The sequence below is a fragment of the Semicossyphus pulcher genome, unplaced genomic scaffold, assembly GCF_022749685.1.
Source record: "Semicossyphus pulcher isolate SPU_LCO1_2020_fin unplaced genomic scaffold, fSemPul1.0.p SCAF_14, whole genome shotgun sequence".
NCBI lineage: Eukaryota > Metazoa > Chordata > Actinopteri > Labriformes > Labridae > Semicossyphus > Semicossyphus pulcher.
This window is the reverse complement of record NW_027211648.1, coordinates 6,561,359-6,792,070: the sequence shown is the minus strand read 5'-3', so window position 1 is coordinate 6,792,070 and position 230,712 is coordinate 6,561,359. Positions and strand designations below refer to the sequence as shown.

Below are 230,712 nucleotides of genomic sequence, written 5' to 3'. Positions count from 1 at the left end.
GATTATTAAGGCCTTTTATTTTAGACATGATGAGGGTAGAGACCAATGACTGTATATATAGATGGACGACGTGTCTCCACCCGCTCCCATTGTACCGAACTGATGCCAAAATAGTCTCCGTGATTTGGAGCCAGAGTCTGCGCAGTAGAGATCAGTGGGTGGCGCCGCCGTAGCCACTTCCGCTAACCAAAACACACACTTAACTTAGCGGAAAAACAGCAAGGATCCCGCACACCGGTGTGTTTAACAGCAGAACAGCTTCTTTGTGTTGGTCTGAGGTTAACGTTCACAGGTATGAAAACTTCAGTGACTGTAGTGATTGTTTTAGTTACATCTCCTCTCGCTGTTCGTCCTCCACTCTGCTAATCCGGAACAAATCGGCTGCAGGAGCCGGATTTGTCAACAGAGCTGTCAATCATCATTTTTACAGGATCAAATAACTAATTAAAAATCAACTTGTCAGAAAAACACTTGGACGTAAATCATCATGATAAGAACTAACTATAATGACAGAAACCATGTTTGAGAAACATTTATCTGGCGTGTATTTTGATTTTATAGTTTGACTCATGTCCCATCTGTTAACATGGAGGAGGCGGGCTTTATGAGCTATACTGCAGCCAGTCAGCAGGGGGCGATAGAGAGGGTTTGGCTTCACTTTAAGGGAGCTGTCATGTCGTCCATCTTTTTATACAGTCTGTGGTAGAGACATGAGACATGGCCAACACAATCGGTAAAAAATCAGTTAAAGAAAAATTCTCCTTCAGGAAATTAAGGTGCAAGCTAAGGACGTTAAAGTTCAGAGGTCACCATCACATGCTACATGGTCAGATTGCTAAAAAACGGATTTGCAAATAATAATTTTTGCATCTGAATGCTGAGTCAGAGTACACAAAACAGATCAGACTGACAAAAGGTGTCAGGAAAGAAAATTGGTATATTAGTTTATTTTCCGCATCTGCTGCAATCCTGCATGACAATTTAGATTTCTAGAGATTGTATGCACTGACACAGGAACCGTACAGGCAGAGGTGAGCTTGAAAACAATTCATTTCTGCTACATTTCCTCCTGTAGAGGACATGCACGAAGATTTCTAGCCGTTTTAATTGGCTGCACTTGAAGGCGGGTCAAAACGCCTGCACCATGGAGAAAGGCGAGATGTGACCAATCATGCAAATGCGGATAAGTGAGTGCACTGAGTGGATAGTCTGTCCTTGAAGACAGCCGATGTGTCGCTCAGTTTATTTAACTGACAAAAGTAGCTGTGTGAAGAGATGGTGAGAGAGAAGGTCAGGCCTGACCTCGACACACCTGGCCCTTGGCTGTCTGAAAGTGATCGTCAGATTTAAGCAGATCAGATTTCTTGACCAAATTGCAGCAAGAATTTAAGGCGTCCCGATTATCCAATTTCAAATGGAGACCTCTTTAAAAGACAAATATTGTGTCGTCTGATCCCAGCGTAGAAAAACAGTTGATAAGGTTATTGTCGGCTGTAATTTGCATCCATTTTTAAATTCAGTGTAAACAGAAAAGTAGTGATATTTCCAGTTTTCTGCCTCCTCATTGCACTGAACTTGAAGCATCTAATTTCCATCTTGCTCAAAGTCTCTCGGGATGTCAGATTCACATTTGTGTCTCTGCTGTCAACAGAAACCGACGAGCATTAATAACTCTGTAATGCTAATTGGCATAAAATCCCACCAGTTCAGACACCGCATTTCTGTCACGGCGTGCTAATCAGGTTCCACTCAGGAACATGTGGAGAGAAAACACTTTGAATGGCTTCTATTGGGCGAATGAGAACATTTTATTTAAAGGGGGGGAGATCACATCCTGTGCACATAAGCCTGCTTTCTGTCCCAACCTGCTTCACGTTCACACTCAGCGCAGCCCATGTTCTCTCTGCTGCTGGCCACCGAGCAGATCCCCTGTGAGACTCAGGGGTAAGTGCCTTGCTCAGGTTAGCATCTCGGCAGCAGTTTTTCAGGCCTCTCGCATGAATCCAGAAGTTATTATATTTAAAGGTTTCCATGATGGCTACTGAACCTGTGTCCAGCAGCACATGCTAGTATCTTCACATCTATGTGTCATGACTGACACGTCACTTATATTGAATATCATGCAAAGCTATGCAACCTTGGATTCGTACAGATGTAGTGAGGCTGATTCTGATGGATTTTAGTTGTTCCCTAGTATAAAGTGTCGTAGAAAAGTCACGATTAGGCTAATTATTCTGAATAATCTGTTTCAGAGAGGCTGAGGATTTGTTTACGTGTGTAAATAAGATATCAGTTATTTATATCCCCCTTAAAACATGTCACCTAAGGGCCCGATCAGACAGAGCGCATTTTGCAGGCTGTAAAACACAAGGCACACCGCAATTCCTTTTTTGTTACAGTTAAAAAAAGAGCAGCTCGCTGCGCCTTTTATTCTACTGTTGTTAAGGCAACCACCAAATCATAGCTGTCATTAACCTCACCGTTATATTGTAAACTGACAGAAGGTCCACCTCTCCTTTCATCCGATTGGACAATGAGAAAAAACGCCCATGATGTAGGGTGCTTTTCTGCTTTGAGTTGAAGTCTTTTCAACTTGAGGCGCTCAGAGCGTTTCCTCAAAAACACGAGGCGCACAGAGCGGGAAAACATGAGGCGCTCTGCAACGCAAAAGCAGTGCGCAAAAAGCTTCACTCTCACTGAAAACAATGACTTAAAATCCGCCAGCTGCTAAAATGCGTTCTGTCTGATCGGGCCCTAAATGTACCAAATGATTGCTAACATGAAATCAAAACATGCTCTTTATTCTTTATTTTATTTTAGAAATTGTTACGACGCCGTATAAGGGCAACTGTAAAAAAAAAAAAAAAAGCAGAGGAGAAGAGTAATATTCCTAGAAAAAAGTTGTAAATTTGCCAGAGAAAAAAGGCACATTTGTGAGGAAATAAGGAGCAAATGTATGACATTATAAAGTCTGCCAGAAATGAAACCTAGTAAAGTAGTGTTTATAGGAACCTTTTCGAGCAGCAACCCTCCCCCCCAAAAAATTAGGTTGGGGTTCACAGCCCCTCCGTCTCAATTGTTTCTCTCCGGTGCTCTGCCCTGTTGGCACTGCTGCTTACACAGGCCTGCGTGGCACGGAGCTCGCTGCATATTCAGCCTAATTTCTCTGCACAGAAGAAGCCAACTTTGTAGCGGAGAAAGATTGAGTGACCCTCTGCTGCAAAAACACGTTTCTATGCTCCCTGTTTGCCCCGGGGGTTATGATTTGTTACCCTCAGTTACTCTACGCGCTCATGACGGCTACGAGAAATAAATGAACCTCGCGTTACAGACCAAAAGTATATAAAACTACTTTAAACACTCCTATAAACACTGTTATCTTAGATTGTTTTTTGCAAATTTATAGTATGTTCTATGTTATATTTATAGTTTATTCTCCCAAAATGGCATGGAAACTCCCACACACTGTCCAACTTGCAGAATATACATTTATTTGCTTGCAGCATTTCGTTCCTCGACTTTAATCAGCAAAACTAGGATAAATGTGTTTTCAGCAAGTTGGACAGTGTGCAGGAGATTACTTACTCTCCTACGCACCTGTTCTATGACACAGATGTTTTTATCTTCTCCTATTCTGGCAAATGTGATTTTTTTTTCGAGCAAATTTACAACTATAATATCACAGAGTTTGTTTTTCTGGAATCTTACTCTTCTCCTCGGCTCTGTTTTTTTTTGTTCTTCTAATGGCCCTTATACGCTGTTTTAAATTTCAGTCTGAGTCTGTTAGAGGCTGAGGCTGTTCAGTAATGACTTTGATGACTTTTCACGGAGCGCCACCAACTCTTGACTTCTTGCCTGGGTGTCTCTAAAACAAACCCCTCAAGCTTTGACTAATACAAACATGCTAATTGCTAACATTTGCAAGCTAATTGGTAGCATGTCAAAATGCTAAAACGTACAGCTTGTTTCTATCCAAGGTAAACATACTACCTGTTAACCTGCTCTTTGACTGATTCAACGATGAGTCGGGAATATTTCATGTTATAATGCGGCCTTCCCTTCAGCGCCCCCTTCAGGTTAAACTCAACAACACACAACTGACTTTCTATGGATGTCTTCACAGAACTTAAGTCAGTGTGCTTCTGCTGCTGTCGGTCTTTCCAGCATGCCCAACAATTAGACGTTTTTTGGGGGACATTAGGTCAGGACTTGCCCCCTAAAAATGTCTCTTTTTAACCAATACGGCGCACCAACATGCTGCTGTGAGCCCTGGTGTTTTTTGATGAGGTCAGATCTGCTCCAATTATCCCCGGGTCCCTCTCAGATGAACACTAGTTTTAGTAAGGATACCGTGGGTGAGTTTTAATTGGATCCCAAGTTTGTGACCCGTAAAGACCTTTACTTTCCAGAGAGTTCGGTGACGCTCCTGCGGTGAGTCCAGTTTCCTGAGGTCAATGAAAACGTCTGCATGTCTTTAGATGAGCAGTTACTACAGCCCCGTACACTACAGGTCTTAATTTCATGAGTCAGTTTGATGTTATTGATGATGCCCCTCTAACGGGTTACTGGTCACACATACGTCATTATATCAGACTGTAATCCAGTGCCATCTACCACCAGGTTTTGGCCACAGTTTGTGCCCTATAATTGTCATAATGCAGAAGGATATCTATTATAGAGCAAATCTTCCAGCCACAGCTACAGAAAATGGACCATGATGCATTGCAAAGTCTCTGTTTATATCTTTTAATCTGCAGATGGTAGCGTTTGAGGATTTGTGCTCCTTTCTAACAAGGTCTTTGTAGTTTGACCAAGTGGGCACCGCTCTCGTTCGCTCTCCTCTCTGAGATGGTAAAAAGGCCTTTTGGGGAGCCAGGAAATCACTTACTGACAGAGCTGGAAGAGAAGCTGGTCCAATTACAAAACCTCCCCCAGAATGCAGCAAACATCACAGAGTTACTGTCCCTGTCTGACTCTGAGAGGATGGATTCATCCTTCAGTTTGAGTCCGTCTGATGGAGGCCTGCAGATACAGCCGTCGCTGAGATCATATCACGACGGAGGCGCAGATTACAGCCGACCAAAGCGAAAGCAATAACACAGGACGAGGAAAGACACATCTAAGCACATCTAAAGCTTTCAAAGACTTGAAGAGCAGATTGATTTAACGTTATTTTCAGATCGTTGCTCTTAGACGTATCGCATTAACCAACAAGATCCAAGCTCTACCGTGAAATCATGTCACAGCACTACATTTACATCTGATGCTTAAACAGCTGTCTTTTTTAGAAAGTCTGGATAAGGGAAGGAACAGCTTTGTATCCACACGTCTCACAAACGGCAATATAAATGACAGTGTGCCCCGAACTCAAACGTCTCCCTGCCGTCCAATCTTCCCAAAAATGTCTGCATGCATCTGTATGCAGTGTGTACCTCAGATCAGCAACAAATACTGTATATTATCTTTATTTTTATTCTATAAAATATATATATATATATTACATATCTAACAAAGATTTATGAAAGCTATACATTGATATCTGGTTACTTAGAAGTAGTTGGCATTTGCCTTAAAATCATTTCTATCAAAGAGTTCTGGTTTTCTGAGTCGACAAATTTGTACAAACATTGTATTTCCCTTTTCAATTAAAATATTAATTTAATATTTGAATGGAATATTTAAAATGCATTGTGAAATTTTGTCAGCCCATTTACTAAAAAGTCTTCCAGTCAGATCCCATCCCACGATCGAGCTGTTGGTTCCCGTTTTCGCTTGAATTTCAACTCGTGTCGGCGGCAGCGCGCCACCAGGAAGTCATCCGTCACAGAGCAGCAGCTGGATTTGGCCACAGAATTGGGTTGAATTAAAGTTTTTATAATCCCATTTCATTTACAACAGAAGCTTTGATTGGCTGGCTTCTTGTATAAGTTGTCAGAGATCTGGCCAATAAGAGCGTCTGTTGTCTGCAAAATGAGCTAGTTATTCAAAGACGAATAAGAAACTGCTATTTTTGAATGCGTTATTTAAAGTTGTAATCTCAAAGATCTCAGTTTCGTTCTCTTTGGCGACACCTATGGCGATAAACGGTAACTGCAGGAGCACACTTCCCAGATATCCAGACAGTGCTGCATGTGTGACGTCCACGGTTGGCTCTGGTTGTAACTCTTGATTTTCCTGGCTGACGGTCGCTTTCCTTTTCAGACTGTTTGCTTCATCTGAGCGTCGAGTTTGTTTCTTTTTCTTTGGATTTTCACTTCTTGTTGAAGTTGTATCTGTAGTCATCCATCTTTTCTTTGTTTGTTCAGCCATAGTAGATTACTGTTTACTCGCAACACTTGCAGAGAGCTGAAAAGCAGCTGCTTAGCTCCGCCTACCCTCTCTGGCAAACCAACCACTGCTGGCTGATGGAAAACGTGTCACTAACTGGGCGCTGCTTGTGATTGAAAGTCGCCACAGACACCCAGCCTGTAATACTGCAAATGCAAAAGCTTTCATCAGTGAGCCATAGGCTCAATCACCATTGTGTTACCTCATTGGGCGATAGATAGTGACTTAACAGAGATTTATTTAAATTAAAATCTTCCAGATTATTACTTTGAACTTTGTAATACATTACAGTTCATCTACTGATTACAATTCAACACATTATAAGTGCGCTACATGTCTGCAATAGTGTGGCAGGAGTTATTTTTTCAGCAGGAAGTCTTCTGAATGAGTGACTTGGACATAAAGTGCTGAGTAAGATTTGCTTGAAAAATATCCCCAATTTTAGATTTGCATGACAGCGATTCAGTTTTAAAAAACCGAACTCCAGCAAACTGTCCCCTCAGCAGGTAAAGTCGGCGATGGCGGTCCTCCTCCTGCGATCGCTTCCAGCGAAATCATCTGAAACGTTGCGGCGTGTGTCAGGATGTGTGAGGGCGGCAGAGTTCTTCTTTTTTCATTTGACAAGAGAATGAAGGGCAACCATGTGACCTGAGCCCTACACACACACACACACACACACACACACACTTTTTCAGCACAGGTTTTTCGGCTTTGCCACTTGAATGTACAACAACCCCTCTCACCCCGGCCACTGTCCCCACTTTGCTCTGCCAGCTTTTTCACTGGGAGCAAAGATTTGTTATTTAAAGTGGAGCAGGGACTCTTCTCTCTCTTCTTGAGGACTCCTTCCTTTCTTCCTTCCCCTTTCCTTTCCTTTATCACCTTCCATCTTGAAACTAGTAGGAGGTCCTCTTCCGTCCTGTCTCTCTTTTTTCTGCATCACCTCTTTCCTCCTCTTGGGTCGCCTCTCTTTTCTCCACCTTCACGCCCTCTCCGTCCTCTCTTTGATCTCCTCTCCTATAGCTCCATGTCGCTCTCCTCAGCATGCCGATGATGTACAGTCGGTCTGCGTCGTGCCGACTGACTGACACCACGAATCCACGTCTCTGGGGACTTGCGGGCACGACCGAGGGGCCTCGTTTATTACAGTGATCCTCTGGTTTGATTCGATTCCGCATATTGCTTCCAAAAATGGCACTAAAAGAAATGGAAATCATTCCTCAGACTGATTTTATTATTGTTTCACGTATTGTAACCTGGATGACTTTTTCATCAATCTCCGCTTCAGCTCGGATTCAGTCGTAAAACTTTGGATTATTGGAATAAACGGGGCCCTTCTCTCTTTTTCTACTGGAATGTGATCTCTTTGTACTGTTTTGTTAAAGCGATGGTCGGGAGCAGCACTGAAATCCCACACTGACTCATGTATTGTTTTACAGTTGCACCTAAACTGTAGTGTCAGAATAATAAAACCGCTTTCTGGGATACTCTCTCTGGGCTTCCTGTCTCTCTGCTTCTGTCTCTGTTCCTCTTCACTCCGTTTCCAAAAGGGGGCATTAAGTAATCGATGAACCTTTATCGATCTGTATCGGCACCCAGCGGGAGCCGCAGCAACACAAAGAGGCCACTCTCTCTGCCGCAGGTTACATCCTCCTTCAAAGCTGCCGAGCTGTGTTTGCCTGTAAAATCCTGAAAGCACTCAAAAACAAAAGGTCGTGTTGGCATCTTGGGTTTTTTGGAACAAGAACAAACGGCCATCAAACCGACACAGGTGCTGCTACCTTTCAACTTTTTCTGTCCCACCACGATTTGATTTTTGCAGCCAACAATGCCAGCTTTTTTTGGAAAGTTGCAGTGCAAGTTGAGATTTTTTTTACATGTACATTACACGAGTACTGTGAGAGACTGGGACAAAAAGCTCCATTAAAGCCATCTGTTGGTTGAGTGAGCCGCTTGAACATTTGTTAATTAAATGACACTAAAGTCAACAGCCATGAAATGCTAATTTCGCACTGTGTGTTCATATGTGCAAAGGAGAATCTACGCATTAGCTGTGTCCCAGTTCAAGGGCCGGCAGCCTTCGAAGGCTGTATTTAAAGGCTGATTGCGTCACAGCAGCGCGTCGAAGGCTGTCGCATTTCAAAGGCTCCTTCAGATGCACCATTTCCAGGGACGCGAAAGATCCATTGGGTGCATCCTTCGTGGCCCAATGTATCCCAAGATGCATTGCACGCCATTTCAAACGAGATGCTGGACTCTTACGTGGCCGAAGAACAAAGTTTTAAAAGTTTTTGGTTTCAACTCAATCGAATAGCTAGTGATACACGTTTAAAAAAACAAAAGTTCCCTTGAAACAAATGATCTTTAAAAAAATAGGTTAAGTTACGTGACGTAAGTTATGCTAGCTAGTTAGCCCGCTAGCTACCTGCTGCTAGGCGACAGGAGCTGCGTTTGGTGACGCAAGGGTAAGGGCAGGAACAGCTGGTGAAACAGGAAATCCTCCGTTGAGTAGACCGTCTCATTACAGTTCGTCTTTAGCGGTCTACGCAGGCGATGAATGACTCATCCTCCTTGGACCGCCTCCTTCAAAGGCTGCAGCCCCTGGATTGAGACACAGCTAACATGTATTACATTTATGCCATTCTGCTCGTTATTTCAGCTGCTGCAGCATTATTAAATAGTTGTCAAGAGATGGGGGGATTACTATCTCACTGTACAAAGACTATGTGAGATCAGCACAAACACAAACATCAGTAACAGAGCCTCTGGATTTTGGAGAGTCAAGAACACAGCCTCTGATTGGTCAATCAACTCAACACAAGGTATGAGGAAGTAGCTAATTGGACAGCTAACAGTTTCAGCACATGGGATCAATATTTTGAATATCAGTGAAGTGAGTTTGGTGACATAAATGACGTCACACGCGCAGGAAAGTTTGCGTTGGTTTGTGGGAACGCAACATCGCAACTTCCAGGACGGGACTGTTTTTTGTTTCTTATCTCTGAAGTAAAGAAAACCCAAAAGCATCTTTCAAAAAACGTGTTTTTTGGGGCCCTGAGACCAAACGGCCCTGAGCTGGGAGTGGTCGTTATCATTCTGTGATGGCCCAAGGTACAAGCTAACAGAAAATACTGATGGAAAAAAGGTAGCAAACAAGATCTGGCTGGGCCTGGCTCCCGGCCCTGAGCGATAAAAGGCAGTGCTTTCAATTATTTTTTAAAGGCAACATCACAAAATCACAGTTAACGTATTAATTAAGAGAACTTTATCTCAAGGTAACTTCTTAACGTACGTAAACAAAAGGTTGATTCTAACATTTATCAGAGATCAGGAGAGTCATACTCGCATTCATCAACGGCGTCTCAACAACTTTAGCATCTGATTTCAGATAAAGGAATACCCATTATTTAATCATTGTACCAGACTGTACATCAATAACCCCAACAGACAGTAGTGAAATTTTAATCAGGGATTATCAAATGCGCCAGTTCTCTAAAATAATCAAAACAAATGATGTTTGTCTGAGTTATCCTGGTAAAACGAACTTTTGTGTCCCTTAGATAATGAGATGAATGAATCCGTAATCATGAGAAAACACGCTCTGTTATCTTGAGGTAAATAATGAACTCATGATCTCGATACAGCGGCATTAAAATGAGAAACACAAGCACGGCTCATCTCTGCTTCGATCAGAATGAAACGGCTTCATTAATGCAAAATAACTGCAGAGGAACGTGACGCTGTTTCCTCTCTAGGTGGAGCTCCGGTCAGAGTGGGGCATCATGAAGAACCAGAGATTGGCACAGTTAATGTAAGACTCACGTTGAGTTTGTTCACTTATTTCCTCTGCAGGTTCAGCTGCTTGTAACACAAACTGCTCTGTCAGAAGTCACGTACAGATTTTGGAAACCTCAAGTCTTCACTTTCCCTGTCCCGCAGCTGAACCTTTTCACACACTTTTGCTAATATTCGTGGCTCTCTCTCTCCTCAGGCTTTGTCTGCTTCCTCTTTTAGTCTCACCTTCTCTACTACCTCCTCTCTTTGTGACCAGAATGTCTAATGCCGGCTTGTGGCCGCCGCTTTCTAAGAGGATCAGCGTGATATGAAATCATCTTCAGTTTAACACAGCAGAATCTCATTAAGTTACTCTGACAGTTGAGATGTGTTTACAGACAGTTATACTCTGTGATGTTTAGGCCCTCACAATATGATGATATTTCCTGTTATCAGAGTAGCATTTTACCTGTCTTCCTTTCCATCTATTAATCTGTCCAACTAATCCAACCCGACATTTCTCTGACATCACCTTTGTGGCGTGAAAGGCTCTGACTCTAGGAGGCCAATTACCAGCAGACAGCAGAATTATCACGCTTAGTTTCCTGTGGACGGTGAGCGCAGTAGGCGAGCCAAAGGAAACAGGAAGGAGAAATTAACCTGTCAGGAGCTACAGCCGTCCCACCTGCGGCTCTGCGCGGACACGTGAAGCCTCCCATTTGGCGCCAAGCTGGAGCACATGCTTATCCCCGTTAACGTCCGCTCTCCCACCCAAACTGACACCCGTCAGCGCGGGATGTGCCGGCAGATTCTCAAGGAAAACATGTTTAATTGCTGCTGCTGAGAAGCGGAGGTGTGAGAGGCTTTTTCTCGCTGCAAGAAGAGAAGGTGTTTCTGAAGCTCACTGACTCAATCATTCCTTTTTAGTGTCAATCATGATGTGTAGGAGTTTGTATCTTTGTTTCTTTCTATTTTAAAGTTCTAAAAACAACACAACAGCTCAACTGTGGTTTTTAAAATCCAAAATATAAAGTATGTTTTCAGTAAAGATCATCTCCAGATGTGGAGAGTTTAAGGTCAAATGTGCCTCCACCGCTAACATTTGTAGCTTTTACCATTTCATTGAAAAGCAGACGTTCAGTCAGGAACTGTTTTCATAGATTTAACCATTTATTGCCAATTGGAAATACAGTTCTGCTTGGTGCTGATGGCTTCACTCTAACTGGGGATCTACACCAACACTGTAGCGTCAGATGAACGTGCGTCACGGCAGCATCTATTTTGCAGTCTACACCGGCTGTGAATACAGCAAAGATGAGCCTCAAAGTTAGCCGATGGTAGCTGCAATTCCTGGCCATAAATAGGCGTGGCAGTGACGCCAAAAGGTGTGCAGCCGGAAACAGTAGAAGAAGAAAAACATATTTTTTATTTTTGCATAAATTCTGTATTTTTGTAGGATGTAGACTCAAATGAGAATGAATGAATAGGATTAGTACACCCAGAGGAAATGTACACATTCATTGCTGTTTCAAATGAATCTTGCCGGCTCATCCAGCCTCTCAATAACTTCAACTGGAAACTGAAATCGAAGTTGGCCACAATGAAGAGATCACACTGTTTAACATGGATTCCTTGGCTGTGGGCGTGTGTGTACATAGCAGTCTATGGCTTTCTACGCTTCACTGACGCACAGCAGCGGGGAAAAATAGACTCATTGCGTAAAACTGACTTGTTTGTATAATGGAAGCATTTCTTCATCTCTGCCATTTTTTGAATTGTAGATGTTGAACTTTTCAAAAAAACACAGCCTCCCAGTGAAGATCCAAACTTCCTTATACATGATACGGCGTCAACTGTCTATTGTTCCCATTACAGATTCAGCTGGATGACTCATTTAATAGCAATGATTAGAGGAGAAAAGATCCGTGAGATTGTTGTTCGACAACGATATGACATTGTTCAGTGAGCACGAAGAGAACATGCTGAGAGATGTAGCGAAGATTTAGTTTTAGAAGATCTTTGAAATGAGCATAAAAGTGAAGGATTTTGAAAGATGAAGCATTCTGCTGTGTATTTTCAAAGCACACGCTGTTTCAAATGAATTAACGCCTTGCTTGAGGACTGACTAATACCACTAACGATCACTGTATCAACAACACTTTGCTCTTCAGGAAGTCCAGAACTGACTTTCTAAAGGGGAGTGATATCCAATGAAGCAGAAATCGAAAAGGAAAGTTCCTGTAATTCTTTATCGATCCGGCTTCCACAAGGGTATTTGCAGCTGGTCACTCAGTGCACTCAGAGAGAAAGTCAAGAAAGTGCTGCCTGAAACCACACCAGGCCTGCAAATCCATTATTATAGATTTTTTTTTAGGGGCTTAACATGCATCTAACATGCTTCAGCTTTTTCTGTTCCTGTAGACATAAAACGCTGTTTCCTGGGTCATGAATGCTGGCAGGACTTTCCGAAATCTGGAGTTACCTCAACGCAATATATCAGCGAGCTTGTCGCACCAAAGGTGAGTTCATGTTTCTAAATGAATAAATAAAAGATGATTTTGTAGTTCAGTTGGTGAAGAAATTGATGCTTTTTACTGAGCAACAGCAGTCACATTGGCGTCGAATCCTCTGACACCCACACAAAACGTCATACATTAAGGCCTGTGTCCACTAACGGTGTCATACATTAAGGCCTGTGTCCACTAACGGTGTCTTTTGCGCTGGCTAACCTCAGTTTCACAGCGCTTCTCTCTGTCGCTTACTGTTGCTAAGTTACAAAAGTTGTCTGGCGGCACTTCTGCTCCAGTTCCTAGTGTACCGTTAAGTCTGTTTTAAATTGCTCTGTACACTTAATGTTTGTTTTATTTAAGGACATTTTACAAAGAAAACAAAAACAATAGAAAGGAATCATGTCTTGCATTAGCAGCAGCTCTACACCTGGAAATTGTACCCTCGAAAGAGCAAAAGGATTAGCTTCTCCTCTGCCATTGTTGTTGAAGTTCATATCAGAAGTCCCGCCCCATCTGGATTTTGATTGGTCAGAGAGAGAGAAGTGACATTGACGAGCGCGGCGGTGTTTCAAAAGTTTAACTATTTTAGACTGAGGTCGCCGTGAGCACAGCGACAAAAAACAGCTGACGGCGAGAGTGTTTTTGCACTGAAAACGCTGAATTGGTTTTGTATAGATAACAGACGCCGTTAGTGGACACAGGCCCTTAAGATCCAAGGAACAAACTTTCTGTTGGTTTCTATGTTACAGCCTAATACAACTCTCACATCAAAAATTTAGAACAAACAACAAGATCCACTTTATCAGACCCAAACTGGGACAGGATCTCAAGTGTATTATAAAAGAGAGAAACCTGAAAGTGCCCTTATAATTCTGAATTCACTCGTTTATTCACCCTGAAGCAGTAAAACAACATTTTAAAAACAAAAACAAAGCTCTACTATTAATAAATAGATAATAATAGATTTTTCATCTTTCAAGACTCCCTGCAGACATGTTTTAACATGCATGGAAATCGCTCTACTTTGAACAATTATGTGTATCTAATAAGTTATTTTTATTGAAAAAAGTTTGATTGATAAAAACTTTAAAATAGCACCTACTCCTTCATGAAAAATGTCTTTAAATAGAACTGCAGGGCTACAGGAGTTTTGTACTTTCCACTAAATGTTTGCAGAAGGCCTCAAGTTTTCACACAATTTTGTTGAACCAGGTTTCGCTTCCAAAATGGTTCCAAATGTAAAATACAGTACGAATTTATGAAAAGTAATTGCACTGAGAGTGAAGAGTTAAAATGCCTCATCTGATCTTGTTGGAATTTGTTTAGCAGTAGCACTATTTCCCCCTCTTGAAAGTAAGTAATCAGGCTCTGATGTGTCTGCTTCTTTCATATCAAACGGCACTTTGCCCTTAGAGCTTCACGAGGATGAAACGTGCTTCGCTCACGGCTGCAGACTCCAGTCATGTTCTCCATTTCTTCCCTTTTGCTGCTGTCGATTTCCATGTGCTGATTACTGTAGGGAAGCCTGACGCTTACATAATAACCTTTAATTATCTTGTGAAACTTGTGTTGGATGTTTGAAGCCTTTGTGAGAAATTGGAAAATTGAACTGTTAACAGAAAATATCTCTAAGCGTCGTTCCCTATGGACCCTACTCCTTAGATTCAGAATTGAATCTGGCTATTGATTCAGGCCGCTACAGAAGTGTTGGCACAGCTATGAAAAGATCAGTGGAGTGTAGTGAAGAAAATAATCTATCCTGTTCGAGTCTGTAAATTTAATCTCCCCTTCTTTGTCGATAACAAATCTTCTTGCTTGGTCTCCTGATAACATGCCGAAATAGTTTGAGTAGGTAGGTACTGTAGGTAAAAAAGGACAGGGTTATGTTGAGGGACAGATTGTAGTTTGGATTAGACAGACACTAGACAGCTTTGTCACTTGGGATGGCTGGAGAAGAGCTAGCAGGATTACTCTAAAACTCTGCTACCTAGCTTGCTTATGTTAGCACCTGTAACCATTTTTGTGCCTTGAAAATATTATAATAGAATGGTTTAGAACCAGAACCAAACAGAGGCGAGTTTGTGAAGATTCTTATCCCTGGCTGAAAAATCTTTGTTGTCTTAGTTTTGTGATATCATCATGCAGTAAGGTTGTTAGCAAAAGCCTAGCTGGCTAAACATGCTAGCTGGTTACTTTAGCGCACATACTAGCTAACTTATCAAGCTCTCTCTTGTCCCAAACAACTTTTTCCCCCTAATGATTCACCTTTACTTATTCTTGTGAGAAAACACGAGAAAGAATATATTTCTGTTGTGCATTCATGAGAGAGGAATGTAGAAAATAATAACTAGGAGTTACGCTCTTTTAAGCAACTTCTTCAGCAAAAAAAACAGCTAAAGCAGCACCGTTAAGCTAGCACAGTGAAAGGTTAGGCTATGTCAGGCTTTGATACCATGTTTTTTATTAACTTAAATGGAATGCACCTCTCTTTGTTGTGTTAAATTAGCCTGACGTTAGCCGTTATGTGTTATTTGAGTAAGCTGTGTGTTTAAAGATGTGAGCACTTAATGTATCAAAGTACACTGTAAAACCTGATAAGTTAGTTCAACTCAAACCATTTGAGGAAAGTCTTTTATTTATTGTTAAGGTAACTTGAATAAATTAAGTAAATTGCACCTCTTTAGTACCCACAGTTGTTTAGTTTAGTTTTAATATTTTAGATTAATAAAAATAAATGGATTTTTTCAATAGCTTCCATGTCATGTGAACCAGTGTCCTCAAATCAATGTCAGATGTTTTTACCCAACATTTTACCCTGACTTTAACATTTTCAAATAAGTTAAAAACAATTAGCTTATAAAACAGAAATGTCACTGTGTCCGTTGCTGTGTCCTTGGTAGAGCCCATGGTGAATGTTTGCATCAGAGCAGCTCTCGGGCGGGTTTACAATTTTTAAAAATGCTTTGAACTCAATTTAGACTAAATATGTCTGTAACTTACTACAACTTAAAGTGTTCTAAAAATTTGAATCAGTAAGTACCACAATAATGATGATAATGTTGATTTTATGTGCACAGATATTTTATCTGAGGTGAACAGTCTAGTAATTTATTATGTTTTATGTTCTTTTATTTTTAGTATTCTGACTTTTTATAATGTTTTATTGTATTTATTTTACTGTACAGCACTTTGGAAACCTTTGCGTTTATTTAAAATTGTGCTTTATAAATAAAATGGATTGGATTGAATTGGATAATCATTTTTTAATTACTGCCAAATCATCGGTATGAGTTATGTCAAATTTCTTCGAGGACTGAGTTAAGTTAACTTACTTCTTTTATAAGATAGACTTTTTTACAGTGTACCAAACACTCTGTGAGTTAGTGTTTTTGGTGAAAATCTCACAACATATTTTACGAATTTTAAAGTGACTGAAACATCGCCAGGTTCAATCAGTTGGCTGGATAAGAGCTACAAGGAAAAGACGGAACTGAAAGTGATTCATGAAAAAACATTACAATGTTAGAATTTCAAGTAGCAGACCAATTTGTCCTGATCAGAGAGTTTGTGGTGCAAAAAGTGATCTGTCTGAACATTATGCTTCTCCCTGAATGAACAGAAAACCTGTATAATTAGATCCTCAAGCATCAGTGGAATCACTTCTAAGAAATGGGAATCTTGGATTTACTGTGCTTTGAAGGGACCATCGCTGTGTTCTCACATAAAACAAGATACAGTGTACAAACTTAATTGATCCCTGGACACAGCTGGGCTATTACCACAGCAAAGAACAGAGATATAGACTGAAGAACACTGGGGGGATATTGGCAATAAAGGACAAATACAAAGAACAATATAAGGTTGTTTTATTCTAAAGGCCAGTTCAGATCAATGATTCGCAATGGTTTTAGAATGTTGCAGAGAAAATTGCAGCGGTGTGAACTGGTTAGTTTGTTAGAGCGACTGAGTTGAAAAAGATGTGACTCGTCAAATCTCCAAATGCAGTTATAGAATGGAATGATGTCGCTATTTCACTTCAGCCAATCAGGAAGCAGCATAAATTGGCGTAGGCACCCTGTCTCTGGCGCTGCGGTAGCAAAAGACAGCTCCAGATCCTGTCTTTCCAAACTCTCTGTCTTCAACGTTTATTAATCAGTGTTACAGCTAACATTGCGAGTCACTGTCGCTGTCATCCAGTTCTTTTTATAACAGAAATCCAGCTAGTTAATTCATGTAACCTCCGCCTAATACTAGCGTTATAGTATTAACGCAAAGAAGTGGGGTATGTCAGTGCGTCGTTGCTATGGAGACGGTCAGCTGTGTCTGTGTGCGTTGTGTGCTTTGATGTGAAAGGCCCAGTTTTAGAATGTCAGATGTCGAGGGATTCTTTTGGCAGTTGCATCCCGTCTCGTTACGAATCATTGATCTGAACTGGCCTTTAGAGTCTAACATTGTGTGGCTTCAATTTAAATCATTACTTCTGACTAACGCCAGTGTTTAGTGTACTTATGGTGATTAATTAGAAAAAACGGCATCTTGGATTTTACTGCATTTCCGGTTGCCTGCTTGTGTTCCGGCTTGGTTTATAACATGGTTGGACCAGGGGTGGATCGAGAGGGGTGGCCTGGGCCCCCTTGAAATCTGATTGTCCACCCCAGGAGCCACCCCAATATCCTTAACTATGATTGTCTATCTGCCTTGCCAGAGGCTGTAAATTGTTACACTGGACATGCATCTTCTTTTTTAGTCCTTAAAGAATTAAACTTAGAAGATTTAGACGTTGCCACTCAGTGCAAGTGGAGTTAGAAAAGGTAAATAAATGCTGTTCATTCGCGCGCATGTGTGTTACCCCTGCAAAAACCAGTGCCCCAGTTGGGCCACCCCAGTCAAAACAAGTCTGGATCCGCCCCTGGTTTGGACATATGTCTGATTTCAGCAGATTACATCATCAAGAGGAGGTGGAGGTAGAACACACAGGGGGGTATCGAACACCCCACTGAGCCACCTCAGTCAGGGGTGCATCTCCTGTTGCAGCTCTGTTTTAAAGAAAATGGGCCTAAAATGTTAATATAAAGTCTGCATCCCTCTGTGTGGATCAGAAGTGCTTCCCCTGCTGATTTTCCTTTCTGAATGGGAGTTTTCGAACACGGTGGTAGCGTGGCAGAGCTGTGACCTCCCGGTGTTGTAGTGGCATTATTGTTTTATCTCCAGCAGAGGTGGTGGGCGTGCTGTGACCCCTCCACCACCCCTCACGGTTATATTACACGTCAATGGTATTTAAGGCTGACAGACTGTATGCTCTGGGCGATCTCTTCTAATGCAGTGAGGGGGATGGTAGGAAACAAGAGCGGAAAAGTACTTCTAGTGATATCCTTCTACCTCTCATTGATTCAATTTCTGTAGTGCACTTTTATTTGCTTTTGGGGGGAATTGGAGGAAATTGTAACTCCACTGTAACTGCACTGAAACTTGTCTGATATCTTTATACCATGTGGTACGGTAGGTAGTATCAGCGCTGTCAATACCTGGAGCATACCTGGAGGATACCTGGCAACGTAGCAAAGTATTGGGATAAGGAAACAAAGGGAGGAATATTTTATTATTCTTTAAGTGATTATGTTGCCCTGTTGAGTGTGTTTATGTGTGTGGGTCCAATGGATTCCTAAAGTAAAGCAGTTTTATGTAGGACACCAGAGTTTTCATCCTGTCATAAATCCTGAATCAAGAGCCCTTTTTACACTGCGGTTCCGCCTCGGTGCCGTAACGAAGCTCCGCCGTCATGCAGCCTTTGCGGAAACAAAACGTGTGCGAGGTGTAAACAAACAGCACGTGCTTCTGATACTGTTACACAGACGGCATTTCGCCTCTGTTACGCCTCTGTTACTTTTTCCGATGCCGGCTCAGAGGCGGAACAACTTCGCCCCACCATGCCGCCTCCGTGCGTTCTACATAGAAGACGTAACGTAACGGAGGTGTAATAATCCCGCCTCGAACTGGCAGTGTAAAAAGGGCTAGTACTTGCCTTGGTCTGCCTCTAACCTTAACTTCAGTGTAGTTGTAATGTGCAGACATTTTAGAGACAACATTTTTTTAAATATTGTCGCTGAACTAATTCCAGACATGTTTAACTTGTGGTTTTTGTGTCAAAAAACCACAAGTCAAAGATTAGAGAGAAAAATAAAAAATGATGGCTGTGTAATAATGCGCTAACTGTGCTTTCTTATGTCCTAGTTGCATGCAATGTTTATCGATCAATCCCTGCACACCAATGGGACGGGAAATTGGGAAGAGAGAGAGAGAGAGGGGATGACATGCACCAAAGGGCCACGAGTTGGGGTCGAACCCAACGCCGATGCTTTGAGGACATTGCCTCTGTATATGTGACGCCTGCTCTACCAGCGGAGCCAAACCGACGCTCCACACCACCTTTTTTAAAAGGATTCAGTTTGCTTTATCTAAAGTGCGTGAACCTCATCCCCTCACGCCTTTCTGACATTTGCATTTGAAGGGCTACATCCAACGATTTTTGTACCTTTCGTGTAAATCACAACCACTGCACCCAAACATTTGGCTAGGTGTGTGACGGTTAAGAACAACGTAGGCGAGAATTTCCATCCCGTTGTTTTCTTGTTCTATCGAGTGTAACACCACGCGAGGGACTAAAAATATGCTCATTCTCCTATTAAAACGATTATCACATCCTGCTTCTCTTTATGATGACTGTCCATTAATCCCGCCCCCGCATGTGGTCATTCGGAACATCTCTAAAGGCGTCAGACTTTGTTGAATGACATGTCACACAGGCTTGTTTATTTCTACCATATCTCCACATTAACACTGTCACACTACTCCCACGGTTATTCCTGACGGCTTTAGTCATAATTTACACAGTACTTAAGGTCCTTGTCATATAAATGTAAAGGTAAGTCATTTAAGGCAGAAAAGTGCTGTCAGTTTAAAACATACTCTTAATTGTTTTGGATGTAAAATGTATATCAGTAGACCTAATAGTAATTCCCAATCCCAATGAAATCAAAAGTAAAGCAAACCACGATTCCCTCTCCTGCTTTGTTCAATACCAACAAGAAAAATAGTGAATGATTGCTTCCCATGCTTCCCTCCAATGTTCCAGTGCTGAAAAAATGCTGTGAGCACAATTTTGTGCCAGCAAAAGCAAGTTCATCAATCAGCTTCCACCCCTGCCTCCTCCGTCATATTACATGTCAATGGTAATAATGGTGATAACGGTCCCAGGCTGCTTATATCCCAGGAGAAATCTCACCCTATAGAGCGGCTCTGCCATTCTCTCCATCGAAGCTCCGTTCTCCTCCTCTTCATCCGCACGGCCCCTGTAGAAGCGGCTGTATAATTCATATCCCCAGTTGGTACCTGTCAGGCTGTGACAGAGGCAGCGGAGGGGAAGTTGCCCTTAAGGCTTAACAGCAAAATCGGCTCACCTGCCCTTAACCCCGAGTTCTAGTGAGAGAAATTGATAAACCGACCCCGTTTTAGTGACCTAGACTAACAGAAGTGGCCTGGGAGAAGACTCAATTCTGAGTGGCCAGAAAGGACAACAAGTTGATGTCAATTAAGGTTTGTAGTTGTTATTTCAGTCAAGAAAAATGCTGGTAAATGTTAAGTTTGGTTATTTTTCTACCTACAAACACCATTGGACCAACAGCAAAGACATGCTTGTTTGATCACATTCTGCGCTGCCTACATTCAGTACATTTGAGCATGCTCCTAGAGCTAGACCGATATATCAAGAAGGGTGCTATATTGGCTTACTGCAGGTATATGTGTATTTGGCCAAGAAGTGAGTAGAAATTGTTGTACAGAATGTCTAAGGTAATTTATTTTGGGGTATGTCTGTCGAGTGGAGCCACACCTCCCAGCACCCCAACATTTTAAAGTTGTAATCTCAAAGATCTCAGTTTCGTTCTCTTTGGCGGCACCTATGGCGATAAACGGTAATTGCGGCAGCACACTTCCCAGATATTCAGACAGTGCTGCATGTGTGACGTCCACGGTTGGCTCCTGTTGTAACTCTTGATTTTCCTGGCTGACGGTCGCTTTCCTTTTCAGACTGTTTGCTTCATCTGAGCGTCGAGTTTGTTTCTTTTTCTTTGGATTTTCACTTATTTTTGAAGTTGTATCTTTGTCATCCATCTTTTCTTTGTTTGTTCAGCCATTGTAGATTACTGTTTACTCGCAACACTTGCAGAGGCCGGAAAAGCAGCCGCTTAGCTCCGCCTACCCTCTCTGGCAGACCAACCACTGCTGGGTGATGGAAAACACGTCACTAACTGGGCGCTGCTTGTGAGTTTTTCCATGAAAGTCGCCACAGACACCCAGGCTGTAATATAAACACAAAGGCTTTCATCAGTGGGCCATTGACTCAATCCCCATTGTGTTACCTCATTCGGCGGTAGATAGAGACATTTATTAACATGAAAATCTTCGAGATAATTACTTTAAGCTATAAACTTAGTAAAAATTAATGCATTTAAAGTTAAGCTGATACCAATTTAATAGTTGTGTTGAGTGTACCGAGAGCGTCCCGTGGGAAATCTGCCATCTATTGTTCGAGCCTCTTTTTGTTCCCCATAGGTGGTTTTGGAAAGTTAATTTAAACTCAATTCACAAACTAAATATGCGATTTTATTACCTCTCTTGAGGTATATTCCCTCATTAACAGCTAAATCCAGACAGGAGGATTTTATTTTCTGTCTCACACCAGCGACCTTTGTATAAGTTTTATTGAACTTGAAGCTGTTAGATAGCTACAAGAATGTTTCTCACAGTAACTGAATGACATTCCTCAACAATCCATTTGACCCCTGAATTACCCGTGTAAGAAAAAAAAGTATCAAGGGAGGCGGCTCATTTCACTCCGAATGAAAGGTCTCTGACATGAGTCATCCTGTCTCCCTCTGAGCTCCCAGAGGAGGTCATAGACCTCAGGTTAGGAACCTCCGTCGATGCTATCACTAGGAGCTTCCTCCTCCTCTTCCTCCTCCTCCGCTCTCTCTACGTCTGCGTTTCAGTCCCCCCCCCCTCCCCTACAGCCGAAGGAGGAAGTGGTAATGTCAGGAATGATTAGGACGGCGGGGGTCGTTAGAGCATCTCTCCTGTCAGGGTTGTTGAAGATAACAGAGGTCTCAGGAGAGCTGCGGTCCAGACAGCTAACCTCTCCGTTTTCTCTTTGCCTTTAAAAGCCTGTTCAGCACACACACGCAAACTGCTGTTTGCTCATGCATTGTCCGCTTTGTGTGGTAGTGTCAGGCTCAGTTCTGGTTTTCGACCAACAAAATACTGCAGCGCTGATGCCTTCATCTTATCTCGACTCCTAAGATGCTGTAGAAACCCAAACAATGTCTAGTTAATGTAAATCTTTGGTTGAAAAAAGAGGATCAATCATGTCCTGCACACTCAGAGGTATGTTTCACTGACTGTCCTTCACTGTCGGTTGTGAAACTGACCTCCGCCAACAAAGACAGCTTGTTAGTTTTGATGTACTCCAGCTTTTAGTTCCGCACCGTGCTGGCTCAGGATCAATAACCGCTATTGATTATCGTTGCACTAATTGACACCGTGTCACTGATGGTGATAACATGTTCTTCCCTGAGTGTCATTAGGGTGACCTGATGGTTAGAAAGGCACCGTAAGGTCATAGATTTAATTCTCTATGAGTGAGACTCTGAGGCCCTGTTACTTTCTTTAAGACTGACAACATGATGTAAATTTATTTTTGATTTATTTGGGCAATGTCACTCACATTATCCAACACTGTAAAAAGTTTAGACACAAAAAACTAGTTTTTCATGAAATGCAACTTAAGCCAGTCTGCTCTGTGTGTGTACAAAATGTTTGAACAGAGAGGGAGTGGTCTGGTCGGGCAACAACAGTCACACTGCAGTTTGTGAAATATGCCAAAGTTATACTCTACAGATTTGTGAACATGTGACAAAAATGTATTTTTATTTGTGTCAGTAAGCATGATGAATGACAAAGTATTTTAATTAATTTCGTGCCCTTAATGAATTCAGGTGACAGCATAAAGGGTGACAAAATCCAGTGGGATTGCGGTTGGGGGGCAAATAGCAAACCCAGTACTTTGATCGACAAAACAAGGGTTAGAATAAGCCCCAAGTTTCATGGTGCTCTCTGATAAAAATATATTTGTACTCGTGCGCCGGTTTAGCTGAACGTTTAAATCGCATGTCCCTTCTACTGTACAGAGGCTACAGTCCTCAATATGGCGTCCCCGAGGACTCTCATCATCGGCCCTTTGCCGCATGTCATCCCCACTCTCTCTTCCCCTGCTTCCAACACCATCCACTGTCCTCTCTCTGTCAATAAAGGCATAAAGCATTTGACAGTTAATTTCTTAGTACAGTCCAATGTGTTGTTTTTCCTCATTCATTGCTGGTTTTGTTTTGGGGGTTTTTTAGATCTTTTTTTGGCCTTTTATGCCTTTATTGAGAGAGAGGACAGTGGATAGCGTTGGAGATAGTGGAAGAGAGAGTGGGGGATAAGATGCGACAAACGGCCGAGGGTTGGAGTCAAGCCCAGGGCGAATGCATCGAGGACCGAGCTTCTGTACATGCGATTTAACCGCTGCAGCAAAACTGCTCTCCATTTGTTTGTCTTTTTTAGAGAGGAAAAAAAAGGACCTAAGATCTGTTTTCATGTCGCCTTGTAATGAAGACAGTTTAAAACATACTTAAATCAAAGAAAAAATTGAGAAAACTGAGAAAAACACAAATATTATTATTCGGATTTGTCTTAACTCATTTTTTCTCAATATAAGATCACAGACAAACGTTTGTTTAATAAAGTATACAGTGACAATGTTGGCAGTAGTAGAGTACATATCAGTAGCCATCCATTAATAAAACAGGTTTCTGCCGCCGTCAACAGCTGCAGAGGAGAAAGACCTGCAGAGTGATTGAAGCCAAACGGTAAGGACAAAGGAAGAGGAGGGTTTGTATCACGGGAGTAGAATGTGTTCTGTTTCCCTTTGAGCGCTGGGGCTTGAACGCAGCCCTGCGGCTCCTCAGTCACATGTGAGCACTCCAGGATTACATAAAGCCCGTTCTCCTGGGGAATAATACGGCTAACATTTCCTAGTAAGGGCTGGGCTTTTCTGCCCGGTTACTGACGACTAACAAGCAGGAGGTTGGTTAATAAGGCGATAACGATCAACCGTTAATGCCTAATTATCCTTTGGAACTGTAAGGTCCAGGTTTGTGCTCCTCTTTACAGTAAACCTCCATCTCACCAAAGTGTAGCTGACTAGTTCCAGAGATGTTGTTTTGCAGCCAAGCTTGACCTCTGACCTTGCTGTAAACCAGTGCTTACCAAAATAAAGCACTGGCTCAAATAAGTCAAATGTGATCCCCCCTAAAATCTTTACAACATAGTAAAATACATCAGACCAATTGTACAAGATGTAATGTATTTATTAATATAAATTGCAGGTTATAGACGTGCTCACATTTGTAATGAACAAACTCAGTAAAATGGAAAGCAACTTCTCTCTAATACAACTCATTGATGTAAAAACAATGGTTTACATTAGAAGCAGGGCAGGAATCCAAAAGAACTTTTATCTTAATGGATTTCAAATTATATTGACCGAACAATATATTTGTACGCTGTTGCATTGTTCAGAAGACAGGCAGCAGGAAAACATGACTCTTCGGAAAGTTGAATGTCTGTTGATCTAAATGTCCCCTCTTCCCCGGCAGCAATTTAAAGCAAAAGCAAAGTATAGATGGAAAAATGCCTGTGTAGACTTGTCTTACACAGATGTAATACACTCAGTGGTGCTGGTCAGACAGACGCTACAGTCACATCTCAGAGCCACGGGGTAGGTGTACATTGGGTCGACTTTTGGCTGGCAGTTGGGCAGCTTCACGGTGACCAGACGGGTCTCGTTGTAGGTGCAAACCCGCTGGTAGGACTCGATGAAGGGAGGGTCCAGGACGGGCTTCTGGAAATACAGACAAAAAATTATGTTAATCATTTCCTCCCAAGATATTATTTTCTCATTTAACATATGAGAATTGTGTTTTCTCTGGAGGTTGGCATTGATCGTATCTTTCTTCTTGTACAGATAAGGCTTTTCCGTTGTGTGTAAAACTCTATAGCGGCCATATTGGAAGTCTGGGTTTGGTTTTTCTAAATATATAACGTGGTTCTCACTGAACTTATTTTGACACAGTGTTGTCCTTTTCATCGCTTCACGTTAGTGTTTTGCCATGTCAGCTTGCTAGCGGGTTAGCTAACTGTTACTGTTAACATCTGACTTATACTTAAAAGCTATTTCTATCAGAAAGTTTTTAGGTGGCTAGCTTTTAAATTTGACCTCCTTCCAGAGTAGCTAACCTAGCTAACATACTGCATACAGCTAAAATGTTGAAATCCGTAGGGGCCCTTTACCTCAATTTCAGAGCGCTTCTCACCGGCGCTTACTGTTGCTAGGCTACGAAAGTTGTCTGGCGGCTCTTCCGCTTCCCTTGGTATTGACCGTTCAGTCTGTTTTAAATCGCTCTGTCTGCTTCATATTTGCTTTTATTCAAGAAAGAAAACAAGAGACTTATTGGAAAGAAATCATGTCCTGGTTGATTAGCTTCTCCTCCGCCATTGTTGTTGACAAAGTTGATATCAAAGGTCCCGTCCCGTCTTGATTTTGATTGGTCGGTGAGGGAGAAGTGACATTGACGAGTGCAGCTGTGTTCTACAAGTTGAACTATTTTCGTCTGAGAGCGACAAAAAACAGCCGAGAGCGTTTTTGCACTGAGCGCTGAAAAAGCTGAACTGCAGTGGTTTTATATAAAAAAGGGGATTCCTGCGCAACAAAAGTATGTGCCACCAATATAACATCCAATAAATATACTGTATGTGATTTGGTGTAACGTTAACGAAGCAAAGTTTACGCTCTGGTTAATAATACTCTTGGCATGTGAATGCTCAAGCAAGTGCTTCATGAAAACCCAATATAAACAACAGGAGGGCCCACTTTTCAAAACATTCCTCTGCAGCACCACTCGTGGTCCAAACCTTCCCACGGTACCTGTAATGACTATTTTCAGGCTGCAAACCAACCTGCAGACCAGACAGTGCCACAACAACCTGACGCCAGAACAAATCCGCCTAATTACAATTGAATCCATTTGTTCAGCTTGTCGTTATTTGCGACTAATTTACAACTGAACCTCTGTTTTGTTGTCAAGCCGTGTTTAACGGGAGAGTTTTGACTCAACTGCAGCCTCTGTTAATTGCTTGTAGTGTTGGTGCGTTGTTGTTCCAGGAATTAAATTATCTTTTGCTGTTGGTTGTTGCAGTAAATAAAAAAAGATTGATTGTGAATTCACAGAAGGTAAGACTGTAACTCTTGCTGTGTAGTAAAAGGAGACTGATCCCCTAACTCTCACTGCTAGACTCTCCCTTAAGCCAGACACGGACTCCCTGTTTGTGTTGCGACTTCCCTGTGAGGTGGAGCAGACAAAGAGATGAGTCTTTCCCTGCTGGGATCTTATAAGTATCACAAAACAAAGCCCGGGCCTCCTGCACACACACACACCAGCTATACGCTGCAATTACAAAGCAGGGAGAATCATGAGCGTTCTAATGCAGGCTGTCACCGAGTACAATGCACCAGATGAAACTTCAGATTTCACAGCGTTTTTTTTTTTATTGTCTGTATCCGGCAACTTACGAAATCCAATTGTGTCTTTTATGCACTTGAGGCATTGTTAAGGAAAACGCTGCTGTCACTTCAATCTGTGGATTCCACGCTGCTTTCCATTCCTGCAGCACGTTAGCTCGGTTCTAGTGCAAAGTGCTCGGAGAGCCTGCGTGATTTGCACTTCAGACAGCCTCTCATAACTGTGCGACGAGATTAGATATCGCTTGGATATTTTAAACACAGGATATACTTTTCTTAGACATCTGATGTGCATGTGTTCTCTTTATTTCTCCCAATGTTTACGCACAGCTGACCTCGCTTTGACCTCCCTGTGATGGAAAACAAACAATGATTTCCTCCATTAGAAAGCTCATCTCTGTATTTACAGTATCCGTCTGCCTGTCTGTGTCTGTCTGAGTGGCTTCAATCGGCATCTAATCCATCTTCTCCCTCTCTTTCCTCACTCATAAGCTAATGCAAACAGCAGACCACTTCTCCTTTGTGTAGAGTTGTCAGATTTGCTTACATCACCTCTCAGTGTACTCTAATCACATTTACACACCTCTCGTCTCCTCTCCTGTCCGCGTACAGTACAGTATATGCCTCACCTCCCAGGTCTCACAGCGCCCCCAGCAGGCGTCCGTGGTGATGTGCAGGCCCCCGCAGCCGGGCTTCTTGGCCAGGAAGGTGAACTCCCGCACGGCGCAGCCGATGAAGCGCCGCAGGTTGACGGCTGACACCCGCTGGAGGGAGTGTGGTTGAAAAGAGATCCAGAGCAGAAAGCAGCACAGCAGTAGGCCGGGCCTGAGCGAGGGTGAGAAACAGATGTCAGCTCAGATTTGAAGGGAAGATGGAACATTTTGAGCACTGAGGCCACTGCAGGTTGCAGGAAAAGATACTGGGAAGATGTCAGTGATACTCCAGCAGGGTAGAGACTAAATCCTGAACAGCTCAACTAACCAGAAAAGGAGGATTTTCTTGCAGGAATGTTGCTTTTTTAACCGCTCGATTCAGGTTTTCTAACAGAATGCTTACTAAGGTCCGTTTAATCATTGAAAAGGAGTCTTAATCAAGGTGCACAGACAGTCCCACTTGTCTTGTTTCTATCAGTTATCATGTTGAATAATTCTAAAGGCTATATATTTCTCGAACTTTTCATTTATTCCAATTTTGTGTTCAACATAAGATGTTAATCGTAGGTCTTATTAAGTTACAAAAACAGCTGGTTTCAGAAAACTCCAGATAAACGGACCTCACCCGGGCTTGATCGTGATTGGCTCTACAGCCAACACAGCCTGGCTGCAGCTGCTGCTTTAATAAGAACACTTGTGACTTTTCCCGACTCTAATTTACATGTTAATGTTAAATAGATTAACCCCTTCACTCGTTTGACTCTGCGATATAACACCCCGACCAGGAGCATCTAAAGGTGATTAAACAGGGTCAATTTCCTTTGAGTAGAAGGGCAACAACGCCCCATAATAAGTATGTACCATACCACAGCAAACCCAGAGTATTAGTGCTGGGAATTATGTCTCTTTGAAGGGAGAGAGCCAGTCAAAAGAACGGCTTATCGCTCTTTTTTTCTTCTTCTTTTTGTTGTTACTAGGTTTATCTGCGAAATAAATCACTCTGGTAATGATCGGGTAAGATTTGGATCAGATCCGAACTTAGACAGCAAGCTCTTCATCATCCTCAACAAACTGCAATACATCTAAAACTCTGCCGCCCGTCTGCTCACCCACCTTAGCACCAAGAGACCACATCACGCCTGTCCTACAACACCTCTGCTGGCTTCCCATCCACTTCAGAATCCAATTCAAAACCCTACTAATGACCTACAAGGCCCTTCACAATCCCTCCTACCTCACTGACCTCCTTCTCCAATACACTCTCACCTGCAACCTCAACTGATGCCAACCTCCTCACCCCTCTAACCCGAACCAAACACCGGACCTGGGGGGACAGAGCCTTTTCCACTGCTGCCCCGGCCCTCTGGAACTCTCCCCCAACACCTCAGAAACTCTCCCTCACTGCCGTCCTTTAAAACCGCACTCAAAACCCATCTATTTAAATCTGCTTTTAACCTATGATCTCTTATGTTTCTTTTTTTAACTTTCTCTTACCTTTATATCCATATTTTATTAAACTGTTAGTCTTGTACTTTGATTGTTTTTGTTTTGAATGTATTTGCTATTGTTGCTTCTGTTCTTTCTTTCATGTAAAGTGACTTTGAGTACCTTTTAAAGCGCTATATAAATAAAATATATTATAATTATTATCTTCCCCTGTCTCAGTGGGGTTATGACTGCATATTTGTAGAGAGATGTCTGCCTTGGGCGAGCGGGGTCTTCTTGTGCCAGTTCAGTTGAATCAAAAGAATCGGATCGTTTGCAAACGTCACAACACTACCAAGTATCCAAAGAGCACCTGTATGTGATGACTACAATGACCAAGCACTTTAATTTTAATCTTCAGGGTCCAGTTAAACTTAAACATGCTACAAAATGCTGAATTACACCAAACGGGACTCTTATTCCATCACAGATCGTGTGGTTTTATATGCACTTAGAATAAAATGATATATAAACTTTGTATCTTGAAATTATTTTTTGCAAAATGCAGCTGACAGGTGTCTTAATTGTGTTTTTTTTAAGTTTTATAACCGCAGTAACACCGCCACAAAGCCCACTATCTTTCTCTCTGCCCATGTTTATTTCACAATAAGGTCCATTTAGTTGTTGTTATGGAGATTTTGGATATATGAACATTTGGACTACAACAACTACATCTCAAGTTTTTGAAAAGACGTTGAGGACATCTGGTGTATTTAGTCCTTAAAGGGTTCAGGAAGAATGCAGAGAAAGTCTGTTGAGTCTGTTAATCATTGACCTTGTACTGAGATGTGTTTTTAATATACAAACCCAGGACTCCATATAAAGCCATATTTATACTGAATACATATACTGACATAATAAAGAAGCCTTAAATTTAATAGTTATTTCACTGAATTCACTCACCAGTCTGACTTCTTCCTGTGCAGGGTCATCTTAGCTGTGACTCAAAGTCGTATGCCTGAACACAAAGACACACTTGAGTTTAAGAAGCAGCTTCTCTCACAGTTGTAGCACTCAGGCCTGTAGTTTCAGCTCTGAAGTTCCTCCCTGGCAGCGTGGACAGCTGACATGAACCGCGGTACCTGTCGCTATGCGCTCATCAGACCTGAACCTGCTGCTAATGGACCTGACAGTACGAGCCGGGGCTTTTTATCACCGTGTGTCCTGCCAATCAGGAAGCTGAAGTCCTCACCTCAGACTGCCTAAACCCTCCCGGAGGCCCTTCTACCTGTCACTGCCCATCTCGCTCAGCCACCAGCTTGTTCCCACTCCATTAGCTTGATTAGAGAGAGAGCCTGCCCTTTTGTTCGTAGTCATCCACACGGAAAGGAGGGAACAACATAGTCAAACACAGTGCCTACCTGTGTCTACTCTCACTCATCCGAGCTCAATTAGCCGGCTCCGGAGACAGACCCTGCTCCTGTTCTCACATGTCGACTGTAATGACTTCACCCCTGAGCTCCCCAATTCTGCCGCTTTGTCTCATTCTGGTAATTATGTCTTTCTTTTTGTTACCAGCGAGTGTAGCCCCGTCTTGAAGGCCTTACCGCACTTAGGACAGGACGGATGCATGTCGGAGGATGCGTCAGCCCTCCTCGGAAGAGGAAGAAGGAGACGAGGAGACTGGAAGAGGTGGGAAGAATTGATTTGGGTGAGTAAGCACCTCATCAAGAAATTACCATCGTCGGAGGCCCCGCAGGCAGCGTGTGGATTCAGCGGAGCAGAACTACTCTCAAAGTAACTCAGGGAATGAATCTTTAAAAGTAAAGTTGAAAGTTGAGGCCAAGCAATTAAAGTTAGATTAGAGAAAATAAAGAGGTGGATGAGTCAGGGACGGGTTCAGACACCCTGTTCTCCATCCTATCAGAAAGAATTACCCATCCTGAGGTTATTACTGAACAATGTGCAGAGTGTGCAGTAACAGAATGCATGTAAGTGGATTAGAGCAGTGATTACAGTAACGTTAATTAAATTCAGTACAAAGGGAGTAAGCCTGGATTTGACCAATCCGGCTTTTGTGCGATTGTTCCCGGATGCAAATTCCATTTCATTTTCTTTGCTTCTTTTTTGTAACACTTTTACTTAAACTGATTGTTTTAAAAGAACCAGCTCCATTTTTGCGGCCTTGCTTCGGGGCAAAGGCTCGCAGGTTTTCCTAAGACTACAGCCAATGTGTATGTATGTTATGGTGCTTTTTGACAGCAGGAACTTTGCCCAGGAACATTCAAAATGTAGTTCCGGGGTAACTGATTCACCCCCTGAAAAGTCCATGCTCGGGGGGTAGTATTTTTCAAAGGTCCAGGAACTTTTCAGGACGGGGTACTTGCAGCGTTTTATTTCACCCGCCATGTTTAAAAGACTGCAGCTGCAAGCTCACCGTCATCGTCGTACTTTGAGACGGAGTCAGAGAAGAAGGACTGGCGGTGTAGTGCAGTTACTTTTATTGCTTCTCCGTACGTCATTGGCCTGATGTGCATGATCTTCCCGGGTCTTTAGGCTGTGGAAACGCAGACAACAATGGGCCACAGCAACTATTTAGTTCCTTGAAGAGAAGTTCCTGCTACTTTTGATCGAAAAGCATAACATGAAGAACCACAGAGAGAGAGAACCAAACAACCAGAGCGTGTTGATGTGAGGAAACAAGGTGGACAAGGCGACAACTAATCCTGAACAATCTACAGATGGGTAAAACATCAAAGGAGCAAACAGCACCTAGTGTCTAAGATGTTAGTCCACCAGGAGCACAATATAGGCTTCAATTTTTGATTGTAGAAAAAAAGTTGATAAATAAAAAAATGTCTACTTACTAGCTTGATCTTTGCACCTGTCGCTCTGTCTGCTTGTCGTGCTTTCTCGTACTATTTCAGGGAAAATAAATGAAAAACTGCTCCCACTGAGGTGCCCTTCGGCGAGGCTACCTCACCCTCCCCTGCCCCAGTTGAATATTTTTATATGAAACATTTCATAATGAAACACAGCAATAGAAAACAAAAGATGATGAATGTCCTGTCAGGTTTCCTCATTTCAGACTTACACTCTGTGAAAATCCTGTTGGTTTTGCCTGCAGACATCAGCAGCCTGGCAGTTACATGATGTTGTGCTGACCTCTGCTGCTCAATCGCAGTATTGATTCTTACCAAAGACCTGTGAACACACAGAAATACTTCCTATTAGAGTTGCAACAGTTGAATCAGTTGTTGCTTGTTTTTACTGTACACAGTTTGGAGGCAAGTAAACACTTAATGCGAATAGCTTTTTTGTGAGTGATTAAACAACACAACCAAAAAATATTTTGTGCTTACATTACTGCTTGAAATAAAGGAAAACTACTAGTTACAGAGTGCCTGAGATACTGATGTACTACATACATTTGTTTATGCATTGTAGCCCATGCAACTTCTAATGCGTCTTTTATATTCTGCATATGGGAAGTCTGATTCCCTTTTCTGCTAGGCTTACTTACTGTTATTTATTATATCAGGAAATCTTACATAGGTTTTTCAAGAGAGCATCTGATCATTAAAATATCTGGTATGATATCTTAACGTTAACCTGTCAGGACACTGGAGCTCCACACAGAATTTAGCTGCTTTTCTGAACTGCTGAGCCAGCCTGTTTGAACTTTGACCTCTGTGTCAGCTCTTCAGCAATCTAGGGCACCCTGCCCTGTCCTGGGAAACATATGGTTCATAGGTGTAGCAGTTGCTTCAAGCACTGTGTTAACTTCTTTTGCAGTTCATCAGCACAGGATGCCATCAACATTTGCATACCTGTCTGTCTGGAACACAAAGGCATTTGGGTGGAGCCACTGTGGGTGGAACTCTGCCAATGCATCGATTAAATAAATAATTGACAACACCTTTAATCCATTCCTAACCAGCTTTTCAGACACCTTTTGTTGACGATTCAAAACCTGAATGTTTTTTAAATGAAATATACATCGCTTTTTGACCACTCTCAAAATAAATTCAATCATTTCACATTAATTATTAATTTAATTAATTAATTTTAATTCAAAGTTTAATAATAACTAATTATTATGCCATTACTTTGTTCTGTTAACTCAGTTGTGTCCGAAAAAAACGTTATGTTGGTTACTATAGTCAAAACTTCAGTTAGCTAGTAATGTTCAGTTAGCTAGTGAATCTACATCTGATCATGCAGCTAACGTTAGCTGTAGGCTAACAATTGCTAAACATGTTTGTCATATTTTCGATTATACATATTCAGAAATGTCTTCAATCATGATGAGTTGGCTTATTTCTACTGGTAAGTTAAAAAGGATGTCCATACTACCGTGTAATGGCAGTTATACGTATAATAGAAAAACTTTGATAAGTTAGTTACTTTTTTGACTTTAAAAAAAGATGGAGCCCCGTAGGCTACTTTCTTTTAGGTACTGTCTCTTTCGCATTAGCCATACACTTTATATTTTCACTGATATTGAAGTTGTTTTTTGTATTTCTCTTATTTGTACTGTATTTTTTGGCGCTATCTGGCACTATAATATCCTACGGGATTAATAAAGTTATATATTATCTTATTTTAAGTTAAGCTAGCAGCTGTTCTGCCACAGCAGTAAGGTTTGGCAAGGTACAGTTCAGTTCACGGTAATAATTTTACATTATCTGATGTTAGCGAATACATGGCTAAAAAGAAAATTGCTAAATTACCTTTTACTATCCTCGGGCAACAGAATCTTTTATATTTGAGCATTGTTTTAAAAATTCCCTGGTAGCAGGTGGAGAGTTAAATTGTTACCATAGTTAGCTAAGTGACATTAATACGTAGCACTGGCTAGGCTCATTATATTCAAGCTGTAAATTTACTCCTAATACGGTGAAATTCGCTTGTCAAACGCTAATGTTTGTCACTTCTATTAGTTGTTTTTCTGTCTGTTTATTTCGCCCCTCCATTTCAATCTTTATGAATGAAATGAAACCAGAGTTGCACTCGGGTTGCCAGATTTTGGATTTGTTCCATAGTGAGCTGACATTAAACCTAACCCCATTACATACACTTGTTGGTGCTGGACCTTTAACCCAAGTGACAGCCACCAGTGCCACACTCTTGCAGAGGGTGTGTGTTGAACCCTGACTGGTTTCTATATTTAGTCTCTCAGCAGTGAGTTTTTTTGATCGGCCCCGGTATGGCTGGGGCTTCTCCGGTGTCAGCCCGGCCTTTAGTGAAGCTCTGCGGACAGCACATCTGACAAGCTGCGCTTCGGGTTTCCTCTCCGCCAAGTATTACGGAGCAAGTTCTTTTCTTCTACATTCATTGGCTTTACCTGCATCTGCCCTGCATCTAGCATCTTCATCATAAACCAACTTCTTTGCTGCATGTAAGTACAAGCAACATTTGAATGCGTGACTTTACCAAACAGTTCAAATATCAGATAAGAGCTTGGCTGTGATTTTTGTGGCTATAATTGATCCCAGGTCATAAAAGTATTGCTGCAGTTATCCCCTGTGATTCCTTTGCCATGTGTGTTTTTCCAAAGAATGATTTCTCATTACAGTCTTGTTAAGCCTGCAGGGCAATCGCTTGTTATCTGCTATATTAAAAAGTCCTCTGGTCTTCCTCAAGGACTCGTTTTACGGCTCGGTTGAACTGATCTAAAAGCAGCCGTACACACGTGTGCCCTGCTGCTATTTTTGGGCCCTGACAGCTTCATAACATCGACACTATCGCACATTCCTGCAGTCCAAGGCTGCACACTTTGTAGCACTTGATAAATACAGCAGTAGTAAAAACAGGTCGATTTTAATAAAGTAAAAAAAAAAATTAACTGGGGTGTAAATTAAATAGGTTAAACCAGAAATGTCATAAATAATTTATATGATGCAATAATTGGAAGGCTATAACTGCCAACGTAATTACTGCAGAGCTTTAAAATGCATTCCATACTTTTCTTAAAGCCGAACAAGTTTCTGACTCAGTCAAAAAGATTTATTAGGACTCTTAATCTATTTTAATCACTCTTTCAGTCTAATAAGGGGCCCGTTTTACTCCATCACGCCTCATTTAACACACAATAACTTGCTTCACACTTTGTGTTGTGATGACAGGGTTGTACAAGGGTTTAGTGAAGGTTAAAACCACATGAAAAGAAGGTAAACTGTTTGAGAAATAACGAATCATGTTATAATGTTGACTGACGGATTCTTAATGAGGTATGACTTTTGTTGTTAAACGGTGTACATGTACTCTTAGATTACATTTTGGTACCTCGTGGATAGAAAGGATTTTCAGAATCTGTGATTAACATAAACTGTGATCTGGTAGGTGGTTTAATTTATGATCCTGTGAAGTTTACTGTTCTTGAACACTGCAGCATTGTTTGCAAGTAAGGGGGCAGAATGCTTTTTGATATGCATGATATTATGCAAGCCAACAACCTTGTGCATCCCCTTGTGAGTTTGTTTGTGGAGTTTCTAGACTGCAACATTTTTAAGTGAAAGGGCTCGTCATATGCTTTCCCCTCGGTAGGCTATGTCTACTATTACTAGTCTGGTTTTATGTTACAATCTTGTCAGTGGGTACTTTTTTCATGCTACGATAATCCAAAGGTTGTGCTTTGGCTGAGAGGCCATTAAATGTTTTGTGATGTGAATCTACTCTTCCCAGCTGCTAAAGCAGATGAACAACATTGACACAACCCACACAGATGATAATTGAAGTGAACTGAGAACCATTCTGCTAAGCACACTGGATTAGACATTCATATCATGCTATGAATGGTATTGTGACCTGCTTAGATTGTGCAGCATGCCGGGGATCTGGCTGATACTGGCAGGCTAAGTGTTAAAGCAGCAGTTTTTCCAAATCCAAAGGATGTGGCGTTTATGCAAACCCCTGAATCCACTGCCTCTCTTCAGCCCTCTACGGTGTCAACTGTGTGCAGAAGTAGCTAGCATCAATAAACAACTAGCTCCCACCACAACACAAAATGTTTTTCTAATGAAGCCCAATGAGAAGTAAAGAATGTTGGGGGGGAACCTTGGCTAACATCAGCAGATTATTCAGTTCACCGTGGGCTTTTGTTAAATTCTGTTAGCTCACTATAACATGCATGAATTGCTTGCTAGCTAATTGCAAAATTAATAATGCAAAATTCTGTCTTGAGTGGATAACAGCCACTCTGTTATCCCTACTCCTTAAGTTGGCTAGTTTGCAGATTAATTGATAAGCTAATGTTCTAAATTACAAATGCCAGATCCATTAAGACTAGCAGAGTTATAGCCAGCTTGCTAGCTTTAGCTTGCTTGCTAACATTATCATTAGCAAAACACTAAGTGTAGATCTCAGTTGACTAGCTTGACAACTTTTTTCCATCTAACGTGAACCATGATGCTTACCTTTTCAGTATAAAAATGCTGCACGTTTTAGCCAACAATTAAGGATGTAAGGGTGCTGTGAAAATGAAAAGGTGTATAACTAATGGGATGTCAGTCAATATTGTGTACGTCACATGTCTGTTTTGGCCAATGCACAGGATGAGCGTGAGAAACTGGATGTGCACTGCAGTTCACTACACCAGTGTCATTATTTTGAAAACTCCACATAGTACCGTAAAGTGACTTGTAGTTACTAAGGCGTTGCTAAAATACCTTTTGCCAACCATTCTTCTGTACTTTCCATGGAAACCTCAGATTTCCCTTAAACAGTTAATCTTGCTTTTTTTTCTTTCAAAGATAGGCCAGGTCTCAGTTAGTGCAAGAAACATCTAAATATCATGCATGTGAATGCATGGAAAGTCTGCCTGCAGGATATCTGTCCCAAACTGACTTCTGTGTTTTCTTGTAGTTAAATAAAAGCAGAGATTGACTCTCCCTTTTGTGATTATCATGTCTTCCAGGGTGTGTCTTTGAAAGCCATGTAAGACAGGTTTAGCAACACTGACTCTTTTGATTTACTGCCCAGACACAGACAAAGAGCACAAAGCCCTGCTGGAAATCATTTGGAGAGAGCTAATGATGTGTGTTGTTGTTGCTGCTACAGAGAGAGTCACAACATTGAGCATAAGGAAGAAGCATCAGGAGATGAATGTGATGCTGTTGTTGTCAAACCTGAAGCTACAAGGAAATGTGGTGGATGTGGTTTCTACAGGTTGTCAACAACTACTGTGGACACTGTAGATGAGTACCAGTACTTCCTGTTTAGTTTCTTTCTTTACTGTTCATCTAATTTAGCCAGAAATTACTCTTAGCACTGTGAGTCTCTTGTAGTATCGTTTACATTTACTGAAGCACTGCAGGTGGACAGATTCTTCTCCATTCCAGTATACTCTTGTATGGTGCAGGATAAGTTGAGTAAAAATGAATAATTTTCCTCTTTTATATAATGCCTCCCTCTACCTTTTCAGTACAGTATGTGCTTAGTTGTTAACTATGCTTTGGGTTGTCACACAGACAGGGATTGGACTTTGGTGTGACAGGAAAGGTCAGTAAGAGGGGAGGCTACAGTCCCTGCACATAAATGTCACACAGTCATTCAGTGAACCAGTACTCACACTGAATTGCTGCAGCGATTTCTAAAACCGGTTGACCTTTTTTTTTAAACCATAAGTTTAAGATGTATTTGATGTTTTTGTACAGAACTTAACGTACATCAACCTGTGCGGCTGTGTCCATTTCATCCAAGGTTGTGGCCACGTTTCTGGCGCTATTTTTCATTAATGTAGCAAGCTAGCTAGCTAGGAGGATATACGGTGCGTTCACATGGATTCAGGCAGACGGTAGACGCAAAGCAGATATTATTTTAGTGGATGAGAGCAGGACGGTAAAATGTAGTGAGACCGGCAGAGGTTGCCGGCAACGGTAACCGTAGACGGCGTTGTTGACTTGCAAAGTTAAAATAGTTTTAACTTTTTGCCGTCCTCCGCAACGGAATTTACAACCGCATGTGACGTACCTCCCTATCACAACAGGATAACATGTCGATCTGGACAACAAGAAGCTTATCATTTTTATATCAAATTATATGCTCTTTTGTTGTTGTTTTTTTTGGAGTCGCAGATAAACAAGGGATACACCAAGTGCAGTTCTTCTTTCACTATCCATATTGTAAATGAAAGAAAGAGTTACAATTTAAGAGAAATTTAAGAATATTTTTTTGTTTGCAATAGAATATCACTAATAATAATCAATAATTACATAAAATAGTGACACGAAATAAATGTAGCGGTTATATTTTATTTACCATCACCATAGCAACATTTCATCATGCATTTTTGGTTTTGCCGTCCTGCCTTTGCGTCCGAGTGTTTGTTTACTTTTACCATGGATGTGCAAAAGGTGTTGTCCATCTGCCTGAATCCATGTGAACGCAGCATTACTCCCGCCTACAATCCTTTAGATTGGTGGACTGTGTCTCCAACTGACAAAAACAGCCCTCAATTAGCAATTAACTACAAACTAACTTTGCTAAACTGAACTGCTAAACAAACCTGAAACGAGGATTGTGTTTGACAGTAATCTTCAAAATGACGGCACACAAATATGATGACTTTTGTCTGCATGCTAACATTTTCTTTTTAGAATATTTTTCTTTGTTTGGAGTCTTTAAATTGCCTACTTCAATGACCTGTTCTTGGCTCCAGCTCCACTCTAAAAATGTACCATACAGGAAGTGGGAACTATAAGGACAGGGCTACCACCTTGACCCATTAGCGTGGACAAATTATGCTAATCAATTTGTCAGCAGGTGAAGGTTTTATGATCTGCTGTATCCTGTAGTAAACTGGTCGAGTGGCTTCACTCAGACTACTTTTTCATCCGTCTTGTAAGCCTAGCTGCTGTTACGTGATCTGGACTGTTGGATCAGCTGACTTATGGAGGTCTGAGGTGTGAACATGATTGAGTACGTCCATCCCTTTTTCCCCTTTCAACCTCCCCACAGGCCTTTGCCTTACATTAGAATTAATGCACCTCATCTGGAATAAAACACGTGTAAATAAATATTAGAAGTGTCCAAAGTTGGTTTCCGCAGCCTTATGGTGATCGCCCACCCGTTGCTTTTTCCATAACGGCGTGTTTTGTGTTTCACTGCCCTCTGCCTTGTTGCTACAATTAGAGCTGACAGAAGTGACTTGTGACTTTGACTCAGTAAAAACTCGCTGGCTCGCTCTCTGTTTTTCCTCTCTTGACCTTCTGTATGACCGTCCGTCATGTTCCCATTAAATCAAAATCTTTTTTTTAAAATCACGCCTGTCCTGTACTGTCAATACGCCAGTATCCCGTCCTGCACGTACATTAAATATGCGTCCAATGAAATGCTTTCTTTCTTTTTTAAGTCCCTCCCCCAGGACCCAGAGGACCTATGAGCTAGCTAGAAGATACGAGTCGACTCTCCTCTTTGCTTTTACAATCTTTTGACAATTTATTTTTTTACTAGATAAATTGTCCTTTTGGAAATATATGTTTTGCAATCTGGCTCATTCAAATAAACAATTATATCCCATTGATCCGTTTAAATGATCAACACTTAGATGTAAACGATCTTTGCTTAATGTGATACCTTTTATTGTGTCCCTGTGACCTGATGGCAGCAACGCAAATTCATCACTGATGCCTTTGTGGCCTTTTCCTTTCAAATTATGACTCATACAGCAGAGTTATATCATATAGACGTATTAACAACCATGCAAACTTTGTTTTTATTAGTTACAGACAATGAAAAACACACAGCAGTAAAAGCCCTTTCCTGTAAACGATATCTGTGTTTTAGCCCCGTGACAATTTCAAATTCTCTGAGCCTCATTTAGTTACAGCACTTTCTCATTTCTCCTCCCCTGCCTGCTCTCTGTGTGTCTCTCTCTCGCCCCTATGCGCTGTCTCTCTCACCTTCCCCTGCTCACTCGTTCTGCAGCTGACGTGAAGCCTTGGGATAACTCAAATGCCGTGCTATAGTGGTTTAACCTCCCCACCCCCCCTTGGTTCACCTTTGTAGTTGTGTTTTTAGAATTTGCACGTGTTAATTGCTTCACCAGTCATGGGTAGAGGTTGAGCAGCAGCGTGGGAGTAACTACGGATAAACATTCGACAACTTCATGGTTGTTTTAGTTCACTTAACAGCTAATTTCAAGCTTCATATTTCCCTCTTTGATACCTGTGGAGTAGCACAGCATAATTTGTAGTTAAAAAAAACTTTTTTCTCACACTGGTGCTCTGTGCAGGCCGTCATACAGCCTCTGCCTGAGACAGTCAGTTCAGTCAGCTGTGTCCCTTTAAAGGGCCAGTTCATCAGTCCTATCACGCTATTATGGGGAGCTAATGCCATTATGGTAGAAAAAAATGCAATTACTCTCTGTGCCTTTGGAGGATGCTATCCGCTCCTCCAATGGGCCCTGGAAAACCTCCACCAGACTACATAAAACGCATCATCCGGCGGAGGCCAGGGAGCTTGCTAAACTACACTTCCTCAATCTAGGCCGGACGCATCCGATGTCATGTCTCATTCCAAATCGTCAGGTTTGAAATGTAGACTGCAGACGCCAAGATTTTTTAGACGATCCACAGGTATATTCTCGTTGTATTTCAGATTCTGTACCGCTCTGAGACATTGCCTGCAGCGATCAATGTCCTTGACTGGAAAGAGGGAGGGAGCAATGCACTCTGGGTGTTGTAGGAATGTAGAATAGGCGAAACCAGGAGCTGTTTGTACAACTTTCTCCACAGCTATGGCGCCAATTTCAAATATTATTGCTTCTATCGATTACAGAGAACACCAGCTTTGACTGACAGCGGCTTTTTCCAGGAGCGAATTGCTCCTTTAAGAATCCCCGCCTTTACAAGCCCATTTTCTTCTGATTGGCCAGCTCTCTGAAGCCTGCTGAGAAAAAACTGTGTGAAACCTGGCGTTCACAGCAGCCTGCAGACTGAGCTGAGAAGCCTGGGGATTACTCCAACATACTTTTACCTGCAGATTTGAAACTTCTTTAAAGGCCAGATGCATTTTAAGCAGTCATGTATTTCAGTTTAAGTTAAAAACTACCCTTTCATGAATTTTAATTAATATTAATAATATTTAATGAGGTGACGCTGTTGCATATAGTCCTGGCCCACATACATATATAGTACAGTAAGACAGACCAGCCAGAATAATCAGCGTGTTCGTTGAGCCTAAAGAGTCTAATGTATTGGATTTTCTTATTTACCAAGTAAACTGTATGTTAGTGATGATAAGTTAGCCTCTATTAGCTTAGCAATAACTTTTCCTTCATCTTCAAATCAAATCCAAGCTGTTGCTGACCAATCATTGAATACTCGACTGTAAAGCACAAATATATGAACTGTTCTTGGCGCCATTTCATACAGGCAAGACTTTACACTCACTTACATGTTAGGGGTGTTACTGCTAGATATTCAAAACTGCAGACTATGCCCTGAGGTTCTGCAGCAGACATAAAGCATGTCAGCAACATCTGAAATTGAAACGCTGAAACTCCTCCTGAGGTGTTTTAAATCAAACGCTGATCAGACAGGCTGTACTTTCGAAGGCGCTTTGTTCTGGGTTGTGAAATTATGTCATTATCTCTGACAAGGAGGTTGTGGCTACGATGATCTGCTTTATTTTTATCGACTTGTAAACCAGCTGGTGCTGCCTGTGTGTGACCTCTGTTATCCTGAGGAGAATATATATGACCTCTGCCTGTCAGTCCAGTGCTATAGATGTAGCACTTATTAAATACCCCTGGGAGTAATCGGTGGCTGGCAGAACAGGAAGTTCATTAAACATAACCTTGTCTGATTTGTCCGTCTGAATGACATCCCACCCCTCTGGCGGGTTACAACAGCTACAGCTACCACTCGACCTGGTCTGACATTTGCTCTGGCATATTGCTGAGGCCTGCTGCTATGTCACACGCTGCTTTATTTTAGCCTCGCTCACCTGTCTGTTCTCCTAAACTGTCAGTCACGTTTGCGATCTGCAGACAGAGACGTTCTGGTCAAATCAGTGGCGCCATTATGTTTTCAAAGTGTGATTTGTTTAGGCAGGCGGATTTGGAGATGTCTCTAAATGTCACACATTTTTCTCAGATCACTTGTTCATGTCCCAGGGCAAAACGCAACAAGACAAAACATAACCCCACACGCAGCAGCCTTCATACAACACTCAATGTAAACTGAGAAGCACTGATTTGTTGCTCTATAAGAGATGTGAAAGTCCCACGGAGATGTATTATACAAGTGTTTTCTGCTGGTTGTTTTAGGGGCGGGACGAGGCCTTCTGCATATCTGAATAATGTTACACACATCGGTTGGCCTTTCCTTCTGCGTTGTGTATCTGTTTGTTTATGGTGGTCAATTTATTTGACCCTTTAAGAAAAAGATTTTCCTGGCTACACACCTGGCTACATGTGTGCCTGATAGAAGTAGCCAACCTGTCAGTCTTTGGTCTGTTTTCAGCGTAAGGTTGATTGTCTTGATGGTCATCGCCACCAGTGGACTACAGATTGGCTAGTGCAGTAAAGATTAAAAATGAGACATGACAATATAATCAGGTGTGACTTTTGTGGATTTTAAAGATGGGTTTTTATTACACAGCTGTGTGAAATGATTCTGATTGGTTAATCACAGCATTCCAAGGTCTGCTATTTCTCTACAGAAGACCGTTGCTAAGAAGAACAGACCGTTGCTAGGGATGTAGCTCTAATCACACAATCCAGAGGACTATCTGTAATAATATGACACAAACATCCACTTGCACTCATTGATGAACTGATTAGATTTTGGCAATCAAAGGTCAAGGTCACTGTGACCTCAAGTCCCTCCAATTCTTGTTTGTGCTTTATCATCAGCCTTACTGGAATCATACATGTCAATACAGTGATAGTGATAATTAAATTCCCACAAACATCTCAGATAGTGCAGAAGTCATTGCGTGCACTGTTACTGCCTAAACTTTTTATCATGCTGATGTATCTTATCTACGGAAGCCCTAAGCGGGCATGCATCCATACGTTTTATTCACTCTGTTTTCCAGTGATAACAATGCTGCACCAACATAACGTCAGATGATCATAACTCGTATCCCCAGAGTTGTAAAAGCATCAAACAAACATAGAAACAGGCTTAACTTACTTAATTAGTGTGGGCAATGGCAGCATGGCATATCTGGGTCTGTAATCCCATTATCACAAGAAAATTAGCTTTGTTATCCCGAGAAAACGACATAAATAAGTCGAGATCTCCAGAAAACGACCAGAAATAACTTGTTATTACGGGAAGACGGAGTCATTAAAATGTATGGATTCATGTCCGCGAAGGGCTTCCGTACTTATCATCTGTAGTCCTGCTTTTATTCCTCCAGCTGTAATAATGATTGATGTATGCAGCTGTCATTATTTCATTGATCGGCAGGACATCTGTTGGCCAGAAAATCAGGTTTCAGAACCAGAAATTTCATCACAGTGGCATCAGCCTCTTTGGCCCTGCAGAGAACGTTCATTTCACTTTTCAAGCTTGCTAATGTAACTTTGTCTCTCTTTGTTTCAGAGCGGAGCGGTGCCATGCTGCAGGGAGGCCGTGGATGAGAAAGTATGTCGTCAGACTTCTACTCCAGCGATGATCTGGTGGAGAGGGGGCCCATCCCCCTGGACATCGACAACGTCCACTTGCTGCTGCAGGGTCAGTCTCTGTCTGCAGAGCAGCTTCAATGCTGTTTTATTTTTGTTTTAATACTTTCAGATTGGTTGCGTAGTTTCTGTGCTATGTTTTCAGGCATTCGATGTACCAGAACAAGGATTTTTTAAGCTTGAAAAACAGGTTATCATAGTAACCCTGGTGCTTTTATGGATTTATGATTTATTTCAACAGACGTTGAAGCCAAACTGAGCGAAGGCTCATTGTTTCTGCTCAGAGAAGTCTGAGTTCATCCAACTGTTACATTAAAAGCCCCGTGTCTTGATTTCAGTGTTTTATCTCGGTAACTCTGGCAACATAATAACCGTTAAGCCGTCGTTATGTATCCCACTCAGGGGAGCAGTGTGATGACTCCGTCTCGGTCCGCTGCCGGCTCCGTCCTGTTTCACTGTTGTCACTTTTTTTGTGCTGAGGTCATGTTAGGTTTAATGTGCTGAACCTGAACCTGCTGCTCTCAGAGAGAAACACGGGTCATATTGCGGAGATCTGTCCGGAGGGAGAGAGCAGGAAGGTGGAGGAGATAATAAACGCTTCTCGCTCATTGAGTCTCCCAGGGCTTTTTTGAACAAAGCAAAGCTGTCATTTGATCTTGTTTCACTCCCTGTCCAACATATATAATCAGTCATGATTATTTCAATGGGTGTGTCACTTTGTCTGTTAGATTTTACTGTTTGATGTCTTGTTTAAAGTTGTAATCTCAAAGATCTCAGTTTCGTTCTCTTTGGCGGCACCTGTGGCGATAAACGGTAATTGCGGGAGCACACTTCCCAGATATCCAGACAGTGCTGCATGTGTGACGTCCACGGTTGGCTCCGGTTGTAACTCTTGATTTTCCTCGCTGACGATCGCTTTCCTTTTTAGACTGTTTGCTTCATCTGAGCGTCGAGTTTGTTTCTTTTTCTTTGGATTTTCACCTTTTTTTTGAAGTTGTATCTGTAGTCATCCATCTTTTCTTTGTTTGTTCAGCCATAGTAGATTACTGTTTACTCGCAACACTTGCAGAGAGTGGTGTCGCCTCACAGCTAGAAGGTTCCGGGTTCTAATCCCGGTTCGGACGTCGGGGGCCTTTCTGTGTGGAGTTTGCATGTTCTCCCTGTGCATGCGTGGGTTCCCTCCAGATACTCAGTCCAAAGACATGCTCGTTAGGTTCATTGGTGACTCTAAATTGCCTGTAGGTGTGAGTGTGAAAGGTTATCTGTCTCTGTGTGTGAGCCATGTGATTAATTAGTGATCAGTCCAGGATGTACCCAGCCTTTCGCCCAATGACAGCTGGGTTAGGCTCCAGCCCCCCTGAACAGGATGAGCGGTATGGATAATGAATGGATGGATGGATCAGGAGGCCGTAATTCTGATTTTATGAAGTAGATTATTTCAAGATGTTAACCACATAGGGTTAGTTCATTTTCTGTCTGGCTCTTTCCTGTTAAAGTCTGTCTTTCAATCCATCCACCTCAGCTCTCTTTGTTCTCCTTATTTCTTGTGTTCCTTCTTGCATGTTTCTCCACTCCACATCTATTTTTAGACCATGACTCGCCACATCTCCTCACCACATTCAGAACACCTTGTTTTTATATTAGTGTTGTAAGTGCGATGTAATTTGTAGCTTGCACAAGGCTTACGACTGATGATGTAAGCTCAAGTCAAAGTGTTAAATAAGCGAGAAAATCTGTTTTTTCTTTGGATATTTGAAGTTGTAATGATGAAAGAATGTCAGTTAAAATAGCCCAAAGTGTTTTTGAACGTCGGGTGTATTCAGAGTCTGCTTTAACAGGGTTGGGGAAAGTAGTTAGTATACAGGGAGCATGGTATCTGTTGTTTTTATGTGATTCTTTGAAGGTGAATACTTACTAAAAGATGCACACAGTAAAAAGACAATCTTAATACATGCACGTGAAGTACGATGCAATATACAGTTAAAAGCTACTTATAAGAATGTTCACCCTCCTCCACCTCAACATACATCTTTGAATTTGAGTCAGAGATTCCTATCCTATGTTTTTGAGTCACTCATGCAGGCGTTCGGTAAGAGATTCGTTTTTTTCACCCCCACTGACATTTGAATTCGACACACATTTTCCCCCTTACGAAGCATAAAGTATCCCGGAGGCTGCAGGTCCTTGTTGCAGGTCTTGTTTGGGCAGGCCTTGAAGCCTCCGTGCGTCAGATTTGAGGGAGGCGGAGCTCAGAGGATCTCACCTGCTTCCCTGCAGGCTGGAGATGTAGACTGTTAGCGGGTTAGACGACAATTACTCTCAAACTGATTCCACATTCACTTTTTCTTCCCTCCTGAAAACTTGGATCTGCAGCGTTGAGAGTCGGTGTGGTAAACCATGTGTTTACAAGATAGAGAAATCTGATTTAAATGCAAGTGTAGCTGACTTGGTAAAAAACCCTGCTGAATCAGCATGAGTGATGCCATCATGGGTGAGTTTTTTCATGTGTTTTTAAAGTTCAGTCTTATAATGGTACAGAGCAAACTGACTGTGAAGGATTTGGTGTAAAGGCATAATACTATAATAGTTATTGTTACCCGCATATAAATGTTTATTGTACCTGGAATGCTGCAGTGTAACAGTAGATCTATAGTTAGAAGCAAAGAAGTCTCCAGACATCAATCTGGAATGGAGAGATTTTAGCTCATCAAAGGCTTAAATACTAAAACTAGCATCTGTTTGGTACATGATGTGTCCATTTAGGAGGTTATTTTCTCTTCTGTAGTCAATACATATCAGTAGATTTGTAAGCATGTTAAATAAAATATTGCCTCCTCTTTATGGGCATAAACTGTTCAACTAAAACCTGCTTCAGACCCACTGAAGAGCTGCGTGAGTCGGACAGGATTTTAGCTTCTTCAGGAGTAGTTTGCCATTTAGTGCACGGGTGAAAAGTGAGTGCAGATTAACTCTTTGCACTTTCAGATATTTGCTCCGCTGGTGTAAGGCTCTTACACATTTGAAGCAGAGATTATAAAATAGTTTTTTAATGTGTTAGGTTTGCTTCAAAGCGTTCAGCACAGCACACAGAGGCAGTGACAGTTTATGGAAACACAGAGTGACTGCTTGGCTCCCGTCCAGTGACAGTTCTTGTATCATTGCCCTGAGGGGAGGGCTCTGATGTGACATTTATGAGAAGTAAATAAATATCTGCTGTGCGTGACATATGGAATCACTGGAGGACAATTAAAATGTGCAACCAGTCAGATATGTTTGGAGTCCTGCCCTAATTGTTTTTGTCGTTGTTTGTTTTTTGGGGGGTTTTTTGGTCATTGAGGGCAGACCAAGACAGTAGCACGTGCACGGTTCAGCAAATAAGTAGCTATCTTAAAGCTTTTTTGCACTTGTGGTTAGATGCTAAACTGCATTTCATTGTTCAGTGGTTGTGTTATGACAATAAAGTTGAATCAAATCTAATCTAATCACAAAGAGTTCTTCAGTAAAGTTGTGTCAGCTTTTTCTTGCTAGCTTGTATGCAGGCTAACAAGCTAGTTTAATATATTAATACTACTAAATGACTGCATAACAACTATTTTAACTGCTATTTTGTCTTGAGTAAATAAGCTGTCTTAACAAGACTGTGGTACTAAAGTACAATGTTTGCTAACAAGCTGGTAGTCTGTTATTAGTCATCAAAACAAGGTTAGCTAGCTAACAAGCTAATGGTATTAGCTGAGGTGAAGAAACATACGTTCTCAGTTTGAAGCCACACATAAATTAACCACGACACGAGCCAAGGCAGCTTTACATGGATCAGTTGCCACAGCAGAATCTATGACCAGAAGGCATGATACACTACATCAACCTTTTAGCCATTGGTTGAGCAGAATTAGCATTTTTCTGTAAGCATGGTGGTGAGATGTTCTGGAAGCAGTTGGTATGTCAGAAAGTCCCCACTGATTTGAGGACACTGGGTCACATCAACTTGTCAGCCTGCTTGTGTCTAATGAAGAGTGTTAAATAATAACGGGGGTTCAGTTCAGAGGCTTACACAGCTATTAATAAAAGCATCCTGGAGCTGACCTTAGAGCGATGTGCTTGCACTGACCAAATGGGTTTGTTTTAAATAATTCTTCTGGCAAACTCTCAAGTGTGTCACAGCTCTCCGATATCTGCTTTCTCTTCACTTAGCGGCTATTTGTTGCAGGTTTGACGTTTAGTGATCAGCAGTGCTTGGTTGCGAAAGAACACCAACACCCTTCCCCCTCTGTCTTTCTTTGTTTGATGATACAAGATTAATTATATAAAGATGTCCGAGTCATCATAGGGGCTTCCTGATGACTGCAAGTGAAGCGAAGCCAGAGGTGTCCTGCTGTAAAACATATTAAGACAGAAAATAGCCTGTAAGCTGCATCTCAAAGAAGCAGACAGGCTGAGGGAGAGCTGCAGCTCAGCATGGACGAGAAAGAAGCTGCAGCCTTTAGCTACTAGAGCTGGGAAGAGAACGTAGAAACTTGTGGATCAACTTGATTTTACCTTTGCATTTTTATTATTCCAGATTTTTATGATGAGGGAATTTTGAGACGGATAACCAGTAGGATGAATTGGAATACGTCATTCAGTTAGTTGAATTTGTTGAGGACAATGGAGAATGAGGACTGGATTATATGTGAGACTCTTCACACTGTCACTGACCTGAATGACTTCATTGAGATTTACGATGGTGAGTGGTTCAACAATAATTGACCTGATCTGTTATCACCAGTCTTTACTGTATATACTCTGAGTGCTGAAAGCTTTATAAAGCCTGTATCAGATAATTCAGATTTTATGTATGCTTAGATTAGAGCATGATCGATATATATCGTGTGGTCGATAATATCAGCAAATATCGGCCCACACAGATATATCAGTATAGGCCGATTTTTTACAGAACATACTATGCAGAAAACATTTCTTGGAGTGATTTACAAATTGTGTCATTGTGTAGTTTGTTGAGCAGTGCGTTCTCTGACTCCGTTTTTTAGAGCACGCACTGACTACAGTGTGCCGTACTCGTCACATATAGCAGAGCAAATATTCTTTAAAAGACTTCTGAATAGAGATAGACCGATATGGTTTTTTCAGGGCCGATACCGATTATTAGTAGTCAAGAAGGCCGATAACCGATATTTGGAGCCGATATTCATTTGCAGTAAAAGTGAAAATATTGGCGTCAAAACTTTGAATAATACAAACTCCAACACTTAACTTTGTTTAAATGCCTTTAAGCATATGTTTATTAAACAAACAAACAAAAAGAGCAGGGAGTTCCCAGGGTCAGCAGCATCGCTTATAAAGTTAACTGAATATTTAAATAAATAAATAAATAACTTCCTGAAGTTTTATAAAGTAAATAAAACAAAGTTAAATAAAATTTGCAAAGAAATGAACTCTTATCGGCCGTTGGATTAAAAAAAAAAAAAAAAAAAAAAAAAGGGCCGATGCCGATATGCGTCAAAATGCCGCATATCGGCGCCGATAATCAGCCTGGCCGATAATCGGTCTATCCCTACTTCTGAATTCCTCTGTACAGTCATATTGTTGTAAATCACAATTTTAAAAAAGGTCTTAGCAGAAAAAATGTTTGGTATCTACTTTATTTCCGTCTCAAATATCGCATATCAGTCAAGTTCTAGTGGACATTTCAGTTTCACTTCAGGGTAACAAACAAATGCTCCCTTAAAAGGAAAGTGTATCTCACTGGTTATACATCCTATTTGTCAGGTATGCTCTTTCTTATATTAATTGTTTATAAAGATGATTTTTTTGGCTTTTGCCTTTATTTGACAGGACAGTGAAGAGTGACAGGAAATGTAGGGAGCAGACAGTGGGGGGTGGACATGCACCTAATGGTCACAGACCAGGAGCCTGCGATCAGTGCGTCCAGGACTGTAGCCTCCGTATATGGGGCGCCTGCTCTACCAACTGAGCTACACCAGCTCCCAGTGATGCCCTTTCAAACATGCATACAATTACTCAAATTCACAGGTGGCATCTTTTTAGACTAATGCACAGTAAAGGTGGACTGTAAGCTTTAAATGCATACATCATGTGAAATGAGCCCACATTGCATGTTTTGGTAAACACACTTTAAATGCGTGTCAGCAGTATATCTGTATGCATTTCAGTATGTGGGTGGAGATACATTTGAACTATCAGACACTTACTGACAGGGAAGTTGCAGTCATCCTTTATGTCAAACTGCATTCACATAATACTTTGAATATACTTTCAGGGCCTTAAAAATGCTTTGCAGATTCATAGTTTTTTTTCCTCAAAAACCCAAATAAAACCATGAAAGTTGTTTTTAAAATCTCTACAGGGTTGCTTGCGTGTTTTATAACAGTCCTCGCCTGCAGCTCTGTTTGGGCTGAATCGTCTTCTGTGGTTTCATTATCACACGGTGGCTGTCTGCTTGTTCAGGCAGACCAAATACCTCCGTTTGGGATTATTACGCCCATAGCTTTTCCAAACTGATTGGCCAAACCAATGGGTGTTAACGACAGTCGTAACCTGCCTTTGGTTCAGTTGTAAACACGTCTGTGACGACCTATGGTTTAAATGAACAACACGCTTACTGACATGGTGAAAGCTGTGGTTCATCTGTGGTTCATCTGTGGTTAGAGTAAACACCCTTCTTAGGCTGACTTAAGTGAAGATGTTACAAGTTACATGAGCACTGTTTGAGGAAGTGAGCTTCAGTTCAATCTCCCATAACTGTCAAGGAAACTCAGTTGGACTTGTCTCTTGTTGTGTCGCCCTGCAGAGGAACAATGTTTTTTAGCCCTTTTATATGTTGCTGTTTGCAATGTGCAAAGCTCAGAGTTCTTTGTTACATGTGTAACCCTCTAGACCCCAGAAGAATACAAGAATGCTGCAGTTCAAGTGTTCCTACCCGCACAGAAATGTTACAAGAACAGACAACAGTAATGTGTATTGTCTTTGGCAACTTGTATGAGGAAAAAATGTGCCGAATTTATATATGAGGAAAAGTCACCGCGGCCCGGTCAGTCCTCCCTACCGATGGGAACACTGCACACCGGAAAAACAATGTCCGTCTCCTGTCCCGGTGTTTAGTGACGATGATGTCAAGCAAAAAAACTCACATCTTCATCACTTCCATTATGCATGGTGGTTCAGGATCTGACTCACAACACAATCTTATGGCTTCCATAAGATTGTAAACACAGAGACGCTTAGCCGGCGGAGCCATTTTTAGATCTGTAGAAAATTGGGTGGAAACAACAGACTTCAGCGTAACGATGTGTGTTTCAGGTTCTGGTTAATCTGTGGCAACTTAAATGTATCTACAATGCAAAGCTGATGATTATTTTCTGTTTTTGATACACTAAAAATAACTTTAAAATGACGGGCACTCTTGGGCGCAATAGTAAAATATAGAAGGGTGCTGCGGGACGATATGGGGTCTAGAGCAGTGGCTCTCAACTGGACCAACTGGACCCACCACCACCTCCTTACTGACAAATCGCGACCAAAATTTCAGATTTTTTCAACCACTCCAATATATTTAATGAAAAATAGTGCAGCTTGGACCTGAGACGGAACGTAACATCACAGTATGGTGTAGTCTGTTGTGATGTTGGCAGCGCATAAGGGGAAAATATTCCCTGTACTTATATATGACAGAAAACTGAAACATAAATGTAACCACTGTAAGGCTCATCAAGTTTCAACAATGTAACTGTAGCTGGGATTACCCAATCAGTGGATACATGGAGTATAATTAAACTACACTACTACTGCGCGTACGTTAAAGCTATGTCCTTCAAAATAAAAGCGCAGCATAGACTTTTCACCACAAATGTTTTTTCTTTTTCAAGCACACATCCGCGACCCACTAAAAACAGCTCCGCGACCCACTTTTGGGTCCCGACCCACCAGTTGAGAACCACTGGTCTTGAGGGTTTATATATCCTCCCCTTTTGGTTGAAGTCTGGCTAAACTAAAACCTCGTAGCTAAGGTCATTCTGGGAAAGAAACCAACCATGAAAACCTTGGTCTTTGCTCTCCTACTTTAGATTTGTTCAATTTCAGCTACTTGTACAAAACACTTTTCCGTCACATTTCTAGAGAGGACGGTGCTGTGTATTATTCCTCCGTCCGACTATACCTGAAGCTAACTGCCATCTTTCCCAGTGAGGTATTCTGCACACACACTGTCGCTAATAACAGTAGCAATCCAGGATATTGAGACTACCCGCCTGTTTCACTCGATGTAAATGATTCTGTTAGCATAACCCGCATGTGTGATTAACTGTTGTATGAGGATCTAAATGAATCATGACATCGTGTGTTTCTTCTTCCTCAACAGTGGAGCAAGAACAGATCCAGAAGAAGACCTTCACCAACTGGGTCAACGCTCAGCTGGCAAAGGTGAGCCGTGTGTGTGACCTCTGACCTCGCTGTAAGCGCTGACTGAGCGTACCGAGCTTCACTGGATAAAAGCATTTGGAAATCAGGCTGTAATGTGTTGAAGGATGAGTCTTTATTGAGTACAAAAACGTGTGTCTCTTCTGGTCTCCAAACTCCAGAGAAGTGTAAATACACTAGTGGCTTTTTACCTCACAGGTCCTCTTTACAATAAATCCTTAGTCTGATGTTACAGCCTGCAGGTATCTTTAGGTATGCCCCCGTTTCTGCCTCCTCAGGGACACATTAAAGCCTTTTTATCCAATCATAGTAGCTCATTTGTCACGGTAATTTCCATTCCCCAAGCTGAGCTTAATAACAAAATGCAGGTGAGCCGGAACGTGTGAGGACACGAGCTGAGTTCTCACGCTGCACACAAATTCTCTGAGTATAAAAAGGGGTGTATTAGAAAGGTGGGGCCTCTGACTTTATATAAAACCACCACAGTGAGTGTTTTAACAAGCAATAAATTCCAGTGTTATGTGTATGTTTACATCCAGAGCACAGCATAAATAATGTAGACAATGTTATAATTCCTCATAAAGTTATCACATTGCAAAGATCATTTCATTATGTACACCTGCTTATCCTGTTCGGCGTCACTGGAGCCTATCTCAGCTGTCATTGGGCGAGAGGCGGGTACACCCTGGACTGATAGTCGGTCAATCACAGGGCTGACACTTATACCCCTTTACCACCTAAATTTAGCGTGTTGTCGCAGGTGTTTTCAAACCCGTGTCGACACGCTAAATGCCGATTGTCTCCGTTCCCATTGCCAGTGGAGTATCCTCCTGTCGGTCTCTTTTCTGCTGCGTCACTGTCTGACATCACAAACGCGCTTGAAACAGGGTTAGTAAACAGTGAAGATGTCACGGTGGTTAGGTCTTCATTGTATCTATTACTCATTCAGTCTGTGTATCAAACTGGGCGCCGACAAATTTGGAACGATGTTCGAGCGTTGCTGGGACGGAGACGGGCGGAATTTGTAGCAGAGGTGACAAGGAGTCGCAGAAGTTACCGATGGGGCATAGCATCGCGCCAGAAAGGGGGCGGAGATTAGTGTGTTGACACAGGTTTTGTGTTCCCATCAATGCCGATCGGAGCCGAGGCGATATTTAACCAGGTTTACTGCAGAGTCATTTGACCCGGGTCTGATCGCCGATTGTGACCTTTGCCACTACCCACCACTTTTTTGACCAGTAGGAAAGCGGCTACAGAGACAGACGACCTTTCACGCTTACATTCACACCTACGGGCAATAAGAGTCCATTTACCAATTACCGTAAAATCCGGAATATAAGTCGCAGTCTGTTTTTGGGTGTATCCCAGAGGAAAAAAAAAGGTTTTATATACCTATCTATTTATAAAAACGTGTAAGCAAGTTATTTCAACACTATTTAAATCTATTTTCATTTGACACATTCAAAATTATAGCCTACCGTCTGTTCGCCATGTCGAGTTTGCAGTCCTGCCATCTACCGGTGCAGTAGTTGAGCTCAGCCTACAGTAACGTGACAGCACTGACGATCGTGACGGCGCAGGTCGGTGACAAAGCTTTAGCGAGATTATAGCGCCGTCGTCTGGGTAAAACACCGTAACTCTCTCTGCGATTTCCTCTGGTATGTCGGTCGCACTGGTTTATTCAGATTCAGATTCAGAATACTTTATTAATCCCAGAGGGCATTTCATTTTTACGATCTTACCCATCCAAGAAGAATAAATAGAACAGATAAAGTGCAGAGGCTGACGTCACAATCAGGCATCAACAACAACATGTCAGTGATGACAGCAGGTTCACGGGATGCTGAACAGACACAAAGGACTTTCCCAGTCGGATTATGCATTCAAACTCTTTAGTAGCCTGGTAGAAGAAGGAATGTGCCGGCACGTAATACTGCTGGAAAAGTCCTTGAATAGGATATGGTCAGGTTGACGTATTATTCCTTCTGCTTTGTTATAGGCTTGAGCTCATATTTAAAAGTGTGTCTTACACCGCATTTTACGGGACTTAACAAGCATGTCTTTGGACTGTGGGAGCTGGGAACATGGCTTCTACCTCCTAGCTGTGAGGCGTCAGCACTAACCACTGCACCACCGTGCAGCCCACATGTCAAACACATGGTCACAAAACCTTTAAATCATCTCCCCTCAGAGAGAATCACAGCTCCTCATGCAAACTGGCCTTCTGTGGACTTCATAAAATCCTCCTACCCTTTACAGTCTGATCTCATCCTCTTCTAATCCGTCGAACATTTTTATAGTTGAACAGAAAATCAAGAAATAACTGATTCAGTTTTATTTGCTTCACCAGTAGACAGCATGCCTTGTACGACCTTCAGTCTGTACTTTGGGGGAAATTCATCCCAGCAGCACACGTGATTTCATGTTGGATTCTTCTGAAGTACTAAAAACAGCTTTCTCTGACACCAGCCGCTGTGTTGTTGTTGTTTTTTCAGCCTGACAGACATTTAAAAAGTCAGCTGACATTATTACATTTTTCTAAAAGACCTCAAACCAAAACAAATCTTCACGATGCTTCATGAGTGATAAACGCGACCACGTCCTGTTTATAAAACATCAGAGGACCTTTCCCCGTCAGCAGCCTGTGTTATCAGTGAATCCCAAAGGTCTTCCTCTCACACCGCCTCCTAACGTGAGTCAGCGGCAGACTTCCTGCCTCATGCTGGAGGTCAGCTGCGACAGTGGAGGACAGGGGGAGTGGGCTGGAGGTGGGGGGACATAAATATAGCATTGAGGAGCAAGGTTCACAGCAGACAGACGGACAGCGACAGACGGCCACCGCCCTCCCCCTTCTCCTGCTCCGCCGCCGCCCACCGCACACACCCCCTCGATCCACCCGCCGGACTGAGTGCCAATAAAGAGAATGGCGGAGATAATTGTTAATCCTTTGGTGGTTGTTCACATTAGAGCTCACATTGCAACAGATCCTTCTGTCACATGTGTTTTCTTTCCATAATGCTCGATGTCCACTTTGGAAAGGCCGTATGCCTGCTGACGGTCCACAGGATGTGTTAGGATATGCAACATTTAAGCAAAGGTTAAAGTCTGAAAACCTCTTACTTGTCACTATTGGAGGTAAATAAAGTTCATTAACTAATTAGGTCTATAAGGCCACTGCAGTTTCGCCGCAGCGGCGTAACGAAGCTCCGCCGCCATGCAGCCTTTGTCATTTTACACTGGACCAAGCGACCCCAGCGTAAAGCCGCCCCAGTGTGTGTTTTTACACAGCGTTACAGAAGCAAGCGTGCGCAAGGTGTACACAAACATACACGCACATGGCGCTGTTCCGCTCTGCTGTTTACTCTGACGCCATTCTGCCTCTGTTACTGCCTCCGATGCCGGCTCAGATGCGCCATCATCTCGTCTTGAACAGCGAGCCTGCAGTTATAGAGTAGAATAAGTAGAAACTTGAATCATCATAAAACGTTACAGATTGTCTTCAGCCACCGACTGGCAGGCTTGAATAATTTATGAAGGACTACTGTTGGTAGTTATCAAGCGCTCCCCTGAATGATCTCAAACAGCCTGACAGCGATGGACTCGTTCATTTACGGCCTGTTAGATGAAATTGTAAAACTACAATAAACGTCACTATGTGGAGAAGTTCCCCCATCTTTAAAATGTCAGCTTCTCAGAAACTAACACGCAGACTTGTCTTCAGCTCGACCACCACATGTTTTAAAGTTTAAGTCATTGGCGATGACTTAATGTCGCAAACAGCATGTCACCCTTCAGTTAAAGCTACAGAAACATGGAAGATGCCACAGTAACATTCCTTACAAATTTTCCTGGACGTTGGAGTTTTTCTCCAAATCTTCTACAAAAATGTCTTAAGTGTTGTAGAAAAAGTGTTTGATTTAGCAGCCTGGATGAAGATGTGAGCTGTCAGGATGTTTAATTATCATGACTATAAAAGATAAAACGTGTGTGTGTCTTGACAGCGGAGGCCTCCATGCTTGGTGCTGGATCTCTTCAACGATTTCCGTGATGGCTCCAGACTGTTGGACCTGCTGGAGGTGATGAGCGGCCATCGCATCGTGAGTTTCCCCATCCGTCCGACGTGCTTTCCCACCACCAGCCGACAGTTTTCACGAACGAACTGAACGGCTTCCTGCTTTTGTTTTGCAGAGTCGGGAGAGAGGCAAGGGGATGTTTCAGCACAGGAGCAACATCGAGAAAGCCCTTTCCTTTCTGAAGCAGAAATCGGTAAATGAGACGCTCTGACTGACAGCCAAATGCACAACTGAATGCCGTGGTTTCATAGTTTCTGCAAGGATTTTGTCCCGTCCTTGTAAAGGTTTGAAAATGCCTGTTTGTCCCTGCAGATCAAACTAGTCAACATACACATTCCTGACATCATGGATGGTAAACCGTCCATCATCCTGGGCCTCATATGGACAATCATCCTGCAGTATCATGTGAGTGAACTTTTTTGTTCTACTGTTGTGTGTTGTGTTTCATAATTCTCATTAATGACTGTCTGTTCTCCCCCTTATCTCATAAAGATAAAACCTCATGTACTAAAAGCCTTTAACAACGTAAAAATATGTTGTATGTAACTCCTATATTCCAAAGGATCCGTGTCCACCGCGTTCTGTGTGCGCCGCGACCTCCGGAGTTGATCGCACCCACTCTAGTCAATGCTCGTGTTTTCCACAGCACACGCCGCGTCCCGTCTCCGACGCGTCCCAGAAGCATCTCTTCTCCGCTAAAAATACACACCGAGTCTATTTTTGACGGAGGCCGCTTTAAGCAAGCGTCAAGCTGAACGGAGCAGATCGTTCCAAACAGGAAGTCAGACACGAAAACAGCAGATAGCATCCGGTCATTTCAAAATAAAACACAATGCACAGACTCCTGTTTTTATATCTTATCACCATATCAACATTATGTCAGCTCAGGTGGCTCGAGGCCAGGAGTCAATCAATCAGTCAGAGGGTCCCAGAGGTTATTCTACGCCAAGGACGATGAGAACGTTATCTCGGAGGTGTGTGTGGCTCTGTTTAAACATTGACGTTATCGCGGGATTTCGCAATTCCTGCATGATAATGTAGTTCTCCCGCGATCTTTGCGAATCCAGCTGCTTGGGCCAGCGCTCCACCGTCTGACGGACCAGAACCGCGGCAGACACGGATCCTGTGGGGTTCAGGTGTAAGCCAGGAATGTTCCACAGAATTCTGATGTTATTTTTGTGACGTTAAAGGGGGGGGTATTATGCTAATTTCAAGCTTCATATTTCACTCTGTGTGATACCTGTGGAGTAGCTTAGCACACTCACACTGCTGCTCTGTGCAGGCCCTCATACAGCCTCTGCCTGAAACAACTCAGACAGCGCTGTCCCTTTAAGAAACCCCGCCCCTACAAAGCCACTTTCTTCTGATTGGCCAGCTCTCCACTCAAACATACTTTTACCTGCAGATTTGAAACGTCACCCACGTTTAATCTGGACATCCAACATTGTAAAATGACATGTCTTAAAAGGGGAAACAGCATCATACCCCCTCTTTAAGTTCCTTATTCTTGGTCGTTATTTTGTGCAGTTTTTTCTGCTGTGTTAACCTTTCAAACTTTTCCTTAAATTCCATGTATAAAATGTTTAACAGAAACTGTACGTTGGTGTATTCCTTAGATCGAGGAGTTGGCCAGCGGCCTCTCGTTCAGCTCCCGTCAGTCCTCCATGGAGTCTTTAAACACGCTGGACTCGCGCTCCACCCTGTCGAGCCGCTCGGCCAGCAGCAGTCCGGTTCCTCCCAGAGGCTCACCGCTGCACAACAAGTTCAGGGTTTCTGCCAAGAAGGCCCTGCTGCTCTGGGTCAGGGAACAGTGCCATAAGTAAGCATCTGATGCAGCTCTTCTGTTGAGGGCCAAGTACGTGATGTAGACCAAAAGCTGAGCAGGGCTTCACCGTTTGAACTGCAGGTGTTCAGAGGCTTATATGTATTCATGGGCTTCAATAGCAGTCTTTGATATATGTTTCATCCCTGCTTTTATTTTTAAATGTTTGACTATGAGTTTATAACTTCCTGTGCTCACTTCCTGCCATTTTTGTATGTTTTTTTTGTTGTTTTAATAATAGCCTTTTCAAAGGCACCGAAGCTCTGCTTTGATTGATATTTCTGTTAATTTTCTTTCTGATCTTTTGCTTCTAATATGTCGTATTTTACTGTTTCTCTTTGCCTCTTCTTGCTCTTCAAGCCTCCATGTGTACGATTAACTATTTCTGCAGTGTTCAAACATCAAAACTATCAAAGTACACTGTGCCAGACATAATAAGTGCACTATGAAATACCTGTTCCAAAATAGTTATGACGTCATTTCCCCCCTCAGAGCTGGCTGCACATTAAATGTGAAAGACTTCAAAGCCAGCTGGAGGAGTGGAGTGGTCTTCCTGGCGATCCTGTACGCCCTGAGGCCGGACCTGGTGGATCTGTCCAAAGCCAGAACCAGAAGCAACAAGCAGAACCTGGAGGAAGCTTTCCGCATCGCAGAGAGGGAGCTGAGGATCCCCAGACTGCTCGACCCCGACGGTGAGCAATTAAAAACTTACATCTGTTGGATGTAAAGGCGTCTTTGGAGGTTAACTACATTTACACATATCCACATTTTATCAAACTTACTACCATTTTTATAAAACAAATCAGTTCACTTTCATCGTGTTTGGTCTTTTTGAGTTCAAAAATGTGCAGCTCTGCACTTGAAATGTCCAATGGAGTGAATTTGTCAAGGTTTTGTCCGGCCTGTTAGTCACACAACACAGACTCACACGGCTCGGTCATGTGTTTATTTTTTTAATTAATATGCATTAGCCAGTTGTCCATAAACACTTCACTACCATTAGTTCTGCTAGTCTCCATAAAAGCTCTGTTTTGGCCTCTCCCTCGCTCCGTAGCTTTTCCCTCGGTGCCTCCTCGCCTGCTACAAACAAACCATTCTTCTTCCCCAAATATGATTCATCTGATTTTCCTCGCTGACATACTCTGCAACAGTAATTAATGTGGTGGCATGTGGAGCTTTGTGAATGTGCGCAGAGCGCAGCAGAGTGCTGTGACTGAGCCGTACCCAGCGAGAGCCTGAGGGCGAGCTAGTGACGACCTGACAGTCTGCTGACTCACTTGCTGCTTGTTTACTTCAGCCTCATAGAAAAAAACTTCTGTCTGCTCCGCCTGTTGGTTAATCAGCAGACTTTAATAAGAGCGAAAAAGTTACACCTCCATTCCTCAGATTCCACTTTTAAACTCCACCTGATTCGGGATGTGTTAGTCTTAGCTTTGACAGTAGTGTGAGACTGATCATGGAGGACTGTGATGTGGATGCAGATGTGGACGTTCGAGACCCTGATGAGAAGTCCATCATGACCTATGTGGCGCAGTTCCTGCAGTACTCCAGAGACCTGCCCGTACCTGAGGAAGAGATGCAGGTCAGTATCTCTCTGTTGCTATTTAGAAAAGCATGAATCAACATATGGCAAGATTTTACACTGCAGCAACATTTGCAGAAAAGTTATTTCAGTTGTTTAACGACTGCAGTCCAATAACAATGATATGGGTGCAGCTGAGCTCTGCCTGGTTTGGTGCTTTACAGGTTTAGACATGAAGGTTAAATCAGGCAAAGCTGGTTGAAAACATTTTTTAATGCATGGGTAGCACATAAATTGGTTTAAACTGCATGTAAATGACCTGATAACCTGATGAGACAGGTTTGAAACAGGTCTTTTTAGATATAGAGAGATCTAAAAATACATTTTTAACATTTCTATTTTGATTTGTTTGACCTGCAAATCAAAAGATTAATGCTCAGTTATTCCCTTTTTCTCTGCTTTAATCTGTATGTTTGCAGGACTGACTGATGATTTTGCACTCATGCCAGAGTCAATATTTGAGTTTAAAACTATGTGCACACATGTTGCAGGGATCCTTTAAATCTGCTCTTCAGATAGAAGCCAGAGGCGGGGGGTTCTCCAGTAGGATAATATATGTATTGTTGTCTGTAATAGACTGCTCAGCTGTGATTCTTCTCTGTCATCTCGTGCTGCAAACAGCCTTGTAAACACTAAAGTCTGCTTTGCAATGTAGTATATGTTATGAGTGCACCTTTTCTGTCTTTTGCAATGTCATGTCTAATGCAGACTTTATATGCAGATATCGGCATCCTTTTCTTCACCATCTCCTTCGCTCCTCTCCTCTCCTCTGTTTTTTCCTTTTCCCCCCCTCCAGACACAATACCTGACTCTTCCTAAAAGTCCTTCTCCCGTCAACCTGCCTGTTCACTACACTCCTGCTATTTCTGCTTCACCTCTGCGACAGGTAGACCTGACAGTCACGGACCTCATCTGTTTCATTTCTCACCTTAAACTCTACTAACTTCAGTGCCACACCCCCCTGTCAGTGCTTTTACCCCCCCTCCTTTCACACAGTGTTTTTGGAATTGTCAGCCACTTAATTGGTGTCGTACGGCATAAATCAGATACACATGCCAGGAAAGTTGTTTATGGGGATGGCACTGCAGCTACACAAATTAATACGTCAGTTGCTTAGAGGCAGGATTACCTTAAATCATATCGTCGATAAAAAGCAGGACTGAACTTGCAGAATTAAACTAGTTAACCCTGTTTTCTGGGAGTGAATCCAAAAGCCACAGCGAGGGTGTGTTCCTCCATAAGATGAATAAAGAGCTCTGCAGTGCAGCTACTCCTTCCACCGAGCATCCGCCGCAGAACTCATGACCGATCGGTCACAGCGGATAAAACACCTGTCAGCTCGGGTTTCCGACAAGACATCAACATGTTTGGACGTCGCTGCTGCAGACTACCTCTTAGAGGAGGTTCATTTAGAATGAGGGCAAAATCCTGTGTTGAGTTTTCAAGATTTACTGCAGGGTGGAGGGCACAGGAATGAGAGTCTGGAAAACGTTACTCCATGCAGAAACACATCTGAAAGTTGTAACTCCTGCCTGTTTATAATGCACAAAATAAACCTTAAATGCTACTACATACTGACTTCTTTGAACAGTATTGACAATCTGTAGACAGTGCATTCAAATACATACTTAAACCTTAGATTTACAAGGTGATATGAGGTGAATAAAAGTGGCTGTTGCCATGTCCTGTGGAGCTAAATCAGCCTCTTGTTTGGGCTTGGTCCGCCGCTGTGCACAGGCTTGCTGCAAGTAAAACACATTTTGGCACACCAGCTTCCATTCTGCTTTGTGTAAAGTATCTCGTGACTGGTGTGGTGCCTTCTGGGAAAGTTTTTTTGCACAACCTTTTTTAGTTTATGGCCTTTGATAACCCAAAAACTGAACAGAGAGACGACATTTTAGAGCTGAATACTGAAATAAAGTGTTTTGTCCCTTAACCTTTAACACACAACGCTGCTGTTGTTTCACACGGATTTGCATGCAGAGCCATGTGTCGTTATCAAGCTGTCATAGACGATAGAATAAATCAGCTGTTTGTCCTCAGTGTGCAGATAGAAAATAAAGATCAATCAATCAATAATTTAGTTTGTCAGTCAGTAACTGTTGCTTGTGTTCCACGTTTGCCAGACGACATCTAATCAAAAGGCCCAGGAAGTGACCTGCTGGCTGGTTCAGGCGTACGACGAGCTGCTGGAGGGATGGAACTCCACAGAGGGAGAGAGCTACTCCGAGAGATACCACGTGGGTTAACAGTTACTTTCTCTTAAGATACATTACATTACCGAGTATCATGATTGTAGTACGACAGGCCAATGATAACAATTATGCTGCTTTTAGTTATAAGGAGCTTATTGCTGCGTCTTCAGCTTTGTCTCGTTTTCCTACCAAATACGATTTGGCAATTTGTCGAATTTTCTTGTCAACATTTTTCAGAGTGTCACTAAAGATGACATTTTCCGTCCCCTCAGGTATTTCAGACCTTTCTGGTGTCCTTTAACGAGCAGCGGCGTCCCATCATGCCTCTGCTGACAGCGATGAGACGGACCCCCAAACTGAGCGAGGAGCAGCGTGCTCTCAGAGAAGCGTGGGACACCCTCACTGAAAAGGTCGGCGCCACTCGAGTCTTTTTTTTCCTTTTCATCCAAACTGTAAAAAAAAACGTTGAACTCTGAACAGCTCGAACAAATGGTGCAAAGGATAATTTAATAGACACTTTGTCCAAGGCTCGAGACAAAATTAGATTAACTTATATATCACAATACGTGCAATAACATGACATGATTTACTGTACGTAGTTATAAATCCCTGCAAGACATGAGATTTGATCTGCTTTTTATGTGTATGTGTATATGTATTTGTATATTATATGTATATATGTATATATATATATATATATATATATATTTTTTTTTTTTTTTTTTTTTTTTACTTTTATTCTCAGCCTTTTTATTAATTTAAAATTTTCATTTCCATTCATATTTTTGTTGTTGATGTCATTAGTATTCCTAACTTTAGTACCCATGTGTCTTACGGGGAGGGGGGAGTTTGAGAATGGATGGGCAAAAAAATGTATGCCTTATGATTTTCTGTGGCTTTTAATTCAACCTCCATTTTTAAAACATTTGATCACAAAAAAAACGTTAAGCTTGTACCGTTCAGGATATTTGTTCATTTCAAGTGTGTAGTTAGATAAGATGTTTAGGTTTGTGTGCACTTTAATTTGAAAGCCGTTAATTTGACTTGAAATAAAATGTACATTCTTTCTCACTGTTTGTTCATACAGCTGCGCCAGTACAGAATCGAGTTAGATATGAGCCTCCCGCCGCCCTTGGACACGGTGGCTCGCTGGCTGCTGAAAACGGAGGGGGCTCTGGCCGAGGAGGAGGGCGACCCGCAGGACCACGGCCGCGCGGCTGATGATGCCAGGGAGAAACAGGAGCTGCTCAAAGTGAATATTTACTGCTTCTAAAACTTAGACTACTTAAGACTTTAGGAAGGGACAATAATATTAATTTAACCACTGCAGAATGACCCTATTATTCTGAAGTAGTTAATTCACCACAAACTGACTTATAGGTCACCTGCTGGAATACATTTGTTGTGGCGATAGTGTGGATACCTTTACCCACTTTGTCAGGGGTTAAAACGTACAAGTTGATCAGCAGAAATTATGAATCTGTAGAGAAATGAAAGTACAGTAAGTGAAAGTACTCACTGCTGAATGTTGCTGCAGGTCTGCCTGGAGGAGATGCCGCAGCACCTGAAGACCTTCCAGTCCTTCCAGAACTTGGATGAGTATGGAAACATGATGGTTCCCACTGACAAGATGGAGGAACTAAAGAGGAGGTGAGGGTACTTTCCCAGTTAGACTCTGTGTCCGTGTACAGAATGTGTGTAAAATTTGATGTACAGAACTGACTGCTTTCCCTGAGCTAAATGTTCTACTTGTACATCTAATTTCATGATCTGGACTGGGATATAATCCAATCCACTTCCAGTCCACTTAATTTATATAACAACAAAACAAAGGTTCTGTTTAACCAATCACATACTCTAATAAAGAACAGTACAATGTAGCTTTTGATCATTTTCAAACCCCTATTTATTGACGTTTACACCAGGTTCACCAGTGTGAGAGTGTCCGCCAAATACCACGGGATCAGGCTGGAGTACCGGGAGCACCGCCACACGGTTCTGGATCTGTTGGGACAGATCAGGACGAAGCTCCGGGTCTGGAAGAGACCTTACATCTCCCCAGAGGCTGTCAGAGTGCTTCTGCAAGAATGGCATGTGAGTAAACTGATATGGTATCCTCCTAAGTTAAGATGCTTTACACATTACATATGTTAGTTTTGGGTGACAGTATCCTTATGCTAATGCTAAGGTAATACTAGCATGTACTGCTAACATTAGCATTAGTTTATTATGCATTTAGCATGCCTAAACATGAAAAATACAGTAAAGAAAATAGCATGTCCTTTCCTCTGGTGCCACTCTCTGGACAAACTTCTAACCACCTAGTTTTTCCCCAGCATGTGGTAAAGGTCATCTCTCAGTCTTTCACCCTACCTGCAAACATGTAGTTTCTATAGTGTAAGAATCATGACTGTCGCTGCTGCAGACTAAAACTCTTTCTTTGAACTTGCAGGATCTGGTAAACACGCAGGAGCTCCCATCTCTGTTGGAAGCAGCTCTGCATAAGCTGAAGCAAGTTTCTGAGAAATATTCAAGCAAATCTGCTCTCGGTAAGAGTTCAGTGACCGTGTGACAGGTGCATTTCATTCCTTAGCGACGACTAACTCATGAAAGAAGGACTTTTTGCTTAACCTTGAATTGAGTGACCAGATCAAACAGGCAACATTTTTCTCTGTATGATCAGTTTGATTTAAATCCTTCTCTGGCAATCAGGGCAGGTCATGTGTTTATTGTTTGATTGACTCTGTGACTCTTCTCCCCCAGCTGGAGACTACAACCAGGTCAGTCAGCAGGTGAAGCAGCTGGAGGAGGACACTGCGGCGGTTTTGGAGGAGGTGAAAACATCCAAGAGCACCATGGGACGGGTCCTGTCTGCCTGGGACTCCTACAGTGACTGCCACAGCTCCCTGCAGGCCTGGCTGGCGCAGAGCTCTATCACACACAGCCATGGCCACAGAACAGAGGTATTATAACACACAGAAATAAACTAACTATATGTTGTTCAATATATGTTGTTTATCTTTCCTTTCACTGGGTTCTAGTCTTTCATCACCTACAATACCTTCAACAGGATGCCCACAAGTCTCAATGCAAACAATTATAATATTCCTTTTGCCATTTGCTTCTTTTAAGACAAAATAGCCAACACATGCATCATCTCATATTCATGTTTTTGTTAAGGTGACGCCTGAGTCTATGGCCGAGTGGGGCTCCCGACAGGCCCACCTGAACGAGGTGGGTAACTTCCTCATCGAGTCCACAGACCCTCAGACCAGCCGGAGCCTGGCAGAGGAGCTGCGCAGACTCAACATGCACTGGGCCGAGTTCGTCAAGAGAAACACGTTTGTAAGTTACAGAACGAGGAAAACCTGGTTGGCAGGAAATATTAAAATCCCATGCTGCCTTATTGGTGCCATTTGTTTTGCTGAGACGCAAAATCTTCTTTGCTGAATGTTTGTCGGTTAATTTCCTGTCAGTGTCTTAGTCTAAAGTACTCACACACCCTATACAATTAAAATCTCTGCCAGGCTCTTTATCAGGACGAGTGGACTTGTTCTCCTAAACTGGTGACCTAGTTTCTTTTGTGTTTATTTGCTGTGACAGCCGGTATTTATGTGGCTTATAAATGTCCCATTGTTTTTATTGTTTACATGCAGTTATGAAGGAGTGGCTTCAAAAAGAAGATTACTCCACCTTTACTTATTGTGCATGAAGGCCTTTTAAATACAAGGCTTTATAGTCTTGGATTAAAGTGTATTATCAAAGAGCTCCATTAATCCCTCAGGTATTCTGTTGGACAGGTGTTTAGATACTTCGGTGACATTATAAAATCAGACTTTTTTTATCATGTCCATTGTGGTATAAAAGTAAAGAAAATTTACATAAGAACATCATAATGCAAGTATGATTTAATATGATAAAAAAAGGTGTTCTTTGGTTCCATCTTCTCAGTTTTCTACATTTTATCTGCTCTTCCAGTAATCAGCCTTTTACAAGCTTCTGTTGTCTGCTTCAATAATGTAGTAATTAAACTGATATTTTTCTTGTGCTTTTTCCAGGACAGCACGGCTGAGCCCGGTGCTGATGTTCAGGTTGGACCTCAGGACGTCCAAGCTTTAATCAGAGAAGCCACTCTCATTCTGAAAGAGCCTGTGGAGGCCATGGGAGGTCCCTTACGCACCTACAGAAAGAGAATACAGGTACATACGGATGGATTAATTACACAAGGGCAAGAGTCACAACTGTTCTTGACTGTAAGGTGCCTTTGTTAAGCTATCACATGGGTGAGCCAGCAAACTGTAAATTTGGGCCTAAGATATAAGTTTTTTTTATTAGAGATTAAGAAGATCAATGAGTCTTTCTGATTAGAGTTTAATAATTACATGCGGAACAGCTGTTTTTTCAGAATAAGAAATAACACATTGCAGAATGCAGACATAAGCCTGCTCGCCTGCTCATTTTGAATGACCAGATACGTTTCTTATTTATTTAATGTTTGCTTTCTTCCCTTCAGTTCATAATGAGGAAAATAAAAGAAGTGGATCTGGAGGCTCTGGCTCCCTCTCCAGAATGCCCAGTGGATCAGTTACAGAAACTGAAGCTCGCTATACCGGAAGTATGAATGATTTCTCTCATTGCCTTGTCCATAAGCATTCAATGATTTATGTTTTGTTCCCGTATTTGTCAGATTGCAGCCACCATACATTAATTTACAGAGTACCATAAGTTTAATTAATAATTACAGTTAATTTCCTTAATATTACCAGGTGATGAAGACCTTGTTTGAGGCAGAACAGGTATGTGCAGAGCTGCAGCACAGTGTGTCGGGTCTGGACAGTCGCATGGCTGAACTCTTGCACTGGGAGACTGACGCCAGGGAGCTCTACCAACTGTTGAGGGCCTCAGAGCGCCAACAACAGAGGGTACAAGACCCAAGAGCCAAGGTAAGATCATCCACTGAACAGAAAGGTTGTTCTGCTGTGACCTGCTGTATCCTAAGTGTGGTTATTCTGAAACAAAGATTCAATCATAACTTAATGTCTTTTCATAAAGGAATATCTATGCAAAGTTGAGGAAATTCTAAGGGTTGCTCAAAACCATTTATACCCCCAAGGTCCTGATATCCCGTGGCCTACAGTTGGAAGGTCAGGTAGTCACAGAGGAGCAGGACCTGCAGGTGACCGTGATGACAAATCAAAAGAACTCTCCAATCCAGTACCTCCATGCCTCCACCATGCAGGACCGAGTGCGAGCTGCTGTTGCTCAGTCACAGGCCAGTGCCTTTCGTTGTTGCATGTCTGTATTGTAGATACAAGTAAACAGGAAGGACACAGCAAAAGAGTAACAGCTGAAAATATTCACATTATTGCAATGTCACTTTTTCTAATTTGTGTGATTTCAATTACAGGAAGCTGTAGGTATGCTGAGCAGCCTGGGAGCAAGAAGAGACAGAAGCCCTCCTGAAGGGTCTCCCCCATCAAAAGTCTTTATCCAGGCTAAAGGAAAACCTCAACATCTGAGACAGTCTGACGACAGACAGCCAATTCAGCAGCCTGAAATGAAACTAGTTACTCATCAGAGTCACGAAACATTTGTACCACAGATAGTGGTGCAGGAATACACAGAAATAAAGACAACTTCTCCTCCAATGCCATATACCTACGCACAAGCTGTGATGCAGACAAGGACAAAGTCCCCACCAGAAGGCACGGTTCAAGCCTGGCCAGAGATTATTGTGCAAAAACAAGAGCAGACTCAGGAACAAGGATCTATACAGCAGCAACAGCAAGTGCAGCACGTGCACCAAGAACAAATAAACAGACAGACAAATATAGACGTACATCACCAAGAAATCAAGCAACAGCAACCACAAGAAATGCAACAGCAGGAGCTGATGCCAACACAACCACAACAATGGCTGCAAAAGCAGGAACAACAACATACTGGGGAGCATCAACAGTTGGAAAGGCATGAAGTTCAAGTTCAGCAGCATGTGGTTACTCATGTGAAGGTTGAGACGCAAGTAAGACAGACACCAGAGCCACATGAGCAGACTTCACCTCAACAGTCACCTGTAAGGAAACCACCTCTCAGTTCCCAAGAGCTTCAGAGCAAAAAGGCCCAGGCCATGAAGAACCGGCCCTGGCTTCAGAAGCCAGCCACAGCAGAGCATTTAACTCCAGCTTCAGATCAAGAACAGTATTCTACCCAGGAACCAATTCAGAATAGACAGACACAGCCACAGTCAGACAGAGAAACAGTGGTATCAGTTCAGGTTGTTACACAGCAGACAGAAACTCCAAGGTTGCAACCTGAGGCAAGTACAAAGGTTACTAAGCAGCCGCAACAACAGCAAAAAGAGCAACAAAAACAAACACAGCAGCCTCAAAATCTTGAGCAGCAGCAGCAAAAAAAACTGCAAGTTGAGCAGCAACAAAAAAAGGAGAAGCATCAGCAACAACAGCAGCTTGAAAGCAAGAAAAAGATACAGGAACAATTGCTGCAGCAAGAAAGACAGGAACAACAAAAACAACCACAGCCTACTGTTAAACAGGCAGAACCAGATTCCAAGGCTAAAACCCAGACTGTAACTATGGCTCAGCCTCACGCACAAACACAGGCCCAGAGTCAGTTGTATCCCCAAACTATGGGTGAGTCTATATCTCTGGTAGTGCAGTCAACAAGTGTGTCCCAAACTACCACGGATGGTCAACAACCAACAAAGACCATGTCCCAAACAAGAATGACCCAAGGTCAGTCACAGGCCCAAGTTCTTTCGCAGTCCCATGGCCCTGTGAAGACACAGGCAATAACCCCACCACATACACAACAGCTCCAAGCACAAGTTCAGACTCACCTCCAACCACGTGTCCCTACTGGCCCCCAGCCTTTAATGCAACCGCAGGCCCATGTCCAAGCTGTTGCTCAAGTTCACACATGGGCTCAAATCAGACCTTCTTCCCCAATGCAAGCACCACTGCAAGGCCAAATTCCACCTCCTGTGCCATCGCACATTCAGCTTCGTAGTCATCCACAGTCCTGGTCCCCAGTCAGGCCTCCCTCGCCTAGGCCACCAACTGATGCCCAGTCTCAAATCCATGCTCAGTCAATAGCCCAGTCTCAAATCCATGCTCAGTCAATGGCCCAGTCTCAAATCCATGCTCAGTCAATGTCCCAGTCTCAAATTCATGCTCAGTCAATGCCCCAGTCTCAAATCCATGCTCAGTCAATGCCCCCTTCTCAAATCTACCCACAGTCCATGGTACAAGTTCAAACCCATACTCAGTTGAAAGGCCATCCTCAAACCCATCCTCAACCCAAGACCCAGTCGATGGCACAGGCTCAAATCTATTCCCAGTCAATGGCCCAGGCCCAACCCCATCTTCAGTCCATAGGCCACCCTCAAACCCATGCCATGCCCATGGTCCAGGCTCAAACCCAGCCGATGGCCAAGCCAAGCCATGCCCCATCTTCAACACAACAAACCCAAGCTCAATTTGTAGTCCAGCCTCAGGGTCATCCTCAGCCTATGACTCAGTATCGCCCACCTACTCAACCAGTGGTCCAGCAAGCAGGCCATATTTCACAAGGCCAAATTCCTGCTTGGACCCAAGTTAGAGCCTCATCCCCAATGTCTATCCAGCATACACAGGTTTCTGCACAAGTTCCCACTTACCCACAAGGCTACTCCCAGGGTCAGTCTCCACCCCAGCAGTGGACACCCAAACAGGAGCCACAAAACCAACCCATTGTCCAGCAGAGGCATCCAAGTCCCCAACCATACCCTCAACAAATGAGTCAGGCTCCACAGTCTCAGGCTTATCCAACAGGTCATGCTCCACTTCAGTGGCCCCAAGCAGGACCCCAACTAGGACCTCAGACAGGGGCTCCTGGTTATTCTCAAATGGGGCCATCATATAGTCAGGCTCAGATACAGCCACAAACACAACCCTGGACTCCATCACAACCCCAGAGTTCATTGCAACAACAACCTCAGATGAGAGGTTATGATACATTTCATGTACAGGCACAACAAGGCCAAATCCAGCAACAAAGTTGGGGTCAGGCACCACATCAACTTCAGCCCCAGGCATACCCCCAGCCCCATCCTCTGCCTCAATCTCAGCAATATTCACAGGTTCAAACCCAACGTCACCCTCAGCCTCAGATGCAAACTCAAATGCCACCCCAATTGCAACAGCACCACGTCCGACCTCAGCTTCCCACACAGCCTCAGCTCAGGCCACAGCTCAGGCCTCAGCTTCAGGCCCAGTCTCAAGCAAACATTCAGACACAGCCATCAGTACAGCTGAGGCCCCAGGCCCAGACTCAACAGTCTCAGTTCAATCTACAGTTCCAGCAGCCACCTCAACAACCCAAACTTCAGGCCCAGCTCCAACCACAACAGAAGATTCAGTCATCAACCCAACCAAAGGCTGAATCATCTCCACAACCCAAACATCTGGCCCATTTACCAACACAACCAGAGGTTCAATCAACAACTCAACCTAAGGTTCAGCCGAAAACCCAACCCAAGGCTGAACAACCCATTCCTGATCCCCATTTGCCACCACAACCCAAGGCCGAATCACCAATCAGGGTGGAATCACAACTACAACCAAAATTACAGTCTGAAAAAGCACTACCAACAGAAGCTCAATTACCAACTCAACCCAATGTGCAGTCACCGACCCAACCCAAGGCCCAATCAGTGCCACAACCCAAACCCCAGGTACAATTGCCACCACAATCACAACCCCAGGAGCAGTCACCTACACTACCCAAGAACCAAACTGCTCTACAGTCCAAGACTCAATCCCCTCCACAGGCCAGACCTCAGACCCAACCACCTCCACAGTCCAAACCTCAAACTCAGTCTCCTCCGCAACCCAAACCTCAACAGCCCCAAGCTATTCCCCTCTCCCAGGTCAGCGTGCTGCCTCAGTCCACGGCCGAGTCACCAGACCTGTGCATTAAACTTCCGGCCTTTGCACAGGCGCCACCCCAGGCCTACACAGAGGCTTACACCAAGGCCCAGGCTTTGGCCAGAAATGGCTTTGAGGAGGCCAAGCACTGTCTACAGGAGCACATCCGGGAAACCATTAACGTTTTTCAAGACAAACGTATATCAGCTGAGCAGGCATCAGTGAAAGAGGTGAATGTAATTACTGTTTCAATTTGTCAAATATTTGTATGGTCCGAGGTTTGTTTTGGTTCTCTATAATGTTAATCAAACATTAACTCATTGTTTTTAAATTCTTTGGGTTTTTTGTCCATCTTGGGAGAAAAGCCTATGGCACTAAATTAAAAAATAAAATACATACAAATACAAATAGCCCTTTGAAGGGTTGAAATGGTAGATATATTTGACAAAATATAAGTCCATTGTGTGAACCGATTTTTTATGGAACCAGCCTGCAATTATATGTTTGCCTTTTTCTCTCAGGAAACTTTAAGGAACCTAGACCCAGAGTTGCTGGAGGAGTTCCTGAGAGCAGCCGAGGGCATGGAGGCCTTTTGTACCCCCGCAGAGCTCAGAGACATGGAGTTCTACACCCAGTCTGTCAGAACGCAGTGGGAGGTAGGACGCAAACTCACTTATTGTGAGAGTTTATTATTAGCATGTCAGATGGTAATAGCTGTTAAAAGGGGATTCAGATGTGTTAGAATTAATGAGACCATTGTGTTCCTTGAGGTTTAAATGTGTAATATAATTCTTGTTAACCATAAATGCATTCACATTAAGAACTTTTATTGAATACTATGTTTTAACATGAATTCATTTTATTTTATCTCCCAGGCTGTGAGAGATGAAATCTCAGGTTTTTTGCAGCAATTACATTTTGATTTAACAAGGAAAGACTTTAACAAAGCTGCCCTGCAGTGCGAGATGCACTTAAGCTCCCGATTAGAAAACCAAGCACAGGTAGCTAAATTAATAGACCATAGCTCTTGGTAGGTGTGCTTTGGTGGATGGGTATGCAGACAGATGATCTGCTCTGTTTATCTAACCTTTTTAACTTTCTTCTTTGCATGCATCAAAGGAGGCTCTGTCATTGGGACTTGGTAATTGCAATACTTTTCTCTAAGAGAGTGCTGTTTTTGTTGGGGTGTGTTTACAGTATCATATCACACTATTATGTATCTTCTTTATCTTATATTAGTGCGTGGAAAAAGTATAACACAGTAAACATTCAAGACAAAATTAAATTAACTTATTAGAATGAAATTCTTAGCAGTAATATAATAATAGCATATAAGTAATTACATTTGAAGATGAGAACAGCATTCTTTGGGTCTTTGGGTCTGTTGGTTGACTTATGTGTTGCAGTATTTCTTCAATAAAGTGAAATACAAACTTGAGACACGAATGAGATTCTGTAAAATACGATGCAGTCAAGCAAGTCAACAATATATTGAAAGTTCCTGCAAAATTGTTTGAGTCCAAAAAACAATGCAACAAATAGACCCAAAGCAAGGTTCCAAGTTTGAGTGGGTATAAATGGTGCTATTAGTCATCTGGTTTCTAATGTTGTTATTAACATTCCTTTTTTGGCTTTGCAACATTCCCCAGGCGTGTATCTCAGAGGATGGCAGCTTTGCCCAGGCAGGGCAGCACCTGGAGGCTTTGAAAGAGCTGTGTGACACCCTGAGCCCCGAGGATGCTCACCGCCTGGCCCAGACTCAGCTCAGGGAGTGCGAGAACAGGCTGGCTGCCATCCAGCGGCAATTCAGTGGAGACCAAGATGTACCGCTGCCTGATTCAAGGTGTGATTTAAAGCATTAAATACAGCCTTGTAAACAGCAGACAGCACTCACTCCACCTTTTTCTTGTCTGTTTTTAAAGTCAAACTGATGTTTAGAGATGAGGATGAATCTTTTTTTCCCCCTACATTGGCTTACATTCATACAAAGACATGTAGTAATATCATCTTTTGGTTTTAATTTGTTATTTGATCTCTGAGCCATGAAGTTCTTCTCGTGCCCTCTGTGGCTGTTTTAAAACAGATGCTCTCTTGTTCGACAGTTAAGATGAAAACACAGAAATTGTCCTACTTTCCTTCACAGGATTCCTGTCGCCTTCAGTGATGATCTTAACGCGCAAAATGAACCTACAAGATCAAGTGACACACCTCAGGTCTCAGCTGAGGTATGACTCATTGCTGTTTAAACCGTGTACTCTTTAGACCGGAGTTTTTTTGCACATCACAACTTTATTTCATTGAATTATTATTTGCATTTATACCTGTAAGCGTGTCCCATCTACAGACAGCAACTGAGCAGCTCTTGAGCGTTGTAATAACAGATAACCTCTTTTTCAGGTAGTTCCAGTGACAATGAAGACCGTCAGTGTGGAGAGGAGGGAGGTAGAAAAGCAGACGTCTGTAGAGGAAGAAGTCCCCAAAAAGGAGGCCACTGAAAGGTGGACTGATTTAATCTTACAAACATACTGAAAGTACATATATATCATTATATTCTGCGTTTAACTCGCTGTGTTTCTTTGTTTTTAACCTATTAATTCTCCAGATATGACGGTTGTAAGAGGACCCTACAAGCCCAACTGGCTAAAAATGAACAGAGCATCAAGGATGTTCCCTCTGACTCTGTGTCTCTTAAAGGTCTGCATACACGGCTCCAGGAAATACAGGTACAACATACGTTTCTTTATAACTGAAACATAGCAAAGTTTACATATAAACTAATGATTGGAAGTGTTTTGATTTAATTATGCATTATACATTATTAGTAAATCCAGTAATTGTGAGTTGTCCTCCTTTACCAGTTCTTGAGGCAGGAGACAGAGTCTCTATGGTCTGAGTATGCAAACCAGTTCTCGCAGTGCGGGAACACTGGTCTGGAGCAGGAGAAGGCGGAGCTGCAGGAGCAGTGGCGCAACCAGCAGTCCAACCTTCAGAAGAGAGGCAGCACGCTGGGCGCCGCCCTCAGGCAGATCGACTCCACCGAGAACCACATGGTGGACTTCACGGACCGCCTGGACCGCTACCTGAGACAGCCCAAAGACATCACTAGCTTCACACTGGCCAACACCAACATCCTGAAAGATATTAAGGTCTTCTGTCTTCAGCCATAAACACCTTTCCTTTGTGCTAAACCTTGTCACTTTGTCACATAAAAATGATCTATGAAGTAATACATATTATTATTAGTGACTACTGTGATGTACTAGCAGCATAAGCAGAAAACAGTGAAACCTAAATTAGCAAAATGATGTAGGAACCCGTAAATGTTCAGCACTGAGAGGAAGCAGGACAGCAGTAATTGCAGAAACCAATCTTAAACTTCACAGCCTTCTCATCTCACACCACCCTGTGTCTTCTTTTACTTTAGGAACTGGATGACAACATCCAGAGTGAGCTGGACCAGCTGTCACGTCTGAACCCTGAGTCCAGTGACCTGGAACCCAGAGACTGCCTCCCTCTGTCCCGCGAGGTCGACACTCACAGAGCCAGCCTTGATCAGCTTCGACAGCAGGTCCGGAAGAGCGAAGCAGCCGCCCGCGCCCTCGACCGCTTCCTCATGTCATTGCGTACTGTGGATGAAGACATCTCGGGAGTGCAAGGCGCCCCCTGCAGTGACCCTCAACTACTGCAGGACTGTCGCACCAAGCTGGCTCTGATCAGACAGAGCATCGACAGCCTGAAAGAAAAGGCTCCTCAGCTGGATCAGCTCTTGCAGGGGGCCCGGCTCACGGTCACCAGGGACGGTGTCCCGGCCTCCTGCCTGGACATGGTGACGGCCCTGCTGAGGAGGCTGGAGGAGGCTGACAGTGGACTGGCCGGCCAACAGAAGGGCCTCCAGAAGGAGACACAGAGCAGATCTCTTGGTCTGAGGAAGAGGACGCTGCTGGGGGAGCTGAGGAAGCTGCAGGAAACGATGGAAACACAAGGCCTGAAGGAGCCCACCATGCCGGCTGTGCAACACAGGTGAATCTTGAATTTTCTCTTCCTTTGTTTTTCGTCTTTTGATGGAATAAAGCATGCGCATACGAACATATAGGTCTGAGACACATCTAAAGACACAGTTTTCCTAAAATAATCTCGTAATAACACTCTTGTACTTTCCAGGCTTCGTGCCCTGTCAGATTTGGAGGGTCAGGTGCAGACCCAGCACGCAGAACTCCAGAGCCTCCGTGAACTTCAAGAGAAACAAGGAGGAGGAGAAGACCTCTTTCAGGAGCTGGAAACCCAGTGGAAGGACACGCAGAGAGTTTTTATTGATAAGTAGGTTCTGCAGGAGGAGCATTTTTAACCTCAAGTGTTCACTGACAAATGAATTAACAGTGAGACCAACAGAAAGTTATTTTCTCTTACAGCAAGAAGCAGTGCAACGTCCTGCTTGACAATCTGAAGAAGTTCCAGAGCTGCCGCAGTCACCTGAGCAACACCATGCAGAGAGCAGAGCAGACCATGAGTGATCAGGCTTCCTACATGGGCAAGGACAACCTGCAGAGAAGTATAACCAAGGTTAGATAACAAAGTGTGACTTCAGTATGCTGCCACTCACCTTGTTCATTTGCAGAAATCATTTATGTGCTGTTGATAGGAGGATAGGAGGTCGTAAGAATGAATGGATGCATTTATTAAAGTGTATTTTATCCAACATTTATAACTTGAATAAAACAGCTGATGTATAAAAACACCAGAGTTAATGTAATGGACACACATTCGGTTTCTGTCCAGGTCGGGGAAATTAAGGAGGAGCTGGCTGGTCTCGGGGTGCCAATGGAGGAGATGCGGGGAGTTTGCAGACAGCTACAGTCCCAACTGAAGAAGTTCCCAGACTGCAGTGAGACTCCCTTTGAAGCCGAGGCTGACACACTCATGGACAACTGGCTGGACGTAAGCATCTGCGCATGTGTCTAAGAAATGACCTCAAACCTGTAGGTCATCAAGTACAAGGATAGTTTTATTAAACCTTTGACCACTGTGACGTCCCGCCCTCTCTGCCTGCTATTGGTTTGGGTGACTTCCTGGTTCAGGAGCCAATGGGCAGAGTCAGGAAGGACATCAGGAAACTGCCTGCGCCTGAGTTAATTGGGCTTCAGCTTATTTAAATGGCTTCAATGAAAATGAATGGCTTTCCTCTAATTACTGAAATCAGTCTGTTGGAAATGTTACAGCCAAAACTCAAAGCTGCACACTTTAAAAAGTGACTAAATCGGAAGTCTTCCATTTTCAAATTGACTTGACTGAATATTTTGGATATTTGGTCCCCTTGCAGGTGACAGAGAAGACAGATGCCTACATGGACAACCTTCGGGTGGGGCTGGAGCTGTGGGAGAAGCAGTTGATGGTGGGGGGCGAGGTGGATGGCTGGGCAGGGTCCAAACTGGCCCTGTTTGCAGAGAGCCATCCCTTCCACAACGAGCAGCAAGTACTTGCCATGAGGGTAAGACTTTATAGAAATCTAAGTAGTATTGCTCTGCAGGTAGCTTGAGAAACTCCCAAAAAGGTTAAAGGTATGTTATTTGAGACTTTGATTACTTAACAGGATGAGATCCATGCCAATGAGGAGAACATCGACCTTTTCCATAAGAAGTCTGTCGAGATCCAGGAGATGCTGCAGAGTCAGGAGGCACCTCTGGAGCTGCAGGTAGGTTGAAATATTGACACTTTGTCTTGCTTATATTTTTGTAACTTGATATCCACATTAAATGCTTATAGTGCTGTTGTCTTGCTCTGAGATTTATTGTCTTTTTCACACTATTACAACAAGGTGATGGAGACCCAGCTGAGGAAGAGGTTGCAGCAGGTGAAGGAGCTGTTCACTGACTGCACCGACGTCTTTGAGGAGCTGGTGGCCGTGAAGACACACCTGGCTGAGAAGATCGAGGAGTGTCAGACGGCTGTGGAGAGCATCCAGTGTTCTCTCAGTAATATTGATGCTTCGCAACCCAAGGTGGAAGATGAGATACGGGTACACAGCTGACCTTTCCACTATTAGATCTAATTTTAGCCTCTCATGTAAAAGCAACTAATCCTAGGTTTTAGAAAATGTATGAAACCATGTGAAAAAAATAGATGGAATTATAAATAAATTGTATTAGTGTATCATCTGGGGGATAACTGTTTTATCTCTTAACCTCACCAGAATCTGTGCGATGATCTGGAGGCTCAGGAGGAGCAGGCAGAGGCTGTGTTGAAGGAGGTGGGTCTGGTCTCTAGTGTGGCCAGTCCCCAGGTGCTGGAGGCTCTGTCTGTAGACTGCATCAGGCTCAGGGAGGCCATCGCCAGAACCAAGGACATGATCCACCTGAAGAGAGAGGAGAGGGACAAAGGCCTGCTCAAGGTCATCAAAGGTTAGAGTTGACTCTTTATATATAGCTCTATACAAAAACACAGCCCTGATGTACCACTGGCTCATTATGGTTTTCTTTTTCCTCAGATGAAAAGCAGTCGTTTGAGGGATGGTTCCAGGACTTGCAGCTGTCCGTCAACGAGTGCTTTGAGAACCCTGAGAGCAGAACAGATGTGGAGACATCTCTGCAAAGACTCACAGTACGTGGATGCTTATCTTACATAGTATAAAACATTGCAGATATTTGATGATGGTTAAGTCCTCACAGTTTCTCTCCTGTCAATCAGAGTTTCTTAAAAGCCAAGGACGCAGAGAGACGTCTGGACCAGCTGAAGGATCAGCTGGAGAGAGGCAGCCAGCAGGTTCCTCCCCAGCAGCTCTCTGAGTTTCAGGGCTGGCTGAAGGAGCAGCAGGAGGAGGTGGGGACGTTCAGAACCCACTGCCTCAACAGGCAGAAACAGCTGGAGTCACTAGTCAGTGACCTGAACAGGTGATTGCTTCTGTTTTTTTAAAAAAGCAAGTCTGCAAGTGAAGATAATTACATTTCTGTTCTGCTGGCATCGTTTGACTTGATGTTTTGTGTCTTCTGTTCTCTAGTCTGCAGAAGCAACATGACGGCTTCCGTGATTGGCTGCAGACCAAAGAGAAACAGTCTGTGGAGTCAGACAAAGTCAAACTTCTTCTTAAGGACCTCCAGAAGGAGAGGTAAACATCAAGATGCATACAACCAGAACAGGAATTATTCCAGCTCACATGTCCTGAGATGCATACGTATTTTAGACGACAAACTCTTTCTCTATGGATCTCTACAGATTCACAGACACCCTTGCCTTAGGGAAAGTACTCTGATTTGCCTAATGCTGTTGAAATGTTGCATACATGTACTTATGCCTTGCCTTTGCTTCCCCTGTGACAGTGGTAGAGCTGACACCCTCAGTGAGCAGTTAGCATCTGTACGCAGACAGGGCGTCAGAGCCGAAAGCCTCCTGAAGGACGGCGACAACTTGATACAGCGCTACAGAAACCTGGAGGCCAGGCTGCAGAAGCAGGCAGATGTCCAGTGTGCTCTGGAAGGGGAATGTGACAAGTGTAATACTGAGGCTAAAAGCACCAAGACCTGGATAATTGACCTTTTAAAACCCCTCACATCCCCTGGCAAAGAGATGAAGACAGAGGAGATGAAGCACAACGCACAGGTCAGTAAAAGGAGTTTATACAGCTTAATGATTGATATTTGTACTTCATACAGCCGCACCGCTACTATCACTTAGGTATTTTTTGCTTTCTAGAAGTTTACATCATTTTCCGTCTTTCTCACCAGGCCATCCTGAACTCCAAACCCGAGGGCGACTCTAAAGTGAACGACCTGAGAAAACAAAGTAAGAGTTTGTGCGAGCAGGAGGACCTGCAGGAGGGCAGGAGAAAAGAGATTCAGCAGGCGGTCAGAGAAACAGAAGAGCAGTGGAAGGTGGCTCTGCAGACGGCTGAGCAGGTTGTCGACAAAGCAGTAACACAAGTCCTGTTAGACAAGGACTTTGAGGCTTTTAAAACCCAGAATGAAGAAGTTCAGTCCTGGATCAAAGACCAGGAGCAGAACCTGAAGTCGCTCGATGGTTGCATGCAAGTCGAAGAAAAGCTTCCAATTGTTCAAGTGAGTTTAAAATGGTTGCGGTGGGTTTTACTTTGCAGAATGTCTTGTAAATGTTTGTTCATTAGTCAATGCAATCTCTTAAAACTATTTTTGTTCTCTGCAGGCCACCCTGAGCTCCAAGCCTGATGGGAATTTAAAGCTCCAGAATCTGAAGCGACAATGCCAGAGTCTGTGCGACAACCAGGGCTTGGATGAGGGCAGGAGACGAGAGGTTCAGGACGCTGTCAGAAACACAGAGGGGCAGTGGAAGGAAGTCCTGCAGGCTGCCCATGAAGCTCTCGACAAGACAGGGACTGAAGTTGCCTCTAAAAAGGACTTTGATGCTTTGAAAACCCAAAGTGAAGGCACCCAGTCCTGGATCAAAGAGCAGAAGCAGAAGCTGCTGTCCCTCGGGAGTCATATGCCGTTTGAAGAGAGGTTACAGGTCGCACAGGTGAGTTTACAAATCAGCTTTGACTTGAAAATCTCATTCATTTTCATTATTTTGTTTGAACAATATCACCATTTCTGTTTCTTCACCTTCAGGCCATTATCACCTCCAAACCTGAGGGAGAGTCCAAGGTGCTCGACCTGAAGAAACAAGCTGAAGCTCTGTGTGAGCATCTGGAGGAGAGCAAGAAACCAGAGGTTCAGCAGTTGGTAAGAGACACAGAGCAGCAGTGGAGAGCAGTCCTGCAGGCGGCCAGACAGGCAGAGCTCCGAGGTCTCTCAGAAGACTTCGACGCTCAGAGTAAAGACACTCAGTCCTGGATCAGAGACAGACAGCAGAAGCTGCAGTCTACGGGCGGTCACACACCGGCTGAAGAGAGGAGTAACACTGCACAGGTAGGCTTGAACTTATTTTACTGTAGTAACATTATGTCTTCTGAATTTTGCTGAGGTAGCTTTAACAATGATGATGTTGGGATATTGAAAACTGACAGTGTCTTGAAATGAACCCAAACTGTGTTTAAGCAGAATTTTAACAGCTCCGTAAGTTTTTGAAGCCAAGAAACTTAGCAAAATATTAAATGCCCGATGCTAAACATCAAAATTAGCATAATAAACATGAACATTAGCAAAAAAAACATGAACTTTAGCGTGCTAAACATAACAATTAGCATAATAAACGTAAACATTGGCACAATAAATGGTAAATTAGCATGGTAAAAATAAGCATTAGCACAATTAACATGAATATTAGCAAGATAAGCATAAGCATTAGCACAAAAAACATTAGAATTACATAATAACATGAAAATTAGAATGATAAACAAAAGCATAATAAACATGAACTTTTGCATGCTAAACATATCTGTTAGCATTATAAACATTAGAATGATAAACATATTGGCACAATAAATGGTTAATTAGCATGGTACAAAATAAACATTAGCACAATAAACATGAATATTAGCATGATAAACAAGTGTTAGCATAATAAACATCCACATTAGCATAATACAAATCAATATTAGCATAATACACATTAATATTAGCATAATAAACAGTAACTTTAGCATGCTAAACATAACTATTAGCATAAAAATCATGAATATTAGAATAATAAACATAAACATTGGCACAACAAATGGAAAATTAGCATGGTTAAAATAAGCATTAGCACAATAAACAGGAACATTAGCATGATAAATATAGGCATTAGCATAATACACATTGAAATCAGCATAATTAACATTAATATTAGCACAAAAAGACGATCATTAGCATGCAGAGGTTAGCAAACTTGTCCAAGTGCAAATGACCCTGCTGATTTTTTAATCAGACTACACAAAGTTAGCTAATTTTCCAACAATGTCCTCAGGCACCACCCTTACAACAATCTTAACATTATGCAGTGTTAAAAAAATGTCAGCTAGCTAGGTTTCATTTTATTCTTTATCAAGTCCCGAATCAGCTATTACCTTGCATTAAACTTAATATTGTGTGTGCTGTTTGCAGACCATCTTGAGCTCGAAACCTGAAGGTGACTGTAAGGTAAACAACCTGAGGCGGCGAGGCCAGACTCTGTGTGACCATCAGGACAGAGACGAGGGCAGGAAAGGCCACGTTCAGCAGACAGTCAGGGACACGGAGGAGCAGTGGAGGACGGTCCTGCAGGCGGCCAAACAGGTGGAAGCTGCTGCAGGAGCGGAGATAGCCCAGAAGACTGAGAGGAGAAAGTCGGAGGTAAGAGAACTCGATGTACAAAGATAAAGTGTAAATCTTCAGTTATTTACCTGCACAATAGAACAACAGCAACTTAGAGTCTTGTTTATACTCTGTCTTGGAAGCTTTCTTTGAAATCCAGGTTTTTCTTTCTCCATTTTAAACTTTAACATTATATAAATGTCTTTTCCTTTTCAGCAAAGAGAATTTGATACCCATCATCAGGACACTGACAGGTGGCTTATAGAATTCCAGCAACGAGTGGACTCACTGAACAGCAAAACCAAAGCTAAGGACAAACTGCACGCAGCTCAGGTGAGCCGACGGGTCAGAAAGAGCTACAGTCATAGCAGTGCGAGTTTAGTTTCTTTTGGCTCATGTTTTGTTATCCATGGTTCGGTTTCATCAACACTGTTTCTGTAAAGACATTTATGGTTGAAAATTGCCTAACTATGACTTCTTTATCTTATACCCAGACCATTATAAGCTCCAAGCCTGAAGGAGACGCCAAGCTCCAGGAGCTCAAGAGACGATACCAGAGTGTGTGTGCTCAGGGCCTCGAGGAAAACAAAAAACAAGAGGTTCAAAAGAAAGTAAAAGGCGCTGAGGAGCAGTGGACGAGAGTCCTGCAAAATGCCAAACAAGCCCTGGATCAGGCTGAGAAACAGTGCGCTCTGGAGGGCCAGGTCAGGGACTATGAAGCCTTGAGAGGAAGCACCAGAGCCTGGCTGGATGACAAGCAGCAGAGCCTGGACTCTGTGGATAGTAAGACAGATCCAGAGAAGACGATAAACACTGCACAGGTCGGTTTGAACAATACCAGCTTTGGTTAAGACAAAAAACATGCAGTCTTTTCACTTTGTTGACATATATTGTTGTTATCGAAAAATCATGCATTTTCCATCCAGGGCAAAAATAGGTTTGTGTCTTTGTTTCAGACTATCCTGAGTTGCAAGCCAGAGGGAGACTCCAAGCTGACAGAGCTGAGGAGACTGAGCCAGAATCTGTCCGACCAGGAGGACCTGGAGGAGGACACGAGGCGAGAGGCTCAGAAGACGGTCAAAGATTCAGAGCAGCAGTGGAAGACAGTCCTGCAGTCCGCTGAGAGCACTCTGAAGAAAGCCGAGGTCCAGTACTCGCTCTCCAGGGAGCTGGAGGCCTTTGGTACCCAGGCTGAGGGCACCAAAACCTGGGTTAAAGTGCTACAGAAACAGGCCGAGTCCAAGGGCAGAGGCACTCAGGGCAACAAGGCTCAGTTAGAGGAGAGGCTGAACACAGCACAGGTAAACATTTGATACTATGTACATAGGTGCTTTATTAAAAATGATTCATAACATACATAATATCTTGTCAGTGGATGCATGACAACTGTTTTACACAGCAGTATGGATCTATTAAAACACTGTATAATTGTGTCTTTAGAATGTCTTGAGCTCCAAGTCCAATGGTGAGGCTCAAGTGACGGAGCTGAAGAGACGAGCACAGAGTCTGTGTGAGCAAAAAGATCTGGATGCAGACAAGAAACGGGAGGTCCAGCAGACGGTCAAAGACACAGAGAAGCAGTGGAGGACGGTCGTGCAGGCTGCTGAGGACACACAGAGGTACAGGAAGCTGCTTTAAATTCTTTGATGGGTTTTAAAATGCCTTACTTTTTACATAAATGTTTGAATTTGTTACGCGGGTTCGGGACATTGAAAACAAATACAGCTGGTAGAGTACTAATTCCCCATAAAACAGTTTTTTTAGGCTTAAAGCTGCAGTAGGTAACATTATTAAAACTTTTTGTCATATTTGCTCAACACTTTAAACATGCAGTAGTTCATGAGAGAGATAATCTGTGAAAAGAATCATGTTCCTCTGGCTCCTCCTGCTGCTCCTAATGGCATTTGTAAGAATCCAACACTCCCGAATCACACAACCAATCAGAGCCGAGCAGTCTCTCAGGCTGCTGTCAATCAGCACCAATTCTCCGCATATGCTCACACGGTCAAGCTCAATTTCTTCAGTGTGCACAATGTCACCCGGTTTGTGTCCACAATGGCTAAAAATCACAACCACAGGGAATGGAAAACTGCCCACCCCTCCAACTACGGCTTCTACTACAAAGACCGTTACACCGAAGAAGAGAAGTGAGGAAAAGCAAGCTAAAAAGAAAGAGTTGGACCGAGACAGAACGGGGACCTGGAGGTTGCAGGAGCAAAGTTCACTCTCTTCTCCATCTTACCTACTGCAGCTTTAACCAGCAAGCATTACCATGACTGACAACAGAATGTGAAAGTGCATTATGATGCAGGAGCACTAAGGGGAGCTAGATACTTTACAGTCTGCTCACTTGAATTAGAGGATTGAAGTAAGACTTGATTCTGATTTCTAATGTTACCCTACACCTGCTCTTACCCATCAGGCAGTTGAAGGGTGTTTTGGAGCGTCTGGTGTCCTGTGAGAACCAGCGTGGCAAGGCCGAGGCCCGTCTGTCTGAGCTTCAGAAGCAGGTGTCCAGTCTTCCTAGCGTCTTCCCCTGGCCAGGCCTGGGAGAGAGGAGGCAGGTGATTGAACAGGCCCGGGCCCTGATGGACAAGAGCTCAGCTTTGGCGCCCGTTCTTAAAGATGTCCGCAAACAGGTAAAGTCGGCAAAGGAAAGCGAGTTTTAAATTGTTGATGCTGTGTCATTTCATACATAACTTAATGTCAGTGGTGTAGCAGTTCTAGACCCCTTGAATATAAGACATAGGAGGCTTTTTCCTTTTGCCTTCCGGGCCTTCTTTGTATGACTTTGGAGTATTTTAATACGACTGAAGGACTGTGTTGCACTGTGTTCCCGCAGTCTGCAGAGCTGTTCGAGATCACACGGGACCCTGGCTGGTCAGATCCCTCTTGGGCATCCAAAGAGGAGTCCATTCCTGCTCTGCTGAAAGAACTAACTGTGAGTTCATCATTCTGTAGTGACAGGCCACACAATAATCCCACAGAAAGATATCATAATTGTCTTTTTTAAGCCTTCTTAAAAACCCTAAATGTGTTAATTGTACCTGTATAGATGTATTTTTTCCTTCCTTCTCCATTGCCCCAAAGAACAAGATTAACCTCTAAAGCCAACTCTGTTATGCCTTCATTTTCCTTCAGTCTCTCTTTTTAAAGGAGAAAACTTCTTGTCTAAAAGTATTGCATCTAAACTCGGTTAAACAAAGAAGTTACACCGTCTCTAACCCTCACCGCTATTGTTTTCAGGATGTGGTATCCAACCTGGAGCAGGGCATCCAGACCGAGAGGCAGTGCACCCAGCTGGTGGAGCAGCATGAAGCAGCCCAGGACTGGCTGAGGGAGCATGTCAAAGGCCTGGAGGCTGCTCCGGAAGACAGGCAGGGCCTGCACAGCTCTGTCAACACGCTAAAGGTCAGACCATAAATCACAAACACTAGCTGGATCCCTGATAGAAGCCAGAGGCAACTTTTTTGATCCGTCGCTGAATATTTTATTGTTTTTTGCACCAAAATAAAGAAATCTCATCACTAGTAACAATCCTATTTGTTTCATTTGAGGAAGATATTGATATTGGAATCTCTGACCTGATAGTCAAAAGCTCTTTCCAAAGATGTGAAAAACTTCTATCTGCAGTTTTTAACATTTTCTCCCTCCTGATGCCAGGCTCTGCTCCAAACAGTGGACAGGGAGCAGAGAGAGATGAAGGAACTGGACTCTGCCAGAGACAGTCTGCTGTACCTCTGCACCCCTGGAGGTCGTGCCGCACTGACCCTGGAGGTCGGCCATCTCCACGACCTCTGCACCACCTCGGAGAAGGAGGTAAAGGATCGCCTGTACGCCTGTGAGACGCGGCTCGCTGAGCTGGACGGTCAGGCGGCCAGGAGGGCCCAGGGGCTGAAGGAGAGAGCCGCCGCGCTGCAGTGGGAGCTCCGCTCTCTGGACCAGGCTCTCAGTTACAGCGAGCCACAGAACAATATCGCTCAGCTCCAACAGCACTGGAACAGCCTCAAGGTCATTACTGCTTTATCTGAACACAAAGCTAGATGAATCGGTTAACTTCATTAGGCTTCTGTCCCACATTTTGACATTAGGAAAAATATTTAATCATTTTTTACTTTGTTTTTTTTGGCAGAATTGCTCCTGAAACTTTCATGACAGTTTAGTTATTACTAAAAGGTAACTGAAAATAAAATGTACCTCTATGATGCTGTTGTCTTTTAGAATTGTGAGAAGTCGCTTGAAGATTTGGGTGTGAAAGTTCGCGACCTTGATAAGGAAGTGAAGGCTACACCAGCCACTGATGAGCTTTCAGCTGATATTATCACTGGGGTGGAGTCCTTATGCCAGCAACACGACAGGTACCGAATCACATGACTACTCTCTGTTGTAGCTGTCACATATAGATCACTAATAAACAATACAAGGGTGTTTTATAAAGACCTTGAACTTGTTACCCAAGTAATAACGCAGTCAGAACCAATGTTTTATACCACCAAACAGGAGAGAGATGACGTGCCACAAACCTGATATATTATATTATATTTATAGAACATGCAACAACATCTATCCACTTCACCTCTGGGTATTTTTAGACTGTATGAAGCCTACCTGAACAGATTCTACATGACAAGTTCTCAGCTGGCATCGCTCTATTTCTATTGAGCTTTTAATTATGTTTACATACAACCAACATGTCTCAGTAGGTCATCCTGCTCTCTATCAATAACATTGCAGTGTTCTCCTTATTTATAACCAGTTAAACATCCAAGATGACTTACTATCTAATGTCCGGTTTATAAAACTAAATAATCATTTAATATACATACTACATATCTTACTAATATAAATAGAACATCTCTGTTGTTATCTGGGGCACCAAAAAATACATACTGTTTTATGCTGAAAAAAATCCCAGTTTTTTAATTTTGTATCTCAACAAGTATGTTACATGCAGATGCCATGCACAATATTGTGTTTTCAATAAATGTGACTTGATTATGTCTACAGCCTGAAGTCTAGGCTGAGTGAGCATAAGGATACCTGCTCAGCAAACACAGCTCGCTGTCTGATGGACTGTCTTCACGGCCTGCAGGAGTGGAACCAAAGCAAACCGTTGGAGTCCAGTTCCTCTGTGCAGGTTTCTGTCTTTGATTTTTTTTTTCTAGGCATTTGTTAAAGCAACTATTTGTGCAATTTGATACATCTTTCTAGCTTTCTAGTACATCTTGTCTTGTAATGTTGTAAGTACATTTTGATTTTTTTTTATCTTTAGATTTTCTTATGTGACTAGACATTGGAAAGACAGGAACTATAATCAGGAAGAATTATGTCCTAAGATGGTTGACATTGAAAGAAAATAATTATTTAAGTTTTTTTTTAAGAATAGTTGAGGAGTTAATGGGTAAATGAAGAGTAACATTTCAACTCTATTGAGCATTTTTCAGTGTTTTATTTATGACTTTTCTTGACGACAGACGCTAACATTTTCGGTCCCCTTGATCTCAGGTGACATTAGAGGAAGGTGAAAAGTTGCAGGTCAACCTGCGGGACGCGCTTTCTCACCAGCAGTTTCTAACAGACTGTCTGATGCCGGAATTGTTTGAGAAACTGGAGAGAGATGGCTCAGAGACACTCAAAGAAGCAGTCACACAGAAGGCGTCTCTCAGCCAAAACTTGAAGGTATTTTAGTCAGAAAAAGATAATTATATGTAATTTGTGACTATTAAATATTGCATTTTAGATTTCAAAAATGTAAGTAACCCTGTATTAATTAATGCCTTTTGTTCCCTTTAATTTAAGAAACTTCAAGAGAAGAGTAAACAAAAGCAGCCTGGTGTTCTTCATGGTAAACCAGAGGAGACAAAAACATCTGTGGTGGCACCACCACGTAAAAACAAGCGCTCACCTGAGAAAAAACATGAAGTTAAACTACAGAAAAGCAGTTCTTTAACAGAAAAATCTACATCTTTTGAGGATGAATTGCCAGTTTCAGCTGAGCTGCATGCTGAGACCAAAACTACAATACCTGCTGTGACAGGAGTCGTGGAAGACACCAAAATTACTGGTGTGGAGCAAACCAGAATTGAAACAACAAAAAAGAAATCTGATAGTCCAACTATTTCTTCAGAACCTCTAAAGGCACAGTTCAAAAGTACAAAGCCAGATGTCAAAGCTGAGCCTGTTGAAGCTAAGAAAATTAAACCTGCTCTGGAGGAACGTGTACCAATCCAAAAGGTCAAGGAGCAGTCTGCACCTGGTGTTGGTGAGAAAACTACAATTGTACCATCAAGGAGAAAGTCCAAGCCTTCCACCACTGATACAGAGCCTGCACAGACTAAGGTGGAGCCTGCAATAGTGAAAAGTACTTCAACTCAAGGCTCACCAAAAAAATTGACAGGAACTGCTGCTGTAGAAGAAACAAAGAACGTAGCAAACCTTGTTCCGGATGTAGTAGAGCCATTCACTAGTGCACAGATCAAGGGCGACACTGAGAATGTGTCTGTCCTAACTTCAGCACCTCTTACACAAACAAATGCTGAGCGAACTAAGTCTGTACTAAAAGAGCAAGAACCAAAGGGTTCAAAAGTTTCTGCAACTTCAGAGCCAGTCGGTACCCAGAGTAAAACCACTGAATACAATGCAAAGCTTAAGGAAACTAAGAAAGAACCTGAGATTGGGAGAATTTCTTCCATTGAAAAGCCTGACAGTCAGATGCCTTTACTGAGTTCTAAGGAGCAAACTAAAGCAGGTGTTGTCAAAGAAACTAAAGATATACCATCCAGCAGGAAGGAAAGTAGTCTTGACATTTCCTCTGTTGAAAGACCTACAGGTCTAGTAAAGGAACCTGAGAAGTCTTCATCCTCAGAGTTTGTTTCTGTGCAGACCGAAACTGCCGTTTTGGAGCACAGTGAGATTTTACCACCCAAGCGAAAGTCCAAGACTATGAGTACAAAACTATCTCAGGCTGACCAGCAGGAAACACAGACGACTAAAGAACCAGGGAGTCAAATGTCTGCTTTGAGTCCAATGGAGGAAACTGAAACTGTTGTTATGGAAGAAACAAAGCTTGCACCAGCCAGAAGAAAGTCAAAGAGTGCTGAAATTACAACAAATGTCCAGCAAGTTAAAGATACTAACACAGAACCTGACGGCTTGAAGTCTTCAACCCCACAGAAGGTCACAGAACCAACTGAAACTAAGCTTTCTCCAACAAAAAGAAGCCCAAAGGGTCCAAAGCTGTCCCCAGAACATGTTACTAAGGAGGTGGCAGAGACTAAGCAAGACCCTGGGAGTCAGAAGCCTTCATTGAGCTCCAGAGCACCAACTGAAGCTGAAACAAAGAATATTGCAACAATTATTCTTGATGTATCAGAGTCAGTCATTACTCCCACAGTAACAACCGATCCTGAAGTTGTTCCAACCAGGAGAAAGTCAAAGAGTGCTGAAATTACAACAAATGTCCAGCAAGTTAAAGATACTAACACAGAACCTGATGGCTTGAAGTCTTCAACCCCACAGAAGGTCACAGAACCAACTGAAACTAAGCTTTCTCCAACAAAAAGAAGCCCAAAGGGTCCAAAGCTGTCCCCAGAACATGCTACTAAGGAGGTGGCAGAGACTAAGCAAGACCCTGGGAGTCAGAAGCCTTCATTGAGCTCCAGAGCACCAACTGAAGCTGAAACAAAGAATATTGCAACAATTATTCTAGATGTATCAGAGCCAGTCATTACTCCCCCAGTAACAACCGATCCTGAAGTTGTTCCAACCAGGAGAAAGTCAAAGAACCTTGGGGTTTCCACAGTTTCAGAGTCAATGTCTCCCCTTGGTAAAATTACTGGTGTTGAGCCTAAAGAAACAAAACAAGAGCCTAAAAATGATTCTAAACCCCAAGAGTTTGTTCAAGAGCAAGCCGAAGTTGCAGTTGTGGAACAAAGTAAGTTGATACCACCTAAGAGAAAGTCAAAGGGTTCTGAACTTCCTCATAAACTTTCTGACCCTGAGACACCCCAGACAAGAGAAGATGGTGAAGGTCCAAAATCTTCTTTGAGTCCTTCCACCACTCCAAGTTCAGTTACTCATGTTAGAACATCGGATGTAGAACCTGAACAAAAGTCCACTGCAGATGTGGTCACAGGACCAACTCAAAATACTGTTGTGGAAAAAGGTAAGCTTTCACCAACCAAAAGGAGGTCGAAGGAACTGAAATTTCCCCCAGAACTTGGTACCACAGAGCTCACAAAGACCAATGAAGAGCCTGACAGTCAGAAGCTATCTTCAACTCCAGAGGTGGCCAAAGCAATAACTGAAATAACTTTTGTGGAAACGGGAAATCTTTCACCGACAAAAATGATGTCAATGGGTCTTAAGCTTTCTCAAAAGGAGGAAACACTGGAAATGGAAAGGCCTGAGAGTCAGAGAACTAAGGCTGCTGTTGTGGAAGGAACAAAGGTTATACCGATCAGGAGGAAGTCAAAGGAAGACCCTGATAGTCAAAAGCCATCTCTACCTAAAGGCACAGTCAAAGGACGAACTGAAATCACTGAAAGTACTGTTGCAGAAAGAGGAACTCTTTCACCTACCAAAGAACAATCCAAGAGTCTTGAATTCTCCCCAGAATTTGCTACAACAGAGCTGACAAAGACCAAGAAAGAGACGTCTTTAACTCCACAGGTGGTCACAACACCGACTGAAATTATTGAAAGTGCTGTTGTGGAAAAAGGTAAACTTTCCCCAACCAAAAGGAGGTCAAAGGAACTGAAACTTTCCTCAGAACCTTCTACAACAGAGCCAGCAAAGACCAAGATAGAGCCTGACAGTCAGAGGCCATCTTTAACTCAAGGGGGGGTGACAGCACAGGCTGAAAAAACAGTTGAGGAAAAAGGAAAACTTTCACCTACAAAAGGAAAATCCAAAGGTCTTGAAGAAACAAAGATTGTACCGATCAGGAGGAAGTCAAAGGAAGACCCTGACAGTCAGAAGCCATCTCTACCTCAAGGCACAGTCAAAGGACGAACTGAAATCACTGAAAGTACTGTTGCAGAAAAAGGAACGCTTTCACCTACCAAAGAACAATCCAAGAGTCTTGAACTCTCCCCAGAAGTTGCTACAACAGAGCTGACAAAGACCAAGAAAGAGACGTCTTTAACTCCACAGGTGGTCACAAGACCTACTGAAATTGTTGAAAGTACTGTTGTGGAAAAAGGTAAACTTTCCCCAACCAAAAGGAGGTCAAAGGAACTGAAACTTTCCTCAGAACTTGCTACAACAGAGCCAGCAAAGACCAAGACAGAGCCTGACAGTCGGAGGCCAACTTCAACTCCAGGGGTGGTGACAGCACAGGCTGAAAAAACAGTTGAAGAAAAAGGAAAACTTTCACCTACAAAAGGAAAGTCCAAGGATTTGACGCTGACAAAGACCAAGGAAGAGGCTAAGAGTCAGATGCCATCTTCATCTCCAGGGGTGGTCCCAACTGAATCATCACCAACTGAAATTTCTGAAGCCGCTGTTGTTAGAAAAGGAACGCTTTCACCTACCAAAGAACAATCCAAGAGTCTTGAATTCTCCCCAGAATTTGCTACAACAGAGCTGACAAAGACCAAGGAAAAGACATCTTTAACTCCACAGGTGGTCACAACACCGACTGAAATGATTGAAAGTGCTGTTGTGGAAAAAGGTAAACTTTCCCCAACCAAAAGGAGGTCAAAGGAACTGAAATTTTCCTCACAACTTGCTACAACAGAGCCAGCAAAGACCAAGATAGAGCCTGACAGTCAGAGGCCATCTTCAACTCAAGGGGGGGTGACAGCACAGGCTGAAAAAACAGTTGAGGAAAAGGGAAACCTTTCACCTATAAAAGGAAAATCCAAAGGTCTTGAAGAAACAAAGATTGTACCGATCAGGAGGAAGTCAAAGGAAGACCCTGACAGTCAGAAGCCATCTCTACCGCAAGGCACAGTCAAAGGACGAACTGAAATCACTGAAAGTACTGTTGCAGAAAAAGGCACGCCTTCACCAACCAAAGAACAATCCAAGAGTCTTGAACTCTCCCCAGAATTTGCTACAACAGAGCTGACAAAGACCAAGAAAGAGACATCTTTAACTCAAAAGGTGGTCACAAGACCGACTGAAATTGTTGAAAGTACTGTCATGGAAAAAGGTAAACTTTCCCCAACCAAAAGGAGGTCAAAGGAACTGAAACTTTCCTCAGAGCTTGCTACAACAGAGCCAGCAAAGACCAAGATAGAGCCTGACAGTCAGAGGCCATCTTCAACTCAAGGGGGGGTGACAGCACAGGCTGAAAAAACAGTTGAGGAAAAAGGAAACCTTTCACCTACAAAAGGAAAGTCCAAAGGTATTGAAGAAACAAAGGTTGTACCGATCAGGAGGAAGTCAAAGGAAGACCCTGACAGTCAGAAGCAATCTCTACCTCAAGGCACAGTCAAAGGAAGAACTGAAATCACTGAAAGTACTGTTGCAGAAAAAGGAACGCCTTCACCTACCAAAGAACAATCCAAGAGTCTTGAATTCTCCCCAGAATTTGCTACAACAGAGCTGACAAAGACCAAGAAAGAGACGTCTTTAACTCCACAGGTGGTCACAACACCGACTGAAATTATTGAAAGTGCTGTTGTGGAAAAAGGTAAACTTTCCCCAACCAAAAGGAGGTCAAAGGAACTGAAACTTTCCTCAGAGCTTGCTACAACAGAGCCAGCAAAGACCAAGACAGAGCCTGACAGTCAGAGGCCATCTTCAACTCAAGGGGGGGTGACAGCACAGGCTGAAAAAACAGTTGAGGAAAAAGGAAAACTTTCACCTACAAAAGGAAAATCCAAAGGTCTTGAAGAAACAAAGATTGCACCGATCAGGAGGAAGTCAAAGGAAGACCCTGACAGTCAGAAGCAATCTCTACCTCAAGGCACAGTCAAAGGACGAACTGAAATCACTGAAAGTACTGTTGCAGAAAAAGGCACGCCTTCACCAACCAAAGAACAATCCAAGAGTCTTGAACTCTCCCCAGAATTTGCTACAACAGAGCTGACAAAGACCAAGAAACAGACATCTTTAACTCCACAGGTGGTCACAACACCGACTGAAATTATTGAAAGTACTGTTGTGGAAAAAGGTAAACTTTCCCCAACCAAAAGGAGGTCAAAGGAACTGAAACTTTCTTCAGAACTTGCTACAACAGAGCCAGCAAAGACCAAGATAGAGCCTGACAGTCAGCGGCCATCTTCAACTCCAGGGGTGGTGACAGCACAGGCTGAAAAAACAGTTGAGGAAAAAGGAAAACTTTCACCTACAAAAGGAAAGTCCAAAGGTCTTGAAGAAACAAAGGTTATACCGATCAGGAGGAAGTCAAAGGAAGACCCTGACAGTCAGAAGCAATCTCTCCCTCAAGGCACAGTCAAAGGACGAACTGAAATCACTGAAAGTACTGTTGCAGAAAAAGGAACGCCTTCACCTACCAAAGAACAATCCAAGAGTCTTGAATTCTCCCCAGAAGTTGCTACAACAGAGCTGACAAAGACCAAGAAAGAGACGTCTTTAACTCCACAGGTGATCACAAGACCGACTGAAGTGATTGAAAGTACTGTTGTGGAAAAAGGTAAACTTTCCCCAACCAAAAGGAGGTCAAAGGAACTGAAACTTTCCTCAGAACTTGCTACAACAGAGCCAGCAAAGACCAAGATAGAGCCTGACAGTCGGAGGCCATCTTCAACTCCAGGGGTGGTGACAGCACAGGCTGAAAAAACTGTTGAAGAAAAAGGAAAACTTTCACCTACAAAAGGAAAGTCCAAGGATTTGACGCTGACAAAGACCAAGGAAGAGGCTAAGAGTCAGATGCCATCTTCATCTCCAGGGGTGGTCCCATCACCAACTGAAATTTCTGAAGCCACTGTTGTTAGAAAAGGAAAGCTTTCACCTACCCAAGGAAAGTCAAAGAGTCTTGATCTTTCCCCAGAGCTTGCTGACACTCAAAAGCCATCTTCAAGTCAAGAGGTGGTCAAATCACCAACTGAAATTACTGAAACTGTTATGAGAAAAGGTAAACTTTCCCCAACCAAAAGCATGTCAAAGGGTCTGAAACCTTCTCCGGAATTTGCTACCACACAGCAGACAAAAACAAAGGAAGAGCCTGGCAATCTAAAGCCATTTTTAACTCAAGAGGTTGCCACAGCGCCAACTGAAATTACTGTTGAGGACAAAGGAAAGCCTTCAACTACCAAAGATCAGTCAAAGAGCCTGAAACCATCCTCAGAACTTTCTACAACAGAGCTTTTGATCCTCAAGAAAGAACCTGACAGTCAGACGTCATCAGTGATTTCCAGAGAACAAACTGAGACTACTATTTTTAAGGAATTTACCGCACCAGCCAGAAAGAAGTCTAAGAGTCTTGATGTTTCCTCAGGTGTAGAGCCAGTTTCTACTCTTGGTGGAAGGAATGTCGAGTCTAAGGAAGAACATGTGGTAACAGCACCAACTGAAATTACTGTTGTTGAAAAAGGAAAGCTTTCTCCAACCAAAAAAGAGTCGAAGAGCCAACCTCAAATCAAGGATGCTGATAAATTAAGTGTTGCTCAAAAAGTTGAACCTGCTGAGGAGAGACAAACTACTCTTGAGAAGGTCAGTCCAGAGAGTAAGAAGCTAACTCTTGAGGTTAGTGCAACCATTCAGGAGCTCCCAGGAAAGAAAGTAGCCACATTCATTCTGGACACGCCTGACAGTTTTGTACAGACAGCTGATACTAAGCCATGGATCAGTGGTCAGAGTAAACCTATTCAGCCTCCTGTGTCGGAAAAGGCTGATATCACATTTGTGCAACCATCTCAGAAAGTGGATACCAAACCTCTTCTTTCTGGGTTAAAAGATAAGTCTGTAAAAGTGGAGGAAATCCAGATAGAACCTGAAGTGCGTATCCTACAACTAGATATACCAGCTGGTCAGGGGCAGGAGGAAGACACATCTGTCCCTAAAGCAAAAGAGGCAGGGATAGACATTGTTAAAACACAAATCGAATGTAAAAGACCAGAATACAAAGGTAGCGCAATTACTGATGTCATGCCAGAGAAAGCTGCAGTTCAGGTGGCTAAGATAAAGGTGCAAGAAAGCAAAGCTGGAAGTCAAGACAACGCACCCGTGAGGGACTCTGCTCAGCCCACTTCTCCTGCTTCAAAATCATTGCAATCAGATGAGAAAGAGACGGAATTCATAGAAATAGGATTGTATGAGAGAGGCATTGTAAAACCAAGCCAACAAGCGAAAACAGAGGAACATGCAGTCAAACAAGAGCATCCTGAAGTGTCAGTGCATGGTATGCATGATGAACCCTTGTGCCTTGATAAAAACGGCAAAGTGGTTAGGATGGAAAAAATTCACATGGGGCCTGAAGTGCGTATCCTACAACTAGATATAATGACCGGTCTGGATGAGGAAAACACATCTGTCACGACAGCAAAAGAGCCTAAAACGGATATAGTTCAAACAAGTATCCAGAGCACAAGAGAACCAGAAAACAAAGAGAAGACTGCTCCTGGTGTTAAGCTTGATAAGGCTGCTGTTACAACAAGAGTGGAAGTAAAACAAATCTCCACCGAGAAGCCAGAGAATGTGGCTCAAGGTGACTCCACTCAACCGACCTCTGCAGCTTTTGCAGCCGTGCAGCCAAGTAAAGTGGAGACAACAGTTTCAGGATTAAGCTTATCTGAGCAGGACACTATCAAACCAAGTGAAACAGCGATTAAGCTGGAGCTCAAGAAAACCACACAGGGAGGACCCAAAAAGGTCACGGATCCTGGTGTTAAGCTTGATAAGGCTGCTGTTACAACAAGAGTAGAAGTAAAACAAATGTCTACCGAGAAGCCAGAGAATGTGGCTCAAGGTGACTCCACTCAACCGACCTCTGCAGCTTTTGCAGCCGTGCAGCCAAGTAAAGTGGGGACAACAGTTTCGGGAATAAGATCATCTGAGCAGGACACTATCAAACCAAGTGAAACATTGTTTAAGAAAGCCTCACAGGAAAGGCCCAAAAAGGTCACGGATCCTGGTGTTAAGCTTGATAAGGCTGCTGTGACAACAAGAGTGGAAGTAAAACAAATCTCCACCGAGAAGCCAGAGAATGTGGCTCAAGGTGACTCCACTCAACCGACCTCAAGATCATCTGAGCAGGACACTATCAAACCAAGTGAAACAGTGTTTGAGCTGGAGCTCATGAAAGCCTCAAAGGAAAGACCCAAAAGGGTCACGGATCCTGGTGTTAAGCTTGATAAGGCTGCTGTGACAACAAGAGTGGAAGTAAAACAAATCTCCACCGAGAAGCCAGAGAATGTGGCTCAAGGTGACTCCACTCAACCGACCTCAAGATCATCTGAGCAGGACACTATCAAACCAAGTGAAACAGCGATTAAGCTAGAACTCAAGAAAACCACACAGGGAGAACCCCAAAAGGTCATGGATCCTGATGCACAGGAACTGCATGCCAAAGTGTCGATGCATGGTACGCATGAGGAACCTATGTGCCTGGATGAAAACGGCAAAATGGTGAGGATGGAAAAAATTCACATGGGACCTGAAGTGAGCATCCTACAACAAGATCGAATGACCGGTCTTGAGGAGAAGAAAAACATATCTGTCACAACAGTGCAAGGACCCAGAATGGATATAGTTCAAACAAGTATTCAGAGCGTAAAGGAACCAGAAAAAGAGAAGACTGCTCCTGGTGTTAAGCTTGATAAGGCTGCTGTTACAACAAGAGTAGAAGTAAAACAAATCTCCACTGAGAAGCCAGATAATGTGGCTCAAGGTGACTCCACTCAGCCGACCTCTGTTGCTTTTGCAGCCGTGCAGCCAAGTAAAGCGGGGACAACAGTTTCAGGAATAGGGTTATCTGAGCAGGACACTATCAAACCAAGTGAAACAGTGTTTGAGCTGGAGCTCAAGAAAGCCTCACAGGAAAGACCCAAAAAGGTCACGGATCCTGGTGTTAAGCTTGATAAGGCTGCTGTTACAACAAGAGTGGAAGTAAAACAAATCTGCACTGAAAAGCCAGAGAATGTGGCTCAAGGTGACTCAGGTGACGGCAAAATGGTGAGGATGGAAAAAATTCACATGGGACCGGATGTTAGCATCCTACAACAAGGTAGAATGACAGGTCTTGAGGAGAAGAAAAACATATCTGTTACAACAGCGCAAGAACCTAGAACGGATATAGTTCAAACAAGTATTCAGAGCGTAAAGGAACCAGAAAAAGAGAAGACTACTCCTGGTGTTAAGCTTGATAAGGCTGCTGTTACAACAAGAGTAGAAGTAAAACAAATCTCCACTGAGAAGCCAGAGAATGTGGCTCAAGGTGACTCCACTCAATCCACCTCTGTTGCTTTTGCAGCCATGCAGCCAAGTAGAGCGGAGATAACAGTTTCAGGAATAAGCTCATCTGAGCAGGAAACTATCAAACCAAGTGAAACAGCGATTAAGCTGGAGCTCAAGAAAACCACACAGGGAGGACCCAAAAAGGTCACGGATCCTGGTGTTAAGCTTGATAAGGCTGCTGTGACAACAAGAGTGGAAGTAAAACAAATCTCCACCGAGAAGCCAGAGAATGTGGTTCAAGGTGACTCCACTCAACCGACCTCTGCAGCTTTTGCAGCCACGCAGCCAAGTAAAGTGGAGACAGCAGTTTCAGGAATAAGCTTACCTGAGCAGGACACTATCAAACCAAGTGAAACAGCGTTTGAGCTGGAGCTCATGAAAGCCTCCCAGGAAAGACCCCAAAAGGTCACGGATCCTGGTGTTAAGCTTGATAAGGCTGCTGTTACAACAAGAGTAGAAGTAAAACAAATCTGCACTGAAAAGCCAGAGAATGTGGCTCAAGGTGACTCCACTCAACCGACCTCTGTTGCTTTTGCAGCCACGCAGCCAAGTAAAGCGGAGACAACAGTTTCAGGAATAAGCTCATCTGAGCAGAACATTATCAAACCAAGTGAAACAGCAATTAAGCTGGAGCTCATTAAACCATCACAGGAAAGACCCAAAAAGGTCATGGATCCTGATGTACAACAACCACATGCCAAAGTGTCAACAAAAGATGTGCCTGGTGCACCTCAGGGTCAAGTTGAGAAGTCTGTTAGGGCTGAGAAAATCCCCAAACAAGCTGAAGTGTCCACTTCCCAACCAGATACACAGGCCACTATGAAGGAGCAGGACATCTCTACTGTTACGATAGCAAAGGCACCAAGGATGAATATAGATTCAAGTATCCAGAGTGAAAAAGTGCCAGAAAATAAGGACGTGACTTTAGTTGACATTCAGCTAGACAAGTCTGCCGACAAGGCGCTGTTGGTCCAAGTGAAGACCCAGGAACAGGTTCCTAAAGTGTTGACACATGTCGTGTGTGATGCACCTGCGATCAGCACAAAGAGCATTAATGAAAAGTCTGTCGGTGTGGAGAAAATCCAAAAGGGAGCTGAAGTGCCTGCTTTAAGCTTATCTGAACAAGAGAAATTGAAACCAAGCCAAACTGTGTCTCAGCTGAAAGAGGTCAAGGTTCAAGGTGTTGGTGATAAACAAGCCAAAGTGTCACCAGGTGATGTGCATGATGTACCCAAAAGCCTTGACGAAAAGTCTGTTAAAAAAGGAGAAATCCCTATGAGTGTACATGAATACCAAACTGTCACAATAGAAAAGGAACCAAGGAAGCCATCAAGTAATCAGTCTGAGGCAGTTAAAGAAAGCAAGGATGTGACGACCACTGATGTTCAGCCTGACAAGTCTGCAGTAAAGATCACTGGGGTAGAAGTTCAAGGAAGCTTTACTGAATCCCTGCCTGAACCCAGTTTGGTCGCCAGAGCCCAAACGGAGAGACACACAACAGATGCAAAGGAAAAGAATGAAGAAGAAATGAGGGAGGGGAAGAAGAGGACAACTCAGGAAGGGAGAAAGGAAAAGGTGGACAAAGTGGAATACCAAAATGTCCCAATGGCCATGACAACCACCACTGGTGAAATGAGGCTTCAGAGCATGGATTCAACTCAGGTAAGACATTGGCGGCACCAGCCTGCTGTTTTATTCCGCATGCATGGAACTGCTTTGCACTGGTTTACCATCAGTAGTCAGTTCAAGATCGCAGAATACCTTTGAAACCGAGATGGAAGATACGATTACACATTCAAAGACAAGTTCAGTCGACAGAGGGAGAGAACGTTAGAGAGAAAACAATAACCAATGATAAAGAGTAGTTTTTTTGCTCCAGGGAAGTCACATCCATACATCTGCTATTATGCTCGGTCTGAAACTTGTTTGCACTTGCTTCCTGACTCATCAAAGTACATTTAGTGCTTCTGTCAAAACTCGCAATGATCCGAAAGTTCTTAAAGCGGTTCAAGTGGCATTAGAAGCTAGATTGTATCAGCATTACATTTTAGAGCAAAGAAAACAAGCCGAGACTTTATACCTGCGCTGTTACAGGTGTCAGTGCCTCAGGGTAGGAATATGACATATATATATATATATACAAGTCAAAAGCAATAAGGCATATGAGATAAGATAGACCAGTTTTACAGAGAGAGATGTTTTCTTTGCTCAAACAAAACAGTTGTATGTGTGAATTTTACTTGCATTAATACTAGTGTTTTGCACTCACAATGGAAGCAGGTGTACAAGACTGACAAGGTATCCCCAACGTCACTGCAGGCAGTTCAAAAATCTTCAACTGCCATTGCCTGGGGTGGTGTAACCCTAGTGGAAGGATTGCCTACCCAGGAAAAGAAAGCACAAGCTAAGGCAAGTGCTGTAAAGACTGAGGAACTACCAGAAGGATCTGCTGTGAGGAACATCTTTACAGAGATACAGCTATGCACAGGAACAGGACCGAGCAGTCCAGTCATTGAGGTACAACGATAACTGTGTGCCAAAGTGTGTTGTTTAGGCGGTATCAGCGCATACTGTCAGAATTTCTGGTTCGTGATTGTTGCATTGTTTTGGTTCTCTTACTTCCTTCCTGTTGCTCTCCACGATATATTGACAAATACACATTGAATCTGCAAGAAAATAGCAGTGTACTTCCTACTTAAGTTGTACTAACTTTCTCCTTAAGTTCCTACTTAAGCAGGAAGTAAGTACACTTCAACTAAAACGCACAGATTTCATGGAAACATCTGTTTTTTTATAGGCGCTAAATGGATCAAACAGACTAGGCCCCTTCTATTTTTTTAACGTGGCCAATCCTGGACCTCTCAAAAACCCATTTAATGCTTCATCAGGAATTTTGAAAATTAATGCCCTGATGTATCTCTGTATCCAAAGGGTAAAATACTGGAAGATGCTCCGGATGCTCTGCTCACATCCACCAGTGATCTGGACAGTCGTCTGAGCAGGCTGGTGTCTAAGGTCCTGAGCTACAAGAACCAACCGGCTGAGCTCGACCCAACGGCCATGGCCCAGCAGCTGGAGGAGGCTCAGGTGTGAATCAGTGTGATGGGGTGTATGACTCACTGGAGAAGTAATAAAAATAATTTATAGCGGCAGCTTGATTTGCAGATACGTGTTGTTGGACAGCAGATTGGAAAAACATCTTATTAATGCCTGCAGAGTTGTACATCTGTGATGCATGTCTGTACCAGTCTGTTCCAAAGGTGTATAAAGGATTGGCAGAACAAAACAAAGCTCTTAAGATCTGTAACTGTTGAAATAGACCACTCATGGTATTTCACTTGGTGTTTAGCAATATCAGATCGCAAATATAGCATTTGCAGTAAAACTACAGGCTTGAAATAATAGCCTCTGTCTTTATTTTTGCTTCCCGAGTACAGAAGTGCCGAGAGACAGCTCAGGAACAGTTGTCAATGCTCTCTCAACTGAGAGAAGCTGGTGCTGAGAACAGTGACACTCTGGAGCAGGTGGAGGATCAGTGGAGCACTGCTGTTCAGGATGCAGCAGCTGTCATCCAGAGTAAAGAGGCCCAGCTTCAGAAGGTGACTGATTACTGTTGCCAGACCAAAACAGCAGAGACCACGCTGGAGAGACTGACAGGAGAGATGGACGCCATGAGAATGTGAGTTATCGCCCTCGGCTTCGTTTGCGATTTAAGGTACTTTGCAATATGTGGCAAAGTGATAACGATGTGATCATATATGGACATTATTTTTACTCCAAATACTCTTAAACGCTAACAGCCATTATAGAAAACAAGACCAGACAAAGTCAAGCTTGAATTCAAGCCAAAATTAACGTCCCCTCAGGGGGTGAGACACCAGAACATTGGAAACAAAATTCAAATCACAACACCTCCCTCTTGTCGTCATACATCAAGTTCACAAATCATAGACATGAATCTTTTCTCTTTAAGGTCCCCAGAGGAGAGCAGCTCCAAAGAGGCAGAGCGGCTGAGCTCTTTACAAAGAAGTATGGAGGGGAGCAGAACAGTACTCGGGAATTTGCTCTTGACCTTCACCAAGTTATTCCCCCACCTCAGCCGGTCGGAGCAAGCAACTGCACAGACTGACCAGAAGAACCTGCAAGGGCAGTGGAGAGGCCTGGAAAGAGCTGTGGAGAGGTCTTTGTATCACACAAAGGTCCATTCTCAAGAGACCAGCAGCCTTCTGTCAGAGATATCACGTCTTCAGGAACATTTGGAGACAATCGGCAAAGACCTTAAAGCCAAGTGTCCTTCAGGCACACCATGGGATTGCAAGAAGGCCCAGCAGCTGATGGTGGCAAATGCTGAGGTTAAAGCTGCCCAGCAAAAATACCTTCACCTGCAGCAGCAGCTGGAGGCGCTACTTCTTTGCTCGCGTTGGGAGAAGGAAACAAAACAGATACAGCAGCAGCTTCACGGGGTCAAAGAACAACTCGGCCGCATGGAGGAACTAGTGTCCTCCCAAACCCAGAACAGCAGCAACCCAATCATGGAGAAAATCACCGTGGTGATGAGGGATGGCCTTGCCTGGGCGAAGCAGACAGAGAGTGACATTGAGGGAAGAAGCAAGAGAGTGGCTGTCTTGCCTGAGGAGGTGCACCAGCAGCTGAGAGACCTGAAGAAGCTGCAGTCTGAAGTCATGGCCAAACAGGGACAACTTGAGTCTCTGGTGGAGGAGGTGACAGAGCTCCTTCCGCAGTTAGACCAGGCTGAGGAGGTGCCCATGGTGCGCTCATCTCTGGAATCCCTTGAAGAACTCTCAAAGTCCACTACTGAGAAGCTAGCCAGGGCTGTCAGAGAGACGGAGTCAGGACTGCAGACCAGAGAGAAGCTGTCAGAGCAGATTGCTGACCTGGACTCCTGGGTTGTGGCTCATCTTCACAGAGAGGCCTCCAGGAGTGCAGATGAAGAGCTCAGAAGTCCCTCCGAGTTTGATCGCAGAGTTCGTCAGATCCAAGAAACCCTGGTTGAGGGGGAGAAGCAGTCCGCTGTCTGTGAGGCTCTTTTAATGAAGAGTAAAGACATTGCCTCTGAACTCAGCATCACAGAGAACTGTCAGCTTTTTGACAAGCTCACCAACCTCCAGGAGGACATCCAAGCCATTAGCAGCCATGAGAAGGCCAACAAAGAGGAGCTGGACAAACTTACCCAGACTGTAGAGTCGAGCAAGAAAAATCTGGTTGACACTGAAAAAAGTTTACGACAAATGGTAGTAGATCTAAATACACACAGGTTTCCCATCACGAGAGAGTCCCTGCAAGCTTTGGAGCCGATGAAACAAATGATTTTGGAGCACAAGTCCCAGGTTGACATTCTGCAACCGTGGATTCCCAAAGAAAAGACCAAGGAACTGTACTCAATCATTTCTGAACTTCACAGCAAAATGGTCAACCTGGAAACGAAAGCCAGAGATCACGAGGGATACTTGAACACGAGGCAGTGTGTGGAGGACCTCAAGGAGAGCGTTCAGGTGCAGGTCCATCAGACAAAGGACGACAGCAGGGGTCAGGAGGAGAAGTACAAAGTCTGTCAGACCCTTCTACTCCAGTTTCCTCTCATGAGGTACTTGTTGAGAGATGCTCATTTCAAACTCCAGACGATCTCTGATGACCTTTACCCCTCACAGCTGGGCACAGAGCGGCAGAGGCTGAAACAAAACGAGGACAGCAATGACACCGTGGAGATGACGCTCTACAACAACCTCAGCATCATAGAGTGGAACCTGCTGAAGGAACTGGACCTCAACTCAGTGAAAGAAACCACGAGAGCGTTCCTCCAGGAGACCCAGCAGGAGCTTCAGAAACGGCGCGCGTTGGAGCCAAATGATACAGAGATCGACTGCGAATACCGGAGACTCATATCTATGAAAAAGACTGTAGAGTCCAGGATGAGAGCTCTGGAGGTTCTGGAGCAAAAGAAGGGAAACAAACAAGGAAGTGGATCCAAAGATCTGATGCTCTTGAAGAAAGCAGTCCTCGGTGAATGTGACAGACAAATGGCAAGTTGCATTGTTCCTTTTGTTTGTTTTTCTTTCACTAATTTTAAGATGCCTTTTATGGGTTTGACGATTACTTGTTAAAAAGTTTAGACGATCAGCGAGGAGCATTTGAATGTTAATGTAATGTATCATTCTGTGTATGACAGCTTACAATGTCTTTGCCTTATTTGAATTTCATAGTAAAGTGACACCCACACATCCGATACTCAGCATGTTTTAACAAAGTCATTTTATTATTTGTGTGTCAGAGATGTGTCAGCACTGCTAGAACAGGTTTGGTTGGGCACAGTCAGAAGTATATCACACTTGTTACCAACCTTACTGTTTTATCTGAACCACCAACTTAGAACATAAGCTTTACAAAGTATGTGTTGTCTTTCAGAAGTTATATTAGACGAGTATTATATGGTCAAAAGTCCAAGACTGGAATGCTAACGCCTTAATATAGCGTGCAGTTAAGAACTTGTTGTATGTTTTAGGTGGACATCTCCAAAGCCAGAGAGTCTTTGAGAAGCTACACATGTGCTGTCAGACGAGCCATCCACTTCCTGAGGGACGTCGAGGTGTCTCTGCTGCCGCCGTACGGCTCTGCTGGCCTCTGCTCCGAAAGGGTGGAGGAGGCACAGCGGGCATTGGCTTCGCTGCAGCAGCAGTTCCAGACCCACGTGGAGCGGCTCCAGAGCCAGAATGCTCTGCATCCTTCCCTGTCCCCACAGAAGGTGGAGCAGCTCCAGGAGACTATCCTGAGCCAGCTCCTGGTGAGGATGTCCACCCTGCAGGCAAAGGGACATGTTCAACTGGAACGTCTTAGCAGGTAATAAGCTCATCGATTATGATTCCACAACTTTTTCAAAAAGTATTACAGATACTTATATGAGCAAAGAATATCCTGAAATACATTGTGTTATTATTATAGTATTTTTCTTCGTATGGAAGGATGTTAACAGAACATTTAATGTGTTACAGGTGTGCAGAAAATCACAGAAAATACACCAAGTGCCAAGATGAAATCATCAAGAGTTTGAAGAGTGCAGAGAAGCGCCTCTCGCAGTCCGTCCGTCAACAAGTCACCTGCCTCGCTGACTGCACCGACCAGCAAGCCAAGCTCCAAGTACGAATGAGACTTAACATCTATGAGGGGTCTATTTTTTTCACCCCTCTGTTACCTTTTTAAAGTTAAAGCCAAGGCAGAAAGTAGGACCAGTAAAACATTCCATATCTTTGCCTTTGAAGTTCCTTATCTTGACTCTCCCATCTTGCAGGCTCTGTCTGAGGAAGTGGAGTCGCTGCAGAGGCGCCTGGAGGAGCTGAAGGAGTGGTGCCCAGAGCAGAGCTGCTGCGGAGGCAGGGAGGCCACCGTGACTGCTCTCTGGAAACGGATAGCAAGACTACGTCGCTGCACGCTGTGGCTGACAACCCGGAGTAAACAGAGGGTTACGGAGTGGAGCGAAATCACCAACAGCGTGAGTAACACCACAGTCCAGTAAAAATACCTGGGAAGAAAACATTTTTAAGTAGCTCATATTTGCTCATATTACTTTTACTATAAGGTACAATTTGGACCAACTGTGTGTGTTCCCTCCATTCAGGTGGAGAAGGCCTCTACTGTCCTGAACCAGGTGGAGGCGGAGCTTCCTGATGGCTCCAAGGTGAAGGCCCCCACTGAGGAGCTTCAGGACCTGTTTCAGTCCTGGGAACAGTACCAGGACAGACTGGACTGTGAGCACAGAGCCCTGTCCGCACTGGAACTGCGCACAGCCAGGCTGCTGGCTGTCCCCGCCCACCTGGAGCAGGCTCCTCCCACTCCGATCTGTCAGAAGCTGCAGGGGATGCAGGGTCGATACGGCAGGTAAGATGGTCTTTAATGCTCATTAAACCATCATCCATGAAGTCCAACATTAAAAGCATTTTAGTGAAATTTGAGGTCTTGTTACTTTTCCGCCAATCTTTCTAGCACTTAACTTTTTTAAAGTTTCAATTTACAACATTTATTATTATCTCTGCTAAATTTGTGCTGTGTTTCCAAAGCAAATATTAGGCTGTTTAAATAAATAAAAACTCAATTACCCATAAGCCCCGCTGTGCTTGGATAAGTAATCAGTGGAAAGTGGGTCGGATATTCACTGTCGTGCCTCTGAGGCTCTGCAGTGTTTAAATACACGTACACTGACGGTACTTAAGCTGCCATGAGGCTCTGTGCTTCGACTCTGACACTGGATGTTTCTGCCAATGCAAACTCTCACATCGTGGATTTAAGGTGAAAGGGGACAAAGTTGTTGAATGGTTGTTCAAATTGTGTGTTTTCACAGTGTGAAGCAGAGGAGCATGGAGGGTCTGGAGGCGGCCAGGGTGGAGCTGGAGGACAGAGAAAAGGTTCGGGAGGAGCTGCAGGGCGTCAGGGTTTGGCTGGAGGCCGCAGATGGACTCCTGTCAGAGATGGAGCAGAGCGGCAGCACAGAGGAGCTTCAGGTGGGACTATCCCGTAAACTGGTGTTGATAAGGGTTACAACAAATCAGTGTTTGTTTTCCTTTGTCAAAATCCAAAAGAAAACGTTTTTTACAGTGCAGTGGAGTGGTTTTCAAATTATTTCTTATGAAACACTAAGAATGAGATGCTAGTGCTCCCATTGTTTGGGCATACATTCCATTTAACTCAATCACACACGTCCAAAAAGGCTCTGTGTGATCCATGCCCCCTCCGTCGCAAAAACAAAACACGTCTCTGCCATCGTTTAGTGGCGACTTGTTGAAACTTAGCGAGCTTGAAATGTAGTCATTAGCTGTAGTAACGTTAACGTTAGTAGTCAGTAGTGAGTTTGTAAAAATTACGCTGACAGTTACAGCTGGCTCGCGCACGTGAAGCGGTTGCCATAGGTTACACAGAATGATATGCATAGCGTCACCCCGTCCATTAACGAATTGGCTCCTTAGGTTTGTGACATCTCAAACCTGCCAATCTGAAAACGTGTTGTTCAGCCTGTCCTTGGTACACTGCAGTTTAAAAGCAGACAGGCCCAGACATGGAGATGACTGCTGATGTTGTCCCTGATATGTCTCGTAGCACATGAAGAACACCACATGGAGATGTTTACAACGTTAAACACTTGATTTACACTATTTAAAAACAAAGGTTACATGGTGGAACCACCGGTCAGGGTTTTGGTGATTCATAAAGTGACCTGTTGGATTAAAGCAAAGATAGACCCTCCGCCTTTAGACCAGAAACACTCTTTCTGTTGGAGCAGGAAAAACATTAAATTCGGTTCCATTTAGATTCAAAATGTTTGCCGTTTTCAATAAGCTAGTGACCCTCTGAGACCCTCTGAAGGACCCCTGTGTGTCTCCAGATTCCTCTGATCGTTAACAGCACAGCACAGTGAGCTTAGAGAGTGTGTGTCTCCCTCCGGCCAGTGGAGTGTAGATAATGTCTCTCTAATGAGACGGGACAGTTTCATCAGCTGAACTGAAAACACAATGATGACCTTGTGCTCACTGTAACAAATATTGTACGAAATGCTTTGCTATTTTTATGTATTAAACACACTTGTTAGCTTGGAATCTGCAGCCAAAAGACATTAAGGCAGTCTAATTAATATTTAAGAGTTGGTAGCCCCTGTTATTTATATGTTAATGATTCTATTGTGGCTCAGCTGGAAGCTAACTAACAAGTACTGTCAGTAAAGGCAGTAAAATCTGTTAAAAAAAAACATTCAACATGCTCCTGAGATGTGAAGATCTAAAGCTGTTTAAAGTTGTGATTAATGTAGAGAGGGAGAGAATGTAAACTATTGAAACGTCTGAATCTAACCGTCGTGTTGGCATCAGGCCCGGAGGCTGCTCGGTGTTCAGTGTTCACTTCTTCAAAAACCCGCAGAAGCACCTTTGTCCCCGAAACCTGAGCAGAGGCCAACATCTCCTCATCCACTCTCTCCTCACACACACACACACACACACACACACACACATCTCCCTTCCCCTTGCGGAGGGTCTGTACTGATAAAAGACCTAAACAAACCCCTCCATTACCCCTCATCTCCCCCCCCATCACTCCGCTACCCTCACCCCTCCTCTCATAGCAGACACCTTTTGTTCTGAGCTGTAAGTGGATCTTCCAGGTGGCCTTTGTGGCCGAGTCATTCCACGGACACACACACGTATCTACCCCTATACTTGTGAGGACTCTCCATGACATAAAGCATTTTCTCGTTCCTAACCTGAATGTATCCTCATTGTATCCTTAACACTAAAACCAAGTCTTAACGCTCAGTTTGAGAAGAAGGAACGTGACAACATCAGTTTAAATAAAGTTTACTTAAAGTAAAATGTCCCCTCTTTCCTTCAATGCCCTCATTTTGCTACAATTTATGAAGTCCTCATTTTTCTTAAAGTGTAATCTCCAAGTTTCGTTCTCTTTGGCGGCACCTATGGTGATAAACGGTAATATGCAGGAGCACACTTCCTAGATATCCAGACAGTGTTGCATGTGTGACGTCCACGGTTGGCTCTGGTTGTAACTCTTGATTTTCCTGGCTGACGGTCGCTTTCCTTTTCAGACTGTTTGCTTCATCTGAGCGTCGAGTTTGTTTCTTTTTCTTTGGATTTTCACTTATTTTTAAAGTTGTATCTGTAGTCATCCATCTTTTCTTTGTTTGTTCAGCCATAGTAGATTACTGTTTACTCGCAACACTTGCACAGAGCGGAAAAGCAGCCGCTTAGTTCCGCCTACCCTCATTGGCAGACCAACCACTGCTGGGTGATGGAAAACACGTCACTAACTGGGCGCCGCTTGTGGTGTGTCGCCACAGACAGCCAGTCTGTAATACTGCAAATGCAAAGGCTTTCATCAGTGGGCCATCGGCTCAATCACCATTGTGTTACCTCATTCGGCGATTGATAGTGACTTAACGGACGTTTATTTACATGAATCACTTTAAATGTACAAAGTTTCCTCACTTTCCTCTAACGTCTTAAAATTCCCAATATATCCTCTGTATTTAAAATGCTTAGTGTCGTCACATTTCGTAAAATTTACATATGTATTTTTCTCCAACATGTCCTCCTTCAACAAAAATGTTTTAAAATTCAAATCGGTCCTCACAAAGATAGACACACAGAACACACACACACACTTTGCACTTGCCGTGTCCCACTCTCTCGTGCAAAGAAACCGTCTCGAGAGGGTTACTCTCTTTCTCCTTTGTATCTCACACACACACACACACACACACACACACATGCACACAAACAAGCTCAATTTCCCATAGTGATAACGGGATGCACCTCCCTCTTCAGCAGAGCATCGGACGTGTTCAGACGCAGGTAGTGTCCTCTGTACTATCTCTCCCATTCGAACAGATTTGCTTATTTAATGTAGGTTTTTATTGTTAAAGCTGAAAGTGTTCACTTCAGCTGCTGTGGAGCTGAATGACTTCGGAGAGGCAGGCTGTGTTTGATGAAAGCAGCACAGGAGAGCAGGCAGTTTGAATGCGTGTGTCTTTCTGCTGCCAGATTTACACTATTCAACTTTAAAAATTACACAGTTAAAATTACATCCTTCATGACAGAAATGGTGCTTGTTTTGACTCGTCTTAGAAAGTTTGGTGTCCCTCAGTGTCTTTTATAACAATCTGCTCAAGTGTTTTCCTGAGGAGGCTTTTTCTCTCTGTGGACAAACAGTCCTTTCAAAGCTGTAAAATAAGTAAATATTGATATTTTTGTATCGCTGCGGAACACAAAGACCCCCCTTTCTCCTTTCTTATGTGGTACTCTGTGTCCTTTTCATTTACACGATGCTTCCCCCTCTGGTTTCAGGAGGTCCACAGCCAGCTGTGTACCCAGAAGGCTCTGCTCCAGCGGATCATGGAGGGCCTGAGGATGAAGTACTCAGACATGTACACTCTGGTCCCCGTCGAGATCGATGGCCAGATGAAGGAGGTCACACAGTCCCTGCAGAAAGTGGAATTAAAGGTAAACAAGATTTTAAACAGCTGACAGAAAGATGAAGAATATTGTTGGTTTTTATATGCAACTTGGATGAGTTGTAGAGTCTTGTTGATGAAATAACTTCAGCTAAATAAATACATTTGGTTGATTTTATGGGTCAGAAACGACGATGGGTCTAGTCTTGTGTAAAGAAACCTTAAAAATCCAACCACTCTAAACTGATGATATTGGATTCATCCGTCAGGTGGGCAAGGCGGTGCAGAGGAGCGGTCCCGTCCACAAGCTGGGGGCAAAGCTGTCAGAGATCCAGGCTGGCCTGAGGTCAGTTCAGAGAAGACTTGAGCAGAGAAACCCGTCTGTGGCTCATGCCAAGGTCATGCAGAAGGTGAGTAGTGACATGCAGGTGATGTGGCTGGATAATGAACCCTCTGAGATCTGTTGAGTTACAGGATAAAATCGCTCTTATTTTGTTAGAATCAGGTAGAAAGTGACAGGTAGAGCCAAACTTTGCTTTAAGATGAGCTCGATTTATTTAAATGAAAATCTTGGAGATTATTACTTTAAAATGTCCTCCCCTACTACAATGTTAACATATTAACGTATGATTTTGTGTCTGTGTTCAGCGCGCATGGGACGAGCTGGACGTGTGGCACTCGTGCGTGGCGGCGCTGGAGGTGGATATGCAGGACTTGGAGAAGCCAGAGGAGGCGCTGAGCCTCACAGAGAGGCTGGTGGAGGTCCAGCAGCTCCACTCCCAGCTGGCCAAGCAGGCGGAGCAGAGGACCACCCTCATCAGCAAGGTCAGGATCAAATCAGCTCCCTTCAGTCTTCTTTTTACTCTTTTAATTCCCTGTTTATGATTTCTGATGCATGATTACAAGCTGCTGTGCAGCCATGTTTGTTGATGTCAAAGTTTGCGTCTGTATTTTTTCAGAACTATGTATTTACCGTAAAATCCAGGATATAAGTTGCACCGGAATATAAGACGCAGTCTGTTTTTGGGGGGTATCCCAGAGGGGAAAAGGTTTTCTATAGCTGATAGCTTATGATGTTTTAAACTAAATATTGTTTGTGTTTCTGTCAGATCCACATGTGGCTTCAGGAGCATCAAGAGATGATCAAGAGCTCTAAGAGCTGGATGTCGGAGGCTCAGAATTGGCTCGCTGCCCCCTGCACGTACACCACCGCTAAATGTCTGAGCAGCCATGTTCAAGCTCTGCAGGTTTGTACCCTCCTGTAGTCTATTACATTCTATAAACACCTGAATGCATCACTGATCACATTCTGCAGGAGAAAGTTGTACATGTAGAAAAAGAAGCTTCGTGTCTGTGTTGCTGTGCAGACGGTGTTGGACGACTCGGCGCAGATCCGAACCACTCTGCAGGGCTTCAGCTCCGTCCTGAAGGAAATGTCACAGGTGTGCGACGTCACAAAGCTCCAGGAACAGCTGACCGAAGCCGATCACGAAGTGGCCAACGTTCAAGACAGCTTCACTGCTCCTCTGTCTCACCTGGAGCACGCTGCTGCCGTGAGTCTTAGATCTCTTAATTCTTGCATTCCAGTTAGCTTATCAGTTTGTAACAGGACGTCTGTAAACGGTCGAATATGTTTGTTTTTTTGTCGACTAGGAGGTGGAAGCCATTGAGAGTGAAGTGAAAAAAATGGAGAACAACGTGGCTGATATTAAGACCTTATTATCGTCACCGGAGACTTTCCCCAGCCCCAGAGAAGAAAGCCTCAAGGTGCTGTGATTGTCTCGATAAGGAACTTTGTCTCCCTTTGTCAACCACAAATATAAAGTTTTTCTGAATGCCCTACTTATGATTACAGGCTGTTGAGAAGAGGATCCAGTTAATGAGGAGAACCGTAGCTGAGATCCAGAAGTGCAAACCAGGTCTGTGTCTTCCAGAGAAGGCTGAGGAGACTCTGACTGTCTTTACTGTCGTGGACCATCTCCAGAATCTGCTGCTGGAACTGGAGAAGGTTAGCCAATCAATCAGTCCGTCAATCAAGCAAGTCGTCAGTCAGTCAGGGAGTTAAACCTGAAGAGGCCTTCACTGACCTTCTGCTTTCTCTCCTTGTTTGCAGAAGGTACCGGCTCTGTTCATCCAGCAGCCTCCGACTCCGGTCCAAGCCAAAGCTCCGTCAACGACCTCTCAGACTAAACTCCTAAAATCCACTTCAAAGGAGGATGAGGTGACTTTTATTTACTCCAAATTAAATGTGTTTTAGAAAGTATTTTTTAATTTGCAGATCAAGAGTCAAAATAAAAGGAATGATGAGTTCACACCTCGCTGTACTTTGTGCTGTATCTCAGACGGAAGAGCAGGGCCTAATCAGGATAGCTCATGTTGAGGAAGACGTACTGAGGAGATCTGGAGCTGCTCTCCTAACTGTGGAGCGGTCCTCACCTGAACAGAGGAAGTCCTGGACACCTGAAAGTGATCAGGTAAGGAAGCCAGGAAGACGACCTTCTTGTGTATCTTCATGCGTTTGAGATTCTGTTTTCAATATTTAATACTCACCTCCTGTAGCCTTGAAAATGACCATGACTACTATTGATACTAACTTGCCTGCTCACCTATTCTGCCGTGTGTTAATAACAAAGTTAAGTGAACGGTTGGAAGTGTTGTGTATTTTCTACTCGTACTAAAACTACTACATTTGTTCTATGACAATTGTCTTGAGTGTGCTTTTAAGACTGGTGCAGATGCTGAGACACTGAGCTGACGGAATTCTCTTAAAGCCACAAACAAAATATTTGATAAAACCATAAAAAGCCAGTTTGATATCAAACTAATGTAGGCATCAATTGACCCTTCGCTAAGCCCCGCCCTTGAACAGCCACTGTCCAATCCTACGTTAGCAACCGTAACTGGGCGCGGGAGGCCTGTCAAGCTTTTAGAACAAGCAGAAATGCATAAACGGTGTGCGTAGGAATCTGCAAGTCTGACAGCAGATATCCTCAATGTTTGGAGGAGGGTGTCTTTATTTTTTAGTTGTAAGAAGCCAAAAGCTCGAGAGGAGAGGTGTCGGACATGGATTAAAAATCGTGGAAGACAGTCACTTTATTTTTCCAGCCCTTGGTTTGTGTCGTTGTTGTGGTTAACTTGTACAGGACTGTTGGGCTTTCCTGTTGTGCCTTTAGGAGATCCAGTGTTTGGATCAAGCTCACGATATGTGAGCGATATCCTGACGCGCTTTAAACAAAATGAAAAGGCAGGATCATTTAGTTTTGCTCGCAAAGGGCTAAAACATATTAGATAAGTTAAATGTAATTATAATATATCGACTTACCCTGCTGTGCAAGAACATTGTTGTTCCTAACAATGAATTGTCAAGACGTGAGCTGCCCGACACTTGCATTGGGACCGGGACCGATTTTTATGTCTTCCTTTTTCTCAACACTCCGCTGACAAATTACACTCTGGATGTAGCTTTCACATGCGCATCGTCGACTATTATTTCCCCTTGGAACATCTCTCAAGGTTATAGTTTAAACGCCATAATATTTACATGCCGGTGCGAAAGCTTGTCAGGCGTAGCAACAGTAACCAAAGGGGGGCGGGACTCAGAGAGGGGTCAATTGTCCCTTAATAAACTGAGACACTTTAGGTGGTGCGTCGGACATGTGTCGATTTGTTTTATTGACGACGTAATTCGTGAAAAATTTGTGAAAATATAACATTTTATTTATTTATTTTGCATTATTCCGACAAATTTTAAAATAACTTATTGGCCTACATTTAATAAGAATGAAATTAGCAGGAAAGTTTTTGAAATATGTTAATTATCAAACAAACACAAAGCCCTCTCTTTCAGAGGTTATGAAGGTAAAGAAAAAATGCAATAGCAACCACCCAGCAGCTCAGTGTCCCAGACGCACCTTTGAGCAAACTCCCCCCGTGTGACTCTGCACATGAGCGTGTTTCCGTGTCAGCAGCGGGAGCATGAAGGCGTGCTCCAGGCTGAAGAAGCCAGAGAGAAAACAGGGAGTGAGGAGCAGAGATTTGAAGAAGGTGGAGGAGGTGTTTTGTGGTGGCTCTGGGATGCTTTCCTTGGCTCTTCTCCAGAGGTAACAAAGACGGAGAGCTGCAGTGGAAAAAAAAACCTCTTTCATGCCCTGTCCATTTCTGTCCAGTTGTTCAATCCTCTTTTTCTACTCGGGAGTTTGTGTGACCCAGGGTCGACTAATCACAGCACGAGGGGGAGGTTTTTACCTCACGGGATGCCGCAAGTTTAAAAAATAAATATTTTTATTTGGAATGGTAAAACACCTGAGATCGTATGACTAATCCTGATGACAAACATCGGAAAAATGTGGCTACAATTTAATTGACATTGTTTGACCTGGGTCACTCTGCTCTCCACATCACTACTGGCCATGCATTCATTCACCTTCCTCATCTCTACTTCCATCTCCCTACTTATATCAGCTTCCATTATAAATTAATATTTCTCTTTAGTCCCTGCTCTTTCCAGTTCTGTATGTTCTACTTTACCTCCCTGCACATCTGTTTTTGGATTTTGTACTTCCTCTAGAGGGCAGTATTGAACAGTGTTTTTTATGTGTGACAGCACTGTAGATGACTTAGCAACATAAGGTATTTTACGCTTGGTGGTGTTTATATAGACTATTTTAATATGTGTCATTGTTGGTGTTAGGAACCAATGGTTTTTGACCCTGAAGAGACTGATGTTGCCACTGGACAAAGGACTGAACAGACTGGAGAAGCCAAAAAGGTAACTGTCAGAAATCATCATTGGCTCCTATTGAACATATTAATTCACAACATTAAAGACAACATAAAAGGTCTGGTGATATTCTCTGTTTTATATATTGTCAAGGAATCCAATCACAAAGCCTAATATATCTATTAAATGTGTAAAACTGCCAATAAGAGCCATTGATGTTTCGTTACAACACAGCAGGTTATTCAAGATAACAACATGTTAATAACATTACGTAATAAAACCTGTAACAGAGTTTCACCGTAACTGAGTGATTGCTGTAACCCTTCAGACTAAATGATCAGTGTATTTAACTGACTGACCTGACTGATCTTCTAACCCTGCTCATGTTTTCTTCAGGATGTTGAGGGCCCCTCTGACACCGCGGAAGCAAGTTCGTCTGAAGCTTTATCAAAACCCGTGGCCACAGTCAGAACTCAGTCACTGCCTGAGAGCATGGTAAACACATCCGCCACCGTAAACGTCTCCAAATCCGAGCCTGCGCCCCAGCAGAGATGTGTAGTCTCCTAGATCTAGAGCTTGAATGAACTTGTAGAACTTTTCTCTTCTTCTCGATCCGAGCTTGAACTTCTAGCTTTTTCTTGAGCCTACGTGTAGAAAGCCCCGCTCTAGAGGCAAGCCTAGACTCCATTTCTTCAAGAATGAGCCATAGACTTAGAATTGTTTCTCTCGAGCCGTTCCAAGGACTTCCATTAATGCAGATCATGGGCCCTAAAACTCTTCTAGAAGCTACTAGAACTTTCAAAGCTTCTAGTACAATCTTTTAGGAGAAACAATGGAACTACCAATTCCTCCAGAACAAATAAACCTAGAGATCACAAGTCTAGAGTTCAATACTTCGTCTCGTATGACTCCAGAAGCAAGTTTTGTTCTCCAACCAAACCATAGAAGTCTTAACTTCGGCTTGAACCAAACCTTGAAAATCAACTGTCCATTCTAGAGCTCCTACTTTCTTCTAGATCCAATCATACAATGCCAATGTCTTCTAGAAACAAAGCGTCCTAAGCTCTACCACTACAAGTTGTTCTCAGCCTTGGACCACCAAATGTGTTCCAGAGTTAAACCTAGATTCCAAGGTTTCATCTAGAATCTTCAAGAACGAGCCTTGAAACCTGTACTTCTTATAGAATAGTGGAACTCCCAAACTTTTACAAATCAAAGTCTGTGGCCATTTTAGCCTCCCGACACTCAAATCTAGAGCTCCATAAGCCAGCTGCAGACCTCTGGATTTTTTCTAGAAGCAATATTTCTTGATACAACCAGACCTCAGAAGTCTTCACTTGTTCTAGAACCAAAACCTAGAACACCAGTTTCCCTAGACAGCTTGATCTGGATCTCCAATTCCTTCTAGAGTCAGCTGTAAACCTCCCAAGTCTACCTTAGAATCCAGTCTTAATTTCTCGGCTTTCTCTATGAACTTCTAGAACATGAGAACTCACTTTTAAAACTTTCTAGAATTCATTTTGGCATTGAATCTCAAAACTCTAATCTTCTGGAGCCAAACCTAGAACAATTTCTTCGACAACTTTTTCTAGAACTCCCAATTTCGTCTAGATTCTATCTAAGGACGTTGAATCTCCTCTAGAATCCAGTCTTAATTTTATGGCTACAATCTTGTAGAGCAAGACCCAGAACTTGCTTTTGACTTTTTCTGGAACCTTTTTTTGACAACCAAACTCAGAACTCTTATCTTCATTTAGAACTAGAACCTAGAGGTCTAGACCTAGTCTAGCACCAAACCTAGACCCCCACCATCTTCTAGAAATGTCTCACTTTCAACCCTCGGTGCATTTACATGGCAGAAAATTCCAGATATTGGTTTTCCCGACAGTTCAGAGCTGTGGGTATTTTGTTTACATTCGATTTTAAATCAGTGTTTTTTTAATGAACTATGGAGACTAGAGTAGAGGATTGAACTAAGTCATGAAATCAAATGTGCCAAAGATGTACTTTTAAAAAGTATTAGTGTGTTTACATGAAGGACTGCTGAGCTCGACTACTCTCAGAGTAATTCTGCCTATTCTTTGACACGTGCGCACCACTGAGAGGTGGCTCAAGATGACACGGCACATTATTTGCAACCACGCGAGAAGTGGCTGTCAGGGTGGTGGATTGTATTTTACAGACTGATGGTATTTAGCATGTGAGGTGGATGGTGTTTAACAGTCTGATCTGTAATAAGCTTCTGCATGGACCTTAATTCTGATGGGTTAATATGTTTTTATAAAAGGCAGAAACAAAGTGTACCAATAGACGTGTTATGTGAACCATGTTTTTTTTTGTATCATATAAGGAATGGTGATTTAGATTTGATTGTCGACCTTTCATGTGCTGTCTGAGCTCTTCTGCTGGCATAAACAGAGTACACATGTTAGAATACTCCTGTTTGCTTGCTTATATGCATCTGCAATTTGTATTTCCATAAGCTGAACATGATAATTGATTGTTGTTTACAAAGTTGATTGATTAACTGATAAAATGATTACTTCGATCGCTGCCTGGCTCAATGGCGTATTCACTTTCCCTATAATGGAGTTTTATATTGTAGAACATGATCTTTACCAAGATGACTGTTGACCATGAAAATGCACTGGTTTGACATGATTACTGATTAACACGCTACTGTTGGCAGGTGAAAACCACGTAACTCCAAATTTTACTTCATTAGTTAATCAAAAATCATGTTACTTTTTTTCACAGCTTATTTATGATGTCGTCAATATCAATTATAGAACAGTCATAATATCCAATAAGCTGCCATTTTTGGAGATACAAGGTTTTCACCTGCAGGCAGCAGTACTGAGATGTCTTACGTTACATGGCATGTGCTGTACTTGTACCTTGTTCCACTTGTGTCTTTCCATTCTGTCTACATATCCAAACATGAGCACAAATACAAATAAACCCACGACAGTGATCCACTCCTCCGTCTCTCTTTCTCTGTGTCAGGAGCTCATGGAGGGACAGAGGGGGCTTGCATGGAGGGGGGATGATCCAGAGGGGCTGAAGACACATACAGTATATACACAGAGCACACACACAGACAGACCTGCAGGCCAAGGTCACACCTGCTCTAAATGCACTTACAAATGTTTCATGTAGACGTAGTAAGGGACAAAGATCTGAAAGAAAACAGGTGCACAGTGATATGTGGTCAAAGCATAATTCTGCAAACGCCTGGAGAATTCCCGTCCTCCAGAAACAGCAGCAACCGCAGCCACAATACACACACATGCTAAGCTAGCTGTAACAAACCAATGAGAGACTGAGCTGTCTTTGTAGGCCAAAGATAGCTTTAAAAAAAACTCCCTCACCACCCAGACTCAGCATGATACACAGTCTTAAATGCACCATCCTCCTCCTAACCCTCTAACAGTGCAGGAGTGGATGCAGAGTTGAGGCCTGGTTGCACAAAAATAACTGACTGATGGATTGAGTTGAAACTGCTGTTAAGTTACAGGATAACAAAGGTTTACTGGTGTGTGACTGATTTAACGTTTGACCTATAAAACAGAGACTGCACTGGTAAATACCCTGTTATTCCTCTTGATTTACCTTAATGCAGTTCTTCATATTTGTATTTACAGTTGTAAATGTGGTTTTATATAGACCCTATGAAGTGATGTAGCAAGAAGGCCAAATTTAAAAAATCAGCATTTTGTTGCCTGAGTGTTTTCAGTTTTCACTTCACTTAGTTTTAGATTTTTAGTTTATCCCCTTATATAAATGTATACTCTCATTCTAGTAGTCCTCATAATACAGATTGATATTGAATTTAAACACAGATACATGTATTTACTTTAAGTTCTGTTGTCTAAATGTTTTATTGAAACTACATCGTGAGACAAAGAACAAATAAGTCTACATGTAGATTTTTCACAAAGAGAAATCAACACATACCTACTTAAAGACCAGGTAATGTTTAAGACAGATAAAATGCTCTGCTTGAAATAGTAAATTATGTCTATTCAGTTTTTCTGCAAAATATGTTTAATTAGCTTGTAAAAATCCTCCCGAAACATCTCCTCCTTCTCCCTTATTAAAAATTCCCCAATCTTCATAGGCCCCGCCCACTATGCAAATTTTCACCCGCCCCCTCCGTCGTGAAAACAAAACACGTCAACGTTTAGCGGCAACTTGTTGAAACTTAGCTAGCTTGAAATGTAGTAATTAGTAGTAGTAATGTTAACCTTAGTAGTCAGTAGTGCGTTTACAAACATCACGATGACGGTTACAGCTGGCTTGCACATCTCTGAAGTGGTTGCCATAGGTTACACATAATGATATGCATAGCGTCGCCCCGTCCATTAACCGGATTGGCTCCTTATGCCAATCTGAAAGCGTGTTGTTCAACCTGTCCTTGGTACACTGCAGTTTTAAAGCAGACAGGCCCAGCCATGGAGATGACTGCTGATGTTTTGTAGCACATGAAGAACACCACATGGAGATGTTTACAAGGTTAAACACTTGATTTTCACTGGAGGGGGTCTTTAACTTCAATCCTGTCCCGTCCCATCACATAGATCCCTTCCATGTGCAAATAAAATTACTCATTACTCTGAACTATTAAAGGTCTCTGGGTGTCAAACTATTAGTTTACTTCAAGTTTGACCTGTTAAAAAACAAGCTGCATTCCATAACACAAAAAAGGGAGAGGCCAAATTATTTCCACGGCATGATTTAGTATTTGAAAGGTACAATCGTTTAATCTTTGTACAAACAATACAGTCATCCTTTCATCAAAAATAACAAGTCGAAGGCTTTGCATCGGCCTGAGTGACATCAAAGCCACACCACACAAAGCCGCTTGTGTTGACTCTTGGTGTTCACCTCTTGTTAAGGCTGCTTTAAATCATCAGAGCTCAGCCATGACTGAAAAGATGTTTCAACTTGCAACATTTAAAATGCTCATAACTCACTTTAAAGTTAAAGCAGAGGTCAAAAAACTATAGAAGAAGAAGAAGAGACCAAAGGAAAATAACTGCGATAGATGAGGTTCGGATAAGAATATAAGATCAGATGATTGACAGCTAACAAGCTGTAACAGTAACAGTTTAAGGAGGAAGTGTTTGTGTTCAGTGTTTACTGCTCACTCAGCTCGTCCGGCCCTCTGTCTCAGCTCCACCCCTGCAGCCTGAGGCCTCTTCTCTCTCTCTGTCATTCTCTCTCATGTGATAAAGAATCGCTGTCACTGGAGCCCTGCCGCCGCTCCAGGAAGTGGTTTCTGCCACAGGTGGGTGGAGCAGAGAGGAACAGAAAGAGAGCGAGAGAGAAAGAGAGATAACCAGGCAGGGGAAAGAGACTGAAAGTGGTGCTGTTAGAAGTAGAATGAGAGGTCAGAATGACCTATTAGGATCAATATTAGAGCTACAACCTGCTCAGGTGGAGTCAACTTAAAGCTACAGTGGGCCTAGTTTAGCTCCCTCTCCCCCTTTTTCCTCTCTTCCTGCGACCCTGGAGCAGAGAGGCTCAGCCAGGTGTGTTGTGTTTGTGTCCCAGGCACCGGAGGAGCCCGTGCGAGCCGGGCCCCGCCCCGCTGAAGGTGTCCTCCATGTGTGCCAGGAGAGGGTCGGCCAGCTGGAGCTGTGGCTGCAGAAAGCCCAGAGGAGCCTGGTAGCCTCCGGAGCTGCTGCTGGATCGTCGACCATGCAGGGCAGCGTGGAGCAGCAACTCCTCACCTGTCAGGTAAGCTCCGCCCAGGTCACTCCCACTGCGTCTAGATATCTACAGTAGGTGTAAAAAGGAGGTTACAAAGTGAGTATTTTAAGATATCTCGGTTATTTATAGCTGCTGTTTCAACTTCAAAAGCATAGAAAAAGGCACATAGATTTACTTTTGTTTCAGGTAATCTTTGAACTTTTTCCCGTTAATGTTCTCCTCAGAAAGACTAACAACCACTTTGCACAGCATGTGAGTGTCTGAAATAATGAATAAATGGTGTTAAATTAATGTAAATACTTTATGTAGCTTAGATTTTGTCAACCAAATGCAGGTGAAATTTATGCTCGACGTGAAAAGTGGCCAAATTAATGTTCCTGGGTTATTATTTTCACTATAAAATAAATGTTTGCTTTCATGTAGTTGGACAAAATAGTTATATAGGCTACATTTGCTACAATAGGAAGCTATTTCTAGAATAATATCCTCTAATGATGTGGTTCTCAACTGGTGGGTCGGGACCCAAAAGTGGGTCGCGGAGCTGTTTTCAGTGGGTTGGGGATGTGAAAAAAAATAAGAAAAACAATGATGTGGCAAAAAGTGTGTTCTGCGCTTTTATTTTGAAGGGCAGGTTTCCTATGACATGCCTGCAGTAGTAGTGTAGTTTATTCACACTACATGAATCCGCTGATTGGATAATCCCGGTTACAGTTACATTTACATTCTTGGAACTTGATGAGCCTAACAGTAGTTACATTTATGTTGCACTTTTTTAGTTAATTTCTGTGGAAAAACGGCTGCTGACTGAATGAATTGAGTATTATCCTCTTATGTGCTGCCACCATTACACTGTTGTGTTTTGTGATGTTGACATACTGTGGTGCTTCATTCAGATCCAAACTGTAATATTTTTCATTAAATAAATTTGCGGGTGGTGGCGGGTCCTGACACAGAACAAGTGGAGAACCACGGCTCTCATGCAGGGTCTCTGCACCTTTTTGGCTCACATAATAACATTGGTGAACATTGTCATTATCGTGTAGAAACAGGTGAGGGCCTTCGCAAAGCTGTTGCAACAGACTTAAAAGAACACAAAAACAGACCAAAAGTGCACTGAAGTATGTTAGCAATGTGTCCACACTCTGCTAGCCTGTTGTAGTGTTAAACTATAGTTTATTTCTTTCAGGCTGCAGTAACAGAAGTTTGTTATGAACCTGCAGCTTAAACAATTCATCAAGAGGATTTTCAAAAGAAGACGATAAGACAGTGTTTGATTGACAGCTGATCTCTGGGAAAAAGCACTTGAACCAACAATAATAATCTTCCTTCCCACAGTCACATGCAGTTAACCTTAAACAAGGCTTAAGGAGCGCTGGTCTGGCTCAGACTGCTGGTCTGCCGATCGCTACATTTCCTGTCTCTCCTCAGCTGAAGAAAAAAGATCAAAAATTAAACAAGGCTTAAATACAAACAGACAAACAGAGTTACAAACATACTTTAAACACAGCACATGTCGTCCCAAAGCATAACCCTGCTTGTCCAGTCAGCTAAGAATAGTAACAACCATAGGCCACCGGTCAAGTCGTGGGACCTTCCAGACATTTGCACAATGTGGCTTCTCGAGCAAATTACTACGACCAAAATGATTTCCCCTTTTTCAAATCCTGCAACATCTTCGCTCCTAATGATGCAAATGTAAGAAGCAACAGGCTGAGGTTGTTTTAGCATCTAAGAGGTTCGTATTTCCCTCCACTGCTGGTTTGTTGCCGTCTCCTGTATGTTGTTCAGACACCTCTGGTTCATCAGCAAGGAATGTTGTATTTTAGTGTCTGTCTTGTTTGTAGTTTCCTTTAGCAGAGGGTGTCATCAATTTGGCTTATAGGTAAATGATCTGTTTGTTTCTGCCTCCTCAGAGCTGATAAAACCGACAGTCTAACATCCCAACTACTGTTGAATATCTATAAATCACTATTTTCAGACGACCTATAAATAAAAACTCTAAATTGTGGGCAAAGTATTTACACTGAATGATATCTACATGTAGTTCCTGGCTGTAAGTAACTTCCTGGTTCTCAGGTCACAACCCTCTCAGGTGAGTCTCACTGATCAGAGTTCAACAACTGTCGCCTGCTCTGACTTTATCACCTCTTAAGTTTGCTTTATGCTGCTTGTAAAAGACGCGTCTGTTGCTGGACGAAGTGAAAGTCACCTCACTAAACATTAACCTAAATTGTTCCTGCTTATCAAACATCAAACGTCATTACTTCTTTTCTAATCCGCAGCACTTGTCTCGCTCTTTATGACGGTTTATACAGTAAGGCTCGGGTTACATGTGTAATATCTCTTTGTGCAACGATCAGCCAACAAACAGTGTAACAGAGGCAGCTGCAGGTGTTTGTGTTGAAGGCGGGGAGCGAGCTGGCACAGATCAGGATGGGAGGTTCACTGGGTTCTTAGGTATTTAGTTTAGCTTGATACAGAAGAATTTTATCAACACATAAAAGAACAATTAAATATTCATCTGTTAGCTATACAGCTAATCCTGTTCAGCGTTGCGTGGGGGGGGCTATCCCAGCTGTCAGCGCATGCACGGGGAGAACATGCAAAGTCCATACAGAAAGGCCCACTAGTCTGAACCGGGATTCAAACCTTCTAGCTGTAAGGCAACAGCTCGCCAGCAGCGCTAACCACTGTGCCAACATGCAGCCCTTCAATATTGACTTAATAAAAAATGAAATGTCCAATTTTCGAGACATTGAGTGGGCTGCACAGCGGTGCAATGGTTAGCGCTGTCGCCACACATCCCAGTTTGTACGTCGGGGGTGTTTCTGTGTGGAGTTTGCATGTTTTGTGGTTGAGCAGAGCGCTTCCACCTACAATCCAAAGACATGCTCGTTTTTATTCATTGGTGACTCTAAATTGCCCGTAGGTGTGAATGTGAGCGTGAAAAGGTTATCTGTCTCTATGACTGGCGATCAGTCCAGGGTGTACCCAGCCTCTCGCCCAGTGACATCTGCATAACCCCCAACAGGATAAGTGGTATAGCTAATGGATGGATGGAGACATGAGGTATTAAAGGGGCAGTGATGATTTGCAAAACCTTTAGTTTTTTATTTTCAACACTGTTTCTGTAAGTTAATTTGTAGTTGAAAGTAGGAAATTGTGACTGTGACTGTGACCGATTATAAGTATACAAGGAGGCCGATAACCAATATTTGGAGCCGATATTCATTTGCAGTGAAAGTGAAAATATTGGCGTCAAAATTTTAAATAATACAAACTCCAACACTTAACTTTGTTTAAATGCCTTTAAGCATATGTTTATTAAACAAACAAACAAAAAGTGCAGGGAGTTCCCAGGGTCAGCAGCATGTCTTATAAAGTTAACTGAAAATTTAAATAAATAAATAAATAACTTCCTGAAGTTTTATAAAGTAAATAAAACAAAGAAATGAACTTTTTCTCCTCTCCGCCGTGTGTGTGAGCACTCTGCATGCACAGCTTTCACTGCTGATTGGCTGTTACCCGTGCCATGGCTCTGCGTGTAACCAATCAGTGCTGTGGGTGGGACAATGCTGGAGACAGAGTAGTGACTGCAGACAGAGAGGCGCGGCTGCATCAGAGCCAAAATAACCCAGTTTTAAATTGATCTCTTATCGGCCGCCGGATTAAAAAAAAAGGCCGATGCCCATATGCGTCAAAATGCTGAATATTGGCGCCGATAATCGGCCCGGCCGATAATCGTCTATCCCTACAAGAAATTCCCTTCAGAATGTAGTAGTTTGTACACACAAAAAAAAGGATGAAATGCGCCTCCAATGTATTTGTGAATTGAGTCCATATTGAGTTGAATGGTTACCTGCTGTTCACTAAAACTTACTTTAAGTCTTAAAGTTGTTGTCTTACCTGCCAAAATTCCAATTTAAGAGCTTTTACCAGGTGGAATTTTTAAAGCATCCAACTATCAGTTCATCTGCCTCTGACATCTAGTTCAGGAAAAATAAAGTTAATTATGGAAATACTCATGCAAAGCAGACATGCCACAGAACAGTACCTGTAAGTCAAATCAGCTCGAATACAAGTTCTAATAAGTTTATGTGACGGTCTGTGCTCTGTGCTGTAACAGCTCTCAGTCATCACAGTCCCGCCCTCACGGGCTGCATTACTACGTCTTCATTCAAAGCTTCAGCAGGTGTTCTCCTCCCAGGATTCTCTCTGCTCGCTCCCAGAGTGTTACTCGAGCCTCCATTAAAGGTTCAGAGGTCACACGCATCCCATAGTCACATGTCACATTTGAATGAAGCTTTGTGGGTAAACAAACAGCAACGGATGGGACCTAGTTTTCCATTCAAATTTACTGAAGAGGCGCCTCATTCACGACCCAGATCAACATTCTGTGTGAACCTTTGTGCTGCAGCTGACCTCAGAAGCACAAGCACAAAGAGTCAAGCTAAAGGTGTCAAAGATAAAACCAGGTAGATATTGTTAAAAAGGGGTTTGTGTGTGCGTTGACGTGCAGGAGATGTTCCTGGAGATCGAGCAGAAGGTCGCCAGCCTCTCAGAGCTCGGCCCGGCCTCCGACCAGCAGCAGCAGCAGCAGGATGAAGCGGGAGCTGCGGGATCGCAGCAGGAGGCGGCTGAGCTGCTCTCCTCCAAACTGGAGCTGCTGAAGGCCAACCTGGTGTGTTTCCAACAGCTGCTGCAGGACAGGCAGGGAGAGGAGAGAGTCACTGCGCACAAAGAAACACAGGTACATACATCTGTATCTATCTAAGATCTTTCCCTCCAAATTTTTCTCTCTGATTTTATTTCTATCTGGATTACAAGAGTAAAAAAGACATTGAGGTGGTTGTTTCAGCCGCCGGCAGCAGAGCAGAAGCTGCACATGCGGCGAAGTCACTCCCTGATAATTATTAACACGTTTGCAAATAAACCATTACACTCTCACAGGCAGCTCTTTAGTGGCTTCTCTCTCAGCGTGGAAGCAGGTCTGTTTGGTTTCATTCCTGCAGGCGAGAAGCAGAACTGTTCTCACGTCGTTTGAGGTCACAAGTCTTAAATAAGCAAATTGCGATTCAAATCGTTAAATTTAAATGCTGAACTTTCAAAGCCCAGGTCTTTGCTGTCTTTTAAATCAAAGGTCAAGCACGTCAAGTCTAAGAGCAGTCAAGTCCAAAGTCTACTTTTTTTTTAATGGAGTCACAGGTCAGCTTATCTTCTAGGTGGTATATCATAATTGCTAATATTTCTAGCAGATTCTGCTTCATACAGTGATGGAAACGATGATGAGCTGTGAACTACAATTTACACTGTTCCTGTTTCCCCTCCCCGTGTCTCCTCAGAAGTCTGCCTCTCAGCCAGAGTCCACGTTGCGGCGCAGGAGCAGCGTTCAGGAGATCTTCTCCTCACCGAAGAACAAACTCCTCAGGCAGAGCAGCCTGCAGCATCAGAAGGTACCAGGCTGTATAATGTGAAGGATCATCAGCCACCATGAAGCTTCATCAGACAGTGAAACACAGAGCTCTGGAGTACTCAGACTTTAAATCATGTCAGGTGTAGTGGTGCTAGTTGTAGCTTCTTTTTCACTTTTACTTTATATATTTATTCCTCGATGATCTGGACTCATTTAGAAGCTAAGTACAAATTCATATAGTCTATGCATGCATGTGCGTAGGGATTTAACACTCGGTCTACCAGAATTCTGAAACTACTAGAATGACCATAGCAGTCATTTTGACTGCTCAGACATTATTTGCATATAATTTGGATAATCAATAAAAAGATCTAAGAATAAATTGATGGAATAGGTAAAAAACACATCAGGACACAAAATGAAAATGATCACCATTATTTATCTGTCATGTGTCTGGAGCGAAGTTCATTTGCGAGTCGCATTATGAAGATCCTCCGTGACATCATCTCATTGGTGCATTTCTTGAACAGGATGTTGAACATGTTGTCATTTTGCCTCTCTTGGGTTTTGAGTGAAGCTATAGCTAGATTTTAGCTTCACAGAGCATAAAAAACAAAACAAACAATAGAGCAGGAGAAAGAGCGGGAAAATGTAGCAAATAGTGAAATTTGACACCCCTTGTAAAAAGCACGCAGTCAATTTGACTGCTATGGTCATTCGAGGTAGTAATACTCAGATCTCTTTTGTGTTTTGAAATTGTGATGATAAAACAATGTTAGAATAAAATATACACACATTTGGGAAAAGTCAGGGGTCCTATTGGTACATAGGTTTTATTTACACAAAGTTATGACGTTGCAAATTTTGAAAGCAGTCAAAATGACTGCCTTGGTAGTTCGAGTGTTAAAGGGGCAGGGGTTAAACCATAAAACTACCACAAAGTCTCTGTCGTCACACCAGCATTCATAATGAAACACTTCTCAAAACCTGCCTGATTCTTGGAGGAGACCCCAGATTTGTCCTGGTTAAAAGAAATTAATTCATTGTTTAATTGTTAGGAACAGTTCAGTCACATTAGATCAATGTTGTCCGGACAGTAAGAAGTAATTTAATGACGCGTAAAGAGATTTCTCGTATGTACAAGAGCATCACTAAATACCCGCCTAACATTCTCGCTTGACCAGGTGGAAGAGGTTCTTACGGTATATCAAATTATTTGAGCTGGAAGTGAAAAAATAGACCTTTGCTAAGTGGCATTCATATTAGGATATTATGACTTAAATAGGTGCTTAGTTTTGATCGGCTTTCCCATGCCAGAGTGAGAGTGGCGCCACTTCGCACAGAGCCTCTGATATGAATGACAAACACACCCCCGTCAGAGCCACGCCCAACGCTGTCGGGTTTACCACAAAAATCCTACCCTGCAGCAAACGCCCCAAAGCCTGTCTGATGACAAATAAGGGTTGATGAACAATAGTAATAGCCTGATACACCAGCCGGGAGTCCACTTATTGAGGCAGAGGTCAAAAGGTCATAAGCGGTCCATACATCTGTACGCCTTGTTGTTGTTGTTTGTGGTGCAGGAGTTGGAGCAGGAGCTGACTGAACAGAGAGGCCTGACTCAGGCCATCGCCAGGCAGGGCAGCAGAGCTCGACTCCACAGCCAGGACCCAGAGGACCACAGCCAGCTGTCACCATGGTAACACATTACTCTGTTTTATTAGAAGGTGTATTTGTTTTAGTGGTTTTGCACTCAATTCAATATCATTTTATGGTTATTAAGCTTTGGAAAGAAAACTGAAGACATAATATACAAAAAGATTTGTGCAGCCAGAAAAGAAAATAGTAGAAAGACAGAAAAATGAGGAGAAATGAAGTGTTCATTTTCAGCCTCTTCTCTCCCTGCAGGTCGCCTCCTGCTGAGCCTGATGTGGACGAGGACTCTGCTCACAAGAAGTGGGATCGTCTTCACAGCCGGCTGCTGTCTGTGGAGGAGAGCTGGCTGCTCCCTCCCTCTGAGGTAAGGCCTGCATCGTGAGGCCTGAAGGGCTCGATTATCACTTTCAAAATCTGAAAAAGAGAAGAGAAATCGTTGTTCTCTCCATGCTTGGTTATCACCCTCTTTGAGCAGAAGGCATTTTGTCTCTCTTTGGAGTTCTGGGGCCTCCTGCAGGGCCTGATGGGAGTCGTCCGTCTCTTCCTGTCTTCTTGTCTTTGAATCCCTTTCTCTCTCTCTCTCTCTCTGAAGGTGTCACACTCATCAGTGAGGCGTGGTGATGGAACAGCAGGAAGTCTGATTGACACACGAACCCTGAAAGAGCTCCAAACCCACATCAGCCATCTGAGAGAGCTGGGACATACAGCCACAGAGCATCAGAATGAGGTAAGGGGTCTTTATCGTGGCTGTTCATCAGAAATTATGTGTGTTATTACAAATGACTCCTGAAGAGTTGCTGGGTTTACACTGTAGACCAGAGGTTCACAACCTGAGGGTCAGGAGTCCTTAAGGGGTCATGAGACAAATCTGAGGGGTTCTGGAAGACAGGAATCTGAAATGTGTAACCCTTTAGATTTTCATCTAATCAATGATACCGATATCAATGCCAATACAGATACAGATTCCGATACCGAAACTGGTTCAGATACGGGTAACACTACTGATACTGATACCCATACTGATAAAGATTATAATACCAATATCAATACCAATGCCAATACTGGTTCAGATACTGATACCCATACTGATAAAGAAGGATGCCATTACTGGTTCAGATACCAATAACACTACTGATACTGATACCGATACTGATACAGGTCCAGATACCGATATCAATAACACTACCGATATTGATGCTGGTCTGATACAGATTCAGATACCGATATCAATACCAATGCCAATACTGGTTCAGATACTGATACCACTGCCGATACTGATACCCATACTGATAAAGATATCAATAAGGATGCCAATACTGGTTTAGATACCAATACCACTACCGATACTGATACCTATACTGATACTGATTCAGATTCAGATGCTGATACTGATATCCATACTGATTTAGATTCAGATACCGATATGAAGACCAATGCCATTAATGGTTCAGATGCCGATACAACTACCAATTTCAACACTGATACCCATACCGATACAGATTCAGATACCAATATCAATACAGATACCAATACTAATGCTGATACATTGGCTTTGGAAATCGGCCAATATCAAGAACTGACCTGATATCTGTGCTAAACATAAGCTGTAAGCTTCACTGTGTGGAAGAGACATTATGTCTGAGGCAATGTCATCAACATTGCTCTCCTGTACAATAAAATGTAACAACTTTGCAGCTGTTATAAGTAGCTGTACAACTTGTTTGCAAAGCAGGCGTGAAATACCTCTAAAAAGCTGAGATGTCCAGCTGCATGCACAGAGGCAAAAGGGCAACATGGCGTGCTGCTGAAGCATGACGTAGTACATGCAGATGTCAAGAAAGAAATGAATATAATAGATCAGCCCAGGATTGCACCCATTGTCACCAATACTCGATCCAGCTATTGTGTCAGTATCGATTTTCAATACCAGTATGTGATCAGTGCATCCTGACAATATATGACAACGGCAATAACATGTATTTTCCTCATTAATTAGCTCATTTTATATAGAACTGAATAAAGAATAAGTGAAAAAAAGGAAACTTGATTCAGCTTTATTTAACACTCGGATGAAAGCAAGAAAAGTATGTGAAGTAAAGGATGACAGGTTTTGCTTCTCATATTTGAGCATCAAAACAAAAAACACAACTGAGTCTAGTCTTTCTCGATCAAAATCTGAAGCACATTTCTGTTTGTTTGAAATCTGACATTAAATGAAACTCAGTCTGACTTCGCTCAGAAGGAATCACCAGTGGGTTTTTTTTTGCATCGTTCGCCACAGGACGCACATTTTCACATCACACTTCACATAAAGAAAAGCAGTAAGAGCACAGAGATGGTTCACTGTTGAAGAGGTGTCGCTCCTCCTTAAGCGCCACAGCAGATGTCTGCCTCCTCCTCCTCCTGATTCTTTTGTTCTGCCTCAATAAGTACTCGCTTAGTAGAATTTTGTCTCCACTGTTTAAAATGTCATTTTGCATTAATAGTTTGACTAACCTCTCCGACTCCAGGCCTCCTCTGAGGACGGCTCCGATCAGACGCTGGAAGAGGGTTTGTTTCAGGTTCTGTATGGAGCATCCCTGTCCCTGTCCTCCATCAACAACCTGCTGCACTCACCTGCTGGGACGACACAGGAAGAAGACACACAGCTGAGGATGCTGCAGCTGCAGGTGGGACTCAACATTTTGTTTTGGCCTCATAATAACGATTTAGGGAAGGCAGTGAAATTTGGGGAAGATGATAAAAACGACTCGAGCCGTTCAAAAGAATCAGATCATTCGTAAACATCAATAGGTACTTTCATGCAAGTTAAACGTCAATACTTTCAACAATCATCTGAATTTTCTTTTCAGAGTCTGTCAGCAGAGCTGGATACCCTCGGCAGCGAGCTGGCCTCTCAGGGGTCAAAGGTCGTCAGAATCCTGGGGTCAGATCGCGGTCAGCAGTGTGTAGATGATGTGTGTAGAGTCCTTCCTGTGGTCCGGGCTGCACTGAGCAGCCGAGAGAAGCAGCTCAGACACCTGCAGGAGGAGACGGCAAAGCAACAGGTCGGACATCATCATTATCTCGTATTCACAGCACAAGAGGAAACAAAAACACAGTCATGTATATGTTATTATAAGTTTATAGATATGTAAATATTTTATATCATTCTTATGTCTTAACTTTATAAGTGTCTCTGATCTGTGTGAGTTGCCCTTCTGTCTTTTGTGGCTGTTTTATCCTTTATTCACCCCCTCTAAATGAATATCTTTTACCTACTTTATCTAACATATTCATGATAATGACCCTTGTTTTTTTATTGAAGAACCAGTGTTCTGTTTGACCAACAGATACAACTAAATGAGTTGCATGCAGCCTTCACTTCTAACCAGACAACCGTTCACCAAATAATTAATGAAATCAAAGGAACCCTGGACCCTAACAAACAAATAAAGGTACTGTTTCCTTTTATTAACAGAGGCCTGGTGAGACGTAAATGACTTAACCACTTGAGGAACAGCCAGAAAAGTTACTGAAATAAAGCGTTCATGTGTTTATTCTGCAGGCTGTGGTTCAGATGCAGGCGTCTCTGCAGCAGCAGGTGGAGCAGGTGAGCTCCCTGCTGGAGGAGGCTGACCGCCACAACCTGCCTGCATCTCACATCCACCAGGCCACACAGCTGCAGGTATGCTAGCTGCTATATATCAAGCTGACTCGCTAATTATTACAGAAGATAAGTGATCATTCAGTTGCCACACGCATGTTTAAATCTGTGTGTTCGTCTTTGTGCAGGGTAAGCTGGAGAGATCTCTGGGTGGTGTTCGCTCCTGCTGCGAGGAGCTGAGGAGCAGTGTGGAGCTGCAGCAGCAGTACGAGCGGCTGGTCCACAGTCTGGAGGAGCTCATCACTCTGGGCTCTGAACGCCTCACGCAGCAGCCTGACACAGAGCTCCACGACAGAGCTCAGCTCCAGCTGCAGCTCAGCAGTCAAACGGTCAGTCTGTGCACTACAGAGGAAATACAGTTTACTGTGCATTGGTATAAAAAATATAGAGCTGAAAATATACATACTCTTTCTGTTATTAGAAGTTCTTTCAGTTCCTGGGCCATCACTTTAGGATCCTGCAGTACCTGACCCAGAGAGTCCCTGAGAGCGCTCGCCAGAGGTGGGACGATGTAATGATGGGCCTGCAGGATGAGGTGGTGCGACTGCAGCAGCACGGGCTGGAGAAAGGGACCAGGATGCAGGAGACATTACAGGTGGAGCATGAATTTAGTATATTTATATGCTGACAAAGAAAGAAAGAATATAGGGAATAATAGATAAATGAGAAAGGAATAAAAGAAGTGATATCTGGGTATATATTATAAAGATGTTCTAAAGAAGTAATTGCGTTTTATTATGTAAGAATGCATTCAAAAGTTGTAAATGTAAAAATTTAACATTTAACACAAATCACACAACGTGAAATATCATTGCAATTCAGGCCTGAGTTAGTGTATAAATACTCATGAAAGTGGGAGTAGTGAGAAATGTGACTGCAGTGTGCACAAGATTTTAGCTAGTAAAATATTGTATGACTTTAAGTTTGCTAAATTGAAGATCATCATTTCTGTTGATGGCATGTTTTAGCCATGCTAGCAGCGTTGCTCTAAGGGTAATCTTGGATCCCATCGGCTATAGTCTGATGACAATATAGCCTCTAAAGACAGGCGTGTCCAGGTAAGCCAGCGGTTAGCATAAACGACTTCCAGTCGAGACTTCCTTTTCCGCGTGCTGCATTGTTTACAGAAAAACAAAAGTTTCTCTTGTGATTGACTTTAATTAACGGGTCTTACCTTTGCCGAAATTTCAACATCATGATGCAGATTAGTAAAAAGTGAAAACGAAGCTTTGTCAGGTCTGTCCTCAAGAGGAGAAGAAAACTACTTTTAAAATGCTCGTTTGTTGAATGGAGATCGGATCAATCATTTTTGATGCATTCGAGGAAGTCGGGGCATCTAAATAATGAACGGCTTTCGTGACACAGTGTAAAGGGAATTTGTCTCAAGTTGAATTTTAGAGTCTAGAACAGATTGTTAGCTGTTAGCATGCAAATGTCTGTTTATAGAGATTAATAAGAAGCTAAATAATCGTCAGATGACGCTGAAAGGAGCCGGGATGGCATTACCGGACATAACGTTCCGCCAGATTCTATGTAGAATCTGTAAATAGAGGATCTGTCGATCAATCCACGACTTCGGTTCAGACTGAAATATCTCAACTACTTCATGGAAAGGCCCAAAATTCTTTACAAACATGTATGACACCCAGAAGAAGAATCCCTTCAACCAGCATGGCTATAGACTTGTTTTTAATACATGGACATTTGGAACAGTTGGGTATCTAAGAGAGCTTTTTTCCCACACGTACATGAATGTAACATCATTCAGTGCTCATTCCCTAAAAATTAAAATGTCGCATGTATTCTTTTTACCAAAGTTTACCGAATTAATTTGTAACTTTTGAGATATTTTCAAACACCTATGAAATATTGAGTTTGAATTATGTCACAGGTGGAGTCAGTTACAGCTTGTCTAATCCTCATCATTTCTCCATCTGCGTTAGACGTGGTCTCAGTGGGAGGAGGACAGCACCTGGTCAGACTCCCTGCTGAGAGACATTGAGACTTCATTTCCCAGGATGCACGAGGGGAATGATTCTGAGGATCAGATATCAGAGAAGCTTTCTGTCTACCAGGTAATTTTGATTAATACACATGCTCTCTCCCTCACGTCTGGAGATAATACTTATTTACCAACAGGCAGCCGACCCGACGACGGAGCACTTTTTGCAATGTTCAATTCAGCTTATTTGGAGACCGCTGGGCGCGCTCCCCGTGCAGTACTTTGTGCATGGCACTCATAACCTAATTGGCTCAATTAAATACAAGAGAATGGGTTGTTTTCTGTAGGAGCACATGATGTCCCTTGGCATTGATGTGAGTTATTAGCGGAGCAGAGACCTCCAACTACAACTCATTTTGGTTCATATTCCCTGTTTCTCTGCGGTGCGATTGGAAATGTGTTTCTTATTCATCTGAAATGGATTGTGAAGAAGGGGGCTTTGAATGATGGAGGCTCTTGCAGAAGACATCTCAGACTCAGCTTGTCACGCTCAGCTTTACTTTACCATGAGCCTCAATTGTGTGCTTCTTTAGAAACGTAGTAGAGCCAGTTTCACAATCAGTCAGGTTTATTGCCAGGTCATATACAAGGAATTTGTTTGGGGTTTTGGTGCAAAACAATGAACATAGAAGTAGAATAAAGCAAGTAAACAGCAGGATAAATGATAAAATACACAATAAAAATGTAAAAAAACAGACCCAAAAACACCCAATATTGTATTAAAAAATATGTACAATAAGTGTAATGGAAGACCTGTATGTATGAGTATGTGCATGGCGGTGCAGGATGATGGTTGAGTGCAAAAAAACACAACATTTCCTGTAAATGTTAGCATTTGCATTCCAATGAGGACATTGTTTAACAAGTTTTATTCATATGCATCTTGTTAAAAGTATAGTGGGACATTTGGGGAAATATTCACGACAGTTTATCCTTTCAAATACATACATGCATATAATTAAAACGTTTGTAAGTATAACTGTGACATTTTTCTGCCATCATTCTAAACGTGTAATCGGTGTGTGTGCACGTAAGTCAGGTATACCTTTTCTCAGTTGTGGAGGAAGTGTTGAAATATTTGATCTTGTCTAACAGAAACTGCACAACGTTCTGGATGCGAACAAAGCGCGGTTCAGTCGCATGCTGGAGGCGGGACTCTGGCTGCAAAAGTCGGGCTGCAGAGGAGTGAGTGAGCACACCTGCAAACTGGAGGCACGCTGGAAAGTCCCGCTCAAGAAGTTGGAGCATGAACGCATCGGCATAAATAAGATCAGGAAGCTAAAGAACAGGTAAGGGACAAGAAAGAGAGACTTTCCTACTGCTTGTCTCGATTTGTCAATCAAAAATGGCAATTTTCTGTCAATAAACAGGTTTACACGGGACTCTGCTGCACTAGCTAACTGGATGGGCGGGGCTACAGCACTGATTGACAAATGGAGCCAGCTCTCTGTGTCAGCCAATGAGGAGATGGATGTGGAAGAGAGGCGGGACCACTACCTGCAGTTTGTGGTATTAGTTGAAGACACACTCTTTTTTAAATAACAAACTACACTGAAAGTATAAATAAAACATTTTTTCAAATGGAATGATTTCTGACATTTCTACCTTTTACCCACAATTGTATTTTAGGCTTTGACCAAAGAATTGGAGGCCAAATCTGTACTGAAGGTGGCTGTGATCGGTGCTGGGACCCAGCTGAAGGAAGCGGATAGAGACTCAGATAGAAATCTAGAGGACAAAGACACTTTACTGTCCACATCCTCAGACCCAGATCTCTGCTCCATCCACTCCCAGCTCAGACAGATAGAGCTCGACTGGTCCAGTCTGCAGGCTGACGTTCCTGTCGTCCAGATAGCTCTGCATAAGGTGAGAGTCCCCATGTAGGCGGTGATGTTTATGAGGTTAGCAACCAAATACTTGCAAAGCTATTAGCATTCCCATTAGCCTTTGCTTTGTGTTTTGTAATTTGTCAGTGTGCTAATGTCAAATGTTAGCATGCTAGTGTGCTTAATTGAGAAGAACATGTTAAACATAAACATGCTAGCATTGTTATTGTGAGCCCTTTAGCAAGCTAATGTTAGCATTAAAGGAGCAATTCGCCCCTGGAAAAGACTGAATACTATTTTGGTTGTTTTATACAAACATGTCCCCTTATTTTTACATTGACAGAGACCAAGATAACAAAAGGAACCGAGGTTTTTGTCCTTGTATGCTTTATTTTTTTTCACCTAAACTTGCCTCTTCCTGCCCACATATACAGTACAGTACAGTTTGGTGTTTCAGAAGTCACGCTGCAGTCTTCCTGTCACCAATTAGTTTTAAACATCCCCACTGTGCTGCACAATAACAACCTGAGGACTCTTCTCACCCTTATTGGTGTGAAACCATTCTCCCCTCCATCTTTCTATCCGTCTGTCTGAATCTCTCTTCCTTTCTCTACTCTCTCTTCTCTGTTCCCATCTTCTTCTTCCATGCTCTCCTCTTCTTATCCCTCTCAGATTTCTCGCTCTCTCCCTCTTCCTCATTCTCTCTCACCTCCACTTCCTGCTGTTCTTTTTAGTTTCTGTTCCATGAGTTTTTGTCCACTTTTGATCAATAGTCTTTTCTCTACATTCCCTCTTCTTTTTTGAACTCTGACAAAACTCTGACTGAAAAAATAAATAAGCAACATTTGGATTTTTTTTTTAACTTTAACCTGCCGAATTATCTGAACCTCCTATTGACAATTTTAAGGAATACAAAATATTATTAGTTCAAATTTCAACGTTATAGGACTGAAACTGTGAATGGATTAAAGCAGAGATACCACAAAGCATATGTTTTACGTTTTTATGATTTGATGTCATTCCCTCCTCCTCCTCCTCCTCCTCAGCAATGGATGAAGACGTTGAGCCAGCAGGGGGCGCTGCTGGAGCTTCAGACCTGGCTGGAAGCTGCTGAGTCCCAGCTGAAGGAGCAACGAGGCAGAATCAACCAAACCTCCTCTAACACTGACTTGAGTCAGCTCCTGAAGTACTGCAAGGTACACAATGAGGATGAACTGTTTAAAATAAGTTTAAAAAGTTCGAATTTCTTAATTTTTTCCCGTTTTTTATAACTTAATTGCAATCTTGATGTCCTAGAAGAAGTTTGTCTCATTTACTGACTCTCTCCTTATCTATGAACGTTTTCTCAGGAGTGTCAGGCAGAGATGTCGGCCCATCAGGCCACGCTGGACTGTGTGAATCCTCCGTTACAGGCCTACAGTACCGAGGCGGGCCCGAGGGGGCGCTATGAACACAACCAGTTTGCAGATGAGCAGGGACGTCTCAACCATCAGTGGCTCAGCTTGCAGGAAACCCTCAACTCTCAGGTAAGAAAATTAACGTTAAATAGTTACTAGAACCAATTCCAAAAGTTGATTGACTTGCATTTTCTGGAACTTTTAACTGCAGCACGTTTGTCCGCGATTGAGTTTGCTTTGTTTTCATGGAGCACTTTCAGGACTTCTCTCCCGTATTAGCATAAAACTGAACGCTAAATTCAGTCTTTAATTAGAAAATTGGATTCAATAACTGTCCAGTGTACTAATCATAATAAAAATACCTCGTTATATAACTTTTAAAATAATTGTTTGCAGTGGCGTACAGCGTTGGACATAATTTCATATGTTTTTGATAAAATATCTAACCGCAATCGTTAAGATTTGTAAATATCCGTTGTAGTAATAAGGCTTAGATTTTATTTCTGAAACATAAGGTTTTGGTATTTAAAACACAAGCATTAATGTGCAATACATAAATAAATAAATAAAAAACATTTTTGGTGCCTAAAATGTTCAATGTTGTTCATTAAAGCTCAACAAGAGCTCCTGGTAAAAAAAAAATAATAATAATATTTTTTTTAGTCAGAACTTCACAATCTTTTAAGAAAGAACCCTGTGTGACCTGCTGCTGCTGTTGTGGTGTTCAGATCCAGGAGGTGGAGCAGGAGCTGAGGAGCAGAGTGGAGCGAGTCGCCCGCCTGCAGCAGATCAACAGCTGGATCGCAGATCAGAACCTCTGGATGGAATCAGCTCAGGCACCCAGCAGCCGGACGGAGCTGCAGAGGAGCATCAGCGCCTGCCAGGTCAGAAATCACGTCTGTACTCTGAAAATACCTGTTACAGATTTGCTATTTCAGTTATATTTCAGTCGGTAAGAGACGTTTTTCTTTACATCGTGTGCAAATAAGTATTTAAAAGCTTTCATCTCCTTATTTTGTCTGTTTTTTTTAGGATCTTGAGGACAAGATCAGGCAGAAGTCTGTGGCTCTTCAGGAGCTTAGAGAGAAAGTTGGAGGAGAAAACAGCAGCTGTGATTTCGTCTCTCAGACAGAGAAATCCATCCAGGCCTGTGCAGCTCTCACACAGCAGGTACATGACACTAATCTAAAAAGAAATCAAGTGATATGTTTGAGTTTCTGTTTGAGACTTGTTGTGGTATGACCCTAATCTTGCCCAATCTTTACAATGAAATGGGAAAGGTCTGAGGTCCAATACACCATAGAGTATCCGACTTTAGCAGCTTTCACCCAGATCCTTGCTATTAGGTCTTATTTCTCTCCGTCATCGGATCATCCTGTCTGTTCTGTAACAGAATGAATCGGTGAAACAGAGGCTGATCGAGGCCCTGCAGCTGTGGGACCGTGCAGAGAAACGACTGAATGAGATGATGCTGAAAACAGTGAGAACATCTCAGACTCTTGAGTATCACAGCGGCCCTCAGCTCTCCCTGCAGGCTCACAGAGATCTCCATGAAAAGCTGCAGGTAGGACAACACATTGTTACATTTAAGTTTGTGGATGGTTTTGGAGTTTAAAAGCGATGACTAACAGTTGTGTTTGTTGTGTTTGGAGCAGCTTCTTCATGAGGAGGCCGAAGCTTCAGAGGCAGAGTGGGACGAGCTGAATCGAACCGTCTCCTCCCTCGGAGACGCCATCAGTCCTGCTGCTGCCGTCCTACTCACGGAGCGGCTGCACCGACAGAGAGACAGGTGAGGCAATCAAAATGTGTGCAGCTTTACACACACACTTTTCAACCAATCAATAATCATCTTCTTGTCCTGCAGTTGGACTGAAGTGTACGGAGCTTTGGGCCAGCAGCTTCAGAGGAGTCGAGGAGTCCTGCAGGTGTGGGAGGTATACGCCCGGCTGGCTGCGTCTTTCTCCAAGCGGCTTCAGGAGCTGCAGAGGGAAGGAGAGTCAGCGCTGAGCGGAGCGCCTGCAGATGACACTTTGGAGCAGGTCGCTGTCAAGATACAAAATGTTCAGGTGAGGAAATAAGACTATTCCAAAGCAAACAGAAGGCGAATAAATAAATTTAAGGGAGCAAAAACAAGGATTATTACTTTTATTCAAGTCTGTTTTTTACTTTAGAAACTCAACAGTCAACAGACAGCTCCAATGTCTCCAATGTTTTGGATCGTGAAACTCAATAATAGCTCAGAGCTCCTTTCTAAATCTTTTCAGGAAGCTGTGTCGCACACACAAAGTGGATAAAAGTCAAATTTAAAAGTCCTACAAGAAAAACAAACAATGCAATCACTTGAAACAGATCCTTCTCTATATCTACACCGATGCTACCTTAAGCTCTCCAGTCCACTTAAATCCCTGTTTGTCCGTCTGCTCCAGAGTCTCCAGGAGAGAGCAGACACTCTGCAGTCCGACCTGGAGGGGGTGCTGGAGGCCTCCAAGGACCTGACTGGCCACCTGGAACCCTCAGCTGCCGGTCTGGTCCAATCAGAGAGCAGGTTGTTGTCACGAGGAGTCCAGCAGCTCAGCCGGACCCTGACGGGGAAGCTGGGTCAGCTGCAGGTAAGACTTTGTGAATGAACGAGGCTGTTTGAGAGAGTCACACGGGACACAGACGGATGCATGCTGGTATATTAAGCTTGAGGACGATGTTGGATTTGAGCTGTCAGGTAAACAGGCTCAGCTGCTGGAACAGCTGAATGAATAAGTTAGAATGAATCTGTTTTTTGAACTGATATTGCACTGATTTTATTTACCGTATTATCATTATGTTTCCTGTGTTCCTCCAAACACTAACTAGGTGCTGTTTTTGTTATTTTTATCCTCTCGGTACATACAGTATGTAGGGCACTTGCCTCTAAGGAGGCCTGTTTATTTTAGAGCACTGCACTGCTTGTTTCCTTACCTGCCACATTATTGCCCTAATTGCCACTGTGACCTATAAATTAACAACACAGATGGCTGTGTGTGTGTGTGTTGTGTCAAAAGGAGGAGCTTGGGAGGCTGCAGGAGATGGGAAACATCCTGGAGTCACTGGAGAGCGACCTGGAGCTTTGGCAGGATCGTCTGCAGGATGTGGCTCAGACAGCAGAACAGGTGAGAGAGCGTGAATGGACTTTATGAATGACCGGAGTGCTGCGTCTTCCAGAGTAAGAACGAGATGCTTCTACACTGAAATAAAGAGGAACGTTTACTGTTAAATATACTGTAGCAGGAAGTGTTTTAAGTGAAAATTAGGATACACGAATAATTATTTGTGTAAAATTATTGTTGCCATCCTGGAGTTTATGATCATATCTGCAGGTGGAGTTTGCTCAGTTTTCATTCAGTTGTAGATGTTTGATTCTTATCTTACTAACACTTTAAGGACTTATTTTCTTTGCTGGTGTAAAAGTTTAGTTTAGAAAGATTTAAAGTCTCCAAAAAGCCCAAAAAAGTGGCCCAAAGTACAGAACAATAAGTCAAGATAGAAGTAGGAAACTCAAAGTACCCTAGCACGTACTGTGATGCCGTGAAGTCATGGCTGCACTAGTCCAGACTGCTGTGATCCCTTGTGATCTGAGATGCCACCATATGTTTCCAGTCTGACCTCCTGGAGCTGAGCGGCCTGTCTGCTGACCTGGATGTGCTGAACGAGCTGAGCCGCAGCCTGACGCTGGGCGACGCTGCAGCACGCCGCCTGCAACGCCTCAACCGCTGCTGGGCCGACGCCTCCGCCAGAGCAGAGGAGGCCTGCAGGTGAGAGCTGAGAACTGCACAGAAATACATGAAAAAAACATACAGAAAAGATGATGCATTTATGTCCCCTGAAACCCCTGCAGGTTTATGCTTTAAGTATATTCAAACAGTTAATATACACTAGGCAAAATGCATTACAGGATTCATGAGAAGGTGATGCTCTCTTACAGTGTTCTTGTTTTTTGCACACCCTTAGTGAGCTGCAGACGGAGTCGCTGAGGCAGCAGAGCTTCGAGCAGAAGTGTGAGTGCTGGATGTCTTTCCTGCAGAGGATGGAGGACAGTCTAGCTGTAGACGTGGCCGGCTCTTACACCGGCCTCAGGCAGCAGCTCTGCACACACAAGGTATCAAACATCTCTCGCAGAATTACTGTAAAGACTACACAAACGCACAGATACATAATCCTGATCTCTTCTGGCGTGACAGCGGTTTCAGGCCGAGCTGTCCATCGGTCACCAGATCCTCCACTCAGTCATCACTGAAGCTCTTCATCTGCTGCAGAAAGGAGAGGTGGATGACAGGTAAGAAGCTTTAAAGCAATGAGTACAATAAAACACACAGGATCAGCTTATGGTTGAAAACTTTTTCAACATTTTTAGATCCTCTGATTAGTCAAGCTAGTAGCTCGACTGGAGTAAATTAGCCTGTCAGCCCAATACTTTGGCTCAGAATGAAATATTTGTGAACCACAAGGATGGATTTTAATGAATTTTGAACTTCTTTTCTTCTTTCATTCACGATGCTAAAGGTCGCAGGTGCACTGAGCAATACTGTAACATACGTGTCATTTAGGAAAAACGCCTTTCCTCCCCATGAATTCAATTGGACACATGTGACTCAAACTGTCATGCAGCCTTCCCAAGTGTAGGGTGAAGAAGTACGGATTAATTCTTCTTTGAACATGATAAATATTCCCAATTATACATAGCTTAAAGTCGAGCTGAAACGGCATTCCGAGAGTATCTAGCTTCCTTATCGTGACGTATTTCCGAGTGAAACAGGACGTGCAGGCGGGACGTATCATTAGAGGGATTTGATTTGATCGTCGAGAAGTGGGCGTAGACAGACGTTCTCCACAGCGCAGTAGCTAGCTAACTGACCGAGCGTTCTTGGTGCTCTGCGGCTAAATGTTGCAGATTGATTGGTTGAAATTGTTTGGTGCTAACTTACGTAAGCACGCGTGAAATTTGGTTTTACCAGAAGAAAAAATGATCGGATTTTGATATAAGAATACGAAGAAATTGATTTTCTGTATTTTTTTTGGCCTATATTGTCATATAGATGCACAATATTACCGGGGATGTGATCTAAAAGGATTAAAATGACATTTTTCATTTCACCTCGACTTTGACTCACAAGGCTCCTAGCATCTTCAGTGTGCGTAAATGCTAACTAAATTTTAACACAATTACACTTGTACAATTAGCATGTTAACACGCTCTTGTGTAATTCATTCAAATCAATGTTTGCATGCTGCTAACCGTGTATATGTTAACATGCTTAAATTAGGTGTTAGCATACTTAAATGCTACAAAGATATTGCTATCGCTGTGGCCCCGCCATGTTTGTATCCTATTCATTTTGATACGTTTTACTCATTCCCAATCCTAAGCGCACCTCTCACTTGCCTTCCTTCATGAACGTTTTAGATGCTAAGTAGAACAGCAAAACAACTTCCCAGCCTCGATGCATTGCTAGTCTTCATTGCTAGTCTTCATTGCTAGTCTTCATTGCTAAACTGCTAAATCAGTTAGCATTATTTATCGGTGCTAGCTAGAAAGACCTTTTCAGGGTTTTTAAAAACACAATGTGAATATGCCTTCACGTCAATTACATTTTTCGACATGATCATCTTAGTGACTCTACTCACACACATTTGACCTTTGACCCTTGTCAGTATACAGGATCTGCGTGTTCTCATTTGTTAGCAAAGTTTTATAGTACCTGTATCCTTTGAAATAAACTGTAAAGTACAGTACGTTTTGGTTGTAAAATCTTTGATCACAAATGACATTTAACTTTGTTTACGTATCCAGGAGTGACTTCATCCTGAAGCTTTCCCAGCTCAGGGAGCACTGGCAGGGGGTGGTGCAGCGCGCAGACCAGCGACGCTCCCTAGTGGAGGGGCTGGTGAAGCACTGGCATCTGTACAGCCGCAGCCTGAGGAAGCTGCAGAAGTTCCTGTCAGACACACAGACGCTCCTTCCCCCCGCCGGACTGGCTCGCTGCAGCCTGCAGCAGCTACGACTCTCCCTTCAGGACCTCCAGGTGAGACAGCGACAGACAGGGGAATATTCTAGATTTTGAAAGGGGGTTAGTGAACATTAAATTGTGTATTTTAGTTATTTTACAGTATCTGTTAAACAGTTGTTGATTCACATAAAGAACAGAAGAGAAAACAGCTGCCTGAGGGCTGAGGAACGACTTCTGCTGATTACATTTACTTCCATAGAGATAAGGAAGAGAGAGTAAGAGATGAGATTTGAATTGATTGTCTGTGATGATATAATGAACAGACTCCTCAATAAAAGGGACCATTAAGCCCTTCCAGATACAGATACCCCCACAGCTTATGCTCCTCTTTCACCTTTTGCACCCTCCTCCTTCCTCCTCAGCACACAGAGCTGCTGTTCCAGAGGTATCAGTCCAGTTTCATCCACACGCTGGAGGTCGGCAGACAACTCTTCTCCATGGGGGACGAGGAGACCCAGACCCAGCTGCAGTCGGACCTGGGAACCCTGCAGGAGGAGTGGGACAACCTCCACAGCCTGCTGGGCCGGAGGATGGACCTCACCGAGGCTATCATCAAGGTACTCAGTCAAATCTTTTTAGCTCAGCCGCTGAGTGATGCTTTCAGGAACTTCTTGTAGGTCACTGCAGGAGATTTTAGAGCTCTGTTGCCCAATTTTCTGAGATATGATGATGGTTTAATTTACTTCCTAATATGGTCTTTGTTATTTATGGGCCTCGTTCCTCTCCTTCAGGGAACAGCAGTTACAGTCATAACATTTCGTTATCAAGGATCAGAATTCTCTGTTTTTAAGCTTGTCTCTACTTTTCTTTAGTTGTAAACAGAGTTTTTAGACTGTTTGTTGGCACAAGTTTAACTCCTAAAACACATCTTTTCAGCCACAGGAAAATTATGATTTTGCTAATTCCCTATTTTCCCCACATTTAATAGACAAAACAAAATTGTTTAAATGGAAAAACTTTCTTAATTAATTAGTAATGAAAGTAATTAAGATTTTTTTGCTATTACCACCAGCTGTTGGTATTTATTCGGTCTATTTTGTCATAATTTCAGTATAAACTTGGATTTCTTGAATAAATATATTTGAACTAAGAATGCACTGCACTGTAAAATCCAGAATACAAGTCGCACAGGGATATAAGACGCAGTCTGTTTTTGGGGGGTACCCCAGAGGGGAAAAAGGTTAATAAAAAGGTAAATATAATTGATTTCAACACTATTTCAATGTATTTTCATTTGAAACACATTCAAAACAAGCACACATTACAGCCTACCATCTTTTTCATGTTTTCAACATGTCGAGTTAGTAATCCTGCTAGCTGCCGGTGCGGTTGTTGAGCTCAGCTTATGGTAACGTTGATTGTTGTCAGGGTGGCGGCTGCACTGGCGTTCATGACTGCGCATACTGTAACACAATAAAATACCTCTCTCTTGGTCGCACTGGTACACAGGACGCAGCCCACTTTTAAGATTTAAAAAAATGTATTAAAAGTGCTCATACACCTGATTTTACAGTATTTAAGTATCCATGGCTCTTGCTACTTTTATACAGCACCATCTCAGCAAAAAACAGTGCCCATGTTTTCAGGAAAAACCTACAACAGTGCTGAAATTTGATCTTTCCTTTCCCTCTTAAAGCTGTGCTGTCATCAAACCTTGTTAGAACAACTTATTCTGATCTTCAAACCTCGTAAAAGATCTTCTCAATTATGAGGCACTGGGTGTGATTTGTTATCAATGAAGACTCTTCTGAGTTGGAGGTTCAGTTGCATGAAACCCGACCGTTGGTCTCACATCAGATAAAGTGGAGGGTCAGATTCCACCGGATCAACAAAATCAATGCAATTTCAGCAGCATCGTCTGTTGAGTCACAGTTTCCGGCAGCGAGAGGGCTGCACTGTTGGTCCCTTGAGACAGTTACGTCAGCCTCTGTGGATCCAGTCTTCATATCCTTTGGTTCATTCGATCAAATATTTATTAGAACTTTAAGAGAAGAAGGAAAAAAATACAAGTACTCTCAAAGACAGTGGGGCACAGGTACAAATATCTTGTGCTCTACTGTAGCCAACAAGTATAAACAACTTGTCTTGCATGTTTTACAGCTAAAAGTGGGACAATCCTGCATCAGCTGCAGGTACATGCTAGAAGAGTTGTTTTGTTTATTGAACCTGGACGGTCACCTGTCCTCTCTGACTCTCCGTCCTCCATCTGTCGCCTGTAGACTCTGACAGTTTCTGTTTGCCTGAGAGCTGCCAAGTTAATCCAATCTGCTCTGATTAATGACGGACGACGTGTTTAGGAAGTCAGAGACAAAGGAGTGTGATGGCTCTCTTGTTCTTTAAGGTTAATTCGTTTTTTTAAGAAAGCATTGATCAATAAGTTTATTTTTTTTAGAACTGGGAGCGCTGTGAGTCCGGACTGGCAGACAGCATGCTGCAGATTAAGGACGTGAAGACCAGACTGAACCAGTCGATGCCAGAGTGTGACGACGAGCTGCAGAATACCGAGAAGTTCAACAAGGTACGACTTCAAAAAGCTGTTTGCACAAACGCAAATATAAATCTGTTCACTGGGAAAGTTTCAAGCCGAGGGGGGCAGGAGTAATCTCATTGGCTGAGTTAAACATCAGTGGGAGGAGCCAAAGTTTTTCCTTTCTGAAAAGTAACTTTAGTTTGAATATGTTATTGATAATAGCAGATTTTTGGTTAATAAGGGATGGACAGTATGTACAGTTTAGGTAAGAAAAAAACATGGTTACAAAATTAAAGGATTTTATGCTAAGCTAAGCTAACTGTCTCCTGATTTTAGCTAGCAAAAACACATAAGTTTTTATAGTTTGTAGTCTGTTAAAGTTTAACATTGTGCTAGCATCACACAGGCAAAACAGTTGGTTATAAGAGGTACTTAATACTCCAAACAAACACCAACACACGGCCCTGTTTACATCATGAAAATGACAAACAATGAGCAGCAGGCGTAGCGTAAGGACGCGAGGACACAGTGGAGGAACAACAAACAAACATGTCGCCTTCAGGCTGTTTGTCTTTCAGGAGGAAACGATCACTTAAAGTTCCAAAAAGAGCAAAGCCAAGTTTGGAACAGGTTTGACTCAACTCCTCTCCGTCCCATCAAAGCCCTTTATCCTCCACCCCTCCCTCAATCCCCTCCCCCACCTCCGCCACCCCTCCCCCCCCGGGCCCGGGCTGCAGCCAGCGGGCCTTAATCCTCTCACTGGGCGGGGAGAGAGAGAGAGAGAGAGTCAGAGGGAGAGAAAGAGAAAGGGGCCGGGCAGAGACATTTGGGAGTAGCAGAGAGAGAGAGAGTTGTGGCGGGGGTCTCTGACGGTTTGTTGTGACGGTTTTGGTGTGTTATGGTATGCAGGAGAACGAGGACTCCCTGGAGGACTGGGCTGAGAGCCTGACGGAGCTGAGCACCATGAAGACGGATCTGTCCCAGTACATCATCGCCGACGACGTCCTGCTGCTGCAGGAGCAGGTGGAGCACCTGCACTGTCAGTGGGAGGAACTCTGCCTCAAGGTGAGTCGGCTGGGTCTGATGCTCTGCCTCGGGATGACTTTAAAGCTGCTTCTGCTCTTTAATCTACTTTCTTTTTTAATGCTTAATGCAATATCTTCACTTCACCGAGGAGCTCTTTCTCTTTGTATCCCTTGATAAGAGTTGTTGCTTGTGTTTTAGGCAATGTTTACTTATTGGAAGTAACGTCAGCGCACTGTTTAAACTGTAAAAGTACTTCTCAGGAGTTAGTTTTCAAGAGTAATTCTGCGTAGAGTATGTTTTTCATATAGCAATATATGGCAGAGTAAATAACAATGCTTCACATAGAGAAACATGCACTTATCTGACTCAGTCAAATGCAGCTGAGATATGGAGGAAAGTCATGTCAACATATTGCTGATGGAGAGAGACTTCGTATAAAGTGCAAAGTGAACGTACATGGCGCTTGTTACTCAACTTTTTTCTTCATTGGGGACCCATTTTTTTTAACATTTCCTTAATTTTCCCGTCTGCGTATGTCAACAGTCTTTAGCAGCTTGTTGCCACTCTGAATTGAAGCTGTATGTATTCATCGTGGCTCCATTCAGCTAAATTGAAGCATTCTAGTGAAGACGTCACCTGCATCACTTTATACCCATTTCCCAAAATCTGGCCTGGCATTTTCGACATCATTGGAAGCACTGACGTCTTCACTAGAATTAGAAGATAAAGAAATATATATATTCTGTGACTGTGGCTAAAGCGCTAGTGGGACATCTAAAGGGTTTCCCTGGGACAAAGATCAGTGGCGCCGATATTTTTTTTTTCTTTTTTTTTTTTAATCCGACGGCCGATAAGAGTTCATTTCTTTGCAAATTGTATTTAACTTTGTTTTATTTACTTAATAAAACTTCAGGAAGTTATTTATTTATTTATTTAAATTTTCAGTTAACTTTATAAGAGATGCTGCTGACCCTGGGAACTCCCTGCGCGTTTTGTTTGTTTGTTTAATAAACAAATGCTTCAAGGCATTTAAACAAAGTTAAGTGTTGGAGTTTGTATTATTCAAAGTTTTGACGCCAATATTTTAACTTTTACTGCAAATTAATATCGGCTCCAAATATCGGTTATCGGCCTCCTTGACTACTAATAATCGGTATCGGTATCGGCCCTGAAAAAAACCATATCGGTCTATCTCTACTAATTATGTCATGGGAAGAGAAAGAGTTCACACTAAGTGCACAGCACAGGTCACTGCTCGTCTCCTGTGTCCACAGTTTGAAACCAAAGCTATAGGATGGAGAGAGATTGTGCTGCTTGTGGAAAGAGAAAGCAGCAGGTCACATGAGATGATTCAACTCCTCGAGCCGTGCTAGGATGAAGAGAGTGAGGGAGGGGAAAGTTGTTGCAAAGGCTCAATGCTGAAACTCAGTTTTCTAAGTTTGTTTCTGAAGAGAGACGTCATCTGACACGTCTGTGAGAGTGATTACCCATGCTGCACTGCGTTTGAATCAGCATTCTGAGTCTGCCACAGAGCTCATGCTTTATGCCTCCTAACTTTGAGACTCTAATGAGCTGTTAAGAGAGTAAATCTTGAGTCTTTTTAGGGCGACTGAAGAGACCAACAGGTCTGAGTGGGGGGTGAGGGGCCTTGTGGGGGAACAGATGGTGACAGGAGAGAGATGTTCAGGATGAAGAGCTTTTGTATTGAAATGAGTCTGGGGGGGGAGGGGGAGTCGAAGTGATCACACCGACTTTCACTTTCTCTCTCTTTTGTGTTTCAGTCTTTCTTTGCGTATTCGCATGTTTCCGTGATTGAATTGTCTCGTCCACGTCGTGCGTCCTGTTGAAAGTGTGCCGATCTTCACCTGAGATCAGGAAGTTAACTCGAGATATGTTAAAGTTTCAGACCTCAATCAGCTTTCTCTCTTGTGAAACAGAAGCATATTGTTTCAGAGGAAGTTTGTTTTTTGAATGTGGCCTCATCTTCACCTTATTCACTACATCTTCACAGTGTTGGAAAGGGAAGACAGGGAAGGTCTTTAACTTCCTGAAAAGGCAGTTAGACACATCTGCGTACTTGTCCAGGTGTGAAATTAGGCTCTAAATTAGAACCTATATATATTTCTATAACATTACCATTACTGCCATATTTACCTGATGATTGCGCCTCCTTCCTCTTGCCGAGGCCTTCGAGTGTGACTGTTTGGAAAAGCAATAAATGCACTTCAACATTTCAGAAGTTGCACAAACAAATCTGTTTCGAACTATCTTTGCGTAATTACTCACTGCTGCCCCCTGTGGTCAAGAGGTGAAACATCCACAGCATCATAAAGTCTTCATGGGGGGAAAAAGGCCTTTTAGTAAACCTATTGTGACTTTGTGTACAGGAATAATGAAACATCAGACTTTTTACTTGAGCAATAATCTCAGGATAAACGCTCTGCTTAACATTTGCACCTCCAACTAAGTACTTCTCATGTCTCCCATGCAGTGGATCGGACTTATTTGTCCCAGTAGGTGCATCTGTAATTAAAATGTATATACCCATAATAGGCATTTCCAAATAGTAACAGTATTTTCTCCCTCATCTTCTGTGTGTCAGGTGTCTCTGCGCAAACAGGAGATCGCAGACCGTCTGAACGCCTGGATCATCTTCAACGAGAAGAACAAGGAGCTGTGCGAATGGCTGACGCAGATGGAGAACAAGGTGGCGCACAACTCCGACCTGAACATCGAGGAGATGGTGGAGAAGCTGAAGAAGGTACGCTCTCCTTCCACAGTGTCGCTGCGATAACAAAAGATGCTTAATCAATAATTATAGCGGCTTTAGATCGGTTACAGGGCGCTCACTACATGTTGGGATCAAAGTTTACTGAGTGAAGGAGACACGTCATTGATCTGTCTACACGAGACTCTGTTAGACAAAGGTCTAAAGTGTTAGACGTATAAAGGAGATGTATATTTGCTCCCATTTCTTTTAGCTGGACATTTTAAAGCTTGCAAAAACTTCTTCATTAAATCTGGTAAAAGGTACCAACATGGACGAGGAAACAGATGATTAGTTTTGGGGGGGTTTGGATAAAAAATACACCTATGAACATGTAGAGTGTTTTTAAAAAAGAGGAAACTTTGTGTAAAAGTTATATTTTGCCACCATGTTTATCACGCTGTGGTCTTTCTGCCCTCTGAGCTGCTCTCTGTTGGGACATGTAGTAACGTGTCGGGCTGGGTGTTGGAGGGCCGGTCTGGGCTTTTCAAAAAGCTGTGAACTCCCTCCTGATTGTTAAAGAGACGACAGCTGTTTGAGCCCCAGCAGGGCCACGCGGGTTTGTTTTGTGTCGAGCCCACGGCCCTGTTCATTTGTCACGGTGTGAGCAGGCGCGCCTGGGAGGGGAGAGGAGGGCAGTAAAGGCGATGGCCGTTATAGAAACCCAAACTTATTGCCCTGGCTGAGGGGATTAAACCTTTTCAGGCCCTGGAGATTTAAATTTAGTGTCTTGCTCAGGCACACAGACTCTTGGCAGGAGCTGTGTTACTCTCTGGCAAACTTCCAGAGTCAGAGGTTGTCACGATTGACGCACTTTTTAGGCTCATATAAATCTAAATGTAATAGATTTTTTGTTGAAATTGTAGTATAAAAAGTAAAAATGCAACATGGAAAAGTTTGAATTGTAAGTAAAAATCTTTCCACAAGACATGACAACTTTCTTAAAATGTAGTTTTGCATAATGTCAGACTTACAGCCATGATTACATCCTGTATATGACTTTATTAAATCCAGTCAAGAGCACATTATCACTGTGGTTTGAACGTAAAACCTGCAGGTGCTTATTGGTCCTCTACCTTCTATGATTCTTCTTTAGGACTGTATGGAAGAGATCAACCTGTTCAGCGAGAATAAAACCCACCTGAAGCAGCTCGGAGAACAACTCATCACAGCCAGCAACAAGACGAAGGAGACGGAGATCAACGACAAGCTGAAGGACATTAATGACCGCTGGCAGCACCTGTTTGACCACATAGAGGCCAGGTAAGACAAGAGAGCAACCAAGGAGGAGAACATGGTGGAAGGAGGCAGTTACAACTCACTAACTCTGGAGCTGTTGGAGTTTTAATCATGAGTGTTAAAGGCGTTTTTCCAAGTGTTGAATCCAATCTGAGTGATTGATATCATATTAGCATCAGTAGCTGTTTAGCTCAGGCAAGATAAACGCGTAGTCTGTTGGTCCATCTCTTTGTTCTGGAGTAAAATATACTGACAACTGTTAAATGCTAACTTTAGCATATTAGCTTACTTACTCAAGCATACAGGAGGTTATGAAAACATGCTAATTGTTTGCATTATAACATCACAAGGAACCTTACAGAACAATATGAGCTCTAGCATTTAGAATTTTAACGTTAACAGGCTCGCTATATATTACATAAGACCTGTTGAACCCCAGAAAGTTGATATTGTTGCATGCTAATTGTAGCTCTGTTAGCATGCTTGAGGTAGCATTTAGCATTAACCTTTACCTCAAAGTAGAACTGAGTTAGAGTTAGCATACTAGCTTACTTACTCAAGCATACAGGTGGTTATGATAAGGTGTTGAAATGCTAATTAGCATCTAGAATTTTAACGTTAACAGGCTAGCTATATATTACATAAGACCTGTCGAACCCCAGAAAGTTGACATTCAATGTTTCACGCTAATTGTAGCTCTGTTAGCATGCTTAAGCTAGCATTTAGCAGACAACATTAACCTTTACCTCAAAGTACGACTGTGTTGGATGAAATCCAGCTGAGATTTCACAAAGTGACAGCGTACAGACGAGGCTGAAACATCTTAAAGGGCCGAGTGTGTGAAGGGATAAACTCCCTAAATCGTGTCTTTACACCGGAGCTCTACCTTTGGGTGATCCATAAACACCAGTAACAAGTGTGCAATCATTGTGCGGACATTCTGCACCATCTCTCCGCCGTCTCGTGGGTTTTATAACCATGGCTCATATGACTCTATTGATCAGTAACCGTAAGAACAGCCTGTCTTTGAAATTGTCTCGGTGATACTTTAAAGGACTCTCCTGCTGTAGAAGGTAACAGCTACGGTGTATTTTATACTTTAAAATGTCGTAACAAGTGGCTTTTTATGTGATTTTTATTCTACTTCTAAGGGTTTTATCTCAAGAAATGTTGAATTTCTCAATGGTCGGACTCCATTTCCAATAAAACTCTATGATTTAGATATTTGTTATGTGGCTTTACAAGCTTTTTTTAAGTCCAAACTCTTCTTCTCTACCACTAAAGTTCAACCTGTGCAGCTTAATCTGTGTGTTGTTGGTGTCCACTTTCAGAATAGGCAGAGCACAGCTGTCATTCCACTGTGGCTGCAGATTAAAGCAGAAAAGCTCAGGGGGATGGAATGATAGTATTATTAATCCATAAATGCAAATCTCATTGGTGGTTGTGTGCTGGAAGCTGCCGAACTGCTCATGCATCAGCTTAATGCCTCTTTGCAGCTGAGCTACATGAAGAAGCATTGTGCAGGGTGACTGATAGGTTCAAGTACGGTGTGAACATGAACAGTGAGAGTGGGATGAACCTGTCCTCTGTGGTAAATATGAAGTAATATGGAGGTGGTCTGTTCATGTTCTACTGTGGGTGTTGGTGATGGTTGTGCAATTGAAAAGTGATCAAGTCGTGTAATGGACAGAGAAACCCCGCTCACTCTCTGACGTCCCGACAGCTGGACAATCAGTGCGTAACATGAGTGTAGCGTTTACCAAGGTTACCGTTGGGAAGGGGCTTTTACTTGCCTGGGAACCAAATGTGCAAGCTTATGTTGTATTTGCTCTGGCTGAAATGTCCGGTTCCTCTCCGGTCCATACAGATTCCCATTTGCCTTGATTCACGTCACACCAATCACAACTGATTAGGGGTCAGGGTTTAAGGCTGCTGCCTGTGGGGATGTGGATCTTAATCAGATATCAGTATTAAGCTAACTGGACGATGGATGGTACAAGTTTTGGCTACGTAATCATTTCACACCAAACATCTGTGTATCATGTCGCAGTACAAGGCATTGGATAATTGGATGTTGGAACCAGCTAGCCTACCAGTATGTAACATGTTTAGCAGTACATCTGAGAGTTAATGATCTATGCCTTCATACCTGATGGCTGTGCCACCGGGAGCAGCGTCTTGCCCAAGGACACTTTCACATGTGACAGTCAGCTTCCGATTGAGAGACCACTGAGCCACAGTCGCCCCATGTTTTGCCGCTCTGATTGGTTGTGGTGTTTGACTGTTGATAAAGTCGGCTGGAAATTAAAGATGAACTGAGAGGTCCCGATCTTCTTTGTCTCTGTGAATTGGTCCAGCTTATCCAAGCTAGGGTTTGCTCTATGGTGAGCTTTTTTGAAGCATATTGATGCCTTCCATTTATTGCTCATTTGCTTCATAGTTTTTATGGTTTCAACCATTTTGATTGACCAACATGTCGTTCAACTTTTTGGTCTGTTTATGCCAACAAATAAGATTTTTTTTCTATGTGATTCAAGGGTTTGTACAAGGAAAAGAGAGTGGCTAATTGGCTGCTGTTTGGATCGTGAATGTATTTTATCAGTGGCAGAGAACAGGATAACAAGCATGACTCAACATTAAAAGGTTGCCCTTTTTGACCTCCTATACTCGTCTTCCTAAGGAACGCTACTAACTGAAGTCAAAATATAAATCTCTTGGCTGAAGTTTGGTTTATGTTCTGTTTGTTTTGTGGATAATTATGTGGTTCATCTCAGAGACAAGTACGGTGCATTAGAGGGTTTCTTTGTCCAGTCTTGCCCCTTTTCAGCAAGTTTGCTTTCCAACTGTCAAACTGAACAGTCATTAACGTTGGTCGTGTCCTCGCTGTGCAGCAAAATCAATGCAGGACAGTCGAGTTCATAATAATTTCCATTACATCGGCGAACAACAGGACCACGAGTTTAGACTAGATACATTCTGCTGATGATAATTGCTTGGTAGCCTTAAATGACTCCTAAAATCCACACAGAAGTTAGAGGAGCTGAGCATCAGTGGACAGTGCTGGCTGGGAGCCAGATGGGTTAAATCAGTCCTGTGGGGGAGGAGGGGTGGAGGTGACTTATCCTCCATGGGAATGACTTACTTAGATCTGCCATATGGTGGCTGTTTAGTGACTGTGGCTACTCTGTCTGTCCCCAGTCTCTGCGTCTCTGAGCTCTTTCAAGCCTGAAGCTTCTGGCGTGTCTGTGTCGATCATGTGATGTACAATTTTAGCTCCAACTGGACGGTGTGTTTATCACTGTGGCGGTGCCTGATGGTTCCTCCAAACACAAAGTGTCTCATCTCAGGCTGATTGTTCACACCTTTAAACGAAGACCCAAAGATGTTTCCCAACATACCCATTTACTGTGGACGCAAACTTTGCTAGTATCTCCATTGCAGCAAAATTTAGAGGGTGAATCCAGGTCGAGGGTGAGGGTCTTCCTCGTAACTGGCAGGTTGTTAGTTCAGAGATGTGACCTCTGTCTTTAACAATAGAAGGGGGGGACCAGAGTGGAGAGGGAGCGTGACAGACAATAGTGGATTTGCCCTCCTCTCAGCTGCCTCCCCCCTGCCCCCTCAGGGGCTGACCAGCATAACAAGGCTAAGCCTGTTAATGAGTCGCTGCTGAGGCACGAGCCGCGTGTCTGTGGTGGAATGTGCTGCTGTCACACTGTTGATTTAAATGTTATTATACCACAGCAGTGGGAATACACACTTCTGCTGGTGTTCCAGCTCATCACAAAGGTGTTGGATGGAGTTTAGGTGCAAAGTTCTTTCTCATCAGTGTGTGAAAACCTTTTCTTTATAGACCTGACTTCGTGCATGGGGGTCTTGTGGTGTAGAAACAGGCAAAATGTTGATACGAAAGCCACATTTCCATCAAAAGTACCTGGAACTTTAAGTCCCAGGAACTGCAAATGTTCAGCACTGAACGGCCGATCCCCAAAGTTCTTGTTTCTTGGAATCTCTTACCCCCAAGCAGGGAGTTAATTAGACCTTAATTAGACCAGTAGAGTCCTTGCAGTGGTAAAGCAGCAGTTGAAGGAAAATTATTGTCTAAAATATCACTGCACGCTGTAGCATTATGCTTTCTCTTCGTTAGAACCAGTAGGCCAAACCAAGAAAAGTATTTGTGAACAATGTGATCTGTAACTTGTGTCACATTATAACGAGGATCTTGAGATCCGAGGACCTGGATCCCGTTGTGATTTCAGGTTCAGGATCTGCTGTTGCCGCCTGAAGTGAGGGGGTGAAACCAACTAAGCTGATAACCGTGGGGAGTGTCTTTCCACACAAGCTGCTTAACATGATCACGGAGCCATTCCACCATTGTTCCGCCCGTGTCGTTAACACCTGTAGACCATCAGAGCAGTTAAGAGTCAGAGTGAAGGATGGAATAAGATTGTTCGTTGTTTGGCGGGAGAAGAAGTTGCTGCTACTGTTAGGAACAATGAGTTCATGAATCTGGCCTTTGTGACTGAGCAAAGCAACAAGTGCCGTTTGTGGTACTGGATCAAAAAATGGAGACAGAGCTAAGAGTAGATTTGTAGATCACTGGGCTCCAGCCCTCACTTAACCCCCCAGAAGCCTAATCCACCCTGGCTTTGCACGCTGAGAGAGGACACACCCCGACTCTATGAGCCAATGAAACATGCACTGCTGTTTAAACCTGCGCTTCATTTGCCCTTCATTGATTCATAGTTATAATAAACTGTCTCCTTCATCATTATCCTCGTCTTATTCAACATGACGACAACTAACTTCACAGACATGAGCCGGTCCACTGCCAAAGTCCTGCACCACTGTGTCACACGTTTTGATAAGCACTGACGGAGTCGAAGAGGAGCTGATTCAGAGTCGGCGATGACCTCGTCCCTCGGCCTTTGTCCGCATCTCGCCTCACTAACTTACGCCAGATGACTGCTGAGGTTTGACTTGCAGAGGGATTAGATGCGTTGACACTGGCCCGCCGCTCGCCTTTGTCCCCCAAAACAAACCGGGTGCTCCGTCACCCGGCGCAGCAGCTGCCGTCTGCTGACACGAGCCTTTGTGCCGGCGGGCCCTTGGCCACGGGGACTACCGTCCTCTCTTTCCATTGTCTGGATAAGATGCACGTCAGGCAGATGTTTGTCTTCAAAAACATGTCCCTTCTCTCCTGCCTCCTCCTCCAATCTCTCCTCCATGAACACTTTTTTTTTTATCGACTCTCAGTTTGTTCTCGTTTCTAAACTGCAGTTTGTCGAGTCGTTAATTTCAAGTGGAGCTTTTCAATGTGTTTGTTTGGCAGTTTAATGCGGACATAAAAAGGACAAGTACCAATTGGCTCTGTTTCCAAGTGGTTGTAGATCTGGTCGTCTTTGTGATCATGACACTCTTCTCGTGTTGCTGATTCAGTGGTTTGTAAAGTCTGAATAGGAGCACTGTGAGAAGAAAGATGGAGTCGCCTGGGAGTTAATGTTCCTCTTGAGGCAATGAATTTAAGACATGGAGCTATTAATGTTAGAAAACATTCGTTCTTGCCCGAGATATAACACCTCCGATCCATGTCATAGAGGGAACAGACCCGAGATGCAGAACATGCTGGGTGGTCCATAAATCAGGCCATCTGATCGGGTAATTCTAATCTTAATCCAAAAGGCAGCTGGACTTGGTGGAAGTTCTTCCAGACGTTTCACCTCATCCGAAAGGCTTCTCAGTTGTAAACTGACTGCTGGATGGAGCTAGAAGTCTAGAACTAATGAAGCCTTTCGGATGAGAGGTGAAATCTTTTCAAGAACTTTAACCAAGTCCAGTTGCCTTTTGGATTAAGTTTAGAACTACCATGATCGAATGATCCAATCCACTGTTCACCATATCCTGTGAAATTCCTTCGTAAGTGCCCCGGTTGCGGTAGGAGTCGTCCCCCTTTTGTTGAACTGACTCCTCGGCCCAGAGGGCAATGAGGCAAGAGGTTTCCTTGGCACTCCATCTGCGAGAATCCACATTGCTTTGTTGTCTTAAGTTGCTGTCTGGTTGTAATGGTGTCGGCGTGCTTATAAGTACATGTTTCCGCTTACGGAGGGGGCGTCTTCTTCTTCTTTGGTAAGTGGTGGACTACCGAAGATGACGTCAGTAGAGAGGGGGCAGTCCAGGACACATATGCGTACACACTGGGCGGCTGTGGCTCAGTGGTACAGCCAGTCGTCTATCAATCGGATGGTCGGGGGTTCGATCCCTGACTGCTACAGTCACGTGTCCTCAAGTGTCCTTGGGCAAGACACTGAACCCCAAATTGATCGACCCGGACCTGTGCGATTGTGGACCAGGTTTTGGGTCTTATGATCAAGCCTATGACGACCTCTTCTTCTGACTGTTTAGAGAGTACTGAATGAGTAAATGAGGGGTTTAGGACGAGTGATACAGCTGTAGCCCTGAAACCCTGAAACATATTTATCCAGAATTACGCACCCTGTGAGAAAAGAGAACTGCCTTCTCAACTCACTACTGCAACCCCTCCCTCTCACACCAGGTGCACAATATCACATGATCATTGCTGCAAAATAAAGCCATTAAGGAGGACGCCTACTGTACATCTGCATGTCAAACAGCCATTACTGTAACAGATAGCTGAAGCTGGCAGTGTTATGTCTTCCATCTCTGAAAAGGTCTTAAGATTTACGTTCATGTTTCTCTTATTTGTGCGTTGCTCTGCCCTCTTCTCCTCCACCTGTCGTCGCCCTCACGCGCGTCTCCATCATTCAGTGCTGTAATGTATTACTCACTCTTAGTGCACGTAACCCCAGGCTGGCTTATGTGGAGTGGAAGAAGGAGGCAGATGGAGGCTTTCCAGGCGGAGGTTCCCCGCTGGGTCTGTCTGTGTCTTCGGCCCCGTTGCTGTTAATGTCGTATAACTGCAATGGACAGCTGCACCTGTAATCTGGACTAACTTTAATGGGCTTCTGTTGCTTTGTTTCTGCTTGTTGGCTCTGTTTGTTATCGCAGGAACCCCACGGCGACAGTTTGGGTCCCAAATCTTTGACATCCAAGCACATACATGTAAAAGACACAAATTCGACAAATCTGAATCTGAATCTTCATTGTGTAAATGTGTGCATTAAAGGTATAGGTTTATTTTTAAGTGTGGTTTCAGTAGATGACCCAGATACAGCACGGCCCCTGTTAGGAGAATCCAGCTGGAGGTCATTCACGGAAGCTAAGCTAAGCACCGCTGCAGACGGGGTCAGGAGTACCACGTACTTTAGCCACTTAGAAGAACCCCACATATAAACAAACATTTCAGTTTAAGTGTACGCTTTATTTCTTTTTCTTGTCACCGCTTCACCTTAGCATCAGACAGCCCTTTTCCTTGCCTTACTCGGCACAACGGCCCTGTATACATACTCATGAAGCGCACAGTATCGGGTCCGCGGTTTGTGGAAGAGACGACAAATAAAATAAATACTTTTTATTCTTAATTATGATTAACTTTTGATTAACATCTTTAAAGTGAAAATCAAGTGTTTAACCTTGTAAACATCTCCATGTGGTGTTCTTCATGTGCTACGAGACATATCAGGGACAACATCAGCAGTCATCTCCAAGGCTGGGCCTGTCTGCTTTAAACTGCAGTGTACCAAGGACAGGCTGAACAACACGTTTTCAGATTGGCAGGTTTGAGACATCACAAACCTAAGGAGCCAATCCCGTTAATGGACAGGGTGACGCTATGCATATTATTATGTGTAACCTATGGCAACCACTTCGGCGATGCACGAGTCAGCTGTAACTGTCATCTTAACTTTTGCAAACTCTCTACTACTAATTTACTAAGTTACTACTACTGATTACTACATTTCAAGCTAGCTTAGCTTCAACAAGTTGCCACTAAACGATGGCAGAGACGCGTTTTGTTTCCGGCTGTAATTTTATAAAAGAAGAGACATAGTGGGCGGGGCCTATGCAGGAGGATTTTTTACAAGGTAATTAAACTTATTTTGCAGAATAAAAATATCACACACAATTTATTATTTCAAGCAGAGCATTTTATGTGTCTTAAAACACGACTGGAGCTGCTCTTTAAATATACTTCATGATGAACTTAAGTACTATGCCTCTGAATTCACCACCTCTGTGTAATAATTTGTGTAATTTGTGTCTCATACTATCGGAGTTAAAGTTTTAATTCTAACCTTTTTGCCTTTTATAATACATAACATAACTCTACTGATGGATAAAACTACTGAAAGAAATCTGTTTATTTCAAGGAGGAGGGGATTAAGCCGACAAGTAGTAAGTTATTCATACAGTTAACGATGACGCAGTCCTCAGCAATTTTTACAAAAAGTATTTTAATAAGCAAGATGCAAATATTTAAAGTTTCCAGCCCTTTACATGTGATGTTTTGCTGCTATCCTCTCTGTCAATGTCTTTTTTTTAAGTTGGACAAAATAAGCAATTTAAAGACTTCTTCTGGGGCTCTAAGAAGCTTTGATGACACTGAGACTAAAAACAGGTTGTAAAAATAAAAGCACATGAACCAAAAATAAAAAAAGTGAATTGCCGTTTGTTACAAAAGTAGCTCCTAACGAATGAACCTGTTACTGCATCCAGATGTTTGGAGTGATAGCAGGTGGGGGAAACAGGCAGACTGCGGAGTAGGGAGGGGAGAGGCAGAGGAGGAGGAGGAGATAGGAGGGAGGGGGGGCAGAGCTTGCTAGCGGATGAGCCACCGCCATGGAGTAGCCTCCTCACCAGCCTGTAAGTACCTCTCGCTCTGTGATCCTGAGACCTCGCCGCGACCCGGCAGACCCAGCCGGCGTGCGGCTGAGGAGGCAGACGGGTGAAAGGGGAGCATATTGGGTGTTTTGTTGTGATAAAGAGGAGAAAGAGGAGGAGGAGGAGACGGGGAGGCAAGCAGGAGAGAAGGGGGATGGGCCGGGCTTTGTCGGTGCAGGCATGTAGACACGCAGAGTCATTCAGAGCGAATTCAATTCAGATCGCCAGCTCGAGTCATCGTGTGTGTGTCGGTATTTATCCAATGTGGTGGCTTGCACAGCAGGTGTGAGTGTGCGTGCATGTGTGTGTCTGCGCGGTGATGCCACGAGGCTGCTTATATATGTGTGTGTATGTTTGCAGCTGCATGTTTTTTATGTCACAGATGTTGTCTCCGCCCAGCAGAGACATGCAACCTCACACCTGCATGCACACACAAACACATGCATGCAGATGTATCAGGAGCTATAAATAGGGCAGGAGCTCCCCTCTCCAGTCTCTGTTGTTGCAGCGTCAGCATCTCAGACTGTCAGTTGTCTCTCTCATTATGCAAATCACGTAACATTCGGTGTGTCCGATTGGTCAGAGAGTGAAGAAAACACAGCTTCAGCGACAGTCAGATGCGAGCGGCTTGTTGCTGCTTTGCTGTCTGTGTTGCATCATTCAGCTGTGCAGGATAACATGGATTCTGGACACCTGGACGAGTGCCTGACCTAGCGTGAAACATGCACGCGCACGCACACGTGTCCGCTTAATTTATTTGGGATGATGTTAACATAGCGCATGGAAGATAATACTGCTGTCTCATTAGTGTTAGGTTTCAAAAAGCTTGGTGAACATCATATTTTGCACTTAAGGAAGGAATTCTCTCTAATAAGAGGTTCAGAAATCCCCTTTAAATGTTTTCAATGATTTTAAAAATCCATTTAAAGAACAGGTTTCTTGATTTGTGGAATTTTAGCACAACAGAGGTGTTCGATTTCTACTCGAGAGCAAAGTAGAGATGATAAATTAGCCTGCATAAGCAAAGAAATTTGGAGATAGATATGGTTGGCAGCATAATAGTAGAGTTTAAGCTAGTTTGGTAAGCTTTAGTGTCTTGTGCATAGTTAGATTTTATTAACGTGCAAGTTATCCCAGACGTCCCTCTCCCTAGCAACATTTTCCAACTCCTCCTGGGGGATCCCGAGGTGTTCCCAGGTGGGATATAAAAAGTCTCCAGCGGGCTCTGGGTCTGCCTCCTCCCAGTTGGACTTGCCCAGAAAACCTCCAAAGGGAGGCACCCAGGAGACATCCTACTCCAAAGCCCGCAATACCTCAACTGGCTCCTTTTGCTGCAAAGGAGTAGCGGCTCTACTCCGAGCCTCCTCCGGATGTCTGAGCTCCTTACCCTATCTCTACGGCCGAGCCCAGACGTCCTTCCAGGAGACTAATGTCAGCCACTTGTATCCCAATCTTTCGGTCACTACCAGAGGCAGAACGTAGATGGCTGGTAAATGTCAGCTCCTTCTTCACCACGACGGTCGGGTACAGTGCCCACAATACTGCTGACGCAGCACCGACCCGTGCGTCAATCTCACCATCCATTTTACCCTCACTCGTGAACAAGACCCTGAGATACTTGAACTCTCCTCGCCTGGGGAGAACCATGGCCTCAGACTCGGAGGTGCCGACTCCATGCATTGGATCTCAATTGCCAGCATGTTAACACCTCACCCAGAAATAACATGCCGACAGTTCTGAAACATACCTTAAACTTCAAGCGCTCGCTGAATGCTCCTTCAGGTGTTCTGCGAGGCTGTTCAGGCCTGTGTTGCTGAGTAGGCATCCCTGTCCCTTACTTTGCTCCTCTGATTGAACTTCAGAGGGAAGTGTTTCCGACTCGAGTCGCTTAAAGTATAAAGACATAAACGGACCAGCTTCTTATTAGTCATCACAGATACATCACTCTATTTTTACTTGATGTGTAACACGAGATCGCCGTGCAGACGAGAGCCAACAAGTTGATCTTGTTTGGTTCATATCTTGGTTATTTATGAGATCTGTTACAAAAAATGTGGGAACATTATGAGGTTTAGTTGTTAAAGAAAAGTCTACACAGACACACTGAACTCAGAGTGCAGACTGAACCAGCCACACACACACACACACACACTGATCCCTCGCTCTGAGGCTGGTTTCGGTGGTCCGCTCTCACCGGCTGCACCGTCACCCTCTGTGCTTTGTGCCGGCCTGTGCAGGAGAATGAACTGATGTAGGTCAGTGACCTGCGAGCTGGACTGGAATGCAGCCTCGCTCTTTTTTCCCAGACTACACCCAGCTCTCCGTCACATGTAGGTCAGCCTGCAGCTCGGCGATAATGGCTCCTGTTGTGTCGTACGTGAGAATGACAGCGGCGCTCCTCAGACGCTGGTGGAGAGCTGATGGTGGGGCTGAAGACAGCAGGGTGATGGGTGTGTTTCTCTGTGTGGCCGTGTATTTTCGTGTTTGAACAGTTTAAAGCTGCACTGAGGTTTGTTTATGTTGCTGTTGTTTTGCAGGTGTTTATTGAGGGAGGTGTCCACTATAGTGGGTGATTGGCTGAGAAGTAGTTGTGGGGGAGGGAAGAGGGAGTTATGGGGATAAAGCTACTTTTAAGCGGGAGTTCGGCGTTCTGGGAAGAAGAAGACACATGTTGAGCTAAGCGGGAAAACCAGTCAGCCAACCTGTTTGTTGTTTCTTTCCGGGGACACCTCAACCTCAGGTTAGCGGTTGCTGCGACAAGGAGATAAATCTGTTGAGCTAGCGATCACCTCTTCCTCGTTCTTCCTCCGTCCGTCTAGCGACCCCGCAACGCTACACAACCTTATTCAAACCACCTTTACAGTTTTACAATTTCATTTAACAGACGAGAGTTAATACAACACAGGCAAGGATCAAGACAGGAGGGAACAAAGTCAATATCAGTGCAGAGGTGTGAGATTTGGGGACGTGTGAGGGAGTCATAATAAGCAGTTTTAACACAGTTTGAAGGCCTCATAGGTCGCCTGGTAGAGACACATGATCTAGTCTGAGTCCTTATTAAGCGGCCTGGCTCGCCTTCCTGTCTCTCCCCACATTTTATCAATAAAGCAAAAAAAAAAAAAAGACCATAAGTTGTCCAAAAAAGTGAATAAATAAATACAAATCTGAGTTTTAGACGTGGCTGCTGTTTGGTGAAGTATTAATCTGAATGCTTAAGATATATGCATTTAAGATCGCTTTAATTGTAAATCTGTCGGACTATAGTTTTCTTCAACAACAGAGACCCTAATCAGTAATGTGCAGCAGAGATGGGAGGTTCGACTCCTCTTACTGACTCCAGTTTGTAGATCTCTCACTGAAGAGAGTCGGGTTTTCCAGTCACTCGAGTCTCCCAGAGCTCCAAGCGCCCACAGAGCGTGTGCACTGGAGACTTCTGTCGCCCTATCGGGCTAACTTCTGGTTTAGCACTCCGCTAACATTAATGGTAATAAAACTTAATTACCTTCTGATTGTTTTTGGTTCTCATTGATCATTTTCTGATATTAAAGCGAGTCATTTCGCCGGGTTCGTGACGCTTGTTGTTTCATGATTGTGTGCGGGAAAAGTGTGCCCTGCTGTGTCGGGAGAGCAGGCACTGAGTGAGCGAGTGAGTGAGGGAGTTATTCATGTAACTCGAGTCAGATCAGCTCAGGGCAGGGAGCGGGCGCTGAGTTGAAACAAGTTGTTTGTCTCACAGTGACTAGTAGCGGGCAGGAGGGGTGACTCAGTGAACGAGTTGGTGAAGATGAGGACAAAAAGAGATTGTGTCATCGCTAATGTGCAAGTCCATCTCTCTTACTTTCCGACTTCCCCGCCCTGTGGCTGAGCTTCCTGCACTTTGGCTCCTACTGACGATGTATGTCTTTAAATTCTGTTACAAAAGTCTTGTTTCATTTTTAAACAAGGCTCAGTTATTTCCTAAAACAGCTGGTCGCTGCACTCGTAACCAAAGAGGAGGAAGTACTGCATTTGTTGGAACTATTTTCAGCAGCAGATTAATCCACATTTGGTGCTGTGGGGAGTATTTCTGGCAGCAGGTCTGTGTGAGTCTGTGTGCGGGATTAAGTCAAAATAAACGACAGTGCGTCACATGGACAGAGGAATAAGATTATACACGTATTATTTGATCCATTCTCTGTTGGTTTTGCTGTTTTTATAGGACATATTAATGTACCAAAAAATGTTGTGACCTTCAGGCTTCAAAGACAATGACCTCTAATGCGACACCGTCCTCTAACGTGACCTTTGTTCCCCCTTGCAGGGTGAGGAAGCTGAAGGAGACGCTGGTGACGGTGCAGCAGCTCGACAAGAACATGAGCAACCTGCGGACATGGCTGTCTCGCATCGAGGCCGAGCTGGCCAAGCCGGTCGTCTACAACGTGTGCCACAGCGAGGAGATCCAGAGGAAGCTGGCCGAGCAGCAGGTGGGTGAAGACGCGATGATTTTATGCTTCAGTGACGTCAACACATTTCTCAATCGGGAACGTTTGGAGGCTCAAAAAGGAGATGTGAAGAAACAAGAGTTATGAGTACATCTAAAAACCCAGTAGCTCCTCCCACTCGCACCTCAACGCTACTGACCTTAGAAATCTTTAAAAAGCTGTTATTTTATGGCGCAGAGCAGGAGAATCCACTTTGGGCGTAGCCACCGCAGGGCAATTTGAGGGCATTTTAGGGCAGGAAGCACTCCACTCACTCGCAGGTGACGCACGCCTGCTTTTCAGCCCCTTCATATCCCGGCCACCCTGCAGAGGCCCACAGCGTAATAACAGGAGTCGAGTCAGGTGTGCTGCAGAGTAAAATCTCAGCACACTGCAGGAGGAAGCATCACAGTGGGCTGAGAGACGGTAAATGCACTGAGAGCTGGCGGCCCAAAGAGAGGAAATGGACTTCAGCCTGTTGGTCCATTTGTGGTCGGTCGTGCTGCTGCTTTACGAGAGGGAGAAATGTGTGAGAGGGATGGAGGGAGAAATACTCAGACAGAAGATAAATGGGTCTTTTACATGCAGTTGATCAGATTGGTGTTTTTCCAACTGGTGTGTGTCAACTATGAAATTATGAGGTGTGTGTGCGTTCATAGGATCGCAGTAATTGGAGGAATTTGCTCAGTAGTGAAGCTTTGCCATTAGGCTGCCGTTGCCATGTTAGATTGAACCAAGCAACGTCGTCGTAAAGCTGCCCCGGTGTGTTTTAACAGAGCGCTCCATCATTGCAGAAGGAAAGGTTTACACTGTCATTGTTTCGCCATCTCTGTTGCTACCTCTGATGCTCAGAGGTGGAACAACTCCGCCCCACCATTCCGCCTCTGTGTTTTACAGTGTTACAGTCCCACCTTGAACTGTCAATGTAAAGGGGCTACAGAAACACATCAACCCGGACAGTAGTGCTCAAAAGCAAGTAAAAAACTTCTGTCGCTGAATGAGGTAACAATGGTGATTGAGCCTATGGCCCACTGATGAAAGACTGGGTGTCTGTCCATCACCCAGCAGTGGTTGGTCTGCCAGAGAGGGTAGGCGGAGCTAAGCAGCTGCTTTTCCGCTCTCTGCAAGTGTTGCGAGTAAACAGTAATCTACTATGGCTGAACAAACAAAGAAAAGATGGATGACTACAGATACAACTTCAACAAGAAGTGAAAATCCACAGAAAAAGAAACAAACTCGACGCTCAGATGAAGCAAACAGTCTGAAAAGGAAAGCGACCGTCAGCCAGGAAAATCAAGAGTTACAACCGGAGCCAACCGTGGACGTCACACATGCAACACTGTCTGGATATCTGGGAAGTGTGCTCCCGCAATTACCGTTTATCGCCACAGGTGCCGCCAAAGAGAACGAAAGTTTGAGATTATAACTTTAAGCAAAGATGAGAGCGCCTCATCCTATAAGCCTCTTTACGTGGAGAAAGACGCCTTCACACATTGATGACCTTTGATGTAAATTAAATAAACGCTTTGAGCAAAATATCTGATATTTTAAAATAACACATCACATGGAGAGCTGCCATCCTGCCAGTTTGTGCCATGTAATCATCAGTAGTTGCAATGAAAGTGGCAACATGGGGATGACTCAGTGTAAAATGTTCCGCACAACATGAACAAGCTCAGGTAAGGCTTTCTGGGTACCGAAATGAGTTTGGCTAGGAGAGAGAGAGAGATGACAGACAGGCGGGAAAAAAGGAGAAACACGAGTGAATTGTTAAAAAAAGTAAGGAAGAAAAAGAGAACCATGCTGGCTGAAAGAGACGCGTCCTCAGAAAAGGCTGCAGCTCGCTCCATTAGTGGTTGAGGGACGGCTGAAATGACTCCAGCGTGGAGGGGCTCTTTAAGCTCTCAGCTGTCGCCATGGCAGCCCGGAGAGAGGTAACTTTGAACAAACAGGAGCCGACAAAAGTGCTGTCAGGATTCAGAGGCAGCGACACACACGCACCAAAGAACTCACACAGCTCTCTGAATGACTCTGTTGAGTCTTGATTCCACTCTTACAGTAGTTTTCTGTTTGTGCAAAGTTTTAGCCATAAGAGTGTTTTTGCATTTCAACAAATCAGCAAAACAGGAAGTGATGCATCTATATTCATCTCACTTGGTTCAGTTTTAATCACGTGACCCAAATTAGATCAAAGTGTTTTAACGTGCAGGACCTGCAGCGGGACATCGAGCAGCACACGGAGAGCGTGGCGTCGGTGCTGACGCTTTGCGACGTCCTGCTCCACGATGCCGACGCCTGCGGCAGCGACTCGGAGAACGACTCGATCCAGCAGACGACCCGCAGCCTGGACCGTCGCTGGAGGAACATCTGTGCCATGTCCATGGAGAGGAGGATGAGGTGAGCGGTCAGACAGAGTCACGGATCTTTATTGTGTTAGCAAACATAATATTTCTATTATATCGGTTGTGTTTCCTTCTCAGAGGTTTTTGTCCTCTGACCCTCCTCATCACACAAAATGATTAAAACAAGTGAGACGTATGTTTCTTTCAGGATTGAGGAGACCTGGCGTCTGTGGTGTAAGTTCCTGGACGACTACTCTCGCTTTGAGGACTGGCTGAGGACAGCCGAGCTCACCGCAGCGAGCCCGGACTCTGCCGACGTCCTCTACACCAGCGCCAAAGAGGAGCTCAAGAAGTTTGAGGTCAGCAGACGACTCTTTCTCTCGCTCTTTTTGTCATTTTGATGCATCTTTGACGTTGGCAGAATACTTGCAAGGAGAACTACAGACAAAGCGATTGCTAAAAAGACCATAAGTCAGACAGGAGAGTCAGTCACGTGTCCTGTCCTTCACCTACAAAAAGATTTCCTGTTTCTCCTGACGATGATGCTCGAGGAAGGAAAGGGTTCATTAAAAGCAAAGTAGTAAACTCACTGTGCTTAGCAAATTCTAGTGCCTACAATCTAACGGATGCATCCTCTGGGGAGCAGCAAGTTCACTGAGAAAGTTTAAACTTCTCGTGTGGTTACGATGATGTTTCGACCAAACGTTGGCACTAGGAGGATGGTTCGAGGAGGGACCCGAGGCATTAGGATTCATCCTCTGGGTACAACAAACTGTTCCCATCTAGCGCTTGTTTTTTTTACCCACACCATCCCGGCTGCGGCCATCACCGGAGTCATAAACTATTACAGGGTTCCCACGCATCCTGGAAAACCTGGAAAATCTGGAAATTTCTAGACTAGTTTTCCAGTCCTGGAAACACCTGGAAATTGATTAAAAAGACCAAATATCCTGGAAATAATTGATGTTGTCCTTGACAATTTAAATTTAATTTAGCCCCACGCTCAGCACAAGTTTGCCGCCTCAACTCCGGTCAGGGATCCCAGAGCTGTCAGGCTTAATGACAGCTTCGCTCCATCATTACGCCTCTGTGTGTTTTACACAGAAGACAGAACATGACAGGTGTAATAATCCCACCTTGAACTGGCAGTGTAAAAGGGGCTTGAGGCACTTCATCGTGAACCCTGCATCATCAAAAAAAGGAGGAATAAAACTGGGGTTAAAAGTGTCAGTACTAGGCCTACCTGTAAATGATATATTTGAGAGCAAGTGCTGTCCCGTATTGTCAGGAAAAACTCCTGGAAAATAATTTTGTAAAAAGAGTGGGAACCCTGTATTATGTATTAGTATTAGTAGTAGAAGAAGACAACAGGTTAGCTAACTTTTTAAACTGGAATTCTGTGCAGCTAACGTTAGCGGTTGGTGTTACCTGTAAAAGTCGCCTCCTTGGATGATGACAGCATTTTCACAGCCGGAAGGCCGAACCTGCACTGTACTGCGATGTTGCTCATATTTTCTTCTTCGAAGACAAAATAATGGCGACATTTCCTCCCAGTGGAAGCATGTTTTTTCACCACAGGCAACTCTGAGGAGCGGTGTTGTGAGACTTGTGTGCATGGCTTTATCAGAGACGGTCAGACGGACTGTAGAAATGAGACGCCGGATGTTACAGAGCATCTTTGGTGTTGTATCGTCTTCATTTTAAAATGTATTTTAAGATTGTAATCCTGCTAGTAATCCCCAGTTTCAATAAATGTATCTGTGACTATTCTTAACTGTGACAGAATACAGTTGTCTTTTTTTGTATCCTAATTAAGAAGAACCTAAACCAACGTAAACTACGCAATCAAACAAACACTCGTCTGATCCACTGCTTGTCCCTGTCCGAGTTCGGCCCCAGGCTCAGGTGTCCTGCCGCGCTGAGACTCAGAGGTAACCTCTGATGTGGATTAGAAACACAGATTAGTTCCTGGTAATCTGGACTCTGCCGCTGAGATCTCCACAGCAACAGGAATCCAGCGCTGATGCTGCTGGTTTCTAAACACACTTCATGCCGCTGAGGATCCACTGACCTATATTCTTTCAGTGACATGTGATGGGAGCTGTGGGAGTGTATGATGCTGTCCATAAAGTGACTGGAAAAGGTTGTTAATCCTCCTGAGCAGCTGGTAGAGAAGGCCTCTGCAGCTGTGTAGAGACCTTGTTCAAATGTTTGTTGTAATGTCATTGATCATGTATCTTTTTTTACATCACTTAGTACAACAACACCTGGCTCATATTCCTTCATTCATGTCTTCCTCTCAGGCGTTCCAGCGGCAGGTTCACGAGCGTCTGACTCAGCTGGAGCTGGTCAACAAACAGTATCGCCGCCTGGCTCGGGAGAACCGGACCGACGCCGCCAGCAAGCTCAAAGTCATGGTCCACGAGGGGAACCAGAGGTGGGACAGCCTGCAGAGGAGGGTGGCCGCTGTGCTCCGCAGACTCAAGGTGAGACAGGGAGGTCAGGAGCTCGTCATGTTTGAGAGCTTAAAACTTCCGCATGCAGCTCGGTTTAAGACAATGAATGATAACAGTCAGGAAGCAAACCTCAGCGTGTATCAAACCTTCCCGGCTGATCTGCGCCGCGTCTCCCTGCTCTCGGCTGTAAGCCGGCAGGATTTAGGTCACTTCTCAGACGGTGACGAGGCACGAGGCGTCACGTTGGCAGGAAGCCGTTTTCATGGCGGCATGTGGCGCTGAGCAGATGGAGGCTCTTTATGTTGCTTAATAAAGATCGCATGTATTCAGAGAAGGCAGCTGATTGGTGCTGGGCGACCTCTCCCACTACGGGAATGATGCAGCAGACCGGGGTCAGAAGGGCTTAAAGGAGGAGTAACAACATGTGGATACTGTCACAGATGGGAGATGATAAGAGCAGGGTTAAGAGGTCAAAGTTCATGTTGCCTAGATTTATATATTTATATATATTTTTGCTCTTTGTTAATCCTATTTTTATGCAGTTGGCTACTTGATGGTTTTTACTTTCTCACTCACTTTTCTAGTTTAAGAAGTTACATTTTTGTAGCTGAGAAATTTAAATTTAGTTTAATTGGAGTTCTTAAATATCAAAGATGACAAAATAAAGTCTTTGATTTTAAGAGTTAAGATTCAGGAGACACGTGACTAAACAGACGAGCCAATAGATACATTCCAATAATCATTATCAATAAAGTCAATCCAAATCATACAGACAAAAAACACTTTTAAAACACACAGCTCTGTCCCTTTAAGAAACCCCGCCCCTACAAGCCCGCTTTCTTCTGATTAGCCAGCTCTCCGAAGCGTGCTGTGATGTCACAAAGTGCAGTGTGTAGAAAGAAACTGTGTGAAACCTGTTTTAACCATCACACCTCTTCAGTAAGGAGCAGCTCTGTTCTGTTCGGGGGGATACAGTGTGTTATTTTCCCGGACCCTAAAGAACCACATGGACGTGGTTTACAGGATCACATGAGACCGTCTAATATGATTAGTTTAATTTAAAATGCGTCTCTTATTTCCTGCAGTTTCAAGACTTATTTGCACATCAGTCAGGGCCGATCTTTTCTAAAAGTTTCAGATATTTCAGAATTTAAAAATGTCCTGATTTAAACGGCCTTTCATCCACCTCTCATCATCTTTAACACTTTGCTGTCTGTCTTTTAATTGCTTTTCGATATTGTAAATGAGCCCTCAAGTATAAGTTAAGGTTGATTGATTGATTGATTCCTTAACCTCAGAACCACAACAACTTCAGGCCGTCACTCTCTAATCATTTTAAAACTATTCACTGACTATTACTTATACTTAAATATATGTTCTACCATCAAAATAACACAACTACAGGTATGTTAACAGCCTCCAAATAACGCTGTGCGTCCTCTGCTCTGCTCCTGCAGCACTTCACCTCTCAGAGAGAAGACTTTGAGGGGACCCGCGAGGGGATCCTGGTCTGGCTGACAGAGATGGACCTGCAGCTCACCAACGTGGAGCACTTCTCCGAGAGCGACATCGAGGACAAGATGAGGCAGCTGAATGTACGTGAGCTCTTACTGACAGCTAAACCCAGTGTCCTAAAATATGTTATAAGTTTCATTTTCTGCTGGTTATTCTGGCTCCCTAAGTGACCAAAATGTCTCCCCCTCCTTCCTTTTCCCGTCCCGCTCTGCAGGGCTTCCAGCAGGAAATCACCCTGAACACCAACAAGATCGACGCCCTGATCGTGTTCGGGGAGAACCTGATCCAGAAGAGCGCTCCTCTGGATGCCGTGCTCATCGAGGACGAGCTGGAGGAGCTGCACTCCTACTGCCAGGAGGTGTTCGGACGAGTGGCCCGCTTCCACCACCGCCTCGTCAACAGACGCCCGGTCAGTTCCACTTATAGAGCCAGCACTTATTTAAGAATCATTTATCACTGAGTATACCTAATAAGTAATTTAACAAAATAAAGTTCTCAATTTCTTCTTCTTCTTTGGTGTTTTTAAGGTTCTGGAGGAGGAGAGGGAGCTGTCAGACCGGGACACAGATCACGACGACTCACCGGATCTGACAAACGGGACTTCCTGGAGGGAGTCAACGAGGAAGAAGGAGGTGGGGGAGGAGGAGGAAGCTCCAGCAGGAGGTGGAGCCTCAGCAGGACGGCAGGTCATGTGCCACCTCCTAGCGCCCCCTCTGGAGCGGTCGGGAAGAGAAACCCCTGTCAGCGTGGACTCCATCCCGCTGGAGTGGGACCACACGGTCGATGTGGGAGGATCGTCGTCGCACGAGGAGGACGAGGACGCCACCTTCTATAGCGCTCTGTCAGGTAATAGCCGCACCACCTTCCCCTATTATACAATGTTCCAACTTATTTGTCTTTCAGGATTAACGTTGTCTTTTAGTCCTTGTCACATAAATTAGAAATCCTTGTCTACTTTTTCTACTTTTCCTTTAATGTTCCTGAAACAGCCTCGTGTCTCGTGCAGAGCTCCGTCTCTTTAAGAGCAGCTGCCGGACACTGTTGACCCTCACTCTCTCTTACAGATGTGAAGGTCACAGAGAGCTCAGAGTCCTTTGTTAAAGCGACTGTCAGAGCAGTGAAAGCAGCCTCGGGTAGGCACTCTGCCTCCTGCATGTGCCTGCCTCACTGTGTGTGTTTATGGACCTGCTTCCTGTCTCATAGCAACCAAAAACCCATCCAGCTGTATCCCACAACCCCACCCCTCATCTCACTCACCTTGTTTTTCTCCATTTGCACCATGCACAGGTGTGGCTGAGCAGCACTACAGCTTCATCACTTAAAAAATAATTATTCACCAAAATACAAAAACGCAGAACTTGCATGATGTGATGTTGGATGTTATTTATTTTTGCTATCCTTTTGTGTTTTGGTGATGTGTTTTATACTGAAGCCCTTGTAAAATTTGGAGAAAATAAAGATCTTGAGATCTATTTTCTAAGTCTGATCCAAATTGTTTACTCTTAAGAAGGAGAGGGGGGGTGCTGGTTCAGCTCAGATGGTTGACCAGACACTTGTACAGTAGAGTACACAAGTACAGAGGCGACATTTGGTGCATGCACCTCCACTCTCTACTCCCCACATTTCCTGTCTCTCTTTAACAATCCTGTCAAATAAAGGCAAAAAAGCAACAACAAAAATTTTTTTTTTTTTTAAATTGTTAAAAAAAAAGTTGAAAAAGTTTCCCCAGCATCATCTTTCTAATTTCCCTTTTTTAAATCTGTCAAAACGGGGGGAAATTGCGAGGAAAAAAAGTTTTTTTTTAGGTTTTCTTTTTTTTTTTTTTTAGTATTTGTGAAAATAGGTAAAAAGGGGAATTGATCTCCCACATTTTTTTGCTGTTGTAGTACTCATCCTGGCTACAGTTCTGCCACAAGTAAAACTTTAAATTTCAGCAAAAAAAAAAAATGTACCCATGAAAAAGCTAAATGAAAAAAATGTACTCATAAAAATATGTTTTCACACAAGAAAAAGTTATTCAAGGATTTTTAAACTTAAAAAAAAAAGTAACTTAAAAAGCTTGAAGTATATTTCCATTTGTGTATTCTTGATATAACTTTATGCAGGAGGGAAAAATTGCCAGGAAAACAATGTTCTTTTTTTTTGTATTTGTTAAAATCTGTTAAAAATGTTTTGGTGGGGGAATTGATCTCCCAAGTGTTTGCTGTTGTAGAACTCCTGGCTACATTTCTGCAACAAGTAACATTCTGTATTTCAGCAGATTTTTTTTTTACCTATGTAAAGTTAAAAAAAAAAAAAGTTAAAAAATCTTTTTTATATTTGTTTTGTTTTTTTAAATCGTCAAACAGATTGCTGGAAAATTTTATGAACTTCGAAAGAATATCCTGGCAAAAAAATGTGTTTTCATCTTTTAATTCATACATCATCAGCAGGTTAGAAAATAATTTGGATCAGACTTGAAAAAAAGTCACCAGAATTCCTTTTTCTCTCTTACCTTTCAGGGCTTCCGTAGTTTTTGCATGTAAACGACAGATACCTAAGTCCAATGCATGTGTCAGATGGTTTGTTAGAATTACCTTGTGATACCTCAGTATGAATCGTATTGCAGTGTATTGCTATTCTGTTCTCTTTATCTGTGGTTTATTTTCTAACCTTTCTTTTTGGTTTCAACCCCATCTCTATTTCCTCTTTGATCCTACTTTCATTCATATGTTTCCTTCTCTCTCTCCTCAGTGAAGTCAGTGACGGACCCGCCCAGCTGGCACCAGCCCGGCTCTCCAGAGAGGAAACGAGTTCCCCGAGATCTCCTCCGAGGCCTGAGCTCGTCTCCCACACACACCACCAGTACTCCCTTCCACCAGCAGGGCTACGTAAGGACGCACGCATCAGATCTATGCAGTTTCCTTGTCCGAAAGATAAAGTTTGTGTTTCACTGAATGTTGGTGTTTAAGGCTAAAGTTTGTGTGTTTGTTCAGGCTAAGCTCATGTCGGAGTGCAGCGGCAGCATCAACAGCGTAAAAAGAGTCAAGCTGATCCTCAACGATGAAGAGGAGCTGGACGATCCGGGTCTGACCAGCAGCACGGCCGACAAACAGACCAGCACAGGTACGCTGAGAGATGAGAACTCAATTCAACTCAACTTTATTTATACAACACTTTTTATACAAACATGCAGCAGAAAGTGCTTCCCGTTGGAACAGACGTAAAATAAGAAGAGAGATTGACTCCGACTGTCGTCTCTCTGCAGGTGTGATCGAGCGCTGGGAGCTGCTACAAGTACAAAAGTTCAACAAGGAGACCGACATCAAGCAGGACCTGGAGCAGTGGCAGAAGCTGAACTCTGACCTCTGTGATGTCACTTCCTGGTTGGGCAGGGTGCTGCCAGAGCTCGAGAGGCTAAAGCGGATTGCACCGTCCACCAGCATCCGAGACATCGAGGTCAACATTAGAAAACTGAAGGTAAAACAGGTTTCAGAGTCTGATCACAGAACAGTTACCGTTAGGAGGATTCACTTTGTTTCTACAGCTGCTCCAGCATTAATCTTTCCTTTGTCTTAACCAGGAGATGCAGAAGACCTTCAACAGCTACAAGTGTCTGATGATCTCCGTCAACCTGAGCAGCCGCCACTTCCTGCGGGGCGACAGCGCCGAGCTGCGGGAGCTACAGGAGGCTCTCGGCTCAGCCAATCACAGCTGGACGCAGGCCTGCGGCGGGCTGGAGAGCTGGGAGAGGAGGCTGCACTCTGCTCTCATGCAGTGTCAGGTAAGACATGGAGACACTCACTTGATGCTCTGTTGCACACATTACATGATAAAGAGTTTACAATGATGATGCAAAGAAAATATGATCAAAGAATTTAATGTTAGACAAGCAGCTCCTGCAACCTTTGACCTCTGTGTTCTTCTTCGTCTTCAGGAGTTTCATGAGACGCTGCACTCCCTGCTCTTGTGGCTCGCTCAGGCTGAGAACAAACTCAGCGCTGTGAATGTCAGCGACCTGTCGACATCACGCTCAGTCCTGCTGGAGCACCGAGACACTCTGACGGTGAGCAGAGAGCTGATGATGTCAACCACACACAACTGACATTTAAAACCGCCTTATAAAGACAAAAACAGCCTTATACTACAGTATAAGTAAGCTATAAGTACTGCCTGCTTTGCACTGACTCCTGCTCTCTCTGTCGCCCCCTGCTGTCAGGCTCTGCAAGAGGAGCTGCGCAGCCGGCAGCGGCTGGTCTCCTCCTTGCAGGAGATCTCCTCTCAGCTCCTCCTGGAGGCCACAGAGGAGGACAGCATAGAGGCCAAGGAGAAGGTCCACGTCATCTGCAACAAGCTGTGTCTCCTGCTGCGACAGGTGGCTGCTGACCTGCACACGTTGCAGGGCAGACTGGTAGGTCCAGTTTACCTCTCACCTGCATGAGGGCTCTGCAGTGATATTGTTTCCGTACCCTCTATGAGAGGCTTTTTTTTTATGTCCGAAACGTGATGAAAATTGCAAGTGACAGCAATTAAAAAGGCTGACCATGGTGTACTTTACAGCTGTGTTTGATAACAAAAGCATCATTAGGTAGATGTTATCAAAGTTTAAGTGACTGTCAGTACTCGAGTTTTAAAGCTCGTTGACTCTGAACCAGTTGGGTCGGTCTTTTCTGACGGTCTGTTTGCTGTCTGTCTCAGGAAACCTGCTCAACCAGCTCTGAGATGGACAGCATCGGCCTGGGAACTCTCAGCTCTCCTCTCCTGCTGCAAAAGGTACACCTGAATGTTCACCTTTACTAGATGTGCTGATGTGGTTAGGATCAGGTTGTTGATATAATGCATCTAGTATTGTAACTTTTACTTACATTATCCAAATTATCTGCTGTTTATTCTGTAACAATAAATTATGTTCACTAAGCTTTATAAATGTCATGTATGTTAAGTGTGGAGATCGAGTTCGTTTGGCGCTCGCAAAATAATGTTCACCTAAATTTCTGCTGATGTATTTCATGTTTTGCTTGCATGTAAAAAAAAAATAGCAAGCAAGAATCTACATTTGTGAATGTGTAAAAATGCGTTCTCACAATATTTTGTGCTCCCAGAAAAGATTTGGAAATGTGTAAAAAGGTTTTGGAGCTGTAGAAACTATTTGTGGATGTGGACTTCGAATTTGTGCCACAATATTTTCAACTTTGAGATTTCACAAAGTCTGAGTTACTGACACACTAATATCCTTTCTGCATGTGTGAAACTGAAGTTACACGCTACAAGTTACAAGCAGGGTTATTATAGTTAACGAAAATTAAGACTAAGACTAAAACTAGCAGTGAAAAAATATTTTTGTTAACTGAAATAAACATAAAAACTTCAATGAACAATGCAACACAAACTGAAACTGAATAGAACTGCAGGTAAAATCAGCTTCGCTTTCATCGTAGAACCACTTTGTCCTATTCTGTTTGACGAGGGACACCGGCCTGACAAAAAGAACCTACTAGAATGGAGACGACAGAGTAACAAAGACACATGTAATCTTTCATCTAACTTTTTTCATCTTCTTTAAATCAAGGCCTCATAATGTCTGAAAAACGAACACTGAAACTATACAAAAACTAAACTGAAACTAGTCGATTATAAACTCGTAAAACTCACACTTCAAAACGATAATAACTCTGGTTACAAGCACGGATTTTGTCCCTTTCTTTACGCCTCAGCTAACCAGCCAATCAGCTCGCCTCCTCGTTGTCCACCGAGGGCGCAGTGCTAAAGTAACATGTATTAATTGGCTCCAAAATGAGGCAGAATAGAAGTAAAGTAGTAACTGACCATCACACAGTTTAAGAAAACTAACTTAAATAAATATACACGAGTCACACACATTCCAGCCAATAAAATTCTGCAGTTTGTCAGTGGGAAACGCATCAACACTTCACACTATTTGTGTACATGTCAGCTAAACCTGCTCTCATCTCAAAGGCTATAAGCTTTAGTGGACATTGCGAACTGTTTTGACATTTTTAGTTGCAGACATTATGTTGTGTTTTAAAGCTAGAAACAAGTGAGTAACATCACTGTCTTATTTGTTGCTGTAGGAGGAGGCTGGTCTTCAGGCTGCTACGGCTCGACAGCCAGCGACAAGAAGGTAAACTGTTACAAACTTTGATTTAAATTAAGCAGGCTAAATGGTTTACTTCAAAACTTTTTTTTAACCCTCAACATTTCTGTTCCATCTGTCCCCCTCCAGGGAGGAGAGGAGGGATTCTTCCCCACGCCGGCCCCTCTTCTACCGGGTTCTACGAGCTGCCTTTCCTCTTCACCTGCTCTTCTTCGTGCTGCTGGTTCTGGCCTGCCTGGTGCCTCTTTCTGAGGAGGACTACAGCTGTACGCTGTCCAACAACTTCGCCCGCTCCTTCTACCCCATGCTGCGCTACACCAACGGCCCTCCGCCCACATGAAAACTGCCATGAAGTCCGTCTTTGAGCTGGAGGACTGAAAGAACATTGAGTGAACCCAAAAACGGATCCTGAAACAGTGTTGAGTTCAAAGACACCTTGAAAAGGATGCACTGGCTTTCATGTCTGAAGGCTTCATCTGGTGTGTTTTTGACTAAATTTTATTGTATTTAAAAATGTATTTATTGTTTGTGGAATTCCTAAATTCTAAAATAAGAAGCCATATCGCTGGTTTGTTTTAAAGTCGTGTCATTTTTACATGTAGATTTGCCGTCGAACGTCCCCACCAACGCATGGCACGAAAAAGTCTCAAGATTTATTTTAATATCAAATATCTCAATTTTTCTACTTCCACTTGTCTATGGGATCCCGTTTGAAGGATTGAGGACAGTTATAACCAAAGTATCCAGTAATAAAGGAGCACACTCGCCATTTTCTACCACTGCAGCAATTTTTTTCACAAAAGGCAGCCACTTGTTGATAGCACATTTTGTACAGAAACGTTTGTTTGATTTAGAAGTATTTAAGATCTGTAAAATATGTTTGTTTTTTTAATGATGGCAGTGACTCATCTGAAGACATGCCTTCCTGTAGCCAACAGAACACCAGGTTATGTACTTTTAATGGTTTCTCTGGTGAGTTTTGTATATAAGGGAAAACTACAAAAAAGAAATGTGTAAATTATTGTTTCTGCATACGAGCTTTTGAGTGTGGCACTGAAGCAAAGTAATTTAACATGGGCAATAGTTTGAAATGCTCTTGTATGTCGTGTGTGACTTTTAAAGTCGTACTGGTTCGTTGCGGTGTATTTTGGCACTCCCGTTTTTGTGAGATAAAATGACATATTTTCCTATTATCATGTAAACTTTAGGGCCAGTCTTTTTAAAAGGGCAATTTATAAACATTTTAGCAGATGACTGATCCTTGTACTCCTGAAATTAAAGCTGCATTAGGAGATTCTTGACCACTAGGGGGCGGAAAGAGTCTAAACGCACTGAGAAACATATTCCTGTTTAGCTTTAGCTAATCCAGCTAACATTGTAGCATTAAAACTGCCGACTCACAAATCTAGCAGACACTACCTAGTAGCTAATTTTCTTCTGCTATATAGTGCTGGACAGGCGGCGACAACTTTGTCGCCCATTGTCCATTTTGCTAACTGAAACTGTATCAGTATGATGTGCGTCACGCGCAGCTGTACAAACGACGCTGTTAGCTAGAAAAGCTAGCATTTCTTTTAGGCGTTAATTCTCAGTGTGTTTGGTACGCCGAACTACACATTTGATTTAATTAAACAAAAAAATACACAATGCGAATGTTGTTTAAAAGGCAGCTGTTTTGAGATTTTGTTAATTGTGATGTAGCAAAACAAGAAGGGAATCCAAGAGACACTGCCATTTAGCTGTTTAGCAAAGAATACACTGCTACAACATAATTATATATATGTTAACTTTCCCCTTTAATAATAATTTAATTATGTTTATAACTTCCCCAATGCTTGCGGTTGGCCCATTAAGTTAATCCCTGTAGGAGTGTCATTGATGATATGTACATTTACCTGAATGCTGCTTTAAAATACACTTCAGTCATGCGTTTGAAGGACTTGTGTGAAAATCTAACAGGAGTAGAACATGAATGTAAGTGATCCTTTGGGCACTGAATGTAGCTGTGTACATGCACAATCAAAGATCATTACATGTACGTAATTTGCATTGTTGATATAAATGATTTTTCATGATCGGATTTGAAACTTATTTGTACATAATCTCAGCCTCGCACTCAGAGGGCCGGAAGAACAGAAACAAACAAGAAGAAGAAGTGTGTAAAGTTTGATTTATTTTGTGAACTCTTATTTATGGGATGTATAGATTGTCATTTTTGACTGACAATAAAACCGTGTTTGCCAAGATTTGCGGCCGACTGTTTACTGTGTCTCTGGGTTGGTTGAAGAGCAGACAGGTTTGACAAGCGGAAACGTCATTACTAGCCGACGTGAATGTGTGTGTGTTGTGCACAAACAGCCAAGAGAAATACTTTCAGCATCAGATTTGGATGTGTGTTTGTGCATGCATATACAAGCCACAGACATCAAGAAAGAAAGGACAGTGAACATGTATCAGACTATTAGCAGTGGTGGGATAATCTGGCACTAAGGTTGGTTTTACACAGCGGGAAAAGTGGCACAGCTCATCCAAAAAGGAGCTAAATCTTTTTCTGTTTCAGTTTGTTTGAGGTTAAAAAAAAGTAAACTCAGACATTACTAAATGCCTGATCTCTCTTGGAGAGAACAGTGGTTTGATTAATGACAACATAACAAAACCAAAAATAAAAAGTCCAAAGAAGTTGCTTAAAGCATGTAAGATAAATTGTTTAAGGACTAACAGCCAACAGTCCTGCAGCCTGTAAAGCCAAGAACAGCAAAACAAGCGATTTCTGGACGGCTCTTATTCAGCGATTTCTTCATGAGTTATCCGTTCGAGGAAGTGCATAAATTACAGCACTAAAATCACTGATGTCACACTGTTAGTTGAGAAATGCAGATATCATTTTTCCTTTGTTTCTTCTGACGCTTTATTCCAACTACTTGGAAATTTAAAATCTGTTAGTTTGCGATATTCACTTGATGTTAAATATGAGTTAGTGAATAACTTCTGCAGATGACGTCATCTTAAATGAGCATTAACTGCTCTACTATAATTACTTATTATATTAAATGAACTAAACTTACTTAGTATAGAACTCATTGTGCTGAGTAAGTACTTAGATAAAATACATTTTGCAGGTTAGCGTGTTTAGCTTTATACCATGCTAGCATGAGCTCAGCTTTATGTACTTCAAGTATGGTACAGCTAAAGTTAGCAATAATTCAGTTATTAATATTACAACTGGCATGTATTTAAATGTATACTAAAAAGTTTGCAGCAAGTTAAACGGGATGTTCTGTTGACAGTGCAAAGCGATTAATTCAGTAGCTAGGCTATCACACTACTAACATGCTAATTTAGGTATATTAACATGCATACAATTTCATTCAATTGCTTATTAAAGCATGTTAGCATCTTCAAATGTGTGCAGTTAGCGTGGTAACATTTGGTATGTTAGCTTATGGCTTGAAGTGCAGCAAAGAAAAAAATACATTCAGTCATTACTTCAGAGATGATTGTCCCTTCATCAAAATGTAATGAGGACATTACTGGCCTCATTAAGAAGTTCAAAGTTATCTTCACTGCTGAAATGGTAACAGCATGTAAGCTAACATGTAGCTAAAACTCTGGCTTAATGACGTTAGCATGTTCACATGCTAATCTTTGCATTTACAGATTAAAATAAAAGTATGCTAACATTACTATCAAAGTCTATCTGTCAAATCTATTTGGTTTTAAAAAGTGCCATGCTATTTGCGGATACATCAAGCATACACTGATCTTTGCTGCTAGCAAGTAATTTAATTCTGTAAGACATGCTAACGTTCAGGATGTAAAGTTTGGTATGTTAGCTTGCAAGGGTTCATTGTAAAAGTATGGCTTGCATAGCAAAGTTAGCAGGTCAGGATGGACAGGCCTAAAAGTGCCAAGGAATGATTTCATTATATTTACAGTTAACAAGTTGTCAAATGTTGATGATAAATTAACATTAAAAGAGATTAGACTGTCCATTTAAGAGCTATCAAGTTCTCTTCAGTTCTCTGGGGAAAAGTGCAAACTGGGAATAGATCTGTGCCACAAAAAATCGTATCGTGTAAATCCAGCCATAGTTCAACCAGACGAACAGAAAAGAAAGCCTAACAGTCATTTGTTAAAAGGCCACAAACTGCTGCTTCTTGACACGAGAGTAGAAAAAAATCCATTATGAACAGGCACTGATAAAAACACCAAAGTACACAGTAGAAGTGAAGGAAAAAAAACAGCACAGTGTTATAGAAAACACTGCCCTTTTTTAAGCTATATGACTGTTAAGCCTTACGGGAATGGGCGTTTACTGTGGTGACCACATGCACCTCTCTGTAAGTCACTGCGGATGGCTTGTTCTGGACGTTACACCAAGGTGAAAAAGAGATACAAATACTGTATATCAAAAGAGAGCTCAAACTGACTGGCAGAGGTTCAGCGATGTTCTCCTGAACACCGACTGTAGTGCACATTCACAAGAAATATTAACGCGCGCAAAATATACATTCGATCCAAAACATTTTTTTAAAGACTAAAAACATCTAAACGAGAGAAAGAAAACTTTACCTTACAACGGCACTTTTTTTTTTAAAATCCTCTTTTTGTTTTCTTTTCTCGATCTTTGGGGGGATGGAAAAAAACCATGGAGGTTCAGTTTCAGTTTGTCTCTCACAGTCCTGTCGCCTCCAAAGCAGTATCCATTACAGCTCGATCAGGGATGTAGTGCATTGGCTCCACTGATGGACCAGCATCTCCTGTATCCATTGACCACTGCTGCGCATGGACGTAACTGTGAGGAAAGATTAACAGTTGTTCAGTGATGTTTATTGTGTAAAGCTCAGAAACTACTTTTCTTCCTTTTTCTTCATGTGTTTTCTTTATTTTTATCCATTGTAAGTCTTTCCTCCTTTCCTCTACTTTCTTTCTTCTTCCCTTTGTTTTTGTCTTGTTTATACCTTCCTACCTTACTTTTTTCTCTGGTTCCTTTTGTTCTTTCCTTCTTAAACACTAATGTCCCAATTCCTTTCCTTCTTTTCTCACTTCTTTACTTCTTTCCCATCTTCCTTCTTTTTTTCCCCTTTTGTCCTTCCTTTTTTTCTCCACTGTTTACTTTTTTCTTGTCTTTCTTGCGTTCGTTTCTTTTCTCCCATACCTGCAATTCCTTCCTTCATTCAATTTTCTCTTTCTTCCTTCTTTCCTATTTAGTCCATGAGCCAGAACCCCAGAATTTGACCATGTATCGCTGGATCTGCATGCAGAATATGCCCTATTCCAGCGTCAGAGGTCAAAGGTCAAATTCTATTGTCCTCAGTGTCATGAAAATGTAACTGGTAGGTAGAATATAATCTAAGCTTTACAGGGACTTCATGATATTCTGTGTAGGTTATCCTCTTTTATACTGGCACTATGTGAACAAATTGTAATGATGAAGGGATGAAAAAAGGAGTGATAGCACACACAATGCTATCATACATTTTCCAACTCTAGGGACATAGACCTTTGAAAAAATCACTATGACGAATTAATACTAATATCCTTATTTCCTTTACTCATTCTTTCATTCATCCCTTCTTTTTGTAAGTCTCCTTGACTGCTCTGAAAGAATGAAAGGTCGTAATAAGTAGCTCACAGTGAAACTAAACTCTGCTCCATTTTATGGTGATACTTATTGTGCACCTTTCATACTTAATCAAGTAAAACGACCGCTCCAGAAACTTACTCATTTCTGTCCATGTGAGCGCCCATCTGACTCTGAAATGTAGGCGGGGACGGGACGGGCAGAGCCTGCAGCTGTCCGTCCAGGATGTGGGCTTCGGCAGGCCCGTGAGCAGGCACGGCGTTGTGGTCGGCAGTGGTCTGGTCCGAGCCCGGCTGCAGGTGAGACGGATGTTGGGGGTATTGGTGCATGTCAGAGTAAGTGTCGGAGCCCGGCGAGGACGACGACTGACTGCTGCTGCTGCTGGATGTGTTGGCGTCCAGCATCTCCAGGAGGAGGTCGTACACCAGCACCACATTCTTCCTCTTCATGGTTGACAGGTGGTCCATGCCTTTGTTACTGTACAGACAGGGACAGGTAACGATTACAGAAGCTAAATCTCACTGATCTTTTCAGATTTATGGTGTTTCAAGCTTTTAGTTTTACATGAGTTGTAGAGTAGTAGATAGTGGAGTAAACATATTATATCAAAATGTCACGATTAACTGAAACAAAAACAATGTTTTCATTGCTTCTTTAAAAGTCTATCAAACATCTTTAGCTGGAAGATTTATCCACTACTGGCGAGCGTGTAAATGCCTGGCAGGACGTGTTTTTTCCGTTCTCGTCTCTGGATTCTGCCGACGTTTCACAATCTTAATGCCGTCTCTGGCTGTACCTGACGTGGCGGATGTGGGAGAGCAGCATGGTGAGGTGTCCGAGGCGCTGGGTCTGCTGCTGGGTCGACAAGCCCAGTTTGGAAATGGCCCAGACAAGAGCATCGATCACAGAGTCCAGCAGGCGCAACAGCTTGTTCCTGCTCTCCAGCTCCTCTGCGGTCTGAGGGGAGCTCGTACACAGATCTGGAACACACAGTAAAGCCAGGCTTAAACAGGGAGGAATATCAGACGTAGGGTAATAATCTGCCAATATACAGATGCTCTTTTAGATTTAAGTCGAACTTGAATGTAATAACTATCATATACAGCTTGTAAGTATTTCTTTTAAGATGTGAAAGTGCTGGTAGGGTTTGACAAAAGAGCTTTTCTTACAGAGTTTACAGTATTACAGTTTGAAAAGGTAACTTTCTTCATCCTCTTGGGAACATGAATGCCTTCAGTAAAGTGCAACAACCAACAACTGTCAGCTTAGATAATGAGGTGCATCATTCTTTGGCAACACTGACATATTTCCTGGAGGTGTGGTCAGGGGGTCAAAAAAAAAAAAAAAAAAAAAGGATATATCATCTGGAGACTACGGAAGCCCGAAGCGGACATGCGTTCATACATTTAATTTACTCGAGATAACAACAGTCAAGATCTCGAGAAAACAACCGGAAATTATTCGTTACTCAAGACGTTTATTGTTACGGTTCAAGTACAATCGTGTGAAATTCATATGCTGGGAGGCTCCAATTAAAAGGGTTAATATTAGATATAAGGGACATATAAAATATATTAACAAAAAACAGAAAGAGTAATAAAACAAAATAAAAAATAAGGATCTTTGAGAAATATGTAAATTTTTCTACATTGTAGGCAAAATATACACATTTAAAGCAGAGGCAGAAACATACATTAATAACTTGAACTAACTTTAACAAGCTTAGCTCTGTGCAAGTTGCCCTCCTCCTCCAGCATGGTTGCATGTCCGCTTAGGGCTTCCATAGGAGACCATGAAACTACTGCTAAAACCCATAGTTTCTGAGATACCTTGACCCACGGACTAAGTTCTTTGTCAGAGACTTATTGGCCTGATTTGGGGTCTCTGGTAGAGGTCGGCAAATTAATTAGCAATCATCTTCTTGGAATCATAATATTAAAGCAAAAATCTTGAGGCAATATGACCAACAACTACTGAGATATCCTGTATCTCAACCCAAGTATTGGAAAATCTTTTTGTCTCACTTGCAGCAGAGAAAAAGTAAAAAAAGTTAAGTTAGCTACGCTGCTACTAGCTATTAGCTGTGTTTCTTTGAAAAACACGAAATATTTTGGTCCCAAAGCAAAAATGTGTTAACTGACGGCTACCTCCATTAACTAAAGAAGGTAGCTGTGTAAAGGTAAAAGCTCTGACAGTACCCATATACTTTATTTGTACTTGCCAGCACTTTCTGTGAATGATGTAGCTAACAAGCTGTGCAAACACAGGAAGACAGAAGAATATCTCTGGTATCCCAACCCAACCCATGTTTCAATCCAAGTTGCCAAGTCAGTTCAAAGCCATGTGCTGTGTTTCTTCAATCTAACTGTAAAAAACATTGAAACATCTGGCCACGCCATTATGATGGGAGGTCCAGATTTAACCCTAGAGGGCAGTAGAGAGGGGAAGCTGTACATCAAACTGTCCGCGTCCAACAAGAACTTGGACAGAGGGACAGACTGAGCCCCGACATTCCCTCTGTGCAATTCATAAATCCTCAGATTCCACCCTGTTCTCTTTGACATTTCAGGCTCCATTTCACAATTTGTTCTTTTGCTGCAGAGGAGCAGAGTCAACAGAAAGAACAGAGTCTGGCAGCTGACCCTGTGTGTGTGTGTGTGTGTGTGTGTCTGTATATTAGGGAGGAACTTTGTTAAACTGTGCAAGGACACGCAGAGAGGTCGATCACCTCGATGAGACCTGTGCGGCGGCTGCCGGTGGTGATGGGTGACGGGCGACTGGGAGAGGACACTGTGACCGCTGGGAACACATGAAAGGCTAAAAACAAAGGCAGCTCAGTCCATCTTTACAGGTCATTTCATCAAAGCCAATCCTAGCTGGTGGGAAGATTACTTTTAATGGAATCACATCCAAAACCAGTGTAGTGTAACCCTGGAGTACTGTACTCTTAAAGGTCATCCACTTTGTTGTAAAACAGCTTTTATAGTGTGATTCCCGACGCATGACTCAAACTAACTTTAAATCAATGACATTGTAGAAAACTTGAAAGCACCGATTGTACATGTTCGCTGATGCTGCCAAACCTTTAAAATTGTTATTTATTGGTACAATCATGCATTTTGATGTATTTAAACAGACAAAAAACCTTGGGAATATTTTGGTTTTGTATTAATTTATAAATTTTTTAAAGGCCACTCAGATTTCAGACTGCTTAAAGGTGATTTGTAGGGAAGCGTAAAATTACTGTGCTTTTCTTTTCTTTTTTTTTTAGGCTGTTAACCCGAGATAACAAATTCATTATATGCTTGTCTCGAGATAGCGACATAAAGAAACCCAACATCACAAGAAAAACTTAAGGTTGTTTCCTCTTATTACTTTTATCAGTGATCAGGAGTGCAAGCAAAACGTCAGATCAAGGACTAACTATTTATCATGACAGTGATCAGTGAAGACTAAAATTAGAATGCACCAGGCACTCATTTTAAAGTTCTCCATAATTATCCAATGTTCTTGAAAATACAAAAGTAATTTTCTTTTGATAAATTATGAAAAATCCCCCAAAATCTGCAAGAAAAAAGAAAAAATCTGTTTTTTCTCCCAAAGATTAACGGTAACTCTTTATATTAAGGTCCTTGTAATAAGCGTTAGCTAAGAGGTAATGAGACCCTTATAAGTCCTTATAAGATGCTTATTAATATTAGATATATGTTAATAAGACTAACATAGTCATGTTCAATAAGGCACTGTTCGCGCTTTAGATCGAGTAGCTGCAAGAAAGCATAATTAACTGTTAATAAGCGCATAGTTAATTGCTAATTACTGCATAACAAAGTGTGTATTTATCCAAATAAAGGCTTAACAATGGCATAATAGAGAAATGAGTTTGTAATGCTATTATAAACAATAATAAGAATTTATAAGGCTTTTATTAACGCTCTTAAGCTGTCTATAAATTGTTTACAAGTTTCTTATAAGTGCTTATAAATGTCTTATGATCTAACAATAAACATGTTTATAATACTATTATTAACATTTCTATAGTTTTATTTACATATATTAAATGTTAATACGCATCTTATAAGGACTTATAAGGGTCTTATTACCTATTAACTAACGCTTACAAGGACCTTAATATAAAGCGTTACCAATTAACCTCTTATCATAAAAGAACTGGCTTTGTAATCTAAAGACAACAAAATAATTAACTCTTTGTCTCGAGACAAAGGCATAAAAAAAAAACTGCAAGCATGGCCATTCTTGGCTTCCGTAGGTCAGTGCTTGTTTCACTCTAAAACTGTTGCAGTTCAGCTGCTAGTTATTGTTATTCTTGTAACACCTTCTAACGATGGAAAATCAGAGTCCTTTAATAGCAGGTGTTTGTACTGAGAAACAATGTGTCCAGGATATGCGGGCACCAGTATTTCCCTGTGAATGGACTGTGTGTCTTTTCAGCCAAACAAGACCAACAGCTGTCATGTCAGCGCAGTTTCAGGAGAATCCCTCCCAAACAAATATCTGTAGCTGATGAACTCAGCAGGTCTACATCAGGACCTTCAGAATGGGATATCAAAAAATGTGTAACGTTTTGTAACAAAATGTCAATTCGACCAAATTTGAAAAGTCATTTTGTTCTCCCTCTCCTCAGAGCTCTGGAGTTATGAGTGAAAATATGTTTTATGAATACTTTGAAGAGTTTGGCCAAACTTTGCACCAAGTTTGAAAGAAGTAAGTTTAATCATGTTTTCTAGGTATCTTCAAAGTGCAACAAATAAATAAATACAAGGTGAAACTGGCACAAAACTATTATTTAGATCTGACTTTCTAAGAAAAACACATTATGCAAGTAATTATGTAGTTTAAACTGTTATTTGCCCTGGTCACATTTGTTCTACCATGTGGGTCAAATATGCAACAGGTGTCATTGACCCACTTAGTTCCAGATTATGGTTTCACTAACAACAAAGCAGACGGACAAACTTATCTAGGTTATGCAAGTGCAGAAAACACACTCTGATGTACTAATATCACAGGATCAGACAGGATTTGTTGCAAACTAACCCCTCAGTCTCAGAGGGAAGAGACTGAGCTTTGTCTGCGTCATTGAAACTCACTGGAGTTAAGGAGGATCATGGCCTTCAGACACACGTACTCCTCCCTCTGAAGCTTCAGCTCACGGAACCGAGAGGTGGCGGCCAGCAGCATGTCGAAGATCTCCATGATGCCCTCCACACACTGTCCCTCCTCCCTGCAGAGACGACACGGAGAGAGAGCGGGTGAGACTGGGGAAATCAGACAAGAGAAGGTCAAAGAGAGGGGGCATGAAGAGTAGAAGAGAGAAGTAGAAGAGCGATGCAAAGCAAAAAGAAAGAAAAACAGGGAAAAGGACGGACAGGATGAGGAGAAAAGGGAGAAGAACGATTTACAAAACACAAAGAGGGAATATGTTTTTTTTGCTCATGCCAATAAAGCTTATTTGAATTCAAGAAAAAAAAGCATGAACAAGAAAACGGATCAAGGACAAGAAGATGGAAAAAGGTAGAACATCAAAGTGGGAACAGGGGATAGGATAGAGACACAAAGGAACCATGAAGTCAAAGACATTAAGTGGAAAGAAAAGAGATCATGTCCACGCTACTTGTCCTTGTCCCTTCAATAGTCTTACCTACTGACCCCTTGGATTTTCTAAAATTTCACTTCAAACTTACAGCATTTTATGCAGGTGAACTGTAGCTCTCTGAAAGAGGTAAGCAACGGGCTTGATGTATTAAGCACAGTGGCATTCAATCTGGAAGGACACTCGCAGACGTTTAGTCCTGCTGTTGAGACAGCTAGGCACTGTAACTTTCATGTCAAATGTTTTTTGAATCCTTTATGTCATCTAGTTTCATTTAGTTCATTACTTTCTAAATCTGACCTGCAGACATCCAACATTTATACGACAATTATACATATTCTACCTCCAAAATTGCTGTTATTACATACAAAGTTCATAAATGCTGTGCAATAATCTACACTGTGCAATACTGCAATACTTTTTATGGTTGTAATCGTGCTACACACCATGTGTGTCCTTAAAATGGCTGAACAATGTTCTGAGTAGGAAAATAATCCCATGCAGATCTATTGACAAGGACAAATGTGTACATAGTGTGTGTAGTTTTATTACTATTATTTTTGTTGCTGTTATTATTTATATTGTCAGATTTGTTTCTACCTTTTGCTGTTTGCTATTGCCACCTGTACTTTTTGTCTAATTTTATTACTCGAGTACTTTTTTAATTTGCCTTTCTCTTGAGCTGTGGCGGATCAATAAGAGCTCACCTTATCTCATCTTAGACAATCAATCAATCGACTCTATGACTGCAAATGTACGAAACTTTTACATATCATTTTGGCTCAAAAATTGTTATTATTTTCAGATCATTTTTAGACTCTTCTGTCTTTATTAGATGGGACAGCTGAAGACAGACAGGAAGTGTGGGGAGGAGAGAGAGTGGGGGATGACATGCACCAAATGGCCGGCAGCCCGGGAGCCGAGCCTGCGGTCAGTGCGACAAGGGCTACGGCCTCTGTACATGGGCCGCCTGCTCTACCAACTGAGCTGAGCCGGCGCCCCATAAAAACTATTTTAATACATTTCAGTAGTGATGGGTTCATAGTGTTTTGTAAATGCAAACTGCAGTATATCGTTCTTTAAAGAGGCCTGCCAGGCAATTTGAAAGGTCGCCTTTCTCAGCTACTTCCTGCTTGATAACACACAATGTACATGTTACAGCTGCAGCTTCTTCCCGTACAGCAATGTCATTAACCTGAGTGAACACAACAACAGTACTGAAGAAAGACTTTTCCTTTTAGGTGATATCTACAACTTCCTGCTTGGCAGGTGTGTTATCATACACCTGATAACAACGCAGCTTATTAGCCGGCACAGAGAGCAGACTGACTGGGAAAATAAAGCTGTGTGTTTTGCTAATAAAGTCATTTTGGTAAACAGTGTATAAAAGATGACACACTGTGCGTGTTACCACTGTGATGATCATTTATGCAGTGAATTAGAGAGTGTAGATGAACCATCCTTTATTAGACTCCACACATCTGCTCCCAAAACAATATGAAGTGTTGATTAGTTACCAAAACATGCATCATGGCCCCGTTATCTCCACCTCCAACAACACTGATTATGGTGTTGAGGCAGCAATAGTTAACAGCTTCCAACACGGTAATTCCCACTTGAAGAACAGTTTGATTTTGAATCATTAATAAAAACTAGATTTAAAAACAGATGAATGTGACAGAGAGAATAAAATGAGCTCCACAGGAGGCAGAATCAGAGCCAACTAGACTAAATGAGAAAGTGACTCTGTGACTCTCTTGTCGGGTGAATTGATGGATTTGCATCCAGGATGTTTTCCTGAGCTGTCCAAGGAGAAAGGGCTGCCACAGGCTAACAGGGACCACTGCACAGAGCAAAATAAGGCAGTGTTATGAAAACACATCAAGGTTAACCTAAGCCTATAGTGATAGTTTCCGTGGAAGTGGGAGAAGAAAGGTCAAACACTGAACTCAACCCACCCTATGAGAAAGACTCCAGCTGTTTCTTTTTATATCGCTTTCATAGAAATTTGCTTTTTTAATTCCACATTTTATTTTTGTCATAAAGTCCCACAATAAGATAAAAATAACCAACATTGTATCCAAGGCCTAAAGCAATTGTTAACCTTGAGGCTCGCTCATTCCAGCATTTAAAACTGCACAAAATAAAGGGTACAAACAGGATATTTCAATTAAACTAACACAGTGAGTAGAAAGGCTCAGAGAGAGAGTCAAAGTCAAATTTCACACGTCTTTTACACTCAAGTTAATCTTTGGTGAAATTTCAGCCATTGACCAATTGGAAGCTGTCTTGAGAGTGCTCACCGTTGAGGGAAAACAGAGTTAGAAGCCCCTCATACACTGCCACGGAGGCAGAATCGTGGGGCGAAGTCGTTCTGACTCTGAGCCGGCATCGGACGTCGTAACAGAGGTCTAATGGGTGGAGCCGGCAGGGCGGAACAGCGCAGTGTGTGTCTATGTGAAGCACGTGCTGTTTGTTTACGCCTCGCGCTCGTTTGGCTTCTGCCAGGCTGGAAGGCAAATTAAAAACACGCATTAGCCGGTGTTGCATGGTTCAAAGTAAAATGTCATAATGGCAGAGCTTCATTATGGCGCTGAGGCGGAATCGCAATGTAAAAAGGGCTGCAGAGTGCAAAGTGGAGGAGGGGAATGCTCTATAGTAACTTATACCCCTTTCCCTCCTAAATTTAGCATGTTGACGCAGGTTTTTCAGACCCGGGAAGACCTGCTTATACAGATTGTCTCCGTTCCCATTGCCAGTGAAGTATACTCCTGTCTGTCTCTTTTCTGCTGCGTTCACCGCCCGACGTCACAAACGCGCCTGAAACAGGGTTTGTAAACAGTGAAGATGTTACGGTGGTTAGGTCTTTATTACTCATTCAGTCTGTGTATCAAACTCGGCGCGACAAATTTGGAACGATGTTTGAGCACTGGACGGAGACGGGCATAAATCATAGCCGAGATAACAAGGAGTCGCAGAAGTTTCCGACGAAGCATAGCATCACGCCGGAAAGAGGGGCGGAGCTTAGCGTGTCGACCCAGGTTCTGTGTTCCCATCAATGCTGATCGGAGACAAGGCGATAATTACCCGGGTCTACTGCGGAGTCATTTTGTTAGTGGGTTTTTTGACCAGTGGGAAAGCGGCTCAAACTAGCATGCTTGTTGACTGACAGTAAGCAAGAAGGGAAAGTAGGTGCCCAAATACCAAATGAGCATCAGAAAGCAATGTAATTGAGCTAGCATGTCCCTGGCTAAAAAGCATGAAAGGTGTTAGCTGACAAGCTATAGAGGTTCACTTGTAGTTCCTATGTCTACAAGTCTCTAGCTTCACTTATTTTTGGGAGGAAATGCGGATACATTTTTTTGAGCTGCTTTCTCGGGCTGTTGGTGCAGAGAAAAGACCACATTTATTTGGGTTTACTTCCTGGGAAACATGAACATCCATAAGAACTGTCCTGGATATCAAGTAAATAATTTAAGTACAAAGCCATTTTAATTAAAACATACATAAAATATGTATAATAATATATGCAAAAGATGCTACTTTCTGAAAATGTTACCACAAGAAAAAAACATCTGTGTTTGTATAAATTTAATCTGGTCATAGCGATGCATAGCTTTCTGAGAGCAGCCACAACTGTCATCATTCCACTACACTTTAGACACTAAAAGGATCACATGTTGCTTTCAATGTTTCATTAATTACTGACACATTGAAGGAAGAAGTGTACTCTGGTTCATAAGGAAATGCACACTGCTGGTAAAGTGGTAGCCTAATTACAGAGTGTTTACCATGAACACAAAGGGTGAACTGAAGTGCAAGAAAGAGCCAGCCGTTGTCTGGCCAAAGTTGAAGGTCAGCGTGGAAGGGAACAGCGAGCGATAAAAGATTTTTGGCAAGAAAATGAACCGGCAGCCCAGAGGAATCAGAGATAAATCTGTAGCAAATGCGGCTGATATCTTTACTGTTCCAAGGTCTGATTGAACTCCCCGTTTATTGTGTGATGTCAGCTCGTCAGCAGAGTGCAACAATGTGGGAAGATAACACTGTAACCACCATCGGTGTTGTGGCAAACATGAGGCAGCTGCACACGAGACTCACATTCAGGAAGTGCAGAAAATCAAGAACCATAAAAGTGAGTAAATAGAAACCCAGGCTTTTATTTGACTGACTATTATTAGATGAAGCAGTTTATTTCTGATTCACGGATAAAAGAGATACTTGGATCTAGAAGACTTTCTGTCTCACAAAAACTTCACCCAGTGATATCAAACCTGCATTGTACTGGTGATGACAGAAGTAACCAAAGCCTGCTCACCTGTTGAGTTTGAAGTCTGGAGAGAAGATAAGTTTTCCAGGATGATCCACCGACCTCCACATCAGGCCCAACATGAGAATCTCCAACCAGCAGCACTTCAGGATATGGATCTGATCACCTAGACTCAGCTCGACAAAGCCTGCAGAGACACCAAGCACAGGAGAAAAGGCTAACATTAGTGGGCAGGTCCTCCTCAACGACAACAAATGTTACCTAAACTTATCGTCACCATAAAATCAGTTAAAGGACAAGTTTGAAAGGTGTAATTCAAGTACTACAACAAAATAAGCATAGGTGCTTTAAATATCCACATAATTACCGTAAAATATGGTGTACAAGACGCTCTTACAATACATTTTTTTCATCTAAAAAGTGGGCTGCTTCCTTACCGGTGCGACCAATATATGTTACGGTATTTTATCCAGACGATGCCGCTATCCAGTTTTTAAGTGGTGACTCCGCAGCTCCGATTTGCTGCAAAAAACTAACTTTACTTTTGCTAACGCTTCGTAACGGACACGCACCGTCATGGTCGCCATTGCAGCCGCCACCCTCACAACAATCAACAGCCATTTTTACACTGCAGTTCCGCCCCAGTGCCGTAACGAAGCTCCGTCCTCATGCCCCCTTTGTCATTCTACATTGGACCACGCAACATCAACGTAAAGCCGCCCCAGTGTGTTTTTTCCAGCGTCGCGGAAGCAAAACGTGCGCGAGGTGTAAACAAACAATGTGTGCTTCATACACACACACACACACACACACACACACACACACACACAGCGCTGTTCCGCCCTGCCGGCTCTGCAGTTTACACAGACGCCGTTTCGCCCTTGTTACGCCTCTGACTTCGCCCAACTATTCCGCCACCAAAGGTCTACATAGAACACGTAACAGAGGCGTTATAATCCTGCCTTAAACTGACTGTAAAAAGGGCTAACGTAACCGTAGGCTACCAGCTACCGCACCAGTAGCTAGCAGGATTGCAAACGCGACATGTTGAAAACAGAGGATAGACTGTAATTTCCTTGTGCTTTAATGTGTTTTAAATGAAAATAAATTCAACCAAATTCACATAAAACAGGCTAACAGAACATTATTCACACACACAATGCTGCAGTGAAACACACGCACGCAGACATGTTTTTAGCTAGCTTAGCAAAAAAACTATGACTGCTAGCTTCTATCAAACAAGTAATATACCTTAAAACGACTGCTTAATCGTCTTGTGTTTAACTTAAGCAGGAAAATAGATGATAAAAGTGATATCATAGATGATAAAAGCTTAAGGAGCTTGTACATTCAAGGTATTTACAAAAAAATTACAGCTCGCTCAGAGGCTGAATACAGTTTCTTAGATGTCATGCCTTTATCTAAAAGTTTTAACACTTTCCCAACTCCGAAAAGAACCCAGCTGATCCTTGATTCATTCGGTTAGCTTAATAGCTAACAAGTAAATAACAAACATGTTAATAGCTAGAAGGCATATTTTTCTTCTTTTGAATAAAGTTGGTAGTTTCTCCTTTTTTCCAGTCCATGATAGCATGTTAAGCGCATTACTGAGAGCTGGGATACTTTTCCCTTAAGCTACATGCTAGGCTAAACATATCTGATCTTGTACTAAAGGCACAAAGATCTAACGCATATAAATCTTCTCATTTGATTGTCTGTAACAAAAAGTGTTGCTGCTGAGACTACACCTAGTAAATAAGGGTTTTAAAAAGGAGCCTTTTCACTATTATTAGTTTTAGACAGATACAGAAAAGCCCCTCTTTTAAAAAGCACGACTAGACGAGCTAGCAATGACATTAATCTGACAGTAACTGTAGTTTGCTCGACAGCGCCTTGCTCACCTGTCTGCGCTGTCTTAGGTCTTTGATAAAGCAGTGAATGAACACTAATTTTCACTTCTGTCAGAGTATAGAAAAAAAAAATTCTGGGGAATGGTCCTTATTCAAAAAACTGGAAGTCTTTGTGATCCCCTCACATCAACACCTCTCCTGGGGAGTTACCTGCTGAGCTGAACACTGGCTAAGAGAAGAAGTGGAGAGGACATGGAAGGAGAGAAAAGGAGAGGGGGGAGCGAAACAGGATCAAGAAAAAAGAAATCACTAATTGAAGAAATGAAAAAAGTGTGCGACATGAACGATGGGTGGAAGATGTGTTTACTGTAGCCTCTGGTTTGTTTTTACCTTTATAACCCTCAGTCTTGTTTCCTTGTTTTGAGAAAGCCTGACGTCGACGATGTTGATAAAGCCGAGCTGCTTCCATTGACCTACACTCATTTAACAGTGATGACAAGGCCCTAATGTTTACCTTGATCTTAACCTTGAAATGGCTCTTTTATCCTGCAAGGCCCAAGTTGTATTCAACATATTTGGACTGTAATTACAGTTTCAAAGTCAAGTCCACATCTCTACTGAGACTAAATAAGGAACATGACCAAAGTTATGTAAAATAAAATCTATCTATTAAGAAAGACGGCAGGAAGAGCGTTTTAGATTGCAGATTGATTTAAAAATGTCCCATTAGTATGGAGGTAAAGAGAGGCCAAATGCTTATGCAGGGAAAAATATTTTTAAAGCTTTAAGTTCCAAAAAACACGTTACAAATCAAACATGCTTGTCCCTAATTTGTCTCCATGTTTGAGGACCTTCACATAGACGTTTCTGCATCAAATCTAACAAAACAGCAGGCGACGTAAATTGAACTTGAACTTGACAGTTTTGATCTTACCAGGGATCTTTTTAGCCCAGCTGATCATGAGGACCAGTTCCTTGTCTGCCAGGTTGGTTAGGGACATCATCATGCTGGCCTCTGTGAAGGGCTTCTTCAGGTCCTCCATGAGGTAGATCTCCGGAGGCTCTGCCTCCATGATGCGGGAGATGAACTCCTCAGGGCTCATAACCGAGTGGTGTACGTGGTTGGCCTGAGGGACGGTGGTGATCGGGGCGAGAGGACCCTCTAGGTGGAGATGTCGCTGGGCCCGAGAACTCAGCCCCACCCTGACCAAACCTCTGCCTGTGGGATCCCGAGGCTGGAGTCCGCCACGGCGGTGTCGGGCTCCTCTGTAGCTGCAACGTTCACGCCTTACACCTGGTGTATGAAGACAGCAAGAGAAATAGACTGTCTGTCACATTACCTGAGATGTGCCTTTGTACTATATGTAAATGGTGTGGACCACAGAATAATGTCTACTAGCAGCTATTAGTAGCAGGTCTATGCACCTGAGAAGGTCTTCTGGTAGCTAGTTTGGATGCCTTAAGTAGAGCAAAGGCATTCAATTACTTAACAGCAATCAGGGTCAGCACCTTATTGTTACAAATAGTGGGAACAAAGTTTCCTGGAAATCCCTGCAGGTAAAATTGCTGCATGCTTTTAAGGTGATGGTGCCACTATCCAGAATCAGCTAAGCTAATCTACAAGGAACAAAATAATTATTTCTAATATACAGAATGAACCCAAACCCTCCACGAATCCATCAGCAGTGTTTTCAATGGGTATATGGGCAATCTGCAGCATAAAACCTAAAATTGGTTTATTCTTAACCGTTACAGTAACAGCTTGTCATTTTGGGGGGAAAAAACCTATGCACTTTCTTACCAAGAGTTTGACGAGAAGATTGATACCTCTCATGCAATGTCTGTCCTTTTAATATAAGGATATAGCAAGGGGGTGGTTAGCTTAGCTTAGCATAAAGACTGGACGCAGGAGGGAACAGGTGGCTTGGTTCTGTAGGAAGGTAGCACACATTATGCAGGATTTTTATTCTTTAAGATATGACATACAAAGAGGATATTGTAAACTTTAGAAAGTTCCAGGCTAGCTGTTACCCCCTGCTTAGCTTTATGCTAAGCTAAAAGTGCTGGAAAAGGGCCTGACTTTCAGTTTGTTTCCCTGGAGAAATGATAGCTTAAATGTCCTACAAAATTGTCCTACATTGGTATCAAGGTGATTCAGATTCTCAGATTCAGATCAGGTCTCAAAGTTCATGTCACAATGATCTTACAGATTACACTGTACAGCTGTTCTCTTTCAGTGCTTGAACTTTTGTGCTGCTATAAGATGACAAAACATCACTAGGCAAGCACTTACCACATTTCATCATGCCCACTTCGTAACATTTACGCAGGCGGCAGGCTTGGCAGCTTTTACGCCGGTTCTTGTCGATAGTGCATTGATTTGTGGCGGGGCAGATGTAGTCATTGTGTCCTAACAGGGAAAGTTCAGACATACAGCAGAATTATTTGGATGGATAAAGAGAGGGGGGTAAAGGTTAAGTAAACATAGACAGAGTCACAGAGTTGATACCTTGGATACTCCTCTTGAAAAAAGCCTTGCAGCCCTCGCAGGACCACACACCGTAGTGGTACCCCGAGGCGTAGTCGTGACACACGGCGCAGAAGTGCATGTCTGCTTTCCCTGCTGCAGATGAACACAAGGAGTTCACGCCTTCCCCTCCTTCCTCTGATCTCTTCCCCAGCGGCTTGTTACAGGCGATGATGGAGCTGCGGGAAGAACCAAAAACTCTGTGAAAGAGGGACAACTTGACATTTGGAATTTTAGCCCGTCATTCAGCTTTCATTACTCGGAAAATGTCTCCATAGCCGCATTTCTGTCAACTGGAAAATTCATCAATGAAATACAATGGGCATATAAATCTCCAGCATTTATATACTCAGTGCCGCTATGAAAGCCAACTGATGCCACGGATAAGAAACGATGTATTAAGTTTCACAAAAAAGTAGGAGCTGCAGCCGAGAAAGTATTGAGGGCAAATTCATTCATTCAGAATAGATGAATGAATGTCGAATAATGTGAGCTCAGCAGGTTCCCATCCATCCATCATGTATACCACTTATCCTGTTCAGGGTTGTTTGGGGGGCTGGAGCCTATCCCAGGTGTCATAGGGCGAGAGGCGGGGTACACTCATGACCTTTCATGCTCACATTCACACCTATGGGCAATTTTAGAGTCATCAATTAAGCTAACGAGTGTGTCTTTGGACGCATACACGGGGGAGAACATGCAAACTCCATGCAGAAAGGCCCCCTACGTCCGAACCGGGAGCTGATCTAGGAACCTTCAAGCTGTGAAGCGACGGCACATGTGCAGCCCTCAAGCAGGGTCACGACTGTTAAGGTATTCGTCATCACACTGGTGCTGCTGTGCACAGGCTTTCCTATAATCCAGTAATAATACGAGCAATCAAACACATTATCAAATGCAGCAGATTGGGCTCAACGCCATGCAGTAGTTTCTGAATTCTCGTAGCTGGTGTTGTCTAAAGTCATTTAGTCCAATTTGTGGTTTCTGTTATGCATGAAAACTGTATTTAAGTCTATTGTGCATAGCAATATTACACATGTAACTACAACAATTCCACAGTACAGTATAAGTAATGTTGATTGTGCACCACTATAGCAGGACAGAACAATCATGATTTTATATTGCATTTAAAGGGACATATTTTAGCTACGCAATCAATTTTCTATTATTCTCATGAGTTTTTGAATTACGTTGGTAAAGTTTGATTCGTTGAAAAAATTGTTTACATATTTTAATTGAATTACTCTTGAAACCAAAAAGCCGTTTTGACATTCAAAGCTCAGACCTTAGCCAAGATTGGCCGACTGTATTTGTGTGCAATCCCACAACGACTCGACTACAAGCTAGTGCAAGAAGCTAGCGGTGGATGGCGGTGAATGACGATTGGTCGATTTCAGCGAAAGAAAGGTTCTTATGTAGAAACCTGCAGCTGTTCTGTCTAAAAATGTTATTCTGGAAAAACACGGAATTCACTTTCTTTCACTGTGAACAATAAACACCCCAAAATGTGAAACCCATGCAACATATGAGAACATCCATTCAAAAGATGCGACCCCTTTAAACATTTGGAATGAGTAACTAGCTAAGAATCACCTTGCTGCAGTGAAGCACTGGTTAGGTGTGGTTATTGGCAGACTTTAGACTTTTGACCAGGTAAATAAAACACTGCTTTTAAACTTTGGTGATGAGTTGCACATGTACTGTTTTGAATGCATTGTGTCTTTTCTGTTGTCAACTCAACATGAGTTAAGTCTTATTCAGTATGCAGCTTTTTGTCTTTGCTTCTGACCATGGTGATGTAGCTCAGTACTCTTTATCTCAAAGTACCTGCCATGACAACAAATTTGTGAAACTTAGCTGATGTAAAAGGTCTAATTTTGATCAGTAATATATACTCAAGGAAAACGCAAGTCAAAGGTTAAAACACAGGTTTTCAATTTCTAACCAAATTCCCCTTCAAACTCTATCAGCACTTTTGTACGTGTAACATTTATGGCGCTCAAACATCCATTTTTTCATGCATCATTCCGATCCGGGTCATTGTCAGCAAACCTACCTGCTGCCGTTGATGCTGTGGGATTTGGGCTCCAGCCAGGGTGCATGTAAGCTAGGTTCATTGTAGACAAGAGGCTGCGGGCAGCGCAGAGCCAGCGAGGGCATGTTGGGATGGCTGTGGGGGGGCCAGAAGGCTGATGGACTAAGGGGGGCACACAGAGATGAAGGGCTGTCAGTGACGGACGGCCGGGCGTAGCTCAGCACAGACGGGCTGTAGAAGGTCAGAGGTCCATGGCCGTGGTTATACTCATGGCTACTGTCCGTGTACGGGGAAGGGATGTATACGGTGTGGCTGTCCATGCCCCGAGGTGGGCTGTACACTTTGCTGGAGTCCACCTCCTGGAGCTGAAGCAGCGGTAACGGGTCGGCGTCCAGCCCGGGGGAGGAGGCCATGTCAGAGGGGATCTACTGTGTATGTTGACGGTGGTGATGAGTGTGATGACGCAGCGTGTTCCTTTAGCGCATATTCTCGTGCAGACAAGTGCTATGGCAGAAGGGGAGAAGTTGTGTGTCAGGTCAAAGATATTTAATCACACAAACACAGGATGCATCACAAACAAGACACCAGGTACCATTAAACCCTGATATGGTGTTAACTGGTTTAAAGTCACAGTATATTTCACTGTAAGCAGATGCTAACTGAACAATGAAATAACAGGTTAATCAACATGTTAGAATTGCGCGCTTGTTAGCATCTAACAATCAGTGCAGCGTACATGCACAACATACTGCAACCTTATTAAAGTGACACTTTCCAACTTTCACAATTCAAACTCTTCGTCTTCATGTTGCAATGAAGGAAACATTGTTAATATTATGGAGCTATGTGCGTGTGTGTTCTGAAAAGACCAGACATAACAAGGCCATTTCTTGCATTAATTTTGTCACGACTGCATCGTGCTTTCTACCAGTATTGAGCAGCTGTGACTCAGTTCATTACAATGTGAGTTAACAGGGATAATCCCATCGCCAGCAGTGTTTCTATTATTGAAGGACACTCAAGTATCCGCATGTAAACTCGAGATAACAGGATGATTTCTAAGTGAATCACAGTCAAAGGTGCAAAATGAGATCCCGCTGCTGCACGTGCGGACAAGATCTCACCACTTAATGATCAAAAGGAGATTAGAGAAACATCCAAGGTGCGATCCCAGGAACCCCCCCGAGGAGCTCATGAGCTCAACCTGCATTAAACTAAATTAACTAAGTGTAAATTAAAATTCCAGTTTTGTATCTCCTGCCCCTCAAAGTGCTGTGGATAGTTATTAGGTGATGTTTGAAGCGCTGCACGTTGTGGACTGATATCAAACACAAAGCCGTGAGACTCCATAAGTTCAGTTGATGCTACGCAAGAGATTTCCTGATCACTCTGCAAAGCCAGAAAACTAAGGCAAACTGTGAAGTCACACTAAAACAGAAGAATAACCTGAAAACACTTACCAGACAGTCACTACTTTGATTTGGCTGACAAATGTCAGTAGCTGATGATCGCTAACGTTAGCTAACATTAGCCACCAAAAGCTACCAGACCAAGTAAGGCAGTAGCAGCACAGCCTCTGAGTGAATTGAGGGAGTCAAGTGAGGGGGCCACTTTTAGCTGTTAAATTAAACTTTTATTTTGGAAGAGACACAATCTGTAGTCTCTAGATTTCAAAAGGTAAATAGTCGTACTTTTAGGAGCTAATTTTAACAGAAATCTAGCAGAAATAGCTTAAAATTCATGATACCAGCTGCTTTTTCAGAAGATTTTAAAGTGAACTGTTATGCACTCTAAGCTTTTTCTAAAGCGACTGGGGGGGAGAGGAGGTCAACGAGTCCCAGGGTCAATCACATCAACTGTCAATATGTGTCTCACACATGTCAGGTCAGAGTGACCTCAAGCAAAACAATGACACCAATTTAGGGGCTCAATTTTCAGTCATCATTTCTTGACTGAAAACGTTTTAACACGCCAAAAATTCAACCTTTTTCAATTTATATGGTGTTCTTATCAGCGAATTGAGTCAGGTAATCTCCCCGGGCCATGCTCTGTAACTCAGCACACCTCATGTCCACAGTTGTCCATCATGTGTTGATGGAAGACATCAAAGCTTTTGCCGTAAACTCAGGTTTCATGTGTGTAACCATACGCACCGTAATTTTTGGTCTCTGTGAGGCTGAATACTCGATTTTGGGGCCTCCTCTGAAGCTCACAGCTGTGTAGTCTGCATCACGCAAAGCGTTCAATCCCTGAGATTTGTTTCACTGTTACAAATTAGTTTTGAAGACATGCAGTGAGAATCAACTTAGAGATTCTAACAAGGTTTCCAGAGTGTTGTCTGAGTTTTTGCCTACACCGTAGCTTTAGAACTTTTACAATGTGATTAAATGTCAGAGAAAGTCGGCAGAAGAAGTAAGACACCAAACATCGTTGGATTTTCTCAACCAACCGTCAACACCAACTGACAGTGTCTGAAATAATCTTTAAAACCAACAGTCCCAAAGTCATCAATAACTGTGATGTGGATCCACATTAAAACCCGGCTATGCCACCGTAATAGAAGCCAACAAGTCTTTCTGATTAAGCTCCATTTTTTGGACTTTAAAACCTCTTTTTTTGGTCGGGTAAACAGAATTTTCCAGTTAGGATTTGCTGCATCACATGGATTGAATATAAATAAGCCTCGGACTGGCAAAGAAGACGCTTCAGTTATCCAGTGTTGTGGTTCAAACACACACTCACAAATGATTAAAGGGAAGATTACCGCCGTTCAACCAGATTTATATCATCACAATGTGGTTTGGGTTTGCAAACGAACAATGGGTTACGTTCCACAGAGTTGCCTGAACCCGTTGGCCCCTGGCTGACTTTTGCCAGCTCTAGGGACGTTGCTTCAAACCCCAGATGGTAGCTCTTTTATATTTCTGAGGCCCAGTCTCGTGGATGGTCGGCAACATGTGTCACAATGTCTTTTGCATTGCCCCCTGACAAATAAACTAATGCTTATACCAGCCTGCAGAGTGAGGGAGGCCCCACAGCGGTCACTCAGTGCATTCTGGGTAGTGTAGGTTTTCTAACTTTCGTGCAAAAGGCCATCAATGAGCATGCCGGAAGTGTATAGCGGGAGCGCGTTTGTGAGCAGGAGCAGGCACACGCAGCAGAGAGGGCGACATGTGGAGGAGACGAACTGTTGTTGCTGTTGGACTAATTAACAGACTGAAGTGACACGTGTGCGTGAGTCCTTGAGAACTAACCGCCCACACATCATCATATAGCCCATGTTTTTACTGTTACTAAGCCTTTAATAGGAGGTTGCCTCTGTCCGTGTCCAAGTGTTAAATTAGGCCCAGACACACATTAAGAGTTAAGAGTCCTTTAGCCCTCACTAACACATGCCGCAGCCCTTTTTCTGTTATCATGTGGCACTGATTTAAAAAAGATTTGCTTCTTTTTAAAGACGGATCAGTTTTATAGAAAAGGCCGTCTTTCAAGCAGTGAACACAACACAAACAAAGCTCTTCACACCACAGTGATGCAGGGATAGTTGGGCCAACTCACACTCCCTATTATTCTGCTGTCGATAACTGCACAGATACTCTAAATTAAAAGGTTATTACGTCCGTGAAAAAGGAGTTGTAAGAGCTAAACACAACTACATCAAGGTTCCTCAAACAAGCAGCACAGCAGCAGACATACTTGTACTTCCTTGTACATCAGGAAATGACACCAGTGAAGAGAACGCGCTGCTGCACAATCAAAGAAGTAAAACTGATCTTCTTTCTCGCTGATGTTTCACACCTGAACATCCTTTCAGATTTACCAGAGTTAAACACTCATTTTCTCCTTTTATGTCTTCTAATGTTGCAAAAATGTGTCCGTTTCGTGAGCTGAAAGACCGCACAACAAACTGTAACATATCATTTAAAACAACTCACATAGTCCTTCAGACTGTGTGGCTCAACAGTTCGGCTGTTACCCATCGACTATGTAAATACCTGTTTTGTCAGGACGTCTGTGCTGAAGTTTGAGCTTTGGACGGACTGGTGCTCATGGCAGCCTTCCACAGTAAACCACCAGGCAGGCAACAAGGGGTCAAAGGTGTCTTAATGCCACTGTCTTTATTCCACTGATTCATTCACATGTTGCCACTGATCCAGTCGTTCAAGCAGCCGGCCTACGTGGCTGCTACTGTCACACTTTCAAATCAATATATGTGTGTAAAGACAGGAGACAAACCTCTAGCAATTTCAAATACTTAAAAAGCCGACTGTACATTGATTTAAGTGTCTCAACTTCTGATTTCCTCTGTAGTTGATCACATTTCACCATATTTTATCCTTAACAAAAAACGGATGCATCAACAAACTAGGAAGACCTCGACTACACGCACTTAAATAATTTGGCAGACAATACATTACATTAACTATAATCTCTTTTTGGTACTTTTTGGTGAAGCTGTTTTGGTTCGCTTTGACATGGAAGGTCATGACACAGCATTTCTTTAAAGTCGAGCTGAAACGGCATTTCGAGAGTACCTAGCTTCTGTATCGTGACGTATTTCTGAGTGAAACAGGACGTGCAGGCGGGACATATCAGTAGAGGGATTTGATTTGATCGTTGAGAAGTGGGCGTAGACAGACGTTCTCCACAGCGCAGTAGCTAGCTAACTGACCGAGCGTTCTTGGTGCTCTGCGGCTAAATGTTGGAGATTGATTGGTTGAAATTGGTTGGTCCTAGCTTACGTAAGCACGTGTGAAATTTTGTTTTACATGAAGAAAAAATTATCTGATTTTAATATAAGAATACGAAGAAATGGATTTTCTGTATTTTTTTTGGCCTATATTGTCAAATAGATGCACAATATTACCGGGGATGTGATCTTAAAGGATTCAAATTACATTTTTCATTTCACCTCGACTTTAAAGTTGTAATCTAGAAGATCTCTTTGGCGGCACCTATGGTGATAAACGGTATTTGCGGGAGCACACTTCCCAGATATCCAGACAGTGCTGCATGTGTGACGTCCACGGTTGGCTCCGGTTGTAACTCTTGATTTTCCTCTCTGACGGTCGCTTTCCTTTTCAGACTGTTTGCTTCATCTGAGCGTCTAGTTTGTTTTGTTTTCTTTGGATTTTTGAAGTTGTATCTGTAGCCATCCATCTTTTCTTTGTTTGTTCAGCCATAGTAGATTACTGTTTACTCGCAACACTTGCAGAGACCGGAAAAGCAGCTGCTTAGCTCCGCCTACCCTCTCTGGCAGACCAACCACTGCTGGCTGATGGAAAACGCGTCACTAACTGGGCTCCGCTTGTGATTTGTCGCCACAGACACCCAGTCTGTAATACTGCAAATGCAAAGGCTTTCATCAGTGGGCCATAGGCTCAATCACCATTGTGTTACCTCATTCAGCGATAGATAGAGACTTAACAGACATTTATTTACATGAAAATCTTCAAGATTATTACTTTAAATTCATTTTTGGACCCAAAGGCTTCGTCCACATCTTGTTTACAATCGTCTGACATTTTAAAATCTTTAAAAACTAGTTATTAGTTGATCATGAAAAGAAATAGTACATCCTTTTACCTCACCTCGTGTGTCCCAAGAGGTTAAGAGGTCAAAGTCTGACGCTGCAGACAAATGGATGTTATTCACTATTTAGACCAGGGGGGGTTTTTAGTACATGCAATCCAGCATGGAGTAATACTGTTGTAATACGCTGGCGCTTCATTGTGCTTTATGAATGAACACCTACGAAACACAACGAGAAACACCCTGCAGAGTCTAGTCAAAGACAGGAAGTCCATCCAGGACTGAAAACGCACGTTTTTTTTCTTCTCAAAATAATGGGATCTCTTCTGAAGAAAGAACATGTTTTGTAGAGAGAAATGGAGCACAAATGGAGCTCAGATCTGCCACCTTTGGAAGATAGAAGATAGAGCTCCAGAGGGCGCACACCGCTGTAACAAAGCGTGTGTCAGCAGACAGAAACATCCACGAAACAGGACGTGAACGTGAATGAAAGTACAACATGTTTCTCCAGAAAGCATGGTGCAGGCCAATATATTAAAAACCTGTTTATTTCCCGTGTATAAAGAAGCGTGGAGCCCTCCTCGCCTCAGAACAAGGCCCCCAGCCAGCAGCACATACCGCAACACAAAGACCCCCAGCGAAACCATTAGGCAGACTCTATTCCACCATTCTCCCAGCGCCACAAAGACGACAAGGAGCTGCTGGAGGAGGAGAGTTGTGCTGAATTGAAGAGGTGGACAGATTACATGGGAGCGGGAGGAGCTGGAGGGAGCTGGAGGGAGCTGCGTTCTGGCTCACGGAGGAGCCAAACAAGCGAGAGGCTTCAGAGGAACCGACAGGCTGATTAAAATGTCAGGATTTAAGTCGTTTTACCTGTCAGAGCTGCTGCAGCGTCTACCTGCCTGACAGATCTGTCACGTCTACTGTAGCGCTGCACTCTGAGAAATACATCACATCCTTAGCGAGTCACTTCATTTATTTTTTCGTCAAATTTCTTTAAACAAAGTGATGCCATACACTAAATATCAGATATTTTACTTTTTTAAAGCAAGATTTAATTTGAATTCGCGCCGAAAATGTAGAGACTAGGAGGCTCTGTTATGATATTTTTACCGCGAGCCGCCCGCGGTTCTCGGCCCAAATACACGGTGAAAATGAATTGTGATGAGTCCTGTTGATCTCTGACAGCAATACTAACATCTCTTCCTGTAGTAAAAGTCGCAGGCATGGAGAGTAAAGTACGTCAACACTTAGGTAGGTATGCTTTTTCAAAGTAAAAGCCCAATCTGGAATTCTGACTCCCCTCGTTTGAACAGTTTTTGAAGGAACTCGGCTGTTGTTCCAAACATCTTGGAGAACTAACCACAGATCTTCTGTGGATGTCGGCTTCCTCACATCCTTCTGTCTCTTCATGTAATCCCAGACAGACTCAATGATGTTGAGATCAGGGCGCTGTGGGGGCCAAACCATCACTTCCAGGACTTCTTGTTCTTCTTTACGCTGAAGATAGTTCTTAATGACGTTGGCTGTATGTTTGGGGTCATTGTCCTGCTGCAGAATACATTTGGGGCCAATCATACGCCTCCCTGATGGTTTTGTATGACGGATAAGTTTCTGCCTGTATTTCTGAGCATTGAGGACACCATTAATCCTGACCAAATCTCCAACTCCGTTTGTACAAATGCAGCCCCAAACTTGCAGGGAACCTCCATTATTGTACCGCTCTCCAGCCCTTCGGTCAACAAACTGCCTTCTGCTACAGCCGTCCAGAGCACCTGCTGCCATTTTTCTACACCCCAGTTCCTATGTTTTCCTGCATAGTTGAGTCGCTTGGCCTTGTTTCCATGTCGGAGGCTTTTTGGCTGCAACTCTTCCATGAAGACCACTTCGGGCCAGACTTCTCCGGACAGAAGATGGGTGTACTTTGGTCCCACTGGTTTCTGCCAGTTCAGAGCTGATGGCACTGCTGGACATCTTCCGATTTCGAAGGGAAATAAGCTCGATGTGTTTCCTTGATCGACCACCGCGTCTACGATCCTCAATGCTGCCCGTTTCTTTGTGCTTCTTCAAAAGAGCTTGAACAGCACATCTTGAAACCCCGGTCTGCTTTGAAATCTTTGCCTGGGAGAGACCTCGCTGATGCAGTATAACCACCTTGTGTCTTGTTGCTGTGCTCAGTCTTGCCACGGTGTCTGACCTGTGACATGAAACTGTCTTCCACAACCTCACCTTGGTAGCAGAGTTTGGCTGTTCCTCACCCAGTTTTAAGCCTCCTACACAGCTGTTTGTGTATCAGTTAATGACTGTGTTTCAACCTACGTGTGAAATTGATGATTATTAGCTCCTGTTTGGTATAACTGGTTGATCATCTATAATCCTACAAAATCCCTGACTTTGTGCAAGTGTACCTGTAAGAATTGATTCTGGTTTGAGAGCAAACAGTAGTAACACCAAATATTGATTTGATTTAGATTTCTTTTGTTCGCTCATTTATCATTTTGTAAACTGATCAAAATGAACAATTATTTATATTTTTGAAAGCATTCTTAGTTTACAGCATTTTTTCACACCTGCCTAAAACTTCAGCTCAGTACTGTATATATATATATGTTGTAAGACGTACGTGTCGGTCCTAAAGCTACATGAAAGTATAGCGCTGACATATCAAATGATACATTTGCAGACCTGTAAAACCAGTGATGATTAGGGCTGTGACAAAATATCGATACTGCAATATATCGTCGTCCTAACAATTATCGATAGGCTGGCACCAAATATTGATATTTTAATTCACAAATATACGGCGCTCTAAACAGATTTCCCTGTGATTTTGACTCACCGCGTCACCATGTCATGACTCCTCGCGGTGGCGATTATGACATGACCGAGGGTAAAGTGAATGTAAATTAACGGGCCAAACAAGAAGTAAATCAGATATCTTGATGTATCAGTTTATGATTGTCTTACAATATATCAATTATCGCAGAATCGCTGTATCGTGATATTATCGTGGGCCACGTATCGCATCGTGAGTTACCCTGAGATTCACACCCCTGGTGATGATAATACCAGTAGTTTATATTTTATATGTTAAAATAAAAAATAAATATAGATTATCAGCATCTGAGTTTTTTTATACCGGCCTTGAAAATCCAGCTGCATTGAAAAAGTGCTCAAACATGGCTTGTCCTTCAGAGAGCTTTGTGACTGCACGAGTGACATTTAAAAATGGAGGTGAGAAAGAGAGCTGTCGTTAAAGAGAGAGAGAGAGAGAAGGGTCCCGCCCACAGCGACAACAGCTCTGTGTGGCGTTAATTCAGACAGACAGCAGCCACGTTCTGCCATTTACATGCTCAACCTGCCCGTGTGTAATTGACCTTTCACCTTTACCCTCAAACCTGTGGCCTGCTTGCATAGGGGATCAATAAGGGCTTATATTTTACATACAACATCCATTTAATTCAGCATAACAAAATGTGTTTAAAGAGGCGTGCTGCAGATTTAAACATCTTTTTATATGTCGAGGAGAGACGCACAAACCAACACCAGCTGCAGTTTCATGGGTCAGCTATGTGTTTTAAGAGAACATCTTTGAGCAACATGGCTACAATGATTAGCAGATGCTCAATCCACAGTGATGCAGGCACAAACATCAACCATTCAATCAAGCTGTCCTCTAATGACCCAGAAACACATTCTTGAATCATTCTGAACAGGATCAAGTGACCTCCAGAACCTGTCCAAGAGTCGGCCACAGTTTAACAGCAAACAGCAAAGTTACAGGGGAAGTTTATCTCGAAATTCACTCAATTTAACAATTTAGCACGACGTTTTTTTGTCACTGTTTTCGTCAGCTTTCAGTCCCTTTCTTGAGCCGCGAACATGACCTTCCTTGTGGTCATGGTGTGCTGGAGGTTTCACTCCAATACACCCAAAGTTTCATTCATGTAGGATGTACTCATTTTTTTGTCTACAGTCGCCGTATGTTAATGAGTTTTCCAAACTTAAAATACCAACAAGTTCACTAAACTTCTAAATAAACATTTAGAAATGTCTTCATTTACTATAACTGACATTTTTTCAGTGCACATGAACCTGAAACTAGAGATTTGTTTGCATTTAAGCTTCAAAAATTATTTTTTTTATTAATTGTCTGCAATTATTCCCCCTCACCCACTGAACACTACGACCAACTAAGCCCCTGAACCCCTGAACCCCCCACTTCTACCCCCGGTCACATACGCAGAACCTGAACACTATCGAACTCTAATAACTTCCCACCAAAATTAGCTCACTGACGCGGGTTATTCAGACCAGGCAAGACCTGGCTTATAAATGCAGACTGTCTCTTTTCCCATTGCCAGTGAAGTATCCTCCTGTCGGTCTCTTTTCTGCTGGGTCACCGTCTGACGTGCTCGGACGGAGACGGGCGGAGTTTGTAGCCGAGATAACAAGGAGTCGCAGAAGTTACCGACGGAGCATAGCATCGCGCCGGAAAGGGGGCGGAGATTTCGTGTTCCCGATTGAGTGCCGATTGTAGCCTTTTCCATTAAGCAAAAAAGCTGGGTGTTCGCAGGTTTTTTGACCAGTGGGAGAGCGGCTTTACAATCACTTCCAGTCGTCTCTATTGTTATATGCTCTGTATGTTTGTTTGTTGTTGCCGTCTAAAATTCTGGATTAATGAGGGCGTTAAACATCAGAAAGTCATGATTACACTTTCTTGCAGGAAGAAGCTGCCGGCATCAGTCTCTCCACGCTGCGCAACTTTAAGCAAAATCAGACGACTTCTGTGAAAGGATAAGTGGATGAAAATAGATCAGCTTTGTCTTACAGGTAAGAGACCTTTTCTGGAGGTTCTCAGGTCTGCTTTAAACTGCACTCCTGCCACACAAACTTAGGACACAGGATAAAAAAAACCTGATTCTACAAACCGAGCGACCACTCAGGCACGACGCCCTCCTCTCACTGCCGCCTGTAACCTGCCTGGAAACACCCAGCGAGGGCGACCGCAGTGAGGAAACAATCATGCAGGGCGGCCCTTTCCGTTCACAACAGCCGTGTTTGAGTTCAGTCTGTACTTGGGTATCTTGAGTGATGGACAACCCGGTGGATGGAGGGAGGGAATTGTTGAGCAGCGTGACCTTGGCGAGTTTTCGGCGCCGGCCGGTGGAATTCTTTTCAACGTGGGCGAAACCCGGAGACCAGAAAGGGATGTGCTTTTAGTCCGACTTTTTATTTGTGGTAACGGCAGGACTTCCCTCCACACACACACACTTTGACTCCCCCGCAGCCCAGTTACTCACGAGTGGAAAAGGAATCTGGTATTTACAGAAATGGCCAGATTATTATTACACGATGAGCAGTCTCAAGGCCGAGGAGAGGAGGCTGACCGGCGTACATCCTCCCTGGTTTCCACTGTGCAGCCTTTAGAGCATGCAGCAGATAGGGTTGCTTTTGTTGATATGATAAAATAATCGCTAACGGCGTCTAAAGATTAGAGTGTAAACCAAATGTCCCTTAAAACGACACACACTGAGGAGTTGTTGAAAAACAAGAGCTTGTAGAAAGTTCATGAAGAAGCTTTAAACGTCACTTTAAGAGTTGTGCAGACACACGTTGCCGCCCTGCAGGAATCAGATGGAAATATTAACTGGATTTTTGTGAGGAACTAACTGATCTCATTGGATTGATTTGCGCCCGCTGTTTTCTAGTTTGCAAACTCTTGGATGCACGTCAGCTGCAGAGAAAGATTTAGAGCACCAAGTGTCTGCAGAGCATCTGTGCAGAGGCTCGGATGAAACAGTCATCCTTATTAAGGCAGCAACGAGCGACCTTTTACTGCAAACTAGATATTAGAAACCACAGAAATTTCGTTTTTGACATCATTTAATATAGCGAGCCCATTTTTACAGAATACAAAATCATCAAAATGAGAAGAATGTGCCTGGTTTTCTCGCTTATGTATCCAAAAATTAGATTTTTCTGTCATTTTTATCCTTTAAAAGAAAAACTCTTTGACCGTTTGAGTCACAAAACACATCTGCGTCTGCCTTTAGAGGCTACTTTTTCCACAAGAGTAATTAAAAAATGTAATTTCAATATTTTCCAACAGCTCTGACTCCACTTTAGGGCTCTTTTCTTCTCCTTTTCTGAGACGTCGACAGTCCACCTCTAATGTCTCCATTAAAAGAAGTGTTAAAGTGTGCTAAAGACGGTGGCTTTGTTTGGCCAGAACAGTTAATAAGTGGACTTTGTGGGGAGATTGTTCTTACATGAATAATCTGGGACATGTTTTGAATCTGTAGTCCTTCTGGAAGGGTTTATAGTGTGTTTTTAATGAATACATATGGAGCAGACAGCATCGTAAATTAAAACATCACACTGCAAAAAATCTCAAAGTTTGAATGCCCTTAAGTTGACTTTATAACTGTATTTATCTCTGTTTTTTTGTACGTTACCTTTAACATATTTGACCTTTTTGCCCTTTTAACAGTAAGCTAGTTGATAATGTTTGTGACAGTTAACCATTATAGTTAACTAAATAATTAATTGATTGCCCGTTGAAGCAGCAAAGCTCAGTGTAAAGTTTAAAAGAAGCTGAGGAAACCACACTGATGGAGACGTTAGATAATACAAACACACTCTGTCATGTCACAAACCTGTCACTCGGTCCAGGCGGTGGTCACAGGGGAAGATCAGCAGCTGCTTGCGGAGTTCAGGCGCTTCTCTGCCGCTGCAAACACTCAATAAACGCAGAACAAACAAAAACCGCGACGCGTGAAAGTGAAACTATAAACGCTCATCACATGCACCCGGCCGGCGCTTATTCCTCCGCGGTTATTCCTCCAGGGACTTCTTCACTCCAGGCGCGTCATTAGTATTTCCCTTCATCCCCTCTCTCCAGTCCTCAAAGTGGCAGGTTTAAGGTTCGGCCGAGTAGGAGACGTCACTGCTGGCCACGCCCCTTTGAAGGGGTGCCCGGCAGCGCTGCGCGCAGGAGGAGGAGGGTCCCAAACTTCACTGAAATGTCTTAAACCCCCCAAAATTTTAAATGCTGTATTTATTTCTCCTCGTTAGACGTTTGAAGACATATTATAAGAAAGAAAGAAGAAAATTGTTAACGTTATCAGAGCCAAAAAGTTTACCTCTGTGATTCCACTGCACCCTTCATCCACTCAGAGTTAATCATTAATCGAGTGAGCACAATAAAAACAACACGTGAGGCCAAATTGACCCGAAAGCACAATCTGCATTCAGCAACTCGTGTTCTAATAAAACGGTAGTAAATTAAAAACCCGACATGACCGCTGGATTAAACCCTCCATGTTTATCCTCCTGCTGCGGTTTGGTTTGGATATGATTCATGTCAGCCACCTTCTTGTTCTGAAGCCACCGTTTATAGCAACATCTGAGTCACTGTAATAAATGTTGATTTAGTACATTTGGTATAAAGAGTCACTGGTGTTACGGTAAAGGCAGTAAAACATCTTATCTGGATCTGCTGCTGTTTTCTGTTTGTTGTTTTCTTAATTGCCAGGGCCGGATTCACTCCCTAGGGGATGTAGGGCAAAAAATAAGTTGTGGGCCCCCTTTGACCCCCTTCTTTTCCCTCACTTTTTTGTATTGTGTATGTATATGTACAATTATTTTTTAAATACATAAAAGCGACAACAAGTGATCCAACCCTTACGTCCACTTTATGTGTCTTTTAAATTACCGTCCTTACCAATGGAGGGCGACATGTCTACGTACCTACACATTTGTACCAAATAAACATCTAGTACAAGTGTTAATGTTGTGAAACACTCCACCAATTCTACTTGGTTAAATATAGAAAAAAGACTGTAGTTTGTGTTTAGATGAATATGTTAGTTAAGTTGATAAAATTACCTAGGTACCTGACTGAAGTGACCACCACCAGCCTTGTTTAGTTGTGGTTCGTTTAGGTCGGTGTGAACGCCGGAATGAAAACTCCGGACCAAACAACTGGACCATGGCCCGCTACAAAAGACGTCTTGGCCCGTTTCCAACAAACCACGCTCCGGTTTGATTCTGGTGAGAACGTAAACTGACTTAAAGTAGGACCAAATACAGGAAACAAACTATAAAACTGTGTTGCAGTATGTTTACGGGTGCTGACATTTGCGGAGACACGCAGCGAGATGAGTAGAGGACAGACGTTGGGGAGCAAAGAGAAAATAGAAAAATGGGCTGACCAATCAAAAACTAAAGGGGAGTGGAACTGATTGAAATGTGGAACAATGTCGGTTAAAAGTAGAAAAACTCAGACAACAAAACATTAAAGTCTGCGATCATGTTCAGTCTGATTGATCAGCGTGCTCTCTCGCTTTGTTTACCCACGTGGAAATTCTGACCAATCAGAGAGCAGTTTCCTCGCACGTCCGAACTTTTGGTCCGCTGGTAAAAGCTGGCATGTGAACACAAACCAAACTGGAGGCAAAATGTAACTTTGTAACTATTTGGTTTTCTTGTGGTACTTACTACGGCCACTAGAGGTCGCAACCTAATGGGATGTAATGAGCGGTTGAACAGACAAAGTGGTCTTATTTTGTTGTGTTGCCTATAAAATGTTATCTAAGCTGGGTTATCTAAGGATGAGCTGTTTTATGACCCTTATCATTTCACTCATTTCACCATGAAGGCACAGATGAGCAGTAAAAGTTGCAGCCAACCAGGAGCAGTCGCCTGTGTTTATGGTGGGTTTTGCTGACTCGTCATATCCCCATTTCTTACTGTTAACAACTGCATATTTTAATTTTAGTGGTTACAGCCACTTGATACTTTTGTTTATTCTTCTTTTCAAGTCTTACTGCTGTTGTTGTTTTGTGCATCTTCATCAATAAGACCGCAGAAGAGGAGGGCACCATAAACAGAAGAGGTTCAAATCTCAGTCAGTGTCCTTCTGAAAACTCAATTACATTCTGTTGCAGCATTCCACAAACATTGGAAATGACAGCTTCGTGTGAGATTTAAAGTTTTCAGTGTCACGCTATATTTGCTCTACGTTCCAGTTTTTGCCTTTAAAGGAAGTGAAAACAATGAATGCACTGAACACAAAACACAAACAATACAACAGAGTGTCTGTGCAATTTTATGCAATAAAATTAAACAGCTTTGCAAGACATGCAAGTGCATTTTCTGTGGTCATTTCTATTTCTGTGCTGTTGTATTGCATTGCATAATAGCATGACGTGTCCAACTCATTGTGCTCGATTCCTCCTGTTGCAGGTACCTGCAGGCTGAGAGGTGCCAGGGTAAAGCCACTGCGTCATGGTGACATCAGAGGATGAGATGTTCATAACTTGGTAATGCAGGTGTTCGTTATGGCGGCTGACAGGAAACGTCAGCATATGTTGTAACCAAACAACCAGAGTAGGTACAGTACCTGTCTATTTATACACTAGGAACAGAAGTTTAATTATAAACTTGTTTTCAGTCTTACTCTCCTGATTGGGTAACAGTTTTAAACAGTTACCTCTGGTTGCCACTGGGAGTTGCCGATGCACAACAGGGCCTATAGGGCAGATTACCCATTCATTATCTATACTGCTTATGCTGTTCAGGGTTGCAGGGGGGGTGGAGCCTATTCCAGCTGTCATTGGGCGACAGGCAGGGTTACACTTGGACTGATCGTCAGCCAATCACAGGGCTGACACACAGAGACAGACAACCTTTCACACTCACACCTACGGGCAATTTAGAGTCACCTATGAACCTAACGAGCATGTCTTTGGACTGTGGGAGGAAGCCGGAGTACCCGGAGGGAACCTGCACATGCGCGGGGAGAACATGCAGACTCTACACAGAAAGGCCTACTTTGTCCAAAACCGGGATTCGAACCAGCGACCCTCTAGCTGTGAGGGGCCTATTAAAGAACAGAAGCATAAAAATGCCATCATAGTTTTGGGGATTTTACACATCATGACTCTTCTATAGTTTATTCTGCCTCACACACACACAGCATAGAGCATCCTGAACCTTTTAGCTTATTTCAAGCTAATTGTAGGCAAAGAGTTCACTTTCAGAACGGCGGTAATATTTACTCTGTAAAAGCCTTAATTTGCCAATCAAGTGCTTAGATTACAGACTCAGCAAAGTAAAAGCACTATCATTATTTTCATCTGATGCTATTAGTGTTTTGTTTATCTATGTGTTGTGGAGAGGTCGTTGAAGTGAGGGATGGATGCGGTGGTTTCAGACCGGTGTGGCTGTGACTGCTTTATCTGGGCCTCTTCTGATACGATTTCCACCTCTGATTTACATTCTCTTAGCGCAAGAAGGTCACCCTGCTTTATTCTATCCGTCTCCTACAGTGACCTCGCCTCCATATTAAGATTCTGGGACTTTTATTTTACTTTGTACAAAATCTACAGGTGAGGCGGTCAGCGGGTTCAGGGTTGTACAGTCGCATATTTTACAGCTGAAATGAGATCACGTAACCGAGCTGCAAATCCAGAGGGACATTTTTAGTTTCTTTTATTCTTTCTAAAGCCTCACAAAAGGGCCAAAAGGTCGAGTCGGACTGATTTTGGTCTAACCTCCCTTTGTGCCTGGTTAGACCAGAAAGTGAGTCAGCAAAATGTATTCACGTTTCCTTGGTTACGCAGTAGCTGTGTCCTAATTCAGGGGCTGCAGCCTTTGAAGGAGTCGATCTACGGAGCATGCGCCTTTCATAACCTGCGTCGACGAACTCAAATGAGACGGTCCGGTCTCATGCGTCACCAACCGTTCCCGCCCGTACCCTTGCGTCACCAAACGCCGCTCCTGTCGCCTAGCAACAGGTAGCTAGTGGGCTAATTAGCTAGCATAACTAACGTCACGTACTTAACCTATTATTTTAAAGTTCATTTGTTTCGAGGGCCCTTTAGTTTTCTTGAACATGTGTAGCTATTCGGTGGAGTTGAAACCAAAAACTTTTACATTTAACGTGTATTCCTCGGCCGCGTACGAGTCTCGTTTGAATTGGCACGCAATGAATCCCGGGATATGAAGGATGCACCCGATGGATCCTCCGTGGCCGGGAAAAGGAGGACGCATTTGTTGGCTGCATCTGAAGGAGCCTTCGAATTGGGACAGCCTCTGACGCGCTGTGACGCAATCAGCCTTCAAATATGTCTTCAGAAGGCAGCAGCCCCGGGACTGGGACACAGCGTATATGTGCTCTTTGTTACTACACAAGACTTCATAGACTAGGTTAACTGTACAGTGTATTTCTATAATCACTCCTTTCTGTTTATCAACTGCAAATGTGGTGTACATCTTTTTTAAGAGTTGTTTCAATGTAAAGTTCGTGGGAACTACAGTATATCCATCTTGGACTATTCTGAAGCTCCGAGAGTTTCCATTCAACATCAATGCTCCCGATCCTTAGCCACGTTTTTAAGTCGCTCACGCATAATTCCAACCACACCTTCGCCTAGCACAGACATTGTGTCCAAAGCGACGTACGTCTGAGAGTTAACACAACACAAGCAACGATCAAGACAGGAGGGAACAGAGTCAATAACAAACAGCTTCAAGTGCGACCGGACACTGGTGCCAACAGGCAGCGCACAGGGCGTAAAGAACACGAAACAAACGAAATTATGTAACAGATGGGTTAATTTACATGAGGTAGAGTAAAAAAAAACATTGTTTTTAGATTGATGTCAGAGGAGGGATGATAATTACAAGATTCAAATGTGCGTCCAAACAAACAATATTGAATTTCTGGGCTTGTGACTTGGTTGTTGGTCGAGTAAGAAGGTTGGTGGTTCGATCCCCAGCTCCCTCAGTCTACATGTCGAAGTGTCCTTGGGCAAGACACTGCCTAGCCAACGGTGTGTGATGACAGTATGACTGATTGACAGTTGGGCACTTTAGGTAGCAGCCTCTGCCATCAGTGTGTGAATGGGTGAATGCGACATGTAGTGTAAAAGTAGCTTTGAGTGGTCGCAAGACTAGAAAAGCACTATTTAAGTACAGTCCATTTAACATATGATATCTATTCTCTTCCACGTTGCACCCTCAGCTACACTGTTCCTTAAAGTTCAGCATTTTAATCACTCAGTTTGCAGTAATGTCAAAACTTATGTCTCAAAGTTGACTAAAGTTTACCTCCGTTAAAAGCATGAAAATTCCATTGAGAATTTCTCTTACATTTCAACGTGTCCAACAAGTCCTATAACTGATAAATCAGGTTGATTTCAGCCTTTGATTATAAATCAGGTAACAGTTGATTCAGTGGAGCTGAAGAATATGTCTTCAACCTGCTTCATGCTGCGTAAAACCAGCGATTATTCTGACCCAACTTCTCTACAGGAGCCAAATATCAGACCTCAGGGACGGTGGAATTATCTAAATGTCTAAATTAAGATCACGTAAAGCGGCCAATTCCCGCCTTCCGACAATTGTAAGCAAAGTACCGATTTTTTGATGGTTCTAAAGATGACGTCTCCAGATGTTCCTGTGGTGTGAGGGATGTTAAGAGTGATTTTACTTCCAACGATCTGCTCGGAAGGCCGTCATGGCCGCACCGATTTCAAATCGTAATAAATATTAAACATGTTCAATATTTACGATCCGTTATCCTGTTGTGTGGGGGGAACCCCGACGACAGCCGAGCACGCGGTCTTTGGATTGTCACATTGAATGAAAAAATAGCCAATGGGGAAGCGAGCTGACGGAAGGAAGCACAACAACCGCAGCAAAAAAGTAACATGTACAGTCCGTGTTCACGCCGTCTCCACCGCTTCATCCACAGTTTGTTCTTTTTTCCTTCTGGAATTTTCTGTAAAAAGTCCAAAAACTATCATCGCCAATTCTTCCTGCCCGTCGTCCACCATGTTTGTTTACTCTAAAGTCTTGTTTGACCGCGAGAGATTAAGTGAGATTTCCAGTGTTGAGTTTCGGACTCTGTTAGTGTGGTGTTGCTGTTCTGGCGTAATCGTTGCTCTCAACACACTATAGGAGCAAAACTGTTTAATCTATGATTATATGTCGTCATGTGTGTGCTCACTCACATTTTCTACATCTGTTAAGATTTCAAAAATCTTTTAGTGAGGGTGAGGCATTACGGGAGTTTTTCCGGCAACGACAGCCAAAAATAGATTCATCATTAGTCAGAGAAAAAGTGATCCAATTGAAATATGCACAACGCAACTTAAAGGTTTGTTTTGAGGAGTGTTTGGGTACTTTAAAGGTGACGTATTGAACAGAATCACAAGAAGCAGAGAAAGGCTGGAGGAGAACGCAGCGAAGCGAACACACAGAGCTTTGACTGAATGCAGCTTTGTTTCCTGCACTCTGTTTGTTTGCTTCAGATGATTCATTCAATCTGTTTTTTTTCGTCCTTTTATTAAAACTGAATTCTTCTTCTGATTCGCGGATTCTTTCTGTGCCTACTTCAATTATCTTCTGATCATTCTATTTTCCGTATTAGTCGCTGACACACAGTGCAGCACGATGTTTTATGATCCCAGGCAGAAGCAGGGGACTATTTCCTTTCCAAAAAATCCTGAGTGAAGGGAGGAACTGTGTGTTCCCTCTTGTGTCCTCTCTTCTCCTTTAGCCTTTGCTCCAGTAGCACAGAGACCAGCGAGAGAGAAAAGATAAATGTGCCCTCCCCCTCACACTGGGAAATGTGTGTGTGTGTGTGTGTGTGTGTGTGTGTGTGTGTGTGGGAGGGCTGTGAGTTTCAAAGTTTGAGTTTCACGTGTTCGGACAGAGTATCGGCACCAACGTCGAGCCGCTCTGATTCTCTGCAAATGAAAGGTGATTCATCTTTTGCCCAAATTTCCTTCCTTAATCATGTCTGAATACGTTTCATCGGCCGTCTGTGCTTCGGCTGCTCCGGCAGTAATGACAGACGGCGAGAAAGAGCTGGATTCTCGGCGCTTTCGTTCGCCTGCTTCCTATTACTCCAGTAATAGACTGAATATACAGCTGCATGTACACCGAGCTGAAGCACAAGTTAAGCTAGGAGGGGACCGATGGATTATTAGCATCAATACAGTTATGTTCACTAGGTGATTTGTTCATTTATTATGTTTCTCACACTATAAACAGGATAGTTTAAGATGCAGGACACACAAGCATTGTTCAAAATAGAAAGGGGACAACATTCTAGGCTTATATAGCCAGTTAAAAGTAAGGTGATGTCAAAAACCTCATCAGTTAAAATGTGTACGTTACGAACAATAAACATGAAATATTTTCATTCCTTAAATAAGTAGGAAAGGAAATGTAACAGCTGTGGCCTTGTGCCAGATTGTAGGGCAAACACGTAATGAGAAAAGCCGAAACGGACAGAAGCAACATCCCATTCAGTGCTCGGATTTCCCGACTTCCTCGAACGCATCAGAAATGGTCGATCCGACCTCCGTTCGAATTCACAAGAGAAACGGGTTCTTTTTCTGTAAAAAGAAATATGCTATGCGTTGGCTACACGCCAAGCATGTTCACCGCTGTCCCTAAAGGCTTTATCGTTGTCACACTATTGGTGCGTTCCATTTGTACTCGGAAGTAAAAGTTCCCAGTCGGAAATTTCAACTGGAATGCCCCCTGAGGTTATAGTAGTAGGTATAGTTCCAAGCCGGGATAGGACAGCATCTAGGTACGCAGTCTGCCCATTAGTGACCTTGGGGGGGATGGCACCGGATGGCAGGTTAACAAGGGGGATGCTTTTGCCTACTGGTTATGTTGTCTGAGACAGAGGACTTCCTGTTGTGTGCTGCATTTGTTGAAGGGCAAGTCTGGACAATACGGTCAATGAAGAAAACTGATAAGTCCTCGCTCCTCAACAAAGCCCCATCATCTCCTTTCTCCAAAGCCTTTTCAGACCCGACATAATCTTTATAGATCTGTAGGCAAGCGTTCTGGATTCTGCCTGTAGTCCGACTTGTATTGTACGCCACTGTCGTTTCTACAGGCTTTGGTTGTTTGCAGGAAAACAGTCGGGACACGTCAGCTGTAATTTAATCTCCATTTAAAGATTCTGTATAAAAATGCAGAATCTGTTGGCATGGGACCAGTTTTGGTATGAAGTGTTCTGGTGTACGTTTGTAGTCCGAGTAGTTTTGACCGATCATGTATCAGCAGGTTTTGGTTGTATGCAGGAGAAACAGTCCATGTGGAGAGTAAAAAGGGCAGAACGCAGTCCCCCTTCATGACATCCCGACTCCCATTGGCCGCCATCTTTTCATTCATCTGTTTAAAGTTGTAATCTCAAAGATTTCAGTTTCGTTCTCTTTGGGGTGCACCTATGGCAATAAACGGTTGTAACTCTTAAATTCGCTGACGGTCGCTTTCCTTTTCAGACTGTTTACTTCATCTGAGCGTCGAGTTTGTTCCTTTTTCTTTGGATTTTCACTTCTTGTTGAAGTTGTATCTGTAGTCATCGATCTTTTCTTTGTTTGTTCAGCCATAGTAGATTACTGTTTACTCGCAACACTTGCAGAGAGCGGAAAAGCAGCCGCTTAGCTCCGCCTACCCTCTCTGGCAGACCAACCACTGCTGGGTGATGGAAAACGCGTCACTAACTGGGCGCCCCTTGTGATTTTTTCCATGAAAGTCGCCACAGACACCCAGTCTGTATTTCTGTTTGTTTAACCAAAGAAGATACACCAGAAGCCCCAAAAAGTTGGCTGTCGCTCCCAGAGACTGTATCCGCATCAGACGATAGCAGATGGGGTCCAAAATCGAACCCTGAAAAATAATTCCAATCCTTTGGACCGCTGGAAGGCACATCCATTTCCAAGACCCTGAGACTGAGTAGTTTAGTCTAGAATATTCTCTGTCCTGGCCCCCCCGTGGTGAAATTAACCGTCCATTGAGGTCAGAATGGTGGAGTCGCTGTTCATCTTCTACCACAAGCTACAAGCTACAAGACCCCATGCTAGCACTAAGCATGGCCTACCCTGCGTAGTAGTTGAAAGGACTTGCACTCTTCGCCAAAGCTTTCATTGCATTTCCCATGGGAGTTTCACAATAACAGCCTCTTCTCTGGTTGGAATAGTTAGGAACTTTGATGCAAGGCCGAGGCAGCAGAAAATGTTCTCTCTTTCATTCACAGAAACTCAACACAGCTCTGTTCGAACAGGTATGTATGAGTGAAACTAAACTCCGATCCTGCTTCTGTCGTGCAGTTCTGTGCCTGTAAATGGCCCAAAAAACGTACGTCAGCTACACCAAACATTGAGCTTTGCTTTCTTTCCACCAGAGACGCAGGACTACAGGAAGGTGCGTCAACTCGAGCTTGAGATAACGATACAACGAACAAAAACCGGAGCGTATTCCGCATATTTGGAATTTCTAGGAGACAAAAGAGGGCAAGAGTCAGCATGGCGTTCTTATCAAACCCATTGGTGCAAGCTACATAAAGAACTCTACATAAACAAAAGCATAAAAACCTTTAATTAATAAAGTCGGCCTCTCCGCTAAATGAAAAGCTCTGTGTTGTTTCACATCGTTCATGACTCACAGGAGAAGTAGAGATACACTGTAAAGCAGTCCCCAGTGACATCACCTCCTTCCCACTGTTTCCTAACAAAGTGTCTTTGAGCTTTTGTCAGCTTTTAATTGTGATCTGGATGCACGGACTGGAGCAGTGTGGGAGTGACGAGGAGCAGCAGGAGAGGTTACCTTGAACTCTTGCACCTCCAGTCCTGTGGAAATCCTTCCCTTGTCTGGACAATTTAGGGCTTTTTCTAAATTCTCTGGCAGGACACAGGCTGCTTTCGGCCCTTGACCACGACACACAAAACCCCTGCAGCACTTTTTTATAAACACTCCCTGCTCAAGACGGATGGGGGGTCCGTGACAGAAATGATGTTTTACACTTTAGACAGTTAGTGGAGTAAACACTTAAAATTACTAAACGTCATTTAAGTGCTTGAAACTATTTAAGTGTCAAAGGTACACAGTCCTCATTAAAGGACAAGGTAGTATTCTGTGTGGGTGACATGTTCCTTCATTACTGCAACATGCATTGAATTTTGTTAAATCTCCTGCACACCATTGTATAAATGGTGATTATATACTAAATACTAACCAGAGCTCAAAATCCAGATTAATACACCAATAAAAATAGTCCCCAACAAATGCACTATTTTCTCCTGTTTGACAAAAGTTTGGAAGTATTAAAGGATAACTTCAAAGACGAAGACAAAGAGGGTGTTTGTTGTGTTGGAGTACAGAAAGCGTTGCTCACTGCTATCTAAAAGATTGTCATGGCTGAAGATCCTCTCTCCCTCTTCGTCTTCTCTCACTCCTCTCTCCTTCTTCCTGCAGCAACTACGGTCTTGCGCGAGACTTCTCCGTGAGCGAGACTCGGTTACAGACAACAACAGAGAGCCTAAGGTAAAGTAGCATGGCTGCCACAGTGTTGTCAGACACTTATTATAACGATGTGAGCCTGTCAGTCGCAAAAACAAGCACTTTTAGTGGCTGTATATTGGCGTATGCACGCTGCCCCGTTTAGTTACATTGTATCTCATTTGGCGGCTGCCGGCCGGTGCTCCCTCCCTGAATACTGGATCGATTTCAATAATTGTTGTCTCCACTAGTCACTTACACACAAACACATGGGAAAATAGAGTCTAGGTTGAAAAACTCCAAAGTTATCCTTTAATATTGCCCAGTTATTTTAGGAAATTGGCAACAAGAAAAGTATAGAATAAGGCCTGGTTTATCTTTACTGAATCATTTGTGTGTTACCGATGTACAGTATATTGATAGCATGCTTTGCTAAACAAAGCCAGGGAGAATAGATACAGTTTGAATTTTTTTTAATTGTTATTAATGTTGTAACAGAAAAGCTGCAGAAATCTTGATAATAAAATTCACCAACAACGTATTTCATTAATTTTTTGCCAGAAAAGTCAATCTTGTAAAACAGTCTTTGCCCATAGAAAGATAGAGTACCTCCAAAGGGGAGATTAGATTGTTATAGTAGCAAACATTCACATATCAAATGTAACAGATGTACATAAAGGTATATTCCAGTGTAAAGGCAGATGTGCAAAAGGCAGAGTGCATAGTGCAGATGATCCAGTTCAGTGGCTGTACGTTGAGCATTTGTAGGTGTGTGAAACAAAAAGGACCCAGGTGCAGACCTGATATTTAATTAAAACAAAAATTCAAAACAAGGAAAAACAAAAGGCTTCCTTTGTAAGAGTCCAGGTAACAAAATTCAGGGAGAAACATAAAGAGCCAAGATGAAAAGATGAAAATCCAAGATGATAAGCCAAGATGAAAATCCACACAGGAAACACGAGGAACAAGGTAACTGGAACAAGGACGACAGGTCACGGACATAGACTCATAAGACCTGGCACAGAAGGGTAGGAACACAGAGACTAAATACACACAGGGTAATCAGGGACAGGTGAGACTAATTAACACAGGTGAACACAATAAGGGCAGGGCACACAATCTGAAAGGCGGGAAACGGAACAAAGGAAGGAAGTAAAACAAGACATGACATACAAGGTGCAAAAATAGAACAGGAAACACTGAACACCAAACTCTGAACTTACAGGACTACAAAAATAAAACAGGAAACACTAGAAACCAAACACAGGACTGACAGGGCTACAGGAAAGTAAAACAGGAAATAATCTAACCAGTGAAACTCAAATGAAATACTAACTGAACTAGACTAGATCGTGACAAGAACACAGAATAAACTAAATACAAAACTAAACGATGAGAACTCATGACAACAAGAGACAAAGTGACAAGGTAAACAGGAAACAATATCTGAACCCAGAAATACAAATCAGAAACATAACTTAACCACAGTAACTCATGACAGTAGATCCTGAGTGCAGCAGGTAAGAAAGTGGCTACAGCAGTAATCTACTTTTTTTAGGGTGATGTTTAATATAGAAATAGTCAGCATTTATTTGTGATACAAGATATCTTGTTAAAATCTACATTATCACTATCCGTTACTAACCCTAACCTAACTGCTTTTGCTGCCTTAACCACAGGCAGGAGCACTTTGTGCAACTCCAGTGGTGTGCTGCATGACATTCAGGGCCCTGTGCACATAGCCCCCCCATGCCTCCCCAGTCCAACACAATTGCACAAAAAATGCATCAGTTAACTCTAGTTAACTATATTATTATAAACATAAATATTGTCTGTGAACAGAATCCAGAATCCAGACAGCGTAATTAGGAAACAACACTTTTTTAGACAAGAAGAGAAATAATATCGACAGTAACTCCATTTCCTTCAAAACATATATTGCAAAATCATATAGTAGTATATAAAAGTTATTTCAAGAAGACTGTTTTTTGCAGAATGACTTCCCAGTTAAATTTTGCCTGTATAAAGCATCTAACTGTAGATGTGCACACACGCTTCTGTTCAATGAGGGTTTATGACCAACATCTTGGTGCACTCAGTTCAGGTTTTGCCTCCAAAATAAGAGCTTTTAATACACAGAGAGCTTGTTAACTTGACCAAAGATTGTTATGATTTTATTATTGAATTACATAATGATTTTTTTGTGTTTTAAATACATGGGCCGTGGAACAGGCCGGGGAGATCTGGCACCGTTTAGCTCCTAGATTTTCAGAATTTAAAAAGGATGTTGCTGCTGGTGAGCAGAATTTTCCTCTTAAATGGCAAAACCATGAAACTAAAAGTAAACAAACTCACAGACACCAGATCAGCAGATGTGTTTGGCCCTTTTTTTTTTTTGCTCAAAGTAGAGCTTGTGACACAGCACAGACACACAAACACCCACTCACCTTCATCCAACCACACGAACAGACTAACAGACAAACAGAAACTAGTCGATCCAGTCTACCTTCCATTTAGGTTGTTTGCTGGTATCCGTGTATTATCTGCTTGTTGCTATGGGATTTTTTTTACCACGCGCCCCTCGCTCGCCCACGCTGGTCGTCTAAAGCCAACGAGCACAAATAAACACACGCAGAGGACGGGAAGAACACAAATAAGGTTAAGGGAGAAAAGACGGCAGCATTAGGCTTACCATCACAGGCCCATATCCTCACAAAACCCTGCGTGCGTGTGTGTGTGTGTGTGTGCGTTGGGGAATGGGTGCTGGCAGAAAGTGGAAAGTAAGAAATCAGTTTTTAATCCGTATTTAATTAGCAGAGTTATCTGAGTACACATTGAGTGGAGCTACTTTTTATTGAGGAGTGATAGTATTTATTTTCATTCAACAGTTTCTGGGTTAAAACTTGGCCGTCTTGGAATATAAGGTTTCTTCTAGAAGGCACGGGTGAAAGATGAGTGCTAAGTATTTTATTATGTTAAGACAAACTCAAGTTTAACAGCCTGACTTAGTCAGGAAACCAACTACGTTTTTTAAATCAGTGGAGCTGCTTTTGTTAGAGACACAGCGTCCAAGCTAGCAGACATAGCATAGAGATGCAGTTAGGGACTTTGTCCAAAGGGTACAAATTCAGCCTCTTAGCGTAACTTATTTACACTGTGTGTCTTAAAGAACAGACTATTTCTTGGCAGTAGCTGTCTGACGTTTTCGCTAGCTACACTCTGGGTTAGCTTTTTTCCCTGTTAGCGGATCCTAAGCTAAGCTAGGTAGCTGCATTTTCACTGTACAGAAATAACAGTGGTAGTAACTCAGATTTAACTCAGATTTAAGAAAGCTAATAGGCATGTTTTATTGGGCGGTTAACATCAAAACACAAATGAACAGATACGTTACAACTCAGTTTTAGGCAATGTCAGAAATAGGTAAATAAATTTATTTTAATTTTTACTTTCAGCTTTTATGATTTACCTGAGGTCTTAGCTATACACCATTAGCTGTTTTTAACTAAAACCAGCATGGCCACAGTTTTAATGGGGTTTTTAGTGTCTTTCAAAAACATCTTTTGTGTTGAAACTAATCTAAAAATCACACACAATATTCCTTAATTGTATATGTTTTTAAAGTGTAGAAGTGACCCTAACCCTGACCCCCCATACAGAGGCAAAGTCCTCGACGCATTGGCTGTGAGTTTAACACTGGCTCGCGGCCCTTTGGTGCATGTCATCCCCAATCTCTCCTTCCCATGTGTCCTGCCGCTCTTCACTGTCCTATTTAATAAAGGCCAAAAAATAAGCTTAAACAGAAGTACAATATGACGCCCTAAGGTTGCTATCCCACTTTCAACAACTCTCCATTAAATGTTATGTTTATACAACCCATAACACAGATAACATTGAAACTGATTAATACAGAATTAAGGATCCAAACTTTTTACTGAGGTGCAGGGGCGGATCCAGAGGGGTGGCCTGGGCCCTCCTTGAAATCTGATTGGCCACCCCAAAATCCTAAACTAGGATTGGCTATTTGCCTTGTCAGAGGCGGGACTAAAATCAACTATTTGGGCTGTGCTGCAACAAGCTGCTCGTAGTTTTCTTTCCATTTCAATGCGGCACCTTTCCTTTAGTACCTTACATCGTTACTCCGACCACACATCTTCTGTCCTTAAAGAATTAAGCATAGAAGGAACGGTTAATTACATGCTATTTTTTTGTGTGTGTTTGTGTGGACACATACATGCCACCCCTGCATAAGTCAGTGCCGCAGTTGGGCCACCCCAGTCAAAAAAGTCTGGATCCGCCTCTGCTGAGGTGAGTTATAGAAGTAAAGATCAATCAGATCTGCCCACCTTATCCAAGGAGCCACCTTTTGGTTCGCATACCTCTGACGTGTAACATGTTTCTCACACTCTTCTGTGGCAGCCGGCTGTTGGCCCTGAACCCAGCCAGGTCCTGAAGCCAAGACGGCTTTCTTACCCAACTAAAACCAGATTATTTAAGGGTTATCAGATCTTTTCTCTCAACCGGTGAGCAACTGTTTGAGCAACATAAGAGTTGCTCAAACAGAACAGACGTAACGTAAACTCCCACATTAAGAGCTGGTGGTGTTTTTGCATCGTTGTGGCACTGCTCGCAGCACTCTGCTGCCATGGAGACATGGAGGTTGTTTACCCAACCCGGGCCTCGTGCCTGCAGGAAAGTGAACCGATTCAACTTGTGTTTTTCCACTGTATGAAAATAGTTTTCAGACAGACGTGGTATGTTTTTATCATACGTTGAAAACATGAAATTAACTACCTTTCCGACCTGAATTATATCCTTCCTTTATTATTGCATTTGGCTTCTCTTGTTCGACGTCACCACATCTTTTCCAACTGTAGCTGAATAGACTAAATAATGCAGCCCTATAATATAATAATGTGCAGGTGCACCACAATCCAGGGGTTGCATCATGTTTTGTGTCCTGCATGTTATCTTGCGTCATGCGATGCTGCTGCCGCTGCTGCCGCTGCTGCCAGAAGCACTGTCGGCTAGGTTACGCTTTCAGGGCTTTTCAGTTACGCGAGGCAGCTTTTCAGTGAATGTATTTACGTTATCAGCGACACCTCGCCCTGGTGTTGGTTAACACTGCGGTCACATAAACGGACCGTCCACGGAGCGGACGTGCCCACAGCACACGTGAGTGAGGCTGGGTGTGTCGACAGGAAGTAGGAGACTTGAGCCCTCGTTTCCAAAAGTTACCGTCACCATCATGGTAGATGAAATGTTGTATAAATAACTGCAGCCCACAGAAACATGTCGCTCCACCTGAACTCTCTCTACTTTTATGTTGGTGTCTGAGTTGGTGGCCAAGAGTGGTAAAAGTAGGGAGAGGGATTTATTTTGTTTGAAGATGACAGACTTAAAAATCCCAAATAGCCGAATAGAACTTATTTCTTGTCGCGTCACACTGCATTTATCATATAGGCTATAATTTCCTGTTTTTTTTAACAGTACAATTAATACACTATACAACCTCAAAATTAAAATGATTATTTAAATGAATATTTCTTTATAAATATGAGAAAATTGTATCGTGAGTAAATTGTATCGTGAACCCAGAATCAGGATTTGTATGGAATCATGAGTTGAGTGTATCGTTACATCCCTATCCACCTTATTCCTAGGCGCGCTGTCGTAGATAAAATTGTGGGTGCAACTTCCGGTGTGACAGCGGAAGTAGTAGTAGGCTAGTTACTGCCGGCTTGTCTGCTCATCGACAACAGCGGTTCTTTCGAAACAACAAGTGATTACAACTCTGTTAACTGTTTTTTGTGTGTTTTTCTTTGTGTTTTTTTTTCTTTAAAAATGTGCTGCCATTACTAAAATGTCCTTGCGGAGCTCTGGTACCTGTTGCGCGGTTCGTGGCTGTACTAACAATCAGACAAAGCTAAATGTGTGGCTTGATGAACACAACAAGAATTTCACCTGATGTTGGAACGAATGATGAATGATGGGACTTTAAGGCAATGGCTGGGCTCTATGTCTGCCTTTAAACACATGAGGTCGTGTCCCACCTCCTTTAATAAAATGCGACCGACCTTGTTGCTGTGGAGGTACCAGTACGCCTCAGAGCTTTTTAGATTGTTCATAGCGTCACCGTCCGTAGCAACGGAGTTAATAAAGTAGCTAAATATTGAAGTGTACGTTAACTGAGGCCACTTCTTAAGGTCGTCCTCACACCCCTCGATAGTAGAGGGCAGCGGAGGGATCGGTTTCTCGATCGCTCAGATAAAGAGGATTAGCTTTAGCCGTTACCACGGAAACCTCCGGTTCAGTGACTGACGAGGCGGCGGAAGTCGCACCCATAATTTACACAAAGGATCATGGAGGGGAGGAATAAGGTGGATTTACAAGTAATGTATGTGTATGTGAAGTTTATTGGTTTGTTAACATGTGAACATATTCTAGTCAGAATAACATCTGCAGGTGCTGCTTGGACATTGTTAATAAAATTAATTGAGATATACTTTCACAAACCATATATCATATTTCAGTAATTTAAGTTATGGTCGTGATGTATGGGAATTCATGTGGTGTTCTGCTCTAATTGCATTGTATGAAAATGTGCCATTAATGGGTAATGGACGTTCTCCAGAGGACTTGTCTAATGAATACCAGTGGGGTCAAAACTGATGTTTGAATATGCTACAGTTCATCATTTTAAGTGGTCGACAGCTCCATTTGATCAATGTTTCCAGCTACACACACACACACACACACACACAACGAAATATGTAATTTTCAGATCTTAGCTGTTGCGTACATTTTCTGCTGCTTAAACCTCTGAGCGGTGGAGAGCATTTCTCCTCAGGTTGAAACACAAAGTTCTGCTCTGATTTTCACCAGAACAGAAAGAGCAAGAGGTCATCAAGCATCATTATCATCCCGGTTGCTGTGCAACAAAAATTTTGACATGGAAGCCACAAATTAGCATTTGCCGCCTAATACGTGGTTACAAGAGGATAATGATATCCAAAGGAACAGACAAGAGAAGGCTGGTGGTGGTTTCTCTGCACGCTGCTGAAGAAAATGATGAGACGCTCATTCTGAAACAGAGGATGAGGGAACATGACGTTCCATCAGAGGGAACAGAGTGCATGTACAAAACTCCACTTTTGCCCTCATCTTACTTATGATGCGGCCATAGGTTGTACATAAGAGATGGACGTAGCCAATGTGACATGACACATTGGTTTGTGGACTGCTTGTTTGAAGCCTTGAGTTTTCGTCTCCATCTTGGTTTTTTTGGAGCCTGGGGCGACCATATTTGGACAAGAGGGTGCTGCTGAAGAGTAGTGAGGAGTTGGGAAGTTAATTAGATAGTGAATTAGTGTGTTCCAAATATCTACATTATATTTTTGGTGGTGGCCATCAGAGTTGATTACTACCTCTATAAATCTAAGAGAGTTTGTGGAAGGTTGGGGACTCACAGCTTGTTGCACACATGGGGAGAGATAGCAGTGCATGAACTAAAGAAACCAGGTGACTTAAATGAACTGGTCACGAGAACTTGAATGGTCTGATCGTGCAATTAATTATCCAGCAAGCCATGTTACTTCTCTGATATATACAGTACATGAAAGAATCTCCGAAAGGTGACAGCCAAAATGTCAATTCCAGTTGCTCAAATTAGGTGACACCAAGCAAACAACTCGTGGTACCCACCTATCACTCAAAGCTGCCAAGACACTAATTACCCAAAACCTTAAGCCTTAAAATAATCTAAACAGGTGAGTTATATTAAAAGTCTAATTAAAAGTTTCGTTCCAGGCTGTAAAGATGTTTAATCCTGCTTTAAAGTTGGATATTTTAGGGATTGACTCACTTTTGGAGCCAGCCTCAAGTGGCCAACTGAGGAACTGCAGGCGTTTGGCACTTTGGCTTCATTTTTCAGCCCCAGAGGTCACTGTTTTGATGAACAGGTGAAGCTTTGGAATCAGATATTTCTAATTCCCAAACCACATTGCCAAAATTGACTTTCATTCAAGGACAATTGCACTGCAGTCATACAGGTGGAGGATGTTTTGCAGGGTGTTTACCCCCAATTACAGTCACCCTGATTAAACTGTTGTAGTTACTATAGCAGCAACAGGATGTGATCCTTCACTGGCTTCCAAACATACTATAAACCTAAAGGCTGGGAAACCAGTACTGCTACTTTTTCAGTTTCTGGAGGCTTTTTTGCTACAGTTCACATTTAAGCAAGGAAACAGTTGATGATGAATCTGGAGGCTTTCTCAGACTTAGTGGAGAGTCAAAGTTGGTTCATGTGACTCATCAGCTTTCAGGTCATTCCTTGCTATTAAGGCCTTGACTAGTAATTTATGGTCAAATGTTCTTGGCATCTAAGAACATGGAGTAGCACACTGTACATTCATTGTCAGAAGGTCCAGCTTTTATCATTAAAAACCTTGGACGGGCTTTCAAGTTATGCCCACTTCCACAAGATGGATTAGCATCGAAATGAAATATGTGAAAGATTATAAAGACACGAGGGAGCCAAAGGAGCACAGATGTTTTAAGTGGGGATGTTCCTGGGATACATTCTTTCTCCTGTGATGCGTTTTTAGAGATTTTCGTTACAGAGTGAAGTGTTATTTTTCTAGTTCTGGCCATAATATTTAGGTGTCATTTGACGTTATTGTGGGGACGTCTTCTATCGTTTCCTGATGGTCCGCGACAGAAGTGTACATTAATTAAAGTACTAGCATGTTTTATCAAGTGCATTAGCAGAGTACATGTGCAGATGGAAGGTCTGCTACATTATCGGCGTTGGCTTGTAAAACGTTTTGTGATTGAAACATTTCTGAGCAGCTGAGTTCTTTGTTTCTTTTACAATGTGTAACAGATGCAGGTCATGTAAGGCAATACAGATTCAGAGGAGCAAAGACAGTAAATCAATCTCCTCTTACCGAATCATGCCGGACATCTCCCTTTGTTCATTCTCCAACACATGCAAAGCACTTAACATTTTAGCTGTTGGCTCTTCAAACCACTTGTGCTCTAACTTTACAACTACATCTCCATCGAACTAATAAGGATGTAACATTTTACCCATTTTCACTGTTTGTGTGTGCAATTTACATCGTTCGTGAGTGCTATAGACACATGTGGACACACTTCAAATTCTTTGATCTCTAACTTTTTAAAGGTCAATTAAACTGCTTTCATTGCTTAGACGTCAACTAAAAGCCAATCTTCTTTTAACAGTTTCTCATCTTCTGTCTGTGTTTGAAAAAAAAAAAATGATAATGATATTGATATTAACTCTTTTGAAGCAAATTTTTCGTGCGACAAATACAAAGTCGTGAGACACTAATTAGTGGCGGGGGACACGAAATGGCTTCAGGAGACATTGTTTAGATTTCCGTGACGTCCTGGGAATGCAGCAGGAATGACCGACCCAATCTCCTTTCAACAAAGAAAAGTTGTTTTATTGTCCTCTTGCAGACAATGCATGAATTTTCTTCAAGTCTGCATCCTGTTGTTGTAATTTTGGCAAACTTTTTACCCATTTATCTTAATTAAATCACAAGAAAATCAATTTTTTTCAGGTTCATAGCGTTTTAGTTCAGCCCCTGAGTTACAGTGAAAATCAAACTTACTGGAGGTGGATGAATGGGCCCTCCTCGGCTGAAACGGAACTCAAGTAGTTGGTTTCCATCTAATAAATGTTCATATTGAGACGAGCCAAGCCAAAGTAGCTTTTAGACTGATCATACCTTTCTACATGAAACAAAAGCTTTAACTAACACACTAGCTGTGTGCCAAGCTGTGTTCGAAGGCTCCCTCAGATGCGGCTGACAAATGCGTCCACCTTTTCCCAGGCCACGAAGGATCCATCAGGTGCATCCTTTGTGGCCTCACGTATTCCGAGACTCATTGTGTGCCAATTCAAACGAGATGGAGGACTCTTAAATGGCTAAAGAACACGTTTTAAATGTAAAAGTGTTTGTGTTAGCTAGTTAGCCCGCTAGCTACCTGTTGCTAGGCGTCAGGAGCCGCGTTTGGTGACGCACCGTTAAGGGAAGGAACAGCTGGTTATGCAAACATGAAATCCTCTGTAGACTTTTTTCAGTTCGGCCTTAGGGTCTAGGCTACGAATGATCTCTGTAGACTGTATGCAGCCCCCGAATCGAGACACAACTTTTAACTGCATTTACTGCTTCATCTGCAACATCTCGCATGCTAACAATTACTACTTTAACTTTAAGCTAGCACTACTTACATACCAACTCACACTTCAACGAACATACAACTGGACACTCATCCTAAAGGTGCTTTTAGTCTGAACACACCTTTCTACATGAAGCAAAAGCTTGACTAACACTTAAATTGCTTTCCGTGCTCCATCTGCTACAACATCTCACATGCTAACAATTACAATTTTAAGTTTAAGCTAGCACTGCTTACATACCAAATGCTTCTACTTAAACTTTAACTGCTGTCAGTGCTTCATCTGCTACATCTCACATGCTAACATTCACTACTTTAAGTTTAAGCTAGCACTGCTTACATACATACAATTGGGCTCTCGTCATCCTAACGTAGCTTTTAGTCTGAACACACCTTTTTACGTGAAACAAAAGCTTTAACTAACACTTTCATCTGCTACAACTCACTCTCACATGCTAACAATAATGATTTTAAGTTTAAGCTAGCACTGCATCCTTACCAACTCACACTTCAACAAACATACAATTGGGTACTTGTCAACCTTTATACATGACACAAAAGCTTTTACTTACACTTAAACTTCTTTCAGTGCTTCATCTGCTACATCTAACTACTTTAAGTTTAAGCTAGCACTGCTACATACCAACTCACACTTCAGCTACTAACAGTGCGAACTTCAACTGCCTCTTCCGCTTCAACTGAAATTCATACAGCTTGTATTGTTTACATCTTAACTTACATTTTAAATGCTATCCTCTTATTCAAATAACATGTTGACTGCTGACCGCTGACGCTTCAGTGCTAACGGAAAAACGGAGAATACACCTGCTTACAGTGCAAGATAAGTTCAAAACACTCAGTGCTAATTTCCACGACGTTAGCTAATTAAACAGCTTTTAACAATTCATCAAACACCTCCAAACAAACCCTATCGTGGTCTCACCTTCAGCTGACACTTCAGCTGCTTTAAGTACTTCAACAGCAACTCCCATACAAGATCTCACATGTAAACAAGTAAGATTTTACAACTTTTTAACCTCGTTAAACTGTTTGCATGCTCAGTTTTCAAAGTTAGCTCTTGTAGCGTGTCTTTAACCATTATTGGTGTTGGTAATAAGTGTCAGTTTATCAGATGCTGTGACTTTTCTTAGTTCACTGATCTACAGTCGCTGAGTCACGAAACTTAGCAAATTTATAGAACAGCTTATCCGCTTCATCTCTGCAGAAAAAAACATTTAGTCTCATTAATTCTGGGACTGATACAGTAAACACAGTTTTATTACCGTGCAGAGCTGTAACCTGAGAGGAATGTTTGCTCACTTTTAATAAACGCTCACTTAAAATCCTGAGGGCTTTATGGGACAAACAGGGAGAGGTGACGGATGAATACTCATGCAAGCAAATCAGAGGTCTCCTGTGAGGAGATCTAATACCCTTCATTTGACTACGGCTTTACCGGTGAACCTTCTGTCAAAAAGGTAGAGTTTCCTTTTTTATTAGACGTTTTTTCCTCTTTCTTATTCCTCCCCAAATAACCGTCTTCGATCTGAACTGACAGACACTTTAATGCACCGAGCAGGCTTCTCCTCGCAATGACACTATTCAGCTCTGACCTTTTTTTCTCTGTTGGCACTGCACTATCTGTGACAAAGGAACAGGAGGAGGTTAATACAAGTTTGGCGGTAGAAAAAGTATATTCGGAAAGGTTCGAACTCCTCCGCTATCTTTTTCTGTCTCGTTATTGTTCTCTCGTCGCACAAAAGGGGCCTTTCAGTGTCCGGATGTGATGGAAATTGAAATCCAGAGTAAAATCAGGGAATAGCGAGTAACACAAAGGAAGAGGCCATTCAATCAGGGAAAAGTCCCGGTGCCTCTATCTGCTTCAGGCGGGAATGAGACAACACCAGGCGTGATGATCCGTGGGCCGCCTGTTTGGCGTTAGGCTAACAAGTATGGACTTCGTAACAAAGCTTTGCATCTGTGCATATGCAGGTGTAGTTCATGGTGCTAAACCCATTGTCAGTTGATGGGATTAAACTGAAGTATTTGGAGAATGGTTTCACCAAATTTACGCATTTTGTTGTTTACTTAAGGCACCAATAAATGTTTTCTTCTGCACTCTCAGGAGCCTTTTAGCATCTTTTATGTCACTGTTGTTTTTATGACGAGAACTGTTTCCCTGCACTTCAGCTAAACGTGTAAGTTTACAACTTGTTGCACCCAAGTGGACAAAAATGATGTAAAGTTATTACAGGGCTGTGTTAAATACATGATTCTGATTGGTTAATCACGGCATTCTGAGGTCTGCTATTTCTCGATAGCAGACTGTTGCTATGTAGAACAAACCGTTCACCATCCAGAGGACTAACTGTAATCATATTAATCAGCTGAAAGAAATCTGGTAAATTTGACGTTGGTCTGTTTTCAGAGGCAAAAAGCGAAAAGAGACAAAAACCGCAGAGTGAAAGCATCAAAGGTTAAAAGATGCAAAAATCGTAGGCTAAGACAGAGAGATGAAACGAAACACAGAATGGGATACGACGGATAGAGAAGAAAATGTCAACCAACTGCGAACTTATTTCACCATTGGTGGAAATGTTTCCATTTAAACTGACAATCTCGAAGTTCACAAGTTTTCTTGGGCGCCCCCTAATGGCGATATACGG

The 230,712-nt window shown here is 42.9% G+C and overlaps 3 protein-coding genes across 5 annotated transcripts; 1 reads left to right on the top strand and 2 right to left on the bottom strand.

Annotated features, from left to right (window-relative positions):
• Positions 1 to 24,417: 24,417 nt before the first annotated feature.
• On the bottom strand, positions 24,418 to 29,356 carry gphb5 (glycoprotein hormone subunit beta 5). The gene is made up of 3 exons (XM_069661680.1): positions 29,328 to 29,356; positions 26,916 to 27,111; positions 24,418 to 24,609 (listed from the first exon to the last, which is right to left on the bottom strand). Exons 1-3 carry the CDS (start codon positions 29,354 to 29,356, stop codon positions 24,418 to 24,420), a joined length of 417 nt encoding a protein of 138 aa, XP_069517781.1.
• Positions 29,357 to 42,966: 13,610 nt separating this feature from the next.
• Positions 42,967 to 175,348, top strand: syne2b (spectrin repeat containing, nuclear envelope 2b). Its single transcript, XM_069661679.1, has 127 exons — positions 42,967 to 43,054; positions 51,377 to 51,438; positions 55,437 to 55,532; positions 55,624 to 55,701; positions 55,821 to 55,913; positions 57,125 to 57,327; positions 57,823 to 58,022; positions 58,812 to 58,912; positions 59,709 to 59,798; positions 61,039 to 61,152; positions 61,380 to 61,517; positions 62,195 to 62,359; positions 62,645 to 62,757; positions 63,033 to 63,201; positions 63,560 to 63,656; positions 63,871 to 64,070; positions 64,288 to 64,452; positions 65,166 to 65,306; positions 65,621 to 65,722; positions 65,874 to 66,050; positions 66,221 to 66,379; positions 66,515 to 70,261; positions 70,553 to 70,687; positions 70,907 to 71,032; positions 71,681 to 71,874; positions 72,175 to 72,256; positions 72,429 to 72,529; positions 72,634 to 72,754; positions 72,890 to 73,177; positions 73,456 to 74,051; positions 74,193 to 74,348; positions 74,441 to 74,591; positions 74,808 to 74,966; positions 75,349 to 75,516; positions 75,619 to 75,720; positions 75,844 to 76,044; positions 76,219 to 76,426; positions 76,513 to 76,625; positions 76,713 to 76,915; positions 77,023 to 77,130; positions 77,342 to 77,621; positions 77,747 to 78,076; positions 78,180 to 78,509; positions 78,602 to 78,901; positions 80,018 to 80,245; positions 80,423 to 80,539; positions 80,701 to 81,027; positions 81,163 to 81,507; positions 81,647 to 81,825; positions 82,629 to 82,845; positions 83,049 to 83,147; positions 83,453 to 83,617; positions 83,870 to 84,217; positions 84,428 to 84,564; positions 85,214 to 85,343; positions 85,712 to 85,885; positions 86,006 to 86,093; positions 93,852 to 97,234; positions 97,850 to 98,089; positions 98,504 to 98,659; positions 99,010 to 99,251; positions 99,546 to 101,613; positions 102,093 to 102,427; positions 102,580 to 102,724; positions 102,876 to 103,076; positions 103,203 to 103,462; positions 103,923 to 104,082; positions 107,425 to 107,580; positions 107,801 to 107,941; positions 108,180 to 108,356; positions 108,641 to 108,778; positions 108,899 to 109,084; positions 109,185 to 109,298; positions 109,387 to 109,539; positions 109,645 to 109,752; positions 109,874 to 110,005; positions 111,500 to 111,631; positions 112,222 to 112,299; positions 112,648 to 112,806; positions 117,808 to 117,993; positions 122,486 to 122,716; positions 123,309 to 123,419; positions 124,963 to 125,078; positions 125,288 to 125,399; positions 125,628 to 125,762; positions 127,546 to 127,704; positions 127,888 to 128,082; positions 128,583 to 128,702; positions 128,810 to 129,010; positions 129,103 to 129,192; positions 131,779 to 131,972; positions 132,054 to 132,192; positions 132,313 to 132,549; positions 133,556 to 133,633; positions 134,635 to 134,790; positions 134,939 to 135,076; positions 135,300 to 135,470; positions 135,562 to 135,695; positions 135,771 to 135,972; positions 136,333 to 136,515; positions 136,942 to 137,049; positions 137,537 to 137,691; positions 137,888 to 138,035; positions 138,118 to 138,212; positions 139,728 to 139,959; positions 140,307 to 140,501; positions 142,337 to 142,462; positions 143,324 to 143,479; positions 146,043 to 146,201; positions 147,304 to 147,470; positions 160,543 to 160,705; positions 162,912 to 163,099; positions 163,253 to 163,403; positions 165,348 to 165,530; positions 166,958 to 167,095; positions 167,230 to 167,424; positions 167,543 to 167,861; positions 168,080 to 168,170; positions 169,774 to 169,885; positions 169,991 to 170,120; positions 170,263 to 170,474; positions 170,578 to 170,778; positions 170,932 to 171,060; positions 171,214 to 171,405; positions 171,693 to 171,767; positions 173,087 to 173,136; positions 173,239 to 175,348. Exons 1-127 carry the CDS (start codon positions 42,967 to 42,969, stop codon positions 173,447 to 173,449), a joined length of 29,937 nt encoding a protein of 9,978 aa, XP_069517780.1. The 3' UTR covers positions 173,450 to 175,348.
• A 2,123-nt stretch (positions 175,349 to 177,471) lies between these two features.
• On the bottom strand, positions 177,472 to 195,402 carry esr2b (estrogen receptor 2b). Of its 3 annotated transcripts, none has more exons than XM_069662501.1 (9): positions 195,011 to 195,402; positions 192,937 to 193,154; positions 192,721 to 192,837; positions 191,362 to 191,721; positions 188,626 to 188,764; positions 183,805 to 183,938; positions 179,490 to 179,673; positions 178,835 to 179,170; positions 177,472 to 177,904 (listed from the first exon to the last, which is right to left on the bottom strand). In XM_069662501.1, the coding sequence occupies exons 1-9, from the start codon at positions 195,400 to 195,402 to the stop codon at positions 177,784 to 177,786; spliced, it is 2,001 nt and encodes a 666-aa protein (XP_069518602.1). In that variant the 3' UTR covers positions 177,472 to 177,783. The 3 variants fall into 3 exon arrangements, with proteins under 3 accessions (XP_069518602.1, XP_069518603.1, XP_069518604.1); XM_069662502.1 differs by having other exon boundaries at positions 192,937 to 193,133; XM_069662503.1 differs by having other exon boundaries at positions 177,472 to 177,908; positions 178,920 to 179,170; positions 192,937 to 193,133.
• Between the last annotated feature and the right edge of the window lie 35,310 nt (positions 195,403 to 230,712).

Coding starts and splice junctions, on each gene's coding strand:
- syne2b (XM_069661679.1), top strand. CDS start 42,967: ATGTCGTCAGACTTCTACTCCAGCGATGATCTGGTGGAGAGGGGGCCC. Junction 109,085..109,184: donor ACCTGGAGCACGCTGCTGCC/GTGAGTCTTAGA, acceptor TTTGTCGACTAG/GAGGTGGAAGCCATTGAGAG. Junction 129,193..131,778: donor CTCGCCAGAGGTGGGACGAT/GTAATGATGGGC, acceptor CTTGTCTAACAG/AAACTGCACAACGTTCTGGA.
- esr2b (XM_069662501.1), bottom strand. CDS start 195,402: ATGGCCTCCTCCCCCGGGCTGGACGCCGACCCGTTACCGCTGCTTCAG. Junction 183,939..188,625: donor CCAGACTTCAAACTCAACAG/GTGAGCAGGCTT, acceptor TCGTCTCTGCAG/GGAGGAGGGACAGTGTGTGG. Junction 177,905..178,834: donor GCTCACATGGACAGAAATGA/GTAAGTTTCTGG, acceptor CTTTCCTCACAG/TTACGTCCATGCGCAGCAGT.
- gphb5 (XM_069661680.1), bottom strand. CDS start 29,356: ATGACCCTGCACAGGAAGAAGTCAGACTG. Junction 27,112..29,327: donor CACAGGAAGAAGTCAGACTG/GTGAGTGAATTC, acceptor ACCCTCGCTCAG/GCCCGGCCTACTGCTGTGCT. Junction 24,610..26,915: donor GGCGCTGTGAGACCTGGGAG/GTGAGGCATATA, acceptor CTGTATTTCCAG/AAGCCCGTCCTGGACCCTCC.